This window comes from Chiroxiphia lanceolata, chromosome 24 (assembly GCF_009829145.1).
Source record: "Chiroxiphia lanceolata isolate bChiLan1 chromosome 24, bChiLan1.pri, whole genome shotgun sequence".
Lineage (NCBI taxonomy): Eukaryota > Metazoa > Chordata > Aves > Passeriformes > Pipridae > Chiroxiphia > Chiroxiphia lanceolata.
Window position 1 is genome coordinate 30,099 of NC_045660.1, and position 268,405 is coordinate 298,503.

At 45.6% G+C, this 268,405-nt stretch overlaps 5 protein-coding genes across 9 annotated transcripts; 3 read left to right on the forward strand and 2 right to left on the reverse strand.

Moving 5' to 3' along the window:
- Positions 1-26,604: 26,604 nt before the first annotated feature.
- LOC116798132 (ATPase MORC2-like) lies at positions 26,605-42,023 on the reverse strand. The gene is given in 13 exon segments (XM_032710303.1): positions 26,605-26,882; positions 27,765-28,002; positions 29,274-29,465; positions 29,774-29,915; positions 30,689-30,743; positions 30,839-30,979; positions 31,380-31,732; positions 31,735-31,747; positions 31,859-31,933; positions 32,241-32,525; positions 40,284-40,460; positions 41,119-41,426; positions 41,876-42,023. Coding segments are annotated over 13 exon segments (2,196 nt in total). The 3' UTR covers positions 26,605-26,813.
- Positions 42,024-81,278: 39,255 nt separating this feature from the next.
- On the forward strand, positions 81,279-131,517 carry RLF (RLF zinc finger). 2 transcript variants are annotated; one of them, XM_032709963.1, is made up of 8 exons: positions 81,279-81,468; positions 86,662-86,816; positions 93,804-93,885; positions 103,085-103,217; positions 112,557-112,759; positions 118,712-118,848; positions 124,097-124,238; positions 126,207-131,517. In XM_032709963.1, the coding sequence occupies exons 1-8, from the start codon at positions 81,316-81,318 to the stop codon at positions 130,941-130,943; spliced, it is 5,742 nt and encodes a 1,913-aa protein (XP_032565854.1). In that variant the 5' UTR covers positions 81,279-81,315; the 3' UTR covers positions 130,944-131,517. The 2 variants fall into 2 exon arrangements, with proteins under 2 accessions (XP_032565854.1, XP_032565855.1); XM_032709964.1 differs by lacking the exon at positions 81,279-81,468 and adding an exon at positions 88,361-88,530 and having other exon boundaries at positions 86,768-86,816; positions 126,207-131,510.
- A 3,806-nt stretch (positions 131,518-135,323) lies between these two features.
- ZMPSTE24 (zinc metallopeptidase STE24) lies at positions 135,324-163,935 on the forward strand. 3 transcript variants are annotated; one of them, XM_032709966.1, is made up of 10 exons: positions 135,324-135,465; positions 136,752-136,898; positions 140,739-140,825; positions 141,381-141,497; positions 150,912-151,064; positions 155,390-155,531; positions 157,800-157,960; positions 159,366-159,470; positions 161,692-161,835; positions 162,139-163,935. In XM_032709966.1, the coding sequence occupies exons 1-10, from the start codon at positions 135,331-135,333 to the stop codon at positions 162,361-162,363; spliced, it is 1,416 nt and encodes a 471-aa protein (XP_032565857.1). In that variant the 5' UTR covers positions 135,324-135,330; the 3' UTR covers positions 162,364-163,935. The 3 variants fall into 3 exon arrangements, with proteins under 3 accessions (XP_032565857.1, XP_032565856.1, XP_032565858.1); XM_032709965.1 differs by having other exon boundaries at positions 135,327-135,465; positions 141,381-141,536; XM_032709967.1 differs by lacking the exon at positions 135,324-135,465 and adding an exon at positions 136,140-136,244 and having other exon boundaries at positions 141,381-141,536.
- Positions 163,936-165,862: 1,927 nt separating this feature from the next.
- On the forward strand, positions 165,863-217,410 carry KDM1A (lysine demethylase 1A). Its single transcript, XM_032710305.1, has 20 exons — positions 165,863-166,150; positions 168,783-168,948; positions 173,799-173,858; positions 177,426-177,559; positions 180,329-180,407; positions 181,402-181,494; positions 182,241-182,347; positions 184,976-185,057; positions 187,776-187,870; positions 193,067-193,209; positions 193,730-193,820; positions 194,541-194,675; positions 196,651-196,724; positions 197,401-197,512; positions 197,874-198,006; positions 198,658-198,845; positions 199,265-199,379; positions 211,508-211,635; positions 211,979-212,125; positions 213,156-217,410. The coding sequence occupies exons 1-20, from the start codon at positions 165,863-165,865 to the stop codon at positions 213,339-213,341; spliced, it is 2,556 nt and encodes an 851-aa protein (XP_032566196.1). The 3' UTR covers positions 213,342-217,410.
- A 4,922-nt stretch (positions 217,411-222,332) lies between these two features.
- On the reverse strand, positions 222,333-260,433 carry LUZP1 (leucine zipper protein 1). 2 transcript variants are annotated; one of them, XM_032710143.1, is made up of 4 exons: positions 260,318-260,433; positions 232,629-235,898; positions 228,385-228,549; positions 222,333-226,894 (listed from the first exon to the last, which is right to left on the reverse strand). In XM_032710143.1, exons 2-4 carry the CDS (start codon positions 235,788-235,790, stop codon positions 226,859-226,861), a joined length of 3,363 nt encoding a protein of 1,120 aa, XP_032566034.1. In that variant the 5' UTR covers positions 235,791-235,898; positions 260,318-260,433; the 3' UTR covers positions 222,333-226,858. The 2 variants fall into 2 exon arrangements, with proteins under 2 accessions (XP_032566034.1, XP_032566035.1); XM_032710144.1 differs by lacking the exon at positions 260,318-260,433 and adding an exon at positions 253,967-254,195 and having other exon boundaries at positions 222,334-226,894.
- Positions 260,434-268,405: the final 7,972 nt, after the last annotated feature.

Genomic DNA, 268,405 nt, shown 5'->3' on the forward strand with positions numbered 1-268,405 from the left:
TTACAAACACTGTTTCACTGTAGCCCACCCCAAGGGATTTATTAACAAGAACCTGGGTTACCCTGCCCTTCTGGGACGATTTGTAGAAGGTTGGAAGGAGTCTTTAATATCATTTCATTCCAGCCCCATGCAGGGGCAGGGACACCTTCCACTAGACCAGGTTGCTCCAAGCCCCATCCAACTTGGCCTTGAACGCTTCCACGGACAGGGCAGCCACAGAATCTGTGGCAGGTTTTCCAGGAAGGCTTTGGTGTTGGTAACAGTTTGTGCAGAATTCCCCTATTCCAGTCCTCAAGCTGCTGAAGAGGAATTTAGATCCCTGCATCACCCCACTAATTTGAGTGCCAGCAGTTTGTAACAGTCACTCTCATTATCCTTCCTTGCCTGAAGCATTGTTATCCTCCTGCAGCAGTGACAGACAAAGGGGTGTAGGGGCTGTGGAGAGGACTGGAGGACTTGGAGGACTTGGGAATGTTTCCTGACCTCAGTGTGCCAGTCAGCACCACTGCATCTCTCCCACAGGCAAACCAGAGCATCTTTCTGGTTCCCGTAGCATATTTCCCTCATCTAACAGGGTCTGTGGCAGAGTGGGAGCATTTTAATTATCCTTTGGTGAAGTTTTAAGCTTATTCTTAATTGTTTTTAATTCCTCAGGGGAACATCTGGGAACAGATGTTTTGCATTTCCTTCATCCTTGAGATGATCAAGGGATGGAAACCTTCTACTTCATCGAGGTTGAGTGTCAATAAAAAAAGGCAGTTGCATTATTTTGTCAATGTTAATACCTGAAACTGTGAAATTTCCCTCCCCACTAGTAGTGTTACTATTTGGTGCACTTTTTACTGCTAAATAAATGGTATAGTTTCTTCTTCGTTTCTTAAAAAAAAGAAATATTTACAGATAAGGTCCAGTTAAGCAAAGGTCCTAAATGTGTCCCCCTGTGTGAGGAACTGGGCAGTTCCCAGCCTCAGTCACCACAGGGGCACCTACCAGGTTTAGGTTGAGCAATGTTGGACAAAAATTATATGCTGGTTATGCAAGTGAAGTGATGCAAGAACAAATCCAGGTTTTTAAAAGTTTCCCTGTGTGCTGTCACGTTCTTGAGAAGTGCTGGACAAGAGTGAGATGGTGTCAGGAAATCTCTAGGTGAGTCTCTCTTCCCTCAGGCACCAATCTCTGCTCTGTGTGACCCAGTGACAGGACTCGAGGGAATGGCTGGAGCTGTGTCAGGGGAGGTTTAGGTTGGATATTAGGAAAAGGTTCTTCCCCCAAAGGGTGGTTGGGCACTGAACAGGCTCCCCAGGGCAGTGGTCACAGCACCAAGGCTGCCAGAGCTCCAGGAGCGTTTAGACAACACTCTCAGGGAAATGGTGGGATTGTTGGGGTGACTTTTGCAGGGCCAGGAGTTGGACTTGGATGATCCTTGTGGGTCCCTCCCAGCTCAGAATATTCTGTGATTCCATGATTATCAATGCTGCCAACACTCGCCTTGCTCCCAAGATGGACCAGGAACAGACGGGCATGACTGGAAAAGTCCTAAACCCACTCTAAAAGCATAGGGCAGGGAGAAAAAGAGAGAGAGATAGATAGAAAAAGTTCTGGTTCCAGTGTTGATCTATCTTGATGTTAATCCTGATTTCTGCATTGATCCAGCTGCATCACTCTGGCTGATGGGATGTCCACTTGGCCTCATCTGCAGGTCCAGCCATGGGCCCAGGTGTAGCAGGGAGGGAGGATGTTGAACTGAAACCATACACTGTTTAAAGCTCAACAGTATTACCAAAAAAGTAGCCAACAAAACGAAAACTCGAGAGAGGAAGGAGGAGGAAAATAAGCCCTCAGTACGACTCCCCCACTAACTCAGGTGTTGCTTACAAAGTTATCTTACTGACTCCAGAATGCCTAGAATTACCCATAGCAGAAGCTGCATTCTTGGAGTGTTGGCAGGCTCACAAGATGGCGGGCGTTCCCACAAAAGGCAATGTTGTCCTTCAATGTGAAGCTTGAGTTCCACTCCCAGCACAAGCTCTCTGCTTTTTATGCAATTAATTGGTGACGTCTACCTGGGCAGGTGTGGCCAGCACCACCCAGCTAGAGGCCTTCAGTCCCTCCCTCCGTTATGCAAATGGCATCTCTTCTGCACATGCATGGGTACTCTGCATTTCCCCATGCCTGCATTCTGCACCTTTGGGGGTCTTTCCTAAATGAGTCTGGGGGTGTATTTCATCACCCTCCTCTTCACTTTCTTCTTCAAATGCCCTTGAAGGGCCATCAGCCAGTAGTGAGGTACCAATTAATTTCAGTTTATACAAGATGCCTTCCTTCAAGGACAAAGTTTTCATTTGTCAGTACTTGTTTTCTCATAACTTGGCAGGAAAAGAACAGACTCTCACAAGTGGCTGGGCCAAACACAGACCAAAAAATAGCAGCATCTAATTAAGCACAAATACACCACGGCAGGTCAGGAGTTGGGGTTCCCTTCCCCTTCTCCATCTCCATCTCTTGTCTGTCTCTGTCGTTGTCTCCTGCAGAGAGAAATCCAGTGAACTACTTCCTCTTGAGAGAGTGGATCTCCTGGGAGTGGGCTAAGCTCCCTGCTCCTTTATATACTCCTTGGGCAGGGCAAGGCTCTGGTGATGTCCCAAGGCCCTCTGGGCACCAAAATGTCGCACATCACAAAGGGTCCTGAAATGTGCCTGTGTCATAAAGGGCTACACCCGACACCCCATCAACAGCAGAACCGACTGGAGCCAGTACAGGGCAGCCCCTGGGCTTGTGGACTTGTAGCCCCTGCTGTGCTCAAAGCCCAGAGCCCTACACACCAAAAAATGGAAAATATAAACTTTTAAAAAGTCAGTTCTATTACAGCCATCAATTAAAAAAATCAAACATTCGATTTCTTCTTTATAAAGTACAATGGTACTGCATTGCCCTTATTTGTGAAGGACCAGGAATCAGAATGGGGAAAATCTCAGAAGTGGAAAAGGATGTACAGTGATTGAACAGACTTTATGATACAGACTTCATAGTTATTATGTATACACACATTGTATGTTCCCCCAGAATTTGTATCTTCCGGGCATATCCCTGTTCACCTCCCTGCTCCCCTGTTTCTCTGCCGATTGGCTGAAGGAGCTGCAGGGAGGAAACAGCCTCCATTCGCCCCTTCTCTCCCCAGTTCCTCTCACGTTCCTCCCTCTTTCGCCTGTGACCCTATCCTGATCTGCTCTCCCATTTGTCTGATACCCCACCTACGACGGATTAGTGGGATGGGGGAGACCTCCAGTCCTTAGGCTGCTAGCCCATTACCTGCGAGGTGAATGCCCTTCCCCCCGTCCCAGCACGTGGCCCTGCGACCCCGCAAGGAGCACACAAACCACCAGGGAGGGACGGACGAAAGAGGAAGTTTATTGTGGGGTAGGGATTTATAAGGCTTTCAGGAGGGTCAAGAGGGGACCAATCACAAGTTCAGTGTCACATAGAAAAAACCAATCAGGTGAAGGGTCAACAGCCAATAGGAAGGGGTTAACAAAGGTCAATGGGAAACACCTCAGGGCACCTTCCCAGGACACCTTGTGTGGGAGCACAGGGGGTGTCGGGAAGAAGATCAATGACTCTGCAAAAAGGTAAAAACCGTTTTAAAACCTGTTTAAACCACCTTAAAAACTTCGGTTTCTATAACATTTGAACTATTTTCATTTTCTTCACTAGTCCATCTCTGACAGGACTTCTTCCATCCTGCATATGGCAAATCCATTGCCACACCCACCCTATGTTCTGGTCCTTTCCCTGTCTGAACCGATAAGAATCCTGCGCACGCCTGAACAAATCATTCTACCTGCATCCTACCCTCGTGTCCCGGACTCATGTAATGCCACGGTCCCCCCCCCTTTTTGGACCACGGCACTTATTGGCATATTTGAACAGAGATCTGTCTCAGTCTGAGGAGACTGGGGTGTTTACTAAAGAGGATGAGTTATAAGGTAGACCGAACTCCTCTCTCTCAGCAATTGTAAATTCAAAATTAAGGGGTTTTAATCAAGGAAGTGTGGAAAAACCCAGAAGAAATAACAACCCCTTATTAAAAGATATATGTATGTTGGCAAAAATAGTAACAGAACACAAAAAAAAATAGACAGTAGTCCTAGAAAAAAGAAAAAAGGTCTGAAGGAGATACTTCTCTGTCCTTTAGTGCAGTCCTAATCATGGTCTACAGGGGGCGCTGTTGGATCGCTGAAGGTGCAGAGCCTGCAGTTCTCAGTCGCGGTCAGCAGGGAGCGCTGTTGGGCTCCGGCGGTCACCACGTGGGGAGAGGGGTCCGGGGGGGTGGTCCCGGACCGTGGGAGAATCTGAGAAGGAAATGGGGGACCCTTCCCTCAGTGGGAGGAAAAAGGGAAGGGAAGCAGTCCACTCCCACGGGGCTCACTGCTGTCCCAGGTGACGGTGTCTCAAAACTCCTCCCTTCTCTCCTGCGGGCATGCAACTCTCCGATGAAACACAGCAGATCCGGGGAGTGGGACAGCCAGGCAAGTTGAAGCCAGTAGTCCGAACTGACCAGGATGAGAAGCCAAAAACCAGATCCTCAGTCCCTCTCCCCAAACACCTGCATGCAGACCGCTGTCTCCCTCTGAGCGTCCACTCCACAGTCTGCCTCTCCCCTCTTTGAGCAGAGCCACCAGCCTCCAGCCTCTGATGGGCCATTAGCAAGGAATGTAGCTCAGCTGGTTACATCCTTTGTAAAACTAATGACCTCCCTTCCCCCCCCCTCCCCTCACCCCCCCGCCCCTCCATTTTCCTTGGAGTGGAGCAGGGGAAGAAAAATTTCTAACCTGAATTTCTAACCTATAACAAGATCTTAAAACTGAAACACTGTCCATGGAAAGAAAACGACTCAACTACAGCTGCAAGGAACATGAACTAATGAACTCAGGACAGGAGCAGTGCAAAAGCCAAAAATGTTTGCTTTGTTAAAAAAAAACCACTTCCTAGGAATGAACATCTTGAACACTTGATTTTTTCTTTTCTTTTTATTTTTTTTTGTTTGTTTTTAAAAGCAAGAACCCTTTTCTTGATGGCTGTTCGGGTGCTAAATCCTACCACGGAATCAAAGGTGGATTTGCTGTCTTTGCCACCGGGTTGATCATTCCTGATGACTTGGAAAGAAAACCATGCCAGTGGCTGGGAATGCCAGAACAGCTATTTCTCTCAAGACTCTTTCTTCCTGAAGGTTTTCTCATGACCATGTTAAAATGGGAACATTTTGAGCACAGAACCCTAAAAGGGGCAATGTGGCAAAGAGGGACTCCCTTATCTTGCCCATAATTCAAGATGTCTAAAATAGCTAAATTTGAATGTTTTCATCTCTAGCTCACTCTGTAATTAACACCACAGGGAAGGAAACATCCCGCCTTTTCCAAGGGGTCCCATTCAATTAGTTCATCACCTTCAGGAAAAAACCCTTACAGAATCGTTCCTCTTCCAATAGCAAAACACAAATACTACCCATCTGGTCAACATTTTCACCTACTACTTACATTTCTATCCCATTAATACAACAGACAGCATTGCTGGGATCAATGGAACAATACTGTAGGATACAAGAGCTCTGCAGAGATTTGACCGGGCAAGGAAATCAAGGAAGTTCTTTTTTGAATTTCTATGATAATATTCCACTACTGACACTTTAGTAGAGGAAATAACCACAAGTATTAATGCTTATAGAGGATCCAAAGTCAATGAAAAAGCTTCTGTAGAAAAGTATTAAGTTCCTTAATAGTAAAAACACTTACAAATTTAATTACAAATACATTTCAAAAGGAAAATCCTTAACTAAGTATATCAGGGTTGGTCAATATGGACAGTGTTCCTTCCTTTAAGAGGAAGTGAAGGGAACACCCACTGTACCTGTGGGAACTTGTCAAGTATATACACTTAGAGATCACACTATGTCAAAGAGATCAAGTGGAGAAGCACTCTATACAATTTGGAACCTACAGAAAGGTTATAATGGAAGATCACCTAAGTACTACTGAGTATTTGTTTTGCAACTTGTCCTAACATCTCATCCACAGCATCAACATCATCATTTCCTTGCTGCAGGTCCAGGTCAGGCACAATTGCAGCCAGAAGTTGTCCAGTGTTCACTCCAAGAGAGCAGAGTTTCAGGCTGGTAAAAAGTAATTCCTTAGGATTAGATGGAGACGGAGTTTTGTCTTCAAATACACAGTTCTTCATCTGACCAAGCCAGACTGATAATCCAGACTGGAAAGGCTCTGGATGTGGCTCCCATAAACCAACAAAAAACTGATGCCATTAGAACTGGATCAGGATTATTTCAAAACCTACCAGTTTTTCAAAGCTGAGCCGCTTGAGTTTTCAATTTCAAGGTGAATATTCCCTTTGTTTCAAACCAATACTAAGTGCTAAACTGAATACAGATCAGAAATATTTCTGAGCGCTTTTATTTCAATGAGCAAATAAGCACTGGCACAATCCTTTCTCCCACACTACCTTCTGATTTCTCAAACCAATATTAAGCCTCAGGGGTTTCATGAATTTAGAAGCCCAAACTACCATCACCTATAGGAGCAGAAGAAGAGAAAAAGAAGAGAGGAGAAGGCAAGAAAGAGGAAATAGGAGGTATGGTCCAGGGAAAGTGCCTTGCCTCCTTTTTTTTTTGCTTTCTTTCCTAGATGTCCTTGCTTTGTCCTCTTCCTGATCCAATTCCTTTCAAAGGAGAATTCTCTGGAACCCCTCCTTGCACCCTCATCTCCAGGAACCAGTTTTCACAATGCTGTCAGATCCAAACCAACTTGTGGGGGAAGTTACTTCCAAGTCCTGCACAGATTTGCTAATTCTTTTAGGAACCACAAGTCAAGTGCTAGAAGGAAAAATAAAATGCAGTGCTGCAGATAATTTCTCATGTGGGTAAATTTCTTCTTGAAGATTGAAAGGGGTCTGTGGAAATTATCCATCTCCTTCTTCACTCCCCCTGCCAAACATTCAAAGCAGGGCTAACTCAGATCAGGGTGCTTAGGACCCTCTTGAAAATCTCCAGAGGTAGGAGAAGGACTTTTTACAGGGAGAGACAGTCACAGGACAAGGGACAATGGTTTTAAGCTGAAGGAGAGCAGGCTTACATTAGATATTAGGAAGAAATTCTTCTCTGTGAGGGTTGTGGCGCACTGGTACAAGTTGCCCAGAGAAGCTGTGGATGCCCCATCCCTGGAGGTGTTCAAGGCGAGGCTGGATGGGGCTTGGAGCAACTTGGTCTAATGGAAGGTGTCTCTGCCTATGGCGGCGAGTAGGAACTGGATGATCTTTCAAGTCTCTTCCAACCCAGACCACTCTATAATTCTGTAGACAGGTGTACAGTCTCAATCCTCTTTCCCTAAACCATCTGCCACCGGTGCTGGGGACCTGCCAGCAACCCAATACTTTGGAGAACAAGCCACCCCGTGCTCTGCACATGCTACAAGACTCCACAAAAAAGGTGGAGCTCACTCTCATGCCTGTGTCCGCCCCTGCCAACGGCCCCTGATGGGCCATTCATCCTCCCATCTCTTCCCTGCTGGAAAGCTAAACTGTAAACAGGCTCCTTATTCTGCCGTGCTGTTTCACAGGGGATGTCTGCTGAAGACAGCAGAGCAAAGACCACCTCAGTTCTTGTTCCTTATGCCTCAGGCAATCAAACTTCGGGCACATTTCACGGGCTCTGCTGACAGATCCTGGAATTTCACTGCAAGGACTGAGAGGATGGTTTGAGGAAGTCCATTCCTGAAAGTTATGATTTATTATGCCTAAAGCTCCTGTTTCAGGACTGCAGGAGAAAGGTATAAAGCCCTGTCTCCCAGTCCATCCCCCGAGGGCAACAACTCCCTTTGTGCCACACTCCAGGGTAACAACTCCCGGGGGTAACAACCCCCGTCTGTGCCCTCCCGGGATAACACCCTCCTCCAGAACCTAAGCAACAGGCGGGCACGGGCAGCCCAGCGCGGGCAGGGGCAGGGCAGGGGCAGGGCAGAGGCGCCACTGGCCACTCCCCTGAGCCACAGGGACCCCCAAACCCGCTCCCCACGCCTCAGGGACCCCCAACCCCCCGGCGCCGGTCCCTCCACACAGGACACACCTCTCCGCCCTCACCTGCCGCCCGCCCGAGCGGCCCCCGCGCGCCCCGGCCTTTACCCGCTCCGCCAATGCGCGCCCGCCCCGCCCCCCGCCCCCGCCGCCCCGGGCGCCCTCACGGGATTCCAAGTTAAAAAACAACTCAGAAGCATCAAAACAGAGCCGAAGCGCAGACGCCAGATGCTCACCTCTTCCCAAAATAACAGGGTTTTTTCTTTAACAGGTATTGCTGTGTCTGGCCAGTCTAAATGTCGAACTTAAAGGGTAACCTGTCCTCAAACTCCCTTTCAAATGCAAACCTTTCCCTTTGAAACAGCAACAACAACAAGAACAACGACAACAACAAAACAACGGTGATATGTACTATACTATAATATATAATATTATTCTATATCATTATATAATAATAACGGTGCTGGCCCGTTATTTGTACTCCAGAGGGGGTTGTTAACCCGGGGGGGCGGGGGGTGGGCTGGCTATAAAAGTCCGTCATATGGATTCACGGGTACCCAGGAGTTAGGCTATTGAAGAGTATTGCAACAATGGATAGGTCAGGCTGTACCTGCAGCACAGCACAGGTGTGAAGGTCAGGCTGTAGCTGCAGCACAGCACAACACGGGTGAAGGTTGATCTGTAGAACAGTACAGATGTGAAGGTTGGGCTGTACCTGCAGCCCAGCACTCACTGCTCCATGTAGAACAGTCTGTGGTCAGATTAGTGCTCAGGTTTCCCTGTGACCGTCTGCACCCAAGCCTGGAGTCACAGCTGAGCTGCTGCAGCCCAAATGTACACAGCCAGGAGGAGGTGGATCGCAGGCAGAAGGAGCTGCAGCCCCATGGCTTGTACCATGGCTTCTGGATTAAATGAAATGTAGTGGGACAGCTTGTTCACATGTGGTACTGCAACAGTCAATTAGGAAGAAAAACGCTATACTGTGGGAAACCAAACAGGTGTTCAGGTTAGAGGCCCTGAAGCAGCAGCTCAGCCAGAGGCCTCAGAGATAATGCTGGAATCTACCAAGCAACCTTGGGCAGCCTGTGAAAGTGAGAAAAGAAGCTGCTAACTCCAACTGAAGGATACCTATGATGAATACCTGCAACCAAAGTTAAAAATAAGGAAGAAGAGACTGTTAAAGTTAACACCACTTATGAAATATATACCGGTATATATTTAGCAATAGTTGTATGTTGTTAAAAAGTTTGAATAGGGTGTGTAAATTTGAAAGATGTATGTAATGGTGTGTAAAATAGATCCCTGCATGCCTCTTTTCCTGTAGCCTAGAAATCATTGTGCTAAGTGTGATAAAAATGTCTTAATGTAAACATTGCATGCCTTTCTGCCATTACCCGAGGATGACAAGGACTGAAGAATAAAGCCTCTATTTTAGTGATGCAGTCAGATTGTCTTATTTAACAGCCAGAGACATTTTAAAGGTGTAGAACTGTGTCAGATAGTTTTTAGGCGTCGGCACCATACCTCTGAATGTCTTCTCCCTTCTTCCCCCAGCTTTCATTGCTAAGCATGTCGCAGTCATGCTAAAGAAAAGCCTTCTGGTGCCTAAAGGAGACTTACAAGAAGGCTGGAGAGACCCTTTTCACAAGGGTGTGGAGTAATAGGACAAGGGGGAATGGCCTTAAACTATAGGGGGGGCAGATTTAGATGAGATGTTAAGAAGAAATTCTTACTGGGAATGTGGTGAGGCCCTGGTACAGGTTGTCCAGAGAAGTTGTTGAGATCTCATCCCTGCAGGTGTTTCAAGGCCAGGCTGGATGGGGCTCTGAGCACTTAAGGTGTCCCTGCCCATGGCAGGGGGTTGGAACGAGATGATCTCTAAGGTCCCATACAACCCAAACCAGTCCATGATTTTATGATATATTACAGGTTATCCCTTTGGTGACTTGGGGCCAGCTGTCCTGTCTGTGTCTCCTCATAACCTTTTGCCCACCCCCACCCTTCTCACTGCCAGGAAAGTGGAAAAAACAGCAAAACTCTCAGCCCTATGCCAGCACTGTTCAGCAAGAGCCAAAACATGGGTGAGTTATCCACACAGGTTTGGTCACAAATCCAAACCATGGAACCAAACAGGCTGCAATGAAGACCTTCGTCTCAGCCAGACGGGGTAGGCTGGACTTCTTGGAAAGTGTGAGAAGGAACACAGTGAGGAATATGAGAGTGGGAAAAACGACACAGTACCTGAAAGATGGACAGGGATGTCACTGTGACTGTTTCAGTGTCTGTGGTGCTCCTGCCTTGTACCTGATTGTAGAGACGTGGCTAAAGGCACAAAGGATGTGCCCAGGTACAGAGCCAAGAGAGCATGCCCCAGAGTTAGTAAACTGGTTGGTTAAGAAAGTCACATGGTATATAGGGATATAAGGAGTGGGAATTTTGAAATAAAGCCTCTTTGTCCACACCACCGCATGAGGAGCGTACTTATTCCTTGTTATACAAGGACCCCGCCGTTACACCTGATGTGAATTATTTCCACAGTAAAATGAACCTGAGTGCTTTCCCTAATGCTGAGGTTATGAAGGATGAGGAGTGAAAAAGTGTAATTTGGGCTGGATATCTGTAGAAAACATCCTACGAAGGCAGGTTTACCATAGGCAACACAAGGAAACCAATAGATGGGCAGGCAAGGCAAGGCCAGGCAAGGCAGGCATACACAAGGCAAGGCAAGGCAGGGCAAGAAAAGGGTAGGCAAATCTAGGCGAGGGATGGGTATATAATGCAGTGCAAGGCAAGCCAGGGGTAGGCAGACCAAGGCAAAGGGTGAGTCTTCAAGGCAACAGAGAGGTAGGTAAGGAAAGGTAAGGCAAGGGAGTGGTAGGCAAGGCAAGGCAAGGTCAGGCATGGCAAGACAAGGTCAGGCATGGCAAGACAAGGTCAGGCATGGCAAGGAACTGCAAGGGTGACAGTATATGGTGGAGAGGAAGAGCTATATGCATTCCCCCTGACAAACAGTTATCCTGGAAGAGGTTAAAATTCCTGGAAGCAAAAAGGAACTCCAGCATGCTTTAGGATTAATGATGTTTTGGAGGAGGCATAGTCCTGATTTTTCAGGATTTTTTATGACACTGTGAGGCCTTGGTTCTTTGGTTTTTGGGGCCATTCTGGAATGGAGGGAATGGACTATGACATCACAAAGGGGCCCATGGCACACCTGTGGGGCTGCACTGTGACATTGTTGGGCATTGGTTCTCAGTTTTCTAGGGGCCATTCTGAAATGGAGAGGATAGGCTGTGACATCACAAAGGGGCCCATAGCACAGAAGTAAGGCTGCAATGTAGGGGAGTAGAATGTGTGTTCTTTATATTCCAGGGGCCTTTAGGAATTGGAGAGGATAGGCCGTGATGAGGCTGCATTCTGACAATGTGGGGCGCTGGTTCTTGGGTTGCCAGGGGCTATTCCGGAATGGAGAGAATAGGCCGTGACATCACAAAGGGGCCCAAGGAACACAGGAAAGGCATCAATGTGGGCGAGTGTTATATGTCTTCTTTGGTTTCCTGGGACCATTCTGGAATGGAGAGGATAGGTCATGACATCACACAGGGGCCTGTGGCACAGGGGTTGGACTGCACTATGATGTTTTGTGGCTCTGCTCTGCTGGGAATACAGATGACCACTGCAAAAAAATCACAAAGGCAAAGGCACATACTGACTGAGTGAAACATTCTGACCAAAGTTCCCCTCTCAGGTTCCTTCACACTTGTCATGGTTTGAGAACCCCAAAATCCAATTTTCTAGTCCCAACCCCCCTCCCACATCTCAACCCAGTGTGAGATCGGTTTTCCAGACACCACACGAGACTCAGAATGGGGGGAAGTGATTATATATTACAATGACTGTACAAATAAATATTACAATACATTACACACACAATCTCAGCTATCTTTACCATGACAAAACAGTATTTACAATGGATCAAATCTCTTCTCCCTTCCAAATAAGAGTCCAGGAGGGAAGAAGGAAAAGATTCTTTCTACTCTCAGAACAGCAATGTCTCTAGGGCAGCAGGCTCTATTTCTCTCTCTCTCTTATGCAACAGCTGTGACTGGATCTCTGCCAGTACACACGAGGGGAGTATCCAAGTCCCTCTCGACCCTTCATCTCCAAGCGAGGGTCTTCTCATCCGTGGGCTGCGTTCACCCGGACAATGGTCGTGTCACCACGGTCATATCAACGAAGCACAGGGGTCTTCGTGACGGTCCTACTGCACCTGGGGGGGTCTTTTCCAAATGAGTCTAGGGGTTTACTTCATCATCCTAGTCTTCAATTTCTCTTTCCAGTGACCTTGGAGGACGATGAGTCAATCATAAAACAGCAATTAAATATAGTTTATGCAAGAAGCTCTCTTCAAGGACAAAGTTCCCGATTATCAGTGCTTGTTTTCTCATAAGTTGGCAGGAAAACCATAAACTCTCACAGATGGCTGGGCCAACCACAGACCAAAAGTATCAGCGTAATTAAACCCTGATACAGACATCCCTTTCCCTTGTATTCATTTCAAAAGCCCTCCCGGCAATTCCCAAGCCTGTACCCGTCTCTCATCCCCTCTCTGGCTCAGAGCCCTTTGTTCCCTTCGGAGTGAGTGCAGCCTCAGAGGGCTGAGCCCTCTCTGGCTGGGCTTGGCCTCTCCTGGAGAGACTCAGGCTTGGCTGGGCTGCCCCAGGCAGATGTCACAGGAAGAAGAGTTCAGGCCGCCTGGGTCTGGTGTCCCTGGGGCTCAGCCTATGCGCAATTGCTGCGCAGGGGCTGAGCCCCACATCTGCCTCGGGGCCTTGGGCAAAGGGCTGCCAAGGAAGAGGCCCAGGAGCCTTGGGACCTGCCCAGCTTTCCTCTGCCCTGGGGGCTCTCAGTCCTCGCCTGACACCGTGTTGGCCCAAGGTCTTGCTGGCTCCGGGCTCACAACCTGCCAGCACCATCCCACCAGCCTGACCCCCCTCCTTCCCCTCTCTCCAGCCTCTCCTGCCTTTTCTGGCAAGGTGCCATCCAAAGGAAAACCCCGGTTCTCAGCAATGGCACCTGTGGCACGGCTGCAAAGGTCGAGTGTGCCAGGCAAGAGCAGGAGCACAGAGAGCCTGAGGAGCCAGGAGATGCCCTGGCTGGGCATTGTGCTGCTGCAGGACGATCTGACACCTCTGCACAGTCTCTGGCCGTCCCTGCCAGCTGACTTCTGCCCCTGCTCTGTGCACAGGGACGGAGCACTGACAGTTTTCAGCTACCGTGCTGTTCCACAAAGGCTGTGATGTCAAAAGGCCCTTGCCTGGCAGCCAGGAGATGGGCAGGGCAAGGCAAGGACAGAGCCTCTGAGCCACCAGCACGCTGTCCCCAAAGGCTGGGATGGCACAGAAGCCCAGAGTCCGTGAAGTTGGCAGAGACTTCGGAGATCAACTGGGGTCCAGCCTACGACCCATCCCCAGCACGTCAAGCAGACCACGGCACTAAGTGCCATGTCCAATCTTTCTTTAAACACCTCTGGGGACGGTGACTCCACCACCTCCCTGGGCAGCCCATTTCAATACCTAGTCCCTGTTTCTGTCCAAAAAGTCCTGCTCCTCTCCGTGACAAACATCCCCTGACAGGCAGGTCCTCATGTCCTCTTGTCCTATTACCTGTTGCCTGGGAGAAGAGGCTGACCCCCACCTGGCTTCACCCTCCTGTCAGGAAGTTGTGGACAGGGAGAAGGTCAGCCCTGAGCCTCCTCTTCTCCATGTTGGAGAACCCCAGCTCCCTCAGCTGCTCCTCACAGGACATGCACTCCAGACCCTTGCCCAGCTCCATTGCCCTGCTCTCCACCCACTCCAACCCCTCAGTGTTCTTCCTGAATTGAGGGGCCCAGAACTGGACACGGCACTCCAGGTGTGGCCTCACCAGTGCCCATTCCAACAGAAGAATCACTGTCCTGCTCCTGCTGGCCACGCTATTTCTGATACAGACCAGCATGCCGTTAGCCTTCTTGCCCACCAGGGCACCCGCTGGCTCAGGTTCAGCCTCTGTCCACCAGCACCCTCAGGGCCTTTCCCACGGAGACCTTTTACAGCTACTCTGCTCCCGGTGTGGAGCTGCGGGGGGTTATTGTGGCCAGAGGCACCAAAGGCACCCTTGAACCTCATGCCCGTGGTCTCTGCCCAGAGATCCAGCCTGTCCAGGTCCCTCTGCACAGCCTTCTTACCCTTCAGCACATCGACATTGCAAGCTAACATGGTGTCATCTCCCAATTTGCTCATGGAAGACTCAATCCCCTCATCAGATCCCCATGAAAAATATGAATCAGGACTGGGCCTGTTACCCAACAAGTTCTATTGCTTGACAAAGGAGCCCATGCAGCAGTGGGGAGAAATTATTGGCAGGAGATTGAATCAGTGAAAGAGACAATGGATGGTGGACAAGTTCTAGGCCATGCCCATTTGTTAGAAAAACAAATTAAAAGTTTAAGACCAGGCATACTTCTGTGGGGTTTCTTTCAGGGGGATTTTTAGGCGGTTTTTGGGAGTTCTGGGTGGGTTCCTCGGACTGTTAATGGGGGGTTCTGGTGGGGTTTGGGTGTGTTTTGGGGGTCCCAGGTGGGACTGGGAGCTCCCTGGGTGGGTTTGGGGAGGTCTCTCCCCTCCTGACCCCCTTTTCCCCCCCAGACCACCAAATCCCAGGGGTTGCCCCCAGAATCTTTAAGCCCCTCCCTCTTTTTGCCCCCTCCCTCCCCCCTCCAGAATTTCGGGGGATCCCCACACCCCCCCCATACCCACAGGAGGTAGTTTTGGGGTCCAGGTCTCTCCTTGGTGGGCTCCTCTGGGCTCTGGTGGAGGAGGGGGAGCATTGGGGGGCCATGGAGAAGGGGGGGGGCCCCTTGGGACCCACTTCCTGTGTAAGGTTGCCTGGGTGTGGCTTAAAAGGGTGGGGCAGCCCAATCATGCCCTCCTGGCTCTGGTTGGACAGTGCTAGTGTCAGGTTAGGGGATGAAGGGGTGGAGCCAAGGGGGTTGGAGTCAAAACTCAGTTTGGGGGTGGGGTTTGTTGATGGGTGGGGTTTAAATGAGTGGGGGGGTCCCATGTATTGACTTGAATGGAAGGGAGGTGCTAGGGGCAGGGCTTAGGTCTGGGGTTACTGGGATTTGCTGGTTTGGGCTTGGGTTACTGGGAATCACTGGGTGTTACTGGGATGGGGTTTGGGTGTATTTACTTGGTGTTTAGACTTACTGGTTTGGGCTTTGGGGTTACTGGGAGTCACTGGCTTGTGGGTTGGTCCATACCAGGTGGCTTATGGGATGTAAGAAAGGTTATAGATTGGTTTATACTGGTTTCTAACAATCTATACTGGTCTGTACCAATCTGTACCAGTCCATACCAGTCTATACCAGTCCATACTGGTCGTTACTGATCCACGTTCCTTTATACTGGTCTATGCCAGGTGGTTTATGTGATGGAAGAGGGGTTTTAGAGTGTTTTAAACTGGTTTGTACTGGTCCCTTGTAGGAGGCGTGTCCAGGAGTGCAGGGGAAGCACCCCGGGCAAGGAAGCTTAGGGGACATGCGCCGGAATCTATACTCTCATTGGTTATATGGTCACATGGTTTCAAGGGATAAAAAGAGCGCCAGATTTGAAATAAACTCTCTTTGGCTACCACCTCAGCTGGGAGCAGACTCCATTTCTTTGTTATATAAAGAACCTACATGTGGCGAACCCGAACGTGAGGCCATAGGACCTACATTAGGTAGACTAGAACTCCCTGCACCAGGGAAGAATTGGTAGAATTTGGAACGAGTTTGTTCCAGAACTTGGAATTCTTTCACCAAAAGAAACTTAGATGTCTTTAAAGCATTGTCTCAGTCAGTTCTGAGAAACGCAGGTTAGTACAGAGAGCTCAAAAAATATTAGGGAAAAGTGCACAGAAACAGGGAAGAAAAAAGAAAAAAAAGAAAAAAGGAAGAAGAGAAACAGAATGGCGGGCAGCGAGGACCCGAGCTGGGGACCACGCAGAACGGGCAGCGAAGTAGCGGAATGGAATGAGTACAAACACTCCAGCCCCCAGCCCCACCGAAGGAACTTGGAGCTGCTGTGTTCATCTCACGAGCTGCTTCTGGGACCCCTACTGTTGAAAAACGGTGGAGAGCCCATGCTGAGGCAGCTGGAGCTACCCCCGTGCCACCACCCCGCATGCCCCGGGGACCCCGGGACCCCTCGTCCTGGCTGCCGCCGCCCCTCCACAGACCGCGGGAGCCGCCCGCCCCAGCCCGCCGCGTGAATGGAGCCCAGCGCCAGCTGCCTAACAGCCCCGCACAAGCCGCGGGGATGCCGATCCCCGCCGCCGACACGCTATTCCGCCAAGCGGAGAAGCGCACGTGCTCCATGCAGTACTGCCTGCCTACACTCGCCAGCCCCCACTGCGAGCCCCGCACCAGGCTAGAAGCCACATGGGACCTGTAGCAGTGGCACCGCCTGAACATCATCGCCAGGAATCGACTGCGCCGCTGCTACTGTTTTTTGCCAAACTCCAAGCACCTTCCATGACGCCCACAGACTGAACCATCATCGGACACAGCCCCCAAGCCGCCGAGGACGCTGATGCCGACAGCCGTCCCAGGACCTGCCACCGCCAATCCCCAGCGCTGCGTCGGAACGACCCAGTCGCCTGCAAGCGCCGGAGCAGCAGCAGCAGCAGCAGAGACCCGGAGAACAGCAGTTGCCACAGAGAGCACTGAAACCAAAACCAGATTCGGAGCCGCCGCTGCTGAACAAAGGACCCTCCACATGCATGTGGACCCACAGCGGCTAGCAGAAGGTAAACAAACATGGGAAGCTTTCTCTCTACTGAGATATCACGAGACACAGATGCCTTGGCTATCCTACTGAGATCTTATCACATACAAACCACAAGGACTGAATTAACAGAGCTTGTACAATTTATTAAAACAGTAGTGCCAGAGATGCCGCTTGTAGAAGCCCTGCACTTAGAAATATGGGACAAAATCGGAAACCTCATGAGACTGAAAGCTCAGGCAGGAGACTCCTGAGTTAATAATGCCATTCCAGCCTGGCAAATCATGTCTGCCTTGCACAGAGCCCACGAGCGAACGGTACAATCATCCCCCACTAACACACAAACGCCCACCCATGCTGCTGGTCACACCCAAATCCCACGCGTAGATACACAAATGCATGGGGTTTACCGGGAGGGGAGGGAAACGCTTGCGAGTTAAGTTACAGGTCAGGCACCTCTAGCCACAGCAACACGGGGCGTGGAGAGGGAACGGAACCTTTAACACGGGATCCCAGCTGATGGGGTCAGCATAGGGGGCCCTGTTGCAGTGATGACAGGGGGGAACCCAGCCTGTTTACCACCTCTTGCTGTAGATGAACAGCGACCACGTGCACTGGCATGGACACTGCCATCTTGTGCACCAAACAAATGGGAGCTCGACCCGTCTCTTCAGGCCCCAGCCCTGCCCCGCTCCAGCCGTAGGCATGGGAGGGGGAGGGCCTCTCCCCGATACCGCATCCATCATCCACCACCAACCCCCACAGGGAACCGGGTTTCCTGGGGCCACGGTGGGGAGGCATGGGAGAATGAGGAGGAGGGACCAGGGATGCTTCCACCAGGAGGGAGTGAGGGGGCAAGTGGGGGAAAATTGGTTGACAGGTGGGAACAGTGTTGGGAGGAGGCATCTCCGGTGGGAGACTTGCAGGTTATACACACATGCCCAGTTGTTTTTCGCCAGTGTCAGCCCCCTCAATTCCAGCCTCTGCCATATGAGGTGACAAAGGAATTGAGGCAATTGGTAAGGGAAACTGGTGTGTCCTCAAGCAATACTTTTGCGTATTTGAAGACGCTGAGTTCCACTTATGTTTTTACACCTCATGATTGGAAGACCTTACTGAAAGTAGCTCTTACTAACATTCAGTACAGCATCTGGTAAACTGATTATTGGGAGAACATCACTGTGTACTCTAACAACCTGCAAGCAGGCATAACAACACACCAACTAACCGGGGAGGGGAATTACAGCACAGTAGATGCCCAGTCCAATTACCCCAGAGAAATATATGAACTAATAGCCAGACAAGCCCTGAGAACCATGAGGAAATTACCCACTACAGATCGGGATAGCAACCTGTCATTCACAAAGGTATTACAAGATTCTACTGAACCATACTCACAATTCCTAGATCGGCTGCAATCTGCTTTAAACAGGCAGGTTGAGCATGATGAAGCCAGAGAGATGCTTTATGGGCAACTGGCTTTTGAGAATGCAAACCCCGACTGTAAAAGAGCTTTGCAGGCCTTTCCTAAAAGGGAGAGCTGTAGCATTGCTGAGTTGGTTCAAACCTGCCAAGGGGTTGGCTCCGTGGAACACCAGTCTGCCTCCTTAGCTACAACCCTAAGCGCCCAACTAAGAGTGCAGGAAGGAGCCAGACCCAAAAGTGGTTGCTTTAGGTGTGGTGCCCTTGACCACTTGCAAAAAGTTTGCCCAAGGAGACCCTCTGCAGCAGCATCCCACAAGTACTCAAACGGGAGGAGGGGGCCAAAAACCTCCTCGCAGCGGGGAAACTGGAAGTGAGAGGTGTTGTTGTGCACCCCGGTACAGCAAATAAATGCGACTCGGGGAACAGGCTTGCGATTTGTTTCCCTCCACCTCAGTCAGCGCTGGGTTGGATTTATCCAACCGAGAGTCAGTCATCATAACTTCCACAGATGTAGTACTAATCCCTATGGGGCTTTGGGGTCCCTTTAGCCCAGGGGTGCATGCACTACTGGAGATCTTCAACCAGCAGAATGGGTTTATTTGTGGTACCTGGAGTAATAGACTCTGACTCTCGTAGTGAACTTCAAATAATGGCCTGGACCCCTTCACCCCCTTGTTTCATCCCTAAGGGACAAAAAATTGCCCAACTAATCCCCTTCTACAGCGGGGGAGGGGAGCAGGGTTCAGGGGCCTTCGGAAACACAGGCCAGCCACAAATTTACGGCCAGCCATCACAGCCACACAGCTGTGCATGACGTGCCAGATTGATGAGCACTGAATTACAGGTTGTGGTAGTTTGGTCTGGGCCTTCCTTGGTGACCAGTTTGTAATCAAGGAAGGGCCCAGATTTACCCAGTATTCCCTACGATTTTTACGTAAACCAGGCTATAAGAAGAAAGGAGGAGAGGCCTTTGCTCTCTTTCCTTTCGGCGGCTTGGAGGTGCAGGTTCCCTGCTGTTGAGTCTGCCATGTTGGGGAGCGAGGCCTGGTAAGGCCTTGTCGACCTTGGGAGGCGGAGGTTGCCGGCGATCGTTCCGGAGTGACTCTCGGTTGTCCCAAGGAGAGTAGTGAGATATTTCTTTGCTAACTCTTTTAGTGGAAAGATATTGGGCTACTAATTGGGATATATATATATATTATTTTGGTTTTGTTCCTTTTCCCTTCCCCCTTCCCTTTCCCTTGTGAAATTGTATAAATATTTCAATTGTATGTAATTGTAACATAAGTGTAAATATATTTATATATATCACTTTAGTTGTCTCTCTCTCGTTTCGGGTTTTCTTAGTTGTTTTTTCTCCCTCTTCTCCCTGAGGTTTGGTGGAGGGGGGGACTTCTTGTGGTAAGGTTTGGAGACTTGGCAGGGAGCCAGCTTCAAACCATATCACAGGCCTAGTGGACACAGGAGCCGATGTTACCATCATAAAGGACTCCGAATGGCCACTAAACTGGCCCACTGTTTGCCCAGCTGCAACCATTCAAGTGGTGGGAGGCACACAAAGGCCCATACAGAGTGCTCTTGGGGCCAGAAGGACAAATAGCCAAAATAGCTCCCTTTGTTGCTCCCATTCCATGTACATTGTGGGGACGGGATGTTCTCGGACAGTTCAGCACAGTAATGCAAATTGCTCCTGCAAGCAGTCAGGTTTTTCAATAGGGGCCATTGACTAGCCATCCCAAGTGATGCCAATTTTATGCCCCAAAAGGCACAGATAGAACTGCTCAAAGACAAAGTTTTCAGTCTATAAGCAGGAGGTATGTTTATTACCGCGCCGGGAAGCAGCCAGGTCTCCCTGGACAAACTGCTTCCTCCTAGCAATTCACAGCTGGACTTTTTATACAATTTTTGCCAAGCAATTGCATCATACAATATAAATATTCATAATATTGCAACATACATTTTTAATATTCATAACAGGTGGAGTTTAGGTGGAGTTAGGGGTGTGGCCTTCAATTTGGGGAGAATCTGGGAGGGTCGTTCCTGTTCTTCAACCTCACTCGCCCCTGTCCCTTTTTCCATCATCATCATGAACTTTGTGAACCTTCCTACTTTGGCTACCTTCCTAGTGAATTTGGCAGAAGTTCCTGATACCTTGCCAAGAATACCTAGGTCTTGGCTCATCTTCCTTCCTTATCAGTCTTTGTTTTCCTCTCTATATACTTATTTTAGCCTTTTAGTTCTTTCTGTTTTCCTGTGTACATATGCTTCTGTTCTTCTGTGTCAATCCGTCCTGCATTCTTTAATGAACTATGGTCTCTGCTGTTTCTAAGATCACATCCTTCGTGCTTTTGCTTAAAGCCTATATTCTGAATTTAACTCTCTACTTTTCATATTGCTATATTACATTTGCTCTCTAGGCCTTGCCTGGCTTCACAAGGACCATTTAAACTGGTCTGGAGAAGCGAACAACCAGTTTGGGTAGATCAATGGTCCATGAAAAAGGAACGGCTTGTACACCTAAGAGAGTTTGCAAGGCAGAAGGAGAAATCCTGAACTGCAAATCTACCTTGCCCTCAGGTACCAGCAGGTACCAACCATTCACAGTTTTGTTTCAGTGGGATCAGACTGAAAAAGATCCACTGAAAATCCTAGAGCGGCTGTTTCTGCCCCACACACAACCTAAAACTGTGTGGACTACTCATGAAATGTTTGCCAAGCTTGTCATTAAAGGCAGAGGACGGTTACAGGAGCTGGATGGGAGAGATCCTGCAACCATCTACATCCCGGCTACAAAGGACAACCTTGACTGGATACTAGGCGAGGATGCAGGATTCCAGGCTGCCTTGGCAAGCTTTGATGGTGACATTTCCATTCATTTTCCTAAACACAGACTGTGGGCAGAAATTGGTAATTTACCCCTAAAAGCCACAACCAGATGCAAACATGAACCAGTAAAAGGCCTCACGGTCTTTACAGATGCATCTGGGCGGACCCGAAAAGCTGCAGTGACATGGGTAAACGCTGATACAGGACAATGGGAACGAGAGGTACAGACCATGAACCAGGGTTCTGTACAGGTTCTGGAACTGGCAGTCATACGTATTACCTTGGGAAAGTTTTCAGAACAACCTGTTAATATTGCTACAGATTCCCGTTATGCTGCAGGGTTAGTATTCCGTCTCAAACGTTCATTTCTTCGAGATGTTGCTAACTCTCACCTGTTGTTTGAAATGCGTTCTGTATGGTTTCTTGTCAATCACAGAAAGTTTGATTTTTACATCATGCACACAAGATCACACAGAGAAATACCAGGACCAATAGCTGAAGGGAACCGGGAGGCTGACAGAGCAGGTACGTTTAACACCATACCTAGAGTCTTAGAGCAAGCGAAATTGTCTCATTCATTTTTCCACCAGAATGCACGTTCACTGAAGAGACAATTTCAAATAACACTCAATAAGGCTCGAGACATAATCATGTCATGCCCAGGCTGTCAGCAAATAACACCCATGCCATCTCAGGAAGGCGTTAACCCTGGAGGGTTAACGGCAAATGAGATATGGCAGACAGACATCACACACATAGCTGAATTTGGTACATTAAAATACGTACACGTCACAGTTGATACCCACTCACAATACATAACTGCCACTGCACACACTGGGGAAAAGGCCAAGGATGTAATTAGACACTGGCTCAGTTGTTTTGCGACCCTTGGTGTCCCAAAACAGAAAAAGACTGACAATGGACCAGTTTTTATTTCAGAAAAGCTAAGAAACTTCCTGTCAAATTGGGGAATGTCTCACACCACAGGTATTCCACACTCACCCACTGGACAAGCAATTGTAGAAAGGGCACATCGCACCCTAAAAGATACGTTAACAAAACAGAAAAGGGGGGGATCTGTCTGTAGTCTGCAAGAGCGTCTGTGGAAAGCCACATATGTCATATATTTTTTAAATTGTGATAGTGCTGAAAAAAGCAGGCAGGAAAAGCAGCACAGACCTCAAGCTTTCGCCTCCCCCAAACCACCAGCCATGATAAGGGATCTGATTTCAGGGCAGTGGACAGGATCTTGTGACTTGGGGGCGGGGCTACGCAGGTGCGGCTACAGGAAAGGAGCTGAAATGGATTCCTTCAGGTGTGTTAGACCCTACCTAGGTACACAACCACAGCAGCAAGAACCAGAGTAACGCAAAAGTTATAAAACCAGTTATTTTTCAGCAATAATGTTTACGTTTCAGGTTTACATTTGAGGATGACCAATGTGGCAAAATGCAGAGCTTAAACAAAACCCATGAGTGTGTGTATGATGAATGGAATGGACGACTGTCAGCAAATGTGTGTGTGAATGAATAAAAGAGCTGTATGACTGGACAAAGCACCTTAAACACCAAACACTTCACAAGAATAACACTACCTCAGCCACATGGTCACTTTAAGAGAATTTAGATTGCTATGTTTACCCTGTTTTTGAAATAAAGTTGAATTTCCCAGTTATTTAAACCCTCAGATTAATAAAGGTTATAAATCTATAGGTAACACACGGTTGAGCTAAGGTCCCTAGGTTAATAAAGTTATTTTTCCAAGTTGCACTACCCCTTAGAAATATAAGAAGGTTTTAGAAGATTTACAATAGATGTATAAGTTGTTGAAAAGCCAAAGCGAGCAATGTGCTGGGTCATTGCGAAGCTATGGTAGTTTATAATGTATTGTTCTGTTGTTTGCACTGTTGTTTTTTGCACTGTTTTCATGACCATTATGAATAATTGAGAAGGGGGAGATGTAGGAGGCATGTCCAGGGGTGCAGGGGAAGCACCCAGGGCGAGGGAGCTCAGGGGACATGCACCAGAATCTATATTCTCATTGGTTAAAAGGTCACATGGTTTTAAGGGATAAAAAGAGCGCCAGGTTTGAATAAATTTCTCTTTGGCCACCACCTCAGCTGGGAGCAGGCTCCATTTCTTTATTATATAAAGATCCAACACCACCCCACACAGGGGACACAGCCATTTTATGTCATGAATGACCAGAACTCTGAGATCATGAACACATGCAGATGCTGCTAAGAGGGATTTCAGGATTTGAAGGTACAAGTAGATCAAGACTCTCTGGGTCTTGAAGACCAGAAAGACTTTCTGGCAGGGAAGGTTGCTATGCCTTTTGCGCAAGGCAGTGGCAGGAGAGGAGGTTTGAGCGTTCCCCACAACCCTGTTAGAGGGCTGAAAGGCAGCAGCACCCAAAGCCCGGCTGGTCTCTGCTATGGACTGCAGGAATTACTTGCAAAAAAAAAAAAAAGTTGATCCTGTTGCCATAAAATCAAATCCCAGATCTGAAACTGGTGACATGGAATTTCAAGCCTCCACTTAAGGAACAGTGGCAGTACACAGTCCTATGAAGATGTGCAGGTAGGACCACATTGTTGAGAGAATCTTAGATGATGCAGGACATATACTGCTTCAGACCTGCTTGCACAATCCAGCCTGCGTGCTGGACGGCAGGGACCTGTGTTCTCCAGCAGCAGATGCGTGTCCTTGAGCAGTAGATATCAGAAAGCTGCATAGAGGAAAACAAGGAAGGAGGTTGTTATCCAGGGTGTGAGAAACCAGAAGATGGGGGGGCCTGGAAATGTGCCTTGGCTAGTAGAGCCAATAAAGTTATAGATATAGTGTGTGAAAATGAATGTAACCAATAGAACGTTAGAACAGAGCGTGTGAACCCTGTAGGACCCTTGATAATGTGTGTATTTTTGGAATAAAGTTAGAGCATTGACTGTACCTCCATGAGGATGTGTCTTTGACTCTGGAGCTCCTTTTTTGCATCTTCTCGTTTTACCACACTGGGAGAGGGATCAACTGCCATGAGCTCAGGGTCCTTGTGTCATTCTGCAAGAGAAACTGGGCGAATCCATGTCAGGTGGAGGATCACTGATAGAGCCCTTGAATGCCAGGGTGGTATTTCAGCAAGGGAAGCAGCATGGACAACTATGGTCCTGCTGTCAGGAGCCCCCCAGGGCTCTATGCTACAGCAGGCAAGGCACTGAGGCAAAGTTGGCTTGAAAAAATAGTCTCAAGTCCCTCAAGTTCATGTTAAAAAAAGGTCTCTTTATTAACTATAACAATGTCCTCCTTAGTATTTCTGCTGTAAGAAACAGCTGAAAGTGAAGAGGAAGACTGAAAGAAGAGCTGAGGTATTGACAGGCTTAGCCACAGCACAGAGTTGTCATGGCAGGGTGGCAGAGAGGTGATAGGTTCTCAGTGGCAGCTGGAACAGCCTTTGAAATGTGACAGGGACACCCCTGTGTTATGCCATGGAAGAACACCTGCAGAAGTGTGTGGTGCAGAGCTGTGGGACAACCTCCACTCCTAAGAGCTCTACAAGGAAAGGCCCCGAACAACCTGGTAACAGCTTTGGAATGCATCCAGCTTGGAGATGGCAGTTTGATTCCCTGCTGGAGGCATTCTGATCCTATGGGTTTTAAAGGTGTTACTAAGAACTGATATTACACACAAGGTTACAAAAACAAAACTGCGATAAAGAGGAGGAGGAGGATTGCGGAGAAGGATTGCCAGGAAGAGTTTGAGAATGAAAAACCTTTTTTATTGGCACTTAAAAATTCTTGGCTTGCTTTTCCTAGCAAAAAACCTTGGAACAAGGTCCAAAATAAATGAAATGCAATAAAAAACAAGGGTTAAGGCTGGAAATGAGAAGTTATACAGAACAGAGGGAAAACCCCAGAGTAGCACTTTCCTATCAGGAGTAGAAGTAGGGAATCGAACTGTGCCGGAAGCTTAAGAACTGTGTAAGAGCTGTTAGTCCCATATTGGTGTTCCCTGGGTGTCAGAGATTAAGTAGCAGCTCTGAACTGCAATTTAACAAAACTTGGTTCTCTAGAATGTCTGATGGTTCCTGGGAAGGACAAAGATTTCTTCTTTCACCTTAATAAAAATGCAGCTTCTCCAGAGAGATTATTTTCGTCAGAAGCACCAGTCTGCCATTACAACTAACAAACCTCCAGTATGCATGAGGAAATGGAGGTCAGTAGAGCCTGCTTCTCCAGCTAAGGAACACTGCCTCTCTGTGATGAAAGGTGTACAGGGACAGGGTGATGTCCTTACCTTCATATACTGTAGGATGTTGGGCCCAGATTCCAGCTGGAAGCAGTCAGTTTCACTGTGCTGTGACAAGCACCTGGAATTCAGATAATGCACAAAAGCCTTCCCTCTCTCCTGTGGTGTGTAGAACTCGGGACATCTTCAGGACTAAAAACAATTAGTGCTAATGATTTTCTGTGCAACAGACATTTAATTTGAAAGAGTTTTCTGCAAAACATCTATTATACATCCAGATGCCAAGTGAACCCCAAAGGTCCGTTCCACCTGACCCCCCTGATGGTGGGCAGCTCTTGCTCACGCCATGTACCTCCAACTGCCTGGCTGGCAGGGGGACTTGTTTCTGAGTGAGAGTCCATAGTCACCTTGTCCTAGCAGGCCTGAGAAGCTGTTGACCAGCTGGCAAACTCAGACCGAGTCCCCTTGGCCACAAGTGGCCTACCAGGAGCTGGTTGCAGCCAGAGGGCAAAGGACAGTTGTTTTCCTTCCTGCTGGCACTGGGCCAGATGCCATTCAATGGTGTAGGGCTCTGAAGGCTCCAAATTCCAGCACTTTAATAATTACCCAGAAGTGTAAGTTGATCTAAACAACACACACCTGAGGAGGTGACAACAGAACAGGGGTCACTTTATTGTCAGGTGGTAGAGTTCTTCTGATGTTGCAATTATGTCTCAAAGAAACAGGTGACTGCAAGCAGAGAACCTGAACTCCCGTGTTCTCCCATTGATGCTCACAAGCTCACCATGACAGCCCAGAAGGCCCAGGATCTTCAGCCTCTTCGCTGTCAGCATGGTGGCAGTTCCACTTGCTTATGGTGACCTCCTGTTCAGGAATGTGCCAGTGCCAACCCCCCCAATCTACTGAGGTTCCATCCCCTCCACTCATGCTCATACAGGGACATTTCCTTTCAACAGCTCAAATTCATGGCTTGGCTTTCTGTAGCCCAAGTTGAGTATCTTCCATGTCTAAGTCCTGACCTTCTCTGCTAGAACTCAAGGTTTATTTTTTAGTTGCTGCCAGGTTCTTACTGCAGACAACCTGCTAGGCAGGATGCTCTGGGTTCCCAGGTTTAGATGCAAGAAGGGTACTCACACTTTCACATCGCTAAAAACACGCAGCAACCCACCCATCGTATCAGGCACAGTTCCTATTTCTTTTAAAAATAAATATTTATAAACTTTTAAAACAGATTCAGAGAACTACAATGTTGAAAATTTTCCTGTCAACAGCACAAATGCTTTGCATGTACAGTCACAGGAACAAGTTGCACACCAACAGGAGCACTGTTTAAAAACCCTCTTCCGTCATCAGCTGCCCCAGGCCAACCCTGCAGGAATCCACATCTCCCACTGCAGCAGCCAGCTCCTCTGCACTTCTCCAGGACTCGTACTAGGGCTGCTCAGTCTCCTTTCATGATCAAGTCCTCGATATATGCATCCAGTTCATCATCTGTATTAATATCAATGTCCTGAAACAAGAAATATCAGTGAGAAGTGAATCTTGAAGAAAAGTGCAAGAATGAAGAACCCAGAGCAGCTCAGCATCCTCTTCAACATGCGGTCTGCTCAGCCTCTATGCTGCAACCTCCAGCACCCATCAGCTGCTGACAGCTGTGGTTAGAGCACCCCCAGCTTTCCCTGTCAGCACCTGACAGACAACATCTGGAAACCCATCAGCACCTGAGGTTCAAACAATGCACTCAAGTGATGGATTTACTGTGTGGATCTGAGTCAAGTTAGGTTTGTTTGGGATTTTTTAGCTTTAACACATTTTCCTAACAGGGAACAACTGCTTCCAGCTGTTTTCACTAGCTTCTCCATTGGTTGATTCTAATTTTAAGTAGTTTTTTAACTTAAAGTTTAATTATTTAAGGGTTTTACTTAAATATATTTTTGCTATTTTAATTAAATATTTAATAGCATAATTAATAAATCGGTTTCACCGTAAGATTTTTTTATATTATTTGCTAAAAGTTTGCATTTCTGTAAGGGGTTCAGGATCTGCCCAAGAATGGGGCAAAAATTCCTTACAGAACACTGCCTGTGCCTGGGAAAATTCTGCAGCAGAATGCAGAGAACAAACAGAACTTGTGCAGTATATACATGCCATGACAAGTCATCCTGTGGGAATTAATACTCAATGGGACCCCAAGGGCCTGGATCCCAAGAGTGGGCAGGGACAGCAGCTGTGCTCTTGTCTGCTATTGATGGGCTGAGTCCACGTTGCTCCCAGTTGAGGAAGAGCTGGAGCCCAGTAAGATGCTGGATTGAAGCACCTGGAATGCCCAGAAGGGGCTAGGCCAGGTGGCTACTCTGGGGCAGCTCAGGGTTTGCCTCTCTTCCTCTCCCACCTCCTGCACTTTCTGCAGAAGGGCCATGATGTTAGTCCTCAGTTTCTGTAGTTTCTCCTCTGTTTCCCTCAGCTTCCTCTCCGAGTTCCGGAGGTTTTCCTCACAGGCTTTGGCCCGGGCATCGGCGCGTGTCTGATATGAATTGCACAGGTTCTGCAGACCCGCCTCATATTGCTTGAAATATTCTTTCTGCAGCAGACAAAACACAACAGATGACATGTCAAGAGAAAGCACCGAGCTCAGAAAAACAGCAGCACTCACAGGCTTGTAGAAGAACCAAACTCCTGGCCTTTGTGACCAAATCCTCCCCACAGCATGTCTCTGCACGCCCTGCCCACACTCACATTTGTATCTGATTTGCCTACTGCAGCTAGCACGAAACTCTAAGGGGTTTTTACGGTCTTCCAGTATCAGGACTGCCCCCAAAGCTGCCTGAATTTAGATTAAGGGTGCAACGTGTTTTAAAAAGCCTGAACTCACAGGTATGCTGCAGCAAGACTTGACAGCCCCTGTACACTGTGAGTGTCCTTGGTACAGATCACCCAGACAACACAGCCTGTCACTGTGAGGTAGGAACACCTGCACTCGCCAAATACCCCAGACATGACCAAGGTATACTGTGGAAGCAGTGGGAGTGGTAACTCCAGCAGATGCCTGAGTTAACAGAGAGAAGAGGAGGAGACAAGAGACAAACCACCAATACACACACTGCGAGCATGGGAGTACCAAACAGAACTGGCTTTGGTCATCTGCAGGTGGTTTTTGTCATGTACAGGTGTGCCTCTTGGAAAGGTCTCCCTTGCTGATATGTCAGAGAAGGGAGAAGTCAGAGAGGCCAGTTCCCTTGCTCTGCATTCCAGCCAGCACTGGATCTCCCAGTACCAGCTCACAGACACTGGTGGAAGGTCAGCCCCACCTGTTCTGTACCCAGACAAATGGAGGCCATGTTCTCTTCCATTTTTAAGATTGCCTCCCCCTAAGTTACAAGGCTGGGAGCAAAAACTACAGATATGTCTGCATCCTGCTTCTACAAACCTCTAACCTGGCCTCTCTTATTTTAAAAGTTTAACAGTGATAGATAAGAATTTGGGATGGTAGTAGCCAACAGTATTCCCACATAGATGTACGGTAACTAGAAATATCCTCAGACAACAGTCACAAGACTCATGGCATCTCTCAGAGCTCTCATTCTTTTCCTCAGCTATGTCAGTCTGCCGAGGATCCAGGTCACCTTTTCAAGAGTGTGCTCTTGCATCAACAGTATGCACATTTGCCATAAGAATGGAATATATAGGGGAAAACCCCAAACTTACGTTCCGAGAAGTAGTGGACTTACCAAACCCTTCCGAGCTCATGGAACTCAGCTCATTCTTGGAGACTGGAAAATTTGGAGGCAAGAAGTACCGCAAACAATTCCTGTGCAGGAAAGAAAAACAAAGCCAGAACTGGGAGTTAACCAGGCTGAAGCAATCAGACTGCAGAGCTCCCAAGGGTCTGCAGTGAACCCACCGAAGGATCTGGACTAGAAGGTCAACTGTTTCTTGGCTGCTGCTGGGACCAGTGGTGTCGGGCTCGATTCTGACGCAGTCTGAGGTAGAAGGTTCAGCCACAACCACCTCCTCTTCCTGCTGTGTGTCTGGAGCCTGGTACTCAGGAGAGGGAGGCTTCATCAGCCTCACATCCTCACTTCCTTTCTCTACCCTGAGAAAAAGTATTAAGGGAATGTCAGGAATCTTCTACATTGGACATATCTGAAACACCATTAATAGCTTAATCAGAACCTGTACCCAAGTGTCACTCAGACCTCTAGACAAACAACAGCTGCCTCCATGGCATAACTGATGGAGTCTGTCATGCCCATTCGTTATGAAGCCACTGCACTGTCCTGAGCTCACATGCTCCCTGACATGACAGCAACATATTTGTCTTCAGCATCTATGGCAGTAAAGCAGGCCCTTCTTCCCAAAAGCAAAACAAGCCTCTAAAATCCAGTAGCTCAAGATAGTTACCAGAGATCCCGTGGTGTGGTGTCTGTAGGGATATAATCAAACTTCACCTTCCACCGGATCGCATGTCTGCCCCTTTCCACAGCTGTGACACGGCCCGTGAACCACTCCTTGTTCACACGCACCTCCACATGCAGCCCCTTATCTGTGAGGAGGAAGCAAAGGTGTTCGCAAACCTTCAGCTGTTGGAAAGCACATTCCGTAGGAGCTCTTGAGATTCAGGCACCTCAGCGGGGAGCACATGTGAACCTGTGACAATGCCCTCAAATAGTACAGACACCATCAAAACACAAAAAGGCACACAGCTCAGCTCTTGCTGAGAAACATTAAGATGCATGAAAATGACCTGGCTTTCCAGACAGAAGGTTTCTCCTGTACTCCAGGTTGTTTGACATGGGTTTTCCAGGCTCGTGAAGGTCTCTAGGACAATTTGCCCCATGTCCCTAGTTTCCAGACAGCTCCTTGGAAGCATGCTGAAGAGATGCCCTTCTCTGGCAGAAGGTGCAGTACCACATTGGCTATCACCTTTTTTGGGGTGTTCCAGCCCCTCTTCTCTCACAGCAGCGCAGCAGGTCTGGATACAGTCCTGAGCATTTGCCAGCTGGCACGGCTCCATGATCCACTCAGGAAGGGTGAACATGTCAGTTATACCCCACAGCCCAGTCCCACACCTGTCAGCATGATGCAACCCTTGACCACAGAGCCTCCCATGCCACAATTGCCTCTGGCCTAATCAAAGGGTTCCCAGCCAAAATGTTTCATGCAAGTTAGAGTCATCTCAGGGTCTGGGACTCAAATTTACACTATTTCTTATTCAAAAAGCTCATTACTGAAATCACACGTTTAACTGACGAGTCTAGTTCTGCAAGTTCTTTTTTATGTCAGATACCAGCAGCAGCCCAATGGCTCATTTCTCACCTTTCTGAGCTTTCTTCAGTTCCACCAGCTCTTCCTCTCCAGCACTGTCTGTGAGCTGGGAGCAGAGAGAGAGCTCACATTAGCTGCCTCCCACCAAGATTATAAACACCTGACAAATACCTTCTACTGGGGAAAGCAGCACACTCTCACCTCCACTACCACCTCATTGGAATCCTTCTCTTCTTTCACTGCCACAAATTTTCCTCGTTTTGTCCTCTCCTTTTTGTGCTCCCCCTCCTCCTCAGACCCATCCTCTGGGATGTTCAAGGTCCTCTTCCGAGTGCTGGAGGCCTTTAGGAAGCAAACAAGCTCTAGCTGTTAATTCCACCCTGCTATCAAACAAAAACCTTCTTTCAGCCAAGTTAAAAAAAAAAGAAAAAACGCCCAACATCCAGTGTTTAATTTGGAAGTTGATCAGCTTTTCTGAAAGGTTTTAGAGGTGCTACTTGATCGTGCAAATGCTCACCCCACCACTTCACATTCTTTTTTTCCTAAAGAAACAATCTGGTCTAACAGGAGAGAGATGAAACAAGTCTTCTTGAGGGGTGTAAATGGCACCCTAACCCCAGAGTAAAGTAAAAGTTCTCTTGTCTTGCTCAGGGCCCACAGTGCACATCTCATGGGACAGAACAGACAGGCTGAGCAGGACAGTGGGTGAGGAGCTGAGGGGTTTTATCCTGTTGATTCTCACCTGTGAGCATTTGCCAGAGGCAGATTTCTTTACTGCTGGCACCTTGGCAGCTTTTGGGCTGGGTGTCTCACGTGGGCTTTTAGGGCTCTGCAGGCCAGCAGAGAGGGACTTCGTGGCTGTACCTTGTTTGGCAAGAGTTTTTAAAGTGCTGTTAGACTTCCCAGATGTCACAGTGTTCTGGTGTGTCCTGGAAGTGCTGACCTCCTCTGTGAAGAGCGTGCTGGCCAGCTTGGAAGAGCTGGTATTTGGACAATCTGAAGAGCTCTTTTTCAGTTGACTGCTGGACTTGGGAGGAGGTGAAGATCCTGGTGGTCTGCTGGGAGCGTTCTTGATTACATCAGGCAAAGGAGGCGCTGAGGTCGGGTGTGCTGGAACAAATGTGGGTACAGAGAGAGGAAGGGTGGCAGAGTGAGGAACTGCTGTTCAGAGCAGCTAAGGAAGCACAAAAGAGTAAAAACCTACAGCAGTACGCCATTTACCTCTCCTGAAGGTCGTGCATTCACTTCCAGAGGCAGTTTCTTCAAGTCAGCTTGAGATCGAATTGGAGTGGTTTTCTATTTAAAAAAAATAAATCAGAAAGGTCATCTTTACAAGCTGCCAGGCAGTGCCTGAACCCAGCCCAACAGTCTTCCAGGTTAAAACCAACGATTATAAGAAAGTGTGTTCCGTGTCCTTCAAGAGACAGACGTCACTCCCATTTTCCCATCAGAAAATGAAATGCAAGCTTAGATGCTCGTTTTCTGTTATTAAAACAAACCCTGCCCCATGAAGGAACACAGGTGGCATCAGACTCAGGAGCATCTCTTTGCACTAGGACGTCCCTCAAACCTGCTCTGCTTAGCTGGAGACCTCCAGACTCACCTGCAGAGCTTCCAGTTTTTCCTGCTGCTGGCGGATTTTCTCTGTCAGTTGTTTCTGCTTTTCCTCATGTGATTTTGAGTCTTTTTTCAGAGTTCCCAGTGGTACCTTCTGTTTCTGCTCTGCAGCCTCACATCTAGCATGGAGGGAAGGCCAGACGAGATCAGAAAGGACGGCAGGGCCTGTGCCATTCTCACACAGGATTGCCCCAACATCCCATCCCAAATGCAGCAGGAAAACCACTTTCCTTTCTGCAGTAGCCACAATCGCAAAAGAAGTGGTTTTCTTCTTGGGAAAGAGATATGATTTAAGGAGCGAAGGCACAGTTGTTAATAAAATGCATTTATGCTGGGAACCACCAATTCAGAGCCCAGGAACAGCTGTGACTGGTTTCTGTACTGCGTCTGTACTCCAGACTTTTTCAGCAATTTTCCTTCCTATCAGCTTATTATGTATTCATATCAGTTCCTCGTTTTACAGACTTCCTTTCCCTTCAGAAAGGAAAGCACAGTACTAGTAACCCATGACTAAGACATCATTCCCACAAGTCTTCCAGCAGCAGATGCCCTCTGGCTTGCCACCCTAGGCCACACCATTTCCTTTGCAATATCCTGTAGCTATTTGCTTTTCCCGTCCTGTTCAGCCCATGGCCTACAAAACAGTGGTGAGTATCCTACTCCCCCAGGTCCTCTCAGGTGCAGAATCCTGGAAGAGTCCTTGAGAGAGGAGGAAAACACAGGTAGGAAATACTCTCTCAAGTGGACTGGCATCACCTTTAAAGTGCTGGCTGAGCAGCTGTCCCTCAGGAGCACTGTCAGAGGAGAAGGAGGGGACTGAGCAGTGCCCAGGTCATCTCCTGTCATCAAATGGAGTCATGGACAGACACACCAGGATCAGCCCGGGTGGGGCAAGATCACGCAGGGATTGTGCGAGCCAGGAAAGCAGCAGCACCGAGATGGCCCCTGTACAACACAAGAGATCCAACAGATCCCACACTGAGTCTGAGCCAAGCTGCCAACCTGCAGGTGTGAACCTTACAGGTAAAAGGAGGACCGTGCTCTCACTGTAGATCACTCAGAGCTCCAAGATGCTGAGGAGAGATGATTTCATCAAGATCTCTGATCCTGAACCTGCCAACTGATGCGATATCTCGCAGTCTGCCAGATACACACTGGGATCAGCTTTGGAACACAAGCAGCAGTTTCTCCATCAGCCTCTGAAGCACTGCTGGGGCATTTTCCATGAAGTAGTTTCATGTGTCATCACTGAAAAATGACTGACACCAGAGCTGCAGTTTCCAAAGATAAAGCTGAACAAGTGGCACCGTACACAGGTTTCTCAGTGGAGAAATGCATCTCCCAGCCTGTGGCATTGCCTGAGGCCGGAAGCATTGCCAAGTTGTGTCTTACAGCACACAAAAGAATGAAAGCGCCATTAGTTCTTGGAGAGGAAAAATTCAGACAACTCACAGCATTCAAACCCACAGATTATATCACTGGAAGCAGCAAGTCAGAACAAAGGAATTATCTTGGTAGTCAGAATGGCCAGGAACTCAGGACCCAGACTCTGGTGGTGCTCAAGGAGCTTTGAGACACAGAGTCATCTTCAGCTGGTGCTTCAGCCACCAGTTCAAATACCATTTAGGACCCAAGTGGACGTCAGGTAAGAGAAGAGAGGCAAGCAAGCCTGGCACTGCAGTGTGAACAGGCACACTGCCTTTCCTGTGACAAAGTGAACAATGGTGGCACCTAGTGCTGACCCCAACACAGACTGTGGCACTGGCAGGGGTGATTGCTTCACATGTGTGGTGGTTTGGGCTAGGCCTTCCTTGGTGACCAGTTTGTAATCAAGGAAGGGCCCAGATTTACCCAGTATTCCCTACGATTTTTACGTAAACCAGGCTATAAGAAGAAAGGAGGAGAGGCCTTTGCTCTCTCTTTCCTTCCGGCGTCTTGGAGGTGCAGGTTCTCTGCTGTTGAGTCTGCCGGGTTGGGGAGCGAGGCCTGGTAGGGCCTTGTCGACCTTGGGAGGCGGAGGCTGCCGGCAATCGTACCGGAGCGACTCTCGGTTGTCCCAAGGAGAGTGGTGGGATATATATATATTTTCTTTGCTAACTCTTAGTTACTAGATTTCGGGCTACTGATTGGGATATATATATACATATATTTTATTTTGGTTTTGTTCCCTTTCCCTTCCCCCTTCCCCTTCCCTTGTGAAATTCTATATATTTTTAAATTATATATATATTTCAATTGTAACATAAGTGTAAATATATTTATATATATCACTTTAGTTGTCTCTCTCGTTTCGGGTTTTCTTAGTTGGTTGGTTTTTTTTTTTCTCCCTCTTCTCCCTGAGGTCTGGGGCGGGGGGGCTTCTGGTGGTAAGGTTTGGAGACTTGGCAGGGAGCCAGATTCAAACCACATCAGTATGACAGAGGAAGAGCATTCAGCTCCCATGATCTGGGATAACATACCACCAGCAGCCACTGAGGTGTAGGTGGACAAACCAGAAGTCTGGGAAACAGCTCAGTGCCAACAGCAGACACTGTGCCAAGGCAGCAAAAACCACCATGTGGTCTCTGATGCCAGGAGAGTCTCAACACCAGCTCTGACACTGCTTCGTTTTTGATTTGGCTGAATGACATTCTGCACAGACCCTCATGGCACACAGGCTTGAGGACCCCACCCATGGTGGCTGTGCTTCTCAAATCCTGTTATCCTTCAGACACTACAAATACCAGAAATAGTCAGGACGGAGAGGTGAAGGTGTTCAAACTCTTTGCAAAAGGACATGGCAGGAAAAATCAGGCAGTGCAGCACTTGGAACTGGTCCCAGCTAAAAACCAGATGAGTGCTGGAGCAACTTCTGCTGAAAATCTTCTGCCTTGTGTAAAGGACACAACTGCACTTGTTGCTGGAAAGTACACGAGAGCCTACTCAATCCAAAAATGTTCTGGAGTTATTTATTCTCCAAGAGTAAGACTCCTGAGATCCCTTCTGAAGCTGAAATGACCAGAAGTTTGGATCACCTGTGTCAAATGCCTCATCTGCCCTTTCCCAGTTCCCTGCATGGAGGATATGGGACGGCACAACATGCACTGAAGACACTCAGGCTCACTCCAAAAAACATCCCAACATCCATCTCACAGGAAATGCAGTCAACCCCCCCACCTACTGAATTTTCATGGTATTGTAAACACAAAATTTAAATTCTTTGATGAGTAAATCAAGTCCCTGGTAGGTGACATGATAAAAACCCTGTCTGCACACAGATGGAAGAGCACAAAGACAGGTGGGGGGATCTGAATAACACCCTTCCATGGCTACTCCCAGGCCATTCCAGGAGCCACTAGCCCATCTAGGGTCCATTTCCACAAGCCCAGAGGGCCAAGGCATCTAGGGGATGCAAATTGGGTTTTCTGGGAATTGGGGAATGCAAATATGTTCAGCAGAACAGATGCTCCATTTGGGCTACTGCCCGGGCTGTCCCAGGGCAGCCTCAGCCCCAGTGTCCAATCAGTGGGAGCAGTCCTCTGAAACATCTTCTGGACCAATGGGAGGAACCAAAAGCAGGGAAAGAAAGGGACTGAGATGATTTGGGGAAGAACAAACATGGGAAAACAAAGAAATAATAGACTAAAACCGACCAGTTGTAAATAACTCATCAGCTGGTCAGGACACCTCTGTAGCCTTATGTCTCCTCTTTTCCTGGGTGAGGGGCTCCATTCCACGTATGCACCTGGGTAGAGTGGTGTGAGTGCCACCAGCTGCAGTGACTACTGGCATGTGCACGAACATGAGTCACAGCAAACGCTGGGCCAACCAGGAGGTGACCTGGGAGCAGGGGGAGGGGGTGTCTAAGGGTGACCGGTAGGAGCCGACTACCGGAGAGACCAGGGAGTCCTGCCTGATAGAGATGGGTATGGGGCCGTAGGCAGAGCTGTGGGTGTCTCTAGGCAAGAAGCACGTGGGAAGAGCAAGGATCTCCATCTGATCAGGATGGAAGGATGCGCAAGGTGAGACACTGGGAGGTTTGTAGTGTGTATGTTATAGGTAACCACAGGAGGTCTGTACCCCTCGCTCCCTGGGACTGCAGGCTGCAGGGCCCATCTATGCCAGTGCAAATTCTCAGAGAGAAAGGGGCCAGATATGGACATGAGTATTTCCACTAGTGGTCCTTCATCCTGACCAACCAAGAGGGAAAAGGATGAGGCTGCTGGTGCAGCCTGTGTGAGTGCTGAGAGCACCCACCTGTGCTGATCTGCGGGGCTGGATGTACATGTCTGTGTACATACATGGTCTGTCTATGTTTGCGTGTGTGTGTAGCAGCAACACCTTCCCAGCTTTGCTACTGCTTCCACCTGAAAGGCTGGATATGTGGCAGCCCCTCCTCAGGCTCCAGGCTCAGCCCTGCCCCAGCAGTTTGGCCAGAAACAACCGTGGCCACACTCCTCAGAGCTCCACAGCGGGACACACACACACAGAGCAACAGGGAAGTCAGAATATGTATTCTTCCAATGGCAGGCGCCAAAAGGAAGAAGCCAGAAAATCAGTACTGTCAAACAGAAACATCAATACTCTGTAGCCTTTTCAACCACAGATGTTAAAATTTTTATTCCAAGATCCGTGCTTCCCAACTGCAAACCCGACTCCCAACATTGCATAAAAATAAAGATTCCCCCCAGTCTAATGTTGGCAGCACAGAAAGCTCTTGCTGTCCGTGGAGTGCCCATGCTGGCCCACCAAGTGCACCACAAAACCAAAGCTTCCAGGCTTTCTTTCCTACGGATAAGGGCTGTTGTTTCCTGTTTTCAGCCCTGCCTCCCAACTGCCAGCCCGACTCCCAAAATTGCATGCAAACGAAGATTCTTTCCACACCAAAGATGCCAACACAGAAATCTCTTGCTTCCCATGGAGTCTCCAAGCTGTACCACAAGCTGAGTCTCCAACAACAGTACCACAAAGCCAATGCTTCCAGGCTTTCTTTCCTGGTGATAAGGGCTGTTCTTTCCTGTTTTCAACCTTCCCTAACAACTGCCAGCCCGACTTCCACAATTGCATACAAACAAAGATTCCTACCACACCAAAGTTGCAAGCACTGAAAGTTCTTGCTGCCAAAAGAGCACCCAGGCTGACAAACCAACTTCACCACAAAGCCAAAGTTTCTAGTCTTTTTTCCTGGCGATAAGGGCTGTTCTTTGCTTTTTTCAGCCCTGCCTCCCAACTGCCAACCCGACTCCCAAAATTGCGTGCAAAGATTTCTCCCACAGCAAAGATGCCAGCACAGAAAACTCTTGCTTCTCATGGAGTCTCCAAGTTGATTCAACAACAGTACCACAAAGACAATGCTTCCAGGCTTTCTTTCCTGGCGATAAGGGTTGTTCTTTCCTGTTTTCAGACCTGCCTTTGAACTGTCAGCCCGACTCCCAAAGTTGCATACAAAAATTCCTGCCAGACGAAAGGTGCCAGCACAGAAAGCTCTTGCTGCTCTTGTAGTGCCCAGGCTGGACCACCAGCTGCAACACAAAGCCGAAGCCTTCAGTCTCTCTTTCCTGGCGATAAGGGCTGTTGTTTCCTGTTTTCAGCCCTACCTCCCAACTGCCAGCCCGACTCCCAAAATTGCATGCAAACAAAGATTCCTCCCACAGCAATGATGCCAGCACAGAAAACTCTTGCTTCCCATGGAGTCTCCAAGCTGACTCAACAACAGTACCACAAAGCCAATGCTTCCAGTCTTTCTTTCCTGGTGATAAGGGCTGTTCTTTCCTGTTTTCAGACCTGCCTCTGAACTGTCAGCCCGACTCCCAAAGTTGCATACAAAAATTCCTGCCAGACGAAAGGTGCCAGCACAGAAAACTCTTGCTGCCCATGGAGTCTCCAGGCTAGTCTACCAAGACAAAGCTTCCAGGCTTTCTTTCCTAGGGATATGTGCTGGTTTTTCCTGTTTTGATCCGTGCTTCCCAACTGCAAACTCGACTCCCAACGTTGCATAAAAATAAAGATTCCTCCCGCACCAAAGGTGCCAGAACAGAAAGCTCTTGCTGCCCATGGTGTACCAAGCCTAATCCACTAACTGCAAAACAGAGTCAAAGCTTCCAGGCTTTCTGTCCTTGGGATAAGAGCTGTTCTTTCCTGTTTTCAGCTTTGTCTGACAACGGCCAGCCCGACTCCCAAAATTGCATACAGATGAAGATTCCTCCCAGAACAAAGGTACCAGCACAGAAAGTTCTTGCTGCCCATAGAGTGCCCAGGTTGACACACCAACTGCAACAGAAAACCAAAGCTTCCAGGCTTTCTTTCTGGGACATAAGGGCAGTTTTTTCCTATTTTCAGACCTGCCACCCTCCTGCCAACACGATTCCCAAAATTGCATAGAAACAAAGACTCCTCCCGGAACAAAGGTACCAGCACAGAAAGTTCTTGCTGCCCATGAAGGCCCCAGGCTGGTCCACCAACTGCACCACGAAGCCAAAGCTTCTCGTCTTCCTTTCTTTCCTTTCCTGTTTTCAGTCCTGCATTGAAATTGTCAACCTGACTCCAAAAATTGCATACGGAGGAAGCTTCCTCCCAGAATAAAGATGTCAGGATAGAAAACTTTTGCTAACAATGGAGCATTCGGTCTGACCCAGCAACTACACCACAAAGCAAAAGCTTCCAGGTTTTCTGTGCTGGGGACAAGGGCTGTTGTTTGCTTTTTTCAACCCTTCACTTATTCTGCCAGCCTGAGTCCCAAAATCCCATACGGACGAACATTCCTCTCAGATCAAATATGCCAGCAAAGACACAGGGACATTGGTGACATCATTGAGGACAAGGGTGCCACAGGTCTGGGGACATCAGTGATGTCACAAAGACATTGATGACAACTTTGAGGTCACGAGTCCCACCCCTGGGGACATCAGTAACAACACAAGGACGTTGGTGACATCACTGGGGACACCGGTCGAGACAGAGTCATGATGCAGTAAAAGAGGTGGAATTTTATTTTGAGAGAGAAGAAGGGAAATAGAGGACTGTTGGGTGCTGAAAGAGCATTAGGAGAGTATTGGGAGATATGGGAGTCCCACCAAATTTGTGGAGGCACTCACAGTGATAGGTAAGTCTTCAGAAAAGCACCAGATCAAGCATCCGGATATTTTTGTCTTATTTGAGGTCTTCTTCCTATGTTTTACACACTGAGGGCTCCAGACACCCCTTTCTCTAACCTTCCCTTCCATGTCTCAAAAACCTGCCCCTTATCAAGGGGTTTCTTGGCCAAAGGGATTCCCCACCAGTGTCCAGGACTGTGTTTCCTGTTTCTCACAATTGGTCAACTTACCCTTGCAGTTCTCCGCCTGTATTTTGGATCATTTCTGTTATGCTGCTCACTGCAGCACTGCCAGGGAGCGTCAGCCTTTGGTTTTTCCAGAGCTGTCGGTGTAAGATCCGAGCGCCCTGGAAGTTTAAGTCTAAGGGCTGTAGTGTGTCAACCCTCTGGCCTGCAGGCAGGGACAGGCAATTAGCACTTCTGGGGCACAGCCGCCCTCTGCAACAGTATTTCCATCCTACCAAGGGATCTTCTCGGGGTAGTGCCTGAAGGTTTAGGTCTTCTTGTAAGTCCTCTCTCAAGAACATATTGAGGAGGAAAAACACCAGTGAACCTCTCAAGAGTGGCACTGCGTTAGGGGAAAGAACTCAGCAGTGTCTGTGCACTTCCAGGCTCCTGGGAGAGACATGAAAGACCACCAGGGCAGGGTGTGATCTATTGCCATGTGCACTGGAAAACCCAGGTCAACTCCCCAGGCAATCATCCCAGACCTGCCAACCACTCTTGGTTGGCACTCACAGTAGAACCACTACTTCCAGCACTGGCTTCTCACCCAGGCCACAGAGGTTCTCTAGCCTTCCCTGGAGAGACACGGAAGGACTAAACAGGTTGTCTCTCTTTGAATTGCACAGATAAGTCTTGAGCACAGACCTGGTGTTGGTGTGGCGAGATGACCCTGAGCAAGTACAAATGCCATCAACCAAAATCCCCTGAAATCTCCAAAGACGACTGTGTCACTGAGTCCGTGTGCGCCAGGGCAGCGGAATACGGGGCCGCGTCCCCATGACGTGACCTGGAGAGCCAGAGGACGGTCCAACGACCATCTCCCGACACCGACAGCAGCCCAGCTGGCGCCCTCAGCTCTCTGGACCCTTTAACAGCGCGTACCAGGAACTCGGGGCTGTGGCCCGGGAGCTGCCGGTAGAAAGGGATAAAATCACCGATTCGTATGTTGGCGTGTATGATGGTGATTTAACTGCCCTCGGTGGTCTCTTCCAATGGGTCCTACTGCACCTAGTCTCTGCCTGCAGACAGTGGCGGGGAGACAAAGAAGAAAAGGCGTCCGAAGTGCTTTTGGTACTGGATATTGTTTCCCAGATCAAAGGGTACAGAAGGAGTCAGGACCATACGGAGAAGAATTTTAAGAGGATGTCGTGGTGAGCTGTAGTGGAAGTGTCCATTAGTATTTGCTGGAGAGATGAGTGGGGGAAAGAGAGTTGGATTGGTGGAGTCACTGAAGAATGGAAAACTGCGGGACTAAGCAAAACAAAGAGAGGAAGAAAAGAAGGAAAGAGGAAGGACGGACTGCCAGAGTTCTCTGAAGGACACAGAGTAAAGCAAGGAAAGAGGATCGGCTCGACAAAGAAAAGAGCGATGAGTCTTCCGAGGGAATGCTTTATGGAGAAGAGGGAGGGACGGACGGGAGGATAGTTCGGGGGCAGAGCTCTGTGAAGAGTGTGCCAGGCAAGACGGCATATTCGAGGGACCTGGGCGGCAGCCCCAGCCGCTAACGGGGCCCCACGGTCCCAGGCCACCAACCAAGCGACAAGAGCAGAACGGCGGCCAGCCTCACCAGCCCCGCTCCCCACCAGCGCCGCAGCCGGCGATCCGCTGCCCGGCGTGTCGCTGCCTCCTCCAGCCCCGGTTCTCTGCCCCGGGCGGGCCACCTCCTGTCCGCCTCCACTCCCTCCTCTGCCTTCCTCTCCCTCCCCTGCTCTCCGCCGACAAATGCTCTCCAGGGGTGAGCCCAACGCCAGCAACTCTCGGGCTCTCGTCGGGTGCGAGTTGGATGCCGAGGGTAGGCGAGAGAGGTGGCAGGGTGGCGGCGGTCGGGGCTCTGCACCGCGGAGCCGGCGGGGCCGGGCTGGATGGCGGGGGTGACTGTTGGTATCGGAAGCTCAAGATTGACAGCCCATGAGCTCCTTTCCCAGCCATCATCTCTTCCCTCACATCCCTCCTCTGTAGGCACGTGGAGACTCCTGAATTGTCCTCCAGGCCACGCACTTGTGAGAATGGTCGAGACGAAGAATATCCCTCGGGGTTCAGCAACTCGGGCTCAACCTCTCTTGGCCTGTCCCGGGGAGCATCCCTGCTGGCAGCAGAAACGTTTCTGCTGGGGACAAAGACCAAGTGGGGTTTTGTCGAGGGCTGTGGCACCAGTGCTACGGTGAGGCAGTGCGTAGGAACAGCACCTTCCCCAGAGAAAGCTCGAAAGTTGCATGGCATCTCCCACCTGCTTTGGACTTCGTGGAGATGCAGTCTGCGTAAGTGAACTCTGCTCCCTCCTCCTGCTCCTCTTGCTCAGAGGACCAGGGAACAGTCTGTCACACCTGAACGGGATGTGCTGGAATCGGCACATCTGCAGCAGTTTGAGGGGTTCTCAGAGGCACAGCCAAAAATTTCATTCTCTTTCCCATCACTGTCACTTCTGTAGGAGGACATGAAGGACCACCAGGGCAGGGTGTGATCTATTGCCATGTGCACTGGAAAACTCAGGTCAACTCCCCAGGGCACGCATCCCAGACCTGCCAACCACTCTTGGTTGGCACTCACAATAGAACCACTACTTCCTACACTAGTTTCTCACCCAACCCACAGAGGTTCTTTAGCCTTCCCTGGAGAGACACAGAAGACTAAACAGGTTGTCTCTGTTTGCATTGCGCAGACAAGTCTTGAGCACAGACCTGGTTGTTGGTGTGGGGCGATGACCCTGAGCAAGTATAAATGCCATCAACCTCCTGGGAGAGCCTTGAAGTTATGTGGGACAAAGAGTGTCTCGGTGTCACATTGCACTTAAAGTACTAAAGCCTGGCAAAGCCCCTGGATGAAGCTCTGGGATGTGCTTCTGTGGACAGAGCTCCCCTCAGGCGGTGGGGCATCTCAGATAGTGGCAGAGCAGGTGGCACCCCACAGGGCTGAGGTGCATCCAGGTTCCGGGCGTGGCAGCAGGACCCCCAGGAGATACTGTCCCTGCTGCCGTGAACTGTCTGTGTCTGTGTGCAAGCGAAGGACCCGTGTGTCTGGAAACCCTTGTATGACCAAGCGGTGAGCCCCCACCAGGGCACTACCGTCTCTTGGCCAACTGGTCATCCACCGGGACCCCAGAGGCCATTTTCCAGCACTGTTATGCAGCATGTCATTCCCAGTCTCTTCGTACATCCGGGGTTACCCCATCCCAGGGACAGAATCCAGTAGAAGCTGACTTCTTCCAACTGTATAAAAATCTGTTGTGTTTCTTTGCTCAGAGGAATGCACGGGCGGGTGAAACCCCCTTTATCCCCCGACCGTAATAAAAGTGTGCTTTACATATTGTTTAAGGATTTCTTTGAATCAGTCTCTGTGTTTAAAAATACAAAGGACCCTTTGGTCTTTTTTCTTTTTCCTGAGATCCTTTACCCAAGACCTTTCTTTGAATTTCAGGGACATTTCTGTGTGCAGGGATGGATAGGAAAAGACTCCTGGCATGGTAGATCTTCCAGGAAGCGCCAGTACTTGGTCTTCCAGAGCTGCTCTCTTTAACTTCCACCCTCTGATCTGATCCACCTCTGATTGCTGGTGTAAAGCCTGAGTGCTCTGCCAGCTTGGTCCCAGTTCTGCTGTGGGTCACTCCTGCAATGCAGGCAGGGACAGGCCATGGGCACTGCTGGGACAGAACCGAGCTCCAAAAGGAAAGGGGATCTCCTCAGGGCAGTGCCTGAAGGCTCAAGTGTTCTTTCAAAGTTGCTGCCAAGAACAACCCCCAGGAAGTTTCCTGCTGCATAAGCACCACTGAAGAGCTGAAGTTGGTGACTGTACCGGATGAGGGCACACAGCCTTGTCCCTTCCACAGGCAGGCCTCCATGAATACTCTTGAAGGACCAACAGTGGCCAAAATGGTCTGGTCTGTGACCCTATTTTCTGGGCCCCCTACTCAAGGGGCCCCAGTGCACTCATCACAGACCAGTCCCTTGCAATCACTGTTCCCAGCACTGGTTTATCTCTCCACCTCAAAAGGATTTTTTGTCCCCCACGGAGGAACATCAAATGAGCATATTTGCACTGTAAAGAAGAGAGTTAAGCATTCACACTGCGTGTGTGTGTGTGTGTGTGTGTGTGTGTGTGGAGAGAGGAATCAGAGTGAGCACAAATGCCATCAGTTACTTTTAGAGAGGCCAGGAAGGACAGTGTCTTGAGATCACTTCATTTTGAGAGTCACATCCCCTTGGAAACCACCTGAATGCAGCCCTGGGATGTGCTTCTGTGAACACAGTGCCCTGTGTCTGTCCCTCAGGCAGTGGGGCATCTCAGAGAGGGGCAGAGCAGGGTCTCTGACAGCCCAGCACAAGGCTGTGACCAACAGACTGTCACAGGGACTGGGAGATCCCCTCTGCCTGAGGGCCTGGGCTCACTCCAGCAACGGGACTTCTCTTTGGGCTGCCCCGTCCCTCGTGCTGAGCGCAGGATGGGACAGCAGCTGGCACAACTGGGCCCTGTCTATGCCAGAAGCTGAAAGGAGCAACCTGGGGACAGCACATGGAAGCTGCTGCTGTCAGGGCAGGGGAAGGCCCCAGGAAGTCTGAGGGCTTGGCATGCTGCTAGAAAGGCTGTGTCCCACCTGCTGGAGCTTTCCTAGGAGGAAGGAAACTGCCGAGACAGAGACACTGCCCCACACTGCAGTTGGAAAGGTGGAGAGAGGGGACGAGGAGAAAGAAATGTCCCTGCAAGGGCATTGCTGTGGGAGGAGAAGCATCCAGAAGGAGGAGGAGACCACTCCATATGTGTATTTGAAGAAACAGAGTGTGAGGGTGGGCAGCAGTCAGGGAAGGGTTGCAAATGGCAGGGGTGAGAGCCGGGGGGGAAACCAGATGTGTGTCTGCAGCCTGCAGGGAAACAGAAGCAGCTGTGGGACAGCACAGGACGAGTTGTGCTGGAGATGGCCAAGGGCACTGGCAAGGCATGTTAACTATTGCTTTTAGGACCAGAGCTTGTGCTTGCTTCATAGATGTCAGAAGATTGCTTTAAAACATATTTTTGCAGCCAGACCTTATCACCACCAATGACAAACCTTATTAACCTGTCACAATTTGTATTAATAAAGAGTGTTATTCCCTGAACTGTTGGAGTGAGTTCTTTCAGTTGCCAGCGGCGGGAAACACTTCAGCAGGGTCTGCTGAGGGGTCTTCATGTTGTTGGCTGAGGTCCCCCTGACAAGGGCACTCAAATCACCCTCTAATTTTGTGAATCTTTACCTGAAGGATCTCATTACAAGATGCCACGGACTGGTTGGACACAAGGGTCTCGACTTTCCGGGGGCCACTGACAGGCAAAAATCTAAACTCCCTCCTTTTGGGTGGCATTAAATTGCTGCAGCGAAACAGGGTTGTCAAGGATAATCTGCTGCAAAAATACAAATCTCTGCCTTCCCAGGGTGGGAAAGACTTGGTTCAAAGGTTTCAGAAAGTTAAGGAGAAAATTGTGCTATGCATGGAACAATGTCAGGCTAAGCAGAAATGTAAGGAAGGAAATGGTAAAGGTACAATTCGTGTAGTGTTATAAGCCTGTTTGTCTTGTGCACAAGAAGAAGCTAAAAATTCACCTGCTTCTGAATGGATTTCTGATGTTGAGTCTACTGTTTTGAAATCAGAAAATGTGGTGTTGAAGTCATTGTTAGCCTTTGAGAGGGAAACAGGAGAAAAATCGGATAAACTTGTGGCTGAAAATGAGCTGCTTCAAACTGAGGTTGACCACCTTCAAAGTCTTGTTGCACCAGAGTGCAGAGAGAAAACTGTTGCTAAAAAAGCAGGCTCCTGGTTTGGTCAGGCAACTTCATAAACCAGTGTCTTACCCTGGCATTGAGACTTGGGAAACCACAGAGAACTCTGATTCTAAGTCTGAGGAGAGACAGAAAGCAGGAGACTTTGAAGTTCAACTGATGTTTCTACAGTCTCCCAACTTTCCTCACATTAATGAAAATTGGCTTATCAGGATAATGAGGATGCAGCTTCTGCTACGGGGAATTCTAAGCATTCTGGTGTTGGTAAGACAACCTGGTAAGTAACACTTGAGTGAATGGGGGGTTGTCCTGGGGGCTTGTTTCCCTTCTCTTTTCTGTCTCACGGTTTCTCATTTTGTTTGCTCAGCACAAGGAGCTAAAGGAACTCAAGCCTTAGGCCACAAGAACTGACAGCGAGGAAACTTTGGGAGCAAACTAATGCTGCTAACACGGACTCAGCTGAATCCAGCACACGATCACAGAATCCAAGAGTCCTTCAGCTTGGAAAAGACCACCAAGCTCATTGAGTCTTGTGCAGCCCCTCCCCGACCGCCTGCAGGGACTGGATGATGCTTTGCACAAGCACCAAAAGGAATATTGTGACAACCATGGCCTGCGGGAGGACACAGAGAAGGGCTTGGCTGGGGCTGGGAAGGAGGGAGCTGGCGCTGGGGGAGCGGGGATGGGAGCCTCGGGGATGTGGCGCAGCAAGGACAGGGGCACAGGTAGCTGGCAGGCGGCAAGACCTCACCCCCTGCCCCAGCAGCAGCACCGGGCCCTGCCGAAGGCGCTCCTGCCAGGGGCTGGGCCCTGCAGGCAGGGGCAGAACCCACTCCCTGGGGCGGCCTTGCTGCCCCGGCCCTCGTCCGGTCCAGCCTCTCCCTGTGTGCGCGCTCCCCGCAGCACAGGCTGCACTGGGCAGCATCCCCTGATGGGCCCTGCAGAGCTGCCCCACGGGGACACTTCCCTTTTATGTCACAGGCGCCACAGCCCGTCCCAGCCAGCCCTGCCCATTGTCCCCACCCGGGCTCAGTGACTCACAGTGACCCCTGGCAACCAAAGAACCAAAGCCCTACACCCCCAGAGTGCAGCTCCACCCATCTGCAAGGGGCCCCCAAGGGTTCCCTGCACAAAGCAGCCCCTCCAAACCCTTGTCAGATAGAAAAGTCGGGGACATGACCCTTGGATGCTTTTAGTACAGAGATACAAGCTTTTCTTGAATAATGGAGGGGGTCACTTTTTTATTATTAATATTTACAGTTATCCATTTGGGGACAGGATGTCCTACAGGCTAATGTGGTGTCCCATTTGGAGTGAGAAGTACTTTTCAAAGAAACCCAGGGCGCATGGGTGATGCAGAGGAAGCTGCCAAGTCACCCAATGTGAAGCTCAACACTGCTTTGCACCAGTACTGCTCTTTCACACACATCTTTTGCAAAGACAAAGATGTCAGGGTTTAGTTTCTAAATCAGTAACATTTGACAAGACCTCTTTATGAACTGACAGCAAGAGAACTTAGGACCAGCTTAGGGTTGGCAAGTGTAGGAGCCCAGAAGAGAAGGGGCTGATGGGTATGTTGTGAACACTGACAGCTGGATGGTCGTGGAACCAACCAAGGACTGCCAGACACGAAAGACATCACCTGCTGGACTCTACCCAAACACCAGCCCCCTCCTCTCCCTTCTCAACCACTCAACCACAGCCTGCACACACCCACACCTGCCAGGGTCAACTGGCTGTTTGTCTTCTCTTTTCTGCCTGGAGGCGAAGGAAGAAGGACAGGGAGGGCATTTGCCTTTGGGCCAAAGGGAAGGGGAAGGAGAGCCCCCCAAATCCATCCCTGGCAGGATGGGGGCTGGGGGGAACATTAGGGGACCCCCAAGAGTATTTTCGAGGGGGGGGGAAAGGATGGGGGCACCCAGAGGGGGCTGGGGGGGGCGGGACCCAAGAATCTCGTGGTGGGACACCGGGGGGTTCCCAGTAGTTTCTTGGGGGGGTTGACCCCCAGCACTCCAGGGGGAAAAATGGACCAAGGAATCCACCCTAAAGGGTTGGGGAGACCCAAAAGATATTAGGACGGGGTCGGGAGGGGTCCAGGAGTCCTGAAAAGGGTTTGGGGGTCCCCAGGAGGGAGTCTGGGGGTCTGAGGTGGTCCCAGGATATTTTCAATGGTTAAGGGGATGCACAGGAGATTTGGGGGGGGAGGGGGAAAGGCAGAGGGGCAGCCCCCAGGAGGGGGGCTTTCGGAGGGTCCCCAGGAGTCTTGGAGGGGATCTGGGTGGTTCCTGAGAGTCTTGGGGGAGATTTGGAGGGGTCATCAGGAGCCCCCGGTCCCCCCCAACTCACCCGACACCACCATGGCCTCGTTGGGGCCACAGGTGAAAAACATTGCAGTGGGGGAAGACCCTGGGGCCGGGATCGATCGGGACCAATCGGGGTCAATCGCGATCCTCCCCTCTCCCTCTCCCGCCACCATCGCCCCACTCCCGGCAGCCCCCGCGGAAGTATCGACGTTCTTTTGGATGACTCACCGGCACCAGGAGAGGGGCCGAGCAGAATTTGCCAATGACGTCATTCCAGCAGAGCCGTTCTATTGGCTGTGACCCACGAGGGAGCCCCAGTACCTGTTCATGGCTTGGGGGGAAGGAGAGCCGGCATGGCCAGGAACGGGGGTGCAGAGGGTGTTCCAGTGCCCAGGAAAGGGGCAAAAAACTTTCCCCTGTCTCTCCCAGTGCCCCCTCAGCCCATCCCGGTCTCTCCCCTGCTCTCCCAGTGCCCTCGTCCATCGAACTCCCAGCCCGACCCCATCCCCTGCTCTGCTCCAGCGTGGATTTCTCCCCTGCAGACGCAGCTGAGGTGGCTCCAGGGCGGACAGGAGCTTTCGGGGCAGGGGGTGGCTCCCGAGGTGCTGCTGGAACAGCCCCCTGGCAGGGCGGGCCCGTCAGCCTGGGGTACCTCCTCACCCGAGCCTGGGGGCCGGGCTGGCAACTGGGAGGGGGTTTGGGAAGGAATGGGGAGGTTGAGAAGGGGTTGGGGGTCGTGGAGGTAAGTGGGAAGGGGTTGGGGGAGCTTGGGGGGTTGGGAGGGAGGTTGGAGAGATTTGGGGCGACTGTGAGGGGTTTTGGGGAATCATCGGGGGTGTGGGAAGGGACTGGGAGGGAGTTTGGGAGCGTCCTCGAGGGGAAGGGGGCAACTAGGAGAGGGTTTGAGGGGTCCTGGGAGGGCTGGAGGTAACTGGGAGGGGTTTGGGGGCATCTTGTGGGCTTTTGTGGGTCTGGGAGGCAGTCGGGGGCCCTGGGAGGGTTTGAGGGGAAGTTGGGAATGTCCTGTGGGACCGGGATGGGATTTGAGGGCTCCTGGAGGGGTTGGGAGGGCTTTACGCCTTTATACTACGGGCATTGTCTAGAACTGATGGGGGTAATCGGTGAGCTGACTGTTTCAGAATCATCCAAATTTTAACAAGACTTTGAAGGTGGTCAACCTCAGTTTGAAGCAGCTCATTTTTAGCAACAAGTTGATCCGATTTTTCTCCTGTTTCCCTCTCAAAGGCTAACGATGACTTCAACACCACATTTTCTGATTTCAAAGCAGTAGACTCAACATCAAAAACCCATTCCTGACTTCCCTGTCAGCACTCCATCCGAATGTCTGTGCACTCCCTTTGGCCTGAGAGAAACCTGCCTGTTTGCAGGGCATTGACTGGGCAACTTTTCTTTCTGCAGGTGGAAAAGGGCAGATAAAGAAAAAATAGATGGGTCCAGCAGAAGTGATGCTGCTTCTGTCAAAAGCAGAGCAGAGGCCGAACGCACTTGAGGAAGTTGCTTGCAGAAGCACTGTGTATTCCAAGTTACGGCTCAGGAGTCTCAGTGACTTGTCCAACATGAGAGCTCCTTTTCCATTTTTCAACCCCCAGATTCCTCAGGAGTAGGAAACTGAAAACATTGACTCAGAAAAGCTCCTTTCCTTCCTAATAATTGTGCTTTGTCCTTCCCCTTTGACAGTGCTCTTGCAAATGTGCTGGTGTGATCTGGATCTGGGAGCAGCCCTGACCTCACACAGCACTCATCCAACGGCAGGAAGACCCTGCCTGGCTCCTGCTGGGGTTCTCGTCACCCACCGACAGCTTCTCTCTGCAGAGGTGTGGGCAACTATCCGGGCAGGATGAGACCTGACCCCAGCAGGCAGCAAAGTCGCTGCCCTGGCCCGAAGAACCCTGGAGCACAGGGACCCTGCTCTGCAGGACAGCCCCAGGCACCCCTGGCTGCACCCCCACCTTCCCACCCCGCAGCCATCCCTGGGAGAAGGAGCCCACCTGCGCTGTCCCTCTGACGGTGCTGCAGGGAAGGCCTGCCCTGGAGAGCATCCTCCTCCTGTGCAACAGAGAAACTGGGAGAGTCCTGACAGATGCACAAGGCTGTGGGATGTGGTAGCTTTAGGAGATTCCTCCAGGAACACAAACGACATTGCCCTGCACCTGGAGACTCACTCTGCAGAGGAGTGTGAAGTCGTGTCCCCAAGGGAAGTCTCAGCTGAACACCTCCCATCTTTCCGCTGCCTTTAACCTCCCTCTGCCTTGCTTGTCTTCTCTTGTGGTTCCAGGCAGTGCCCTGGGCCCTGCTGGGCTGTGCAGAGGAGCTGCTCCTGGGCAGAGCTGTCTCTCTGCAGTGCTGCCCGCTTGCCAGGAGCTCCCTGTATACCAGGAGCCCGGCCCAGCTGAGCAGCACAGCCAGAGCCAAAGGCAGCCCTTTCTCTGCCCCTCTGGGTTCCCCGCAGGGGCTCCAGGGGAACCTGCTGTGGAACAGGCTGAAGGAAACAATGATGTTCCCTCTTCTCACCTCTTCAGTGACACTTCTTTCCAGCAGTGACATTTCTCCCCTTGGAAAATTAACAGGGTATGATGATCACCTTTTCTAGTTTCATCATTACACAGGACACCAGGAGGGTGACAGCAAAGGATCTGATAACTCCCTGGCACCGTGGGGGTTTTCCTGGAGTCACACACAGAAATGTGTCAGGGCTCTGAGAGGTGTCCACCCCTGAGCTGGACTGATGCACTGCTCACACGAGTCCTTCCCTCGCACACACACAGGCAGTTCATTGCAGCAGGGGCAGTGTCTCCCTGGGCTCCTGCTGCCACTCCCAGAGCCTGGAGCCACCTCAGCCCTGTAGTGCTCCCACTCTGCCCGCCCCTACACTTCAGATGAACATTGGGGTTTTCTGCTCCCTGGAACTGCCCAGTCCAGCCCCTCCCCGGTCCCCCCATCTCCCTGCCCCGCCCCAGCCCAGCAGAGCAGCACAGTCGTTTCTGGTGCTGCAGCAAGAAAGGGAGGAAATAGAGGACAGGGACAGTGACTGCATGTCTGGACTGCTCAGGAGATCGTCAGCTCAGGTGGCAGCTCCTGCAGCCCCAGGGCCAGACCCGCTTCCCAGTGGCCCAGGCAGCTGCTGCCACGTGGACACAAGCTCTGCTGCCCAGGAGGGTCCTGTAGTGCAGGGCTTTGCAGATGGTCATGTAGCAGTCGTAGGACATGATGGTGAGAAGGGTAACCTCTGCTGTGATCAAGAAGAAAAGCAAAAAACACATGTGCAGCTCATCCTGAATAGGAGATACCCCTGGTGTTCCAGAGGGAATTGGCCATGGCTTTGGGGACAGTGGTGCAGATGCAGCCCAGGTGCGTGAGGGAGAGGTGGAGCAGGAAGGAGTCCCTGGGGGTGTGCAGGTGGTGGTGGCAGGTTATGGCGCTGAGGATGAGACCGTTGCCCAGGAGGGCAGCCAGGGAGATGCCCAGGAAGAAGCAGAAGTGCAAGAGCTGCAGCCCTCACACGGCAGGAGGAGGAAGTGGGGGATGGAGCTGCTGTTGGACATGAGCTTCCTCCGGGCATCAGGAACTGTCCGAGGAGGAAAAGGCAGTGAAAACTTTGGGGACAGATTTCCTAGACCAAAGCCCATGAATTCCTCTGAGCATCTACCCTCATCCCAAGTATCTGCAGTCACACATATGTAGATACTGGACTGTAGAAGACAGGCTTAGCATGACTTTAAGATGATTTCTTCTGAATTTTTTGATTTATTTCTCTACTCCCAGGTCTGAGAGCTGTGTCACGGTGACACGGGGGGCATCGTGGAACCAAAGGAACCCTGAGACATTTCAGAGTCCCACTTGCGTTGGGTCTGTCTGAGCTGCAGTTCATTTTCTCACTGCAGCCGTCACAGTGCTGTGCTTTGCATTGGGAGCTACAAAGGGGTTAATCACACCAGTGCTTTGGCAACTGCTGAGCAGGGCTGGCATAGCGTCCGCATTGTCAGCTTCCTCCCTTGAATCAGGGGCAAGATCATGGGAGGAGACACAGACAGGTCAGTTGAGCCAAATGGACCAAAGGGACATTGCAGAATATATGGCGTCAGCTCAGCTACAAAAGCTCAGGAAAGGAACAGGAAAGGGGGAAATCCATTTTTTTACAGTACTTGCCTTCTGAGCGACCTCTCTGTGTGGTGAAGCCCTGCTTTCCGTGAAGTGACCAGGCATGGCTGCTGACGGGAAGTAGAGAATAAATCTCTTTATTTTCCTCTTCACTTATGCATGCACAAACTTGGGCTTTTGCTTTAGTAAAGTGCCTGATCTCAAGGTAGAAATCATTTTCTATCTTTTTCTGTCTCTCCTGTCTGACTGGGAAGGGCAGCGATAGAGGGGCTTGGTGGGCACCTGGCATCCAGACGAGGTCAACCCACTGCAACATTGCAGGGTCTCATGGAACCGAAGGACTGCTGGGACACTGGGGGAACTCACGGAATCAAGCGGCCGTGGTGACACCGCCCTGCATCATGGAAGCCAATGTTCCTTGGGAAACTACAGAAAACCAGGGAATTAAGGGACGTCACTGGGACCTGCGGGACCTCATGGAATCAAACAAACCCTGACGTATCTTTGGAACTTCATGGAATCAAAGGAATAAAACAAAAATATTAAACCCAATGACCAGAAACCATTGGATCGAACATTTCTTTAATATGCCAGCTGGGGATTCATGAGGGTACACTTGCCATGCATGGATGAAAGAATCAGTATAAATTTCGGAATATAAATACAGTGATACTTGAAAGACACCCCCCCCCTTTCAGATGCAGTCCATACTTATGATTTTGGGGTCAAAGCGCATCTGGGATTGTATTCGTGGAGCAAGACTGCCATCTAGCGTCCATTCCTTCGGGGGGGCAGTCATTTTCGCAGAGTGGTCTTCTCGCTTAGCAGGCTTCGTAGCAGGTCTGATTGATCTATCCGACCTCTAAGCCCTAAACTTAGGGTTCTAGGAGCAGTTCAGACATGTATCTTTGACCTTCCCATTTGCTTAAACAATGTAGAATCGACTTTCATCTTAACAGAACAATCTCTTGTTAAACAAGTTTTCTGAGGCACGTAAGCTAATTTCTTGAAGATGCGCATATGATACACTCTCTATTAGTTTCCATGTATCATCTACATTCTCTCCCCTAAAACTAATTGTAGTCTTAAAAGAAAAGACGACTACCATGCCAAGAAAGCAAATCCCTTTGTTGATTAGGATTTTTATCTAAGAAAACACTTCCGATTTCCTATCTCGTTTAGAAAGGAGATCCTCTCTCATTTCAGTGCCACTGTGACAATATGGGGCCTCATGAACACTGCAGATTCCCATGAAATCAAGGGACCATTGTGACACTCTAGGACCTCATGGAAGAGGGAGGCCCTTCAGAGAGACCTCACATCAGAGGTTTGGGTAGTCATCAACCAGAGGAATTTCAACAAGGGGAAGTGCTGGATTCTGTCCCTGGGATGGGGCAACCCCAGAAGTACGGACAGACTGGGAATGACATGCTGCCTAAAAAGCGCTTGAAAATGGCCTCTGGGGTCCCGGTGGATGGCCAGTTGGCCAAGAGACGGTAGTGCCCTGGTGGGGGCTCACTGCTTGGTCATACAAGGGTTTCCAGATACACGGGTCCTTCGCTTGCACACAGACACAGACAGTTCACGGCAGCAGGGACAGTATCTCCTGGGGGTCCTGCTGCCACGCCCGGAACCTGGATGCACCTCAGCCCTGTGGGGTGCCACCTGCTCTGCCACTATCTGAGATGCCCCACCGCCTGAGGGGAGCTCTGTCCACAGAAGCACATCCCAGAGCTTCATCCAGGGGCTTTGCCAGGCTTTAGTACTTTAAGTGCAATGTGACACCGAGACACTCTTTGTCCCACATAACTTCAAGGCTCTCCCAGGAGGTTGATGGCATTTATACTTGCTCAGGGTCATCGCCCCACACCAACAACCAGGTCTGTGCTCAAGACTTGTCTGCGCAATGCAAACAGAGACAACCTGTTTAGTCTTCTGTGTCTCTCCAGGGAAGGCTAAAGAACCTCTGTGGGTTGGGTGAGAAACTAGTGTAGGAAGTAGTGGTTCTACTGTGAGTGCCAACCAAGAGTGGTTGGCAGGTCTGGGATGCGTGCCCTGGGGAGTTGACCTGAGTTTTCCAGTGCACATGGCAATAGATCACACCCTGCCCTGGTGGTCCTTCATGTCCTCCTACGGAAGTGACAGTGATGGGAAAGAGAATGAAATTTTTGGCTGTGCCTGTGAGTATCCCTCAAACTGCTGCAGATATGCCGGTTCCAGCACATCCCGTTCAGGTGTGACAGGCTGTTCCCTGGTCCTCTGAGCAAGAGGAGCAGGAGGAGGGACACAGCAGAGTTCACTTATGTAGACTGCATCTCCACGAAGTCCAAAACAGGTGGGAGATACCATGCAACGTTCGAGTTTTCTCTGGGGAAGGTGTTGCTCCTACGCACTGCCTCACCGTAGCACTGGTGCCACAGCCCCCGACAAAGCCCCAATTGGTCTTTGTACCCAGCAGAAACGCTCCTGCTCTCAGCAGGGATGCTCCCCGGGACAGGCCAAGAGAGGCTGAGCCCGAGTTGCTGAACCCCGAGGGTTGTTCTTCGTCTCGCGCCTCTCGACCATTCTCACAAGTGCGTGGCCTGGAGGACAATTCAGGAGTCTCCACGTGCCAACAGAGGAGGGATGTGAGGGAAGAGATGATGGCTGGGAAAGGAGCTCATGGGCTGTCAATCTTGAGCTTCCGATACCAACAGTCACCCCTGCCATCCAGCCCGGCCCCGCCGGCTCCGCGGTGCAGAGCCCCGACCGCCGCCGCCCTGCCACCTCTCTCGCCTGCCCTCGGCATCCAGCTCGCACCCGACGAGAGCCCGAGAGGCGCCGGCATTCGGTTCAGCCCTGGAGCGCATTTGTCGGTGGAGTGCACTAGAGGGAGAGGAAGGCAGAGGAGGATTGACAGCCCATGAGCTCCTTTCCCAGCCGTCATCTCTTCCCTCACATCCCTCCTCTGTTGGCACGTGGAGACTCCTGAATTGTCCTCCAGTGTGAGAAAGGTCGAGGGGCGCGAGACGAAGAACATCCCTCGGGGTTCAGCAACTCGGGTTCAGCCTCTCTTGGCCTGTCCCGGGGAGCATCCCTGTTGGCAGCAGGTGCGCTTCTGCTGGGGACAAAGACCAATTGGGGTTTTGTCGAGGGCTGTGGCACCAGTGCTATGGCGAGGCAGTGCGTGGGAGCAGCACCTTCCCCAGAGAAAACTCGAACTTTGCATGGTATCTCCCACCTGCTTTAAATTTCGTGGAGATGCAGTCTGCGTAAGTGAGCTCTGCTGTGTCCCTCCTCCTGCTCCTCTTGCTCAGAGGACCAGGGAACAGCCTGTCACACCTGAACGGGATGTGCTGGAACCGGTACATCTGCAGCAAGTTGAGAGGTAATCAGCGACACAGCCAAAAATTTCATTCTCTTTCCCATCTCTGTCACCTTCGTAAATTCTGAGGGTTTTCAATCCTCGAGTTACTCACTCCCTGAAAACACACGAGACTGATCCTGCAAACAGGGATCCCTGCATTGTGTTGCCTGCCTGGTGAAAACTTGAAGTCGTGCCAGAGGCAGCCTGGAGGTAAAATGGTACGCATTATTAAAGTCAGTGAAATGAGAGCTTTATAGGCCTGGGGTAGCTTTGAAAGGATCTACTGCTTTACTTTCGAAAGGAGAAATGTGGGACTGCAGAGACAACCGAGATATCTTCGGGTGGCAGCATGTGGATGAGAAGACAGAGGGAGCGGGATAGCGAGAGAGGCTGAAAGGGAGAGCAGAGACAGAGAAGAGGTCTGAATTTTCTCTTCATTTCCTTACAGAAGTACGATCGTCTGGAGTGAACACATGCAAGAAAACAAGTACGAGATTTGCAACGATTTTTCTCTCTTCTGTAGTATTCAGGCTCGGGGCCTGAAAAGGCTGCTTAGTGTTTTCTGGGAGGAAGAGGAAGGATGCATTAATGAAAAGCCAGGATAGAGAGTAGGGGATCCAGACCGAAAGTTAGATAGCCAATATTCTTGCTAAGACCAACCTGCCTGTTTACTGAGAGTTTCAGAAATCACCATCCTTTGCCGAGAGAAGAGAGCTGCCAGAAACGACTCTCTTGAAGAGCAAAGGAAGCAGGAGGGCGGAGAAATGTACTTTTCTTTCAGTGCCTGAACTACTCAATTTGGTTTTCTCCCTCCCCAAGCAGCAGCCCCTCTGGCTCCCTCAGCCGATGGCATTCTGAGCATTGCCTGGCTCTGGGGCCTCACTCATGGGCCCCAGAGCGTCTCTTCCCGATCAGCTCGCAGTGCAGTCCTCCCCTTCCCAGATGCAATCCCCTGCTCTTCTGCACAACCACTGCTGGGCTTTTGGAAGATCCCGGTTGCTCCTTTCACATCCTCCCGTGCTGTCCGCAGCTCTGTGGGCTGCTTGCATCTTCCTCGGGGACACGTGTCTCCTCCACTTCTCTGGCTTCTCCCCTGTCCTTCTTCATCTGCCTGGGAAAAATGCCTCTCTCCCAGTTCCCCAGGATAGGGAGATGAGCCCTGCAGGGCAGCAGCCCTGGGTCTCTGGCTGTGCCTTTCTCTGCTGGAAAAATGCAGAGTGTGAGAGAGGAACGTGGTTCCAGCAGGGCTGTTGGATATCCCAGCCCCAGCAGTGGCAAGGAGAGTATATTCTCTAGGGAATGTGCTGAGGGTTGAGCAGGGAAGAGGATGAAGACCCTCACGCACACGCAGGGAGTACAGGTGGCAACCACCAGAGTACTGCCTGCTAGTGGTGGGCCTGGGACAGCTCTGTCCCACCCATCTGAAAGGGCAGCTGAAGATCTGGGGGCTTGACAGATGCAGGCACTTAATCCCACCCCTTCTCTTGACAAATTCCAGAGCGATCCCAGGTACCCATCATACCACAGGAAACTGTGACTCTCACAGTCTTCCCATGTGGATTCACCCTCCCTATGCTTGTGTGCTCCTGACATGGTTCTGCCCTCTTAGGAGTCAGAGCAGAGATAACACATTTAGAGGAAGGTGAGCAGTCAGCATTTTTACTGACAGGATAATGAAGGATGGTCCTGCAACCATCTTTCCTGAGCCCAGGGCCACATGGCTGGAGATCTCTCTTTTTTTCTTTCTGCTTACTCTCTCACCATCTCTAAACTTTGATCTGGTTTGGCTGCACCTCGCTCCGTCGCCCTGTCTGCCTTCACATCTTCTTCAGCACACGACCGAAATGTAGTGTTCAAATCCTTGACGAGTGACGCTCCAAGTATTGCGGCCCCTGACTGTGTCTTTTCCTAACTCAAGGCAAAGCGAGAACCCTCCTCCTCTGCAAAGAGAAAGATCTTCAAGAAAGAGAGAATCGCGGTGCCTGCCTGGAGTGGATCAGAGTATCCAGGAGAGGATACCTCAGGAGAAGATAGGGACACACATTGCAGCTGACTGCAGGATGCCAAGATTTGCGCTGCCCTATGCTGTGTATATCACTTGGCACTCTGGCATCCTGTCACAAGACTGTGATCTGTGTAAGAGTGAAACCCCATCTTGTCGTGGGGTGCTACTTTGCTCCGCTGTAGAACCAATAAAACGTGTTATGTATTTCTAAGAAAATCCCCTGAAATCTCCAAAGACGACTGTGTCACTGAGTCCGTGTGCACCAGGGCAGCGGAATACGGGACCGCGTCCCCATGACGTGACCTGGAGAGCCAGAGGACGGTCCAACGACCATCTCCCGACACCGACAGCAGCCCAGCTGGCGCCCGCAGCTCTCTGGACCCTTTAGCAGCGCTTACCAGGAACTCGAGGCTGTGGCCCAGGAGCTGCCGGTAGAAAGGGATAAAATCACCGATTCGTATGTTGGCGTGTATGATGGTGATTTAACTGCCCTCGGTGGTCTCTCCCAATGGGTCCTGCTGCACCTAGTCTCTGCCTGCAGAAACTGGTGGGGAGTTAAAGAAGAAAAGGCGTCCGAAGTGCTTTTGGCACTGGATATTGTTTCCCAGATCAAAGGGTACAGAAGGAGTCAGGACCATACGGAGAAGAATTTTAAGAGGATGTCATGGTGTGCAGTAGTGGAAGTGTCCATTAGTATTTGCTGGAGAGATGAGTGGGGGAAAGAGAGGTGGATTGGTGGAGTCACTGAAAAATGGACTAAGCAAAACAAAGAGAGGAAGAAAAGAAGGAAAGAGGAAGGACGGACTGCCAGAGTTCTCTGAAGGACACAGAGTAAAGCAAGGAAAGAGGATCGGCTCGACAAAGAAAAGAGCGATGAGTCTTCCGAGGGAATGCTTTATGGAGAAGAGGGAGAGACGGACGGGAGGATAGTTCGGGGGCAGAGCTCTGTGAAGAGTGTGCCAGGCAAGACGGCATATTCGAGGGACCTGGGCGGCAGCCCCAGCCGCTAACCGGACCCCACGGTCCCAGGCCGCCAACCAAGCGACCAGAGCAGAACGGTGGCCAGCCTCACCAGCCCCGCTCCCCACCAGCGCCGCAGCCGGCGATCCGCTGCCCGGCGTGTCACTGCCTCCTCCAGCCCCGGTTCTCTGCCCCGGGCGGGCCACCTCCTCTCCGCCTCCACTCCCTCCTCTGCCTTCCTCTCCCTCCCCTGTTCTCCGCCGACAAATGCTCTCCAGGGGTGAGCCCAACGCCGGCAACTCTCGGGCTCTCGTCGGGTGCGAGTTGGATGCCGAGGGCAGGCGAGAGAGGTGGCAGGGCGGCGGCGGTCGGGGCTCTGCACCGCGGAGCCGGCGGGGCCGGGCTGGATGGCAGGGGTGACTGTTGGTATCGGAAGCTCAAGATTGACAGCCCATGAACTCCTTTCCCAGCCATCATCTCTTCCCTCACATCCCTCCTCTGTTGGCACTTGGAGACTCCTGAATTGTCCTCCAGGCCACTCACTTGTGAGAATGGTCGAGACGAAGAATATCCCTCGGGGTTCAGCAGCTCGGGCTCAGCCTCTCTTGGCCTGTCCCGGGGAGCATCCCTGCTGGCAGCAGGAATGTTTCTGCTGGGGAAAAAGACCAATTGGGGTTTTGTCGAGGGCTGTGGCACCAGTGCTACGGTGAGGCAGTGGATAGGAACAGCACCTTCCCCAGAGAAAGCTCGAAAGTTGCATGGCATCTCCCACCTGCTTTGGACTTCGTGGAGATGCAGTCTGCGTAAGTGAGCTCTGCTCCCTCCTCCTCCTCCTCCTGTTCCCTTGACAGGGAACAACCTGTCACACCTGAACGGGATGTGCTGGAACCGGCATATCTGCAGTAGTTTGAGGGGTACTCAGAGGCACAGTCAAAAATTTCATTCTCTTTCCCATCACTGTCACTTCTGTAGGAGGACATGGAGGACCACCAGGGCAGGGTGTGATCTATTGCCATGTGCACTGGAAAACTCAGGTCAACTCCCCAGGGCACGCATCCCAGACCTGCCAACCACTCTTGGTTGGCACCAATAGAACCACTGCTTCCTACACTGGTTTCTCACCCAACCCACAGAGGTTCTTTAGCCTTCCCTGGAGAGACACAGAAGACTAAACAGGTTGTCTCTGTTTGCATTGCACAGACAAGTCTTGACCACACACCTGGTGTTGGTGTGGGGAGATGACCCTGAGCAAATACAAATGCCATCAACCTCCTGGGAGAGCCTTGAAGTTATGTGGGACAAAGAGTGTCTCGGTGTCACATTGCACTTACAGTACTAAAGCCTGGCAAAGCCCCTGGATGAAGCTCTGGGATGTGCTTCTGTGGACAGAGCTCCCCTCAGGCGGTGGGGCATCTCAGATAGTGGCAGAGCAGGTGGCACCCCACAGGGCTGAGGTGCATCCAGGTTCCGGGCGTGGTAGCAGGACCCCCAGGAGATACTGTCCCTGCTGCCGTGAACTGTCTGTGTCTGTGTGCAAGCGAAGGACCCGTGTGTCTGGAAACCCTTGTATGACCAAGCAGTGAGCCCCCACCAGGGCACTACCGTCTCTTGGCCAACTGGCCATCCACCGGGACCCCAGAGGCCATTTTCAAGCGCTGTTTAGGCAGCATGTCATTCCCAGTCTGTCCGTACTTCTGGGGTTGCCCCATCCCAGGGACAGAATCCAGCACTTCCCCTTGTTGAAATTCCTCTGGTTGATGACTACCCAAACCTCTGATGTGAGGTCTCTCTGAAGGGCCTCCCTCTTCCATGAGGTCCTAGAGTGTCACAATGGTCCCTTGATTTCATGGGAATCTGCAGTGTTCATGAGGCCCCTTATTGTCACAGTGGCACTGAAATGAGAGAGGATCTCCTTTCTAAACGAGATAGGAAATCGGAAGTGTTTTCTTAGATAAAAATCCTAATCAACAAAGGGATTTGCTTTCTTGGCATGGTAGTCGTCTTTTCTTTTAAGACTACAATTAGTTTTAGGGGAGAGAATGTAGATGATACATGGAAACTAATAGAGAGTGTATCATATGGGCATCTTCAAGAAATTAGCTTACGTGCCTCAGAAAACTTGTTTAACAAGAGATTGTTCTGTTAAGAAGAAAGTCGATTCTACATTGTTTAAGCAAATGGGAAGGTCAAAGATACATGTCTGAACTGCTCCTAAAACCCTAAGTTTAGGGCTTAGAGGTCGGATAGATCAATCAGACCTGCTACGAAGCCTGCTAAGCGAGAAGACCACTCTGCGAAAATGACTGCCCCCCCCCCCCAGACGAAATGGACGCTAGATGGCAGTCTTGCTCCACGAATACAATCCCAGATGCGCTTTGACCCCAAAATCATAAGTATGGACTGCATCTGAAAGGGGGGGGTGTCTTTCAAGTATCACTGTATTTATATTCCGAAATTTATACTGATTCTTTCATCCATGCATGGCAAGTGTACCCTCATGAATCCCCAGCTGGCATATTAAAGAAATGTTCGATCCAATGGTTTCTGGTCATTGGGTTTAATTTTTTTGTTTTATTCCTTTGATTCCATGAAGTTCCAAAGATACGTCAGGGTTTGTTTGATTCCATGAGGTCCCGCAGGTCCCAGTGACGTCCCTTAATTCCCTGGTTTTCTGTAGTTTCCCAAGGAACATTGGCTTCCATGATGCAGGGCGGTGTCACCACGGTCGCTTGATTCCGTGAGTTCCCCCAGTGTCCCAGCAGTCCTTCGGTTCCATGAGACCCTGCAATGTTGCAGTGGGTTGACCTCGTCTGGATGCCAGGTGCCCACCAAGCCCCTCTATCGCTGCCCTTCCCAGTCAGACAGGAGAGACAGAAAAAGATAGAAAATGATTTCTACCTTGAGATCAGGCACTTTACTAAAGCAAAAGCCCAAGTTTGTGCATGCATAAGTGAAGAGGAAAATAAAGAGATTTATTCTCTACTTCCCGTCAGCAGCCATGCCTGGTCACTTCACGGAAAGCAGGGCTTCACCACACAGAGAGGCCGCTCAGAAGGCAAGTACTGTAAAAAAATGGATTTCCCCCTTTCCTGTTCCTTTCCTGAGCTTTTGTAGCTGAGCTGACGCCATATATTCTGCAATGTCCCTTTGGTCCATTTGGCTCAACTGACCTGTCTGTGTCTCCTCCCATGATCTTGCCCCTGATTCAAGGGAGGAAGCTGACAATGCGGACGCTATGCCAGCCCTGCTCAGCAGTTGCCAAAGCACTGGTGTGATTAACCCCTTTGTAGCTCCCAATGCAAAGCACAGCACTGTGACGGCTGCAGTGAGAAAATGAACTGCAGCTCAGACAGACCCAACGCAAGTGGGACTCTGAAATGTCTCAGGGTTCCTTTGGTTCCACGATGCCCCCCGTGTCACCGTGACACAGCTCTCAGACCTGGGAGTAGAGAAATAAATCAAAAAATTCAGAAGAAATCATCTTAAAGTCATGCTAAGCCTGTCTTCTACAGTCCAGTATCTACATATGTGTGACTGCAGATACTTGGGATGAGGGTAGATGCTCAGAGGAATTCATGGGCTTTGGTCTAGGAAATCTGTCCCCAAAGTTTTCACTGCCTTTTCCTCCTCGGACAGTTCCTGATGCCCGGAGGAAGCTCATGTCCAACAGCAGCTCCATCCCCCACTTCCTCCTCCTGCCGTGTGAGGGCTGCAGCTCTTGCACTTCTGCTTCTTCCTGGGCATCTCCCTGGCTGCCCTCCTGGGCAACGGTCTCATCCTCAGCGCCATAACCTGCCACCACCACCTGCACACCCCCAGGGACTCCTTCCTGCTCCACCTCTCCCTCACGCACCTGGGCTGCATCTGCACCACTGTCCCCAAAGCCATGGCCAATTCCCTCTGGAACACCAGGGGTATCTCCTATTCAGGATGAGCTGCACATGTGTTTTTTGCTTTTCTTCTTGATCACAGCAGAGGTTACCCTTCTCACCATCATGTCCTACGACTGCTACATGACCATCTGCAAAGCCCTGCACTACAGGACCCTCCTGGGCAGCAGAGCTTGTGTCCACGTGGCAGCAGCTGCCTGGGCCACTGGGAAGCGGGTCTGGCCCTGGGGCTGCAGGAGCTGCCACCTGAGCTGACGATCTCCTGAGCAGTCCAGACATGCAGTCACTGTCCCTGTCCTCTATTTCCTCCCTTTCTTGCTGCAGCACCAGAAACGACTGTGCTGCTCTGCTGGGCTGGGGCGGGGCAGGGAGATGGGGGGACCGGGGAGGGGCTGGACTGGGCAGTTCCAGGGAGCAGAAAACCCCAATGTTCATCTGAAGTGTAGGGGCGGGCAGAGTGGGAGCACTACAGGGCTGAGGTGGCTCCAGGCTCTGGGAGTGGCAGCAGGAGCCCAGGGAGACACTGCCCCTGCTGCAATGAACTGCCTGTGTGTGTGCGAGGGAAGGACTCGTGTCTCTGAACACCCCAGCGTGTGTGAGCAGTGCATCAGTCCAGCTCAGGGGTGGACACCTCTCAGAGCCCTGACACATTTCTGTGTGTGACTCCAGGAAAACCCCCACGGTGCCAGGGAGTTATCAGATCCTTTGCTGTCACCCTCCTGGTGTCCTGTGTAATGATGAAACTAGAAAAGGTGATCATCATACCCTGTTAATTTTCCAAGGGGAGAAATGTCACTGCTGGAAAGAAGTGTCACTGAAGAGGTGAGAAGAGGGAACATCATTGTTTCCTTCAGCCTGTTCCACAGCAGGTTCCCCTGGAGCCCCTGCGGGGAACCCAGAGGGGCAGAGAAAGGGCTGCCTTTGGCTCTGGCTGTGCTGCTCAGCTGGGCCGGGCTCCTGGTATACAGGGAGCTCCTGGCAAGCGGGCAGCACTGCAGAGAGACAGCTCTGCCCAGGAGCAGCTCCTCTGCACAGCCCAGCAGGGCCCAGGGCGCTGCCTGGAACCACAAGAGAAGACAAGCAAGGCAGAGGGAGGTTAAAGGCAGCGGAAAGATGGGAGGTGTTCAGCTGAGACTTCCCTTGGGGACACGACTTCACACTCCTCTGCAGAGTGAGTCTCCAGGTGCAGGGCAATGTCGTTTGTGTTCCTGGAGGAATCTCCTAAAGCTACCACATCCCACAGCCTTGTGCATCTGTCAGGACTCTCCCAGTTTCTCTGTTGCACAGGAGGAGGATGTTCTCCAGGGCAGACCTTCCCTGCAGCACCGTCAGAGGGACAGCGCAGGTGGGCTCCTTCTCCCAGGGATGGCTGCGGGGTGGGAAGGTGGGGGTGCAGCCAGGGGTGCCTGGGGCTGTCCTGCAGAGCAGGGTCCCTGTGCTCCAGGGTTCTTCGGGCCAGGGCAGCGACTTTGCTGCCTGCTGGGGTCAGGTCTCATCCTGCCCGGATAGTTGCCCACACCTCTGCAGAGAGAAGCTGTCGGTGGGTGACGAGAACCCCAGCAGGAGTCAGGCAGGGTCTTCCTGCCGTTGGATGAGTGCTGTGTGAGGTCAGGGCTGCTCCCAGATCCAGATCACACCAGCACATTTGCAAGAGCACTGTCAAAGGGGAAGGACAAAGCACAATTATTAGGAAGGAAAGGAGCTTTTCTGAGTCAATGTTTTCAGTTTCCTACTCCTGAGGAATCTGGGGGTTGAAAAATGGAAAAGGAGCTCTCATGTTGGACAAGTCACTGAGACTCCTGAGCCGTAACTTGGAATACACAGTGCTTCTGCAAGCAACTTCCTCAAGTGCGTTCGGCCTCTGCTCTGCTTTTGACAGAAGCAGCATCACTTCTGCTGGACCCATCTATTTTTTCTTTATCTGCCCTTTTCCACCTGCAGAAAGAAAAGTTGCCCAGTCAATGCCCTGCAAACAGGCAGGTTTCTCTCAGGCCAAAGGGAGTGCACAGACATTCGGATGGAGTGCTGACAGGGAAGTCAGGAATGGGTTTTTGATGTTGAGTCTACTGCTTTGAAATCAGAAAATGTGGTGTTGAAGTCATCGTTAGCCTTTGAGAGGGAAACAGGAGAAAAATCGGATCAACTTGTTGCTAAAAATGAGCTGCTTCAAACTGAGGTTGACCACCTTCAAAGTCTTGTTAAAATTTGGATGATTCTGAAACAGTCAGCTCACCGATTACCCCCATCAGTTCTAGACAATGCCCGCAGTATAAAGGCGTAAAGCCCTCCCAACCCCTCCAGGAGCCCTCAAATCCCATCCCGGTCCCACAGGACATTCCCAACTTCCCCTCAAACCCTCCCAGGGCCCCCGACTGCCTCCCAGACCCACAAAAGCCCACAAGATGCCCCCAAACCCCTCCCAGTTACCTCCAGCCCTCCCAGGACCCCTCAAACCCTCTCCTAGTTGCCCCCTTCCCCTCGAGGACGCTCCCAAACTCCCTCCCAGTCCCTTCCCACACCCCCGATGATTCCCCAAAACCCCTCACAGTCGCCCCAAATCTCTCCAACCTCCCTCCCAACCCCCCAAGCTCCCCCAACCCCTTCCCACTTACCTCCACGACCCCCAACCCCTTCTCAACCTCCCCATTCCTTCCCAAACCCCCTCCCAGTTGCCAGCCCGGCCCCCAGGCTCGGGTGAGGAGGTACCCCAGGCTGACGGGCCCGCCCTGCCAGGGGGCTGTTCCAGCAGCACCTCGGGAGCCACCCCCTGCCCCGAAAGCTCCTGCCCGCCCTGGAGCCACCTCAGCTGCGTCTGCAGGGGAGAAATCCACGCTGGAGCAGAGCAGGGGATGGGGTCGGGCTGGGAGTTCGATGGACGAGGGCACTGGGAGAGCAGGGGAGAGACCGGGATGGGCTGAGGGGGCACTGGGAGAGACAGGGGAAAGTTTTTTGCCCCTTTCCTGGGCACTGGAACACCCTCTGCACCCCCGTTCCTGGCCATGCCGGCTCTCCTTCCCCCCAAGCCATGAACAGGTACTGGGGCTCCCTCGTGGGTCACAGCCAATAGAACGGCTCTGCTGGAATGACGTCATTGGCAAATTCTGCTCGGCCCCTCTCCTGGTGCCGGTGAGTCATCCAAAAGAACGTCGATACTTCCGCGGGGGCTGCCGGGAGTGGGGCGATGGTGGCGGGAGAGGGAGAGGGGAGGATCGCGATTGACCCCGATTGGTCCCGATCGATCCCGGCCCCAGGGTCTTCCCCCACTGCAATGTTTTTCACCTGTGGCCCCAACGAGGCCATGGTGGTGTCGGGTGAGTTGGGGGGGAGTTGGGGGAGTTGACCCCTCCAAATCTCCCCCAAGACTCTCAGGAACCACCCAGATCCCCTCCAAGACTCCTGGGGACCCTCCGAAAGCCCCCCTCCTGGGGGCTGCCCCTCTGCCTTTCCCCCTCCCCCCCCAAATCTCCTGTGCATCCCCTTAACCATTGAAAATATCCTGGGACCACCTCAGACCCCCAGACTCCCTCCTGGGGACCCCCAAACCCTTTTCAGGACTCCTGGACCCCTCCCGACCCCGTCCTAATATCTTTTGGGTCTCCCCAACCCTTTAGGGTGGATTCCTTGGTCCATTTTTCCCCCTGGAGTGCTGGGGGTCAACCCCCCCAAGAAACTACTGGGAACCCCCCGGTGTCCCACCACGAGATTCTTGGGTCCCGCCCCCCCCAGCCCCCTCTGGGTGCCCCCATCCTTTCCCCCCCCCTCGAAAATACTCTTGGGGGTCCCCTAATGTTCCCCCCAGCCCCCATCCTGCCAGGGATGGATTTGGGGGGCTCTCCTTCCCCTTCCCTCTGGCCCAAAGGCAAATGCCCTCCCTGTCCTTCTTCCTTCGCCTCCAGGCAGAAAAGAGAAGACAAACAGCCAGTTGACCCTGGCAGGTGTGGGTGTGTGCAGGCTGTGGTTGAGTGGTTGAGAAGGGAGAGGAGGGGGCTGGTGTTTGGGTAGAGTCCAGCAGGTGATGTCTTTCGTGTCTGGCAGTCCTTGGTTGGTTCCACGACCATCCAGCTGTCAGTGTTCACAACATACCCATCAGCCCCTTCTCTTCTGGGCTCCTACACTTGCCAACCCTAAGCTGGTCCTAAGTTCTCTTGCTGTCAGTTCATAAAGAGGTCTTGTCAAATGTTACTGATTTAGAAACTAAACCCTGACATCTTTGTCTTTGCAAAAGATGTGTGTGAAAGAGCAGTACTGGTGCAAAGCAGTGTTGAGCTTCACATTGGGTGACTTGGCAGCTTCCTCTGCATCACCCATGCGCCCTGGGTTTCTTTGAAAAGTACTTCTCACTCCAAATGGGACACCACATTAGCCTGTAGGACATCCTGTCCCCAAATGGATAACTGTAAATATTAATAATAAAAAAGTGACCCCCTCCATTATTCAAGAAAAGCTTGTATCTCTGTACTAAAAGCATCCAAGGGTCATGTCCCCGACTTTTCTATCTGACAAGGGTTTGGAGGGGCTGCTTTGTGCAGGGAACCCTTGGGGGCCCCTTGCAGATGGGTGGAGCTGCACTCTGGGGGTGTAGGGCTTTGGTTCTTTGGTTGCCAGGGGTCACTGTGAGTCACTGAGCCCGGGTGGGGACAATGGGCAGGGCTGGCTGGGACGGGCTGTGGCGCCTGTGACATAAAAGGGAAGTGTCCCCGTGGGGCAGCTCTGCAGGGCCCATCAGGGGATGCTGCCCAGTGCAGCCTGTGCTGCGGGGAGCGCGCACACAGGGAGAGGCTGGACCGGACGAGGGCCGGGGCAGCAAGGCCGCCCCAGGGAGTGGGTTCTGCCCCTGCCTGTAGGGCCCAGCCCCTGGCAGGAGCGCCTTCGGCAGGGCCCGGTGCTGCTGCTGGGGCAGGGGGTGAGGTCCTTGCCGCCTGCCAGCTACCTGTGCCCCTGTCCTTGCTGCGCCACATCCCCGAGGCTCCCATCCCCGCTCCCCCAGCGCCAGCTCCCTCCTTCCCAGCCCCAGCCAAGCCCTTCTCTGTGTCCTCCCGCAGGCCATGGTTGTCACAATATTCCTTTTGGTGCTTGTGCAAAGCATCATCCAGTCCCTGCAGGCGGTCGGGGAGGGGCTGCACAAGACTCAATGAGCTTGGTGGTCTTTTCCAAGCTGAAGGACTCTTGGATTCTGTGATCGTGTGCTGGATTCAGCTGAGTCCGTGTTAGCAGCATTAGTTTGCTCCCAAAGTTTCCTCGCTGTCAGTTCTTGTGGCCTAAGGCTTGAGTTCCTTTAGCTCCTTGTGCTGAGCAAACAAAATGAGAAACCGTGAGACAGAAAAGGGAAGGGAAACAAGCCCCCAGGACAACCCCCCATTCACTCAAGTGTTACTTACCAGGTTGTCTTACCAACACCAGAATGCTTAGAATTCCCCGTAGCAGAAGCTGCATCCTCATTATCCTGATAAGCCAATTTTCATTAATGTGAGGAAAGTTGGGAGACTGTAGAAACATCAGTTGAACTTCAAAGTCTCCTGCTTTCTGTCTCTCCTCAGACTTAGAATCAGAGTTCTCTGTGGTTTCCCAAGTCTCAATGCCAGGGTAAGACACTGGTTTATGAAGTTGCCTGACCAAACCAGGAGCCTGCTTTTTTAGCAACAGTTTTCTCTCTGCACTCTGGTGCAACAAGACTTTGAAGGTGGTCAACCTCAGTTTGAAGCAGCTCATTTTCAGCCACAAGTTTATCCGATTTTTCTCCTGTTTCCCTCTCAAAGGCTAACGATGACTTCAACACCACATTTTCTGATTTCAAAACAGTAGACTCAACATCAGAAATCCATTCAGAAGCAGGTGAATTTTTAGCTTCTTCTTGTGCACAAGACAAACAGGCTTATAACACTACACGAATTGTACCTTTACCATTTCCTTCCTTACATTTCTGCTTAGCCTGACATTGTTCCATGCATAGCACAATTTTCTCCTTAACTTTCTGAAACCTTTGAACCAAGTCTTTCCCACCCTGGGAAGGCAGAGATTTGTATTTTTGCAGCAGATTATCCTTGACAACCCTGTTTCGCTGCAGCAATTTAATGCCACCCAAAAGGAGGGAGTTTAGATTTTTGCCTGTCAGTGGCCCCCGGAAAGTCGAGACCCTTGTGTCCAACCAGTCCGTGGCATCTTGTAATGAGATCCTTCAGGTAAAGATTCACAAAATTAGAGGGTGATTTGAGTGCCCTTGTCAGGGGGACCTCAGCCAACAACATGAAGACCCCTCAGCAGACCCTGCTGAAGTGTTTCCCGCCGCTGGCAACTGAAAGAACTCACTCCAACAGTTCAGGGAATAACACTCTTTATTAATACAAATTGTGACAGGTTAATAAGGTTTGTCATTGGTGGTGATAAGGTCTGGCTGCAAAAATATGTTTTAAAGCAATCTTCTGACATCTATGAAGCAAGCACAAGCTCTGGTCCTAAAAGCAATAGTTAACATGCCTTGCCAGTGCCCTTGGCCATCTCCAGCACAACTTGTCCTGTGCTGTCCCACAGCTGCTTCTGTTTCCCTGCAGGCTGCAGACACACATCTGGTTTCCCCCCCGGCTCTCACCCCTGCCATTTGCAACCCTTCCCTGACTGCTGCCCACCCTCACACTCTGTTTCTTCAAATACACATATGGAGTGGTCTCCTCCTCCTTCTGGATGCTTCTCCTCCCACAGCAATGCCCTTGCAGGGACATTTCTTTCTCCTCGTCCCCTCTCTCCACCTTTCCAACTGCAGTGTGGGGCAGTGTCTCTGTCTCGGCAGTTTCCTTCCTCCTAGGAAAGCTCCAGCAGGTGGGACACAGCCTTTCTAGCAGCATGCCAAGCCCTCAGACTTCCTGGGGCCTTTCCCCTGCCCTGACAGCAGCAGCTTCCATGTGCTGTCCCCAGGCTGCTCCTTTCAGCTTCTGGCATAGACAGGGCCCAGTTGTGCCAGCTGCTGTCCCATCCTGCGCTCAGCACGAGGGACGGGGCAGCCCAAAGAGAAGTCCCGTTGCTGGAGTGAGCCCAGGCCCTCAGGCAGAGGGGATCTCCCAGTCCCTGTGACAGTCTGTTGGTCACAGCCTTGTGCTGGGCTGTCAGAGACCCTGCTCTGCCCCTCTCTGAGATGCCCCACTGCCTGAGGGACAGACACAGGGCACTGTGTTCACAGAAGCACATCCCAGGGCTGCATTCAGGTGGTTTCCAAGGGGATGTGACTCTCAAAATGAAGTGATCTCAAGACACTGTCCTTCCTGGCCTCTCTAAAAGTAACTGATGGCATTTGTGCTCACTCTGATTCCTCTCTCCACACACACACACACACACACACACACACACGCAGTGTGAATGCTTAACTCTCTTCTTTACAGTGCAAATATGCTCATTTGATGTTCCTCCGTGGGGGACAAAAAATCCTTTTGAGGTGGAGAGATAAACCAGTGCTGGGAACAGTGATTGCAAGGGACTGGTCTGTGATGAGTGCACTGGGGCCCCTTGAGTAGGGGGCCCAGAAAATAGGGTCACAGACCAGACCATTTTGGCCACTGTTGGTCCTTCAAGAGTATTCATGGAGGCCTGCCTGTGGAAGGGACAAGGCTGTGTGCCCTCATCCGGTACAGTCACCAACTTCAGCTCTTCAGTGGTGCTTATGCAGCAGGAAACTTCCTGGGGGTTGTTCTTGGCAGCAACTTTGAAAGAACACTTGAGCCTTCAGGCACTGCCCTGAGGAGATCCCCTTTCCTTTTGGAGCTCGGTTCTGTCCCAGCAGTGCCCATGGCCTGTCCCTGCCTGCATTGCAGGAGTGACCCACAGCAGAACTGGGACCAAGCTGGCAGAGCACTCAGGCTTTACACCAGCAATCAGAGGTGGATCAGATCAGAGGGTGGAAGTGTTAAAGAGAGCAGCTCTGGAAGACCAAGTACTGGCGCTTCCTGGAAGATCTACCATGCCAGGAGTCTTTTCCTATCCATCCCTGCACACAGAAATGTCCCTGAAATTCAAAGAAAGGTCTTGGGTAAAGGATCTCAGGAAAAAGAAAAAAGACCAAAGGGTCCTTTGTATTTTTAAACACAGAGACTGATTCAAAGAAATCCTTAAACAATATGTAAAGCACACTTTTATTACGGTCGGGGGATAAAGGGGGTTTCACCCGCCCGTGCATTCCTCTGAGCAAAGAAACACAACAGATTTTTATACAGTTGGAAGAAGTCAGCTTCTGCTGGATTCTGTCCCTGGGATGGGGTAACCCCGGATGTACGAAGAGACTGGGAATGACATGCTGCATAACAGTGCTGGAAAATGGCCTCTGGGGTCCTGGTGGATGGCCAGTTGGCCAAGAGTCAGTGGTGCCCTGACAGGGGCTCACCACTCGGTCACGCAAGGGTTTCCAGACACACGGGTCCTTCGCTTGCACACAGACACAGACAGTTCACGGCAGCAGGGACAGTATCTCCTGGGGGTCCTGCTGCCACGCCCGGAGCCTGGATGCACCTCAGCCCTGTGGGGTGCCACCTGCTCTGCCACTATCTGAGATGCCCCACCGCCTGAGGGGAGCTCTGTCCACAGAAGCACATCCCAGAGCTTCATCCAGGGGCTTTGCCAGGCTTTAGTACTGTAAGTGCAATGTGACACCGAGACACTCTTTGTCCCACATAACTTCAAGGCTCTCCCAGGAGGTTGATGGCATTTGTACTTGCTCAGGGTCATCTCCCCACACCAACACCAGGTGTGTGCTCAAGACTTGTCTGTGCAATGCAAACAGAGACAACCTGTTTAGTCTTCTCTGTCTCTCCAGGGAAGGCTAAAGAACCTCTGTGGGCTGGGTGAGAAGCCAGTGCTGAAAGTAGTGGTTCTACTGTGAGTGCCAACCAAGAGTGGTTGGCAGGTCTGCGATGAATGCCTGGGGAGTTGACCTGGGTTTTCCAGTGCACATGGCAATAGATCACACCCTGTCCTGGTGGTCCTTCATGTCTCTCCCAGGAGCCTGGAAGTGCACAGACACTGCTGAGTTCTTTCCCCTAACACAGTGCCACTCTTGAGAGGTTCACTGGTGTTTTTTCTCTTCAATATGTTCTTGAGAGAGGACTTACAAGAAGACCCAAACCTTCAGGCACTACCCTGAGGAGATCCCTTGGTAGGATGGAAATACTGTTGCAGAGGGCGGCTGTGCCCCAGAAGTGCTAATTGCCTGTCCCTGCCTGCAGGCCAGAGGGTTGACACACTACAGCCCTTAGACTTAAACTTCCAGGGCGCTCGGATCTTACACCGACAGCTCTGGAAAAACCAAAGGCTGACGCTCCCTGGCAGTGCTGCAGTGAGCAGCATGACAGAAATGATCCAAAATACAGGCGGAGAACTGCAAGGGTAAGTTGACCAATTGTGAGAAACAGGAAACACAGTCCTGGACACTGGTGGGGAATCCCTTTGGCCAAAAAACCCCTTGACAAGGGGCAGGCTTTTGAGACATGGAAGGGAAGGTTAGAGAAAGGGGTGTCTGGAGTGCTCAGCGTGTTAAACACAGGAAGAAGACCTCAAATAAGACAAAAATATCCGGATGCTTGATCTGGTGCTTTTCTGAAGACTTGCCTATCACTGTGAGTGCCCCCACCAATTTGGGGGGACTCCCAAATCTCCCAATACTCTCCTAATGCTCTTCCAGCACCCAACAGTCCTCTATTTCCCTCCTTCTCTCTCAAAATAAAATTCCACCTCTTTTACTGCATCATGACTCTGTCTCGAATGGTGTCCCCAGACAGGCAGAATAAGCGAAGGGTTGAAAAAAGCAAACAACAGCCCTTGTCCCCAGCAAAGAAAGCCTGGAAGCTTTTGCTTTGTGGTGCAGTTGGTGGGTCAGCCTGGGTGCTCCATGGGTAGCAAAAGCTTTCTGTCCTGGCTTATTTGTTATGGGAGGAATCTTCCTCCATATGCAATTTTTGGAGTCAGGCTGACAGTTTCAGTGCAGGGCTGAAAAAAGCAAACAACAGCCATTCTCCCCAGGAAAGGAAGACTGGAAGCTTTGGCTTTGTGGTGCAGTTGGAGGGCCAGCCTAGGCACTCCATGGGCACCAAGAGCTTTCAGTTCTGGCACCTTTGTTGCAGGACGAATCTTCATCCGTATGCAATTTTCAGTGTTGGGCTGGCAGTTGCCAGACACAGCTGAAAACAGTAAACAACAGCCCTTATCACCAGCAAGGAAAGACTGGAAGCTTTGGCTTTTATGTTTCAGTTGTTGGGCAAGGCTGGGCACTCCATGAGCAGCAAGAGCTTTCCATGCTGGCTCCTTTGGTCTGGGAGCAATCTTTCTATGCAATTTTTGGAGTAGGGCTGATAGATGGGAGGAAGGGCTGAAAACAGGAAACAACAGCCCTTATCCCCAGGAAAGAAAGCCTGGAAGCTTTAGCTTTCTGCGGCAGTTGGTCGGCCAGGTTTCTCAATCCATGGGCAGCAAGAGCTTTCTGTGCTGTTACCTTTGTTCTGGGAGAAATATTCATCCGTATGCAATTTTGGGAGTTGGGCTGTCATGTGTAGGCAGGGCTGAAAACTGGAAACAGCAGCTGTTATCCCCAGGAAAGAAAGCCTGGAAGCTTTGGCTTTCTGGTGTACTTGGTGGGTCGGCCTGGGCACTCTATGGGTACCAAGAGCTTTCTGTGCTGGCACCTTTGGTATGGGAGGAATCTTCGTCCACATGCAATTTTAGGAGTAGGGCTGGCAGTTGGGAGACACGGTTGAAAACTGGAAACAGTAGTCCTTATTCCCAGGAAAGAAAGCCTGGAAGCTTTGGCTTTGTGGTCCAGTTGGTGGACCAGCCTGGGCACTCCACTGGCAGCAAGAGTTTTCTGTCATGGCACATTTGGTTTGGGAGGAATCTTTGTATGCAGTTTTGGGAGTCAGGCTGTCAGTTGGGAGGCAGGGCTGAAAACAGGAAACAACAGCCATTATCACCAGGAAAGAAAGACTGGAAGCTTTGGCTGTGCGGTGCTGTTGATGGACTAGCCTGGAGACTCCAGGGGCAGCAAGAGCTTTCTGTGCTGGCAACTTTGATGTGGGAGGAATCTTTGTTTGTATGCAAGTTTGGGAGTCGGGCTGTCATTTGGGAGGCAGGGCTGAAAACAGGAAACAGCAGCCCTTATCGCCAGGAAAGAAAGCCTGGAAGCTTTGGCTTTGAGGTGCAGTTGTTGAGTCAGCCTGGGCACTCCATGAAGAGCAAGAGCTTTTTGTGCTGGCACCTTTGTTCTGGGAGGAATCTTCATCCGTATTCAATTTTGGGAATAGGGCTGGCAGTTGGGAGGCAGGGCTGAAAACAGGAAACAACAGCCGTTATCCCCAGGAAAGAAAGCCTGGATGCTTTGTTTTGGTGGTGAAGTTGGTTTGTCAGCCTAGGTACTCTATTGGCAGCAAGAGCTTTCTGTGCTGGCACCTTTGCTGTGGAAGGAATCTTTGTCCGTATGCAATTTTGGGAGTTGGGCTGGTAGTTGGGAGGCAGGGCTGAAAAAAGGAAACAACAGCCCTAATTGCCAGGAAAGAAAGCCTGGAAGCTTTGGCTTTGTGGTTCAGTTGGTTTGTCAGCCTGGGTACTCTATTGGCAGCAAAAGCTTTCTCTCATGGCACCTTTGTTCTGGGAGGAATCTTCATCCTTATGCACATAGTGCCCAGAGTGCTGCACCAACGGCAGGGGAGAGACGGAGGGTCAGGCCTTTTTTCCTGGCTGGAAGGGCAATCGTTCGTGGCAGGAGCCCCGTTCCTGAATGGGTCGTCCGAGGCCCAAAAGTGAATACGGACGAAGATTCCTCCCAGATCAAAGGGGCCTGCCCAGAAAGCTCTTGCTGTGCACATAGTGCCCAGAGTGCTGTCTTGGTACCTATACAAAGCTTGAGGAAAATATTAAAGTGGATATATTTAACTGTTTTGTAACTACAAATAAGCCACTACCCTTCCCCCACCCTTTTCAATAAGGGAGGGACAAAAAGCAGAGACTATGGGGTGAGATAACAATTTACTAAAAGTACAAAGCAATGGAATACGACATGGACAATAACAACAGCGGTATTAATAGCAAAAGTATACAAAAGAGAAGGTGTTTTACCCTCAAAAAGGTGTTTGTCACCGGGAAGGGAGTGAACCTGGTGAATAGTTGGCTCCTTGTAGGTCACATCCATGTATGCCCAGACAATATGGCAATTGTTCCCATGTGCCACCCTTGTGGCCATTGAAAATAATGGCAAGATGATGGGGAAGCTCCTGTGGCTAATGTTTCCTGCCCCCAGCCAAAAAACAGTGACAAACAAACCCCCTGAAAGCTAGGTTGTCTGAGCCACTCCACTGGGCTCAGCATGGCTGCCTCTGGCGCTGCTTCTGACTCCATTGCGCTGTGGTGTCACCCCACGGGTCAGTGCTGCTTTTTTCCTACCACTCATCTGTGGTCCTTTTGGCTCAGTTCGGCTGGGTTTGGTCGGGCTCCTTTCCACTCAGCTCGACGGGCTTAACTGGGTGGGGGTCGCCCCCCCCACCAGTCTGTTCCATGCTGGCAGCCTCCTTGCTGGTGCTGTCAGTTCAGCACTATGATCCATTCACGTCTTCATTGCAGTCCCATAGCCATGTTCTGGAGAAAATGGGAGTTGGACTGGTGGGGTGGCAGAGGAGCTGAATCTGCAGGGGTTGATGCTGACACCTTCCCAGAGGGAGGCAAAATGGCCAACTTCCAGTGGGGTGCCCAGGTTTTCCTGCTGAAACTATGCTTCACAGCGATGACACGGTGGGTATAGAATAACGACTTGGTCACGCTCATGGAACGCTGAACTCCACCCCATCTCTGTGACCAGGACGATCCCTTGAGTGGTTAGCTGGACGCATTACCCATTGTTGTACAATCAGGTTACTCTGCATGTCCAGTTATTCAACCCCCAGTGAAAAAGGCTCTCTAAAATCTCTGAATTACTTAAGGAAATGACAACATTTTCACTGATGGTAAAGTATCATTTTCCAACTTTAAGGTGAGAACAGTTGTGCTGGTTTAAAGGTAAACTGGCAGGAGAAATGAACCCAACTCAAAAAAGATTATAAGTCAGAATCACAATTTAATAAAAATAATAAAATAAATACAATTATACGGACAAACAATTGGTTTTAACCCACAAAACCCAGATGTATAACCCAGCACCCTGGGGCATGAACAGAATGGTGTTGGTTGGCCCCCGTGCTGAGCCCCACATGGTCCCCTTGAGTCTAAAGGAAAAGGAAATGAAGGCCTGTTGGTGAGAGTGCTGGTCGCAATCTGGTCGAGAGCAGTGGTTGCAGCCCAGTCGAGGCTCTTGTCCTCCTCTGGATCCAACGAGTGGGCCCAGAAGTCCCAAGGCCCCAAGATTATATACCCTCAGGTTCGAGTGGGAATGCCCAGTACCTCCCCCAGGGCGGGGAGTTCCACAATGGGTGACTGTGAGTCGTGAGATATTTTTGGAATCTTTGGTGGCCCATTAGCAGACATGACCCCTCAGGCTGGGTGTGGAGGTGCTGATGACTCCCCGGAGTCATCACACCTGAGTCATTGGTGTGAGGATAGGAACATCCTCCTATCTCACAGGCTTCTTAACACCCAGCTTATGGCCTGAGGGGTCAGGTGTGCTCTGGGCAGCTGCTGCAAATGGTCTATTGTTCACAGTTCCTGGGAAATGACACAGAGGGTGTAGAATACACAGTTTGGGTTACACCCACACAGTGATGAACTGGTCCCAGCTGCTCTAACTAGGACAACTGTACAGACAGCTGAGCCCACAGACCGTGAACTGATCCCACAGAACATGCTGGTGCCAAGAGGTTTTTTAAAGACTGTAGTTCAACAATGCCCATATCTTTCTCAATACCCCCAACTAATGGATGTGTTCTTAAAACTGGTTTGTCACCAGTACTATCAACAACAAAAAGACAACAGAATTATTTTGGCCCAGTCTGATTCTAGGCCTCTTAGAAAAAATTAACCATGAATGTTTGCTTCCATTATCTTTCATCTTTTCTGTAGGCTGGCCATGCCTGAGAAGAGCTGGGCTGCCAGCCCCAGGTGTAGCAGTAGAATGCAGCAGGAGAGATGTTGGGAAGGGGGGCTGTGAGGAACAGAAGAATTCAGGTGAACAGCAAACCCCAGGTATCCCTCATAGAAGCAGTCACACCCTGATTAGAGAATCTGGGGGGGACCTGACAGGGAGCCATCAGTCACTGCTCAGGGATGGGTTGGGCATTGGTCAGAGGGTGGTGAGCAATTTTATTTTGCATCACTTGTTTCTCTTGGGTTCATTCCCTAAGCCTTCTTTTCTCAAGACTGAACAAACCCAGGTGTTGCAGCCTTTCCTCATTGTCATGGTTTGAGATAGCCCAAAATCCAATTCCCTAGCTCCATCCCCCTCCCACATCTCAACCCAATGTGAGATGGGTTTTTCCAGACAAAACACAACCAGACTCAAAGTGGGGGAAAGGGAATATATTACAATGACTGTACAAATAAATACTACAATACATTATACACAACCTTAGCTATCTCTACTATGACATAAGTATTTACAATGGATCAGATCTCTTCTCCCCTCCAAAATAAAAGTCCAGGAGGGAAAGAAGGACAGATCCCTTCCAGTCTCTCAGGGCAGCAGCTTCTTCAGAGTAGCAGTCACCAAGCAGCAGCATCTTCTAAGGCAGCAGGCTCTCTCTCTCTCTTCTGTTTCTTGCAGCAGCTGATAGCTGGATCTCTGCCAGCACACACGAGGGGGGTATCCCCCTCGGCCACTCGTCTCTCCAAACGAGTGGTCTTCCGTGGGCTTCGTCACCCCAGACAAAGGTCGTATCACCACGTCATATCACGAAGCACAGGGGGTCTTCGTGACGGTCTGGTATCTTCAGGAGATTCAAGCTCCTTGCAGGGCCTCTGTGCCCTGTCTCAGGCTGCGAGCTTCTTTGTAGCTTGCAGCAAGGGAGGGCCCTCAAGGCCAACCTCCCCCACTCCGTCCTGGCTGAGCTCTCAGGACGTCCGAGCTTCTCAGCTCCTCTCTGCAGTGCATGTTGCACTTCAAGGCTCTTTCAAGTAAGAGTCTATCAACTTCCTCCTTCCAGGAGGTCTCAAAGGAGTTTTGGGGGGTCTGGTATCAGTTCTTACCCCCAGAACTCTGTAGAACTCTGCTGCTGACTTTCTCTTCCTCGGCTCTCCTTCCAGGAGTTCTTTCTCTGGTGCTGCATGTCTCTGTTGCTCCATCTTATCTCTTCTGGCTCTCTGCCACCGTTTCTCTGGTCAGTGCCGGCTGCTGCTTTCTCCGGCCACTGCCACGGCCACTGCCCACGATGGAGAAAACATCTCCCAGCATAACTACAGACACTTAGTCCAGTCTAACACTGTTCCAAGTCTCTGCAGTCCCCCCAGCCGGGGGCTGGGAGGCCTCAGAGGCCCCAAGGGGCTCAGAGCCCCTTCCTCGTGGCCTTTCACAACATGGCCACTTCTTCTAACCCAAAAAACTACAACTCTTCTCTTCCGGTCTGGTTGTGATATGTTTACACTTTCGCAGGAGCGCCTATTGGGCAGAATTTCAAAACTTCCAGGGGTTTCCACCCCTTGGGGGCTACCACTTTTCTCATCCTCTGGGGGAAAACAAAGTCCAAACCACTACACTCATACAGCAGCTTCCCAGCCCTTGGATCCTCTTTGTGGCACTTCCCTGGACCCCCTCCAGCCTGTCTGGTTCCCTCTTGGGTAGTGGGGATCAAAACTGTGCAGAGTATTCCAGGTGTGGCCTGACAAGCGCTGAATAGAGTGGGACAATGACTTCTCTCTCTGTTGGTGATGCCCTTGTTGATGCAGCCCAGCATCCTGCTGGCTCTCAGCTGTGGTAGCACACTGGTCACTCACACTGAGCTTAGTGTCCACCTGCACCCCCAGGGCCCCTTCCACAGAGCTGCTCCCCAGCCTGTGCTACACTCCTGGATTATGTTTGCCCATAAGGTGCAAGACTTCCCATTTGTCTTTGCTGAAGTTCATATGGTTCCTGTGAACTCACTCTTCCAGCCTATCCAGGTCTTCCTGCAGGGTGGCTCTCCCTTCCAAATTGTCCACTTCCCCATTCTGGCATCATCAGAGGAAACTTGGTCCCATCATCTAGATCGCTCACAAAGATATTAAACAACGTTGGTCCCAGTATGGATCCTGGGGGTTACCACCTCTGACAGCTCCCAGTTTGGAAAGGAGCTGGTTCCCAGCCCAAGCCAGTCCACGGACGGACGTACATTCCAAGGTGTCAACTGCCATAGCCTTTCCTGCAATGTCCGATCGTTGCCTCCAGGTGTCCTCGCAGCCTCCTTCCGAACATCTCCTGCTGCATTTTTCCGTCCATGTGCCCAGGGCAGGGCCTTGCTGTGCCAGGCAGTGCAGCCGAGCCCCTTCCTCTGGTTCTGCCCCAGTCCTAGCCCCTGCCCCTGCCCCAGCCCCTATCCCTGCTACCGTTCAGCGGGAAGCGGGACCCAGCCTGGGCAGAGGACAGGAGGTTAAAAGGCACTAGAGAGGAGGAGTGGAAAAGAGGCCCTTTTAAAAGGATCTGTCCTCCTCTCTCCTTTCCAAATAGCTGCTGGAAGAAAGATGAGGCTCAAAGCCACAGATACTGGCTCCCAGCTGAGCTCCTCACTGCAGCTGCTCCCTGTGATATCTGTGCTGCAGGATCACACAGTTGGCTGCTTTCCCTCAGAGCCTGGGGGTGGTGGGCAGGGGAGCTGCTGGAATGTGGAGGGCCTGGCAGCAGGCGACGGTGGCCTACCATTAACAGAGAGTCTGATGTGCTTGGTCAAATGTGCCTGGCAGACTGTTGGGGTCCCCTCCTCAGCACTGTGTGAGAGAGAAGACGAGGACTAATGTTACCCATTGGTCTGTTGAAAATCTTTGTAACGAATAGCAATTAGTCTTGCTGATGCTGACTCTTCCGATCTCAAGAGTCAGAAATAGTTGACAATTTGCTCAGGGAGTTACAGGTGAAACAAGGTCCTGATTACTTGTTGCAAAATGTAAAATATGCAAAAACTTTCTTAAGAAAGGATGTTCTTTGGTCTTTGTAACTTTCAAACATAATCAACAAGAAGGGAAATTTAATTCATGAAACAGATAGCAGCTAACAAGCAAGCTCTGAGTGATGTCCATGTGTTAGAAAAACAAATTAAAGTTTAGGGCGTTACATACTTCAGTGATTTCAGACCTGTGGGGGGAGGCAATGCAGAATTTATGGGCCACAAGGACATTTGGCTGGACTCCCCAGATAAGGAAGAAATTAATAAAACCAACTCGGTAATTGTGCTGAAATCAGCTCCAAGTGGGTAAAAGGTAATTCTGACAGGCAGAAACTGTGACCACCGACTCACAGACCATCGACCCTAGAAACCCACTGACCCAAAAAAGAGAGAAACTGAGCATGTCAACTAATGAGCATAAGAAGCAAGAGAATTATTAACCAATAGAAGATAGAATACTAATTAATAAGAGAACTATGTAACTTGCAGCCAGTGAACTCTAAAACCTTTGTCTGCTAAAATGTATAAGTAGTTAAAAGTTTTGATAATTGGGTGTGCATGTTAGGAGGTGTGATTCCCCCATGCTCCACCCAGCGCCGAAATAAAGTAATGCCTGCTTTCTAATACTGAAATTACAGTGTTAGAGAGTTTGTCCTCAGGGCTAGCACAAGCCAGCCTGCCCTACCAGCCGGTATGATGTCCAAGTTGTTCTTTGTTGGCTTTGTGGATCTACCATGAGGACACCTCTAATAGCAAAGATGGAACAAGTTTTTCTGCACCCTATTCCACTGTGTGGTCGTCCTCACAGTTAAAAAGTTTTTCCTTGTATCCAAGGCCCCATATAATGTCTTGTTCAAGGAAGGGACTTTCCTAGATTTTGGAAAAGGAATGGGTCCAATCTGGAGGGGGAACAAGAGCCCTCCCCAGAAGATTCTCATATTTACAGGCTGCTGTTCACCCTGTCATGAAACCCAGACTGGTATTGGAAACATCCTCTCCCAACAAGAAAACTACTGAACCATTTAACTTGTAGGAGAATAATGGGGATGTGCAAAAGCTCAGGGGCAGATCTGTGGCCTGGGAGTTCCAGGCTCGTTTTATATCTCTTCTCTCCTTCCCAGGACATCTCTTAAGGCCCCCTTTCACTTTAAATCTGCAAGAGGATAGTTTTGCTATTCCTAACTCACCTCTCATTTTTCACCCATCTCTCTGGATTTTAAGTACTCCACTTGCTCTGTACCACAAAGCTATGGGCTGAAATCATACAACATGCATACAGCTAGGGAAGGCTTCCCAGATGATTCCATTCAATTCACCCCAGGTCTTCCTGACTTTGCCATTCCTCTCCTTTTCTCATTTGCCTTGCAGATTGAGGTGGAAAAACCCAGGTAATTTATCACATTGACATAGATGTGCTTAGACTGTTCATGCCCAATCAGGCAGAGTATAAAAAGGAAAAAGAAAGATTCTCATCTCATTGGAGGATAGAAACCCCAATCGCATGCTCGCAAACAAGCCAGGGGCCTCCCTGACCTAAATTCTCAAAACCAAAAAAGGAACTAGCACACCTTTGAGCTGCCCAGCCTAGAATGAAAGGAAAATGCCTTGTTTGCTTGTCTCTTTTTTCCTGCAGAAAGCATATGTCATTCCTAAGACATATGAAGGCAGGCAAAATGCTTCTCAGTAGATTTCTGACCTGGTTGTGCTGGGCAGCTGCACACCACTTCAGCCTCTACTTCTGTGTGGCCTTCAGGAATTCCCTTTACAGTCAGATGGGGTAAAAGCAAGCCTGATGAGCACTGATGACTTCCTGCGAGGTTTCACAACCTCTGCTGCTCGTCCTGCCCATTTTTTTACCCCAGCAGGTCAACTTGTCACCCAGAGGGCTCAGGACAACTCACTGCAGAGCTTCCTGACCCATGGGCCCAGCATCTCGTGTCACCAGTCATGCTGCAAGCTCTTGGTAAAAGCTATTTACCATTCTCCCCGTTCTTGTGTCCGGGCACCAGCCCCTCTGGGGCTGTCCTCGAGTCACGAATGTTCTGCTTTCAACGTTGTGTTGTTAAACCGGAGATTAAAATAACGGCAATCTAAGTTAAGCAGTTGAATCTGGACAGGGCGCACCCCCCCCCCCCCCCCCCGTCACCTCACAGGTGCCGCGCCCCTCCCGGGCCGTTACCGCCGCCCCTCGGGGCTCGCGCGCTCCCGGGGCGTCACGTGGCGCAGCTCGCGGGGGCGCGCCCGCTCCTGGCCCCAGAGCGCGATTCGCGCGGAGAGCGACACGTCACGTGGGCATGTCACGTGACACCGTCCCGGGCCGATGAGGTCATGCCGCGGTCACGTGAGTGGTGCCTACGCGCAGTGGGGCCGGGTGCGGATGGCGGACGCGGAGGCCGAGGCGGCGACGCGGCCCGAGGTGCCGCGGGTGGTGCCGGCGCTCCGCGCCCGCCTTTGGCAGTTGCAGGCGGAGCTGCGCGAGCAGGAGGTGTCGGAGGCCTCGTCCCGGGCCTACTGCCGGGGCTTCTGCCAGGTAGGGGCCGAGCGGGGCGGGCCGCGGCCTGGGCTGCAGGCCGGGTGCGGCCGGCGGGGATGCGGCCGGGGCAGGCCCGGAGGTCCCGTCCCGGGGACTCCACTCGCTCCTCTGGAGCTTGCGTAGCGCAGGGCTCGCGACACCGTGCGGGGCTGCTGAGCGGGGCCGTGCACGCCCTGCCGAGGGCCCCCCGTGGGCCGCCAGCCCGGGGCCTTTGGGCTTTGGCAGCGCTTCGGGCCGGGACATGCAGTGGCCCTCGACATACGGTGGCTCTCGGAAGGGTCTTTGGGGCGGGCGGGCCGCACCGCCTTTTCTCGGTGTGGTCTTGGCTCGGTTCCGAGACCTCCGCTTGTCTGTGCTTCACTTGCCTCGGGATCAAATCTCTGCGTTCCGCCTTGGTTAAGATCTGCCGTCGGGTAAGCAGTGCTTGCTTGGTGAGGGTCTGCTGTTACCTTAAATCACTGAACGAGCTGTGGTTCTTGTCTGAATACTTGCTTAATGCAACACAGGCTAAGATCAGCATTTTCTGAATCGAGGCCTTAACTTCCTGTAGAAGAGATGAACTTGATTAAAGCCACACTGATAGAGATAATTTATTCTTAAATAAGTTAGTGGTTAATTAATTTTTGCTTCCTCTACATCATCATTTACTGTGAGCTCTAAGGTTGAAAAATTGTTGTTAGGTTGCTAGGTTGGAGAGTTGTCCCTGTTGAGTCTGAAGAGACTGTGCGTTTTAAAGTAAAAAATAAAAAACTTGTTTTCTGAGCTAGTATAATGACATATCAGCAGATAAAGTCACAGTATTTGACTGGAGAATGGCAAAATCAGAGAAAAACGTCTACTGGTGTGTTACGGATTATGTAGAAGTGATGTTACCCTTCACAGTCTTCCATTTTGCATCCACAGGTTGTGTGCTTTGCCATACCATTCTAGGAGGATGTTTAGCTCATCACTTATTGAAACAACAGAATAAGTGTATTTATTAGGTTTCAAAACTCTTGCTTCTCAAACTGCAGGGTGCTGCTGTATACTGCTGTATGTGTCCCAAGTTCAGCATACAGTGAAGATGTGTGACCTTGCACTGACGTGGAGCCCAGTACAATGTGTGTGACTCTTTCCACGTTTCAGGTTTTGCTGAATTTGTTCCCAGTGTTGTTTATTGCATAAGAACATTGACATAAATACTAAGCTAACACTTAGGAGTGGTTGTCAAGATGATCAGTGTATGTACATGTCCAGTTGCCCAGATTAATTTGGTACAGAAGAAGTTTTGGAGGTACTTGATTGGTAGAGTTTGGTGAAAGATAGTTCTATTACCTAAAAAAAAGGCAAACAAAAAGGCAAACAACCCTAAACTCTGTCCCACAAAAAACATAGCTCTCTAGGTCCTTGTGCTGCTATTGTAGTCTCATTTAGAACACTATGATAGCACAGATAAAAATGAAAAAGATTGTTATTGGTTTACCATCAGTCTTGGAGCGTGGGTTGTCATGCCCATACACCAGGAGATACCATGGGAAACATGGAACTGCTGGTCTGTCCTTCAGCAACTTCAACAGAGGATGAATTTGTGATGTCGTTGTGCATTTAGACTACTGTGAGTAGAATGTAATTTTACATCTTGGTTTCTCCTTCTGGCTGGGAATGTTTGTGACAATTTAATAATTTCAGTCTGCCCCTAAGTGAAATTTAGAAGGCTCAGCTTAGTTTTATGTTTATGACTTAGAGACTACCACTGATGTCTTCTCGTAAGCCTGTTAAGCTAGAGCAGAATGTGCCTAGAGAGAAGCTGAATTTAGCTGGGCTTAAATTTGGTTTTGGAAAGTAGATGACATAAGGGGAACTGAAATGTTTTAAGTTTCCCATCCTGTGAGTACAGCTGAGGAAGGGGCCTGATGATGCTCAGTTTTGCTGTGAAAATTACCATGGCTGTCAGACACAGAAAACTGTGAACCAAATCAGTAACTTTTCTATGCTTTGAGCTATATGGATGCTCACTTACTACATATAGACTTGTGCTGCTCTGTGCAGCTTTCCAGTGGCTTTTCCTGGGAATGATGATGGATGACACAATTTCCTTGAAGATCCCTATTTTTGAGCAGGGGACTAGGACTATTGTCCACAGTAACACAACAAAGAAACTTTCAAAGCCTATATAATGGGTTGACTCAGCAGCTTTATGTTGTATAGGCATATATGCTTTGCACATTCACCTTGGGAAAAACACATCTGTTGGTGAGCTCAGTATGTACCCAAACAGCCATCTTAGAACGACTAGGAGGGTGTTTGAGGCTGCGCAGTCACAGATATGAAGAACATTTATCAGTGAAGCAGAGGTTGTAGGACATTAAAACATGGCATCTGCTGTTGGCTTTCTGAAATTTTTAAAGGTGGTGCATTGAAGACTGTTGATTGCAACTGGATATGCTTAAGAAGAGAAGGAAGTGTTTTTCTTAAACAGAGGCTTAAAGCTGTAATAGCAGGTCAGGAAAATTGGAGATCTTCATCTTTAAATTGGGTCTGAGCAAAAAAATGATGCTTCTGAGGAAATGCAGCAAAGCAGATGCACCAGCATTTGTGGAACATGAGAATCTGTGCAGTGCTCAGGGCCTAGGCTGGTCTGTAGGTTACGTATTAGGTGGATGTGGTGTCTGCACTTCTCACCCCAGTTTTCAATCAGATGTATTATTGAAGTCAAAGAGGAGGACAGGATGAAGTGTGATGAAGTGTAAATGGGCATGTGTTAACTAGACTTTAAATATTTGAATACTCTCTTCAGGCAACTGGACTGTAAGGTAGTAATTGCCTCTAAATTATTGCTTGACTATTCCTTAAACATGTAGATTATCTAATTCTGACACATTAATAATTTTTCAATTATATATTTTATATGGACTGCCAGGAGAAATCTGTAGTGGGTGACTAAACTAATGTTGCTTCTGAAAGAGCAGAAGAGCTTTGAAGAGCCTCTGTAATACAAATACTGCATTTGGCTTCTCAGTATGCTAATGGCAGTATTTTCAAAACTACAGATCCTTGAAGTTCAAGCTATTAATAAGTCTGTGGCCTTGAATCTGTGTTGTACACTGAAACCATTGTTTATGTATTTAGGGAGAAGTTTCTCATAAATAGTTACTCAGTGAATTGCTAATGCTAGCTTTAATACTTTAATCCCGGTGCTGTGATTGCACTTGAGTAAGGGTGCAGTGTTTTCTAGTACATTCATTTAATCTTAGGAAATATTCTGCAGTGTTTTATCTTTACACAGACCAAGTAGTTTATGATCAAAGTGTCTGTCAAGATAATTGAGCACTGAATTTGACTTTTGAAATAGATTGGTTTTAATGGATGTACTTTTAGGTAAGCGCAGACACTTGTAAGTTTGATCTTTTCCTGTAGTTGCTATAATGGTAGTGTTACTGCTGGGTTTACCAAACAGCTGATTTATGATAGTCATGAGTTGAGCATCTCTGGGGAATTAAAGCTTGACAGCCTTTGAATGTCATATAATGCTATAAAGCCATATATGATTTGAGTTATATTATGAAATCCTTCATTAGTCTGTTAGATAAGCATGATGACTGGTATTACTAGTCATTTGCTTCTGCACTAATTATCTTTGTACTGTGTTTAAGGAAAATCTTCCTTTCCCCCACCCTCCTTATGTCTTTATTAATAGTGTGGGGTTTTTGGAAAGTTTGTGGCTTCCATTCACCCAGGAGTTATATTACCTAATTCTTGGAGAACAATCCACAAAGCGTATTGATTTTTACTGATTCTTAGATGGTATTTTTAATAGATTTTTTTTTTTCTTAAATATAACACATGATTGTGCTGGCCTAGTGGATGTCTGCACTGTTTTTAGGCTAAGACTAGTATTGTATAGTTAGATTACTGACATAACACCGGATAGGCTATAAAATAGTGTCTAACTGGCCACTTATTTTTTGCTGTGCTGGAAGGTAGGTTTTGTCTTAGAAGTTTCTAGCCATTATAATGGCTGCACTTGGTTTTATTAAGCTCATAGTAGGGCTTGTTCAGTAATGTCCTCCATCCAGTCACCATCTGATATGATCATGTTTTTGTTTAAGGTGTTAAAATAAATTTGTTGTATCAGAGTCTCAGCTTGAAGTGATCTGAAAACTGATATGACCATCACTCTCCTCTTAGGACAATTTAGCTTGTATTGGACTGTAGGGCGGATCACTCTGAACTTTTTTCCCATGCAGTCTTGTCCCTAAGGGTTCCAAAAAGCACAGTCTCTTTAATTCATTTTTTTTTTATTATCTTTGCAGCTGGCCTTAATCAAGATTAGTACCTTTTTTGGTCTAGGGAGGGTACCACATGGGAAGAGGGTAAGAACTGGTAAGAACAGGAGCATCACTGCTCTGGAGGTGTAAGGGAATTTGTTATTTGTGAAGCAAACTGTCAGTAGAGCTGAGGTGTCCTCAGCTCAGTGCCATACTTGTTCTCAAATTGTACTTCATAGCCTGTCAGAGCACAGGATGGGAGTGGAGGTAAGTTTTTAAGAAGTTGGGAGATACTTCTGTAGTCACTGTGCTGATGTGATTTCTCTTAAACTGGCTAGATTTTACATTGCTGCTTCAGTACTGTGCCTGGATAATGTGGGATTGCTATGGTCAAGGAGTAAAATTTAGGGTAATTTTATCTTTTAAAAATGACTGTGTAATGGTCTGGTCTGGGTTTTGTATCTCTTTCTGATGGCTTCATGTTTGCCGTGTGAGTAATGTATGTATCTTTAAAATACTACATCTGGAGTAATGTTCTCAATCTTGAACTTCTTCCTATTTTTCTGTGTTCTCACTAGTAATGAAGATTCTAGTGTTAATTATGTGTTTCTGTCTCCATGGTAGTTGTACAAAAGGAGCTGAGTGCAGAACTTCTCCCTCAGTTTTTAACTTAACAGTTCACATTTCTACCAGTTGCATCTAGCTTTCTCCCCAGTAGAAACTCTGATAACTTTATCAAAATAATAAAATAAATAAAAATATATTTGAAAAAAGGGAGAACTTCAGTTGAGGTGAAAAGCTGCCACTTTAAATTCTCCTTCAGGGTAAAAATTCTCACTTCCAGAATTCTTCCACTGTATGTGTTTTATATTGCATATTGATATTTGTTTTTTAAACAAAAGTGTGCTATGAGAACTTCTAATGATAACTCATTTTCTTTCAGACACTACTCCAGTATGCTGGCAGTCGGGGTGCATCAGAACATATTTTACCTTTTTTGGAAGTGTATCGAATCTCCATCCAAAGCTTTGCTAATGCAAGACCTTACTTGACTACAGAATGTGAAGATGTTCTTTTGGTACTTGGCAGGCTAGTGCTGTAAGTTTTGATTTGGTATATTAATTTATTCTTTTTTTAAATGAACTGTAGTTTATAAATTAAAGGGCAAGTTGTTGAGATAAGTTTAATGTTAAAGTTGAAATAAGTTTAATGCTTGATTTGATAACTGTGCTTGTGATTTATTATCTAGTAAATGTTTTTAGTACATTTTTTATCATACCACAAAATGTACTTGAGCATTTAATTAATTAACATGAACAAGTTCTAAGGCTTTGTTTTTCCATATTTTAATGATCACATAGGTATTAGGAAGGCTCTGTTCTTTCTTAGAACATTCTGAAAGTTACTATTTTCTGTAGAAAAAGCTTAATGTAGTGCTTATTAATTAGAAGTTTTAATATTAGACCTTTGTGCATGGATTAATAAATATGTATCCTTTGCAATTTCATGTGTCCAGTCCCCTTTAGCATAGGGGCATTCTGAACGTGTCCGTTGCTGAAAAGGACAAACTGGTTTGTGTTCATGGCAGTCTGGGTTGCGCTGTAGGATAGCAAAGCAGACTACTGGACTTCAACCTGAACTCTTTGACAAATGCGGGTAGACAGGACTTAAAGTACAGGAATTCCTGGAACAGAATAGAACCATTTTACAGTCCATGAGCTGAGTTTGGATAACTTGTAGTTCCTCAAAGTATGTTTTAAGTGCAAAGCATATGTTTGTAATTGAAGAGTGTAGCCTGAGGGCTTCCACATGCACTGGACTATAATCAGTTACTACCTGAGAAGGATAAGACTACATGCTGGTCATTGTGACGTGCTGGTCATTCATTGCTAGTAAGGTTTCATTCGAGGAGAGAGGATGAAGATCTAGAACTCTGAATATGAAGATCGTCACAGAAAATAAAAGCAATTCTGTGACAGTTTTTTAGTGAGCTGTTTTTTCTGTTATCAGCCTCTTGCTTGCTTTGTGGTCTGAACTCAAGTATTCTTTTCAAGAAGGATTTTTGCAGTGAACTCGTTGGTCAGATGCTTTATTTGTAATGGACTAACTTGCAATATAAATCAACAACTCAGAACCAGAAAGCTCCATTTGATGCTGTGAATTATTTTTTTTTTTTTTTTTTTTTTTTTTTTTTAGTTATGAGAAATATGCGAACTATGAGTGGTTTGGGGTTTTTTTAAACCTTCTGTAGAGAAGGGGAAAACATGTGAAATCTGGAAAAGTGTGTCTTAATGTCTTAATATGAAAACTTAGGACTTTAACTGCTGAATCATTTACCCGGTACATAATACACGTATTTTTGGCAAAATACCTATATTGCTTTTGCAGACTGTCTCTTTATGGATAGAGTGTTCTTGTCTTCATCATACTATTGTTAATTAGCTTGTGTATTCTGTTTTCTTCTCATATCACTTTAAAAGTTTGTCTTTTAGTATATGTGCAGGTCATCTGTACCTGGGGTACCTTTTATGTATTTTGCCACTGTTACTTTGGGGCATAAATCCCAATTCTGTATAAAAATTGCTTTTCTCTTGTTTAGAAAGATTGGAATATTCTGCTTCTGTTTATATGGTTTCTTTCAGCTTTCAGTGTGAGGACTTTGTTTGCTGTTACTTGTATATTCAGAAAACCTTGTGGAGGAGGACAGTAGAGAGTCTGACTCGCTGGAATCTCCCCTATTCTTGTGATGATTACATTTGAAAGGAATCTAAAGAATGAGAAATACAAGGAGTGAGGTTGAAGATAGGGAGAGGTAAATGGCTTCTCTAAATTAACTCTCACATGTTTTTCTTTTCCATAAGAGTTTCCAAGGGAGGGACAGAGAAGTTAGAGCAGGGAATTAAACATAAAAATTAAGTTCCATGAGAGAAGAAGACTGGTTAGGGACATGAAAGCGTACTGTTTCCGTGTAACTGTGGTTTTGGGGGAGAAAGTTGGGTTATGCAGCAGCTGTTGTACACACTTGTGCATTTCAGACTTGAACCTTGATGAGAAATGAAACAAGCAAGCTTCCTGATTTAAAGGAGAAGTGCTCTACTTCCTATTGAACTCCTCCTTCCCTTCCAACGTTCTTCCTGGAGAAGAGGGAAAGAACTTCCTGCTTCTGACATCCTTCTCAGCAGTGTGAGCCAGTAACAGCAAAACTCAGTATACTGTGGCTTTCCCTGCTGCCTGCCCAGGTCCATTGTGCATTCACAGTACATCTGATGTGATGTAAGGACAGTACCCCCCACAGGAAACATGATGCTGATGCAGTGTGAGACCTCGTTGGTCCACTGTCTAACCTTAGGGAAAAAAGGGGAAGTTGCTCTTGTAGATTACAGATTTGACAAATGATTAGGGTGGGGGATGGGGACAGGAATATTTTTCTGGAACCTGACTGGGAAGGTAACTGACTATCGTCATGAGTCTCAGGAGGCCCTTGAAACTGATTGTTCACTCAAGGTTCTGTGCTTTATTTCTGAGGATGCTATGTGAGGATCAAGGTGTCATTCATGTTACCATCAGTGTGAAAATTTTCCTTCCATCTGAAAATGCTTTATATGGTTCTGAGGTTAATACATTCAAGCTAAAAGCATAGAAAGAATTGTTCATAATTCACAATGTATTTGCCAGTAGCTAAGATTTGACTGCTTTCTACTTTCTCCTGTGTGCTGTGATGGCACTGAATTGAAAGGGAGTTTACCATTTCTACAACTTTGAGAAGCTGCTTATATGCTTTTTCAACCATATAAAGGGAAAAGAGATCTGAATGTCATCTGATTTAAGTAGCAAAACTGGATCGAAACAATAAGACCAGTCTGCCTCAAGCTTGCAGCTCTGTCTCACCTACTGGTCCTATCTATGGAGTCTAACAGATGTCGCTTCTGGGAAGAGTGTGCTTGCTTACCACAGCACCTCTGTGAGCAAGCACATGTGACAGTTAGCTGTTTGTCTGTCTAACAAAGTAGTTCTCAATCTAATAAACTGCTGCAGTTTGATTCAGTAGCTTGCATTTACTACTCTGCTGTTTATCATTGAGCTAATTCAACTCTTAACAAAGACAGGATAATTCCTGGCAATAAGTGAACTATTCCTGTTGATCATCCAAGGTATAATTAGTCATCTTTGTGATTCTAAGAAGATTAGGATAGAAAAAGTGTTCTAATACAATCTAATGATGAACACAGTTCTAAAGGCTTTTAAAAATTAATTAAAAAAATTTCTGGGAATGAGGTATAAATTGATTACAGGAAAATTTTATGCAAATAATATGCAAATAATTTCTGCCTAGAGTTATTTCTTCTAAAGTAAAGAAATTCAAATCTGGGAGATCTTTTCCGGAAAGATATTTTCAAGTTGAGTGTTTAAGATGAATAATCTTTTTTTTAATAATTTTAATAATTTAAACATTCAAGCCCCCATTACAGTTTATTTGCAAAAATTGTAATTAAAGTTTGGAATTCAGTTTTATATAGGTAGGCATTGTGGTGGTACTGATCATGGCCAGGCTTCACGAACGAAGATTTGGGGAGGGCTCTACCCACGTTTGTTACAAGCGCGCTGGTGGCTGAAAAGGCCAATACGAGACAGACACATCCGGCTGCAAAAGGCACAGCAGAAAGACTCCTTAGGTGGTATATTCTGCAGGGCACGATTCTTTCTGCAGTCTTTTCTCCTCAAGGGTGATCCTGCGTGTGTTCTCAAAGGCATCAGCAGCGTTATAGATGGTGCGTCTCCAGGCCTTCCGATTGGAGGCCAGAGTAGATCAGTTATGTTGGTCAATATGACCAAGGCTGAGATGTTGTTTCAGGGAGTCCTTGTATCTGCTCTTCGGGGCTCCTCTCTTGCGGCAGCCGGTGGCAAGTTCACCATAAAGCAAGATCTTCAGGAGGGGGTGGTTGGTCCTTCATCCTGGAGACGTGCCCTGCCCAATGCAGCTGTGTTCTCAGCAACATGGCCTCAATACTTGTGACTGCTGCTTGTTCTAGAACAGATGTATTGGTCACATAATCTGACCAGTGGATGTTTAGGATTGTGCAGAGACAGCGTTGATGGAAGCGTTCTAGGAGTCACAGGTGGTGGCGGTAGATGACCCGTGATTCAGATCCATATAAGAGAGTAGACAGCGCTATGGCTCTGTAAACACTGATCTTGGTACTTTTCTTCAAGTGTTTATTTCGCCAAACTCTTTTATGAAGCTTTCCGAAGGTACTGTATGCCTTTGCCAACCTGTTGTCTATCTCTCCGTCATCTTTTCACTGTCCAGGTAGCACCTTAACAGTTAAGTATAGAAAACTGATGAGTAAACACTGGCATTATAATTTTGTTTAAGTCTGTTATTTTATATAACCAATATCATATATATGAAAAACTAATATTCTAGAAAATGTAATTCCAGGAATTAAGAGAGTGGAAGTAGGTGGGATTGGTTGACCAAGTTTGAAAGTGAGGTGTGCATCAAAAGACTTTTCACAAGCACATTGACTGTGAAGTTTGCAAATGTTGTACTGGGTGTAAAAAATCTTGGTATGACTTGCATGAAAACTGGACACATACCTAGTGATTTTCTTATTTTGTTTTTTTTTGTTTTAGTTTGGAAGTTTTTAATGTTAAAATAGAGTTCAAGTGCTGTGAGACTTTGTAAAGTTGGTTTTGATAGTGAATTAGCTTGTATTACCAAGCTTGAGTACTAGGCAAAAGAAAGTCGTGATTATTTTATTAAATTGAGACCTATGACAGTTGGAATATCTGGTGATCCTCTTACCAGCTTTTTCATCAGCATAGTAATGCCTGAGATTTTTGTGAATAATGAGGGAATGACAGTGATGAAGGCTGTGTATTTTCTACCAGTCTAATAAAAGTGTTTAGAGTTTTTGCAGGTCTAAACTTCTATTTATGGGAAAAGGATTGGGCAGTGAATTCAAACTTCTGAGATGTGAAAAGGATGGCCAGATACTCAGTATTTGTCCATTTGGTGTTGTTTGTTTGTGTGTGTGTGTGTGTGTGTGTGTGTGTGTGTATGTATATGTCTGCTGAATCTGGCTGAAAACTGATAAGGCATAGCATTTGGCAGGTGATTAGTCAATGTATCTATCAGGTCAGAAGGAAGAAGGAAAGTCATTCTTTTTGGGTACTAATCAGCTTTGAAACTTGTGTTTGCTTTATGGCCATCTGTTCCACTTCCCCAAACTCAGCTCTTCTGTCTATCTATGGTAAGATTGAATGTGTTACCTTGTCATTCTTCTATTTAATACTTGGGAAAGGAGATTTTAAAGAAAAAGTAGCATGAGTTGGAACTATCTAGTACTGTAGGTGTAGCTTATCGCAATAATTCGGTGCATTTGTTATGTGTGGAGTCTTAGACCAGTTTTCTTTCCTTATATTTTATGATTTATGAAAATACTTTTGCTGTGTGCAAATCATGTGAATCTCTAGACAGAGTGTCATAGTTAACACTTCTAGTTGGATTGGGTGTCCTGGTAACAGAGAAAAGGGGTGGAGTTTTTAGCGCTGTGTGGGTGTGACCACGGTGCTTATTCGATACCACCCACGCCATCGCTGGGGACATGGTTTCGCAGGAAAAGCCGAGCGCCGGAAATCGGAAGTTTGCCATCTTGCCTCGCTCGACAGAGCGGAGTGGACTGTGCCCTTAAAACCGCGGCGACCTTGTTCCCTTCTGCTGCCCGCTGGCTCTCCCTCCGGTTTTCCCTCCCTAGCGCGACTACGGAACTGTGGTGCTGAAATGGACAGCTCCGAGGCGTGGCTGAACCAGGAGGGCTGGGTGGTGCAGGGTCAGCATCCCGGCAGAGACGTTTTGCCCCCAACACACACAGCGGAGCGGAGTGTAGGCAGTTTTGGAGAACTGAGCTCAGCCAGTGGCTGCGTGATCCCTGTTTGGACGAACTAGCTTCCAGGGCTTGTTTGTCCCTGCTTTCTGTTGGTTTTGGGCTGGAGGTGAGGGGGAAACGTTAAGCTACGGGAGCTCTCTTGCCCTGTTGTTTTTGTTTCCTGAATACCATGTGCTGCAGCAGTGGTAACAGTCGCCGTATTGCCTTCCTCTGGAGACCACGTGTGCGCTGCCTTCGGGAAGTGTTTTTTTTCGTTCCCGGTGGTGAATACCCTTTTGTGCGTAAAATACCTTCTCTTCTGTATACTTTTGCTGTTCGTACTGCTGTTGCTATTGTGCTTTTTAGTAAATTGTTATTTCAACTAATTTCTTGTCCCTTTTTTACTGAAAAGTGTGGGGGAAGGGGAGTGGCTTATTTGGAGTTTAATTTCCCTGCTGGTTTTAAAACCAGCACGTGAGGACAAATTGTTCTGTGCAGCAGTAGGGTTTTAGGTAATCCACATGTCCCATACAAGGTTAGATTAGTCCCTGTTTGAGAAAAATATAGACAACGGTCCTACCATGACTGGTTGCAGTTCATGCCATAGGTGTTAGAATGCTCCCCCAGTTGGTATCAAAGGCTCTATAAGGAGTCTGTTTCTGTGCTGATGCTCTTCTTGACATAACTTGTCAGTCTGTTTTTTTTATGATACTATTAGGCTTCTGTTATCCAGATCTATTTCTGTGCTGGTGCATGTGTCTTCTTTCAAACTGTTCTTTAGTTTTATTTTCTTACATATATCAGTGTGGAAATGTTAAGTTAGGTGAAGCTGGCTTTCATTCTCTCTCTAGGCCAAGAGACCATGCTGGAGTCCATTGAGTCTTATTCAGAACGGTTATTATGTTTCCTTTGGGAGGAAAGAGTAGAAATTCTGTGATGCTGTGTTCCTGAACCATATTGAAGAGGCTATCTTGTATAAGAGTAGCTATAATCTTAAATTAGCAAGATTGTGCATAGTAAAAAAGAGCTCTCTTTCCATATGAAGAATCATGCCTGATTCTCAGGCTGTTTCTGGCCTGTTAATTGATTTGAGCAGTCAAAGGTGTTTGTATTACTATTGTTTCTTATCTGAATGCTAAGTAATATGTGCCAAGTGTTATTTAATGTAACAAGAGAATGTTCAAGTAGCTTCTTTACTTGCCTTTTGCTTTTCCAGGAGTTGTTTTGAGCTACTGCTTTCAATTCCTGAAAGTGAATTGCCACATGAGGTGTGGTTAGGATTCCATCAGTCCATTCAGGTAAGTGTTCTGAGTTAATTTTTTGCATTTACATATTAAAAATAAAAATCTGCTGTTCTGTTCCTTCTCTTCTACCTTTCCCCTGAATTCCACCTGTCCTGCATTACTGTTACCTAGGTAGCAAGAATTTCTGAACAAAAGACTAACTGCTGCTACAGTATTGGGAACCTTAGGACCAACAGCAGGTTTATAACTATAGGCAATGGCAACTGCAAGCGGACCATAGCAAATCTTGATTTAGTGGTTTATGTAAGAGAAGGACTAAGTGACTGAGTTAGATGGAGTGATGTAACAGCTCTGAAATGTTACTTTGAAGGTAACAAAAGAGCTTTTGTAGAAGTCTAAGAGGCAAGTTAGAGTCTGTGCCTGATTTGAGAGGGATGGAAATAATTGGACAGGTCTATAGTCCAGGTGGTTCCTAGAAGTGTTTCTTCTGAGGTGTTGCTGAAACAAGCTCATACTACTATGTTTCTACACTCAAATCAAGATGGCTGCTGTAGACTGTGTAGAGATGTTTTCAGGGTTTTAGTCTGGAGGTAGTACCTAGCTGTCTGCAAGAACTTGTGTTCCTCATGGAACTTAAAGACAGGAGTGGTATTGCTGTCTTCATATTGATAGACCCTTCCAGGACCAGGGACTGCTCTGTTGCTGCTGTGTTATGGCTTTAACTGTGACTGATGAAGTTGGAAGCTAATACCAGTTATAAGTTACTGAAGTGAAGACTTTGGCAGGAAGTAGGTGGAAGTGAATTTAGACCTTGCAGCTGTCCTTGTACTTATCATAAGATCTTATACCCTTAAGACTGGGGATTTCCTTAGTCCCTGAGGCTTGGTTGCTGCTGCAGTAGCTCTGAAGATGCAGGTTCTGAAGGAGCTTCTACTTTTCTTTCACCTGCAGTCAAGGAAATAGCAGGTGTGGAAACTCTTCAGTAGACTGGAAATTAATAAACCTGTCACTTTAAACTGAGAGGAGCATTTTGGTAGAGCCACCCAGGCATGGTGTGGGTACCTTTTTATAGCTAGGTTTCCTAGTCCTGAAGTTAGGTTTCTCACTTTCTATGCAAATTATTTTTCATATGCAGTCAGTTTTTTCAGACCTTTCTGGAAAGGGGTCAGAGGCTTTGGGGATCTTGGGTGGTCTTGATCCCTCCCCTGCAGTCCCTCCCCACTTCTTGGCCTCATTCCTGCACTTGCGTGTTGTGCTTATGTCCAGGAACTAGAACAAGGATGTTTGTCCCAGAAAAGTGCTGCCCTACCTCTGCGTGGCCCCTTCTCCAGCCACATCTTGTTCTTTCTCAAGGTGTTATTACCAGCAATCCTTGGTTGAATCCATAGCAGCCAGCTACTGGTGTTGGAGACATACACATGAGCCCCTTATCTTCTGGGATTCTACAAAGGGTGACGCAAGCCCAGATCTCTCACATCAACCTTTAGAACTAAGGCCACTGCCAGATGTAGTAATATATACTTGATTTTCGTAGTGACCTTTTGAAGCTATGACTTCCAAGTTTAGCGCTCACTTAATGTCCCTGTAGTTCAGATAGTTAGCTGATTAAACATGGTGTTCTGAAACCTTGCTGAAGAGATTTGTGGACTTTTACAAAGAGGTGCTTCTAATGAGATTTTGAAGTAGCACTCTGGCAGAAATAAGAGAATGAGAACATTTGTACTCTGTCCTGAATATAATAGGAACTCACTTGTCATCAGAGAAGGAATATGCAGTCATACAGAGAGCAAGAGAAACCTTCAGACATGAATCACTCGTAGGCTGTCTTGTAGGTTTGAAGTCTGTGACCATGTTAATGTGCAAATCTTCAGGCAAATCCAGTAGTAAGGCACTGCAAAATTATGTTAGTACTTGCCCCAGACTGATGGATGTAAATGTGCTTATTGCTTTCCTATCAAAAGGGACAAATGTGGCTTCTGAGGACTATAACTCCTAATGTGGAACAGAGGTATTTTTCAGATCTACCTGCAGTAATTGTTGCTCTGTAACGATCTGCACAGGTTGTGAGAGTTGGTGAAACTTCAAATAACTTTTCGTTCCAGGAGTGTGAAAGGTAAGGGCTTGCATTTCGAAGCAGCAAGGTGTGGGGACTGTCCTAGACCTGAAAGTGGAGTGTCACTGATGTCCAGCTTAATATACAAAATACTATCAAAAGCTCTATTTGGTGTCCTGAAGCTGTTTGTTCTGTTATCCTAAATAACAGCAGTTATGTCCTGCAGCCTCATGAGTCCAGTTTTCCTTATCTCTAATCAAGACCAGAGGAAACCTGTGCAAAATGAAAACAAGATGTGAGATTATATGGCAGGAGTCTTAGCATAGATTTATACAGTGGCAGCGAGCAAAAGGATGCAGATGCAGCTGGGGAAATGCTGTCAAATATGATTGAAAAGATTGGGGCAGAATTAAAACAGGGCTCTTGATACAAGTAAACTCAGTTAATCTAGGGGAGGAACTCAGTGGAGAGATACTGTGGGAATGGATATAGTCTGGTCGGTTGAGGAAGATAAAACTACACATTCAAAGATGACCTTAGTGAGAAGAGAGATATATCATTATGATTATTGAATATGGATTGGGGCACAGGGTTCCCTTCAAACCTTACAAAAAAGCATGAATGCTTTCTTTAGAAAAGTTGTGATTTGAGGCTGATCATAAGCCACAAACTTTTGTGATATTGTAGGAGGTGCTGATTGCTTTAAATTGCCAGGATTGGAGAATCTTGATGTCTTCAATCACGTGTTCCAATGTCTTCTGAACATTGTCCATAGGCTCTTACTGTATTATCCTGTCCTGACTTCATCTGGAATGAAATATTTTATGTCCTGGGCCTGTCTATGGTGGTGTCCTAGCTTAATGAGATCTATGTTCTTAAATGTTGCATTAGATTTATTCAGAGATTTTTTATGTATTCAAAATAGATTTTCACAAATATTCCTATTAATATTAGCCTTTTATTCTTCAGTAGGTCCAATAAAGTTCAGGTAAGCATCTATAAAGGAAGTGTACTGGCAGTAGTTAGTTACTTATGTATGTTGGTGAATTTCATATTTGGTATTTTGGTATTGGTACCCTGAATGTCAAACACAGTGCTGACTCAGCAAATCAGTTTACTTCTATAATAAGCCCCTTCTTTCTCACCTTCTGAGGTTCTTTCAGCCCTAAAATGTGAATGATCCTTATAATTGGACCGGGCTCTGCTGGCTCTGTACTGTGTCCTGAAACCCTCAGATTAGGGAAGAGATGCTGTTGGGAAGACATTGTCTGTGTTCGATGTCTGGATCACAGAATGTCATAATCTGAGGGACAGTAGTCTTTTCAGTAGTGGTACCTGACCCATGTCCAAGTTGTATGAATTTTTTTTTTTTTTGGTCAGCTACATCATTCTGGTGGTGGTGGCAGATAAGTGGGCTGCTCTGGCTGTTTCTGAGGCTTCTAGCTTGTCAGTACTTTGATTGATAGTTCCACCCTTCCCCAAGGTATAACACCTGTACTGGATGCCTTTACAGAGCTCAGTAAAGCTCACTGAGTTCAGTCTTCTAGGTGAAGTTTGAATGCATAGGCTCTTAAATGCTGATGGTTTTTTGGACTTAGTCTTTACCCTGATCTACTCTTGAGACTGGTAGAGGTTAATGCTCTAACATTAGTGTGAGGGAGGAGAATGCACAGTGGCAACCTGTTGTATTGAAAAGACTTAATTCTGTGTGCCATGTAGTTGGTAAAGGCCAAAAGTAGGGGTTGTCAGAATGAGCTTCTATTGATTTTGTAGGTAAGATCCAGTATCCCCTCTACCTGCACACCTGTAACTGTTTTTTTAATCCTCCAGATCTGAGGATAAAATAATATACATAGACTTCGTACAGGATCATAACTGCCACTTATGGAAATTGGACTGTGGTTAGATATTTCATGGATATAGGTTTAGATCAGTTTGTTATTTTCCACTGACATTTTTAAAGCTGTCCTGAGGCTACACTTGAGCATCTTTTGGCAGCAGCACGGACTTAAGCGCTAAGTGTATCATTCGCCTGCCTGATTCTATTGGCATGCCATTTAGCTCAGTGTGAAGTGGGGAATTGATCATGCTTTAATTTTATCAAAACAAAACAAAAAACCCCACTCCTCCCCTGAGGCTCTCTCTGGTGAGTTTGGTTTACTGATCCAGCTTGCACAGGAAGCAGAGACTTGAGAGGAGGAACAGCTGTGTGAGTGTAAGGATTGCTTAAGTGATGTTCTCAAATGGTTAAACACAGCCTGAGACCTTAATGTGTTGTACCTCATGTGTCAGTCTCTCAGTGCTGTTAGCTAACAGCAGTTTGAGCTCTGGTCAAGAACATGTAATTCAGGGTCCAGCTGTGACCTCCAAAATGACTTTTTTTTCCCTTTGACCTTGTGAGTGACATTTCAGGCTCAAGGACAGAAATCAGTCATCATACTTTGCTATCTTTGCATCTACCAGTTAGCACCAACTCTTCTACTAATATCAGCAACTGATTTTTGGAGTAGTCTCACTGATAACTCACTCACTAGTTTTACTTTCTTTATAGTCACTTTTAGGAGTAGCTTAGTCTTTAACATCTGGTTTCAGTTAGCAAGTATGCTAGGAGCTAAGAATTGGAGCACAGTTACAGCAGTTATCTAAAATAAAATCAACCTTGGGGAAATATTTATAGAAAATCTTGAGTAAAGCTAAGGAAGGTGAGATGGTTAAAGTTATCAAAACTGCTTGATTGTTGCATTCAGCTATGAGACTTTTTAACTTTGGTGCTCCTTAGAAGGTGGAAGCCTGCACTATGGTTCTACGTTTGGAAAGAACTCCTAATGTGTGCTTTTTCACTCACTTCTGATCTTAGTTTGATTTTGTTCTTGCAATCAGAGTAGTACTCGGGCAGGGCAGAAGCACTGACTTCCATTCAGTAGGTCTAGTGACTGCTTTGAATCTGTAGTCCCCTGAAGGTATCTATTGTGGCAGAGTCATGAGGTAGCTGGGGCTGGAAGGAAGCTCAGTTACCTGATCCACCTCTTCACTCAGAGTAAGGACTGTCTTGAATCAGGTTACTTGAGTCCTGCCCCACTAAGTGTTAAGTGTTTCTAAGAAATGGAAGATGCACAAACTTCAGGTAGACCTTTCAAAGTGAGAGTGTTTAAACATTGAAACATTTCTCCCACACACACTTAAAGAATTTCCCTTCATGTGACTCCCTCGCTAGACAGAGTCCAACTCTAACTCCCTTCCGGGGAATATAATGAAGAGAAAGACAGGTCTTAGATTTTCCTCTTCAGCCTCTCTTCTGAAGATGGTGGTCTTTGCTGGCCATGCTCCACTATGGTAAATGAGTTGTACAGGGCAAACTGTGTGTTATGCTCCAGTGGAGTTTCAAAAGTGCCTAAAGGGAATAAACCCTTCATGAACCTCCTGGTTATATTCTGTTTGGGACTGTTCAGCACAGCTAACCTTGTTTGCAGTAAGGGCTCACTGCTGACCTGCAGTTAAATCACAGACCCTAGAGACCTGTGGTGCCAAACTGGAACCTAGCAAGCTGATCACTAGCCTGTACTGATACTTGGGGTTGTGCCAGGAGCAACTCTTTGCAGTTGCTTGTGTTGAGCTTCAGTGAGTCCCTGTCAGTGAAGTTCTGCAGCCTGTTGAATGTCTTAATGGCCACCCTGCCCTCTGTTGTCAGTTGCTCTCCCAGTTTTGTATGGCCTGTGGGCTGGCAGAGAATGTCTTTGTCTCATTATTCAGACAATAAAGGTGTTATAAGTATCAGCTCACGGTTGACCCCTGAGAAGCACTACTGGGAGACAGCTGCCTGTTGGGTTTTGTACAGTTGTCACGAGCCTTCCAAGTTGAGCTGTTTTTTCACCTGCATTTTGTCCACTTTTCCTTATTTTAACAATTTGTTTTTAAAGATACTATGGGAGACTGTCATAAGACTTTCTGAGTGTGACTAATGTAATCTGCAACCTGTTATGACAGAAGGTGGTCAGACTACTGGATGTGGTTTCCAGGAGAATATGTCCTGTATTCTTTCTGGGGACAGCTTATGCTGACTGACCTGTAGTTCCCCAGGGTTTCTCACTCTTCGTGATTTCCTAAGTCACCAGAAACCTTCCCCCAGTGGCTGTGACCTTACAGAGCCTAGTAGAGGACTTGCAGTGACATCCATAATCTCCATTGACACCCTTGGCTTCTGTTTGGTACTATGGATGCTAATGTGATTATCTTAACATCTCTGTTGTGCTGATTCATGCCTCTTCCCCGCTTCCAGCTCTGCCACTGGTGACAGGGACCAGGAAGGCCAGAGTGCAGATCTTAACAGGAAGACTTGAGCAAGGTTACTGAGTACCTCAGCCTCTTCAGTGTCCTCTGTTACTTAATGTCCTGTCCTGTTGAGCTGTTCTCTCACTTTCCTTGGCTCTTCCTTTCCTCAGCAAAGTGAAGAAAACCAGATGGATGCACATGTCCTTCAGCTTGGCTTGAGAGCCTTGTATTTCCTCGAAGTCTGTGGTGTAACTAGTGTCCAGGTGTGCAAGCAGCAAGTAGTGATAACCTGAGGGCAAGCCTTAGCAGCTTCTCTGCAATATCCCACATCCAAGTCCCTCCCTCTCAAGCACCAAACCTTATGAAACCTGGAGTCTGATTAGCTGCTGAATGTGGCGAATGGTTAGATAGGACTTTAACAGTGACGACTGATAATTTGCTTTGTTTCCTCTCTCCTTTTCCCTCTGGCCTATTACCTTAAAGGCTGGTTATAGCTGGAAATCCTGTTTGTTTAAAGATGAGTCAGGATATCATGTTACTTTAATGTCATGACTAATGTAGGAAGATTAGCCTAGGTATGGGGTACAGTAATACCCATTTCTGGAATCAGGGATACATTTGGTGATACTTTATCAGCTTACAAAAAAAATACAAAATATGCATTACTTTTTCTTGACTTCCCTGGCTGCTTCTGAGATTTCCTGCAGATACTTAACACCCGTGTTGCAGAACACTGCCCAGTGTTCTTGCTCACCCTCTAGAATTTCACAATTTATTGTGTGCTAGATGAGTAAGCAGTAATGTGTCTGCTATAATGAGCTTTGTAGGAGTATATACATTTTTTCATGGTTCCCTTTGGGTTGTTGGAATCTTCACTTGGTACTTGCTGGGAACGATGTTCTTCTAACTTTGCCTGTGTTCTCAGCTTGATGAAAGAGTGCCCCAAAGTCATCTGTATGCTCAGGCTCTCTGAAGAGGTCCATACACAAAATTTTCTATTGTAGAAACTGACAGACTGTCCAAGGAATGAGTGGATCTGTATGAACTTGCTTCTGGATGTAGGCTTCAGTGGTACACTAATACTTGAGTTTATTACATATAGTACACAAGTACGCTATGGGATACTTTGAGCAGACTATGTGTAATGGGGGAGTGAGGAGGGAAGAATTCTGTATTGACTGTGCTTCACTTTAATTTGGGATTTTCTAAGTAGCATGTCTGATAGGATGGTTTCATAGTTAGAGAGGAATCCTTTAAAAAAATTGAGATGGCTGTGGATCAATGTAAATGAACCCTTCACTACAAGAATGTAATTTTCCCCTTGTGAATCTTTTACTGGGAGTAAAGCTTCATTCTTTAGTGGGGCAATGCTTTGCCCAAGAGTTAAATGCAGGTTCTCCTGTGCAGAGATTTATGGAGTACAGTTCACTGCAGTATAATAAATAAAATAGATTGTTATATTAAAAAAGTGAGGATGTTCTGAAATTAGCATCTGATATTGGATATTGAACATAAATATCTGATTTATTAAGGGACATCTAATCATTAAATGCAAAGATGCCTTTTACTGTGAATGGTTAATAGGAAAATCTTGGACATTTTCATGACAGATTCCCTTGGTTGTAGAAGGTAACTCAGGAACTTGAAAAACATACGTCTTTTGTCTTGGAGCGTGTGAAGCAGTTCACTGCTGTGTTTTGAAAGCCCATGAGCTCTTTGGTTACTCTGGTATTCCCAGTGGTCATAATATTAACTCCATTTAATTCTGATCATTCAGAACATGGAATTGATTCCAGTATCTCTAGAGGATACAACAGAGGCTATTGAAAGAAAACCTGAGTTTAATAATAGTGTTAAGAGTGCAGACAACTTTAAACACAACTCAACAGAAGTAGGGGGCATTGCCACATACTGAACTTAAGATCTGTTGTGAGAAGCATTTTTACTAAAGGTGTATTGCTTACAATTAGTTGGCTTCAATTTGTCAGTGTTAGGAAATTCTGCGTGGTGATATTTTAATTCTTCAGGTCACCCCAGATCGGTTTCCCTACTAGGGATATGAAGTAGCTGGAGTCTATTTCCAGTTGCTTTCTTTTCTGCATTAGGCTCTAGACTTCTTTCCCTGTGTAATGTCCTTTTTTTCTTCCTCCTTCACTCTTTAGATTTCCAGAATTCAAAGTGGTAGGGCCCTGATCACTCTGAGCAATATGTATAGAAGTTCGATGGGTAAAGTTCAGATGGAGACCTGCTAAGTGTGGAGGGTCTCTGGGTCAGCCTTCACAGCATCAAGACTAGGACCAGAAATGCACTAGACCTGGATTAGTTTCTAAGGAAATAGCATTTCTGTATCCAGTAGAAGGATGTATTCATCTTAATGATGAAGTCTCCCACTGCATTGCTTCCCCCCCTTTTTTTTTTCAGCTAATGAGTGGTGGCTTTCATGATTCTTGGAGAGGTGAATTGACTGGCTCATCTTTAGTGTTAACACTAAATATATAATTTTACACTCTCAGCATTTTGTTACTCACTTTGAAAACTATTTAGCCTTCATTACAGGTTCTTCAATAGCACTATATGCTTTGCTACAGAATCGTCCTTTGTCTTTTATACAATAATTCCTGTAATTTTATAGACATGTACATGGAGAAACATAAAAATTGCAAAAGAGTTACAACTGCAGAATAGGCTTTTTGAGTTAAGCCATTTCAGTCAACTCAGTAGTCTGAAATTGGGAAGTTTCGCTGTAGGATTAGAGAAGTGACAGGACATTGGACTATTAAAATCCCAGTGCAAACATGTCAAAGCAGTAATGACAGAGAGGAATGGTGTGAAACTATTAGAATAAAGTGAAATAATAGGATACATAATGTAAAATTACATTGGCTTAATTTTTAGCAAAGACTTTTAATGACTTTTTTTAACATTTTATAGGATTCACATGATGCTTTACTGGAATTTGGGAATAACAACCTCCAAATATTGGTGGATATCACAAGGGAAGGAGTATGGAAAAATCCAGTTCTTCTTAAAATTCTATCCCAGCAACCAGTAGAAACCGAGGAAGGTAAGAGTGTGATTTTTAGAGATGTGTGGTTGTTAAGAAATTACTTGATTCAGTTTAGGTGGGTAACCAGTGATTTGAATTCAGAAGACAGTTGCGCTTCAAATTGTATTGTGCAGTAGTATTTGCATGTTGCTAAATAACATCTGTGATGAAACTGTCTCACTGGCATTTTGAATAGTGTGTGCAGCTGGTTCATCTCTGCTTGGGCTATACAATCCATCAGCTTGAATATTTCAAAACTCCATTTTTAAAAATAATTATTTCTTTTTCCATCATAAAAATACAGACACTTTTGTCCCTGGGGTAGTTTGTTCCTCATAACTCTGTACTTTGAAATGTTTTCCTGAATGTTTCACAGGGAGGAATTGTGTGTGTCCACACTTTTGGGAGGCATAAAAAATTTATGTGGAAGGGCATTGTGAAATATTATTAGCTGTGGGCTGGAAATATCATTGTATTTAGATTATTGAAATAAGATCTTTAATAAGAAAGTGTTGAGAGGTGAAAAAAAGGAGATTTTTAGTGTCACTTTATGTAATGTCTTCTGAATATCTTTTCTTAAACTGTTCCTTTACTCACTGGAGTTTTTTTCATATCTATTAGCGGTACCATTAAGTACTTTCAGGTATTTTATCTGTTCCATTAACAGTACATTAGACTGCAGTTTGCCTCTGGTAATCTAAAGTTAAAAATAACATAGAAAGGAAGAATAGTTTAAAATATTTTCTTAAAAATTAAAGAAGAACAAAAAGCCAAGGTTTCTTCCATAGTAGAATCCTTCTTTCTGGCTTTGGCTAGCCCCTCTTTATTATGTCAGTACTTTTTAATAAATAAATGAGAAACGTGTTATGGTTATTGAGAGGATGTGTTGCTTCCATATGCTAAAAAAAGGATTAAAAAAAGAGTAGGAAAGGGTGGACTGCAGTCTCTGCTAGCCTTCACTTCAGGTATTAATAACATGGCAAAAACATTTGAACCCTTTCTTGGTTTAAACCCAGCTGGAAAAATTAAGCCTCCCTCAGCTGCTCCCTTCCACACCCCCACACAGCCCACCAGTGAGATTGAGACAAAGGCAGAGATTCCGAGTTGAAATAAGAACAACTTACTTGAAAACAGCAATGAGATAAGAAAATGAACACTGTCAGCAACAATACTAATAACAGTATATAAAAGAGGGTGATAACATGCAGAAATGCTCACCAAGTTTTGCTCAATGAGACCGCACCACAGCCTGAGCCACGCAGCTCTCAAGACAGAGAAGGAAATGGCGGACAGAAGTGTCTGCACCAGTGTCTTTCCACCAAGCCCAGGACAATGAAAACAGAAACAATGGCAAACAAGTCATCTGCACCCACTCTCCTTTCACAAGTCCAAGACAATGAAAACCAATGACAAACTGGAGCCACCCTACCATTCCACCTGAAGCTACGCCCCCCTCTTCCTGGAGTGAGGATGCCTCACTGCTGCCCCCAAGTGATGACGTGAGTGGTATAGAATGACAACCTAGACATGCCCACACAGCTCCAGTTGGACAGCTGCTCTTAGTGTATTTCTGCTCAAAAGGACTTCCATTTCAAAATTGGTCCATATTCCTGAAAACCTTCAGCTGTTGAAGAATTCCTTACTTGGAAAGCAGTGTACCAGTGGGGGTTAAGGGTTAGCTGGCTTTGCAAACTCGCTTTACATGTGGCAAGCCAAGAGCTGTTCTGGTGGACCGGTGTGAATTCCAGTAGGAGTGATGTCGTATCTGTGTGGACTCCATTATAATAGACTTAATTTGCTTTTTACCCACATGACTGGTTTTAACAGTGGTTATATTACTGTTTGCTGCTATGCGTCCTTGTTCCTGCACAGGGCAACCTCAATATGGGTCAGATTACTTGTTGACTTCAGCAGAAATAGGATAGAATAGCTTGTTCAGTCTTTTTGGTTTTTATTTGGGTTGAAGTTTCTGCTGACAAACTCGTTGTTCGACACATCTCTAACCATGCTGAATTGAGCTGAGTGTAGGTGTCCATTTCTAAGATCATTTGGCAGCCTGAAACTGTTGATTTCTTAGAGTTCATTATTTAGTACATATTTTTGTGTTTAGCTAGATCTGAATAGATGTCCAAAAGAGTTGTCCTCACTGGTGTGTCTTTCATTGGATCCCAGCAGAGACAACAGGACATTCATTGGAGCTTTTCTGCACCAGTGCATTTTCAGGTAGTCTAGAGTAGTCCACAGGCATGCTTAAACAGTCTGAATGTGACTCTGGAATCCCATAGTAAACCAATCTTGCAAAAGCACATTTCTCAAGTAAATCGTAAGGTGAAGTGGTAAACATTTTAAGTAAAGGGCACTTCTGAGAAGTCAAAGATCTGCCAAATTGTTGCTACTTACCAAGTGTCTTGCATTTGTGACAGTCTTGGTTTTTTGCTTGCTTTGAGGGTATTGAAGAGCAGATAAACTAAGAAAAGTGTCATCCTTGTAGCCTGTGGGCATGCAGCGTAGCTGCTTAGACATAAATAGAAGATCTTTTTGAGCTGTCTGAACGTGTACTCTTAGCAGCCAAGCAGGATAGTTTAGACGTTGGTTAACTGTTTTCAACTGACAGTGCAGGGAACAGTAAACAGTGACAGAGCTCATATGGTACCTGAAATGTAGAAAGACAGTGAGAGCACCACCCGAGAGTGCTGTCATGTCCTACTCTGCTCTTCTGGCCTGGTTCAAATACTGTGAAAGTGATAGCTCAGAGGAGTAGCATTATTAGTAATGCAAATGGGAAAATAGGGAGGCGGGGAGCAGGGATATTTAATAGCTATAAACACTATAAAGTAATGCTTTAGTGGTTAAATAATTTGGTACTCTTACATTATAGGGGATGGAAGGGTTTTTATTTGGTGGGTTTTGTTCTTGTTAGCCTCTTGGAAGACTAAGAGCACAATGAACAGGTATTGAATATTTGCAGGGAGTTGTAGGAGAGAACATAAGGCTGGGAAAGACAACGTAGGTCTCCTGTAGTTGTTGCCAACTATCCAATAATATTTCAAAGAAATCGAAATAGTGCATATTGTGAGTCTTAAAACTTTAAAGTGGTGCAGGAAAAGAGAAGTAGTCCTGCGAGGAGCAGGGAGTTGGACTGATAATCCTTATGGGTCCCTTCCACCTCGAGATATCCTATGATTCTAAGATTTGAGGCCATATGTAAAGTTCACTTTTTTCTCAGAAGGCAAGACTTATGTGCCAGACTTCTTACTCTATGCTTTGGTGCAAGACAAAATGAAAACTTAAAGAAATCCTGCTCCCTAGGCCATTATGGCATATTATGGCATGGAAAATCTTTTAACTCCTAGATTGTGCTTCTAATGTAACTGGTTTATCCTCTTGATGTCATAAGACAAATGTAATTCAGTGACTACAGAAGTTATTGCTGAAATATTAACTGATCCACGAAGCTGTGTCACGTTATGATTAGTAAAGTCTTGGTTTTGGTTTACTGCCATTTCTTTGTTCAGTCCGTTGCTTCCTCTGTGCTAGGCAGTCAGATGCTGCTGTGATTTCATTTGGCTTGCAGAATGTCTGTGTAGCTGGAATTACTCTCTTGGCCTTGTATAGAACATGATTGGAGCTGGTATTAAACAACTGTCTCTAGGTGTCTACTGGATTAACTTAATCCTTTTTTGCCTTCAGAATCATACCAAGCAAATGCTTGTTTCTGTAGTAGGAGATCATATGTCACTGATTAGTTACCAGGTTTGTCTTCCTTCTGACTTCTGTCACTTCTTTGATCTTTATGATGTCCTCTACTGACCAGCAAGCTCCATTTGATAGAAATAGCAGGAATCAAAATGTACTTTCTGCAGGTCCCAGCAGGGATGGCAGTTTTGCTGTTATGCTTGGGGAGTAAAGACTGTAGAAGGAGCTCCAGTGCAATGGGCTTTCAGTTGTTTTAGTCAAACTGCCATTTTATCCTTCAGTACAACAGCAGCTTCACAGAGTATCATCTGAAGTTTTGTTGTGTGTGCTGTTTCAGTCATCTAAAGCTTAATTTCTTTGAAGAGGTTGTATTTCATGCTTTTTGGGTTTTTGTGGTGTGTGCCTGAAAAGCATTCCTAGTTTTTGTGCTGTGGGACACTGGTAAACCAGATGTAAGAGAAGCTCAGTGTGCCTAGATGGAGCTGTGTTTTGTGAAGTGGTGGTTCATGTTAATGATCATCATATATTTACTTGAATGAACAATCCTGAAGATGTGTCATGCTCCTGCCTCTTTTGTTTAGAGTTCTTTCTTTATTTTTTTTATGCACTGACCTGGAAAAGGAGCTGACATCAACTATAAACATGGTTTACCAAATTTGTTCCAGCTCAGGTTTCATACCAGCTTAGGTCTGCTGCTTGTATGGCTGTTAATAAATTTCACTTCGATGTGCTAGGGTGACGGTTCCTGATTTTCACTGTCAGCAAGGCTCAGGATGGTCGTTTGGAGCATTAATATTTGCTTGAAGAAAGGGCCGTAAAATCCATGCTGCTTAGGCCTTTTGGATGACTAAATGATACAAGGATTCCAATGTGACCATAATCGATGCTCTTCAGCAGTTGTGATATCCCACAGTTGTTCTGTGCCTCGGGCAACTAGTTTTAATATTCCAGGACTACTTCTTTTTTTTTTTTTTTTTTTGGTGCAGCAGATGAACACCAACACCTTGATATGTCTCTGACCAGAGCTGGTTTGTAGGAAAGCTGGCAGAACTGTCTACCACACTGCTATTGTAAAATATACATACCTTAATGTCAGTTGTGCATACTTAACATATGTTACTGCACTTCAGCTCATTGTTGTCCTGTTCCAGAGGTACTTTCAGCAGAAATGCTCACCCGAGATGCTGTTTTTCGTGAACATTTATCAGAGCGATCAGAGTCTTTTTATGCTCTAGTGCCATCCATGCTTTATAATATTCACAATATCGTGTTGTTATTTAAATCGTCTTTTACTGCAAGTGTTTTGGGTGAGTGGGGAATCTCTTATCCTTACTTTTTGGTTCTGGGATAAAAGAGCTCTTTGGATATGTATGGAGTTTGGAACTGCACTGCCCTTTGACTAAAGGATTTTGAAGAGGGAAGGGTTGCAGGGTGTCTGCACTGATTTTTATAGCAAGCTGTTTTAGTCTTGATGTTTGGTAGAACACTGACAGAACAGACAACAGCAGGAGGTCCAGAAAGAGGAGGAACAAGAAAGTCTGTTCATGGACATATATGGAAATGTAACAGATTTAGGACTGAGTGCAAAATTAGGTTCTCTGAGGGGAAAACAACTGCTCTGAGGAATAGACAGCAAAATGAGTTTTTGTTCCTTTTTCAGAAAAGGGAGGTTGTTGCAAGCAGGCTGCTTGGAAAAAAACAGACACTTGAAGGGAAAGCTAAGTGCCAAGATAGGTGTCTGGCTAGTGACTTATTTCTGAATTCTGCTCCTGCCTTCATCACTTACCGTCTGCATGACAGAAGAGCTTGGTTTGTCATTTGCCTTCATTGCAGAGTTCATTACACACTCCCTTAGGTGTTAAAGAATTGTCCCAGGGCCACAGACCTTCTGCCCTTGGGGAGGACATGCTTACTGGCTGCTCCCAAAGATTGCAGCAAGTTGAAACCCTCTCTCCTATTCACCTTCATCAGCAAGTTTCTCTCATTTGTGCTGGAAGATAAAAGTGTGACTGTTAACCTGAAAGTGTTTAATTTGTCTGGCTGACTGCAGGTACTCTTAAAACACCACCTATGTCTTGACTCGCTGGCTCTGACATGTCAGTACAGCTTCATTTAAGCAGTTACCGAGTGCATGTCTAGCTGTGTAAACAAGGGGAATCTAAATCATTCTTAGAGTAGGTAAAGAGAATATATTTTCTTTTATTCTTCCAATGGACCTGAAAAAAATTAATTATTCTGTGAGCCGAGAGCTGTAGAAACAGGGGCTACAGAATTGCTTTGAATTGCTTGTGGGCACTAAACCCCATTCCCGCCAGGCCCATGAATAGCAGACTGCCAGGAGAGGTGAGCGATCTGATGCTGGGTAAGCCAGCCTTCTGGGACTTCTCTCTCAACAGTGGTCTTCTGGCCATCATGTTGTGGTAGCAGCCTCTTGTATCAAATAGGATCCATTTTTAAACGCTGTTAGCTTTCCTTGATAAATTTTCAAGCGTGGTGTCATACAGATGTAATTTTTAATGAAGAGAGGATACTTGTTTCCTAGCAACTGGAGATCTGGAGATGTTACTGCAGGCTGTCTCTTGGTCAGGCAGTTGAACTCTTTTTACTTTATCCATTGAAGTTACTTTAATGTGAAGTGTCAGCTGGGTCAAGAGTTTAAAGCTCAGAGGTTTTTCCTGTGAAAAATAGAAACCATTACCATAGGCTTGAATCTTAAAATTACCTCTAATGGGTCCCTAAGCAGACTTCTGCAGAATACAGCTCTCGCTACAGGCATGTGGTATGTGCCTGGCTCCTGAAATGAGTTTTCTTTTTGGGTGCACATTATGAACCTTCTGCCAACTAGTGTAGTGTTTGTTAGAACATGTGCTTTTTCTGTTTGGACAATAATTTAAATGCATAAAGCGTGAAAACTTCCTTGTTCTGTGTTACATACAATCCTCTCTTTCAGAAACGTATATGCTATATTGGTTTCTTAGCTACCTATCTTGCATAGTAATAATAAAATACTAGCAGTGGAAGAGCCATTGCATAAAAATATTTTCACTAAGTTTTTAGTCTAAACCAAACTTTTTTTTAACTAATCCAGAGGCTATTGCAGACTCCACAGGTAACTGGTTGACTACAGCTGCTGCAGGGCACCATTCTAGTATGTGTTTTATCGGAACGTCTGAAGCATTTCCATTGTTATTCTGCCGTTCATCAGACCATTTGTTTCTTGGTTGATATGTACTACTGCACGTAGTGTAAGAATGTGTTGAATCATCTCTCTTCATTCTCAAGGATCTTTTAAAATATGTACAAATCTGGAGATTCATATCAAGCCTTTCTGTAGGTGTTTATGTTAAGCTGGAAATAGCACTACAGCTGTTTGAAAGCATACAATTTCATCAGCCAAGGCAAAGTACGCTTTAGAAAAACTTTGGATGCTGTCTCTCACAACAATCCTGGATTAAATATCTAGCACACAGCTTGGCAAGTCCATCACCCAGTGAACTGATGAGCCGGGTGCAAAGGGTTACAGTAAATGAGATTAAGTCTGGCTAGTGACCAGTCATTGATGGGGTTTCCCAGGGCTCAATTTTAGTTACAATGCTCTTAAATGTTTTTGTAAATTATCTTGGTGCAGGAGTTGAATGTACATTAAGTAAGTTTGCTGATGATATTACATTAGGAGGATCTGTGGTCTCCCTCAAGGGTGGAGAGGCCTTACAGAGAGATCTGGACAGACCAGAGAACTAGGCAATCACCAACCATATGAAATTTAACAAGTGCTGAATTCTCCACCTGGGACATGGTAATCCTGGTTATATGGACAAACTAGGGGATGGAGACCAGCCCTGTGGAAAGAGATCTGGAGCTTTGGGTTGACGGCAACTTGAATATGAGTAAGCAGTGTGTCCTGGTAGCCAGAGGGGGCCGACTGTCCTGGGATGCATCAGACACAGCATTGCCAGCCGGGTGAGGGAGGTGACTGTCCCACTCTACTTTGCACTAGGGTGCACTCACCTTGAGTCCTCGGGGCAGTTTTGAGTGCTTTGATACAAGGACATCAGATTAATAGATTTGTCCAGAGGATTGTGGCCAAGGCACAGAGAGGCCTTGAGGCTCCTCTTTGCGAGGAGCAGCTGAGGTCACTTGGCCTGTTGAGCTTGGAGAAGAGAATGCTGAAGTGTGACTCTATCACAGTCTGCACCTTCCTCAAGGGGGCTACAGAGGAGGAGGTGCTGATCTCCTGTCTCTGGTGACTAGCAACAGGACACAAGTATCGGCGGAGAGGCTTGGAACAAATCGCGCACAGGCCAATGTGGTCAGACGATGTCCAATTTATTATTTAAATGAGTTAACTTTTATACAGTTTAGTTTGTTCCGGGTACATGCTCACAAGAAGGTGATTGGATAGCTCAGTCTGTACACGCGTCTCATGCCTTCAGTTTATTGGATTTGGTGCTCTGTCCACGTGGCCTGAAATCCTACTTGGCATGCAAAGTCCCTTCTATTGATCCGCCTTTAGGGGTTTTCCAAAATCTTGCAGGTGTCTCATTATCTCCAGTTTCTCAAGGCTTTCTTACTATAAACATACTATTTTCTCAAACCTTATAACTAAACACACAGCTAACAAGTATAAACATTGCATAGTTTCACACAGCTTGCAACTTCTAAAGTCATGTCAAGCAAGGCCTACAGAAATGCAGGAAAAATTGTTCACAGAGTCTTGCTCTCCCAACACACAAGGACATGAAATGAAGCTGTGTCAGGGGCAGCACAGATTGGACGTTAGGAAAAGGCTCTTCACCCAGGGGATGGTTGGGCACTGGAGCGGGCTCCTCGGGGAAAATGATTACAACACCAAACCTGCCAGAGTTCAGGGAGCATTTGGCTGATGCTCGTAGTCATATAGTTTAATTTCAGGTAGTCCTGTGAGGAGCAGGTCCTTTCCAACTGAACTTTTTTCTATGATAAACACCTGGGAAGAGAATCAAACTAAATCTGTGAGGTTTTTAATCCAAATAAGTACATTTGCTAACTGCTTACAAAAATAATCTGAAGTTGCATTTTTACTATTGAATTTTGAATTAGTTATCAAGTCTCATAATGATTAGTTGTATTTGTTTGATCTAGAGCATAAGCCTAGCATGTCTTAAACACAATTCTTCAAAAGTGCTGCAAAGATAACATTTTCACCCTCAACTTAATTTTGTGTATTTTTGCATTATGTGGGGTTTTAACAACTTGGGTGGAAAACTCTCTAGTTAAAAAGCATGTAATGATTCGTTTGAAATGTTTTTGATTCTTTGGAATATGAAGCTACAGTTAAAAGGTGAAGATTCTGAATCTCAGTTAAACTGCTGGTATCTGTCTGGTGTGATCAGTGTCCTTTGGCCATTGCTGTGGCATACGTCCTTACTGCCTTAATGGTGCTGTCTTTGGAGGGGGGTGGGGGATGGTGTGTGTCTGTTTTCTATAGCCCAGCATTCTTTTCCGGCCCAGTTTGGCAGAAGATATGCCATTGCTGTCACTTCCAGTCATGCCTAGAGTTTCTTAAGAACACTGACCATATACTTACACAAGTTTGTAAAGAAGTGTGAATGCAGTGAGACAATTTCAGTTACATGTCACCTGTAAATTGGTCTATTCTCAAAGGCTTTTTTCTTTTCCTAGCTAATAAATTGATTACACGAGAAGGGCCTTCCTTTCTGCAGATGCGAATAAAACATTTGATGAAGTCAAACTGCATCCCCCAAGCTACTTTCTTGTCAAAATTGTGTGCAGATTCTCCAGAAATTGCAAATGTTTCATCTTTTCGCCAAGCCTACATCACATGTGTGTGTTCAATGCTGCCTAATGAAGACTCCATTAAGGAGGTTAGTAATCCATAGTCCCTTTTGAATGTATATTTATCAAGCATTTTAAAATTTATTTCTGTAATACTAAAAACTGAAGCTGAAGAGTGAAACTGTTGCAGCAGAGTTCCAAAAGAAGAATCTATTGCAGACTGCAGTAGGAAAGTACATTTGTATGAACTGCTGCTGTGGATAAAATGTGTGGATAGTATGTATATATGCTTGCATTAGAGGTTAAATGTTTGAAATCTTAAAATAAAACTTGTAACTTCAGTTCCAATAGTAAGAAAAATATAATTGGAAAGCTGTATTTTCTGACTCAAAACAATGGTACCAGAGCAATTGCTTTTCTTCTAGTTGTTCTGACCTAAGAAAGAGAAGTTTGAAGAAAAAAAAATCACAAAACAAACAAAATCCACTTTAGAGTTGTTCTTCCTGAATTCTAAACTTGTTTTTAGCAATTAGTCTTCCTGATACAATAACAATCATAGCAATGATTTGTGTTCACGCATTACCATAGTAACTGTGGTCACACAACTGATTCTTGCCTCTGTTACCTCTTGACATCACACCCCTGTTATGGGATCAGTCTCACTTGTTAGAGTTGTATGCACTTGGTGTAGTTTTAAATGTTGGACTTGGGCATTTTAAGTAAACTTCAGTGAAACTAGGGGAAGCCTGAGATATTTAAAAAAGAAAAGAAAAGGCAACTCTGTCTTGCATTTCCTGCATGAGTGCCAGAGTGTTCTTGTTGTACGTATTAACTATTTTAATTAACATTCCTTTAAAAATATTTCTTTTGACATATAAGTATTTGCATAAGTGTCTCTTCAGTCTGCACTTTGAGCCAGATTCCCCTCAGTGTGCTGTAGGAGCAGGGAATGCATTTAACAGCTCACTGCAGACACAATCTGCGTGCTGGAGGTTTTAGAGTTTATGGGTAACTTGCAGCATGTTCTCTGATTGGATTGGCTGCTGCTGAGGAATGGCAGAGAAATCATATTAAAATATTTCCTTTTTAGTTTAATTTAAGGGTTGTGAAGTGTAACTGTAGCTGTTTTAACTTGATATTCAGAACAGTCTTTTCTTGCCAGTCAAGTATAAAAGTTGAAACAGAGATTGATAATTGAATCAAGTTATGGTAATTGCCGAATTAAACATTTTATGGGAAAGTGAAGCCACTAAGCATCAAAGGAGTATCTTAAAACAGTACAGTTTATTGACTTAACTGGACCTGTAGCCAGCGCTGTGAAAAGTGTAAAGTTAGTGGTGTTCCAGTGCCAGAAGCTTGTAAATAACTGGCAATATAAGGATTTGCATGGCATGTTTCTTTGCATGCTCAGTCACAGGTGTTGTGCAGTTGGCACTCTTACAGAATTGCTGGAGTCCGAGACTTCTAAAACACTTTCATTCACAGCTTTGTTTTCAGAGACAAGAATTCCGTTACACATGCATCTTACCTACGATCTTCCTCAGGTAGACAGTTGTCAGGTCTAATGACAAGTGGGGAAAAAGGGTGGGAAAAGGTGAAAGATGAAGAGTTCAAAGAATGGCAGCTGTTAGGGAATGAGAGGTGGCAATGACCAAAAACCCACCAGGGGAAAGAGGGAACAAACTGTAACGAATGAAACAAGGGTTAAATGAAATTTGAAGTTCAGAGTAGGATGGGGTAGGTAGAGGACCAGGGCTTGGCTAAGAAAGTAAATGTTGCAGAAGGGTTCAATAGGAGTGAAGATAGCTGGGGGAGGATTGGAGAGAAAGAATTTATATTGGAAGATTAGACAATGTATGATCATCCCTTTACAGGAATTGGAGGTGATTGGGGTGGTTAAGTCAGGTGTGGAAGTTAAATTACTGAGTTCCTATAAGTTAAGACTGGTAAACTACTTATAGCTATGTCTGTAAGCAATAACATATATATACACATACATGTGTGTGTATATCTATCTGTATGTGCATACATCTGTAGAGATATGTACACACATGTGCGTGGGTGGCTATGTATGTATGGTTATAACTCTGTGTATGTGTGTGTATACACTGTGTATAAAGTTGTCCCTTGCATTTCTGGTACCTCCTGGCACCTTGAATTGATCCTGAGGCACATGTGTAACAAGGAATAAACCTATAAAATTGTTTGTTCATTAGAGTCTTGTGCTGCTCTGTGAGAATGTAGAAAGTAACAGAATTCAAGGCTGATGTCAGGCTGACCAATTCCATTGTTTGGCTTGAATTTGCCGATTTTATTGGGTCAATTAAAATCCTTATTAAAGCAGTTCTCTTACACAGTAGTTAATTAAGTAGCTAATAACACTTATTACTATTGCAAAAGCATGAAACCCCGAATGTTCCATAGTCGAAGATGGTTTTCTCTGCAAGGCAAGTGCCAGCCACACGTAACAATAAAACAAGGTTTTCAAATGCCCCGACCAGTTAAATTAAAGCCAAATTGAGTGTCATCTTTGCTGAATATTAACATCTTTGGTAGGTGACATGATCTTCATATAGCCATCTCCTATTGTCAAAGTAGGGTTGTTTAGTTTGGACTTCCTTTGGGAAAGACTGTTCCAAAGTCTTGAGAGCAAAGCACTTCAGGGAATCTGAATTTAAGCAAATGCCCTTTATCCCATTCATAAAAAATTCAATTGTGAAATAAACAGTCATCTTTTGGAGGCCCTCTACAAATAAGGAGTATTAACATGATTCCTACTACAAAATGGTAGGCGGTTTAGGTTAGTGTAGGAAATTTTTATGATGACATAAAAAATGAAGTAGTATTGTAACGTTACAACTTTTTCTTCAAACTAAAATGACATGGAGGACAAAGACTTACATGGTTGTATGTTCTGTGGAATAACTTTGAGGAGAAAACTGGCATCCTTTTCAACAGAACACGAGGATGGCAGCATGTTTCAGCAATTCTAATTTAAGATAACTTGGCAGTGTTCATTCTGCAGTCTCATAAGTTTCATTCATAAGTTGTTGGGTTTGTAACAGAATAAGGGTGGTCAGCATTGCACGTTTAGTAAAGATGCTTTAATATGTGTCTGGTTTGTCACTTAATTGACTGACGATATTGTTGGATGATTTCAAGCTGTGCATTTGGACTTTTTGTCTTGAATATTAAAAAACCACCCAAAATACAAGCAAAAAACACACAAGCAAAAAGCAAAAGCCCCAAGGTCTGAATCGAGATGAATCATCATTGACCAAGTTTGAAATAAACAGGACTTGAAACAAATTGCCTTGTTGCTTACTCAGTAGTTAATGTCCTGAATGTGAGTTTGTCCAAAAGGAACACTAGTTGCTCTGTGAGAAGGAGAGCAGCTCTGATGTACTGTGTGGCTGCAGGCTGTTCCGAGCACCAGGCTGCGTGTGTGCTGGAGCTGGTGTTGGTCCTGCTGATCCAGTGCACAGCAGAAGTTCCAGGTCTTCCTACAATGTAAGTCTGAGTGAGGAGTAACTGATGGCTATTTAAAAATGTGGGGTTTATAATTCTGTAGCATTAGAAATAAGTAGGGTTTAAGTTTGTAGGTTTTAAAACAGAGGTGATGGTGTTCAGTGATTGTTCTTTTAATGGAATTGGTGATGAGTATGATCTCTGTCAAGTGATGTCTGGCCAAGTAACTCACAGGTAGCCTGCCATGTTGTCTTCAGATCTGTGAAGGAAACATGTCCTGTATTTACAGGCACTGACAATTTTTATTTTTCTAAAACTGAAGATTTGGAAGATCAGACTTATATCAAACCACTTGCAGGCAGCTTCTGCATTATTTAAGAATATTTACTGTAGTATCGAGGAGATGGCAGTGTATAACTGTGAAAATTATCAAAGACAAAACTTTGTGTCACTTAGCTTTGCTTTCCGAATTTGCTTTATAAAATATGCTGATGGAAATTGTAATCTATAAAGAATGGGAATAGCTGAGTGGATAGAGATGGTAGAATATTATGAGAAGGCTGGAGTTGCCCAGCTGTCAGACATGTATTCACCTAGACTTCCCACCCAAACTGCAAGGCCGGTGTACCTGTAGGTACCAAAGGTTGATGACAGCACAAGAAAGGTACTACTGGCAAGGAATGTTGCCAGTAGCAACAAGATAGCATACAGCAGTGTCCTGTTAGCCACAACAACCCTGTTCTCTCCTGGGCAGTGATGAACACCTTCACCGTTCTGTCATGTGGCCATTGGTATGGGCTTGCTTTTCCGCCCTCCCCAGCCTGGTAGAGGTGGCAGTTGATTTGCAGATACTGTCTGGGCTTATTATCTCTTGACATGCAAGGAACAATGATATCTGTCCCCTTAGACAGCAAAGCATTGTCCCTTAAATCAGTCCTCGAGGTTTCTCTATTGCCAGCGGTGAGTAGTGACAACCCCCTCCCCCCAAAAAATAGTCTACTGTATTTTACTTTGTCAAGTGCAAAAGTGACACATCTGCAAGCCCTTGCAGCTTGTGAATTGCTCTAGAAATGTCTGCTGCAAAAGGTCAGTCTTGGGTCTCAAGTTAAATAGCAAAAGTCAGTGGACCCTATAAGATGTTGACACTGCTCAATGAATTCCAGTGTCAGGCCTGAACAGGAAACTGGGGTAATATCCCTTCTTCTGCTTTTCCTGCTGAATGAGATATCTGTGAGAATTAGTTTATTTTAACTTCCTGTTGTTCATTCTATGTCATTATTTTTCATGATGAACAAGACATTTGAAATGTTTATAATATGAACAGCTGTTAAAAGTAGGTGTTGCTAGAGTGCAGACTGTTCTGTGGAATAGATCCAGTGGAAAAATATATTAAAAATAGTGTTGTCTTAATAGTAAAAGCTCTTCATAATTACTGTTTGTGGCTTATGACCAAGCTAACTTCTTGGTTTGATACACAAATATGTATTGCCTTAAGTAGGCTTTCCAAAACTTCCATGAGATTTGTGTTTCCTTGTCATGGTTTAACCCCAGCCAGCTCCTAAGCTGCTCGCAGCCACTCGCTCACTCCCCCACCAGCAGTATCAGGGAGAGAATCAGAAGAGTAAAAGTGCAAAAACTTGTAGGTTGAGATAAAGACAGTTTAATAGGTGAAGCAAAAGCAAAGCAAAACTAGGAATTAATTCACTGCTTCCTGTGGGCAGGCAGGGGTTCAGCACCTCTAGGAGAGCAGGGGCCCATCAGGCATAACAGAGACTTGGGATGACAAACACTGTCACTCTAAATGTTCCACCCTTCCTCTTCCCCCCTCCCCCCACTTTATGTAATGAGCATGATGTCATATGGTCTGGAATATCCTTTTGGTCAGTTGGGGTCACCTGTGCTGGCTGTCCCCCCTCGCAACCTCCCATTCACTTCCAGCTTCCTTGCCAGTACAAAAAGCAGAAAAAGCCTCAGCTCTGTGTAAGCACTGCTCAGCAATAACAAAAACATCTCTATATTATCAACCCTGTGTCCAGCACAAATCCCAAATGCAACCCCATACCAGCCACTGGGAAGAAAATTAACTCTAACGCTGCCTAACCCAGCACACTCCTCTAAACAGTTCTGTTTTTAACATTATGCTTTGGAGTGTGGTTGTTCAGAATCAGTACCTACAGAGAAAGAGAAAAAGACTGGCTTTTTCATAACTCTTGACCTTTTTGGACCTGGGTTCTAATTTTCAAAAGTAACACCAGAATGCCTGCAAGTGCTGCGGAGAGAGGGTATGAAGAGTCTTAGGCCTATGATTGCCGCATGCAAGTATTTTGCTAAATTGCCCAAAATGGAAAGTTTGTCCCAAAGAAAACTAATACTGAGAAGAGACCAGAACAAATGTGTAAACTTCTCATGCCATTCTGTAGCTGGAAAGTGTGGCACTAGCTCTGGGTATTAAAAAGAGGTGTAATATTTTATGTGTTTGTGAGACCATTTCCTTTGATACAGTAAACACACATTTCTTTTGTAAACGTGCTGAGAATAAAGTGCTTTTTCTTTTAATTTTTTTTTTCTTTAAGATTGCAAAGGTGGATTGCAAAGAGGTACTGGACATCATTTGTAATCTGGAATCTGAGGGACAAGAAAACACTGCATTTATTCTTTGTACAACGTATCTTACTCATCAGCTTCAAACAGCAAATGTGTATTGCTCTTGGTAAGTATAAGTATTGCTGCTACTGCTAACTGTTCCTCACTGACTTCAATGCAAGAGAATACTTAGAGGAAGTGAATATATCCTGAAGCTGAGCAGTGTATCAGACTGAAGCGCTTTCTAGATGACTTGTGACAAAATAAATAGTTGCTACAGTAATAGAACAGTTAGAGAAAAGTAATGTTTGAACCATTTGAAAGTGAAATAGCACTCACATTGTTGGTATGAACAGTACGACTTTGGCAGGGTAGTAGATCTGTCAGTGGTGCTGGGTCAGTGCTCTCTGAGTTGATATTCTATAACTGACAATTGTAGTACTAGATCTTGGCCGAATTGTGACTATAAAACTTCTCTGCCCTCTTAACTGGCTGGAGATTAGAGAACCTTTTGCACTTCTGTTTCAGCAGTGGTAAAATCCTAGAGCCAAAGCAGAGGAGGTGGTTTCTGCCCTTTGCAAAATGGATTTGTAGTTATATAGTTATGGCTTTCAAGGCATGGCTAAATCTGTAGTTTTCTCCCATTTAAAATCCTGACCTGGATAAAGCTTTACATAGGCAGACATACTGAGAATATCTTGGGGAATTTGGATTCAGGTAGCTGTGGCATTGTTCATCAACTCACTCTGCATTTTAAAGCCATTAAGAAAAGTTTTTACAGCACTGCAGTGTCTGCAGGATGATTGACAGTTCAGTCTGGTCCAGTCATCTGTACAAAAAGGCCAGAAGTATTTACATAAATATTGCTTCTGCTTCAGGCCAGAAATGTCTTTTTGAGCAAAAGCATACCTTGTAGAGAGAAATGAACTTGTGGAAGACACAAGAGAGGAGAGTTCACCACACTTGAAGTTCTAGAGAATGTTTTTCTCTAGAATTCTCTATCGAATTTTTTCATTAAAGATAAGATTAGAAGAGTCATGTTCAAAGAGATACAAGGCTAGAGTCCACCTCAAGTTCTCTTCTTAAAGAAAGAAACAAACAACTAACATTGTTCTAGAGTGAGTTGTATTACTTACTGTTGTCCAAGAAGACTTATGCAGTTCTAAAAGCTATATCCCTAGGATGCAAGCAAAGAGGGTCAGACTTCCTGTTGTTGGACTGTTGGGACTGGAGAACAGGCTTGAGGATGTAGCATTTATTGTTACAGAATGACATCTCTCTTTTGTGAGGACAAATGTGGGTAGATTTCTTTGCTTGCAGTATGAAGTCTGAACTAAAAGTAGTTAGAATTTCAATGAAATTTTCAGATCCCGTAGCTCTAATTCAAAGCTGTAGATTTCTCATCTCCTTGTCAATCTGACCCTGGGTGGGTCCTGCCTCAGGTAACGCTACACAAAATACGGTGCAGCTGTAACTTGAGTAGGTACTTTCAAGTTGGCTAGCCTGGGTGACAGGCACTGAAGTCTTGAAGATACGAATGTTAGCACAGTCCAGTAACATAAGTTTGTCCCTGCTTACAGAAGGTTTGTGTCACTCATGCTGAGGTCTCGTTATTATGTCTATACTGTTGTTAGTTGTTCTTGAGAAAAAAGGTGCTGGGTCAAACTGTGCTGCTCTGTCCATGCATACTGCAGGTGCCCCTTCTGCTGCTGTCCCAACAGACTTCTCAAGTTCCAGCTGCCTTCCCCAGGGCAGAGACAGGAGAATGAAGTCTTCTGTCTAACAGAAGCACTGACATTGTATAGATGTATAAATTCAAGTTCTAGTACTGTACTTAGCAGTCCTTGTACAACAGCACTGCACACAAATGATGCTGTCTGGACCCACGGGAGAGAAAAGCTTCCAGGATGCTGGAGCACAGATGGAAGAAGTCACCTTCTGATGGACTCCCGTCTTGTGAAACTGGTGTAATAATTCTTGACCACTAGATTGCTTCTCACTTTGAGGCTTTATTTAAAAAATACTGTTGCTTGAAAGTCAGGATGCCTGGTCTGATGGTGCACCGTGGTTTGATGAAGTGGCCTTTTCACTGACTTCCACCTGTGTTCCTGGGGACAGCTGTGGATTGAGCAGTTATTTAGCCACAAGGGAGATGAATTCAAGTGGCTGATAAGACATAAAACTTTTAATTTAGAGGATTGCTTTTGTCAAATCAGCCAGTTTAACTGACGAGGCATGATATTCCATGTTACAGATTTAGTGAGCATTAAGGCTCACAAAAATGAGGAGCTGTGCTCCATGCAAACTCTGGAATTCACTGAAATCATTGCAGGGCTGATTTGGATCAGTACCCTGGAAAAAAGATAAGGTAATGTTGCTTTCACTGCACTGGTAAATTAAACTCCATCAAAAGCATGACATGGCAGAGCAGGCTGGAAAGACAGGAAATGTGAAGGCAGACTCTGGATATTTGGTATCATCCTGCAGCTAAAACTAATGTGAAGGAACGACATGCTAGCGGGTGCTTGTGAGCCATTATATAGGCTTAAATACATAAATATACACTTAATGAGTTAAATTTAATGCATAAACATATACAGTACATAAAGGACGAGTTAAATTGAACACATTCTCCTTTCTGCGACCAACTGCTGTTTTTAAGGAGCAGCAATTGCTTATTTCATTTCAAAGAAGGTCTTATCTGGTTCAAACAGGATTGTAGTTGAATGGTTATTGTACTCCTCTTGATCTGCTGATAATTTAGACTCTACTTAAAATTTTTCTCCCATACTCATACTTGAGCCAATTCTGACAGTTTGCTGCTGCTAAAAAGCAAAAGGTCCATTCTTGACAACTCACAAGGCTGCCTTATCTGTTGTCCTGACTCTGGCCCTTCTGACTTGCGGTAAGCACATTATCTTACCCAGCCAAAACTGCATACCTTTCTGCAGATTAATGCGGATTGGTCAGACAAGTTCCACAGGACAAGTGCAACACTGGGGCTTCTGGAAGGTGTTAAACCTCTTCAGCTGTAATATCACTAGGAAGGGAAAATCTGCCCCCTTTCCCTTCTGTCTTCAGTGGGAGACATCTCTCTGATGGTGCAGTGCTAACTCCCCATCTCAGCACAAACCTCTGACTATGACTCTTGCATAGTTGGAGAGGTTAAGTGTTTGAATAGCTTAGCTTAGCTCAGATCATCCTGGAGCCTCAAGCCTGTATCTCCAGGAAATCAGCAAACCATCTTGGTATGTGAGTTAGCTCTCGGTGTCAAACTTTATTTCACAACTGAAGATGAAAGCAAACTTAGGTTTGTCTATGTTATTCCTCACCAAAATTGGAAAATTTTGCACTGGTTCTTGCTGAGATTCATATGTAAGACTGCTCTTAAGACTAGAGGTACCTGCTGTGTTTGAAACTTTGTCGCAGAAGTAGTGCTGCTCTAGGCAGTGGTTCTGAGTGAGCTGATTGCCACAGTGTCCAGGGAGCCAGGTAGTTCATCAACCCATAAAATAATCTACCTTTACCATTAACACAAGTTGCCTTAGGTGTGAACTGTAGCTAAGCACAGCTTCAAAAACCTCTCTCTGGTGTGATATGTTGGTAAGTTTATTTTTTTTTTTACTTCTAAGTGCTACTAGATATCTGTCTGTCTGGAGATCTTTCTGTTCTCTGCACTGCCCAAATACTTGGAGGTGTCTGGTTTTATCTTTCCATATATGTGAAGATTATCTGAGGAATACTTCTTCATCACCATCCTTGATCCTTTCCAGCAAGATGCTTTAGCTTTGCAGAAAGAAAGGGTGGTATGAGAAAAAGAACAGAACAAACACTGAAAAGTTATTCTCAAGGCTTTTTTGCAGAGCACTAAGAGGTTACTCAGAGTGAAGCCCTTTTCTTGCTATTCTCCCAGCTCCCAACGACATCAGTGTAATAAATAGACATATAAAACGAGTGATGTCTTGATAAACTATATTGCAAGTTCATTTTTTTCTGTTGTAATGCTGAGTTAAAATTTTTTGTAATACTTTTATATATATATTCTGTGCTTTTCTTGCATGAGCTTCGCTTCATACAGTTCCTCCATATTAGTCATCCTGATGTTTAATTAAATTTTACATTTTGTCAGCTTTTGGGGGCTAAAGGGTAGTAGAAGACATTACTGATATTCTGAGTGTCTACCTTTTTTTTTTTTTTCTCTCTAGTTCTATTTTAGGATTTAAAATTATAACATCCTGGGTTGTAATGCTTGTATGGTAATTCCTTGTAGGCCTGTCTGGCTTCTCAGCTGTCTCTTCCTGGTTATGAAAGGGTGTTAATTGCATTTCAAGGCCTTTAAATAATGCAGACAAAAAACTCCAAACAAAATCCACAAAAACTGTTACCAGTAAACATTGTCCATTTTTGTGCAGTAAAATGATATCCCAGATCTGATCCAGGATAGACCCCATTCCCTTTCTTTAGGCTTAGTGTTGAAGAGTAGGATTGCAGTAATACAGAGGAAGAACCTCACCAGTGTTTGGTTTAAAGTTTTCCTGGATATGTGTTCTTGGCAGTTGGTTCTTGAGGCTGTGACTGACCTTACATCTGGAAGCCTGTGTGTGTAGTTGATGCACACAGTGGGTAAGCTAGGCAAAGGTCAAGTTTGCTCTATCAAAGGAAGAGAAGAAAAGTTTTTTTCAAATGATATAAGAGATAGAGGTCTTATGGCTCTACTACTCTACTGCTTTTGGGCACTCCAGGTGGTGGCTGAGGAACAGCGATAGGTTACATCCCTCCATTGACTGTGCTACTTTGGTTATAATAAATTGCTTAACAGAACAGCTTTGTGCTCTCATGGTATGAATAGCAAAGTACAGAACTGCTCACAGACAGCAGACACCTTCAGCTTACGGATCTCTTTTGTGATACTTTGCAAAGGGCACTCTGTGGGAGGGCCCTTTTAGTGGCAGCCACATCACCTGGATGCAGGTGTCAGCAGCTAAGCTTCTTGCCTAGTGGAAGAGAAGTGGCTACGTTCCATTATGATTCATATTACCCTTTTTAAATTTCTGTGTGAAAAGTAAAAGTTCCACAAGTGTGGGACTGTTTTTCTTGTCTAGAAACAAGGTCCGTGCAGCAATAGATGCCTGCATTAAACAAGATGAATCCCAGTGTCTTTCCCCAGTATTAGAAGATAAGTTGTGTTTTGATCCTATGCTTGTTTAGGAATAGTCCTCTTCAGTGCTACTTGGAGATCAGGACCTGATTGAAATGTATACTGTCCTTGAATAACACTTAAATTTTTCCTGGAGTCAACTCTGAACTGAAGTGTGTGACTGCACAAATCGTGTGCATCTGCAATGTTCTTACTTTCTGCTTTCAACTCTTTGCAGGGAACTGACACTTTTCTGGAGCAAGCTGCAGAGAAGAATAGATCCTTCTTTAGATTCCTTTTTGGAGAGATGTCGTCAGTTCGGCATCATTGCCAAAACACTACAGCATCTGTTTTTCTTGATAAGAGTCATACAATCTGAAGTAAGTAAGCTACAGTCCTGAGTCTTTGGACACAACCAGAGCTGTTTACATGAATTTATTATTTTCTTAATAATTCCACTGAACTGATTAGAAATATAACTTATTTCATTATTCATGCTTTCTGATTAAGTACCTAATAATGTACTAATAAAAATCTATGGAAAACACTTGCCATTGTAGTTTTGTGTCAGCCTGATCCTGTGAAGTGATCTTCAATCAGTGTGGAGGGTTAGTTTTGTTGCTTTGAAAGTACAGATGATAGGATTTTGCAAACAAAGCATAGCTGTGTTTTGATCTGCTGCCTGTTCAGAAGCCAGGCACACAAGAATTTTCTGCAACATCTCTAAGAGATGGAGACTTGACTGGAATGTCTCGTATTTTTCTATTCTGAGAAAATTCATCTTCCTCAAAATATGTGATACAATCACATCTGGACTTTTACTTTCTATTCTGATGCCTCTCTCTAGAATGTCACAGAAAGGTGCAAAAGATGCTTGACAGCAGTTTTCATAAACTCGTCATCCCCGTTTAAGTACTAACAGAAAGACTAATTGATCTCAGGAGGCTGACCTGGCATGCTCTTTGCATTCTGACATGGCCATGGGTTAATTCAGGTTTAAGATGGATTAAACATACAAGATTCCTTTTTTCAATTACATTTCTCTCCAGTTTCAGATTTGTTTGTCTGTGAGACTCTTTCACTGTCTGGAGTCAATACTGTGACCCAAATGAGTTACAGAATGTGAGCTGACAAGAGCAGAGCAAGTGCCAGAGCTCTGATTTAGAGTCAGAGCAGAATCAGAAGGATTGCATGATTGTCCTTTTGACAGGTCATAGAGTCCAGAACTCTATTTGGCAGAGATGCATTCCACCAGGGATTGCACAGAGATGTATTTGGTCCTAATTTCTTTAAAGTTGGCCCATTTCTACTTTTAAGACATGCATGAGTGTGCACTTTCTATATAAATCATAATATATTGGTAACTATATACCAGGTTTTTCTGTGTTTCCTGCTAACCCTTTTAAATTTCTTCTGAATTAAAGAAGCACAGCATGATGTATGGTGGGCAGTGAATGCTGAGCTTGCTAATTCTGTTAACCTGTTCTTAGTTCTTTTGGATGATGACAGTCTGGGCTGGTGCAGGTGTGGTTGTGGTAGCCACGTCAGCTCTCCTAAATTGTTCATAAGTATCTTCAATGTTACTTATCTTTACTAAAAATGGCTAAATAGTTACTGCATGCATTCAGATTCTTTATGCTGAAAAATATGCCTTTGGAACAAGGTAACTTTCAATTTTGTCCAGGTAGAATTCAGAATATATAATTTCTTAAATCAGCATGTGATTAATGTAAGTATCTTCCCGATACTATTGAGCAACACCTCAGAGTTGCACAGACTGCTCAGAAACTGGAAGTGAAACACCAGTTACCTTCCTCATGAATCATTTCTGCTACTGTACTGCTTGGAAGGTTATTTTATTTCAGGGAGTGAATTTATGTAAATTTCCTTATTACACAATACCCTATGTTCTGAATTAATATCCAGTGTGGATGGTGCAGGAGGGATGTACATAGAAGATTTACACCATTCTCTTTCAGTTATCTGACTTATGGTTGAGAATCACTCAGTTAAGAGAGAGAGGAGTTAGAAAGGTATTTCGCAACATCTAGTGCCTAAACTAGTTTGTGTGACTCCTCCAGACTGCATTAAGTGTGCAGTGGTTCCCATTGCTTGAAAAGCAAAAGAGGTTCCTCACATAAGATAAACTGTGGCTCTCTAGAAGGTGCTCAGTGACTCCAGGCACTTGATGCTCAGAAGCCCAAATATATTCAGAATGAACTGTTGGATGCTCTTATTGCATGCTTTTTTTTCTGGAAAGAATGTACTTATTAAAGAAAAGTAACATTTGTTTTGTGACCATTTGTTGTCTGTGTTTTTCTGTTGTTGGTTTGTTTTTTTTTTAACAGGCAGAAGAAGCGGGACTTGCTGTGTCTGTTTTGTTATGTGTGAGAGCCCTTCAGATCAGATCCAGTGGAAGCGATGAAATGAAGACATCAGTGTGTAAAACAATTGCATGCCTTTTACCAGAAGACCTTGAAGTTAGAAGAGCCTGTCAGCTTACGGAATTTTTACTTGAGCCAACGTTGAGTGGATTTAATGCATTGGAAGAGCTCTATATTCAACCAGACCAAAAATTTGATGAAGAGAATGCAGTGGTTCCAAATTCACTCCGCTGTGAGCTGCTGTTAGCTTTGAAAGCATATTGGCCATTTGATCCCGAATTTTGGGACTGGAAGACTTTAAAGCGGCATTGCCTTAAACTGTTAGGGAAGGTAGCTTCTGATTCCGAAGATGATGCAGGTTGTCATATGTCACTCAATGAAACTGACATGTTAGAAACTTTCTTTAGTGACTATGATGAGACAAAAGAACACAAATATTATGATGAGAAAGATACAATTAACCACCCTAAGGAAAAAGCAAGAATAAAAAAACCTATTGGTTCTTCAGAAAGATACCAGAGATGGCTTCAATACAAGTTTTTTTGTGTGCTCTGCAAAAGGGAGTGTATAGAGGCCAGAATACTGCATCATTCAAAGATGCATATGGAAGATGGTGTTTATACATGTCCCGTATGCACAAAAAGGTTCAAGAGAAAGGAATTTTTTGTACCACATGTAATGGAACATGTTAAAATGCCACCTAGTAGAACACACAGACCTAAAAAGAAAATAATTCTGAAAAAAGAGAGATCACCACAAAATACAACAGCTTCTAGCAGCCCACCCCCAGCATTTCAGGAAAGGTCACACCAGTCACAGTTCCCTGAAAGCTTTGATAATGACACACATGAATATGTCACATTCAGCCAACTGGAAAATTGCCAGCTGCAAGACAGAGACATCTACCCATGTCCTGGGACAGATTGTTCTAGAGTATTCAAACAGTTTAAGTACTTAAGTGTACATCTGAAAGCTGAACATCAAAACAATGATGAGAATGCAAAACACTACTTGGATATGAAAAACAGGAGGGAGAAGTGTGCTTTCTGCCGCCGACACTTCATGACGTCCTTCCACTTGCGGGAGCATGAGCGCGTGCACTGTGGACCTCAGCCATACATGTGTGTGTCCATGGACTGCTACGCCAGGTTTGGGTCAGTTAATGAGCTTCTCAATCACAAACAAACACACGATGATCTTCGTTATAAATGTGAGCTAAATGGCTGTAATATTGTTTTCAGTGACTTAGGGCAGCTTTACCATCACGAGGCACAGCACTTCAGAGATGCATCGTACACTTGCAACTTCTTTGGTTGCAAAAAGTTTTATTATTCAAAAACTGAATTTCAGAATCACCTCGCAGCGCATAATATCCAAATGTCAAATGGGGAAGGGAAACAAATGCTGAACCTTGAAAGGTCGATTTCAAAAGACAAATGCAGTTATCTCCCAGAGTCTCAACTGCTTGAACAATCTGAAAATTCCAATCTCAATGATAACTTGGATCCCTCAGGCTCGCAGGAAATTCCAGAAGTGAAGGAAGAATCTCTCTCCGACAGTGAAGATCTAAACAGCGAAAGTAACTTCAGCCTGCATTGTGGGGAGCACAGAGCAGATGCAGCAGTAAGCAAAGGTCAGGTGTCTCCTCTGCTGCTTGAAACAGTGGCTCACAGCCAGTCAGTTCCAGGTTTAGTTGTGTCCCAGGAAGGAGTCTTCCATCCAGCAAATGTGAAACAACAGTGTTCCAATGTGGCAGTTTGCTTTGATGAAAAAACCCTTTCCTGTGGTTTTGAAGGCTGCTGTTCCAGCCACAAAAATTCCAGGAGTATGCAGAAACACCTTCGAAGAGCCCATCCATACAACTTCAAAGGTAAAAGAAATATGGAGATGAAAACTAAATACTTTCTCAATCTGTTGAGTAATGCTCAGGACAGTAAATCCCTTACAGACATGAATACAGAGTTAGGTCATAATTCAGATACCAATGCTGACTCTCCAGAAAGTGTGTGTTGTGCTGTAGATGGTAAAGGAAACAATGGTCTGAGGGAGGAAACTTGTCCTTCTTCCCCAGAAACGTCTTTTTATGACAGTTCTAAAGAATCAAATATTGAAGATAACATGTTGGAACTAATGTTAGGTTTGAAACATCTAAGCTTAAAAAATGCTAACATTCAGAATTCTTCAAGACACAAACCTTTTGGAGGCTATTCATCTCGGGATGCCAAGTGCCCTGAGTTAGTTGATGAAACTACCTCAAAATTTCAGCTTCAAGAGCAACAAGATAATTTACCCAGCCAGTACCTTACTCAACTGGCAGCTAAACCATTTTTCTGTGAATGTCATGGATGTACATGTGAGTTTGTGACCAGAGAAGCTCTCTTAATGCATTACGTTAGAAAGCATAACTATTCAAAGGAAATGGTTCTTCAGCTAAATATGTTCCAGCATCGATATTCACCATTTAAGTGTCATATTTGCCAAAGGTCATTTACAAGAAAAACACACCTTCGAATTCACTATAGAAACAAACATCAAATTGGCTGTGAGAGGGTGGCCCACAAGGTATGTCCTAATGAAAAACTTGATCATGTAGGTTTATGTGCAGAGGACATGCATAAAAATGGCACTGCTCCAGCACCTACCTGTGCAAACAGCATTGGGTTCACTGATCATTCAGACCACTCTGAACAACTGTGTCACCCAAAGAAGGATGACTGCTGTTCTGAGACAGACTTGGAGTCCAGTGAAGAGACAGACAATAATGTAACAAGAAAAGCATCTAACATAACTTCTCTGGACACTCATAGGGAAGAACTGGAAGCAAGACAGGGAAGAGGAAGCAAAAGAACAGTTGCTAAAGGAAACTTATGTTACATATTGCATAAGTACCACAAACCATTTCATTGTATACATAAAAGCTGCAACTCAGCATTTACAAACCAGAAAGGTCTGATACGCCATTACAGAACGGTTCACCAGTACAATAAGGAACAGCTCTGCTTAGACAAAGACAAAGCGAGAACTAAAAGGGAACTTGTCAAATGTAAAAAAATATTTGCATGCAAACACAAAGAGTGTGGTAAGCGTTTTCTGTGTTCTAAAGCTCTTGCTAAGCATTGTAGTGACTTCCACAATGAAATCTTAGAGGATCAAAAACTGCTTTCTGAAGCTGAGTCTGCCAGATTTGCTTGTAACCAAGCCCACTGCCCTGCTGTATTTTATACGTTTAATAAGCTTAAACAGCATCTAATAGAAGAACATGCCAATGAAGAAAAATTAAACAAAGATTTTGAAATCCATTGTGACCTTAATGGCTGCAATCGAATTTTCACAAATTACAGTAACTATTCTCAACACGTGTATTTCAGACACAGTGAATATTATGATAGTCTCTTTGGAAATCGGAAAGAGGAGGACGATAATGAAGATAAAGATAAAAATGAGCAAAATTATTTGAAAGACAGCTTTGACACAAGCAAGCAGAACGGAAAGCAATTAAAAGAAAAAGCTAAAAGAATTAGCAGAAGTAGAGAAAAACATTTGCTGAGTTTCAAAACTAAAGAGGAAGCCCTACAAATGTGCAAAGAGAAGTCGAACCAGACCCAGTATCCCTGCATGGTCCAGGGGTGCCTGTCTGTTGTCAAGCTGGAAAGCAGCATAGTGAGGCACTATAAGCGCACACACCAGATGACCAATGTGTACATAGAGCAGCGCCTTCAGAAACTTGTTCTTTGTGTGAAATGTGGCATCATGATTGAAAAGCAGTCTTGCTCTGACACAGCTTCAGACTTGGATAGAAAAGGTGTAGAAGTTAATGAGGATAAATCAGCTAATCCTGAACCTGTGCAGGAAAGTGACAAAGCTCTTGTTCCAGACCCTGCCAGTGATCCTCCAAAAGTGAGCAATGAAGACCAAAAACAAAGTCCACCTAGCAGTGCGAGTTTTGATGCCAGTGCCTTTGTGCATTCAGGCACTTTAAAATATAACGACAGTTCAAACAATACCTGTTTTGAAGAGCCTAATGTCAGGGAGACAGCTGTGTCTAAAACTGAAGATTTTTCTGAAAACAGTGAAAGAGAGAATAGCTCTTGTTTCTCCAGTTTACAATTAGAGTTGCCAAAAGAGAAAGACCCGGAAGGATGTCAGCATAGTGCAATTAATCTGAATGGAAAAAGAAATGTACTTTGTGCTACAAAAGACAAATTTCAGAAGCCTCCAGTGTCCAAACCATTTGATTTAAAGACATATAAACCAATGGGATTCGAGTCTTCATTTTTAAAATTTATTCAGGAAAGTGAGGGAAAAGATGATGACGATGATGATGATGATTGTGATGAGGTAGTAGAATGGGAGTCTTCTGAGCAGTTGCCAATAGATGAAACCTTGAAAAAAGAGGGAGACAGTCAGGGGGATACACCAGTAAACAACTTTGTAAATGAGGAAAATATAATCATAACCCCGAATAATCCTGGGCAATTAACAGAGATCCAGCCCTTGCTGTCAGAGTCCTCATCTGCCCCTTCTTTAGAAAATCTGAGGGCAATCCTGGACAAGGCCCTAACGGACTGTGGAGACCTTGCCTTAAAACAGCTGCATTACTTACGACCAGTAGTTGTTCTTGAAAGATCCAAGTTTTCCACACCTCTCATAGACTTATTTCCAACAAAAAAGGCAGATGAGCTGTGTGTAGGAAGTACGTAAGTAGCTTTACTTAGAGCATATTGCCTCCACTACTGCTTTACGGGGAGAACTTCAAATTAGAACAGTAATTGTTACAGTACACACTTTTAGGTTAGTTTAGACTGTTTAATTCCATGAATGTATAATATCTGTCAAAAGTATTGGCCAAATTAATTTAGCTCCCCCAATTTTTTCAATGAACAATGCTGATTTTGGTGCTATTTAACACATCAGAATACTGGGGGCTTCCTCTTGAAGAGTAAATGTGCATGATTGTATATGGAACAAGTACTGGGGTACCAGGGTTTGGGGGGTGATGGAGTTATTACTTGACTTGAATGTGCACCCTAGGGTGCTTTGTGTAACATATTGTACACTACAGCATCTTATATTTTTTGAGTTATGAGTTTCAATAAATTACAGTTTTTCACCCATTTGTTTACTGTACAGTAAATCTTTAATGTGCTTTACTTGTAATTGAGTTTGGGACCATTCTGAGTGCATTGGAAAATGTTGCTTAAGTTTTATGCATTTGTAGATAATTTATCAGACTGATGAAATAGATACAGAAAAGTAAAGTATTACATTTTATTTTACAACATTCTCTGTGCTTTTTTCACATTTGAAAGATTTATAATTAGTACGGGCAGAAAGCACTTGCCACTTAGGGACAAGAAAATCTGTGTTCCTTTAAAGGCAGAAGGTGCTTCTGAGACTGTATGGCACCACCTGAGTGTGTGACGAGTGTTGCCAGACATCCAAGGAAGTTGTGTCATATGAAAGTATCAGTGCACATTTTGGGTTCCCTGGTTAGCTTTTTTGACAGTGAATAAAACCTAGTTTTGTCAGTTCTTTTTTATAATTGGAAAGATTCTGAGACCACAGAAGTTGTCCAAAAATAAGGAACACAAGAGTTTCTGCCTGGCATGGTGGAAGCTTTTCTGCTTCATTTTAATTCTGTGACTGAGTTTGCATTTCCTGTGTGCTCTTCATATAAGCTCTGCTGCAAACTTGCCACCAAAGAACTGTACAAAATCATACAAAATTACACTTATACAATCCTACTGTGCTTAAACTGTGTATTAAACTTCTTCAGCATTCCAGCTTTTCTATTAAAAATTTAGTCCTGCCACTTGATACATAAACAATTTTGCATACTACACATGAATTCTGTGACATTTCCATAATCCCATGGAACAAGTTGTGTGTGAAACTTTCATTTCCTCAGAGATAATTCTGCTCTTGCCAAATGAGTTACCTACTGCACGCGTGTAAATCGCCACCACTGCACACAGGGCAGGCTGGTACCTGTTGCACATCTGGTGTTACAGAGCCCAGTAAGTAGGTTGCTGCTGTTCACTTACTGCTATTTCCATAGGCTGGGATATACCACAGGAGTAGACGGAGGCAAACATCATTTCTGTCTGCTAGATGTGGAGACAAGTCATGCGACACTCCTCAGTCCAAGAGTTGCATTTAGAAAGTGGTGAGTGGGTTTTCCTCAGGGGCTGCACAAAAGCATCTTGGAGGCATTTTCCTGTGGTGATGTAGCACCCCATGCACTGCCAGGACTTTTAATGAGTGGGCTCAAGGTGTTCATATTTTTGTTGAAAGATACCAGTGCAGCACTGGTCAGTCAGATCCTTCCTTGTTACAAGAATTATATCTTGCCCAGTTCAGAGACTGACAGTGTATTTCAGTTTTTGAACTCCACTTGTTTATCATCTAGGTAATAGGTGTCACAGCATCAAAACTGTACAGCTTGAATCCACATCTTTATCCCAATTTCGTCTTGGGCTTGTCTGATCTAATTGCCTGTCATGGGTGGGCACCAGGAAAGGAAACCACAAAAGGGTAATGGTCTGAAGAGTTTTTACTGTCTACTTCTGTTTTCATGCCATGAGGTAGGCCATCATTTTCCTTTCCAAGTGCTACCAGAACTTGTCTTACAGTGAAGATGTAACATTTCCAGCTTCTTGCTTTCAAACATACCAGAGAAATGTTTTGTTCCACAGTAAAGGAACACCTTCACACCTTCTTCCTAAAAAAAAGAATTACTGTGAACAGCAGATAACTCAGGAAACACAGATGCAAGTTCATAATCAGGGAATGTTGCTTCCATTTTTAAAATTATTGCCTTTTGGTGTGTGGATTTTTTTGGACCACAACATGTTTATTGGTTGTACATGCCGAAATTCCGCAAGGCTACGGGGCTACCCTGCTATGTTCTCATGGTTAGTAAAAAACTGTAAATACCTTTACAAAGAGAGACCTTCCAGGCTGATTTCTGTCCTGGTAGGGCTCAGCAGAGCCAATGGGTTAGTTCCGTGGTTTTTCTTGCCTGTTGTTTTCTGTTTGCCTTTGCTTGTGCAAGATCTTTAAATTTTATGATGCTGGTAAGGCCTTGTGACATTATTTCGCAAATTCTACATCTTGACTACCTTGAATTCTTCAAAAGAAGTTCAATTTCCAGTTAAGTCCTCCAATGTCTTGTCAAGAATCTGAGCAGGGTTCTGACAGAGAGCAGGGGAGTCTGAAATTAAACCACCTTGTCTTTGTCTGGCCCTGTGAGGTGCCTGGTCTCCCCCTAAAGTTTACAACTGCTGCCTTTGAGCCCTTCTGCTCTCCTGACTTCCCACAACAGTATTCCCTGAGTTTGGAGGGGATGAGGTGGGACAGGAGAGCTGTTTGCTCTTCTTGAAATTATCTTAAGATTTGCAAGTGTAGAGAAGGAAGGTAGGTAAGGGATTATTTGGGATGCAGTGCAGTGCCAGGGAGGGCTCTGACGTGGCCATCTTGGATGAATTTCTAGAGCTTCCTCTATGAAAGGAGAAAAGTGGCAGCCAGTAGCAGGCCTGACTAGGAGCAGCACTGCCTCATCTGCCCTGGCAGTATTTCTTCTGGGGGGACATGCGGACTTGAGAAAACGCTAGGCTTCAGTATGTTTTACAGGTCATTCTGCTAAATAGTAACAAAGGTAACTGGTAGAAAATGAGAAAATTAAGTTGGCATTATTTTATTAAAAGTTAATGATAAAAATACACAAACAGGTTCTGTTATACTTTGAACTGGTAGACACTAGATGAATGACTGATACTAAAATGCCATATCAAGAACTGGCTAAACAGGAGCATTCATTAATGCCCCTTGTAATGTGTCTCTCTGTGTTACACAGTCGCTGTGCTCTGTGTGGCACATGTGTCCTCAGTGCTGCTGGGTGAACTCTGGATTTCAGCAGCACTGTGCTGTCTTCACAAAGCATTACAGAGACCAAATATGAAGGAGGTGTTTTGGCTCTAAATAAACCCTTGATTCCTTGTAGGTCTGTAGCTTTTTATTTCCCAAAACATTTTTGGTTTATTCTGACTCAGGAAAAGAGGTGTGCTTACCTTCAGAATTAACTGAGTTAGGCAAAAACCATGACAAGAAATGCTTAAAGTGTTGTAAAACACTGAGGAGTCACCCTTCCCTCATATCACAGATGTTCCAGTCCCTTTGTTACCTTCATAGCTCTTCACCCCAGTAGCTCCATGTCTCTCTTGTACTGGGAAGGCCAGTTCATGGTCCTTCACGTGAGTCAGTCACTACTATGTGCCAAGTTAACTGCTACCTCAGCTCATCCCCAGGGATGGTCCGTAGCAGCTGCTTGCCTCTGTGGCAAGATCCCTGGTGGCATGACCAGGAGCAGCAAATCCCTTGAATTCTTCCCTGTTTCTTAAAAAGGAAGGAACCCACATTATGGAAATTTCTCTGCAGCAGTATCTCTCTGCAGTGGGAGAGCAAGCAGCCAAACAAACGACTTTATGGAAGATGTGGTATGCCAGCCTGCTTTATTTTAGGAAGGACTTAACAGAGCTTACTACAGTAGGATTAGTGTCTATGATACTGCATTGCACAGAGATAAAAAACAGCTGTTGAGAGAGACAGCCAAGGGGCTGCCTGCAATAAGCACAGGAGAGAAAATCAGTGAGTACTAGAGCAGTCAGTGTTAATTTTTGTACTTCTCTTAGTGTTGCTGTAAAAGGATTTGGACAAGTATTAGCAAGCTTTTATATGCATTATTGTGCGTAGTCTGGGTAACTTGAGAAAAATAATTTAAACATCAGGTGCATTGACACTCAGATTCTCGCCAGGCTGACCTCCATGCCCCTTGACCCAGCTCTGTGGGCTCCTGACTGGGGTGGACAAGCCGAGCCGAGCCGTGCTGAGTTGAGCCCAGCCCGAGCCCAGCCCGGCCCAGCCCGGCCCGAGCCCGGCCCAGCCCGGCCCGAGCCCGGCCCAGCCCGGCCCAGCCCGGCCCAGCCCGGCCCGAGCCCGGCCCAGCCCGGCCCGCCCCTCAGGACCGCCCCGCCCCCCCCGCTCGCCCCCCTCCCGCGGCTCCTCCGGCCGCCAGGCGGCGCCGCAGTGCATGGCGGGCGGAGCGGCGATGGCGCTGCCCGGGGAGCTGTGGGCAGAGCTGCCGGCCGAACGCCGCATCTTCTGCTCCGTGCTGCTCTTCTCTTGGGCCGTCTACCTTTGGGAGGCCTTCCTGGCTCACCGGCAGGTCGGCAGGGCTCCGGTGGGGATGGGAGCCGGCGGGCCGGGGCCGTGCCGGGCCCGGCCCAGCCTCACGTGGCGGGGGGCCGGGGCTGGGGCCGAGCAACGCGAGGCCTGTCGCCTGGCTGGGGAGGGCTCGGCCCTGTCCCGGGGTGCGGCCTCAGCGGGTGGTGGGGATGCTCACGACGATGAGTTGTGTGAGTGCGGTGGAGTCACTGGCGGCCCAGCACCCCCAGAAGCTCGATTCTCCTCCCCGGGACAGCTGAGACAGCGGGAAGAGCAAAAATGAGGAAACGCGTGGGTTGAAGTAACGACAGGTGAAGGACAGAGCGGGGGGAACTCCGCAAGCGCTGCACAGGCCGTCCCTCGCCACCTCCAGGAGAAGGCGATGCCTGGGCGGCTTCCGAGTGATAGCCACCCTGGAAGGCACGTCCCACACCCCTTTTCGTATGGCAGAGTATATCATTATACAACACGGAGTGTCCCTTCTGTCAGGTGTTGGCTGTCTCCTGCCAGCAGGTTCTCCACCCCCGTCCTGCCCGTGGGGCAGAGCAGGGTCAGCCCTGGCAGGTTCAGCAGCAGCCGCACACCGGGATGTCTCCAGCGCCCAGAACGCGGGTTCATCCCCGCACCTGTCCGTGCCAGGCCCGGGTGGGCAGCGCTGCAGAGGACAGGGAGCGGTGCTGCCAGCTCCTGTGAGCCCCGTGATCGGGGGCACTGCAGACTGGTGCCCCGGGCAGAGGGAGAATGTGTTTTGAAGTGACAGAGAGTACCCTTTGAGAAGGGGTAAGTATACTGAAACAAGATAAGGCATCAGAGGGAAAAGACTTTTATTCTTTAAAAATTTTCAAGTGGCGAGTTCTGTACTGAGAATGAAATAGCACCTCGTTTGTGCAGCCACGCTGTAGATCTGTGTTCCGGTGAAGTCTCATGGTTTGCATTGGAGGATCTGGTGTTTGGTTTCAAATTCTGCTTAGTCGTTATTGTGGTGCAGTAAGTCACATCCTGTGGAAAAATCAGTTTGTGTGATCTGTATTTGAACTATTCTAAATAAGTTAATAAGTCAGCAACTCAGTTCCTGGTTGTAACATTAATAATTATGCTTCATTTTTGTATTTGGAACTTGGTAGAAAACAGGCATTTAGGAATATTTGTTGCTTTGTGTGTTGGTGGGTTTTTTTGGTTTTTTTTTAAACTTTCCGTGGTGGCCCATTGGATCATGTTAGATGTTACTTTTAAATCTTGTCTCCTTAAAAATATTGGATGTAGACTTTAGTTTCTTTGATTTTTCAGAGACGGGTGTATAGAACAACAACACATGTACCACAAGAATTGGGACAGATCATGGATTCAGAAACATTTGAAAAATCTCGTCTCTATCAGCTGGACAAAAGTACTTTCAGCTTTTGGTCAGGCCTCTATTCAGAGATTGAGGGCACTGTAAGTACCTTGCATATGATATTTTTCATGTACTTGAACTGTGAAACACTTTGGTTCTTAATGATCCCATGTAGCTGCACCATTGGCATTCTGGCATCTTATGGCAAACACTGACATTTTTGTGTTCCTTATTTGTGGCTGTATTTGCTATATAAGAAATAATTATTCAGACAGCACGTAATTTCTCTCTGCAGCACTGAGTCATACTGCACAACTACAACATTACCTTACATTTTATTATCTTATTATATTTAATATATTATGGTTTCCGTTGCCAAATAATGAAGCAGCACGAGAGCTATTTTAAATTGTTAAAATGCAAAAATGTGTTTGGAAGGATGCAAGTACTTTCATTTTTAGATAAAATTTAAGTAGAAGATAAAAAGAGAAGCTTGTGAGAACAAGGAGAGTACCAATTGATACTTCTGAAATATAAGAATTACATTGGGCAAGTAATGTTCACATGTATGAAAAAAACAGAACCATTGAGTTAGAAGTCTCTAAGACTCTTAAGACTGTCTGAAAATCACGTACATATATACTTTGTTCCAACTCGCTGCTGAAATGCATTGCTCATCCGTAGCACAACTGGGTCAAAAAGGAATCCTGAAGTGCTTGGCATTGCCAAGTAAAATTGAAGTATGATCCTATTTCATGGTAAACTTAAGGAAGCAAAAACGACAGTCATAAAAGCTAATGAAAATAGGATTGTAAAATAGTCAGTCATGTAACTGTAGAATGATGATGCAAACCCAGTACTTAAGACTTGTGACACCTCTTACCTTCCACATTTCCTGATCTCCTTTGTGCAGCCCAACCTGTACTTCGTTTCCTTTTGTATGTACTTGTAAGGATGTACAAGTCTGCGCAGTCTTATTTTCTTTTTGTTGGGATTTTTTGTATACTGAGTAAAACTTGAGGCAATTCTTATTTGAGTTGGAAAAGCTTCTGTGTTTCTGAGCAACTTCAGAGGCAGTGTTTAATTTGTAAATCGAAGCTGCTCTCCAGCGGTGGTTTGGTGGGCACGGTAAGGTGGTACCGCTTAGCAAATGCAATGAGTCAAAAAGTTCTGAAGCTTTATCTTGATTTCAAGAGCTCTAGCCAAAACAGGTTCCCTTGTTGTTTTTAAGGGAAATATACACGATTGAAATGCAATTCTTTTTCCACTGAATTTAGTGCCCTGCTATTCAAAGAGCCAAGTCTGCAGTCTGTGCTTATCTTCATCCAGGCCTATTGTTGTGGTCCTCCACAACGTTTTAGCCACTAAATTGGATTTGCCAGATGGACTATTAGATGAATAAAGAACTGACTGGATGGCTGCATCCAAAGAGATAAAGCTCGGTTTCCAAGTGGAAACCGGTGGTGGTTCTCGAGGGTCCATACTAGGGTGAATGCTGTATAATATCTGCAGAGGGACTGAGCACACCCTCGGCAGGTTTGCAGCTAACACCAGGGTCAGCAGGGCAGCTGAGGGGCAGGAGGGATGGACGCTGTCCAGGATGACCTTGACAGGCTGGAGGAGGGGGATTGTACAAACCTCATGGAGTTCAGCGAGGCCAAGTGCGAGGTGCTGCACATGGGTCAGGGCATGCACCAGCACAGACTGGGGGATGAATGGATTGAGAGCAGCCCTGTGGACAGAGACTTCAGGGTCCTGGTGGACGAAAAATTGGACTCGAGCTGGCAACGTGTAATTGCAGCTCAGGGAGCCAACTGTGTCCTGTGCTGATCCACAGCAGTGTGGGTAACAGGGTGATTCTGCCCCTCTGCTCTGCTCAGGTGAGATCCCATCTGCGGTGCTGCCTCCTGCTCTGGGGTCTCCAGGGCATGAAAGACACAGATCTGCCAGAGTGGGTCCAGAGGAGGCCACAGAAATGGCCAGAGGGCTGGAGCACCTCTCCTTCAAAGACAAGCTAAAGACAGTTGGGGTTGCTGGGAGCTGGTGGTAACCCACAGAAGGCTGGCTCCTTAGTCATCAAAACTTTATGCCATTTGTACATATTGGGAAACAAAATGGAAGTTTGTTGGCTACAAGTTACATAGTTCTTTTATTAGTTAGTATTCTACTTTCTGTTGGTTAAATTATTCTCATGCTAATTCTCAGTCTTTCTCTTCTTTTGAGTCAGGTTTCTTGGGTCAGTGGTCCATGAAGAAGCTGTGGCTGCCCCATCCCTGAAAGTGTTCAAGGCCAGGTTGGAGGGGGCTTGGAGCAACCTAGTCTAGTGGAAGGTGTCCCTGCCTATGGCAGGGGGGTTGGAATGAGGTCTCTTCCCACCCAAACCCTGTGATCTTCCCACACAGACCCTGTGATCTTTAAAGGTCCCTTTTGACCCAAACCATTCTGTGATTGTGCTTGCCTGTGTAGGAAAAGCACAGCTTTTGCTTTCTCTCTTGACTTTTCTTTCTGTTCTGTCCCTGTTTCTGTAATAACAGGTCTACAATGATTTTGGTAGCTGATTGATTTGTTAAGGAAATTAGTGCATCCAGCTGTCTTCCACACCTGAGCCACAAAATCCAGACTATGTTGGTGCTTTCTAAGCAGCAGCCAAAGCCAAAGCTAAGTCAACAAGCATCTTAGTGTGTATGTTGTTCTACTGTTTCAGCTGTGATGGTGATAGACAGCTGGAAAATAGGTATGTCTCAAACTGCTGCTGCCATTATTGAATTGATTGTGTCATAGCGATGCTGATGTTCAAAAGCCAAGGAAAAAAACATGGAATATGTGAGTTAAAGCTCCCAGCTAATTGAACACTGGCCTGAATGAGCAGTTTTTGAAACAGTTTTCAGCTCCCAGGTCCTGCCCTTGGGTCCCAAGCAGCCCCAGGCAGTGCTCCAGGCTGGGGGCAGAGTGTCTGGAAAGCTGCCCTTTGGGAAAGGACCTGGGGGTGCTGGTCAACAGCAGCTGAACATGAGCCGGTGTCCTTCCCCCAGGACTGACTGGACCAGAGGAAATGGCCTTAAGTTGTGACAGGAGAGGTTTAGATTGGATATTGTATTTCTTATACTGGATATTATATTGGGTATTGTATTTCTTCACTGAAAGGGTGGTCAAGCATTGGAACAGAGAACAAGAGGAAACAGCCTCAAGTTAAACCCCCTCCAGGGGAGGTTTATCTGGGATAAAAGATTTCTCCATGGAAAGGGTTTTCAAGCCCTGGCACAGTCTGCCCAGGGCAGAAGTGGAGTCACTATCCCTGGAGGGATGTGTGAATGTGGGACTTGGGGACATGAGTTAGTGGTGGGCTTGGCAGTGCTGGGTAACAGCTGGACTCAATGATCTTAGAGGGCTTTTCCATGGATAGCCCTCGTGTAGGCTATATGCAGTTTCTTCTCTACATGTCTGTAATGGTGAGTTGTTACTCCTTCTGTGATGCTGAGCTGTGTCTTTCTGTTTCTCAGAATCTGTGTCCTGGGATTATCACATTCCAGTTCAAGTGAGGTGGCCTTTACTGTCCAGGTTTGCCACTTTCTTCAAGCTTAAACTACATCCTTTATTGGCTTTTGGAACTGCCTGAACTTAAAAGAGGCTGTTGTGACCAAAGTTGATGAAACTGGATGTCAGTTTTTGCAACCTTTTGCCTTCAATAGGTTGAAGTATGATTCATTAACCCAGCAAGTTAACTGAAGGGGAGATGCTGTGTTAGAATTACTAGTATGCTTTATTTCAGCCAGATATTCCAGGCTTCCTTTATCACTGTTAAGATCAGAGGGAGACAAAAAACCTAATTATAAAATTTGTCTTATTCACCCTTAAAAGATCCTTATCATGCTGAAATTTTAGTAGATTAAGATGACAGTCTGTTTCATACTGTATCTTTGCTATGTGGTTTTGTTTTCAAGATGATTCTCCTCTGTGGAGGAATTCCTTTTCTCTGGAAACTGTCTGGTCAGATCTCTGGTCATGCTGGATTTGGACAAGAATATGAGGTAAGCAGGCTTTATATTTCTGTGAGAACATTTGTTCCATGCTGCAGTAATAATTTTTATTTCGAAGTTGGCATTTAGTTAAAAGTGCACACAATGATGGTGTGAGTCTGAAAACTGGTAACAGTATATGACTTTTAAATTAGCTTACTAATTAAAATAGCCTTGTATATTAAAAACCTACAGGTCTTGTAGCTACTTGAGTCAAACCGTGTTGTGGGTCAGGCTTTTGGGTGCTCTTTATTTGGGTGTTATCTTTTTACTAATCCTAGATTTGATTTCCCTGCACAGTAAAAGGGTAAGAAATTTGAGGTTACTGCTTATGTTGTCTTTGTGCTGTGGATGAGGCATGTATCCAAATTTGTGTCCCAAATCCTTAGTAAGCTATTCCAGTGAGCAGTAATCTAATCATCACAAATTATGTTTGTGAATTTATCTAGCTTCATCTTCGAACCGGTTTCAGTTAAACCACTGACCTAAAATCCATGTTTAACACCCAGAATATTTATGTTATGGATCAGTAAATATCAGGTGGATTTGTTTGTTTTTTTGTTTTAGATTGTTCAGTCATTGGTATTTCTGCTGCTTGCAACACTCTTCAGTGCCGTGACTGGTCTCCCGTGGAGTTTATATAATACATTTGTCATAGAAGAGAAACATGGCTTCAATCAACAGGTATTGCAGAGAGCACTTGTACTGACCCAATGGCTTCAGGTTGGTTAGATGGACTGGTCTGTCTATATCTGTGCCGAAGATCGTTGGTTTTAGGAACATTTCTTCTACTTACACTGCATAAAAATCAGAGCATTGACAGTTTGTGGCTGTTGCAGGAGTGCCCATGCTGCAGCACCTCTGTGAGCCTGTGCCTCTGAGTGTGTGTTCTTGGAGGTGGGACAAAGAATGTTTCATACCTCACCCATTCAGTTTTGGATGGACTGTTCTTTGCCAGTCATATGTCCATCCTTAGAAGTCTGGATCGCTGCTTAGTAGGGTCAGTCCTGATTTATGGACACTGACCAGGTGAAAGAAAACTGAGGAATTATTGTCCTCCTCATTTTGTTTCACCTGCTGATTTCTTATATCAGCCTTTACTAAACTGGAGAATTCAGCTCTTCATTTGGTACCTCTGACCTTCTTAATTTCTTTCAACAACTTGGTTTAACCTGTGTCAGTATCAGTTTCTTGTGAGATCAGATATTCTTTCTGGGAGAAGAACCTCAGTCTGGGACACATTAGTCATTTCATGCCAGAGCATAAGATATGCTTTCTGCTTTGGACCGAGCTGGTCTTGTCTACATTACTTTCTGTTCCAAGTCTCCTAGGAAGTTGTTGGTTGGGTGGGGTTTTTTTTGCAGTAGAATGAAATTTGGATGGGTAGCAGATGTGGGATAAATCAGTTTGGCTCATTTTAATATCAGTAGATATGCTCTGGTATTTGCCAATTTCATCTTCCAGTCTCTGTGGAGGCAGGAAGACTGAGCAAGGTAAGACTTAAAGAAGTGAAATTAGTTTGTTTCTAAACTCTTATGTTCCTGGTAAATTGATGAATTGATGTTTCATATTCCTTTTTATAAACAACCAAGAAAAAGAGAGATAAAAAAGCTCTAAATGCAGTGATCAGTTTGCACCCTTTAAAACAGAATTGTGTAGGTCCTGACACATCCAGTATTATTTTGGTTCACATCAATTATTTAGTGGCATACTGTTAAGTAGGGAAGCCCAGCTGTGAAAATTCTCACTGCACAATTTTGTGTGTGTATTCCCAGAAAACAACAAGGCTAGTTTGGCCATGTGTCTGCCCCACCTGCGGTGTTTGAATACTGGGCCAATGGCAGATGCTGCTCCGGGCTTTGGGAAGCAAATCTGAAGATTGTTCTAATTAGTTATAAACCTTGAGCTTGTGACAAACTCCAAACTCTTTTATACTCCATTTAGCACTCTAGTCTTTTGAAAAAGTCTTGTGCTTCTAAAAACCCACGTGTTAACTTTTTTCTCTTACCAGTGAGGAAATGGCCACTGTCAGAATGAGGGTGTCCATGGTCATTCATGTCCCAGGTGGTTCTGAGGCAGAGTCCTGGGGATCCCCTTCTCTTCTGCAGACTTAACAATGAGCACATGGGCAGGCTAACATCCACTCCTAGCAAGGGAGGAAGGAATGTTCCCATGTTTCCAGAGCATGAGTCAACCAATCTTTTCTTCAGGGGAAATATCTGTTTAATGTATTTGGATTATTCTCCAGCTATCACTTAAGTTCTCCAGTCGTCAGAGATTGTAAGGTCTGGCAAAGTCCTTGTTCTTGCTTCTGGCCTAGCTTAGACATCCTTTTGACATTCAGAATCCTTAAACACATCAAAAGCCATCTCTCGCTCTTGTCTCTCACGTCAATCCTGAGTAGTTGCATCAGGCCTGCAGCTCGGTTGCTTCTCCTACCTTAGTGAGGAATAAGTTCCATCTTGGTGCAGGATCTGCAAGCCCTTTATGTTCAGCACACTGAAGTCCAGAGACTGGCAGTAGAATTAGAACCAGTCGGCAGACTAGCTGATTGATGGAGAGCTTAACTTGATCAAGTCCTACCTCTGTGCAGGAGAGAGCCAAATACTGCACTTAACAGCTTGGGCTTCTTTTAAAAATGCCTTGAGAGCCTGCAGAATTCATGTGGTTTGTATGCTTTAGGGAGGGTAAGCAGTATTCTGGGTGTATCTCTGAGCATTTTCTTCTTGGAGCACACAATCTGTGTACTTCACTGTTGTCAGTGCAAGCACTGCCTAATGAAATGAGAAGATTTGGCACTGACCATGGAGATTAAGTGCTTAACTGAGCTACCTGCATGATATCTTTTACAAGGGTTTTTTCACAGCAGTGGTGTGGGGTTACGAGTGAGTTAATACGGGATGCTTGTTGTGTAATGGTCGCAGTGTACGCTGGGAGTTGAAGTTCTGATGGAAGCCTGCGAAAAAATGACCAATTAGAAGTGTCCTGGGAAGAAGCTTTAAAGGGATTGAACAGGACTGCACTGGCCCCCCCATGTTTTGTTACCACACCTTTTTGGAATATAAGAACTTGTTCAGCCATTAATAAAGGATCCTCTATTTTCCATCATCGCAGGAGGGTCTCGTTTATATTCACTGCCACAGATGACGCCTGAACAGGGGCAATTCAAAAGGGATATCAGAAACCAAGCGTTTAGAACCTCTTGGGATATCTGACCTGTGGTAGCCTCTGGCCCATGAAAAGGACAAAGGGAGCTCTGAAAGCATAAGGAACTGCGGACTACAACACCTCAAGTCTGAGACAAAACTACAAAGTATAACAGAAGAGGACAAGCAGACTCGGCTGAAGAGATAGGAAATGAGGTGTGAGGCTGGAGATGGGGGGGAATATATCCCGTGAACAAGAGCAAACAGCCGAGAACTTACGTTATCTGTTAAACAGACAACAAAGAGATGTTTCAAAAGCAAGAATTATGGCACTTTTAAGCTGGATTTATAAGTATGTGCCAAGTTTTCCACGAACTGGGACTACACAAGTAAATGAATGGCAGAAAATCGGATTAAGGCTTCTTGATGAAGTGGGACTTGGGGACTGGGAAGCTTTTAACCACCTAGCTGTTTGCAAAGAGATCATCACTGCTTTGAAAGCAATATGAGTTAGATCAGTACCTGTGACAATCGCGGACTCTGCTCCCTCTGCTTGTCCTGAGGCTCCCCCAGCATCGGAAAGTGAACGTCTTGGGACAGGGGGGCTACCGGGGCAGGGGGAGGAGGGGGAGCGAGAGGGAGGCTGTGTGTCTTGTGGGCGAGTGTCAGTGTCCCATTGCCGGGGGGGTGGCGGCAGGGCTGCCACTATCCAGTGTTCAGCATGTACTCGCAGGTGAGCTGCTGGCCCGTGCCTGTTATGCGTCTGTGGGCGAGTCACTATTACGCGTTCATCCCGGGATGGGAGAGGGGCTGCCGCTACCTTGTGCATGTCATCATGGGAGGGATAGGGAGCCCAAATGTCGATCTCGTCGTGTAACGGCCACGGAAGCTTGGCTTCCGCCACCGCTGTCCCATTCTATGCCCCAGTCTGAGTGTTTTGAGGATTATGAGGAATTGGTAGGTGAGGATAACACCGAGGATAACGAGAAGGATTTGGACGTTTCTCCTCCCGCAGAGGAACAGTAGTCTCGTGGTGATATGGGGACAATTGGGTGGATGAAATGCCAGGAGGAGGTGTTGAGTGCAGGTGATTGGCAGGTGGTTAACACCTACCCAGTAATCTATCGCCCCCGGCAGTCCCCTCAATATCAGATTTTGCCATATGAAGTAATTAAAGATATTCGGCAAATAGCTAAGGAAAGCGGAATTTCATCTCCCCACATTCTTACATTTGTAGAGAATTTGAGTATTTCTTGTACTTTTACACCTCATGATTGGCATGTGCTTTTTAAGATAGTTTTATCGACAATTCAGTTTAGTGTGTGGCTTACAGATTTTAAAGAAAATTGCAAGGCTTACGTCGTTGAAAATTGCAAGCGGGAGCGACTTATGCACAGTTAGCGGGGGAGGAAGCTTATGCAACCCCGGGGACCCAAGTAAATTACCCTCGGGAGACTTATGAGCTTATTGTGAAGCTTGTAGTGCGAGCGCTTAGAAAACTTCCTAGTGCTGACAGGGACACGAATATGTAGTTTGCTAAGGTGTTGCAGGAATCTAATGAGACATATATGCAATTTTTTTATCGATTGCAGGCTACTTTGGCCAGGCAAGTAGACAGTGAGGACGTGAGGGAATTGCTTTTTAAGTAACTAGCTTATGAGAATGCAAATGGTGATTGTAAACGAGCGTTGCAGGCAATTCCCAAGCCGGATAGTTGTACTATTGCCGAGATGGTCCAAGCATGCCAGAATGTGGGTATTACTGGCTGTCATACTGCCTCCTTGGCTATGGCACACCAAGAAGAGTGGGGGCTAAGGATAGGTGTTGTAGATGTCGAGTGTCTGGTCATTTTGAGAAGGGCTGCCCAGGGAATCTCCCTCCGGGGAATTGCCCCATGTGTGGCCAGACGCAGACGTGGTGTGGCAGGGATGAGGAGCCGGCAGCGGATGTTTACTGCGGTGGTGCGCCTGCTCCTCAAGTGCCTGCGGCTGGGCCGGCGGCGGCGCTTCAAGCTGGTGCGGCAGGTGGAGCAGCTGTGGCACTACGGGTACCTCTGCCTCTGCTCCTTGCTCTACAACTCCTTCACCAACAACAGTGTGGTGCTGGACTCCCTCTTCAAGCCCGTCTACTGCCTGGTGGACCACGTCACCTGGTGGTTCGGCATGGTGTTTGTGGCACTGGTGATCGGGCTGATGAGCTCTATTGTGGCCATCGTGTACATCTGCCTGCTGCCCCTCATCCTGCAGACTTACGCATCTACCTGGATCTGCTGGCACCTTGCCTATGGACACTGGAATCTCATCATGATTATCTTCCCCCAAGCCACCGGTCATGGTAAAGGATTTAATATCAGGACAGTGGAACGGGACGGTTGTAGTGGTTTGGACTTTGTTTTCCCCCAGAGGATAAGAAAAGTGGTAGACCCCAAGGGGTGGAAACCCCTGGAAGTTTTGAAATTCTGTCCAATGAGCGCTCCTGCAAAAATGTAAACATACCACAACCAAACGGAAGAGAAGAGTTGTAGTTTGAGGGAGAAGAAGGTGGCCATGTTGTGAGCCACGAGGAAGGGGCTCTGAGCCCCACAGGGGGGCTTTGGCCCCCAGCCCCAGCTGGGGCCTGTGGGGACCTGGAACAGCATAATGCTGGGCTAGGTGCCTATAGTTATGCTGGGAGATGTTTTCTCCATCGTGGGCAGTGGCCGTGGGCAGTGGCCGGAGAAAGCAGCAGCTGGCACTGACCAGAGAAACGGTGGCAGAGAGCCAGAAGAGATAAGATGGAGCAACAGAGACATGCAGCACCAGAGAAAGAACTCCTGGAAGGAGAACCGAGGAAGAGAGAGTCAGCAGCAGAGTTCTACAGAGTTCTTGGGGGTAAGAACTGATACCAGACCCCCCAAAACTCCTTTGAGACCTCCTGGAAGGAGGAAGTTGATAGACTCTTACTTGAAAGAACCTTGAAGTGCAACATGCACTGCAGAGAGGAGCTAAGGAGCTCGGTCGTCCCGAGAGCTCAGCCAGGACGGAGTGTGGGAGGTTGGCCTTGAGGGCCCTCCCTTGCTGCAAGCTACAAAGAAGCTCGCAGCCTGAGACAGGGCACAGAGGCCCTGCAAGGAGCTTGAATCTCCTGAAGATACCAGACCGTCACGAAGACCCCCTGTGCTTCGTGATATGACGTGGTGATACGACCTTTGTCTGGGGTGACGAAGCCCACGGAAGACCACTCGTTTGGAGAGACGAGTGGCCGAGGGGGATACCCCCCTCGTGTGTGATGGCAGAGATCCAGCTATCAGCTGCTGCAAGAAACAGAAGAGAGAGAGAGAGAGAGAGAACCTGCTGCCTTAGAAGATGCTGCTGCTTGGTGACTGCTACTCTGAAGAAGCTGCTGCCCTGAGAGACTGGAAGGGATCTGTCCTTCTTTCCCTCCTGGACTTTTATTTTGGAGGGGAGAAGAGATCTGATCCATTGTAAATACTTATGTCATAGTAGAGATAGCTAAGGTTGTGTATAATGTATTGTAGTATTTATTTGTACAGTCATTGTAATATATTCCCTTTCCCCCACTTTGAGTCTGGTTGTGTTTTGTCTGGAAAAACCCATCTCACATTGGGTTGAGATGTGGGAGGGGGATGGAGCTAGGGAATTGGATTTTGGGCTATCTCAAACCATGACAACGGTAGACCTTGTGACATGGGGAAGGGGTATGCATGTGTGTCCACAGCTGCGGTGGGTTCCCTCTCGGTACGCGAGGCCTTACATCGCCTCATCATCAGGCCACACAGACATATCAATTGATATACCAGAGATCACCTCTTCGTCAAGTCAGGTGAGATATTTATTAGACACACTGATAAATACTGGAGACCAAAGAGGTAGGAAACTGAGTATTGCTGTTAAATCTTTGTTTTATGGTTAAAATGCACAAGGTTGGGATTTTTGAGGTTGTGTGTGTGATGGTTTGAATGGGTGGCCACCAGATATGTGTGGATGTGTGTGTGTATATTTGAGTTAGTAAGAATGTGAATTTTTTAACTTATTTATGTATTTTAAGACACAATTACATTATTTTATTTTCTTAAAGGCTCAACAGACTCAATTTTAGTTATATACGTAACCCTCAGATTTAAAGCAAATTTACAAACCCCGGTTTCCTTAAATTTAACATTGTAACTCTTGTTTTTTTATAAGGATAGGTAGTTTTAATAAAGATTTTAAAAACAAGTTCTTAGTTTAATAAGTGCTCATAATAAGACTGTTTTAAAGTTTAAGTGCTAAATTGTATTGTTTTGTATGGTTTCAGTTTTGTTTTAATTAATAAAAACAGGGGATGTGTGGGGTTACCAGTGAGTTAATACGGGATGCTTGTTGCGTAATGATCACGGCGTACGCTGGAAGTTGAAGTTCTGATGGAAGCCCACAAAAAGATGACCAGTTAGAAGTGTCCCAGTGTGGTGGGGGAAAAAACCAGTTTCCCCCTTGAAGTTATAAAATGGTAAACCCGAAGGGGGTGGTGACCCTTGAGGTTGAACCAATGAGCGCTTCTGCAAAATATAAACATATCATCCAGACCGGAAAAGAAGGTAGTTGTAGTTGTTGTTGGAGAGGTGGCCATGTTGTGAAAGCCACGAGGAGAAAGGGCAGGAGCCCGTTGGGGGCTCTGCTTCCCCCCAGTCCCCGGCTGGGGGGCTAGGGACTTGGAACAGCGTAAGACTGGGCTAAGTATCTGTAGCTATGAGCTGGGGGATGTTTCTCCACTGTGAGCAGCAGCAAGAGATACTGAAAGCAGCGGCAGAACAGCACTGACTGGAGAAACAGTGGCAGAGAGCCAGCAGAAGATAAGAAGCAGCAAACAGCATGCAGCCAAGGAAGACACAGAGTTGTCTGAAGAGAAAGAGAGCCAGCAGCAGAGAGAGCAGAACTAAGCTCTACGGAGTGAGAGAGAGTTTGGGTAAGAACTGAAACGAAGTCCCCAAACCCCTCTGAGATCTCCTAGGAGGAGGATGATGGACTCAGGGATGCTCAGGGACATCAGGAGATGCTCAGGGCTTCCCGGAACTGGACCGGGACAGCCAATGGAATGCAGAGGAGGGCTTTGCCCCCCTGCTGCTGTTAAGCAGAGCATGGGAGCTCTGCAAGGAGGCTTGAATCCCCTGAAGATAAGGACCGTCACGAAGGCTTCTGCACTTCGTTGATATGACGTGGTGAAGTGACCTTTGTCCTGGTGAACACAGCCCACGGAAGAGAAGACCCTCGCTTGGAGTCGAAGGGCTGAGGGGCTTGGATACCCCCCTCGTGTGTACTGGCAGAGATCCAGCTACAGCTGCTGCATGAAAGAAGAGAGCCTGCTGCCCTAGAGACACTGCTGCTCTGAGAGTGGAAAGGATCTCTTCCTTCTTCCCTCTTGAACTTTTATTTGGAAAGAGAAGAGATTTGATCCATTGTAAATACTATTTTATCATGGTAGAGATAGTTGAGATTGTATATGATGTATTATAATATTTATCTGTATCTGTACAGTCATTGTAATATATAATCCCTTTCCCCCATTTTGAGTCTTGTGTGGTGTCTGGAAAACCCATCTCACACTGGGCTGAGGTGAGGGAGGGGGACTTAGACTAGGGAATTGGATTTTGGGGCTCTCAAACCATGACACCCGGGAAGAAGCTTTAAAGTGATTGGACAGGACTGCGCTGGCCCACCCACGTTTTGTTACTGCGCCTTTTTGGAATATAAGAACTTGTTCAGACATTAATAAAGGATCCTCCATTTTCCATCATCCCAGGAGGGTCTCGTTTATATTCACTGCCACACAGTGGTCCTCATGCTGAGAGCTGAAGGCTCAGTCCAGGTCCAGTTCAGTCTGAGGTACCAAATGTCTTACAAACACAGTCAAATTTCTGTCTCTCATTTCAGACTGAAGGGCTGGTCCTTGGCGAATGAGCCAAATTCACACCTGGTACCAGCCCAGACTTAGGAATTTCTAGCATTTCTAGCATGATAATTGACTGATCTTCAGATAGACTCCTTCTCTAGGAATGGCTTGCTGAATATGAGGATTTTTCTCAAGGTCATATTTGCCTTAGAAAGCAGGAAATATGCTGGGCAAAGATGAAAGACACCATGCAATTTTCTAGTTCTACTCCTCCAAGACTGTGGAGCTGGAAGTAAAGAAAGATTTAAAATGCAAATATGAGCTAAATGGGTTGTAGTTGACCTGTTTTTATTTGCAGACAAATTCTTTAAAATAGTATATGCTTTCAGTACGGCCTTGTTGGAAAGATCTTTACATATTAAGCTTCTAAAGTTAGATGTGTGTCTGATCATGTTGCAGAGTCACTATATCAAATTCATTCAGGTAGAGGTCTTTGAAATTTCTGTTGCTTCTATTAAAGTTATGCGAATTTTAAAACCCAAGACAACTACTTGAGTAGTAACTCCATGTCAGTGGAAGCTTGGAGTAAAATGCCCAACGTATTGCTGAAAATCCGCAATAGGGTTTCTATATATTTTCACTTAAGACAATTAGCATAGTGGTAACTGAAAGTTAAGATGAATGGAGGCAACTGTTAAGTGGAAGACAAAACATTTTACAGTAGCTGTGTTTCTTTGAGTATTTCTTATTCTCTAAGAATGCCTTGATGTCTGGGATATAGATTGGTAAAGATAAGCTTAAATTTTTCTTTTCTCCTTTAATGAATGTGCAACACAAAATAAGGGTTTGGGTCAGACTAAAGAAGAAAGCATCTGCATGGCTCACGTCCGTGCGCGTGTAAGGAGCTACTAGCAGAGGAGTTGAAAATGTTCTTCCACCTTTTCTGACTGACTCTCATTTCCTTACCACACTGGCATCGCTGTTTTCCCATTTGTCTTATCCGAAGGGATCAGTTCATTAACCACAGTGGCACATTAATATTTGCATTGACATAGCACTGATATTCTTTATCCTTTCTTTTCAGACGCTGGGATTTTTTTTTAAGGATGCTATCAAGAAGTTTGTTGTGACTCAGTGTATTCTGTTGCCAGTGACATCTCTTCTGCTTTACATTATTAAAATAGGAGGAGACTACTTCTTCATCTATGCCTGGCTCTTCACCTTAGTTGTTTCCTTGGTGAGTATGAGAATATGTTTGGGTTTCTTCCAAACACCAGCTTATTTGCATGGCTCAGCACACTGAGTACAGCTGAAAGGAAATGGAGAAAAATCTAAATCTCATGTGAATTTTAGTGTCTACAAACTTTAACAGAGTGTCTTGCTCTCAGTGTACTTGTCCAGAAATAACAGCTCATATTAATTGTCCACGTTAATGTGATATCTTTTATCTATTCAATACCGGAGTGTCTTCATCAGTTGAAAAACAAGCATTGAAAAAGCTTTAGAATAGGTAGTGGAAATACAGCATAATGTGGTGATGGGTTTTTCTTAAATATAGAAAGGGCACAGGGACAACTGCTGGCAGTTTGGCAAGACAAAGCAGATCATGCTTTGGTCAGTTGTATTTGCATCAGGCATTTCTCTTAGGTTATTGCACACAGCCCTCAGTGCATTGCTTGGTATCGAGGCGAGTAGCAATGTTCCATTCCTGGTTCTGCTTATATAGCTGCTTTCGTACTGAATTGTAACTGATGTTTTTAGGGTTTATATAAAAGGATCTTTTTATATACATCATAAGCATTTGATACTTTATGTTGTTACTCCAGGGTCTGAAGGCTGTATTTTTTGTCTCTTTCAGCATAGTGCTCTACTGTCCTTTTGCTCAATATACAAACCATTGCTCACCCAAGGCAGAAATTACACAAGTACTGTTGTATATAATCATTCATTTTTAGATTAGAAAAGCACCTTAACAATTGAAAGAATCACTACATTACAGTGATGTAATAAAGGCTACCTTATTAGCCTAACAGTAAGTATGGGGGTCAACCAAGCCCTAATTCTCATCTCAAGTTCAGACTTCCAGGTTGAAGTGGAGGGCACTATCAAGAAAACTTTTAGGAATACTTGGGTAGGAATTGTGATTGTTTTCTTTCTTAAGCTTCTCTAGTCCAGGTGCCCTTATGCTCTGACATCTTCCCTTTTTTTGTCACTGAACATATTCTGAAAAATCATAATGTTAGGTGTCAAAAATGCCAGGTCATTTGTATTGAAAGGGCTGTTACAGAAAGATTTGTGCAGACAACAGTTCTCAAAGAATTGTTCTTTTTCTTGCAAGTTTTGATCAGCAGCATGCTCTTAAATCCTAACTCAGCATTTGAGTTACTTCTCTGTCAATTTGTGTGAAGCAGTCCATACTTGCAGACTTTTCTAGTGAAGCCTTATTATTTGCAAAATCGGATATTAGTTCTTTATGTGATATGCAGTTCATATGTGAAGGGTTTAGTCTTTAAGGCTTTAAAGACTTGCTTTTTCATAGAAGGATTAAGTTGAAATTTTAAAATAAGTCGTAGTTTCAGGATGAAAGATACAGGATTTTCTGAAATGGCCTGCCTTCATTTGTACACTGAAAGATTTTTTTCTTTAACCTCCTTTATACCTGTCACTGACTGTATTTATTCTTGCCATCTTTTCTTTAAAATACAGATGGTAAAAAATGTTGTATGAGCTCATATGAGAAATTTTCTGAATGCCCCTTTTATAATCTTTATTGAGCAGGTTTATGTCATGGGTTGACCTTGGTCAGATTCTAGGCACCCACTAAAGTTGCTCTGAGCTGGGAGAGGTCACACAGGCAAAACAGACTCAGTGTGGGGTTAATACTAAAATTTATTACTAACAGGATAAGATCTAAAGAGTGAGAAATAAAACAGTCTTAAACACACTTTCCACCCGCCCCTCCTTTCTTCCATGTTCTCCCTCCTCCCCCCTCAGCAGTGCAGGGGGACAAGTCCATCCCTCAGGCAACAGGTCTTCCAGATCTGCTGTCCCATAGGTCACCCTTCCATGGGCTGCAGGGGGACAGCCTGCTTCACCATGGTCCTCACCACGGGTTACGGGGCGGGCCACAGCTCTGAGTCCTTCCCCTGCTCCGTGGGGTCCCTTCCACAGGTAACAGTCCTTGATGGACCTCTCTAACGTGGGTCCACCCCCCAGGCAGTAGTTCTTCCATATCTACTGTCCCAAGGGTCACTTCTCCATCCTTCCTAGGATACAGTCCTTCATAGGGTGATCTGTACCGATGTGGATCCCCCACAGGGCTATGAGTCCTACCCGGGAATAATCTGCTCTGGCATGGATTTTCCTCTCCACAGGCCACAAGTCTCTTGAAGGACTCTGCTCCATCCTGGGCCTTCTGCAGGGGGTAATGGCCTTCTTCCATGCATCCTTCTGCTCCAGCATGGGCTCGGCTGCACTGTGGCAGGCCACCCTGGCCCGGCTTGACTCAGCCAGGGGAAAGGGAGGGTAGTGCCTGCCGGCAAGGGGCCACTCTGCCGCCCTGGCCTAGCCTGCGAGGCAACACCCTCCACCACCACCCCCACAGTGGGGGAGGTGGCGGGGCCGCCCGGGAGCTTCAGTCAGCTCTCCCCTGGCTGGAAAAACTTCTTCTGCCCAACAAACTTGTTCTTAAATATGTTATCACAGAGGCATGATTATTGGCTCTCCCTTGGCCAGCAGCAGGAAGTCCCTCCTGTAGCCAGCTATCATCAGCTTCACTGGGGGGGAAACTTCTGGCAGCTTCTAACTGAAGCCCCCTATGTAGCCCCCCTCGCTACCAAAAAACCCAGCCACCTCAACCCACGACAGTTTACTAGAAAGAAGAGGTGTAGGTGAGTAGTACCAAGCACTAAATTTCACGGTGAGAACCAGAACATACTCAGCTGACGCCATATTTCTTTCTCTCACTTTCATATCACAAACTAGTATTTTATTTTTGAGCTGCCTGTGCCTTCCCATTGAGCTATCAGTGTAGATTTTGTCTTGAGGTATTACAGATACTTTAGAACCTGATAAAATAGGGGTTGGCCTATCTTTTACACAACAAAAGCTAGAAAAAAATGTCTTGGCAGAGTTACAATCTTCCTGTACTAAAAGAATATATAGCAAGACCTAGTGGCGCACTCTTCTACCAGGCCCTTGGCCCTGGCTGTCCATGCCACTGTCCCTTCAGTCCATGCCAGATTAAGTGCATGCCCAGACAATTGGTGCTCTTAGGCTTGCCACCTCACTGCAGCTTTATAGGGTTTCAGGCCTTAATGTGTTGGTTTGACATGCAAAACCACCCTAAGAGGTGTTAGGTTTACCCTTTAGAGTTTGGTTTAGGGAAAAATTCCAGTTCCATGACTCTTTAATCAGAGTTAGAGTTGCATCCTTCTACCAGTCTGCTGATATCAAGGCATTACACAAAGATCTGAGATAAAAAACCTTAAAATTAGTCCCTACGTGCTAGATGGTCTGAGACTGGTCTGGACTAAAGAGCTGATTTCTGCTCTATGAAATACCCTCCTACACTTGCTGCAAAATATCTGCACAGGTTTAAGCCCTTAACAGTTACTGTAATAAAAAACCCTTATTTTCTAGTGGTGCTTCATACTGATATCCTCAGTTGCTCTGACTTTGCAGAAGTCAGTTTCCCTAGTTTTTGATTTCATTGGACTTTTTCAACAGTGCACATGCTGTCAAAAGTCCAGGTAGTTGTTTTCAGTGAAATAAAACGTGAAGATAACTTCAAAGTTAATGTTGATGTCCATTTGCTTCTCATGTCCTGCTCCTTTTTTGCTAACCAGAATTTAAACTTTTAAAATAAATAAATAAAAATCACTTTGTGAAGGTCCAGAGCTTGAGGAAAGGGAGTTCAGCTTTCTTTCCCAATACAATGTTATTCTAGTTCTGGCTTGCTCAGCTGAGCTGCAGTTGATGCCAGTTTGAAGCACTATGGTGATATTTTTTGAGGGGGGTCAAGGTGGACCTAGAGGCATCAGGCAGTTCCTTAGCCCTCCTGACAGCTGGAAGGAGGGAAAGAAAATAGGGGACGTGAAATTTCTTACCTCTCTTTAGACTGTGGCTTTGCAAGTTAGCAGGAGTTAGAAGTGAGACTGTCTCCTGGATCCTTCAGCTCCGCAGCTCAGTATGAAACATTTTAGAGCTTTCCAGGATTGGTGAATTGTGTGGAAGTGACAGCCTGTCACCAATGACCCCCCTGCTCCCAGCTGCCCAGCGGCCTTGTCTTCTGCACTGTTCACACCAGTTCTGCTGAGGTGTGTAGTTGGTTTGTGCACCTGCCCTCGCCCTGTCCTGCTGCTGAACTGCAAAACTGCAGACATGCCACCATACGAAGCAGTCCGTAGAGACACCCTGGCCACAGATCTTACCTTATAGAGGACTCTGCTTTATCAAGTGTTTTCTTTCTGAAATTATGCCCTCTTTTTGTACTTAGGCTCCACCTTTAACACTAAACACATGTTTCCTTGCCCCATTCTTAATATCTCCATGTGTTTGCAGGTGCTTGTTACAATCTACGCAGACTATATTGCACCTTTGTTTGATAAATTCATTCCGCTTCCGGAGGGAGAGCTCAAGCAACAAATTGAAACAATGGCAAAGAGCATTGACTTCCCGTTGACTAAGGTGTATGTTGTTGAAGGTGAGATTTATTCTTTTTTTTAATAAAAAGACTTTATAATTTTGAATTTGTAGGTTTTTTAGTTTTGATTGTGGATGCTGTAGTAGGGCAGTTGCTTGCATTGTTCAGATACTGCAATAGTTGTCAATGTCTGTAGCATTTTCCTGGTTTTTGCCCTGAGGTCAGAAAAATGAAGCTGAATGTACAGCCTGAACTCAGCCTCTGGTTGGAAGCATTGACCTGGCTCTTGTAGAATGGAAATACGTGGCTCAGTCAGGAATGGAAGCAGGAAAGTAGTCAAGATTTCAGTTTTAGAACTTTAAAACAAGGGAAGACCTTTTTTTCCTAGTCTCAGTTTAGCATTAATTGTCTCAAAGTCCTTGGTGAAACAGTTGAAAAAGTCTTGAAAGTTAAAAATGCCTGTTTCTTCCAAAATTGTTCACAGATATGGTTTCTTATAGTGTGGCTGGATGGACTTACACCTCTGACTTGAGACTAATTTTTTTCACTTTCTAGTACTGAATTTCTTATCTTTTTTTCTTAGGTTGTGGAATATGGAATGTGCCAGCTGCCATGTCACTCCTCTCTGCTTCCATGTTCATGGAGCATTTTACTATCTGACATTTCCAGTATTACTCATTTTGCTCCTGTCTGAACTTGATTTCAGGGGTTTTCCAAATTTTCTTTTGGTTTTGTGCTCCACCTGTGAGGCTCAGATGTGTTTTTTACTGACTTGGTGAAATCCATATGAGATGGCATAAAGAGCTAAAATGGTAAAGTTTTGCAGTCAGAGAGGCTGGTGAAGGCTTTATCTAGCCAGGAAGCTGTGATTTTCTAAACTTTGGGCTGGTCAAATCCTGCCGATGCTCTGCCTCAGTGCTGCTGGGAATTACTGATACACTTGGGGCACAGGAAACTCTTCTCTTTTCAGGCAAAGTTGAAGCTTTTCAAGGTTGAGAGTCAGTGCAGAGGTTTTCTCAAATGTACTGCTGGTTCTATCCCAGCTTTTAGCCATGGTGAAAGTCCTGTGAGCCAGTTGTTGGTACTGCAGCCCCTGTGCAGTGTGCTGCATTGGCTTCTCCAGGATGTCTGCTTTAGTGGCAGGGAGGCTGCCAAAACTTCAACACCCCCGTGGTTTTTTTGTGTAGCATCCTTAAGAGCGATGAGCCAACACCATTCCTTTCTGACATGGGGGACTGGATTTGTGAACATCTTTTTGCCAGTATTTTTCTGAACTCTGTCTTGGCTCTTCACACTCTGGAACTGACTTCTTGGTAGCATGCCCAACCAAGTCCTGTAATCTCAGGGTTCATTCTGTAAGAGGGAGATTACAAAGGTTCCTTCTCTACCAACACTTAGTGGAGAATGTATTTTTTTATGATACGCAGGTGAAAGGAAACATTGCTACCCTCTGGCTGTTCTGATTTCTTCACTGAGAAGGGACTGGATACTGAGGGTTCATACTCTGACCAGTCTTTTCCTCTGTTAATCTGTATTGGTTTGGTGCTGAAGGTCACCATGACCATCCCACAGGTTGGCTTCCAGTGGAACAGTGGATTTTTTGTTCTCTAAGGGATTTATGCAGCTCATACATTTATAGTGTATCTTATCTTTTGCTGCAAAAAAACCCCACCTCTGCTCTCATAGAGACATCTTTCAGTCCTGATGTTGCAACAGCTTCTTTCCATAGTCAAAAAAAAGCTTTTTAATCAGCTGAAACCATGCACATTCCATGGAAAGAGATGAGTTTCTTGGCCTCAGATGTTTTGATGGTAGAAACAGTCCATGATTGACCTGATCTAGATAAAGGTAGCTGTAAAAAATGACCTATTTCAAACAAAAATAATGATATTACCTGTAGTTCATCTCTTCATCTTCTCCTTATCTGTTTCTAAAATCTTCATCTTTACCTGTTTCCAATCATCTTTGCTGGCACATTTTAAATTATTTAACACAGGTTCTTTGCCAGGAGGCAACGTCAATGCAGAACGCTCTTTCCTGTCTAAATCTGAAATTGCAATAGAATTTGCTTTTCTTCTTGGACATTAGATCTTCATGACTGCTCTTACACTTTTAGTGCTTTTTGTGTTACATTTCTCTACTGGAGTCATCATTACTTAGATTTTAAAATATGCTTCTGTCTGCAAACTGATTTGCCTGAGTTTGTGTACTGTTCATTTGGGTACTTTGAGAATTCCTTTGGAGGAGTCTGGTCTGTGTCATGCTGCACAGGCTTTGGTGCAGGGGATTATTCAGATCATGATCTTTAATGTAAATTTTCCCCATCAGGTTCTAAGCGTTCTTCTCATAGCAATGCTTATTTCTATGGATTCTTCAAGAATAAGCGGATAGTGCTCTTTGACACCCTCCTGGAAGACTATTCTGCATTGAACAAAGAACCAGCAGAAGGAGAAGATGGTGAGAATGAAGAAACAAAGTCTAAAACCAAAGTGAGTTTGTCTTTGTTTTTCATCTTGTTATTTACATTAACTTCTTGGTGAGATTCCCTTGTGCTTTCTAATGTATTTTAAAGGTTCTGAGTGAGTTGCTAAAACCCAAACTCTAATGACTTCAACACCAAAATATTCCTGGTTTGCTAATTGGAATTTCTGGGGCTGTTGGAGCATCAAAGAGACTGTAAAATCCATAGAGGCTTTAGCAAAACATGTAAAACTAGACCTTCCATGTAATTGTTTGAATAAAGGACCTGTTCAGGGTTTTAGTTCATGTTCCCTCTCTTGGAACTGCCGCACTAAAGCTTCCTTTTGCAGGAAATGCTTTTAATTCTCAGTGTGTCATTTGTGTGCTTTTTACTGCACACAGAATTTTTGGTGCAGGAGGAACGCACGTGAGCACACACAGACAGATTCTACATGTGCATCCTCTCCCACCCTGATCAAGAACAGGATGGTGGCCTGGCATTGGCCTCTCCATCAGGAGCCTGCTCTAACAGCTGGTGTGACCTCAGGAGAGTATGGGGATGGTTAAAGCTGATGGAATACTTTCTGAAGAACCTGAAGGAGTAATTCTGAGAAAAACAAATGACTTGTGCAGCTAAGGTTAGGCCAATGTCTAGATTATTGCTCAGACCAGCTTCTGTTTCTTGACACCATGTTGGTGGTGGAATTCTCCTTGTCCAGGATTTGGTTTGGCAAAAACTGCAGAAATGGGTGATGAGAGGAGGGGATTTTGAGCTCCCCTGGTCTAGTTATTATGACTCATTTTTTCCATTTCAACAGGTTCTTCAGCCCTTGTGCTTGTTTTTGACTTGCTGATGTACCTGCGAAGGTGCAGATGTCCTTCCTAATGATAGCTTTAAGGCATTTCATAGAGTTTTTTGACTAGGGCAGGGATGTTGTCATTCCTTTTTAAAGGAACACTGGTGCCTTGGGAGGAAGGCCACATGTTGAGTGTTGAAGGAAGTAGGGAGAGGGCTTTGCTCTCAGTTCTCTCTGAAAGCCTGCAGCTCTGAATGCCTGCCTCCATCGTACTGCTTTTCTTGAGTAAAGAAACAGGATGAAATCAGGGGATGGTAGGAGAGAGTTTGGAAGGCAAATCTTCCAGTGTTCTTCCAGGTTTTCATCAACATATCTGCATACATAGAAATAAGAGACCACCACCTCATGGTAGAAATCTTCCTGAACTTAAAAGGTTATATTTTTGTAAGTATCTTCATGAAAAAGGCTCAATAAGAAATTATATGTGTGTATCTGCTATTAGAAGGATCTAGGGACACTTAAGTGATCAAGTTAAAAACAAACACTTAAGTGATCAAGTTAAAAACAAACAAGTAAGAAATTTATTCAGTGGTGTTCAGTCATAGCTGATATTACTTCTGCTTTGTTATTCCCTCAGAATAAGAAACAAGGATGTAAAAATGAAGAAGTTCTAGCTGTACTTGGTCATGAATTGGGTCACTGGAAACTAGGTCACACTGTCAAAAATATTATTATCAGCCAGGTAAGTTATTTAAACTGGAGTGTTTTCTGGAGTATTTTGTAGTTATTGCTGTTTCCAAATGCCTGCTTGCTTCCAGATTTGTAAGTGTACATTCAGGTGTACACTGATATGCTCTGTGACAGAAAGTTGGTCTGTTTTTTTTTTCCTTGCTCTACGGTGAATATGCACTCACCTTTCTGTCCCCTCCTTGCTTCATCTGGTTGGTAGGAAGCTTCTCAGAAAGCATGTCTGCTGCCATTTTAATTCATCTGTGCAGCCTTCTGAAGTTGTGTTGTGGTTTAGGAATGGTACTCCCCAATCCAGTGCCCCCACGACACTTTCAAACCACACACAGCTCTCTGTCACTCCCTTGTTTTTCCTCTCCTTCTTCCCCCTGCTTCGGGATAGCAGAGGAGATTTGGAAGCACAAAAGGGAAAGATTACAGCTTGAGATAAGAACAATTTATTGAAACAGCAGTGAGATAAGAAAAGGAACAGTAACCAACAATACCAGTGACAGAGGATACAAGAAAAGAAAGAATTCACACAGAAGAAAAACCCAAAACAATAGTAGACAATACTGGGCCGTTCCTTGCCAGGTTCTCTTGACTAGAAGAAACCCCTTCTCCTCAGAAGAGTCTCCCTTCCCCCCATCTCCAGTGGCAATGATGTGAGGTGGTATAGAATAACCTCTGAGTCCTAGCCGGTGCCCCTTCCTACCTACCGTAAAAATTAACCCTTTCCTGGGTGATACCAGGACAAGTTGGGACACATTTTTTTTGCTCTGTAACGCTTGTCTGTTTGAATCTCAGGGCCTTCTCTGAAGTTCTGTTTCCATCCCTGTGCTAAGGATAGGCTTAGATGTATATTGACTCCCAGCCTGAGATTTTTAGGTATTTGTCTTTACCTCTGAGAAAGCTTCACAACATGTGTCTGAGAGCTTCTGTCAGCCTCGTTCCTTGTAAAGCTGAGAAGGAATGCGATTGAGGATTAGGAAATCTGAGACAAGAGGGCATTCTTATTTATATTGTATTCTCATACCTTGTGCATTAATTATTGATAAATAACTTTATTGTGCCATTTTTGGTGCTTGCCAAAATGGGGGTGAACAATGAAGTAATCTCCGTAGACATATGTAATTGCTTTGGTGTAGATCTGTGTTGTTCCAGGTATCACTCAGCCTTCTTTTCTCCAAGTTCGCAGCCTTTTCTGTTTTGTTTCTCTTAGCTGCCCTCCAAGCACCTTCTGTAATTCCATCATATCTTTCTTGAGATGCGTGCACCATTCCAGGAGTGCTATTCTGTTCTTTTTCTAAGGTTATTCACAAGCTTTTCAGGCTATAAACATCACAATTAAACCCCCGTTTAAGAAAATCTCTCTGTTTTCACATTGGCATTTTCTTACCTGTGCAGCTGAACACTTCAGTGAGGCTCTTCTTTCTTTCTTTAAGGCGATTACCTTCCAACTTCTGACATCAGCACTGATCCCTGCTACCAACTGTTACAGTAATGTTGCAACATTCCTAACTCATGTAATTTGTCTTTGGATCCACTGTCTAGATACTACTATTTTGCTGTAATAGGTAGACTTTATCCTCACTTTCAGAAATTTTTCACAAATTCTTCTGCGATGTCTTACACTTTTTCTGTATTGTTTGCTGTCTGTCACAGCCATCCCTCTTTTCTGTTCCCCGTGTTTCAATAACAAAAAGTATTCTGGCACCTGTCACATTGCTGTAAAAAGACCAAACAGCCGCTTGGATAGATTGAAAAGGTACCGGCTGCCCTCTCTGGAAAACTTGGTAAGGCATGGTCCTGCCGTTTGGCTCTGAAAAGCCAGGCAAACGCAGTGCTCGTACAGGGTGCTGCACGGCTTAGATGGAAGCGGAGATTGTTTCTGGGAAAGGAAGTGCAACACAGCACAGACACATTTTGTTTACCTTTAAACTTTTAGAACCTATGCTTAATTCCAAGGAGGTGGGTTCTATCTTCTACTCCCTCCTCACTTGTCTTCTTATCTTTTCATCTTTCTTCATTACTTAGCCTATTTTTTTGCTCTCTGACTGAAAATAATGGTTCTTTATTCCATGCATTTTCAGAAAGTAGGTAAAGACCAGCTGTTTGTTCCTCTTTGTATATTAGTTCAAAAGTCATTTACAGTGGCATTCCTATGCAAATCTGTAATGTGATATTATGTAGTGTTTAGACTCATCTTAATCAAGAATGTTGTTTCCTTTCTCTAGATGAATTCCTTCCTCTGCTTCTTCTTGTTTGCTGTGCTAATTGGTCGAAAAGAACTCTTTACTGCATTTGGTTTCTATGACACCCAGCCTACCCTGATAGGCTTGATGATTATTTTCCAGTTCATTTTTTCACCTTACAATGAGGTAAATTGCTTTCAAGACATAGACGCTGAAGTATCATCTTATTTAAATAATGATTTTGTTTTGACTGGGAAAGTTTGAAGCTTCTAGCAGCCATATTGGGTGTCTCATTTTAATAATCAGGGCTAGTGCTGCATGTTGAGTAAGACTCTTGGTTTAAGGTGTGGCTTGGATAAACCTTAGTGAGATCATTCTAAAGCCACAGCAATGTGTGGGATGTGGAAAGGTAGATATAGTAGTATTTACTGTAAGGAATTTGCAGATAGCTGAATTTTAAAATAATTTTTAATACATTTCTCTCCACAGGTTCTCTCATTTTGTTTGACTGTATTAAGCCGACGGTTTGAGTTTCAAGCAGATGCATTTGCCAAGGAACTTGGGAAGGCTAAAGACCTATATTCGGCTTTGATCAAGCTAAACAAAGATAATTTAGGATTCCCTGTTTCTGACTGGATCTTTTCAATGTGGCATTACTCCCACCCACCCCTTTTAGAAAGACTTCAGGCCTTGAAAGATGCAAAGCAAGAGTAACAGGAATCATTGCTGGTTCAGAGACAGTGCTTCCATCTCAGAAGCAAAGTTCAGAGCTGCTTTTTAATTTTTTTTTAAAAATTGATAATGCCAATTAAGTGCACTGTTAACAGCACCACAGATCTGAGAATCCTGAAACAGGTGTTAAATTATAAATTACTTCTTTTTAGCAAAAACAAAACTGTGGAACTTAATTTAGAAAAAGTACTGGGTGATGACCTTTCCCCTCCTCCCCAATGACTTTTATTCAAAGTATAGACTTTTAAAGGGAGGAAAACAAGCGTAGACTTCAAAGCACCTTTTTCTTCAGTTTGTGTATGCCTTGAAAATTGCTTTTGATCCTCTTTCCATTCTCTGCATTCTGTGAACCTTCCCAGTCTTACTCTCTTCACAGTGAAGAGACTTTGGGTGACTTGATTTCCTGTATAATGATACTTGTACTCGCCAGTCAGTGTGTTGTGTTTTAAAAAGCTGAATGCAACAGCAGCCTTTCTCCTGGATTCATGTCTGTCATAATGAAAAATGCTACATAATAAAACCTTTCTCTGAAGTGTGGGAAGAAGGATGAATTACAACTGAGGAAATGTACCATGGCTTCCTTGAAAATGAGCACTAGTTGGTATTTAGTAGCATTATAGTGGGATTAGGCTGCTCCTCTTCCCCACTGTGCTGTTGGGGGTGTGGAAAGATGTTACAGGAATGGCATACACATGTTAGAGAAAGGTACTAATTCTCTCTTGTTCTCTCTTTTGCTCGCAAGTGGGATGGTTAACAGCTTTCCCACACCTCAGGTCCTCCATTTCGGTTCTTCTTTGCCTAGATTTTTTGTGTATATGGAAGTGTCCAGTTGCTCAGCAAGTGTATCAGAGCCAAACTTTCATTCTGAGAGGGTTTGTCATCCACTCCGTGGACGGTTTTCCATTAATATGAATCCAGTTCAAATAGCAGTGCTGGAATATTTGTTCTTCATCGTTGTTCTTATATATAAAAATTGTTCTTATATATATATAAAAGCCCAGGAAACAGTTTGCCCACATCAGTTAGTGAAGAATGAAGGGAGTAATTGTGGAAATGGCTTCGGCATTGATTATTTCAGACTTTCCTGATGAAAGATGCAATTAAATTTACTTTTGTTGAAATACAGATAAAAGTTAAATATAAATTTGCATGTGCATACAAATGTTTTGGACCAGCCTGAATGCACATACTTCATATAAAAATTAGGTTTTCTATCTGCAGTAAATTAAAAAGTTTTGCTCAGCTCTGTACAGAGGTCATCAAAGCAAATTGCCGTTGTTTCAGATGTCAGAGTATTCTTAGATCTTTTACTGATAGCTTTGTTTCCTTTTCTGATCATAAGGAAAAATGCCTTTATAAGATGATGGGCATGATGATGTCTCATGCAACAAGATGTTGCTGCAAGTCCTTTGTATGCCTTATTCTAATTGTGTTTATACCCCAGCAAATACAGAGCTAAACTATAAATATGGATTTAGGATTTGGTTTTACGAATATGGAGAGCCTATATTTGCCATGTTAACTGCATTTAATAAATGGCCCTCAAAAATAAAAGGATTAACTTGAATCTGTCAATTCAGAAAAATAAATGTGTCAAGTTTTGAATGAGATGTTGGCTGGTCTAAAGCTATGGAAAACATGTTAAATGCGCTCTGGGAAAACCATTTGTCTCATCCATTAGGTAAAAATTATACACAAAAATTAATTTTGTAGCTATTTCAGAAATTTGGCTAAACACAAATAAAAGGGAGACTAAAATGGGTAGGTGAAGGCAATGCCAGTACCTATGGAAGCATGAAATACTTGGCTTACAGGCGAAGATAGCATTCTTGCAGCAATTGCCTGTTACTTCCTTTTCTTCCCTGTCACTGTTTGGAGTTGATCTCTGCAGTTCTTGTAGCTGTGGATTTCATATCTACCTCCTGAACAAGAGTTTGGGTTGGTTCCATTCTGCTCCAGTCACTTCTCAGCACTGGAACTGTCAGTGTGTGCTGCTGACCTTCTGCCTGCTCACATTACTGCTGGGCAGACATCTGGAACACATCATCTACACCTTGCAGACATTCTACAGCCTCTAGTTGCTTCCTGGCTTCCTGAGAATGGTTGAAATCCCACCTGAATCTTCCTGTGCAGCTTTTGCCTTCCCGGGTACATCAGTCCTCCTATAGTGTCTACACAGCCATGTGATCAGCCAATATAAACCAGCTTCATGACAAGGTAGGTCTGCTTGGACCAGCCACTATTCCTTCCAAGGAATGACCAGTTTTAAGGAGAGAGGCAAGAAAATTACCTGTTATCTTTAGCAAACCAAGAGCAGAACATCTCTGGCAGTACTCTCCTCAAAGGCATCTGTGGGGCTGCTGGGCATTGATCAGCAGTGTCCTGCCCAAAGGCTGGAGATCCAGTTTCCCATTCCCACCTCACCAGCCTTTACTACTTGTTTAAGTAGAAACTTGAGAGAGGACATGGTGAGGAAAATTCTCAGACCTCAGAAGGTGACAGGAAGACTAAAATTTGAATGCTTTGTGGATGTGAAGCTTGGTAGGTCTTCGCAATGTGTGCTGGCAGCCCAGAAAGCCCCCGTGTTCTGGGCTGATCCCCAGCAGCCCAGGCAGCAGAGCAAGGGAGGGAATTCTGTCCCTCTGCTCTGCTCAGGTGAGACCTCACCTGCAGTGCTGCCTCCAGCTCTTGGGTTGTCAATATAAGACACAGACCTGCTGGAACGAGTCTGGAGGAGAGCAGAGAGATGTTCCAAGGGCTGGAGCCACTCTGCTCTGGAGCCAGGCTGGGAGAGCTGGGAGTGTTCAACCTGGAGAAAAGGCAGCTCTGGAGAGACCTTAGAGCCCCTTCCAGTCCCTAAAGGGGCTCCAGGAGAGCTGAAGAGGGACTTGGGATGAGGGTTAGGAGTGACAGGACAAGGGGAAAGGGCTTTAAGCTGAAGGAAGGTAGATTTAGATCAGATATTAAGAAGAAATTCTTTAGTGGGGCTCAATTGGCACAGGTTTCCCAGTGAAGCTGTGGCTGCCCCATCCCTTGAAGTGTTCAAGGCCAGACTGGATGGGGCTTGGAAGAACCTGGTCTAGTGGAAGGTGTTCCTGCCCATGCTTTAAGATGAGCTTCCCTGCCGACCCAAACCAGTCTATAATTCTATGATGAAACAGGCACAAACGTCTCCCTTTCAACTGTCTTGACGTGTTTCAAGGGCCTCCATGTGTTCACACAGGACTGCTGTGGCCGCAGGGCTCCTTGCTGCTCTCAGCCGCCAGGAGGTCCTGCTGCTGTGTGCAGGCAGGGGAGCGGTGGGGGAGCTGCGTGTGCGGGACGGGGTGTGCGGGAGCGGAAGCGCTGAGGGCCCGCTGGGGCCGCGCTGGGGCCGAGGGGGGGTGACGCTGCGCGGGCCGCAGGCGGCGCTGTGCGCGCGGGGCCCGGATGTGACGTGCAGGGCGGGCGTTGCCGGGCGGCCCTTTGTGCGGTTGGGACGATGCTGGCGGCGGGCGGCAAGAAGGGCGCGGAGGCGGCGGCGGGCGGCGAGGCCGGGCCGGAGGCGCCAGTGCCCCCGCCCGCCGCCGCGGGGGCTCTGGGCTCCTCTTCCGATAGCGGCGGGGCTGCGGAGCGCACGCCCCGCAAGAAGGAGCCTCCGCGGGCCTCGCCCCCGGGCGGTGTGTCCGAGCCGTCGGCCGCTGGGGCCGCCCCTGCGCCCGGCGGCGAAACCACCGGCATCGCCGAGACCCCCGAGGGCCGCAGGACCAGCCGCCGCAAGCGGGCTAAAGTAGGTCTGGGGTGCTCCGGCTACGGGCCCTGCTGGCGCAGAGCCGCGACCGGAGGCGGGGCTCGACCCTGCTCGGGGTAGCGCTGCCCCCGGGGCCGGGTCCGGCGCGGGGCTGAGCACGGGCCCGGGCGCTGCCGGCGGGGGCGAGCTTGTGCCCGAGAGGGTTGGGGGCCGTGAGTTCGAAGGATAAACACACGGGCGCCCAAGAAGGCAGTGCGGATCAAGATCCCGTGGTGTCCCAGCTCTTCGTGGACTGTGGCGTGACACGGTGCATGTCACAAAGGAGAGCATTCTGCAGCAGCCCAGGAACTTTTTGGGGTTCCTGATCGGATACCGAGCGGTAAAAATACTCCAAGTCCCTGACAGTGCATCGGAATGCTCGTGAGCTTCATTTCATCAGTACATTCTTGTCGCTGGAGTATAGAGATGCAGATTCTCTTGAGGCTCATGTTCACGGGACTGTGCTGATTTTGCAAGGTTGTGAAGGTGATGGCCACGCTCAGTCCACTGTTCCTCACCTTCCTTCTATTGGCTTTGGTGAGCTGAGTCAATGCTGTGTTAAGGGTGAGACTTAACACTGAAATCTGAAGGCCATAAAGAGTCTCCAGTAATTTGGGTCTGTAACATGTAATTCTCATCTATTGTTCTGAACATATGAGAACGTTATCTTTTTTTTGTGAAACTTTTTCTTTGAAACCTTGTTTCAGAAGATGTTGAAGATCTTGGCTGTGCCCACAGCTGGGGTGTTAGGCTGGGAAGCTGAAATTAATTTTCGGAACTGTTTTGTCCTGTGGCTGTGGCATTGAATGTCTAGCTTTTCAGAGCCATTGTGTGATGTGATAGCTGGTCATTTGCATACAGGAGCTGCTGGGTAGGTCAGTCTGGTGCATCTTTTAAACTGAAAGAAGATAGATGTAGATTGGACATAAGGAAGATATTTTTTACTATGAGGGTGGTGTTGGGCAGAGAAACTGTGGCTACCCTGTCCCTGGAAGTGTTCAAGGCCAGGTTGGATGGGGCTTGAAGCAACCTGGTCTAGTGAAAGGTGTCCTTGCACATGGCAGGGGGGTTGGAATGGGATGTTTTGAAGGTCCCTTCCATCCCAAACCATTCTGTGATTCTGTGATCTTCAGAAGCAGCATTCCTGCTTTATAGTGGTCTGTTAACAAGTAGGAATTAGTGCTCTGTGTGGGTTGTGTGTTGATGATGTTTCTCTGCACTGACAGTACTTGTCTGCAAAGGGTTGTTCATGTCCTATGACGTCCTCTGTCCCCATGAGCACTTCAGCCCAACATGAGATTGCCTTACCGTGAATGTTTGTGGGGTGAATTTAGTTGGGGGGGGTACCCAGGTTAAAAATAAACCTAGGGAAAAGCTTAGGTTTTTTATTGGACTCGATTGTTCTTGGAAAGCTCTGTGAACTCAGGGGGAATGGGAGACTTCTGAGGGCACACGTGGCTTCAAATACCGGTGGTAATGTACGGTCGTGCTGGAGGGTCACTGTAACTTGCTTCAGAGTGGGAGTTCGCAGAATGTCCTGGTGGCGCAACATTCACTCAACAGTGGGAAAAACTAAATGTGCTGGAGATTGTGGAATGTAAATATTTAAAGGAGAGCAGATCGTGGTGTGTGTTAGTGTTTTACTGAATCCAGGATTTCCTATACAGAGGCTTCCCAGTGAAACACAGTTGTGTTTAGAATTGGTGCCTGTTACTGCCCTTTCTGAATGATTGAACTTGAGCTATGAAAGATTTTTTGTTCTTTTAATGCGAAATGCAGAGTTGCTTTTGTCATTTCATGGTGAAAGCTGACCTGTCAGATGTTGGAGGGTCACTAGCTGCTTTCTTTTTATTTTTCCCATGGCTGCATATCAAGAAGTGCTTTTTTCCTTTCCAGTAGATAGGGCTATTCAATAGCATTGTACAAAGCTTTCTTACTTTGGAATTTGTTTTATTAAACAGTAAGATGCATCCCTTCCAGGCTATTCTTGAGGTTTCTGTGTTCCTTTAAGTTGGAGCAGCATCTTTTTGGCTGGTAATATTATTTACTTTTACTGGAAAACAGTACAAAACATACATGGCAATAAAGATGGGTGGGAGCAGGGCATCGTTCTGGTGTTAAGCCAGTAGTGTGACTGTCCTGGAAAGGAGGCAGCTGTGAGCCTCTGTACCAGGACAGGATTCCCAGGAGATGGTACAGGACACAGATGGGATTTCCTCAGGGAATCTTATGTATGGTTCTGATCACCCATATTTGGCAGATAAAGTCAAGCTGGAACATAGGGACACAGAGGCAACTTGTTATCCCCCGGTTTGACAGGGACATGAAGGAAGGAAAGAAAACTAGACGGGGTTAAATGATGATACAACAAATACACGTAAACTGGGCTTCATATGAGTAGAAAGCTCCCACTATTGGGTGCTGGAGAGACTTTTTTTAGGTGGAGGTGAAAACATGGGGAACTTGTTAAGCTTTGTTGCATTTTATAACATGGTATCTGTAATAAGACTGCATAAGGTAACGCAAGCCTTCTCTTTGAGCTGTAAGCAATTTTGTTATTTGCAATGTTCATTTTTGTAGTCCAGCTTACAGACATCTTCAGTGCGTTTATTCTCTGTTGTGCTTTTTACAGGTGGAGTATAGAGAAATGGATGAGAGTCTTGCAAACCTGTCAGAAGATGAGTATTACTCTGAAGAAGAGAGAAATGCTAAAGCTGAGAAAGAGAAAAAACTACCCCCACCACCTCCACCAGCTCCTGCAGAAGAAGAGAATGAAAGTGAGCCGGAGGAGCCATCTGGTGAGTAAAGAGAGACCTCTTTTGACACTACTTACCTAGTTTATTAACAGAAATGTAGCAGGGCCAGGTGTGGCATCATGAATTCCATGTGTGGGTTTGATCTGGTTTCAAATCATTCTACAGTGTTTTATTTACTTGCCCCATTCTCCCGAGGGGAAAAAGTCAGAAGAGCAGTCTGAAAAAGTTGAGAATATGCATGAATCTAATTCCAAATGAAGCCAGACTTCTCATGCTAGATTCTCATGATCCTACTGACTTGTCTTTGGAAGCTTATTGACCAGAGTAGCCTCTTTGGCTCTCTGCTGCCACACCTGCAACATTCACTTACTCCTCTGAGAGAGAAAAAGTTTATGGGGGGAGATTCTGTGCAGAAGAACGAATTTAATATACTGTGATTCCTGTAGCTTTAAACTGTGGCTCTAATCTTAAGTTCTGGTTGAATACTGTTTGCTTAAACTTCAGTGTTTTCCTCATTATCTGTGACAGAGCTTCACTTTACAATGAAAAGTTTCTTAGATAGGAGGCAGCTTTCAAAATTTGTGGTAGTAGCAGTACCCTATCCTTTACCTCTGTTGTGTTTACAGCTCCCATCATTAGCGAGGTCTGGTGGTGGGGCATCACTCAGGTGTCTACAAGATGGTGCTTTTACAAAGTTCGGAGTCCAAGATTTTATGAGATAAAATGTGTACTAGTTGTTTTGGATAAGAGCTGAAGTCTAGTAGTAGTTGAATCTTTGCTGATTCATCACCTATGTGAATTACTGCTAGTCTTCAGTTGCACTCCCTTAATTTTCTTTTTATCTGGCAGGTTTGAGAATGTAGGCAATAGGACTGATGTCAGCTTGGGGATACCTACCTTTAGTTGCAGAAAAATTATTAAAAGCCCCAGTTGTGTTTTATCTCTTAGGATTTTCTCTTGTAACCTTTCCTTGTTGCAGCTGTTGGCTCCTGCCTTGATACAAGAATACTCTAGCTGATATGCTTGACTAAAATATTTGCAATGATAAAAAACCTCCTCCCTCAGTAGTAGCTGATATATCAAAAGTGGAATTTTAATAGATGTAATTAAGCAAGTATCTTAAGTTTACTATTTAGTTTTGCTTAGACCTTGTGTTTAATCATTGAGACCTAATATTAATACATTTTTTATTTCTCTCAGATTCCATTTTATGCCTCTAAGAATGATTATTGAAATCAGTTTGAGGCATAATCGGTGAAGTACAGTGAATCAGGTTTTATCCCATGAAGGAAGAAATGTGGAAGATAAGCAGTGATGAATCATGCCATTCTATACACACAACAGCCTGTTAAGCAGTTATTCTGCAAGCACTGTATTTAACCATCTAAATACAATCAATTTTCAAACAGGCTCTATGCAGCTGCCTAGAAATGAGTTGACTTCAGGTCATCATATAATTTCTCTATTCCTAGAAATTCTGCGATACACGTGAAGCAGTAAAGTAGGAAAAGGACAAATTTTCAGTTGTCATTCCATAGCTAGTCTTGCTGTAGTTTTAAAGGCTTCTGAGACTATATACATTTGTGGATCTCTCTGTCTATTAATGCAGGTGTCAAGAGCATTAGGTGTTATGCTGGCTGTTAAAGTGCATTGAAACTTGTAATTCAGGCACCTGTTAGAAGGAGGAGGCATGAAGTCTGCTGTGTATAAAAGCAGTGTTTATAATTGAGGTTTTCTCCTTCTCTGTCGCTTTGAAGCAAAAATTGACATATGCAATAAGAAATACTAAATTGGACAATAATACTAGAGTAGGATTGCATATTGAAAATTTAGCAAAATTTTAATTAGCCTGTGTATTACTGTTAATTTATTCTCATTGCAGACCTTAAAAATTTCCTTTCTGTGTTTAAAGCCTATAAAAACACAGGGAATGCAGTAGAGATGTTACAGTTATGCCCTTTAGAGTTGAAAAGCCTGACTGTGCAACTTAAAAATGTCTTGGTGGCAGTGTCTGGCATTTCATTAACCTGTTCCCACAGACAGCTTACAGTGAAGTAGGTTACTGTCACAGTTCAGGTGAGAGTGAAATGCTGGTCTTATTTGGGGTAGGTCCTGTTGATGTATTCAGCTGTCAGGAATTCCAGGTGTTTTGGCTATATACATTATTACAGTCTGGATTTGCAAGATTTACTGCCTGCTATTGCAGAGCAGTTTTAAAAGGTGTGACAGTATTTCATAGTTAAGATAATTTCCTTAGATTATCTCTTCTCTTTTTACTTGAGGAATGTTTTCTAATAGCAAAAAGCTTCCAAATTCCCTTTCAGTGCTGAAAGACATTTGTGTTCTTGTTTGCCAGTATCCCTTCTGAAATTAAGGAGCTTGCTTCTTTTGTTTTTCTCCTCTAAGGATCGTTTTGGTTTTCCTCACCAAATTGGATTTTCATTTTTATAATTATTGAAGATTTTCTTTACCAGCTCATGGCCTTTTAGTGTGCTCAGTATTCTTACTTTGTGGTAATCCTAGCTGCTGTTTTCCAAGGAACTGAGTATGATCGAGATAACCATCAAGTGAATAGTCAAGCGTAGTGGTGCTCTATCTCTCTCTGTCATCTGACTTTGCATGTTTTTCTAAATAAATTCAGTACTCTGTGATACTCGTGTGCAGCTATTTTTTATTTTGAGACAGGGGATGATTATATGAAGTGGACTCCTTTGTGGATCTACTTCCTGATTGCTCTTCAGCTCATGGTCTGTTATTCTGTTGCCTTGAGACTTTCAGCAGATTCTGCTCTTGCACATGTTCTACTGAGCTACAATAGTGTGATGTTATCGTAGATCAGCAGTTTGCTTGCTGCTTTGTTCCTTTGCAACTAGAACCTGACTTTCTTCCAGGGAAGGAGAGCCATCTTCACTAGCAGACCTTGTTTCCACACTTCTGTGCTCAGACTGGGTAGGATTTAGAATTGTGTCCAAGCAAGCAGTAATACTCATGAGAAGAGGAAAATACAGATTTCTTTCTGTAAGTAAGCCGAGAGCAATTTTTTCCCCTCTACTCCTTGTCAGTGCTAATTCATGGATAATGAATTCTGCAAACTGATGTCAGCATCTTTTCACTTTCTTGATTTATGGAAGGCATAAGTGAAACTTTGATTGCAAATTAATGGCCTGTGATTGAGTGTAAATATTAATGTTTGAGCAGTGTTAGTCTCTTCTAGAATGGAAGCAGGTCTTGAAATGTTCCCGGCAAAATAAAATGCTTGCAGTGTAGGTCAAGTAAGGAATTTTATCTTGCTGTTACAGGTACGTTAGTTCATAGAATCCTGACTTTGGGTCTTGTAAGGCCTTTCAAAATACAGTTATTTGTCACAGTCTCTCATGTGAGTTTTTGAACTTTCCTGCTGGCCGACTGATTATCTACAAGTACTGACTATTGCTCCTCTGCTGTAGCTGAGTGAAAATGTCTGTCTTGTTTCAATTCTTATTTTGTTTTATAGATGTGTAATGTTACGACATTCTAGATGTTAATCCAGGTTATCACAGTGTGCAAACATTTGGTTCACTTTTTGCGTCTTACTGTAGGGGTTAAATTTGTAGTTCAGATGAAATTCTTCTAAGTGTATCCCCTAAGAGCCTCAAATTACATTCTGGCAAAATTGTCCACCTGGTCCCAGACTCTTTAAAAGCGCATTCAGCCACAGTTAGACCTTGCTCTTATCTGTTTGGAGATGGCACCTTGAACAGTTGTGCTCTAGGAAGTGGCTGTTGCACTCCAGTGACTGTTGCAGCAATGTGTTTCAGTGGGGGTTGGTTTGGGATTGCTGACTGTTGAAGCATGTGGTTTGAAAGAGTCTTGGTACAGCAGCAGCCAGCTGAACAGCACTCAGCCATCTCTGGAGTGTACCATGGCTTCCTGCTCTCTGCAGGTGACAAGACTCCAGGCAAACATCTGACTGTGGAGGAATATTGCTCATGAGCTCAACCCGGAGCTAGTGTCTCCTGAGAAGTGAGCAGTGTGTGAGGTGACCTGTAGTGGCTTTGTTCCTGCAGGCACTGCAGCTGCACTCATCTCTGTTCTCAGCATGCTCTGTTCCTGCTTGTGTTGCAGTCCTGTAAAGGCTGCTGTTCAGGACTTTCATGCAGGCTAAGGTAATTCTGAGATTTCTTCAGATCTTTCAGATGAGTGCTTAGCCTTTCCCCATGTTTCTGTCACTGGGTATGTTGAAAGACTGATGTCTTTCATTGCTGGGTGTTGATCACATCACTGATCGATGACCTGATGTGTACTTGGCTTCAAAGGCAGTCTTAGTGTGTTAGAACATTGATGGTGTATCAAGGGCACTGAAGCCCAAATAAGTGATCTGAGCCTTTAAAGAAATGTTCTGGCATCAAGCTTCAAGGAAGGGTTTATGACAAAAAGATTAAGAATAGGCTCTCCTGAATGTAAGAGGCTTTTCAGAATGGCTCAGACTATCCCCTTGCATATGAGGAGACTCGGGAGCACCAAAGGCAAGCTTATCAAATTCTTAGGGTTTGAGACCCATAGAATCTGATGGTATCCATCCATCTTGACAGTAAGAAATGTGATCTGATTATTTAAATCCTAGCTATTAATGAAGTTGATTATAAATATTTAGCCACCAGGAATGCTACATATTGTATACTTCTTTATTTCCCATAAAATCTGATGTAAAGCTTTCCAGTAACACGGATAACACTTTAGAAGATCACAGTTTGGTGCCCTGAATCTAGGTTCCAGAAGATGGAATTCTGAGAAAATGGATTTAGTTAGTTGGTGAAATTTAATACCTACAACGCCAACTTGCCAGGCCTTTATGTCCAGTATGGTTTAACTTATGGAGTAAGGTCCCTGAGTTCTCCTCTTTCCTTCCACAGGGCAAGCAGGAGGACTTCAAGACGACAGTTCTGGAGGGTATGGAGACGGCCAAGCATCAGGTGAGGGTGGCGTTTGATGCTTGCCACTGAGTAGCAAGAGCCGCCAAGTTAGGGATTGATGCTTGCAAGTGCGCATGGGTGTGGTTGTCCCGAATTTAGCAAGAGATGTAGGAGTTGTGTACCCACCTGTTTAAAAAGTGTGGAGTATTTTCAAATTTCAGTTGAGGACTATAACAACTGTGGAAAAGGGCGCTAGCTAACCTGTGTTGAAATGCCTCAGGCCGATCTCTCATCCCTCCACTCCTCTCCATGTTCAGAGGAATCCAAACGTGCAAAAAGCTGTTTCTTACCTAGCCAGTTTGTACCACCTGGACTGACAGAGAGAACCCTGGGCTTTAGAATAGTAGACCTTTTTTCTCATTTGCTGAAGAAACAGCATGGAGTACCTTTTTGCTCCTTTATTTTTGTCTTTTGAAAGGGTTTGTGTTTGAGCTGTGTGCCAGTGGTTAGACCAGGAGATTATCTACTGGGCAGATTCATAGTCTGCGGCTCACTGGACTTGTTTGTGAATTGCATTTGCCATTTGGCCTCAGTACTGCTGCTGGCAGTACGCACTTACTGCTTCAGTCACGGGATTGGTGTCTTTACTCTTAAGTACTTGGAGTGCTACTGAAAATCTTCTCTGCTTTTGCTCTCACTTTAGGGTTAGGGTTTTAAGCAAAGGAGTCAAAGGCTCTAGAACCTGTTCTGTACCTCCAAGTTACTCTTTTTGAAGAAAACAGAACTTCGGGATACTCATCTAAAAGTGCATCCTTTGCTGTTCTAAGTAAGGGAGCCGAGTACTGTTATGAATCTTACCACTTAAACAGAACTGCTGGCTCATGGGCTTAAGGATGCACTGCCTATTTCATTTTTAGGCAGGCATTGGCTAATTGGAAATTCTGCATATTTTGCATGTACGCTTTAGAGTATGCTTTAACAATTGTCCAATTCATTGGCCAGAAAACTTTCCTTCAGAGTGTTTTTCATCTTCAGATGTTTCAGTGAGTCTTTAAATGAGTAGCATCCCTCAGGATTTCTTCTGTGAGGAAGAAGATAATCAAAACTTCAGCGCATGAGTTCCTGATGCAGAATGTCAGGAAGTGGCAAGTGTGTGTGCGAATGTGTGTGAAGAGGAGCTAGGCAGAGCCATTCCTTCAGTTGTTAGAGTTGCCTGCCCCAAGGAGAGAAGCATATGTAGTTCTGAACTGGTACTTCCTGTAATGTGTTACTTTCATGGAATACAAGCAATAAAGGTGTGGAGAGGGTGGGATTTAAGTAGCCTGAAATCCAAATCCATTTAGCTTTCAGCTGTGTAGTTGCAGAAGCAAGTTCAAGGACATAAGATCTTCCAGTGCTTGGCCGAATAAAAACGATATATTTGCTATTAATAGCTATGCTTTTGCTAAATTCTTTTATCAAGTGCTGTTGCGGGTTAGGTTTTTTGCTTTTTTTTTCTTAAATACCAGTGCTCATCTGGACCTATTCTGACATTTTTGTTTTAAAGTTCATGTATTGCCATGAAAGACATGTGGCCTTAAAAACAAACAAACAAACAAACAAAACAACAACTCAACCCACTTTGGAGTTCTTTACAAAAATATTAGCAGCGCCATATTCTCTGGCTGCTCAGTTTGAAGAAACAAATGCCAAAGCTTTTCAAGAAAATACTGAGTTGCCTTAAATCCACATGTCTGAGTTCCCCGGTTATTCATGATTGCATGGCTTTTTAGCATGTACCCAGAGAAGGGCACTTCTTTTAGCACAAGTCTATAAGATGGAGTCAAATTCAGCATTTCAGGTCTTTAACTGGCCATTCTCTGAAATTGTTCTGCTCAGCTTTTTGCTAGCACTTGAGGATCTAGAACCTTAGTTAACATTTGTTAACATTAATGAAGTATCAGAGAATTGGTAACTTTGGTTTGGTTTCCATGCTCAGTTTTACAGAATTTATAGTTGAGCATGTGCATTCTTCTGTAGATGTTGACATGGTTGGGTCAGTGTTAGATGGAAGGACAGCAAAAGGGCTGGGGGGTGGTTGTTACTGGAGAAAGTGAAGTTCTAGCAGAGCTGTAGGTTTCTATTCCATAGCTGAATATCAGTGCAAGAAGCATTGTGGGTGTGGCAATTTCTCCTATGGTTAATTTTATTTTACTTGTAGTGCTCTGTAGCTTCTGTTACTAATTTCCTCTTGAAAAATTCCTGGATTACAGACAGTTTTCTTTACCTTGAGTCATCACACAGTTAGATCTTTTGATCTTTGCTTGTGGATGAATTTTTTTAGTTTCAAAACCATTTCCTTCCTTAGTTTTTTTTCATTACCTTTGAAATGTAAAAATGCTTGGAGTGTGTGGTGGCACCAGAATTGGAGAAAGATCATTCCTCTTCCTGATACAGTGACATGTACTGCTACAGGGGAACTTCAAACTCTCAGAGAGTTGTCTTGGTTAGTGTAATACACTGCAAGCTTGTATTTTCTTTGATATTTATAATAATCTTTTGAACAATTCCAGTTTCAGCAAATGATCTTAATCTTACTGCATTACTTGTGGGATTTTTTTCCCTTGGGATGTATTGGCTTCTATCTTTCCAGACTGAACGCACTCTCCTCTGTCTGTCCTGATTGTAAGTCACTTCCTAGGACACGGGAGATTGATATTGTTCTTGCTATATTTCACATCTCAGTACATCATTTTGCTCACTGTGCCTGCGGGGTGTGCTTTCTGCACTCTGCTTATGCTTGTAGCACTTGATGCACCTGTGTCTTAGTTTGTTACTTTATAGTACAACATCACAGAGACTGAGGAAAGCGGGGTACAGAATTATAGTTACTTCACTGCCAGTGTGTGAATTGACAGAAGTGCAGGTGCCTGTATGAATGAAGGCTTTCCCTGGAGAAAACCTCTCCTGTGTGGGTTCAGCGTCACTCTTTTACATGTGGAGCATTTAAAAGGAAACATAAGAAATCTGTAGTTGTAGTGTACACAGCACTTAGGGAGGCACAGGAAATGTGTGTGATTGTATTTCATTGCACTGCATGATGTGAATATGCAAAAGGAGAGGTTAAGGTGGGTTCCTCTAGCTGGAGGAGGTCAATGCAAATTGAACCTTGAGAAGCGGGTGAGAGGGGACAGTAGACATCGTGCTTATTTCTTAAAGATGTTTTGGCTTTGAATAGGTTCCAAAATGTTGTCCCAATTCTGGTAGAAACTGGAAACCACACAAATTAAGGACAACATCTAAAGTAGTTACATTTTATTGATATTATATTATATATGTGTTATGTATAACATATTGATACATGCCCCTGCCCCACTTATTTTTCAGGCTTTGGTTTTGGGGGTTTTTTTGTTTGTTTGTTTTTTGATTCCCCTCCGTAGTATAGCTTTTTCATTAACTCTAGATGATACCTGTAATTCAAAGTACTGTTGACTTGGAAACCTGTATGTCTTGCACAAGTAAATAAAAGGACTAATTGAAAGCATGATGTGAAATTGGCCACCATATCACCTCATGGCTGGATGCACTGGCTAGGAAGGGTGGTGTTCCTTTTAGGGTGCCTGTAGACAACTTGTCTTTTTATTGTAGGTGTGGAGGGTGCAGCTTTCCAGAGTAGACTTCCACATGACCGTATGACATCTCAAGAAGCCGCCTGCTTCCCTGATATAATCAGTGGGCCACAGCAGACTCAGAAGGTGTTTCTGTACATCAGGAACCGCACCGTAAGTTTGTTGTAAAAGTATTGATGAAAAAAGAGTAGGACATTGCAAAGAGTTTTTGGCAGTTACCGTGTCTAACAGTTGGTAGATTGTTTTTTGTTCTGAGACAGTGGGGTTTAATTTCTGGCATTCTGTCATGCTCTATGTTGCTAAGGAAGCTGCTATCCAGTTCTTGATCAAAGCAGTGCTGTAAGGCAGCATAAAGAATCTGTAGTGTATTTACAATATCCAAAACAGTCATAGCAACTACATGATTCAGCTAATGCAGCTTTTAAAAAGGAAACAGAAAGCTGGTGCAAACGTTCTATTACTTGATTTCAGCTTAAAGTAGAAACCTCTCTAGATTACTTAAAAATAATAATGAAACACATTATTGCTTAAGGCAAACCTCTAAGCTTTTATTTTTTACTTTGCTTTGCATTCAGTTGCTGTATTCCTGAGACATCAAGCCAATCATGTGGCTTATTCTCAGACCAGAACAGTTACTTTGCCAGCTTTGATTTCAGAAAAGAAATTGTAATGTTGAAGAAATGAAACTCTACTTCTGAATGTTTGTAGCATTTCTGCCCAATTCAAAACTTCCATGCAACTTAAGAATGAAGGGGCAGTATTCAAATAATTATTTAGGAGTTCACTCACTTGAGTCCAGCCAAACATGCCTGAAGTTTAGCCCTTAATAAAACTTCAATATTAGTATTCTGTTTTGCAGATTGTGACAACACTTTGAGGGTCCTCAGCATACCAACAGGGATCAGGACTTTCTCCTGTATTTTGAAAAGTGTGTTTTAGAAAACTTGAGTCATGATAGAAAAAATTAACAGTATGACAGCAAGAAATATTTTGAAAATTGCTGTATTGCCATAGTTAAAGGAGAAAACACCTTATGTACCGCTCAGTTTTTTTCACAGACTTAAGATGATCAAGGAGCATCACGGTGTACTGACCCTGGTAGCACCCAGTGCTTAGTAACTTAAACAAGTTATTTAAAATTTATGTGTGGTGGACATCTTCATGCTTTTCCTGTGAAATTTCCCTCTAACCCAGGTTGTAACTATTGGGAAGTTATGAGATGTGTAAAAACAGACCAAAACATGCCAAAAAGTTTGAAAAACTGTTCTCTCAAAACGAATAATGAGTAATCCTTTTACAAATGTGTTAGAAGCAGAAAAGCCTTCCACTGGAACTAAGAAATTACTGGAGAGGAGTATTTGCAGGGCAAACCAGCATTGCTGGTCTGTCGGCCTTATTCACTGTGGAGGAACTTGGAGAAGTTCCTGAGCAGGAATCCCATTTGAGGAAGGCTTGTGAGAGGATCTCCTCCAGTGAGGATAGCAGAGGCTATGGAACAGCTGATATGAACCTGGTGCTCAGCAGAGCTCTGGCAGTGCTGGGAACTGCAGTGTGCAGTCTCTTACTTTGAGCTGGAATCAAGAATTGAATGAATGATCTGGTAAGTAAAAAATATGCTTTTGAAGACTTACAGTAGCTTTTACAAAGGGAAGTCAGTCATTTGATCTTTTATGTGAATCCCTCCCACCCCAAAACAACATTAAAAAAACCACAACCAACCAACTAATGAAAAAACCCAACCCAAACCAATAAAAGTTCTTGCTAAATTACTGTGACATAAAACAGATGATGAAAATCTACAAAGCAGAATGTAGTATAAATGATCTGTCATGGCAGTGCAGGGCAGTTGTGGTTTGAAGCCTTTAAAATCTTCTAAGACCTGTGCTGTTGTGTGCTCATAGAAGGTCTAAAAATCAGAATTTGTAGAAAAAATGGAAGTAATTGTATATATGCATACAGAGAGATTTATATATAAAAATATAATTATGGGCTTTGCACTCTTCCCTCTGAGAATGGAACCTTAGCATTGTGGTACATAGTACTGTGAAATTGTTAGTTCCACGCTCAGAAATTGTTAGAAGAAAGGGTGTTAAAAATCACTGGGAAAATGAGTACAAGGAAGTACTGAGCTAAAGATGAAATTTGCCTCAAATGGCCTCCCAGGTTATATGGAAATTATTTCTTAATCCTTCCTATTCATTATACTTGTATGATTTGTTTAATATCTGTGAGGAGCTGTAAAGTTAAGTAGTGCAACTGTAGAGAAATACCCCAAAAAATTACTAATTCTGGAAGGTAAAATGATGTGGAGATGCTATGTATGACTTAGATCTAGGCATGGAACAGTAAAATTTTGTGGCACTCTGTGCCACAAAGTGGGCGTTCTGTTGGGAAAACAGTTTTTTTCCTAGCATGAAGTGACATTAACATTTCACAGACAGTTCTTCCTGCTCTATTTTTCAACTGTAACTGTCTTCTAAATATGCTTTTTATGTGTGTGCGGCCAGTATATTATGTGTAGTTTGTGTATATGTGGTAGTGTCTTACATTGGTGAAGATGGATTGAATGATTAAATGTCTGAGATAAATAAACCTTAGAACATGACAAATATTGCTGTAGCTTTTACAAAAACAGGAAATTTGATGCCAAAAAGACAGTGCTGGCTGATGTTGTCAGTTATACACATCTTCATGCTACCTTCGTGTCTTCCCACTTACTTGAAATGGTGTGAGAGTTTCAAGTGGCCTGTATTGCACCTTAAGGAACACTTGAAGGCAAAGTTCAGTGCAGCTTGGGGAGTCCTACTAAAGTTTAACCCATTAGAGGATTTCATCTCCTGACAGTATTTGGTAGCAAACACCTCGAAAACACCTCTTTTGTATTGCTTAATATGACATGTCATATTTTTTGTTTAATTACAGTTGCAGCTCTGGTTGGATAACCCAAAGATTCAGCTGACATTCGAAGCAACTATCCAACAATTAGAAGCACCTTATAATAGTAAGTCAAAGCTTTCACTACCAAAACCGTCCTGTGCGTACTGCTGTTCTCTTTCACTTTTATTTGGGGAAAAGCTGCTATAGATGGGTCCTTTGTTAGTGGAGCTCCATGAGCGTTTGCGTACAGATTGTGTTACTGCATTATATTCATGATTTAGGTTTGTTAGAATTCATTTGTCTGGTAAAGAAATATCACTACCAGGATTCATAAAAGCTGCTAAAAACATGGGTTGTTACAGAAGTTTCCTGCAGGGTTAATTCATATGCATCTTTTAAAGTTTGCTTCAGCTTCATGTTGGTTTTCAGCTGTGAGACTTTATTAATCATATAGGTTTTTGGAGGCATTAAAAAATTGCCTAAGGCTTGAGCAGACTGGATGTGATGAAAGAAGGCAGTCAAAGAGTGAGGAGTTACTGCTTGCAAATGGAGACTATTCTACCTGTCTCAAGATCTCAGTAAACTGAAAAAAGGTGGAGAGGAGTCATAAAAAAAATTAAGAAGAAAATAGTACTGAAATGAACACAGATACAACTGTCAAGGATTGCAAAATAGTGAATTATTGTGCTTTTAAATGAGAATAAAGTGCTCATTTAAATAAGAATGAGAAATAAAATGAGAAAAATGAGAATTCAGTGCTCCAGTAAGGGGTTGGCATGATATTGGTAAATCACATCACAGTTCTGTGTCAAGATCTCGGAATTTTACAGTCAGTTTCAGAAAAGGTGTTCTTCCCGACTAGATTAAAAGAAGCACTTAATGTCCTGTACAGCTTTTCAGGCAGGACTCAAAACTGCAGTACAGCATGGAAAACAGCTTGTGTTTTCCAGAACAACTAGTCTCAGGCACCTTCAGGAAGATGGATTGCTCAGTAGGGCAGCAGGGCTACAGAAGGTGATGTGTTCAGTAGGGCTTGACTAAGTTACTGCTGTATGTCCTTAGTCTATACATGCTGTTGAACATAAAGAATAATTTTAAAACCATACACATTCTTTTAGGTGACACAGTGCTCGTTCACAGAGTTCACAGCTACCTGGAGCGGCATGGGCTGATCAACTTTGGGATCTACAAAAGAGTGAAGCCTCTTCCAAGTAAGAAACTTGAACATTCTTCTGATTGAAGTTTTGTTTTGTTGTCCTGTGATTTCTCAGGACAAATTTTTGACTGCTTTTTTTTTCAGAATTGCAGTGCTAAGAAAATAAAAGAAGTCGAGAAAGCCAGCTGGCTATAGATTTAATGTGGTTTATTTTGATGTGGAGAAACCACGTACTTACATAAATTACTTTGAGAGGAGAAATGTTGGCAAATCTTCTTTAGAAAATTTGGTGACTGTTGCTGTTTAATGAGTTATCTTTGCTCCTCAGTTAAATAACTAAAGTCAGAAACACAATATTGTACTTAGATCTGTTACATGCTTATGTGATGCTTGAATTTTGCAACTTCTCTGCCCTTTCTAGGCTTTATTCTTCTGGGGCAGAAAGAAATAAAACTATGATACTTGTCCCATAATTAATAAGAATCAGTAAGTAATTAATAAGAATCAGTTTCCTCTTCAGACAGTTCTCCTTCAGTAGTATTTTTCTTCCTGTTTTCGTCCTTGTCCCAGATGTACTACTGGTGCATTTTTCTTGTATGTGTCTCTTTAAAAAAAATGAAGTATAATGTACAGAATTACTTCAGTTTTCTTTTTGCTATAGTTTGTTCTGTCAGAGCTACTGATGAGAAGGAAGCTGCTTTTTGTTCTTCGTATCTCTTAAATGTAATTTTAACGTAACTGCTTGCAATCTAGTACTGCATATATAGAGCATTACTGTAGCTGATTTTTCCCTTTCTTTAGCCAAGAAGACTGGAAAGGTGATCATTATCGGTTCTGGAGTCTCTGGGTTGGCAGCAGCTCGCCAGTTGCAGAGTTTTGGAATGGATGTCACAGTTCTGGAAGCCAGAGTATGAATTTCTGTGCTATTTTACTTCTATATAGTAACTTAACCAGTAACCACATGTAGTACTAGCACAGGGCTGTGTCCCAGAAGCGTGCCCAGGGTGGATAAGTGTGTGTGCTGTTCCAGGCAGCATCCATCTGGGATGGATTGCTGATTCTGAACCTGTCTCACAGTGAAACAAGTGGGATCTGTTCTTACTGGGAGCTCTCTGATGCTTTCTCAGGAATGGGCTGGTGTAGTAGGGAAGGGTTCGAGACATACTGAAGCTTGAAAACCATGACACCATTAAAAGCTTAACAAAACCCAATATTTATTACCAAGAGGTGGCCAACAAAACGAACAAATCCAAAAGGGAGGAAGGAGGAGAGAAATAAACCCCCCACACAACCTCCCCAGTTTACCAGCTGTTGCCCATAAAGTTATCTTACCGACCTAGCATGCCTATAATTACCCGTAGCAGAAGCTGCATCCTTGGAGAGTCAGTAAGTTCACAAACTGGCAGGCGTCCCGGCCAAAAGGCAACATTGTCCTTGGTGTGAAGTTAGCTCCCCTCCAAGAAAGCACTGTCTACTTTTATACAATTAACTGAGTGGCCACAACCTCCCAGGTGTGGCCAGCACCACCCAGCCCCAGGCCCTCAGTCCCACCTCCCGGTTATGTCAGTGCATCTCTTCTGCGCACGCGTGAGAACTTTGGAAATCCCCTCACACACGTGCAGTATGCTTCGGGGGTCTTTCTCAATTGAGTTGGGGGTCGAGCCTTCCTCCCCTCCTCATCACTTTCTCCTTCAAGTGTCCTTGGAGGACAAGTAGCCAATCACAGAACACCAATTAAAACAGTTTATACAGAAGTTCTCCTTCCAAGGACGAATTCACTGTTTTATCAGTGAACTTGGCAGGGAGAATATAAACTACTGCAGGTGGCTAGGGCCAAACACAGACCATAAATTCACCCTGGTACAGGCTGGGTAGTCAGGTGCTAGTGTTGTGTGCTTACACCAGGAGCAGCTTAGAACCTTCTTCCTTTCGTGGTTAGAAATTGGTTTTTCACCAGAAAGCAGAATGCAAGTCTGTATTTTGAAAACTTGCTTGTTAAATAGAATCATTGCTTGGAATTGTTTTACAACATCAAGCAGAATATTTTTCTTGTAACTTTTAAGTCTACATTAATTCTTTCCTTGCTTATTACTGTGTGCTTAACAGAGACTTTAAAATGATATAGAGCTGCAGTTTGTGGTATGTGAACTAACTGCTTGTTCTTTCAGGAATAAGGTATTCTTCATATCCAGCCCGAAGTGGAATATCTTTTTTCCTTTTTAAGTGAAGTTTTTTCATATAATCTAATCAAATTGAGAATAGCTTGATGCACAGTTAAAATAAATCCATTGACCAATTGGACTTATGTTTTACTCCCTGGCTTCGTTTGGTCGTACATTGACTTCTGACACTTTTCTAGCACAGATTAAAATAATCTGCTCAAATTTTTATAAGATTTATGTTTCAGGCTCTTAATATTGCTACTGCTCTTCTGGCTGGGGAGCAGAGCCGCTGACTCTGTGCTTCCCAGGTGCCACACCGCTGCAGAAAGTGGAGTGCAACAGTCTGATGGTTTAGGAGTCTCTTGCTCACCTGAATGTATTATGTGTGTATGTGGGGGGGTGGTTCTTATTGTTTGCTTGCTTGAGTTTTGGGGTTGGTTGGGGTTTTTTTGAAGCTGGAATTAAGAGATTTGTGCTGTAACCTGGCTTTTGTTCTGTGCATCCTGGTTATACTTAGTACAAAAATCTGGCACAAAGCTATGTGTGATATTTTTCAGCCATTTTTCTCTAGACTGCTCTTCTTGAGTAGTCTGTATCTTTTATTTTTAATGCAGTTTGGTGTTTTCATGCATTATGATTTCCATGATCTGAGTGATAGTTTCATTGTTTCTACTCATTTTCTGTTGCTTTCAGACTTAGTTTATGTGCTTCTGAACTGCTAACTTAATTACTAAAAATCAAACTTCACATTTTTATATTAACTGGAAGCTGTCTGGGATCTTTGCCCATTTGTAACCAATATTTTTCTCTGATACCATCCTGCTAGCTGGATGAGAATAGGGGAAGGTGACTTTTTTTCTTACGGAGTTTAAAGTGGTCGAGAAATAAGTATCATCTTTAGCAGGATGTGAAAGGATCAAAATTTTTTTTCGTACTTCCAAAGTGGGCTGCTAATTCATGATTTTCTTTTTAATTGATAGCACAGCTAAATCATTTCCTATATAGCTATTGAATTCTGTGGTAGGAAGTAGGAGAAGGAGGAAATTTATATGTAATTTAATTTGTTCACGGACAATACAGGATTGGTTTTGGAATCAGAGTAGATCCTACTGTAGATACAGTGAAATCTGCCCAAATCAGATTAAGCATCTTTTTTTCTATTTTTATTTCCTTTTTTTCCCCTTCTCTTTTTTAAATGCAACTTAAACATTTTACTCCTTAACTTACACGAATTAATTGTATTCAAGTGTTCATTTTCAGAGGTTTTTGAAAAAGTGTATGTTCTGTACTTTCTATAGAAGCTTCAGTGATTATATTTCAGTGAGATGTCTTGCTGAATGTAACTGGAGGTTTACTATACTATGCTTTTAAAAGGACCGAGTGGGAGGACGAGTTGCTACCTTTCGCAAAGGGAACTATGTTGCTGATCTAGGAGCAATGGTGGTAACAGGACTCGGTAAGTTTTTCATAATCAAAAGGAGCGGGGAGGAAAATGAGGATGTTACAATTCTGAAACTTTAATGCTATTTTCTTTCATGGCCAAAATAATTGGGTATTTTTAACTATTATAAAATACATGTTCTAGTTCAGCCTCTTTGGTGGTTAGCATTTTTCATAAGTAGCAAGGCTATATGATGGGAGTGACCCCAAAGAGATGGCACGTGTTTTTTCATTTACGTTGGAAAACAAGGGAGGAGGGGAAGTGCAGATTAGAGCCATTTTAAGGAGAAAGCCCTTCTTCAGAATTTAAACCCCAAAAGTACTTTCTCCAAGTGATTTAAAAAATAATTGTAAAAGTAATGGCAAAGCTGTATTTCTTCCTATTTCTTACTATTTTATGATATGGCATCAGTTATTGATATGGTTACTTTTCTAAGAAGATGGGGAGGTGTTTAGTGTGGAATATCTTTCAGTAATGCAGTGAAATGATAAAATAATATAAAATCTGTACTAAACCTGAGTTTTACTGACTGCGTAAAGTTGGTGTCTGTCTTATGGTTAGTCTTATTAAATTGCACACAGAAGCTGGTTCCAGACAAAAAACTTAAGTGGCACAGTCCCAGAAAAAGAAATTTCAGGTTGCCTAGTGAAAGGCTACTATTTTTATGTTTAATTCATGTAATCGTAGAATGTGAAGGGGTTGGAATGGACCTTAAAGATATCTAGTTCCAACCCCCCTTGCCATGGTCAGGGACACCTCCCACTAGACCAGGTTGCTCAAGGCCTCATCCAACCTGGCTTTGAACATTGCCACATTTGGGACATCCACAACCTCCTTGGGCAACCTGTTCCAGTATGTCACTACCCTCACAGTAAAGAACTTCTTCCTAATATCCAGCCTAAATTTCCCCTCATTCGGTTTGTACCAATTACTCCTTGTCCTGTCGCAACAGTTCCTGAGGCACAGTCCCCCTCCCTGTATGACCCGTTCAGATACCGGAAGGTTGCTATGAGGTCTCCATTCAACCTTCTCTTCTCCAGGCCAAACAGCTCCAACTTTCTCAGCCTGTCTTTGTAGGGGAGGTGCTCCAGTCTTCTTACCAAATTCGTGGCCTCCTCTGGCCTTGCTCCAACAGTTCCATGGCCTTCTTATGTTGGGGACACCAGAACTGTACACTGTGCTCTAGCAGAGGGGGAGAATCCCCTCCTTTGAACCACGTTCCTTCTGATGTAGCCCAGAACATGTTTGGCTTTCTGGGCTGTGAGCGCACACTGCCGGCTCATGTTGAGTTTTTCATCCACCATTACCCACAAGTCTTTCTCCACAAGGCTGCTCTCAATCACTTCTCCACTCAACTTGTAGGTGTGTCTGGGATTGCCCTGACCCAGGTGTAGGACCTTGCACTTGCACTTTGCTTTGTTAAATTTCATGAGGTTTGCATCAGCCCACCTCTCCAGCCTGTCCAGGTCCCTCTGGATTGCATCCCTTCTCTCCAGTGCATCCACTGTGAGCTTCCTCAGGACCCGCGGATGAATCATCAGGTCCCATGGACTTGTGCACCTTCAGGGTTCCTTAGATGGTCTCAAACCTCAACCATGAATGGTCACCCATTTGTGATTGGTGTTTCCTTTCTAAAAGAATCTACCCTTTGTCTTGAATGAGGCAGCATATGCTATGAAGAAAGATTCCTGTGAGGATGGAGATGGTTTGAAAGGCATGTTTCATGTTTCTGAATGTGGAAGAGAAAAGAGAAGGTTACTGAAGGGGTTGAGCTTGTGGTTTGGAAAGGTGAAAGACTTAAGTAATAGGATCTTTTCTGGTTTTGATAGTAAACTGTGGAAGAACTGTAATTTTTAGTAGGTTGTTGAACTAGAAACAGGATCTTATTTAGACCTACTTCAACTCTGTTCTGCTTGTTCGGTCACTTCTCTAAAGACAGGAGGTATTAGGGTGGCAGAGCTTCCCCCTCTATTTTGAACAAACACTCTTGGTTCGATTGAGTTGCAAAATAAGAGACCATTGAGAATCTAGATCTGAAAAACTTTTCTCAAATTTAATTTTGTGGAGAAAGCCTATGTTGCTTCTGTTCTATACCATTTCCCATTTGTGTCTATTCTCTTCCTTTCTTCTGCTGCGCTCAGTTTGATGTTTAGGGATTTGAGATGCTTAAAGTTGTTGCTTTCTGTCTTTCTCATCATTCAGTTGTGGGATCTCCTCAGTTGTTTTCTAATTTGTTTAGTTAACACAGCTTCCAGGTACAGTTGGTGTTTGGGGTTCATCTTCTACAGATTGTATTCACTAGTGTCACTTGTTGGAGTTCCACTAAGTTTTTAGAGACTGGATTCTTTCAGTTCCATCTCCATGTCACCACACTTGGGCAACAGCTCCTGAAGTTCCTGTGCATCTGTGAGAGCTTTCCTTGACTTTTCAAACACCGTGCTTGCAGATGTGTTTGTAGCTATAAACTCTCAATCATGCTAAGGTTGCTGCCACTCTAGGACTTTGCTTGTATAATCACTCTTTTTTACATCCCATCCTTCAAGTGTTGGTCAGCAGGGTTTTTTCCATGTCCTCATTGCAGGAATTGCTGTGAAGAGCAGACCTTTGACAGTGTTACACTAGGTCACTGGAGCTGATGTTTTAATCTCTGAAATAGCTTTAACTGGTGAGTTTTTGTTTAATTGCAGACAAATTTTGCAGGAATTTCTGTTAACTATATAAAATGTTTTCCAGGAGGAAATCCCATGGCTGTGGTCAGCAAACAAGTGAATATGGAATTGGCAAAGATCAAACAAAAATGTCCACTTTATGAAGCAAATGGACAAGCTGTAAGTGTGATACTGTTTTCATGAACCTTTTAAAAAGAAGTATATCTCAAGTGTATTTGTTACCAGGCTATTGGTCTTGCAGGAGATGGCTTCTGTAGTAGTTTGGTCTAAGCCTTCCTCGGTGACCAGTCTGTAACCAAGGAAGGGTTCAGATTTACCCAGTATTCCCTACGATTTTTACATAAGCCAGACTATAAGAAGAAAGGAGGGAAGGCCTTCGCTCTTTTTCCTTCCGGCGGCTTGGAGGTGCAGGTTCCCTGCTGTTGAGTCTGTCATGTTGGGGAACGAGGCCTGGTAGGGCCTTGTCGACCTTGGGAGGCGGAGGTTGCCGGCGATCATTCCAGAGCGACTCTCGGTTGTCCCAAGGAGAGTAGTGAGATATTTCTTTGCTAACTCTTTTTTAGTGGATAGATATTGGGCTACCAATTGGGATATATATATATTTTATTTTGGTTTTGTTCCTTTTCCCTTCCCCCTTCCCTTTCCCTTGTGAAATTGTATATATTTCAGTTGTATATAACTGTAACATAAGTGTAAATATATTTATATATATCACTTTAGCTGTTTCTCTCTCGTTTCGGGTTTTCTTAGTTGTTTTTCTCCCTCTTCTCCCTGAGGTTTGGGGGGGGGGGAGGGGCCTTCTTGTGGTAAGGTTTGGAGACTTGGCAGGGAGCCAGCTTCAAACCATATCAGCTTCCAAGGAGAGGGAAGAACAAAAATGTGTCTCCCTTTTTAGGCATTGTAGTAATATGCTAGCATATCTGCACATATTCGTCTAAAACCTACTCTTTGCACATGAGTTTTTACCTTTATATTTCAGAGGTTTTGTGTAAGCCAAGTTCCTGTTTGTTCTTCCCAAATCCATTACTATTTTTCCTTAGAAAGTTGTCTGTCTCACTCTTTGAAGCAATTATCTGCTGTGCTGGCACTCTAGCTTCTGTTATTGTTGCTGCTACTCCTTTTCCCTGAAATAAGCTCGTTCTTGCTGTTGTACTTTGCTGCTTTTTTAAGACTTGACTAGCCAATGCCAGCTGGTTGAATGCATGCAGCAATAATAATCTAGAGCTGTGATTCACAAACTTAATTAGCTTTATTCTTTCTGCTTTAATGTCAAGGAATGCTGTTAGAGATAGAAATGATAGATCTTAGTGTAGTGCTGAATCTCACACATGTGTTTACCAGAAGTGTCTTGATGGATCTTCAATCATGGTACAAAGAGTAACCTCTGAAAGAAGACAGGTGAGGATGCTGGGCATCCTGCTAGAGGCCTGGAAAAGTGATTCTTGGCTCAAACTTGTTTCTAACCTGGGACCTGCAGCTCCTCTTACTGCACGTGAGTCAATAGGATGTTGTAATAAACTCAGGGAAAGCTAGCAAAGGCATTGTAAATAGTTCTACAGTAGACAGTCTGCTCCTGTGTTGTGAAGCCAGTCCTGTGCTGGTTTCTGCACTGCTGTGTTCCCTCTCTCCCAGCTAGTTTCAGTTTCTGCCCAAGGAATGCCTTAGTGGAGCAGATGAATGTATCCCTGTGCTACTGGGACTCCTCTGTTAAAACCACCCACCCACTTAGACACAGGTCAGCTGCTTTGAACTTCAGCCCATGCTTTAATTGGCTTGGTACAGACTGTGATGTCTGCAGCCTGACCCTGCAGTTTTCTTTGGTGTAGCCCAATGCTTTCTGTTCCCCAGTATGCAGCAACTGGATCACTTCTATCCAGCTAAGCAAGCCCCTCAGGCACAGGCAGCCTCTGTGGACCAGAAATTGCTCTTACTCATCAGCTAGGCACTTAGTCCAGTGGGAGCGGAGTGTTCTTCTGAAAAAGAATATTCTTCTTGATTACTCTCATGTTTCCTGTACTGCATTCAAGTGTTGTTGATCTCAGGAGACCCAGTCAGGATGGAAACTGGCAGTGTGGCTGCATGATGCCAAGCCCTGGTGTAGGGAGGAATCCCTCAGCAAAGACAAGGGTCTTACTGCTGCTTTGGCTGACCTGGTGGGACAGGTAACATCACCTCCCGTGTTCGTGTTCAAAGGTAGTTGCTTCTCTTCAGGTGTGTGCATATATTAGTGTGTGCTGGTTTAAAGGTAAACTAGCAGGGGAAATGAACCCAACTCAAAAGAGATTATAAGCCATAGTTACAATTTAATAAAAATAATAAAATAAATACAATTATACGGACAAACAATTGGTTTTAACCCACAAAACCCAGATGTATAACCCAGCACCCTGGGGCATGAACAGAATGGTGTTGGTTGGCCCCCGTGCTGAGCCCCACATGGTCCCCTTGAGTCTAAAGGAAAAGGAAATGAAGGCCTGTTGGTGAGAGTGCTGGTCGCAATCTGGTCGAGAGCAGTGGTTGCAGCCCAGTCGAGGCTCTTGTCCTCCTCTGGATCCAACGAGTGGGCCCAGAAGTCCCAAGGCCCCAAGATTATATACCCTCAGGTTCGAGTGGGAATGCCCAGTACCTCCCCCAGGGCGGGGAGTTCCACAATGGGTGACTGTGAGTCGTGAGATATTTTTGGAATCTTTGGTGGCCCATTAGCAGACATGACCCCTCAGGCTGGGTGTGGAGGTGCTGATGACTCCCCGGAGGGGAGTCATCACACCTGAGTCATTGGTGTGAGGATAGGAACATCCTCCTGTCTCACAGGCTTCACAGCTTATAGCCTGAGGGGTCAGAGCACACCCAGGTGTGCTCTGGACAGCTGCTGCAAATGATTTATTGTTAACAGTTCCTGGGAAATGACATAGAGGGTGTAGAATACACAGGTTGGGTTACACCCACACAACTTTGTTTACAACTTGGGTTGCTCATTTTGTCTTTATTAGTATAGTCCATGATGCTACTGCCCTGTGGAAACTCTGTGGAGGGCCTCTGTTCAACCTTAAGGCAGTGCTTGGTAGTAGCAAGTCCTGTTTTCCACAGAGTCTTCTACTGGGGACGTACACCAAGTCATGGCCCACAGAAAGAGGCTTTTACTTAAAACAGAAGCTGTAGCATCATCCTGTCCGTCCCCAGGGTCTTCTCTTCAGAAGTAGAATCACTTATCTATGGACTGACTGTAAGAAAGTATCCTAGAAAACAATTCATTTAGATCAAGCCTTTTCATTTTCAGCTCTTTCTTTTTTATCATTAAAAAACTCAAAAGGTCACAGTAGTGTGGACCCACTGAGTTAAAGTAGATCCTGGTGTTCAGGTGTGGTACTAGAATGCCAAGGTTAACTCAGCAGTGGATGTATCACAGGAATGTGACAAAGAAGTTTGCATTTAGGAACTGCCATTTGAGGCTTTCCCTATGCCTCTGCTCAGTAGCCTTGTTGAAGTTTTCTGGTATGCATAGGAAAATAGTCTCATAATTATGAAATACATGTTCTACCTAGAATCAAACCCAAATGTTTTTGGACAATAGTACGTACGGGTTATATTCTTACATAGATATGGAGTTACATAATTGTTATCAAATATTGACTAGCAGGCACTAGTAGAGAGGATGGCATGGAGGAATCTTAAGTACAGATCTGGCTGAAGAAGTTTCAGCTTTAATATTGAGGGGGAGCAGTATTGATCTGGGTGATCAATATGATACAGGCCATTGGGGAAGATACTCAATTTTTCACAAATGAACAGAAATGTAAGCATGCATTTACATCTTGAAATTGTAGATGCAACAAGACTGAAGATAAGTATGGGGTAGTTTGAAATACCATCATATATAGTTAAAAATATAATCTGTGCTCCAGTAATCATATAATCTGTGTCTTCCATAGTGCTGTTGCATATAATATTCCAGCTTTTGAGTTTACAGTATGACAAAACTTTTATCAAGTTTTAAAAGCACATGATCTTGAGAAGTGAATAGTGGACATAGAATAGAATATAATAGTGTAAAAAATGAGATCACTCATATTTGAGGCCTAATAACTTTAATGATAGGAGAATTAAGAAACTGGGAGAACCTTACATGGATTGCAGAGTAGGTGAGTCACTAATCTTTGACTGCCATGGGGTGGGGGAGGTATCTTCATTCTTAAAATCCTCTCAAAAATGGAGATGCATCAGAAATAGGAAAACTCATTTCATGATGCCTTAAGTCTCCAGGGATATGCCACCTGCAGATCAGTACAGGGTTTCTAAGACACTTCACCACAAAAATAGTGGGGGAATCAACATCTTAGTACAGGCGGGTGGAAAAGTTAGCTTGTGGTGCTTAGGGGATGTAGGCAGAGATGAAGTATGACAATAGTGAACCTTGGTGTTTCAGTCTGGGAAAATGCCAGAGAAGAAAGACTACAGGGCTGGAAGGTAATCGCTGGCACAAGAATGAGGGGCCAGCTGCAAAGTGGGAGAAGAGTCATAATTAGAGCAATGAGATACCGATAGAACTTCCTAGTCAACACAGGGTATCCTTTGAGTTAGGGCTGAATAATTAGAAACAAGACATCCGATCGAGCCGTAGGGATAGGCTTAGCACTGTTAACAGGACCTCTCAAGCTATTTTTGTTCTGTTTAGCAAACATTCAGGAGCTTTCCCAGTATTTCTGAAGTGCATACTTTTTTCTCCTCCTTGTGCTGTTCTTTCCCTTTGTCAGTGTTTTCTCTCTATGCTTTGTTTAACCCAGACTTGGTTTAACAGATGTGAGGTTTGCTCTTTCTAGCACATGAATTCTCATCATCTAACAGATATTTCCACACTGGCAGCACACACTATTTAACTGAATATCATCAGTACAGTCAAATACATGATTCTGGAAGTGTCCTGCTTCCTTCATTGCCCTGGAAAAGCTGGATTGGTAGTTCTTAGTCACACTGACCACTCCAAAAGATAAATTACAGCCTAGCTACTTCAGTGAGCTATGCCAAGCCTCTTAAAGACTTGTGATTGTGTAGAGCCATCCTACCATCAGGGTGGTCTTTTGGCAGGTTTTTGTATCTATGATGAACACACCTTCATTCCAATAAGGAAATCTTTGTGAACCCATTGGTTGGTTTAGTTTCCTCTTACAAGAGAAGTCTGTTGTCATGGTGGTTTGACACTGTGGTCAGACTTTTGACGAAATGACATTGTATTGTACAGACCTTGGTGTGTGACTGTTTGAGAGAGCTGAGGTTATTAAATTTCTCTTTACAAGGACTACTCTCAGCAACTGTATTATTTATGAATAGGTTAAGAACATTTGTTCTTTTGTCTCCTAGGTTCCCAAAGAGAAAGATGAAATGGTGGAGCAAGAATTTAACCGCCTACTGGAAGCCACATCCTATCTCAGTCATCAGCTGGATTTTAATGTTCTCAATAATAAGCCTGTCTCTCTAGGTCAGGCTCTGGAGGTTGTCATACAGTAAGTGACTTCTCTCTTTGTGGTAGACTTTCCTGTTTTGTGAGTGAATTTCCAAAAATGCCTGAAACAATTGTGATGTTCCTAGGATAAGCATTACCCTCTTAATACAGCTGCTTGATCTCAGCTGAGCTCTTGTTTGCATATGTGTTTCTTGTTTATTGAAGAAAAATATGCCACAGAGCAAATCTCTCTTCTTGAAAGTTTACTGAAAATCATTGCTGCAGTGATGAATAGTGGATACTTGACTCAGTGTGCATACAGCCCACTTACATTACTTGAAAGCTAATGGCAATTGTAATGGCCTTTAATAATAGCAGGTGACTTCAAACTCACATTTAGCTAGTCATGTATCCCTTATTTGCAGAAACTTGTATCAATTTTCCAGTTGTCATACAAGTATTAACTAAAATATCCCATGACAAATACTTTTATTGCATTCCACTAATTTGATTGTGATAATGAGTTCTCTTTAACAGAAGGATTTTCTGCTGAACTGACATTCACTTATCACCTTTTCCAGATTGCAGGAGAAGCATGTGAAGGATGAGCAGATAGAACACTGGAAAAAAATTGTGAAAACACAGGAAGAATTGAAAGATCTTCTTAACAAGGTCAGATGATGACATTTAGAATAAGACAATAGCATTGTGTTCCTGAGAAAGTGCCAAATTTACAAAAATGTCCAAAGAAAAATACCAGAAAGTTGCTGTTAATGCTGTTCTTAAAATACCTCTTTGCTTAAGACCTGCTTAGAAGCCTTGTTAGGACAGGGCTCCTTCTTGAGGAGGAACATAATTGATTAGGCAGAAAACCATAAAATGTAAATAAGGGAAAAGAAAGGAAGAGGACAGACTTTATAAACTGTGATGTTTCGTAGCTTCCTTTAGAGATGCTGATAATGGCTGAAGCTTCTGGGAGGTTATTTAAAAATGTGTACTGTCTTTACTACAAATCTGATTCGTAGTACGAAACACTGGGTTAGACCTCCTTCCGATACTTTTGCTTGTGGTAGGTGACATATTTTCTTCTCTGTGGAAGTTTTTCAAATGAAAAATTTTTTTAGACAGCTCTAATATTAAGTTATCTGCAACATAATTAGTAATAAATCAATGTTGGGTTTAAGCCATGTTGTTTGGGGGTTGGTGGTATTTATTATCGTTTCTTGGAGGTAGAATTGCACGTAAGTAACATCTGCCAAAACCTGGAAATCTCTTCAGTATAATAGCATACCTTGAGGTGAATATGCATTTTACACAGTAACTTATTGAAATCTAACTTTCCACGTATTTTTTTCCCCTCTCTTTCTTCCTTTTCTCGCTCTGTCTGAAAAGATGGTGAATTTAAAAGAGAAGATTAAAGAACTTCATCAGCAGTATAAGGAAGCATCAGAGGTGAAGCCACCTCGGGATATTACAGCGGAATTCCTTGTGAAAAGCAAACACAGAGATCTGACTGCACTTTGCAAGGTAAAGGATGACATACATATAGCATGTTTGTCTGCTTCCTGAGGACTTCAGCAACCAGGTAAAATTAACCACATCTCTTGCTCTGATCCAGTGCTTTCAAGAGAATGTGGTAGTAACACTGATAGGGCTGCATTGAGTACTTCTGCGTGGGGAGTATTATTAGCATGTTGAAAACTCAGTTTTGAGTAACAGTCTGCGCTGGCTCGTGTCAGACAGCACTTAACGTTTTGAAGGTGAAATTTTATGTCAGGCTTGATCTTTCGGTACAGCTGGGTCTCACAACAGTCTGGAAATAAAATCCACATTTGAAGAGAAATACCTTTTCTCTAAGATAAAGAAGGTGGTTTATTGAATAAAAGAATTCTTTCTATCCAAAGATTATTATGTACAGAGCTCTGTCTTGACAAGCAGAGTTAGTTGGCCCTCTCTGAGGGTATCTTGATGTAGAAATGTGCTTTAAAAAGGAAACCTCAAAAACTGTTCTATGATATTGTGCTGGTTTAAAGGTAAACCTTTGGGAGAAATGAACCCAACTCAAGAGAGATTACAAGTCAGAGTTACAGTTTACTAAAAAGATTACAATACAGTGATACAGAGAACCTGGTTTTAACCCACAAAAACAGATGTATTTTAACCCACAAAACCAGATGTATAACCCAGCACTCTGGGACAAGAACAGAACAGTGTTCATTAGCCCCTGGGCTGACCACCACGTGGCCCCTCTGGGTGCAAAGTAAAAGGAAAAGAATACCTGTTGGTCCAGATGATGGTCGCAGTTCTGTCAAAGTTCTGGTCCTCCTCTGGATCCAACGAGTGGTACCAGAAGTCCCAAAACTCAAAGTTTGTATATGTTCAAGTTCAGATGAGAATGCCCAGTACCTCCCCCAGGGCGGAGAGTTTCCCAATGGGTGACTTAACTCTCTGAGTCATGGGATATTTTTGGAATCTCTGATGGCCTAGGTGTTGCAGCTGCCCATTATGCCAGCCCATTGTGGCCCATTAGCAGAGATGACCCCTCAGGCTGCCTGAAGGTGTTAATGCCTTTCCCGGAGAGGAGTTGTCACAGCTGAGTCACTGGTTTGCAAACAAAAGAACACTCCCTTGCCTCACAGGGTTTCTTTAACACCCAGCTTGTAGCCTGAGGTGTGCCCTGGGCAGCTGCTGCAAAATATCCAGTTAATAACAGTCCATCGTAAGTGACATAGAGGATGTAGAATACAAGTTTTGGTTATACCCACATAGTGATAAACTGGTCCCAGCCCCTGTAACTAGGACAGATACTGACAGACCTCTTGCTAACCCAGGTCAGGTAGAACCAAGGATCATTTTTCAGATACTGAAGATATGTACCTTTATTTGGAAGCTCAGTGTACGTGTGTATACATAAGTAGTGACTCTTCTATTTTGTCACCAGTGAACAGCTTTGTGCTCTTGTTGCTTTTGTTGGACACTCCAAGTTATTCTGCCTTGAAGGAAAATGACTGTTGCCTTTATACCTAGTTCTACTAATGTTTTTTAAAATCAGGAAGAAGCTTGAATTAGATCACGTCTTTATCTTTTATGCATGGTTACTTCTGCTTTAGAAATCTCCATATTCAATATTAGCTATAATTTTTTAGGAGAGAAAGAAAAATAGAAGAAACATCTTGTGGAATATGAAGCTTTCAGAACCACAGGAACCCTTAAAATATCAGGACTGTAAGGGACCTTCAAATCTGAGTGTCTAAATTCCTAAAATATCACCGGACTAATATTTTCTGCAGTGTGGTACAGAGTTCTGTATATTCAAACAGCAGAAGAGCAAAATATGCTGGATTAAATGTTGAAAAAAAATAACAAACCTGATTTAGCTTCCACTAAATCCATGAATCTTACAGTAATTTCTCTTGAGATTAGGTCCAGTCTGATGCTACATGATGTCTTCAAATCCTTTTACATGTAAACTGATTTTAATGTTAGCTTTTAATCTTACTAGGAGTATGATGAATTGGCAGAAACACAAGGAAAGCTGGAAGAGAAATTACAAGAACTGGAAGCCAATCCACCAAGGTAAAGATACAAACTAAAAAAAAATACTCAGGAAAGCAATTCTTTTGCTACTTTTCTATGAGTTTCAAAAATTGCTTTAGTATGCTTTAATTATGGTAACTCAAGGGGTTAGGAAGGTACAAACATGGAGTTTGAGCTCCCTCAGCTTTAGAACTCAGCTTCCTCTGTTTTTTAGAGGTGACTCGAGCAGAGAAGGTGTTTCTGAGCTAGGGCGATTCAGTAGGAATCCTGACAGTAACCAGTGCCTTATCTCAAGAGGCCTTTGAGACCTGAAATCCCTGTCAGTAATGATAGCATACAGTCCTACTTATTTTGGCAAAGAACATTATTCTGTTCTGTGCTCTGTGTGATTTTACTAGGTTTTTTTGTCATTGTCTTTATGCATGCTGCTTAAGCCATTACTTATGTAACCTGTTTTATTTTTAAAGTTAAGTTTGTAGCTTCCCCCTAGAGTATGAACTCTACTTTAAAAATCTGAATTTGCTGGGGTTTGATCCTCAGCTTTCATGAAGGAGGTCCAGATGTTTGAAACAGAATCTGCTTGTGTTGTTTGTTAATGTTTTTATTTCTTCACCAAGGAGGGACACAATCATTTTTGTTTGATGAGAAATTTTCAGAAGCAGTGCATTTACGACAATCTCTAGCAAACTGGATGTGTTATCTTTGTTTTTTCTAGCGATGTTTATTTGTCATCAAGAGACAGACAAATACTTGACTGGCATTTTGCAAACCTAGAATTTGCTAATGCTACACCCCTCTCTACACTTTCCCTGAAGCACTGGGACCAGGTAGGTAATCAGTGTATTTATTCAGCAATTTACTAAAAACTTCAGCTATTTTATTTCATTCTCATGAAAGTTTCTCAGTGTTAATAGTTTCTAACTGTTAGGTCCTGTCTGCTTTTGTGTAGATACTGAATTCTTACGTGATTATTATTTGCTGATGAAATTCCAGACAGCTTTTTGTTAGTGCCAAACCAATCTTTAACGGTAGTCTGCTGAAAGTTTCTATACTTGTTACCTGACTAATAACCAGAAGGGATTTCACATTTATTTGACTCTTGAAAGAATTTTTCCGTTGTGTAGAGTTGTTCATTATTTTCTCTTGATTTAGGGGACTTCATTATAAATTTATGCCTCTTTATTTTAGGATGATGACTTTGAATTCACAGGCAGTCACTTGACTGTGAGGAATGGATATTCCTGTGTGCCCGTAGCCTTGGCAGAAGGGTTGGATATTAAATTAAACACAGCAGTTCGACAGGTTCGCTATACAGCATCAGGTATGTGAAACCTCCGTTATACATTTGGGGTTAGATAAACAGACATGGTTGTTATTGGGATTAATTGTGTAGAAAGTTGTTAGAGATTTATTTGTCTTGAATGTTTTTTTGCTTATTTCTATGACTCATTTGACATAGTCCATTTCAGTTGTATTTACTGATTGTTCACATTCATTCTTTTATTTCTTTACATCATCAATCCAAGCATTTGGAGTAAGTGGTCTGAGACTGCTTAAGGCTTGGTGCCACAGAACCTGGTATTAAAAATATAAATTAATATAATGGAAAGAATGTATCTTTTTGTAGTTTTTCAAAACATTAGGCTTGGGAAACTGAGCTGGGAGAGCAATGCAATGAGAGGCTCACTCTCTACTTGCTGTTTATTTATGCGTATCTTTAAATATCATTTACTGGATGAACTTTTAGGCTTATCCCAGGTAAGGCCATTTTCAGATGCTGTATTAATTACCTTTTCTGCAGTGGAACTAAGTGGTCAGTAACATTCACTTGCCTGCAAGTTAAGCAGTTGTTAGTGTAAAGCTCTCTCAATAAACAAAATATTTTCTAATGTGGTTATGGTAGTTTCTTTAATTTTTAATCCAATGCTCTTGCCTCCTGGCCTATTAAATTGTTTTTCTCTCCCCTTTCCAGGCTGTGAAGTAATAGCTGTAAATACGCGATCTACCAGCCAGACCTTCATTTATAAGTGTGATGCTGTGCTGTGCACTCTGCCCTTAGGAGTGTTGAAACAGCAGCCTCCAGCAGTTCAGTTTGTGCCACCTCTTCCAGAGTGGAAAACTTCTGCAGTGCAGCGTATGGGATTTGGCAACCTGAACAAGGTGAGCTGTCACTGAGGAAACTGCAGTAGTTCAGGGGTTGCCATGGGTAAAATCTGAAATGTGGGTGGAATATGTGGTGGTGAAGAGGAAGAATGTCTTTCCCATGGCTGTTTTGCTAGGGTTCGATGATGAAATTTCTCTGAAGAACTGTAAGGGCCTCCTCTCTATTTTCCAGGTTTTAGAGAGTTAAATTGCAGAAGTAGGTCTGCTAGATCTTGTTAACCAGCAAATTGGTAAACTATGAGAGCACCCTAACCTGTGGGAAAGCAGTGTAGGCACACACCTATGTACATGCAGTATATATTCACCAGATTTCCCTTTCTTGACCTGTCCAGTGATATAAACATCAATGAATGCAGTTGTCTTTATTTCTTCTGTCCTTAGTTCTTCTCCTAACTGTTGATACTCTTTCTTTCTAGGTTGTGTTATGTTTTGATCGTGTCTTCTGGGATCCGAGTGTCAATTTGTTTGGCCATGTTGGGAGCACTACTGCAAGCAGAGGAGAACTTTTCCTCTTTTGGAACCTGTACAAAGGTATCTGTGGTGCATGTCTACTTTTGCGAGTGTCTCATTTGTGTAGTTTCAGATCTAGAAAAGATGTTTTAAGATGCTGTCAGTGTTCTCATATGGATATGATAAGAAGGTAGTATTGTAGGAAGACAAATGGAAGCAGAGAGCAGCACTGCCTGCAAACAGTTCTGTAGTAAATTAGGGCAGCACATAGCTGAATGTGAGTTTACTGATGCCAGATTCCAGGCTGTGCCTGTTAAATTGCATTACGACTATCTACTGTAACACTTGCACTTCTATAGCTACTTTATTGTCTTACACTTTGGTGGAGTTGTCCTGTGACCTATTCAGCATTACCTTCCATTAAGCATCTATTAGTTGCCACTGGTATTCTGGAACCACTCAACTTCCAGTATTGTCCTAATTATCTGCTTTGTCAGGAGGGTGCATTGAGTTCTCCAAGGAAAGGTGATTTGTCACTGCAGCATTTCTGAATTAAAAGCCATTTCTTAGTTCATAAGTGTATTTGAAATTGAGTTTTTTCTCTGGCCACTTGATAACTTACACTTTTTTCAGATGTAAGAGGTGCTATTGATCTGTATATTCCTTTAAGTGGCTGAGTGCAGAACTCAATACTTGCAAGTTATACTCCTTCAGTTTGTTGGGGAGTACAGTGCAGCCTTTGGAGTATTAAACATCTGGATTTCAGTGGAGCAGACTGGAGGCTTTGGGATAGCTCTGTTCCTCTTGCTGAGCAACGCCATTCCAGCTTGATGAGCTGCAGGCCCATCCACATGGTTAAGCTGCAGTGTGCCCCCCCAGGCAAGCTGTGGGGTCTCCAGTTTGTTGAATGGATGACCTTGGTTCCTGTTTTGAGCAGCAAACTAGTTGTGACTGTAAACTATGGATCTCAGACTGACAGATAATTTTAGAACTCCTCTTTAGAAAATGCTTAAGTAGGCAAAAGGTATTGATTGCTCTACCTGTTTCTACAGATTAACTTTGCCATTAGTAGTTTTGATTTATCTGCAGCTGATGCTGCCACAATAGATTGTCAGGAGATCTCTGCAGTAAGCATACTGGTTTTTTTATTGCCATATACCAGTCTAAAAGCAAAAGTGTATATACAGTGAGCCTATTAAATGAGATATATTTGTCTTGCAGATGACCAGGCGTTTTTCTTCCTTTCTGTCATAGGCAGGCCAGATTTTTCTTTTAACTGCAAAAAAATTACTGTGCAAGGACAGTGCCTTTCTAGGGTATTGAATTGTAAAAATGTTTGATAAGACTTCACTGGAGAAATACAAGTAATGAGCCTTGGATAGGCTGTTCATGTGGCTTTTGTGGCTTTAGGATGGCTTTATTACATCCTTAACAAGTAGTGTGGAGGTTTTGGTTTAAGGTGGAAAGACTATGTCACATAGAAAGGTTTTGCTGCTAGGTTCAAACCCTTCTTTCTCATGAAAATAGGCAGAGCAGGTAGAAATAAAACAGCAATGCGGTAAAACCCCATGCTGAAGCACAAGTCAGGTGGCTGAAATTACAACAACAGGTGGCTGAAAAACAACAATTACCATTTATCGTGGATAGTTGGGAGGCAGTTAAGATGGTTAGACTGAAATATTGAAGTAGACCTGACTGAACTTGTGAAGCTGCTGTTTATTGCTGTCATAGTCTGTATTTCTGTAGCTGTAGTATTTTAGGCAGAAACTCTGTAAACTGATTGAAGAAGTTATTAATCTAGAAATAAGAAGTGTAGCAGAAGGTAGAATTATCGCAGCATATGCTGCATGAACTCCTTGGGTTGTCAGAGACCAGTTGGTCTCTGAGAAGTGTTTAAAGATATATGGGGGAATGGATCAGGTAAATAGACTGCACCTGTCTGTACTGCGTGCCCTGTTATAGGTCAGACAGGAGTCCTCCCAGTGGTTTCAGTCTAGCCCAGGGTAATGCCTGCTGAGAACACCTGTTGGTTCAGGAATGCTGTGGCTAGCCCAGAGCAGTTGACCCATGCTGCTGGTGCCTCTCGCTCTGCCACACTCTTGGGTTATTTTCATAGCTGTGAAGATGGAGAAACTCCTTCCACAGGGCAGAGGAACGCCTGGCAGAAATGTTCAGTGTTTTCTGGAAGTCCTATAACGTTTCAGTCTCTGTTTTCTTGCCTGACTCTTCTGTTTTTCCTAGAGATGAGATAGAGAAAGGGCCTCATCATCATATCTCTGTGACTGCTGATCTCTGGCTAAACCGCGTTCTTGGTATTTGGTATCAAGGCTTAGTAAACATCACTGCCTCAAGGAGAGAATTTCTTGGGGAGCAGTGACACGTGCTCGTCATACAAGAAGCTTTTCTGAGCAGCACTTGAGTATTTGCATAGCAAAATAGTAATTGTTCTGCTACAGCCATCTGCCTTTCTGTTACAGTTGTGAACTTACCAGGTGGCTGAATAGCAGTATTTTCAGGTCTAGATAAGTGCTTACAAAAAAGGAAGGATTTCCACAGAAATATTTTGGGGTTGTCTGGATACAAGTTTTCAGTGAAAAATTCACTGGGAGCTGCATTTTGAATACATAGTTGTTCCATCAAGAAAAAGTATATTGACTGAATAGTTGCTAAGACGTTCTGGATCTCATTGTGTCAGGGATGGCAAACTAGGAAAGACTTGGCTGCTGAAATGACGAAAAAAATCCCCAATGCCTATGGATGATAGGAAACCAGTTTTTTGTTCTTTCCTTCAATTGTTTGAAAGACTGGCCTTAATCTTTCAGAAGATTGAGTTAAATTAGAGGAGCAATCCTGTATCTTTTTTCTCTAGTCCTGCATATTTAAGTGTCTTAATTGTGTCTTCAGTAGTGTAATTATCAGAATTTCAAAGGCTTTTGTTTTTAACCAGAATACTTTATTGGGTATTTCAACCTGTATATTGAAGCTGAACTTCTCCCAGTTGTCTTTAAGGCCTTGATGGGAATGTACACCAGGAGATCTTCATCTATACCAGGACAGAACAAATTCACTAATCACACTGGAAACTTGTACAAAAGTTAAAGCCAGGTTTTTAACAGGGACTTTATTTTCCATTTCAGCATGCTTGATGTCTGTTTCTAGTTGTAGTATTTTCTTTGCTAAATTTAAGAGTTCATAAATACCTCCAGGAGGAGAAAGATCAACTGAGAGAGTTTTCATTAAGTAACCGTGCTGAGATCTGTATCACTTGTAAATACCTGTTTCTTGCCCCTGAGTTATTTTGGTGTTTCTTCAATACTTACCTAAAATTTTTTGTGACTTTGTGACTACCAGAAATGTGAGCTTACTCTTACCACAGCTGGCCAGAGGGAAAACAACATAATCTCTTTCGTGTAAATCCTGGAATCACATTACTGCTCTTAACCACAGCGTCTCATGGCTGCTGAATCGTTTGATACCTGTCCATTTGACTTCTGAATTCTTCTCAGAATTGCTTCTTTTCTGGAAATTGTTCTACTGCTCATTGTTTTCACTCCATTGAGATTATTTAATGTGAACGTTCTTTGGTAAAAAGGAAATCTAAATATTTGTATGAGGGAAGTACTTACACTTGTTGCCCGTAACGAAAACACAAACCAACAGAGTGCCGGTTTATGGGTGCTTTATTCGGGGCCCCGGGAACCTGAGGACTAGTGTCCCAAGTCAGGATTCCGAAGACCCTCATTTTCAGTTCAGTTTTTATACCTTTACACAAACATGTCTACGTGCAGTTCTCACTTGTAAGCAGTTACACTTAGTTACAAACACAAACTCATATTTCATACTGATAACAATTGGTAATCATCTACTTTTAATCATAAATCTGTTTAAGTTGTCCTACTCCATAGAAACCCCATAGAAACTGTTCAGCAAACCCTTACTGTATCTAAGGTAACAAATCGTTATATACATGCTTGGCTAAATCTTTTGATTATTGTTCCTACCTCTTTAGTACATTCCATTCTCACGAACAAGGCTGCTAACCTACTACTTTGGAGTGCTGCTCTCTAGGCCTACTCTCCTACTAAGCCTTAGCCATTCTACTACTAAATTTGAATCATTCTGCAACATGTCCCCCCTTTTGAGCATTCTTCAGGCTTTTCCTGCAAGGATGCTCAAATGTAGCAATCTTCAAGCTGCAGTTTCTTGATGAACAGGAGGTGATCCATCTTGCGGTGAGATTACTTCTTTTCTTGTTATGGCTTTCATGATGCGTCTCGTATGTTGACCTTCTTTTACAATCATTCCTAAAAGACACTTATAAACAATCATGGCTATAACAATAATTATTACAATCAATATTCCGTACTGGATAACAGAAGATATCCATCCTGACACATGAAGACCTAGGGAGCTGAATAATTCTCCTATCCAATTGTGTTCTACTTCCTTTTGTATTTCATGAACATTTTCGTCAATTTGTTCTAATTGACTAATATCTTTCTCTACTTCTTGAGTGACATTTGGGATGTGTACACAACAATGCTCGTCCTTTGCATGCAGGTATCCACAGACTCCGTGTTCTTTCAATAGGATCAAATCTAAAGCCATTCGATTCTGTACTGTCATTCTAGTGGTGGCTTGTAGTTGCAAATTTAGATCTTTGAATCCTTTCTTAGTGACTGCCGCTAACCTTTCAGTTTGTCCCATTAATTTAAACAACATCTCTCTGTTACGGTATGTTGAGATTGGTGTAAACAAAGACTCTAATGCCCATCCAAATTTAACTCCTGCTGATGGTTCATGCCAATCTCTTAATCCCAAGTCATCCATATTTTTACTAATTTCTCTTTTTCTCCGTGGTTGTATTTCTACTGATGTTAACTTATCTTGTTTCCAGAATGGACAGAGAGTAGGTATCCCTAGTGTGACAGGTACAACTGGCCCATCTATGGGCATGTGGGTGGTCCACTGGCCATGTCCCATAACCCATACTAGGTTTCCTGGACTTCTAACTGTAGTGGTGTGACAATCAATGTTTTTCACATGTCCTTTAATAGTATGGTTGTATCCTCGACACTCACATCCTAACTGCAGGAGGGTCCTGACTGGTATTAATCCTATTTCGTCATCTGGGGTGTCACATGTATATATTCGAGTACAATTCCAATCCTCCTTTGTACGTGTTTCTGTTCTCCAATTATAATTTCCTCTATTTCCTGTAGAATAAGTTTGATTCTTTTTCCCTTTCCAGTGAATACACCACTGTACTTTTCCAATATAACTATAAGTCTCTAGTAGGCTGGGTCCCCAAATTGTTTGCCACTCTTCCATAGTTGTAGAACTAGTAATATTTTGACATACCTCTTCTTGTTTTTCTCGTTTTATTTGCACTTGTACTTTAGAACATGGGTAGATCACTGAACCTGAGACTAAACAATTCCCTTCTAACTTTCCGATTTTCCCACTTTCTACCCAACTGAAATATCCAGGCATTTGCTCACATTGTTTCTTAGTTATTTTGTCCCTTAATAAACATGCATCTGTCATTTCATTCCATGTTTTGGTTACAAATCTGCAATTCCATGTAGTATTCTTAAACATTCTAGGGATTTCTGGTACTGGAATTATTCCCCATGGAATTGGGTCTCCTGCAGCATGAGGCATAGGGAGACATGCAGTGATTTTTGTGACATTCTGTACTTTCCCAAAATCACGAATTAGGCCTACGACTAGGTTTTCCTGTTCTACTTCTCTATCTGGAATCTGCAGGTTACTTACCTGCCGGGTTATTCTTTCAGTCCTTATGTGGACGACAGTAATTCCAGTATCCCACCAGTCATCTCTATTTATCCAGCAAGTATATTGGCCCTCATCTTCTCCTCTTCGTATTTCTTTGATTTTTAAAACTATTGCATCTGCCCTCTTTTCAATCTGATGTCTCTTCCCGACTTTCAAGTTCTGTCCCTTAAACCACCACCCATATTCAGAATATTGTCCTTCTGGAATTTTGCAACTTAAAATCAGATCTCTTCCTTCCTGGGCCGGGTAAACACTGGGTTCTGGTCTGACTCTCACTCCTTGATGTGGTACGGCTACTGCTGTCCTTATCCCGTAATCTTTTTCCTCTCCACATGAGACCACACAAAGAAATGTACCTTCTGTCTTTCCTACTCTGGGATTAGAAATATTCAGCCATCCTTTACCTCCCTTACTATTTGACCACCAGCTAACTCCTTGATTTTGTGATTCCCAAGATTGATTTGCTATATTCAATTTCCACCATTTTACTTTAACTGATTTCTGACAATTATCAAATTGGAAGGTACAATTGATTTTTAAGGGAGGACCATCCCACATGTCTGATTGTTTCCTAGTGGGCATAACTCGCACTTTGGTCACCGTTTTCTGGGTCGTGTTTATTGTCCGTATTTCTATATGTTCATAATCAAAACTTTCCCAAATCCAAACTACACACATATATGTCCCTTCCATAGCTTTAAACACCTGGGGTACCTGCAGAACGGTGTAACCCTTTTGTTGTGTAGCATCCCAAACTGTCGTCACTCCTTCTGTCATGATTTGATCTTGATCTCTCCATCTCCATCTGACGTTAACATCTCTTAATTCAGCTCCCTGGTCATCAGAAAATAAACAGGTTAAATTCACATCAGTGTGCTCTGGTACAAATAAATAAGGATCTGGGGTCTCAATTCTCACAGTGGTCTCTACTAAACTCATCAACCCCAGAAATACCACGATCCTCAATGGTTGGCTCGAAATACTATCCTTGTAGGTGAGAGAGGTTCTACCGACCACGAGACTGGAACCTTCTTGATTCGGGTGTAATGGATCCAATTGTCGATTCCCTCGACCTTCACCGCCGTGTAAGTGGTCATTATCACCTGGCGAGGACCGTCCCATGTTTCCACTGACAAGTTTTTCACCTGGGGAGGACCGTCCCATGTTTCCACCAACCAGTCTTTCACATAGACTTGGTCTCCTGGAGAAATGTCATGAACCGGATTCTCTAGGGGCAGAGGCCGATTCCGCTGCAGTGCTCCTCTGAGGGCTGTGAGAGTTTTGTTTAAAGATAACACATAGTCAAACACTGCTTGATCCCCCACCACATGAGGATCTCCTTGATAGGTATCTGCATGATAGGGCTTGCCATACAATATTTCGTATGGACTTACTCCTATTCTCTCCCTGGGTTTGATCCTGGTTCTCAACAAGGCAAGTGGTAATGCTTGGGGCCACTGAATTTTCGCTTCCTGACAGATTTTCTTTAATCGGTCTTTCAATGTCTGACTCATATTCTCTACCTGCTCACTGGATTGCGGTCTCCATAGTATATGGAGATACTGCTCTAGTCGTGGCTTTCGATCGAGTGATAACCCTAAAGGTACCCCAAATCTCGGAATAATCTCTCTTTGAAGAGTCTTAACCACTTCCTCTACTTGAATAGTCCTGCATGGAAAGGCCTCCGTCCATCCTGAAAAGGTACAAACATACACTAACAAATACTTATAGGATTGGGCCTTCGGCAACTTAGAAAAACCTATTTGCCAATAGTCTCCTGGTAACTGTCCTATCTGTAACTTTCCCATTTGTGCCTGTCTTCTGACTACTATGTTATTTTTGATACACATGGGACACATTGCAATTACTCTTTTTGCTAATGTTAACATCTGGTCTGAGAGAACTTCTTTTTCCAAAAATTTTACCATTGCTTCTGCACCCCAGTGGCCCTTATAATGTTCCGTCTCGAGTACTGCTTTCATTATTCTGACAGGTAAGATTACTTGTCCTGCAGGAGTAATGTACCACCCTTTAACATTTTTCCTTGCTTCTGTTATTTGAGCTAATTTCTCATCTTCTTGTGAATAATATGGTTTTTCTTTCATTTCTGCTATTGCTGGATTATTCCGAACGGGTAAAGGAGCCATCTGAGTCCATACCTCTCTCGCGGCTCGTTTAGCTGCTTGGTCAGCTTGTTGATTACCTTGAAATTCTCGTCCGGGATCAGTCTGATGTCCTCTGACATGCATTATTGCCACTGCCGAGGGCTTGTATATTGCCTCTAGCAATTGTAGAATTTCTTCTCGATGTTCAATTGATGACCCTTGAGAAGTAAGAAGTCCTTTTTCTTTCCAGAGTGCTCCATGAACATGAGCTACTCCAAAAACATATTTGGAGTCAGTCCATATATTAACTCTCTTTCCTTGACTTAGTATTAAAGCTCTCACTAACGCCCATATTTCGGCCTTTTGCGCAGACGTACCTGGGGGTAGTGCGTTTGCTTCTATCACTCGTTGTAGAGTGACCACGGCATACCCAGCATACCTGGTGCCATTCTCCACAAAGCTAGATCCATCGGTATACAATTCCCAGTCAGGATCTGTCAATGGCTCATCTTTCAAGTCTCTTCTATTCGCGTAGACTTGCTCAATGGTCTCTACACAGTCATGTTCCAGGGTACCTTCTTCCTGTGTAGACCTAAGGAATTCTGCTGGGTTGAGATGGTTAGTGATTTTCAGTTCAATATCACCTTGCTCTCTTAGCAAAGTCTGATACTGTAACATGCGGCTAGATGAGAGCCAATGCCCCCTTTTTTGTTCTAAAACTGCTATGACCATGTGGGGCACGTACACCACCATGTGTTTCCCCAGAGTCAATTTTCGTGCTTCTTGAATTAGAATAACCGTCGCTGCCACAGCTCTGAGGCACCCCGGCCATCCCTCACTTACTGCGTCCAGCCGCTTGGAGAAATGCCCAACCGGTCTCTTCCAGGATCCTAACCGCTGAGTGAGTACTCCTAAAGCTGTTCGTTGTCTCTCGCAGACATAAAGCTGGAATTCTTTGGTTAGGTCCGGTAGTCCCAGGGCAGGTGCTTCCTGAAGGGCTCCTTTCAGTTCTTGGAACGCTTTTTCCTGCTTCGTCCCCCAGGTCAGCTTGGGTTCTTTTACTGCTTCATGTAATGGTCTGGCAGTTATTCCGAAGTTAGGAATCCACAGCCTGCACCATCTGACCATTCCTAGAAAAGATCTTAATTCTTGATTATTTCGGGGCACCGGGATAGCACATATTGCTTGCATACGGTTTGCGATCGAACGCTGGATTCTTAGAAAAATTTCACACTCTAAATAAATAACTTTCTGCCTTACTAGTTGAGCCTTTTCTTTTGAACCCCGGTAGCCTGCTTGCCCCAGCATGTTTAACAGTTCAATGGGTAGACAGAATCCTTGGTCTGTAGCCCCCAAAAAGATGTTATCTACATTTTGTGGTATTATATGTGAAAAAGGAGATTCTTTTACCTGAGTAGTCTTCCATTCTTCAAGTTCTTTTGCTAACTGATTACCAAATATCGTAGGTGAATATTTGAATCCTTGCGGTAACTGAGTCCAAGTAAGCTGTCGCTTCCGTCCAGTCTCTGGGTTTTCCCACTCAAAGGCAAAAATCTTCCAACTTTCTGGTGCCAGTGGTATGCAGAAGAAGGCATCCTTTAGATCAATCACTGTAAACCACTGAAATCTCTCAGAAACAGATGTTAACAAGTTGTAAGGGTTAACTACAACCGAGTGGATATCTTTTATGATGAGGTTTACTGCTCTCAAGTCTTGCACTAATCTGTACTTACCTTTAGGTTTTCTTACTGGAAAGATAGGAGTATTAAACTCTGACTCACATTCTTTTATTATTCCTAAAGTTAAAAATTGTGTGATCATTGGAGCTATTCCTTTCCTAGCTTCTAAACTAATTGGGTATTGTCGCACTCTAACAGGTTGAGCTCCTTCTTTTAATTCTATTCTAACTGGAGTAGTAGTTTTGGATTTTCCAGGGACCCCTGTTTCCCATACCCAAGGCACTACAGCCTGTTCTATTTCCTGCGGTATCTCTTTTCCTCTAAATTTGATATCTAGGGGTTTTAGAAACGTCTTCTCCTCTATCTGTCCTGAAACTCCTACCACCCATGCAGTTGAATCACTTAATGGCCCCATCAATTTATTCATTGCCGAGAAACTAGCTCCAGTATCTATTCTAAATTCTGTCAACTCTCCCTCTACTAATAATTCCTGGTAAATTCTTAACCTTTTATAATCTCCAGACACATTCCGATCCCACTCGGGATCTTCCTGCAACACGAAATCATTTACTGTTCCCCCCGCTGCCCCAACTGCTTCCCGCAAAGGGGCCATCAATCTAGGGGGTGAGGGCGAAACGTCTGTCTCCCTTCCCCCTCCCCGTCTCTTTTCTCTACTCCTTCCCCTTTCTTTTCGCCCCCTCCGAGTCCGTTCTGCTAGCGGAGTTCTATCAAAACCACATTCTCGCCCTCTCGTTACTTCCTTATCTGAGGACGATTCTAACGGGGGCATGGTGGGTGATCGTGCCCTCCCACGTGAAGAGAAACTATCTCCCGGGGGCGCACTTGGAGTTATGCTGGGGGAGACTAACAAAAACACATCTTCCTCTGGTTCTTGACATCCTATACATTTATCATCTAATTCTTTTAACACCAACATACCACATTCCTTTTGCCATCCAGTCTTATGTTTCAAATAATAAAATAAATCTAAATACGGTATTTCATCCCACATCTCATTCTCTCGTAAATATTGCATCAAGGGGGTTATAATTTCCGAAGTTAATGTACCATTCCTAGGCCACTGCATTCCTTCTGTCTCATATTGAGGCCATACATTATTACAATAATCAATCAATTGTCTCTTACTTAACTCTTGTCCGAAATTTCCTTCCTTCCAATGTTTTAACAAGCAACCAAGCGGAGAATCGCTAGGGATATCATTTTCTGCACAAGATAGTGCCCTAAAGGTTTTAAAAGGCATCATAGTCACACACACTGTACAATCACACAATAAACAGTACAATACGAACAGCAAACAGTACAATACAAATAGTAAACAGTTCGATACGAACAGTATAAACCAATACCTTCCTATACCAACTTGTCAAGTCTCGCTATGAGTGACAAGTGCTGGTTCAGCGCGGCTTTCGCCCCGTCTTACGACCAGCGCCTAGGCTTCCCAATAAAACCTTTGCCCAACCCAGCGGGTAAACTCACGGTCCCGTCTTATGGGCAGGCTCCCAACCAACAAACCTAAAGAATAAAGCACCTCCGGGCTTACCTGGATGGTTGTCCGGCAGGCGCGGGGTCGGGCACGGGTCGATGTCTCCCCAGAAATCACCTGGTTGCCGGCATGGAGTGGATCAGCTCGTGAGCCGCCCCAGCTACCCCCGGAGTCCCATCTGGGTCGCCAGAAAACTGTTGCCCGTAACGAAAACACAAACCAACAGAGTGCCGGTTTATGGGTGCTTTATTCGGGGCCCCGGGAACCTGAGGACTAGTGTCCCAAGTCAGGATTCCGAAGACCCTCATTTTCAGTTCAGTTTTTATACCTTTACACAAACATGTCTACGTGCAGTTCTCACTTGTAAGCAGTTACACTTAGTTACAAACACAAACTCATATTTCATACTGATAACAATTGGTAATCATCTACTTTTAATCATAAATCTGTTTAAGTTGTCCTACTCCATAGAAACCCCATAGAAACTGTTCAGCAAACCCTTACTGTATCTAAGGTAACAAATCGTTATATACATGCTTGGCTAAATCTTTTGATTATTGTTCCTACCTCTTTAGTACATTCCATTCTCACGAACAAGGCTGCTAACCTACTACTTTGGAGTGCTGCTCTCTAGGCCTACTCTCCTACTAAGCTTTAGCCATTCTACTACTAAATTTGAATCATTCTGCAACACACTGGTAACTCAACTGCTCTGCTGCAGTTAATCATGCCTAAATTAGACTGTTTGGAAGGTACTGAGTTCCCTTAAATGTAGCACAGTTGGGTGTTAAATCCCAGTGGACGCTTCTATGTCAAACAAGTGATATCTTAACTGAAGAAATCCTCTCTTCTGCTTGCTGTGCTTCCTGATGTGTGTATTTATTTTGTAATACATCAGTTCTCTTGATAATTCTAAATAGCACCATGGCATATATAAATACATTTTCCTTTTGTTATTTTGACACGATACTGGAAGATTTAGGACTACTTTTGTTGGATTTGTTTAGTTTCTAACCTTGTGACTTACCTGCAGATCTTGGATAGCCAAGTCCAACTTGTCTGATTAAAATGTTCGATTTCAGTAATTGTTTTTTTTTCTCTCTCCTTCCCCACCCCCTGCAGCGCCAATTTTGTTGGCCTTAGTAGCAGGAGAAGCAGCGGGGATCATGGAGAATATCAGTGATGATGTCATTGTTGGTCGGTGCCTTGCTATTCTCAAAGGCATATTTGGCAGCAGCGCTGTGCCCCAGGTCAGTACAGGCAGCGGCTTGGGCTGAAGGAAGGTGCATTGTCATCATGTTGACAATGGGAGAAGAAACAAAGGAAGTAGTATATACACAGTGGGTGTGAGTTCCAGTTGAGAAGCTATGTGCAGCAGGGTCTGGTGATATATTGGGAAGGATTAAGGAATCACCACGAAAGATTTAGTTTAGTGTGTGTTAGAATATAAACATGAAATGCCACCATTAGCGTCAACCGAAGGACTTTGTTTGTTGCAAAGGACTTATATTGTTGCAATTTGCATCATTTGTATTTGGCACAAACTGTAGAACTTACACTGTCTCAACAACTGAAGTTCCTGTCTTGTCTCAGCCTAAAGAGACCGTGGTGTCCCGCTGGCGTGCCGACCCATGGGCCCGGGGATCGTACTCTTATGTAGCAGCTGGATCCTCTGGAAATGACTATGATTTGATGGCTCAGCCAATTACTCCAGGGCCAGCCATTCCAGGTGCTCCGCAGGTGAGAATATGTTTCAGTTATTTTTAGAAAAAGTTCAAAATAGGATGATTTCTCTGAGTAATTTGCATGCATATCTAGACACAAGTTTAGATAACTTGCATCTTATGATGAATTATTAAAACCTGTAAAATAATTTTTCCATCCATGAGTTCTGCCATCACAGGTTTGGTGTCATTTGTTTGCTAAAAAAAAGAGCATTTTTATTCAGAAAGTCAGTGTGGTAATGTCTGAACAGAGTATTTAGTATTGCACGTGTGTTTCATCCTCTGTATTTTATTGTCCATCACCATATTTAAGTGAGTTGTAGTGATTTGAAAGAGGGTGAAGGCCAGAGTGAGATGACCAGGAATCAAAAGGTCTGTCCCAAATAGGGGGCAAACACAATGAAGGCAGGAGTTATCTCCAGTTCATGTTGAGCGGATGGAAGTTTGAAAGCAACAGCCACTCTTGAAAGCGCTGCCAGAAAAGGATGTGTAGCTTTAGCTTTATTTGGGTTCTTGTTCTAATGATACAAGTCTTTAATACACTCAGCTATGGATAAAGTGATTCCTTGCAGAATGAAATACATGAATACTTGTTTTTCTCCTACGTTTTATGATTCTGTGGATAGTTGCTTTAGGCCTCAGTTTAAAGAGAAACTGCTGATTTTAGTGAATTGCTAAAGTTTTTGTTTGCTAACTGTGCTAGAGTTCATGTATCAGGATCAGAAACCATTCTTCCTAAATACGTTTTGACAGTTTGGCTGTAGAGTTACACGTACAGTATGCAAATGCTGTTTCAATACAGCTGGGACATGACCCTTCTCTGCTTCTCTGGCTCTGCAAACATTGCTTATTGAGTAGAGCTTTATTTTCTTCGTAATTTGTACACTGGTTAAAATAGTTTAATTGGAGACTATTTTATATGCACCACCTTTGTGTTAATGGAGATTGTGTTGTGATTTGAGGACTTTTAACATCCTTAAAAGTATCAGTTGCTGCAGGATCTGAAGGAACGTGAGCAAACCCTAACAGTGCTCTCTGTCCCCCAGCCCGTTCCACGCCTTTTCTTCGCGGGAGAACACACCATTCGCAACTACCCCGCGACGGTGCACGGCGCGTTGCTGAGCGGGCTGCGGGAGGCCGGGCGCATCGCCGACCAGTTCCTGGGGGCCATGTACACGCTGCCGCGCCAGCCCGCGCCCGGCGTGCCCCCGCAGCAGGCTGCCAGCATGTGAGGGGAGCGGGAGGCCTCAGAAGAGGGTGCGAAGCCCACAGTGCTACTGTTGTGGACTCTGGGATGGAGATACTCATGTAGTCTCTAGCAGAGTCTGCTGAGAGGACCCTGAGTTACTGTACAACACTTGCGTGAGAATGGCCTTACAGAAGCTCGCCGAACCTTTGGCTTGGCAGCCTTCTAAAAACTTTAGAGCTGTTTGAAGGGACAGTGTAAACAGAATCCTTTACTGTGAAGCTTGGTGAGGGACTTAAATTCTGCAGGTACTTTTTGAAAGTCAAGCTTGTAGCTGGAGGTTTTTTAGGATGGGATTTTTTTCTACTTGTATGTGTACTTACAGTTCGGTAATTGCACAAGGCCCTCTAGAAGCTGGTTGCTACAAATAGTAACTTAGTGTAGAATTTATGTAAACTTCTTTGTGGTTTTTCTATGGTTTTGTTTTGAAGACTAATATTTTTGACCAATTCTATTCCTGTGCGGTTTTGAGAATTTGGAGCAACTGTTTACCTACCAGTAACAGCAAATCACATCCCTCCAAAATGGTCCATTGGCTGCTACACCAGCTGCATCCTGTTGTAGAGAGTAAGTTGGTATCACTGAGCATGCTAAGCATACTGTTTTATTAAATACTTTCAACAAAAGAAATCTTCAGAATTGCATATTTGTAAGTTACAAACTAGAAAAAATATTAGCATTTGTTTATATAGAGAGAGAGTTGACTAGACAGGAAGTTAACTGAAAGACCTGAGTTCTTGACTTGTGCTTAGTGCAGGTATTTACTCTGTACCTCTTGGCTTTGTTTCTGCCAGACCGATGAGATGATGTTGCAACTGCCACTATGCTTCTGAAAATCACGTCGGTTTGGCTGCTCTTCCATGTATTCTCCTTCTTATAATTCATCACAAGCACAATAGAGCTTTCTTTTCATTGCACAGAGCAGTTTTATGTAAGCATTTAGATCTTTTTTCCCTCTCCTTTCTTTCCCCATTAGCATTAGACTTTTCTTATTTCTTGAACTTTTCTCATCCTCCTTTTTCTGCAGTTTATGTCTGTCTCACCTAGCTGCGGTCTCTGTCCACACTGACTTTTCTGCTCTTCATTGCTCCTGTTCTCATTCTCTGACCCCATGTCTGTATATGTGCAGTCTATCCCAACTTCCTTCTGCCCTTGCACCTTCTGTTCTGATGCCTTCTCTTGTTCCATGCTTATCCATCTACAATTACACTGCCCATGCTTCTTTCTGAAGAAAATACACACAGAGGCACGACTGCAGACCTTGCTCGTTTCTGGCTCTGTTGTCTTTGGCCACAGACTCTCCATCTTCTATCATCATTGCTTCTACTGTTTTCTTGTGTATCCTTCTTTGCAGCAGGAGATCATTCATCCTGACCATGTCTTGTGGTTGCTTTCTCCTGACATGTTGAGGTCTGTGAGCATGTATCTCCATAGCCGGTCCTTCTGACAAGCCGTGAGAAAGGGCTCATGTGGCCGGAGTAATAGGCTGTGAAGGGGACACAGATTTGAGGTGTCAAGGACTAAGCCCATTGGAAGTTGGTTGGATTTGGTGCCATGGGAGACCCTTTATGCCAAACCTCCCATCTCAATCAGTGTTACCTTCCTCAGGTCTCTAACTTAGCAAATGTTGTTGATACTCGAGCCCTTGGTGAAAAGGGATAGTGTTGAGCAACATCACTCATTCTTGCTGTGCCTTCCAGGGACAAGAGAGACTTGTGATGGTTGGTCAGAAAACTGTCACTGAAGGAGAGCAGGACTTGAAAGTCCAGCAAGGCATGGAGGAGGAGTGTCTGAGGGTGACGGAGAGTAAATGGGGAGTAATTTGAAACTCAGGAGTCCCTGCCTTATGCTCATCAACACCAGGGAAACCTGTTCCAGGATGACAGATGTGACAGACCTTTAAAATCCACCAACAGCTGAACTCCTTTTGGCTACTCTGACGGAAGATGGGAAGAGAATTGGGCTGCTATGCCATGTAATTGGGTCTCCATATTTGTAGGGTGGTTTGCTGTTGGGATTCATGATGGTGCCATCTCTGTCGTGACATCCTGCGTGCTCTAGCAAAGTGTCAGAAACTCTTAAAAGCACTTCAGGCCCACTAGAAAATAAAATAGTCCTGAACTTAATGTAGTCAAAGATGTCTTTTTCCAGACAAATACCAGGCCACTTCTGCATGGTCTGAGGCAGCTACACCATAAGTATCGGACTGCTGAATCTCTGCTCAGCAACAGGAGCCAGGGCTTTCTGAGCTGTCAGTGGTGGAGGATGCAGTGTGGATTTGAGTGTGGCTATGGTACTCCCATGTGCTCTGTTGGCCTTCATTAAGCCTTGCACACCCCCTCTAGTGTTTCCTGTGTGCCCCTCGGCCCAGACGGACCGGAATCTCCCGATCTCTACAGTGCTCTGTGCTTGTTTTGGGTCAGCCTCTGCTGTTGAATGGGTAAGGATTTAGAATATCACTTACCTGGGTTTTGGGGTGGGTATGACCTGCAGGTCCTCATGGTTGAAGTGTGCAGACTCTGCCTGTTTTAAGAAGCAGCTGAGATGCTGCAGCTTTCAAAGAAAACAAATTACCATTTATTGGCAACTCACTACAGTTCTGGAGGTAGCTGGACCATTTGAAGAGAAAGGATAGCCAAGTTGCTCCTGAAAGGAGGTCCTGGAGTCTGGCCTGGGATGGGAATGGCTGCAGCTGGTAAGATTTTGGTAAGCCCGAGGACACTTGGAAAACCTCCACTTGAGAGCATGGAAGTAGTGGAAGAGCACGAAGGAAACAGTAAGGGATGGTCTTATCTGAGCGTCCACCTCCTTCCAGGAGTCATGTTCAAGCCTACTTGGCTTTATCTCGTTTCTTAAGAGTCATAGAATCATTAAGGTTGGAAGAGACCTACAAGGTCATCCAGTCCAACCATCTACCCAGCACCACCACTGTAACTCCTAAACCACATCACCCAGCACCAGAACCAGGTGCCTCTTGACCACCTTCAGGGATGGTGACTCCACCACCTCCCTGGGCAACTTATTCCAATGCCTGACCACTGGAACAGTGAAACATTTTTTTCTAATATCCCATTTGAATCTCCCATCTCAGCTTAAGGCCATTTCCTCTGGTGCTCTCACCGCAGGCACGGCAGAAGAGACCAGCCCGCACCTCACTCACCGCAGCCTCATGTCAGGGGGTTGTGGAGAGCGATGAGATCCCCCCTGAGCCTCCTCCACAGAAAACAAACTCAGCTCCCTCAGCCATTCTTCATAAGACATGTTTTTCTAGATCTTTCAGAGCCTTGTTGCCCTTCTCTGGACACACTCCAGTCTGAAAAGAATGAACAGGCCTTCCCTTCCCTGTGGAGTCAAGGCTACCACCTGATAAAAACATGACTGCTTTATTTGGCTTTTTTGAGGGGAAGTAGCTGCGGCCGCTGTGCCTGACTTGGTGCTGTCTGTGAGCTTGGATGGTGTGTTAACAGAGTCTTTGGGGACTGAAGACTTTGCATATCCTTAAAACTCGTTTGCATAACCTGATGACACTACACAGAATTCCAGTTCAAGCTGAGTGCAGAGAATTGTGGCAGGTGCAGCCACTCCAGCAGGAACCAAGTCCTCCAGGCAGTGCCTGCCACTGACCTGCTGTGTTGTGGCTGGCACCAGGTGTGTGGTGCTGATGGCCCCTCTGCCGGCTGACCCCCATCACACCTACATGGCAGCTGTGGTGGGGCAGAAGGTCAGACCCTGGCCAGAGAGGGTTAACTGACCACAGATGCAGATCAGAGTGGGCTATAGCTCTGCCAGTTGAGTCAGCCCTCAGAGCAGCAGGTGGGGCTGGGACCTTCCCATGGGTTGGGATGCCACTCAAGGGAGCTCCTCAGAGTCAGTAGCCTTCACCTTCTTAGGTGAGTGAGAGCACATTCTGGGTTACTCTTGTAATATCTTGAGAATTCTTAACTCAGGCCATATGAATTCCACTGGACATTGTGAATCTGTATTCCAGTGTTGGCAGAGCTTTAATTGGTTTATTTGGTTTCACTGGTTTATAAAATAAATCTTGCTTGAATATATTATTTGTCTTGATTTTGTAAGGCTGAGCTTACAAATTTCTTACTTGGCGAATCAGCAGGATGCCAACAGGGAATTGTTACAGAGGCAGCGCTGTGCCCCTCTTCCTCGGGGAATGGAAGGGGCAAAGTTCAACCCCCACAGCATCATAGAGAATACATCAATGCCAAGAAAGCAAGAAAAATGGGAAAGGCAGAGGAGCTGTGTGTGCATCTCAGGGTGTCCCTTGTGCAGGCACAAGGGAACTTGAAGAAAACAGCTGAAGAGAAAGGTGTAAAAAAAGTGAAAAGAGAGTGGACACATCTGTTGGAACAAAAAATTGAAATTGTGCTGGCACCAGTAACAAAGCCCACAACCCAGCATTGTCCAAATGCTGAAATTAATCACGGGCACAGAACCCAAGGAGTGGGATGGGAACACTGGGAAGATCTTGGCACATATGAGGGGGTACAACAGGGTGCCATGGCCATGCCAGTGGCCCCCAACCACCTTAAACTGAATCAGCAAACCCATCAGCTTCCACCTACACCTGCAGTGACCGGGGCAGATGCTGCAAAGCCCAGTTACCTACAGGCATGGCGGGGGGGGCTGGTGTGGGCAGTGGAGCCAGCAGAATAGCAGGGTTCAACAGACCAGTGGGAAACCTCTCCCCAAGCAGCCCCCACTCCACCCCTCAACAGCCTCAACTGCCTGAGGCACAGCTAACGGAGCCCACCCAGAAGATGATAATCCCTCAGGAAAGGCCCAAGGGCTGGGAGTGCCCAAGTGATGTTACACGTTCAGTCAGTTGCCCTCTAAGCCTACAGGCAAGGGGCAGAGCTGTTAAAAGGGAGGATGAGGGGCCAGGATACAGGTGTCCTCCAGCCATGTGCCATCAACCCTTTTGCATCTTTCCAATAGGACCTGAAGGAGTTAAAAAACTGGAAGCCAAGGTTTGGGATTCAGGCCACCAGATCAGTGTGGTGAATTTTTGCCAATGGTCTGTTGATAAGGAAAAGCACAAGACACGTTCCTGTGGGCCCACTAATTGATACAGGGGCCCAAATTAGTGTTTTGAATAAAAGGCAGGCAGAGAGTTAGGAATTACACCATCAAGGAAAGCTTTAAATATAGAGGGGGGTAATGTCTGTTAGCCTGACCCAGGAGGGAAAAATGACTCATGGCTGTGGAAGTGCTCCAAGCCCTCATATGGAGAATTTATTAGAATTTGACAGATTAGGAGGCAAGTAGTGGTACAGTAGAGCAGGATGATGGCCTGATCAAAAGACATGCTGATGTCTCATGCCACAGTTGGGATCTGTGTTTGAGACACACAGTCATCATTGCCAGTAACTGCTGAGGAATTCATGGAAACCCAAAGATTTGCAAGTTATGTCCTACTGGGCCACTGACAGGTGCCACCTTGACGATTGAAAGGATCAATTCCCACTGAAAACACATGTGGGGACAACCCATTCTGTTGAAATTGCCTTCTACTGTTATGGAGCCTGTGATCCTGCAAAACTCAGGGGCTTGTGAGTCCTGGGAAGCCCTAAAGACCAGTGGGAAGACCCATCTCATTAGTGCCTGATGGATGAACCCTGACTTCTATCTCTGAACCCAACTTCAAAGGGTTCAGAGGTCTGGATTTATTTTCTTAAAGTGCAGGACAGGGAGACCTGGGTCACCCAAATTCTTGCTGGCAACAGGGTAGTGTCCAGCATCAACAACCAGGACCTGAAAGACTGTGTAATAACAAAGATACAGTAGGGTTTGCTCAAATGATGAAACTAACCTTGAAAACTCTCCTTGAAACTCTCCTTGAAGAGAGGAGCCCACGCTGGAGCAGGTTTTCCTGGTAGGACTTGTGAGCCTGTGGAGGACCCATATGGAAGCAGCTTGTTCCTGATGGACTGCACCCCATGGAGAAGTGACCCACGTTGCAGCAGTTTGTGAAGAACTGTTGCCCGTGGGATGGACTCACACTGGAGAAGTTGGTGAAGGACTGTGTCCCGTGGCAGGGACCCCACAGGGAGCAGGGAAAGGACTCCAACTCCTCTCTCTGAGCAGCAGCAGAAACAACAACTGACCATAACTCCCAATTCCCATCTCCCTGCACCACTGGGGGGAGGAGGAGATACAATGTGGAAGGAGTGAGGGATGGGGGGGAAGGTGTTTTATTTCTCACTGTTCTGCTCTGATCCTGTTAGTAATAAATCTCATCAATATCCCCACTTTGAGTCTGTTTTGCCCATGATGGTGATCAGTAAGTGACCTCTCCTGGTCCTTATGTCAAATCATGAATCCTTTGTTGTATTTTCTCTCCTCTGTCCAGTTGCAGATGGGAGTGAGAGAGTGGCTTTAGTGGGTACCTGGCCTCCAGCCAGGGTCAACCCACTGCACCGTGTTACCACGTGCCTGGGATGCAAGTCTGGGATTCCATCTTTCTTCCTGCTGGCAGAGACGGGCTGGGGTTGGAAGGTACTGAACTGTGTTCCAACATCCCGAGGTGAACTCTGCACCCAATGGGATACTGCTGCCTACTTACTGCAGTACATGAATGCCTCCTGGTGTGTTAAACTCCCCAAAGGAGACGGCAACAATTGCTCCAGTGCATGTAACCAGAATGCCAGTGCTTGTCAGTTAAACTTTACATGGACCAGGAGAACAGGCAATGCTATTTGGGATGGGAAGAACGGTAGGACATCCCCAGCCTGGAAATCCCTGCTTGAAACTGCTATTAAATGTAGGCACATAGGTAAAATGCCTTCGTTAAGGTTATGTCCTCCTGCCTGGAAAGCTCTGGCACAGGGCTGACTCCTGGTGCAGTAACGCTGGCTGGCTGTGATCCTCTCTGCCTTAATGTGCAGCAGAACCTATGACACCCTTTGCCCACCTGGCATCTGTGACACCAGGCTCGTGGCAACCATCCACTGCTCCTAGAACCTTCACCTAACTCCAACAGACACCTGTATTCCTGATTATCTCCTACTATTCTGGGATTAGCCTATAAATTGTCTGTGCCCTCTCTGTGGCCCATCTTTAAGGACGGGTCCATGTGCCACAAGTGGTGTGAATACATTCCAAGAAGCCAGCAGAGGGGGTGGCAGGAAGCTTCAGCACAAGTAGGATGGTGGTTAGAATCAGTATATGAGCTGGGAATCATTTGGATGTGTTATTTGTCTCAATTTTGTAAGCCTCTGTGACAAGAAACTGAAAACAATTATGTCCATCTGTGCAACTGCCAAAAGCAAGGAATGAGTCTGGGTTTCAGATCCTTGGACTGAAAAGCATGTTACTGAAGATACTAACAAGGATGTTGGGAACAGGATGGCTGGATATAGGCAGGCAGCATGCCCTGTGCTGGTGAGAAGCAGTGTTGCATGCTAAAGGCATCAAGAGGTCAGCGGGGCTGGCTCTGGAGCCACTGGGTGTTCCCCACCTCCCTACAGGGCTGTGAGCATTGGGCTTGTTCTTTCCATTGGGGTGGTGGTAATGATGTTGAACAGCTATTTTACAAGGTCAGGAATCACAGTGAAGGGGAGCTGTCAGCTGCCTCTGCAGCTTGGGTATACGCTGCTCTGGGTGTGATGCTGGAGGTAAATGTGAGACACTGCTTTGCCTTCTGTGAACAGCTGATCAGGAACCCAGGGCAGGAGCAGGAATGACCTGGGCATGGGCGGCACACAGGATCTGGCTCAACATCTCACCATTAAATGGAGCAGCGACCTTCTCACAGGTGTGACTAAAGCAGAGAGGTTTGTGTCTGAAATAACGAGTACACCTGTTTGTAGGCAACAGGAGGATCACCTAAACCCACCAAAGCAAGCAGATCAGAATAAAAAAAGGTTTTGGAAAAAGTGAAATTTCCTGGCTTTTAAGCAGCAATGCCATGGTGGGTGGCCAGTGGTCCAGTTCATGTTCCTCACTGTCCCCACGTAGCACAAGGGCCTTGAACCACAAGGCCAGGTTTGGCAGCAGATTTGGCAGCTTTGGAGAATAACGCTTCACTAACATGTTTACAGGTCTCTGCTGCTCTTAGCAGGCCAGACACAGCAGCATTTGTGTTGTAGCTACAGTTAAACAACCACCTCTTTAATGATGCTGCCTGTGTGAACTGGGACAGAAAGGGCTCAGAGCCAAGCCAGAAGTTAGTTTTCTTAGACAAATATTTAACAGAGGGTATCTCTGTAGGACTTTACCTCGCATTAATGGGCTCTAACCAGGGAGCAGCAGCTGAAGCGACAGCTATGGATGGCTCCTAAAATGTCTGTCCATAATAACAACCCATTTCATAGAGCTGCTGGAAACAGATCCTGTTTTGCAAACAGAATAATCCAGACACAAGGAAAATAATTTTGTCTATAAAGTGTGGTACCCCCCTTACAAATCAAGTTATTTCAAGTTATAGTCACAGGGGCTCATCCTGAATGTGACAGGTGCTAACTGTACCTGTATCTGTGCTAACTGTACCTGCACATGAGAAATAGAAATCATGAAGGAGATTTGCCACTTGTACTGACCTCTGTATCCTCCAGTGCCTTCCAGGTGACGAACGGATCCTGGTTTCAGTACAATCAATACTGTCGGAGTGAAAGAGCTCTAACCAAGTGGTGGTTTCTTTCCCTCTGTAGTAACACCCTTGTTCCCCCACTCTCAGCAATGCCATGTTGAGCTCATCCAGCCACAGTGGAGAGTGGCTGTGTGCAACTGGTTGTGCTGTGTATGCACTGTCCATGCCCGAAATGCAGCCTGGAATGGGTGTGTAAGATACGCCTCAACACAGGCACAGAATGAAGCACAAGGTGCTCAGCTCCTGCATTGACCCCCACACACACACTCTGCTGCCAACCAGGGCTGCCTCAACGCCTCACCGAGGGGCAGCAACACCCCTGAGCAACAGGACTTGCAGAGGTTCAGCTGGAAACACCACATCACACACACGTAAAAAGAGAAGTGTTTATTGGTTATATACTGTAGCGCTGACAGTGTTTGAGTCAGGAGAGACATGCAGATAAGTGTGTGTTTACATTTGGCATGCAGACTAAGAGCACTGTGTCACTTGAAGGAGGTGAGCACCATCAGTATCCACTGCATGGGCAGCGTAGGGAGGAAAGCACTGGCTTTCCTCTACTCAGCATGCTGAGACAGGCAAGTTCTGAAAGGGTGGAACAGTGCTGATAGCTCTATTTTGGACAGAAAAGTTTGTTTTAGGGATAACCCTGGAAAATTTGCTTAACTTAGATGAATCTGTGATTATGAAAAGATTTCTTGCATTATTTGTCTTCTAACTAAGCTGCCCCAGCCCAAATATGTTTGCAAATACAAAAAAATATATTTATTCTCTTAAAAATACATTCCATGCAGCTTGGAGTGCTGCTTCCCCAAGGCAGGAGCTGGGACTGCACATGGGGCAGCCCAGGAGGATGATCCTTTGGGAGACTTGGGTTCTGACCATCAGTCATCAGCAAACAATGGCTTTGTGTTCTGTTGCACACAGCACAGCCCGTGGGAGGCTGGCCTGGAGCAGGGCCCTGATCACTCCAACGCTGCGCAAGGGTGGCAGAGATAAGGTCTACTATGTTAGAGATGACACCGATATGACTATTGCTTCGATCCGTAGTTAGGAAATGTGCTTGTGTCAAGTGTCTCTTGAAGCACTGAGGTGCACCACCCCACCCTGTGCTTCCTGCCCTTTTCCCTTGCTGAAGATCCCATCTGTGGGAGGGCCACAGGGCTCCCCTCAGCCAGGCCCACTGCCCAGCACCAGTGGGCACATGGCCAAACTGTCACACCCACGCTCCCCGAGCGGCTGGAGAGGCAGCTCTGCGCGCTGCAGAGGTGTTTCTGGGCGTGAAGGAAGCTGTTCTGTGAAGCAGCAAGCTGCTGCCCCTCAGGCTGGCACCAGCCCTTCTGGGGAAAGCCACTGGCTCTCCAAAAGGGACCAGCAGCTCAGGGTCCTTGGGAGCAGCGAGCACTGACACACTTCCTCTGTACAGCAAATACATTTACAACTTTGGAATTAATTACCAAAGGGCTTGATGCGTGGCCTTGCGCATCATCAAGCCTACTGAAAAGCCGGTTATATTTATATGCTAAAATTACAAATACTTCTTCAGTGATGGCAATATTTACACATATACTCTATTTTACAGCTGTTCAAAAAAAGTGTGCAATTTGAGTAAACACATTGTGTTTCCTGAAGTCATTGCTATAAGGTTAATAATACAATCAGCTCCTATTGCACTCATTGACCAGAGGGCATGGCCCCTTTCTGTTCTAGGGAGGGTTTTCTTTCTCAGATTTAATCTTGGCTGTGGTAAAAACAACCAGTGTGACATCTGTGTCCAGTATTTACAAGCAGTGAGACTGAGTCTAGAGCAGGAGTTCAACATATCTGCTGTAAAATATTGAACAAATGACTGAAGCAGCTGGAGAAAGGAGAGATGTTACCTTGTGAGAAGCACGTGAGGAGAGCACAGTGCCCAGCAGCTCTGCATTGCTGGGGCAGCAGCTGTGAATAAGCCAGCTGAGCAGCAAGGTGAAGCCCTCTAGTTGCTCCAGCAAAGCCTGGTCCTGGATGACAGAAGTGGAAAACCCAACAGCTATTGTTGCTGGTGGTTCTTTCCTTGCAATTTAGACACAGGGGTTCCTGGGTGAGCTGTGGGGTTGAAAAGCTGATGAATAAGCCAGTGTTTTGTGGGTAGGCACAGGGAAACTTGTGTTTATCCTGCAAGTCACGTCACAGGGATGCAGAGACTTCCTGGCCAGGACTGAAACCAGTTCCCTTGGATGGAGCTTTGGGAGCACCATGCGAAGCTGTATCCATATCAAGAAGACGAGGAGAGGGCTGGTAGATGAGTAGGGGTGTCCCGTGGGATGTGGACCAGTGTCCTGCAGCAGGATGGGGTGGGGACTGGGAGGAAAGCCATTCAGTTGCTGCCCAAAGCAATACTTGTACAGTGCAGTACATGCCGTCCCGTGGCGTGTACGACAAGCTGCAAGTCCTGGGCAGCAGTGACCCAGGGCAAGGGGAGCCCCCCAACATGCCAGCTCTCTGGAGGTGCAACCGCAATGCCCACAGTGACTGTGACTGGCACAGGTTATACAGCTGGAGAGCTGCTTAGCAGCAGGTTTGGGAATGCACAGAGAGGGAAATAATAATCCCTGTGACAACTGAAGAGGCAGCTACATGACAAGGTGCTTCCCAGCTGCTCCCAGCTGCTCAAGCAGGTACTGCGTGAGGCATTTGGGCTGCTGAGACAGCAGGTTTAGTTTTGAGGGGAACATGAAAAGAAGGGGTAAAGAGAGGCGGTGGACAGGCTGCAGCAGCCCCGTGGAGCAGTGCTGAGCTGGGCACTGCTGGGCAGGCTGCAGGGCCGGGTCTGCTGTGGGGGCAGCACAGCATCGGGAGGCAAGTGCTGCTGGCAATCCATCTGATTTTGGGTGGTGGCAGTGATCCTGACATACAGTGAGTGCTGAGCAGAGTAGGGTGCTTAGGAGGGACATGGCCATTGCACAGGATTGTTACAAAGAAACTGTGGTTTCTTATTGAACAATCTGCAAGGATTTCCAATCCTTCCTGATTGGAAAGCAGTGGGGAAGCAGTTCAGAAATCTGAATTTAGCTTCAGAATTTTACTTTCTTTTAGTTTGGATTTTGAATTTAAATTTTTCCCCATTATCTTGTTCTACTAGCACTGCCATGTCAATGGTAACAGAGAGTGTTTCATATAATTTATTTTAATATAACTTAAAGATTATTATAGAGCTGCCACTCATTACTAATTTAAAAGCATTATCTTTTTGTCTTGTTATGCAACTTGAGACTTATACGTCATGACATATAAAAGAATAAAATGAAGGGTTAAAAATATGAATTTTGGAAAACATCTTAAAAATTGCAAAAGGAAACACTTTTTTTCAAAAATAATTTTTCCCTTCCTCCAAACAATCTTCATAAAAAAATAATCATGTCACTGAAACACATCTTTGTGTTTTCATAGATATTTTGCAGCCAGGGAGGAGCTGCAGCACAGGGATGTGCAGTACAGGCAGGCACACAGCTGTGGTACCTGCTTCTCTGGAGGAGGGATATGGGAATGAGTGTGGGGTGCAACTCAGACATGGGAGCTGCTGGGGTGCAGCTTTTTCCCCAGGACCTCAGAAACGGATCAGGGACCTTTTCCTTCTGGCGTGTTATCCCTGTCCCTCTGCAGAAAAGCACAAGCAGCAGGAAGCACTGGGGGGGTCAGTGCTGTTTGTGTACATGCCAGCCCAGCAGCTGGGGGGTGGAACAGAAAGGAAGGACTAGCCAAGCCCTGCCTGTGCAAGCCAGGAGCAATAACCCTGCTCAGGGCAGATGTTGCACCTCCTGGAGCTGCAGGGGCGGTGTCTGCCTGACAGTGACACCAACTGCATTCCATGGCCTGGGGGCACTGACAGGGGGACACATCTCTCTATCTGAAGCAGTCTCTGACCACACCTGAGTCCCAGGCACAGCAGATGGCAGATAGAGCACAGATCGAGGCTGTAACCATACTGGAGATCAGCTTAGGGTTCAATCCTGCTGTCTCTACTCTGTTTTGGGAAGGAACAAGGACATTCTGCTTATCTGTGAGGAAAAGCACTTGTTTCTTTTTCTCTTATGGCTCAACTGCTAAAAATGAGCTGCAGAGCTGTTGCCTGCAGAGTGTGACAGACATAAAGCTTCAGGTAAATGGCATTCCAGTCCCAGGCAGGAGGAACTGTTGCTGCTGCAACACTTGTTTGGCTCACTGGATGACTTCTTGATGCGGGATCTCAACTGGTGATGAGTAGGTCATGCAAGGCTCATTGCAGAGACTGACAGCAACAGGGAACAAACTGCTTCTAAACAACATTTTCTGTTCTCCTTCCCTCAATGTGTAAAGCAACAAGCAACCAGTGGGGAATGGTCTCCTCCTGCCTAGAGAGAGAGGGTGCTGGGAACACAGGTACTAAGGTGACCACTACCCCAGCCAAAAGGGGGTATTAGGAGAATGCAAAATGTCTCTAGGAACTGAAAGCTTTCAATTGTGGAGGACAGCTGTCATAGGCTGGATGTAGTCATAGGGACACTGCTGGGATCTTGTGTGAATGTAAGTGGTTAACAAAAAGTTCTCTCTTGTCCAGGGAGTACCATTGTTCAGAGAGGCTATGTGGTCAGAGTTTCCATATGGAGACAGACTTATCATCCTACATGGAAGATTAAGATTGCAGGTACAGAGATGAGAAAAGGGAGTCCCCTGAGCAAAGTCTCTGCAGCTGCCTCTTCAGCAATGAAGAAGAAGAATTCACTGGTAAAGCTCCTGTACCTTTCAAATCGCATTACAAAACTGGTTTCAGACTAGCTGAAGCCTCTGGAGAGGTTACAAACACGTGTGATGCCTGTGAGCTTGGTACTGTTCTGCCTCTTGCTCCACTGTTTTCACTGACCAGAAGGGAATGCAGCTCATCTCCGAGATGTCCGGCAGGCCCGGGGAGTGCCCTGTAAGAGACAACCCACAGCGTCACAGACTGGCCAGGACCTGCAGCTGCCCCGCAAGCATTTCTACTCTGCGGACAAGGATTGCAAATGCCTTTGGCAACTACCCCAAATCCCACCAGGATCCCAGTCCAATGGTGGGGTGGGGAAGAGCAGTGACAGGATGGGTTTGGAAGACAGAGGTTCTGCCAGCTGGGAGTAAGCCCAAAGCAAAGGGACCCGGCCCTGCCTCACATAGCTTTTTTTATGCTGTAGGATACCCCGCACCCATTTCCACATTCAGCATATGGGTCCTGGAAGTGGGATGCAGAACACCTGACAACAGAGGCGCTGGAGTTGATTTAATGTCAGAGCACACCTTTTGTGGTGTTCAGGCTTCTGCTACAGCTGGTGGAGGTCTGGGCAAGACAGCAGACCCAGATGATAGTGTGTATGTTACAGGGATGTTACCCGAGTTTATATTTGCTGTTGATCCAGTCTGTGCAGACAAAGAAAGCACAACACAGTCTCAGGTATAGGACTCTGCACCGGGCCAGGTGAATATTACTGTAGGTAACACCTCTTGATGACCACATAAGAGCATTGCTGGGGTGCCTCTTTCCTCAGCTACCCACAAGGACAGTGTCAGTTCACTAACCTCTGCTGCCAACAATACCTTTCTTCAAGTGCCAGTCTGCGAAGGTCAGCTGGAACCATGGACCTCTGGGATCTTAATTCTGTAGCACTCACCATAAGGTATGACTCTGTAGGGCACTCAGCTGCCTTGCTGCAGTCCTGCTGCTCTCATGGCAAGACTCAGCAACTGCGCATGTACAGTGACATACACTGGCAATGGGTTTGGGGTCTTACATATTTCCTGCTGTAGACGATCCATAAATTGAAAGATACACTTTGCTGTCGGCAGCTGCACAGGCCAAGAGGGAATGCCAGGAGAAAAAGGAAGTCTTTTGTACAGACACAAGCATGCCTGTGCACCTGAGAATTAATGTCTGCCTGGACCTCTATATCCTCAGAAGGAAGCCCCTTGTGAAGAGGCTGTAATACACACTTTTTTCATATTTCAGACAATAAGTCATAGTCACTATAATGTGGGCCACTTTGCACTTGTGTGTCCAGAAGGATGTGTTTTAGGAAGCAGAGCAGCAAGTATGTAGCAGCAGAGAAGCACTCCAGTAATACAGCAGCCAGCTGAAGCTGGGACTCTGCTTTTGTCTCTCCAAATGTTTTTTTCCATCCCTGATTGACTCGTGTACCACAGCATGACTAGATGCAGTGCCTCTTAGTCCTTGGAGAATATTTTTAGCCATAAACCTAGCTGAAACAAGTTTATAACAGAAAATACAGCAGCCACTCCACCCCTGGGAAGTGCTAACTTCAGACTGGATTTTTTCTACACGGTATACTTTCTTTTTGGACAAGTTCTCTAAGTTAGGTTACTCAGAGGTCAGTTCAGATATTGTCTTCTTGCTTTGTAACTACCTCCCCTCACATACCTGCTCCTCTGCTTGAAGACCTGGTTGTGCAGGGGAGTTGGATTCAGGGTCCTGCAGCTCCACCTTGGTGGCTGGCCTTTTCCCTGGAATGTCAGCCTGTAAGAGGTACTCAGAAGAGCTGTACTGCTTCCTCCTGGAACTGGACACAAAATCCTTGCTTTCATCCTGTGCAAAGGAAAATAAAAAGGGTTGGGACCTGAGGACTCTGAAGGGCCTGGAATAGCGCTGGGCTTCTAGTCCTGGGTTCCTGGTGTGAGGTACTGTCTTGAGTCCCTTTGGCAAGGAGGGACTTGGGGCACCAGACCAGCTATGGCATGGCCTCACTTATGTACTATTTCATAAAGATTTTTTTAAAAATCCAGTAATTTTAACCCAAGTTATGGATGCAGAATCACAAAACGGAATAGATCCCTTGGACAAGGTTACCGAGGTCCAAGGAAAGATGAAACCACTGATGTGATGTAGCTGGCTGCTTAAGTAGAAGCTTATGTGGAGTCAGCAGGAGTGAAAAGATGATGGATGCTGTGTTGGGTTTGCGTGGCCAGGTTTTGGTAGGGAGGGAGCTACTGGGCTGGCTTCTGTGAGAAGCTGCTAGAAGCTTTCCCCATGTCCATCAAAGCCAGTGCCAGCTGGCTCCAAGATAGACATGCCACTGGCCAAGGCTGAGCCAATCAGAGAAAGTAACAGCATCTCTATGATAACATATTTAATAAGGAAAAAAAGTCATTGTACAGAAGTAATTGTGGCCAGGGAAGAGAGGAGTGAGAATATGTGAGAAACAGCTCTGCAGACACCAAGGTCAGTGCAGAAGGAAGGTGAGGAGGTGCTCCAGGCACTGGAGCGGAGATTCCCCTGCAGCCCATGGTGAAGGCTGTGGCGAAGCAGGCTGTCCCTCTGCAGCCCGTGGAGGTCCACAGGGGTGTTGAGATCCACCTGCAGCCTGTGAAGGAGCCCCTAATGCAGGTGGATCCCAAAGGAAGCTGTGACCATGTGGGAAGCCCACTATGGAGTAGGGTCCTGCTGACCTGTGAGGAGAGGAGCCCGTATACTGGTAGGATTTGTGACCCCTTGGGGGACCTATGCTGGAGCAGCCTGTTCCTGAAGGACTGCACCCCATGGAAAAGTGACCCATGCTGGAAAAGTTCATGAAGAACTGTAGCCCAGGGCAGGGATCCCACGCTGGAGAAGGGGAAGGACTCCTCTCCTGGAGCAGTGGCAGAAACAACTGCAACTGACTATAACCCCTATTTCCCATCTCCTGGGGGTGAGGAGGTGGAGTCCTGGAAGTAGAAAGGGGAGTCCAGGAAGGAGGAAGGTGTAGGGGGAAGGTGTTTTTAAGATTTGTTTTACTTCTCATTATCCTGCTCTAATTTTGATTGGTAATAAATTCAATTAATTTCTCCAACTCAAGTCTCTTTTTGCTTGTGACAGTAATCTGTGAGTGATCTCTCCCTGCCCTTATCTCCACTCATGAACTTTTCATCATATTTTCTCTCCCGTGTCCAGTTACAGGGAGGAGTGATCAAGGGGCTTTGGTGGGAGCCTGGCATCCAGCCAGGGTCAACCCATCACAGATGCACTGCACATCAGTCCCCAAAGCAGGGGAGAGAAGGGGTGAGAGGCAGCACATCCCTGGACATTGTCAGGGATGAGCCACCCATCATAAGAAGGTATGAGGGCTTCCTTTGAAGACAAGCCTGCCTTTAAGGTTTTGTCTAATATGTGCAGCACACAGCCCAGCTCCAGTTCTATTAATGTCAGAGGCATAAGAAAACTATGCATTCATCTGGCATTGCTGCTGCTCATCTGCTCACTGCCTGCCAGTGCCTTCGCACTAATTTTCATCAAACATCAGATCAGAGAAATATCGACTTCACTATCTGAACCATGAAGCCCAAGAGAATGACTGCTCAAGGTCTTGTGTTGCCTCAGGTCTTTAGGGAGCCTGAGGAGGTTGACTGCCAGCACCAGAGGGAGCTGGTCCCCAGGCTGCAGCACCCATCCTGCTCCCTGGAGCTCCCAAAGCAGTGTTACAGAGAACTGCTGCTTCTGCAGCACAGGTATTGCAAAGGACTGTCAATAACTCCTGTAGCTTCATTAGGGACATTTGCCTACATCAGCAGCAAGGAAGGGAAGGCTGCAACGGAGGAGAGGCACACAGATTTTGGCAAAACCAGCACAGGTCTTGTGTTTCCCAAATAAGATTGTTAAGGGAATCTCCACTGTGGACAGCAGAGCTGGAAAGAGATGACAGCAATACCTGCACAGGACAGCTGAATGTCAGCACAGATCAGTGCCCAGCCTTCTGCCAGAGAAACAGCTACATCTTTAAATGAAACATAAATCCCAGCAGAAACAGCCTGCTGTGATATGAGGCATATTATAAGCCTGAAGATACCCTTCAAAGGGTTCTTTTCCAAGGGCATATGCAATAATTTAAGTTGTCCAAATACATACCATTTGGTATATCTAGTACCCCTGTGTATCTACAGTCTTTTAGGTTAACTTCATACTCCTCATTTACAAGCTAAAAACATAATTACTTTATGACCAAGAATTCAGATTTGTGACATCGTAGTGTCAAGGGTGAGTTTATTGCAAAGTGATGCAGAGAGAGACTGCATCAGAGAGACTGAGCTCAACTCTTAACAGCCCTGTGTGAACTAACGACGCGGTTGCTCTCCTTACTGCCTGTCCCTGGAGACATGGGCAAGGCTGGAAGCCAGCTAATCCTTGGGATAACTTGGGATAACCACACAGAGGTCAGGTTGCGCTGTGAGGTACACTTCAGCTGCTGTGAATGTACACCACATAGCTGGCAAATTTGATCTGACAGTGACCTTGAGAGCACCTGCAGAACATACTGCAGAGCTACACTCAGCCCTGGGTGGGCTGCCAGGGGGAAAATGGAAAAGAAATCAGTGCCTACTGTTTAGGGCTCCATGACCAACCACATATGAACCCAGCTGCAAGTGGAGAGAGTCAAGTCAGCTGTGAGAGTTAAGGTTGTGGGTGCTGTGAATTGAAACTCCTGGGATAAAGGGAGGTCCAGGAATGGATCTCCCATTTCCCAAGCACATAAGCTGTTGTTATGCAAAAGGGCAACTTCAATCATATCAGCTCTGCTTGGATTCATGAAAGAGCAGTACAGATTGTCTGTGACCCACCCTGGCCAGGGAGACGATGTATTCTCAGTGTCACTATATAGCTGGAAGGTCAGCCTGCACTTTGTAACACCAAGTGACAGGCTCTCTGCAAAGCAGAGCACAAATTCTTCTGTGCTTCTCATCACCAGAGAAGTAGAAGTTTTGAAAATGTAAAACTCCTTTCCTATCTCCACCGCCTCATCTTTGTCAATGCCAGAATCGTTCAGTTAGGAATCTGTCCCCTCTGCCACCAGCACTGTTGGATAACCCAGCTGGGTTCTTCCTGCAGACTGGCAATGGCAGCAGCTGCTCAGAGCAGTGCTAAATGAATAGCAGAGGCAGGAGTTGCAGCAAGAACTAGTGTGATGTTTAATGGCCTGGAGGGCAGTGAGCTCACTTGAAATCTGCCAGAGCCTGCAGCTCCAGTGGCAAACACAGCTCACCAGACCAGATATCTACATGTGTCACTGCTTTGAGGGACACCCCTCATTGGTACCAGCCAAAGGAACAGGAAAAGAGCACAGCCATCCTCGTAGAATATGGGCAAAGACCAAGGAGGGAGCAGCCTTGTGTTACCAGCTACCACTCATCTGTTTAGGAAATGCCCGGGGAGCATTTCCAAACCAGAGTCTGGTTTCACGTGAGGAAACCATGCAGCTCTTACCAAAAAGAGCTCTATCTCTACAGCTGCCATTAGAGCTACAGCTCTGCCTGAGGTACAACCCCACTCAAGTCTGCTCACTTCCAGCATTTTTTCATTGCTACTCCAAGTCAAAAATGTCATGCAAAGCCACTCTGAAAAGCATACCATGTCCTACTTAAGCTACGACTATGTCTTCTCTAATCTTGGCAAGACTAAATGCTACTATGTAGTTATTCATATGGCAGTACAAGACCCAAAGCAGATGGATCTAATTTCAATAAGGCTAAATCTGGTAATTCACATATGAGATGCTGCACTGAAGATAGCAGGAGCTGGGAGAGGCAGCACTTAGGAAATAAGCTCTAAGAATTTCAAATCACGCATCCTACAACTACCAGGCAATGTGGAAAACCTCATCAACTGAAAGAGAAGAGTGTTGAACGCAGGATACTTACAGGTAGCGCAGTCCGGTGCCAAGCAGCAGCTGCTGTAGGATCACTTGCATAGCTCTTGCGTGTCAGCAGTTCAGATGCACTTAAGTTACTTTTGGTCCTTCGGGACCCCAGTTCAGGGGCACTCCAAGAATTAGCCGTGGCACTGGTCCTTGCTGAGGCCTGCTCCAGGGAGTCTGTTCTTGCACTATTCCCTTCCACTTTGGAGAGGTCCACTTCGGACCTGCACAAGTTTGTAGTACTGGAAGCTGCACTTTTCTCCACTTCAGTTTGAGAGTCCTCCAGGGAATGTAAGCCTTGTCTTGTTCTCCAGGAACTTCTCATAGCGACATGCCTTGTTTCAGATGAAGCTGCATCTGAAGAGCCATGGCTCTTCCAGCTGATTGTCTCTGAAGGCAGTTCACTGTTCCTCTCTGTCAGTTCAGAAGTCTTTAGCATAATGCTGCTTCTGGAGACCACTGTTTCAGCTTTACTTCTCGGCACTGCCTCTCCACTTCTGTCCATTTCAGATAATTTCAGAGGACTTTTATTAATCGATATCTCAAAGGGAGTGGGGACATTGTTTGTTATTGATGGTGAAGGCTCATTTGAGGCTGCTCTGATGTTGCTGCTGGTAACATGCCTTTCCTTTGCTGCTATATCTGCAGTGGTCCTTGGAGCTGTTGGCTCAGAAGGGAAGATTGTGATGCTGCTTGTCATTTTATTTGTTACCATTTTAAAAACAGACTTCCGTTTTTCTGACTCTGCCTCTGAAACAGTCCCTCCCATGACTGCCTTCATATCCTTCTCAACAATTGCAGGTTTAATGATGGCTTTTGACCTCAGAGCTTCTCTTGGGCTGAATGACCTTCTGGATTTCAATCCTCCAGTGCTGGCATCCGATGGTTTTATACACTTGGTGGAGTCTTCATCATTTACAGTGTTTTTCTCATTTTCAAAAAGTGATGCTCTAAAAACTCCTCTAGAATTGGAGAACTGCTTGGAACTGACTTTCTTTCTTGTCTCAAAATCTGACTGAGTGGTTGTTTTTTTGCCTCTTCCTGATTCTTCATCCAAATTAAGCTTTTCCTGGTTACTCTGGATTGTCTTGGAGTCAGTTTTTAAACCCACGTTTACATGATCTGTTGCTGAACTTGAAGACTGCTCTGTCTCTTCTTTATCAAAACCTGTGAGAATCTGCAGAATGTCTTCCTGACTCCTGGAGCGATGGGAACGCTTTGTTAGTATTGAAAACTTCACACTTTCAAGCGATGTGTCTGCGACTTCTTTTTCCTGGGAGATTATTGCCCTTTTAGCCCTCCCCTCCAAGGGCTGTCTGTGTGATGCAGCAGAAGTGTTCACTGCTTCTACTTTAGAGCCAGCAGAGTCTGAGGCTGACACATGGGAGGACAGATGGTACCTGTATGCCGAAGCTGTGCCATTGGAAGAGGTGTGGTTACCCCTTGCGAGCTGCATGTCCCCTGTGCAGTCACTAACTTCAGCCTGGCTTGTTTTCAGCTTCTCAGCCAAAGAAACCATTGATTCTTCTTTGCTTGACTTTTCATCCCGTGTGTCAGCACCATTTTGGCAGCTGCCACGGAGCACCTGAGATGGCTTTTCAGCCTTGGATCTCAGGCTTGTGTCACCAACAGATTTGGAAGGTGCTTTCCAAGACTTCTGCTCCTGTGCAGCAGGAGGATATCGGCTGAGGACAGATGGCTGCTCTTTGGATCTCCTCCCCTCATTCTGCATGATGCAGCCTTCCTTCTGACCAGGAGAAATAGTGGAAACTAAAGATTTCTCTTCCAGTCTTTTTGTATCTGTCACAGCAGCGTCTGAAAGGGTAGATGTACCAGATGTTTTTCCTGCTTTTCTGTTCATTAAGCTTGAACTGGGCACCTGCTTACCACCATGGCTGTAACTGTCATTACTGACAGAGAAGTCTCTGTTCCGTGCTCTTTCCCGGCGCTGCTGTGGCGAGAGCTCCCTTGGCTTGTGCTTGGCAGCTGTCAAATCAGCCGTGACACCTCTGTATTTGGGTCGGTCATGTTTTCCCCTGCTGGTAAAGCTTGTATCTTCATTTTCAAAATCTCCGTTCTCCAGATCTTTCTGGTTTTTTATTTGCATTTTTATTTCTTCTAGCTGACCTGTTAAGAGTTTGTTTTTATTCTGTTCACTCAAGTAACTGTCTTGCAGGTCATTGTTTTTGGCTCTTACTTTTTTAAGTTCTTCTTCTAAAGATTCAAAACGTTTGATCTGAGTTTTTAGTTTCTCAATTTCTTGGGTGAGATCTTTCACTTTGTTGTCCTCTTGGTTTTTATTCTTTTGGTTTTCTGATTTATTCCTGGTTTCATTTTCTACATGTTTCAGGTAATCCACACTTCCCTTCCTCCTGGTCTCCTTAGAAGGCAGTGCAGAAGTCAAGTCATCTTCAATTCTCAAATCATTTCTGTCCAGGAGATTGTTGGATGACCTTTCTAGCAAGTTGGATGCATTTCTAGTTTGATCTGCCCTATTTAGTTTATTGTTTTGTTCTAGTTTCTGTGTTAGCTCCTGGATTATTTTTTCATTCTGCTTTTCTCTTTCATTAAAATGTTTTCTTTCTGTGATAAAGCTCATAGCTAAGGATTTCAGCTTTTCTAGCTCACCCGTTAAGCTCTGCTCAGTTTTATCTAGCCTGTCCTCAGATGCTTCCAGTTCTTTCACTTTCACTCTAAGTATTTCTAATTCTGTAGATATCTTTTTGGTCAAGTTCTTTTCTTCATTGAGGCTAAGACACAGCTGTGTACAGTCATTCTTGCTCCTCCCGAAGGCCTCCTCCAGCTTCTCTAGCTCTGCCATTCTCCTTTGAAGGTGTTCAATTTCTGACTTCAGCTCTCGAGTGAGGCTCTCCTCCTCTTCAAGTTTTTCTTTCATTAATCTGCAAAGCTCTTCAGCCTTTCTAATTTCTTCATCCTTGCCTTCAATCTTCAGTACTCTTTTCCGCAGGGCTTCGATGTCAGCCAGCATGCTGGAGTTGCTGCCTTCTGCCTGGATAACTTTGTCCTGGAGGTCAAGCAGTTCATCCTCTGCTTTCTGCAGATTTTTGGTTGCTTCCTCCAGTTCATCAAGGCGGCGACTAAGGCTCTGCAACTTGAAACGTAGGTGCCGATTTGAGGTTTCCTTGTAACCTGTAAATTCTGCCATGTTTACGTTATTTCTTTTAGGTGAAAGCTTTGCTTAGTCTGGGTGAACGGTGTAGACCTTGTGTATTCTTGGTACGTTATCGTTCGTTTGAACAGAGGCAATCTCACTCTGAAAGAAAAAATGTTATAAATCAATATAAGAGCTCAGAATATAAAGTATTCTCACTATGTAAGCTCGACTATAAATGTTCATCTAAGTAATAACTTCTTAATTAAACACATTTCTGAGTGCTAAATTAGGAGAAATGAAACTGCAGAGAAGACCCACAGTCCACTTACTTCGCTTATACAGGGTTTCCAAAAATAGCTTGCTCCCAGTATCCGAGGGCAGGAAGTGCCCTCCCCTGCTGGTCTGCACAGGCGGTTTGTGCACTACCAGCAGATTCTCACCCAGGGCTCCACAGTCAGTGCAGCTGCCTGTGTCCAAGGTCCCAGGCTGTAGAGGGTCATGCAGGACTCAGGTCCCTCTACATGGACATGCCCACACAGCAGATACCTCTCTTTTCAGCACTGCACCAGTCTCCTGAAGACACTTTAGTGAAGAAGATTCAGGATTTCAGAACCAGAAAAATGCAAGCCCCAGCCATGTGGTAACCACTGAGGAGAGAGCAAGCCCCCCATGCTGGCTTGCAGTTGGAGGGACTGGGAGCTGCTGCCATTCAGCACTGCCCATCACTGCCAGGATTTCTCCTGCATCCTTGGCTGCTCAGCAGAAATCTTTCCCCTGGGAAGGACACTATGCCAGCGGAGTTTCAGGTTTCTCCCTGTCGTTGCTGTCGTTCTCTGTCGTTGCTCTTGCCTGCCACCCACTCACCCACCCAGGAGATGAGCAGTTGCTTACGCCTCTCCCTGCTGCTGCTGAGAGCAAGTAGTGATTAAAACACACCGGCACACTCTTGATGTACTCAGTGTGAACTCTTCCTAGCTCAGCTCAGAGTTGGTAGGATGTTTTTTAAACAACCCCTCTGTGCTTGGCAGGGAGTAGCAGGGAAGGGGCCCTGGCCACATCAGAATGACCGCTGGGAGGATATGAAGTTCCCCTCTGGCAATCATTACCACCGTCCTGTCCTGGGCCTGAGGCACAGCCCCAGTGAGTGCCAGGGCTACTGCAAATGTGAGGAGAGGAAGGGTGACTGCAGCAGCTCTTTGACCTGTGCCCTTGCTCAGGCTGGCTGCCTTGGAGTGGGACTTGACCTCCAGAATTTTTGTGGAGCTCTCTGCAGAGGAAGCACTCAGGAGTTTCCTATTTCACAGTGCCAAGAAGCACTGAGCAGGATGTGGGGAGGAGACAGGGCTGGTAAGGGAGGCAGCAGTGCCCCAACACATATCCTTGGGCTGGAGATGATCCATTTCCAGCCAGGCAGAGGGGCCCGTGCTGCAGACAGGCACCTGCCATGCACGCCATGGAGGTACTCCTGGTGCACACTGGGCACCCTTTGACCCATCTCCTGAAGGACTTCTCTCACTCTGGGGGGGGTCACCAACCTATTTGGTTGATCTCACGCTCCTCAGGTACCCACCTGAAAGGGGCACTCCAAAGAGTACCCGGAGAGGAACCTCGGCGTCCTGTGTGCAGCAGTGTACAGCCCTGGCCACATGCCTGTCCCCTCCCTCACCACCACAGCCATGTCCTGCTCCAGGACAACCCTCTTGCATGCTGTCCACACACTGTGAAGGCCTCATGGGCCACAGCCCCACTGTGCAGCTGCCTGCAGGTAGGAAAGGATGCTCAGACCCCAGCAGAACCCCATGAGAAACATCACCAGAGCGGTACAGGAAAGGCCACGGTGAGCAGCTTCGCAGTGCCCTGAAAACAAAGCAGGCCTGGGAGCTGGGAGTTAATGGTTAACCTGGTATCAGCTACCAGCTGGGAAGTGAGAGCAGTCTCCTCCCCAGGACAGTCAAGAGTGTGATGGAGGTAGAGCCGCACAGGGCTGGTATGCAGCACTGGTATGCTGTGTAGGTGTGCGGTATCAGTGTGCAGTGCTGGTGTGCTGAGCAGGTGTGCAGTGCTGGTTTCCAGGCAAAGCTGGTATGCAGTACTGGCTTTCAGGCCACAGCTCCCACAGGTCATTTCTGCAGAGCTCAGAGGACAGAGATGCATGTGGCCCACAAGAGTCCTGCCAGTTGGGACAGGGTGACTTTGGCTACCAAGCAACAGGTTCCTCACCACCATGGTGGCTCAGCAAGCTCTGCCAGTGGGACCAGTCCCACAGCCCACTTTATGGGAAGGGCTAGGAAACAGAGCGCTACCTCCACAGGCAGGTGGGCAAAGGGGCTGCTCTTCTCTTTCCTCCCTCTTCTACATTCCAAACAATCCTGCAGCATCAGCTGCCACCCAGATGGAGTAGGACCCCTGCTCTCACACACTTGGTGCCCTGGGGGAAGGCCCACCATGGAGGCCAGTAAAGGCTCAAGCTCAGTGAGCAACTGGGTGCAGAAGAGTGACCTTGTCAAGAAAACAACAGGCTTCTGCAGATGAGAAGAAACAATCACCCTGGGAGGTGACCTGGAGTGGTCCAAAACAGACTCCACCAAGAAGGAAGGGGGTTATGGGCATAGACCCCTGGGATGGGACCCAGTATTGCTGATGAACCAGCTATCTTGTAGCTCCACTAAACCATGCTCGTAAAGTTGGTTCCTACAGAGTCTGGACCACGGCTTATAACATGCTTTTGTATTTGCACAGGATAAAGCCGAGTGAAGAGCTGGTTGTGGGCCGTGGGTCAGGATTTAGACCCTCTGGCTATGTTGTCACAGCTCATGGGGCATAAGGAGGAGGAGAGGGCTGTTGGGACTAAGTTATTGATCTCTGTATATGTCAGAGGCTGCTCAGCAGAGAACCTGATTTAGGAGGAAACACTCAAATTTTCAAATGATGCAGATAATTGAACTCAACAATTAACTGTATGAATGAATTACTAGAGATGTCCCTCAGGGGCTGATGAAGTTCCGTGTCGTTATTAATGACAGAGATGACGGGATGGACCATGTTCTCATCAAGTTTGTGGATGATACTAGACCAGGAAGCGAAGGGGAGTATGACTGATATGCTAGAGGGCAGGGCTGCTATTCAGAGGGACCTTGACAGGCAGAAGAAAGGGATGGACAGCCACCTAAGCAAAATGCAGTCCAAGGCCAGTCCCTGTGGCACCAGGACAGGCTAGGGATTATGGCTAGCAATCCGCTTCACAGAAAGGGATCTGGGAAGTCCTGGACACTGAGGAGCTGAACAGAGGTCAACAGTGTGTTCTTCTGGCTAAGAAGGCTAACCACAGACTGGGCTGTGTCAGCACATGTACAGCCAGGTCGAGGTGATCCTCTCTGTTTGGCTCTTGTGAGACCACCTCTAGAGTGTTGTGTCTGATTTGGGACTGTCTGGTACAACAAAGACATGGATGTACTGGGCTGAGTCCAGAAGAGGCCACTGAGATGGCCATGAGCTGGAGCAGTTGACACATATGGAGCCACTGAAGGAACTCAATTTTGCTCATCATTATCTACAGTTTTATGAAAATGTTTCTTTAGCAGCATCATTGGATATAACCTTTATCTTGCCTGCACAAAACATACACAGTCAGTTCACAGCTATGCAAGGAGGCAAAAAACCTCCAGCTAGAAACATTTGTGTTAGCTAAACACTTCATGAATTGGGAGATAAGCATCATCTATTTCAGGAGTAGCAATTAAATGACTGCTACATGAGATCTGCATAGATCATCTATGCCAGAGCTCCTTAGGACTGTGATGCTGTTCCTCTGCAGAGGCACAGAAGCATCTTACCCTACACATTGTCTTCCTTTCTCTGGTTTGATTGTTGGTAAGAGTCCCATGAGCACCCACAGCTCTTGGTTTCAGGGTGTCCCCAACACGTTCATGTGGGAATAACTGTTGGCACCCACTCCTACTGTGCTCTCTGCTATGCCAAGATAAAAACATGGCCAGCTGCCACATATGTCTATACTAGGACACTTGTATATCTCTCCTGAGTGCATTTTGCACTTAATCTTTGGGGGTTTTAACCTTTTTGCTGTGCTTTTATTCTGACAATGCAACATCCCGCACTGTGGCTGGGGGAGCCTGAGTTCCCACTGACAGTGCTGCTGGTCTGCATAGCACCCGTCCTCTAAAGAGTCACAGTATATGTATTTCAGCCTTACCCAATCATAAAGATAAATGAGTATTATTAATACCTTGGCCTGCAGACTCTTTTTATTAGTTTCTTTGTTTGCTCTTGAAGTTGTCAGGGTTTCCCATAGATTCTGGAAAGCAACACTCATCATAAGCAATAGAAAAATCAATAGATTCAAGCACAGCTATAATCAGAGAATAGAAAAGCAATTTGTCCCATTAGAGTTGGAGTCCTTGGGATTCCCTGCATTGTGAAACCCCACAGGCTGAGGTTTGTATTTCTCAGCTCACAGGTGGTCCAGTTTCAGGTGAGGAACAGAGAGGGGCTATTTTCCATGCTCTTACAGATGGTACTACTCCCTCCACTTCCCCAAATGGTGGGGTGAACTTAGATTCTCCTGTTCTATTTTCTGTTAATTATTATTCAGAATACCCATGGGAACTGTATTTTTGCACTGAGCACAATGCTAGGAGTGTTTGCACACATCTGGGGAAAGGGAGCCTTAGGCAATGCAGGTCTCCAAACTATGGATTCAAATTGCATTAGGCAGCTGACAGTCACTTCAGGCATGAGGACAGCTCTGGGGATGTACATCAGCAAAACCTGGGGTAGCAAGGGGTTTCCTCTGAGCAGTTAGGGAGGAACTGGTGAAACTATGCTCCTGTTCTAACGCACCTGAAGAATAGGTTAGGTGTGTTTGTTGGATTCTCCCCCATGTGCACATACACTTGCAGTTTTATTTAAAGGGTTTCTGGTGTTGCATACATAGGCAAGGGAGAGTGAACATTCCACGCTCACATGCGGTAACGCGCTGACGAATCATGCTTCTATCACAGCTCAACGTGGTGCGAGCATCAGTGGGACTTTTCTTCCCTGCCCTAGGGTGGAATGTGCTGGGAGGAGTCCAGCATGTCATTCTTCATTTGTAAAGTAAAATTTCTCTGCCGTTTATATAGAAAAAGGACATGGACGTTACAAATTGCAGGAAAGGCAATAATGTGGCCAGAGCCTTCAGTCAAATAAAGAGAGAAGGAAGGAAAGTTTTTCTTAATTTGATTTTGCCTTTTGTGAGCTCTTTCCAGCATGTGGTTCTTGACCTCACACAATGATACATAGTCACGGGAACAGGAGAAAAACATTCAAGAAAAGAAAAAGGGTATAAAACAAGATAGACTAAATAACAGCCAGAGTCCACTATGTGACATGAACTCTGCATCCCACCTCCTGGGGCAGCTGAGGAGGAAGACAAGGTGTTTGCTCACACAGGATGGGGACAGAGAGCCCCTGAACACAAAGGCAGAACGCCGAGAGACTTTTTGGGATGCGATTATTTTGAGGGATGAACTGTCTCAGAAATGTCTGCATCTAATGGGAGAGGAAATTCTCAAAGTCAGAAAAAGCTCAGCAATCTGGAACTGGTTTGAATATTGACTAATACAATGCTAGACTAGAGACATGTGAAATAACGAGACAGCAGCCAAAAATAACCACAGCAACCACAACCTTCAAGAAGACCCAAATGAAGACACCAAACAGCATCCACAGCAAGTGTGAGACACTGCAGCAGGCTCTGCAGATGCAGAAGAGGATCTGGCAAATCCCTGAGTCACACTGACCCTATGTCAACACACAATCACCCAGCAAACTCCTCAGTGCTGCTCTTCTCCTGGCAATGTAAAAGGAATTTCTCTACATGGAGTTGGCAGGGCCAACGCAAAAGCAGCAGAGCATAAAGGCAGACCTGGTTGCTCACAGCAGATGCTTTGAGCAGCACTGGGGTTTGAGCAGTTGCTGTTGCTTTACTGTGCACAGCAGAGATTTTGCTTTCCTCTATTAAAGCTGCTTTCCTCTGGCTCCCTCTTGAACTCACTGCTTGCCTTACACTGGAAGGGCTCACTGAGACCAGGTCTGAGCATTTGGTGACCAGGTGCAGCATCTTCCTTCCAGCAATACACAACAGTGTTAACCTGCACAAGTGCCGAACAAAGCCCTGCAGCTAGTGGCAACCTTGCCCTGGGAGCCCGATGGCAAGGAGGATGTTATCCATACTCCAGAGCTCTTGTTCAGAAACTGATTTCAAAGCCCCTCAGCACGCTACTCCTATGTGCCACGTATCAAAAATGCCTTGTACCTGCAGCAGACAAGTTACCTATTTTGACAAGCTTATATTTGAATTCAGTAACGCATTTTTACATATTGTAGGCAAGCAAAATAGTTGGTGGGACAGCTGGGGACCTCATCAAAATCATAGGCCTCAAGAATTACCTTCCTGCCTTCTTCATGCTCTTCCAACTAAAATGCCCCATCCCACACTGGAATCAAAGCCGAGAAAGATGGTTTTTTTCTTCCCATCCTGCCACTTGTACTGTCCTCAGAAGCACATTTTACTGTCACATTTGATTTCACAAACACTATGCAGGCATCTCTCCAGCAAACTTGGCAGCATCCAGCAGACAGCATGGAAAAAGCAGCCCCAGCTCAGTGGTGGCTTTGTAATATTTACTGGACACGGAGGTCTCCCACCTCCTTCACCCTCCATCCCTCCCTCCCATCAAGACCAGCATTGCAAAGGCTTCAGGGACCATGGCTGTCACCATCATTTCACCCCCATAACATGTGCTAGCATGAAAGCACCTCCTAGAGCTAAGCCACCCACGGGCTGGCTAAAAGCCCCAGGATCCGGACTTTACAAGAGCTTCAGACTAACTGAAAAGATTCAGAGGAGATCAGAGCAAGCAAGATCCAGAAAATTGTTAGAAAATTAATGAAAGAATATTTCAAAGATTATTGAATGTGAAGAACACCAAGTCCTATGACTCAAGAAGTCCCTGGAAGCGGACAGTGGGGAAAATCATATTCACTATTCTCATGTTCCTTCCCAACATCTGGTTTTGGCCACTGGTGCAGGTAAGATGCTGAGGAGACAGGCACCTCAGTCAGACCTACAGTGCCCTTTCTTCTCTCCTCCAGTTCCTTTTCTTCTCTCCTGCATCACTGCATCTTCTCTGATTCTCAAGCTTCCATTATCCGCAGACACTTAGCATATAGTAAAAGCTCTTCTCAGACTTATCTTCCACACTGTTACTTTAATAAGCTTGATTCCTGAATTTGCTCTTCTAACTTCTTCATCTGGCCACCACAAATCTTACCCTTTGAGCACAACTCTGTTCCCTCCAGTCTCTTCTCTCATGCTTGTGCTGAAGGCTGGGCCAGTACTATTAGTCCCAATTCCTGCTGTTGTTTTCACTCCTCATCTCATCCTGTTACCTTCTGCTTGTCTTTGGTTGGGCTCACTTTGTTCAGCGTCCTAATTCTGCTTGCACGTGGTGTTATGCTGGGGAAATCCTTGCTGCACAATGCTGTGGAAGCTAAAAGTCCTTGTGGGTTCATAAAGCAGCAACTAGATAAATTCATGAAAGAAAAATCCCTCAAGGTCACAGATACAGGAAAAGGGACCCCATCCTAGTTCAGCAAGTCCTTTGAGACAAAACTTAGAGGCTGGAAGAATTCTCTGACCTGCATCGTTGCACACTTCCCTGTCCCTATCCTCCTTCCTGGGAGCCCATTTCCAGCCATTGCTCTCATCCATAGAGCTCTTATTATCTTCTTGGGCTCTTGTATTGTCCCGTCCCAAACACCTGTCCAGGTGAAACAGGACTAACACTGCACATCTGCCAAGTGCCACACTGCAAATGGGCTGCATACCCAAAAGCATAAACCCACACAATTTATCGTCCAGCAACACTTACAGAGCTGGGAAGGGCCTTCCTGGTAGAATACATCTAACAAGATTAACTTCAAGTACTCATAACCATCTCTGAATCATTTTGCTCATTAGGCATAGGCAGCTCTAACCTTCACATTCTTCCTAACGCTATATTCAAGAGCCACATGGCAACAAATAGATCCCTGTGGGCATGAAAATTACAGACTATTGTGTGTTTCTCTGCACCCCATCTGATACGGGGCACATTCCACTCTCCTAACAGAGTACTAGAAGGACATCCAAGTCAGCTTCTTTGCAGGAACACTTCTTTGATTGCTGTGAGCTTTTCTGGCAAAAATCTTGGCTCAGGCGTTCAGAGGTTTCCACGTGGATCCCTACAAACTCTGCAGAAAATGGAGATTGCTCTAAAAGTCCTCTCAAAAAAATAAGCTCAATAGTACAGACAACTGGTTACCCTTGTGACTTTCTTCCTGGAAGAACTCAATCAATGAAGTTTGTAAGTAGTAAAAGAAAAACTTTTCAGCTCCCTTACACACACAGGAACAGCATGAGGAGTTGCCATAGCTACTGTCTGTCCTGGACTGCTGCAGCTCCCAATCCATCTGCTTTCTGCCTTGGACAGAAATCAAAGGACAGGCGGGCAACCAGTCTGTGTGTGGGTGCCTGCTCAGCCTAGGCAAAGAAATGCAATTCAGCAAACTTTCAGTGGATGTCAAAAGCTGGGACAGAGCTGAATTTTGGAAAAAGGAAGCGTACAGGCCCCAAAGAAGCTATACAACACACCTGCACCAAGGCAGCAATGTGGCTGCAGAGCAAAGCCATGTGGGGAGAATAAACAGACAACAATCACCTAACATCTCCCAGTGTGCTGTTCAACAGTGCAAACAATGGGATGAACCTCTCATCCCCACTCACCCAGTCCCAGCAATGGTGTCCAACGTGAGAGTGTGTACTCCATGTCTCAGTTGTATTTTCTCTCGGCCCAGCAAGGCTGCTTGTCCTCACAGTTTAAGCGCATTTCAGAAGAAAGCAGCAGCTCTGCTAATCATCCTGAAGAACAGGGGCCCAGGCTGCCTGCTGCTGCCAGGGAGCAACTCTGAAAGCTGCAGAGGCACATTTGATTCAGACAAAAAAGGCTACAGGGCATCACACTGAGTCCCAACCCATCCCTGCTGGGCTTCCCCAGCAGCCCTGACCGGTCTCTTGATGCACTCCTGCACAGCTCTTTCCATGGCCTATTTTCAACACTATTTTGGAAGTCCCACTGAAATAAATCTGCTGCCCCAGCAATGGCTTTCTGGCCCTCAGATATACAATAATGCTCCAGAAGGAAGCTGCCACTCTTCAGGTTTTTTGAAATAGTGTACCCTTTGATAGTACTTGTTCAAAGATTCTCCCAGGTCCTCTTTCTTACGCTGCCCATTTGCCACAAGGTTTATAAGCTATCTTTGCTGAGGTCCGTGCTCTGATGAAAACACAAGTTTACTTGCCTGTGTTGCAATTTGGATTCTTGTGCTTTGCTCTGCTTCAGCCACTTAAACAAGTACTACATCTGTTGCCACTTATTCAGGGATGTCCCAAACCGTCCTGACTGCAGCTCTGGAGTGTTGCGGAGCTGCATCTGATGCCTTCTCACTCCCAGCTGCATATTCCCTTGTGCTATGCACACTCACACACTCCTATCCCACAGATTCGTACAGGACTTCTCTGGGCTAAAACTAACCTCACTAAGGTAAGAAATAGTGGACAGAAAAATGTTTGTCCCAACACAAAGGAGTACAAAGTATGAACAAGGGTGAAAATGAGCAGCATAGAAACAAGGAAGGCAGAGGTAGAAGGCGGCACTATTTCTCCATCAGTGAGACTTCCAACTGCCCGTAGCTGCCAGGTGCATTTCTTAAGGAAAACAGTGACAGAGCTCTTATTAGCTCCTACCTACATAAGCACTTCAGGAGAAATGGGTTTACCACCAGAAATGTCCTAGATTTGCACTTAACTTTGAACTCACACCTTCCTGAAGAAGCTAGTGCCTGCACATGACACCGGCAATGTGGGACCTGCCCTCGCGGCCACCCTGCATCCACATGTTTCTCTACCGCATTAGTGAAAGCAGCTGAGGACACTGAGCTTAGGGTCATAGAGGCAAAGGATAACTCTGAAGATCTATGGAAGGACCTTCCAAGTCTAACGAGGGAAAGGACAGATGATGTTCAGTGTAGACTGGCATTAAGTTACAGACATGGAAAAAGTATCCTAACTTTACAAGTAAAATAACAAGCTTTCACCTTACCACAACCATTCAGAAAATTATCGGCTCTTTGCTCCACAGTAGTCAAAAATGAAGTCTAACACTATGAGATCCTAGTAAAGAAGTGCAATACAAAAAGAAGAGAACATTAATTTCCCACTGTATCAACCCATGGCGTGTCAGCATCTCCAAGGCTGTTTGCAATTCCAGCGTCACCTCAGCCTCTGCTGCCAGCTAGAACAGATATACAACAAAGCTAGTCATAAGTATGATTTCTGAAGAGGAAAACCCTGACAAACAAGAACTATTTAACCTAGAAAACTAAATGACTCAGAAGGAATGTGACAGTTCTATAAAATTATGACTAATCGGGAGAAGACGGATATGATCAATTGCTCTCTCTGTGCAGTCACAACAAACATGGAGAGATGCTCCTCATGACATGCAGATAGGCTGTTGGACTCTGCCACAGGATGTTGTAGATACCAGAAGTTTCCATGGGTGCTGAGACAGCACACAGAAACTACTTACCACAGGTTTGCCCTGTTTCAACTCCCTTTCCTAGGGCCCTGTTCTTGGCCACTGCAAAAATACTGGGCTAGATACACTTGTGGTCTGATCCAGGACAAACGCAATGGCCTCGGGTAGGAAAGTCAAGCCCAGCTTGAAGATCCCTCCTGGGTCAGGAGCTGAGTGAAACCAGAATTATGACAGAAAGAAATCACGGATAGTGGTTCTTCGTGGACAGGCCTTTGCCCTCTCTGGAAGGCCAGGCAAAGCAGCAGCTATGCTTTGTTTTATGACTTCAACAAGATGTAAAAACCTTGGATGCCACATTGCTCTAAAGCACAGCTTAACAGTGAGAGTAAAGAATGGGTTCATCTCACCCACAAGTCAGCCCCCAGCACACTCCCAGAGGTGGCAGAGTTACAAGGTGAAGCTGAAGCAAACCCATCATCCGGGTCTGCTGACAAATCCTCTAATCCTGAAGCTGACACACAAGGTGACTGAGGCGACCTGCTCCTATCCTCGGTATTTTAAACCCCAAGAAGACTGCACAGCTAGGCTGTTCAGATGGGCGCTGTGGGCCTGGACATAGGCAGCTCTGTACTTGCTTCCACGCTGCTCAGCATCTGCTGCTTCAGAAGCACTTTGGCTCCACAATCGCCTGGAGGTGGAGGCCCTGCAAGGAGGCAGTAACATGCAATTTCACTGAAGGAATGTTCTGATCTCATGTCACAACTCAAGACAGAGCTGTCAACAGATTATTTAACAATCTAATTTGCATCTCATTTTTTAAGTAGGTGTTTTGTGCCAGCATCAATGAACAAGATTGCTCATTGTCAAGAGCAACATATAGTCCTAAGTAGGTTAAACTCTGATAAAGGAGACTGATCCCAGTTCAGGGAGGTTCTCACCTCTAAAAGCAAGCCAAAGGTAGAGTCTGAAGTATGAAGATCTTATTTTGTGAAAACAGAGAAAGAAATAGAACATTCAAATTCATCGTTGTGCTGGTAATTACCTTAACACTTCTTAAAGCTGAGTAAGAATCACACTCAAAAGATGAAGAAGCAGAAGACGTAAGGAATCTTGACTTTATTGATGCTTTTGATAGCACATTCCATGTGGATTCCCATAAGCATAGTAGGGAAACACATGTCTAGAGGAATTATGATGAGCCAGAAATCCCAGGACTCCCTAAAACTGTCCCTTGATGGCAAGGGAAGCACCTAAACAGAGAATGGGTGGACTCACAGCAGAAAGCAGAGGTAAGTGTTCTTCCACCTACCTACCTACAAGGCCATCTTGTGCAAAAAAGGCAAGTCATGCTCTGGACATATTAAGAGAAGAGCTTTACACACAGTAAGTGAAGTAATTTTTTTTCCCTGAGGATCTTGGTGGCACAATACTGTCTTCAGGGCTTGGCTACAGGTTTGCACATGACCACATAAAGGGACCACCAAGCCACTAATGTGTTATCCAGGAATCAGTCATAGTAGCAGGCAGCTCTGTGCTGCACTGAAGATGCAACTGCAGTGTCACAGGGGCTCAGAGGCACAGATCTCCTCACAAGCTGCCTGTTCTGCTCCTTGCGGGCTCACTCCCATGTCCCACTCACACCCCACCTGTATGGAGGGCTCAGCTACCTGCAGGATGGAGCACAACCTCAGCACCAAGTACCCAGCACATCTGCAGTGCCGCACCATCACAGGTACCAAAACAGCTGCTGAAAAACCACAGGTGAGCAGGGCAGGCCTTTGGCATCCCTCCCAGCTCTCCTATGCTGGGAAATCCAGCTGCCTGACCTCAATGTCCCACCCAGACCTATTGCTGTACGGTTTGAGGAAAGAACCTGGCTTAGCTCTCTGCTTGAACACTCCATCTCCTTGGATGGTACCGGCATCCCCAAAATGTAGCTGCTAGAGCTGTGTGTTCAATATAAAAATATACAGGTACCCTCCACAGATAAAAAAAAGAAAGTAGGCAGCACCATCACATAATCTTTCACCTGATCCCAGTTTGCTGCCTAAGGCCATGTGGATCAATGGCCCCTTGGAGACTGCACTGTCATCACAGACCAAAGAGAGGATTCAGGGTGCACCTGTATCAGTACATGAGACTAGCTTAGGTCTGTCCTCTGTGCCAAGGCCAACTGGCATGGATCAAGCCCCCCTGCCCTTTTAAACTTGCTTTGCCTCCAAACATGACAGACCTTGCTAAATCCTGATCCATCCCCAGGAGATGTCTGCAAAGGTCCAGGCCAAGCCATGCCAAGAACTGTGCAAACAAAGCAGCATTGATGACGGTGATCCCTGGCTCAGGATTGCCTCCACTCCTTAGCGCTAGCAGGAAAAATCTTTTGGGAACAGGCAACTTCTAGCTCTATTTCAGAAAAGGTGCCCTGTCCTCTGCACATCTTGCCCTGCACTTCCTTCTGCTCTTTTCACGCAGAAACTCGCTCTGAGCAGGCTCAGCAGGCACTGGACAGGCCTTCAGACTAATGGCACAGTAGCACAAGGAAATAAAATGTGACCTGAATTAAAATGATCATTCTATTCCAGTCTAAATTTTAATTTTTCATTAATCCTTACTAAGAGCCCTTTAACTCAGTAATTCTCAGGAGACTTCTAGGACTGATTACTCTGACTAAATTCAGTATTCAAGATAAGACCAGTTTTAACTGGTCTCTTGTAGGTCCACTTTATAAACCATTATCATTGCTATCCACACGTTGAACAGAACAGCCCTGCCACTAGAAAGAAACATGATCATCAGAAATCTCCCAAATCAGTAAAAGTTTTACCCCAAGTCTCTGTAGAGTTGCTCTTGCTGGGGGGATCCCTCTTCAGGGTATGCTGCTCTACCCTTGACTCATCTGCAAGAAGCTGCCCAGGCCTGGCTAACACCCAACACAGCCTCCCTGCGCAAATCCACCACTTGCTGTGCTTAGTGCAGACGCAGGAGATGAATTTGCTGGGACTGTTTCAGGACCCTACTGTTGGATGGATGGATGGACAGCAGTGCTTCTGCAGGCATGCTCAGCAGCCTGGCCTGTGCTGTACTTGCAGCCAAAATGCTTGGGGCTGAATGAAGGCTGCGATTAATATGAATTCAGACTTGTGGAAGGGCCCCTGAGGAATACAGGGAATTTGATTCAGGTTGCAGGTGCCACTGCTGCTGTTCCTGGAGCAAATCAGAGTTTAGACTTGAACTGCGTGTTAGAGGAGCTGCAGTGCCCAGTGTGCAGGCACGCTGACAGCAGCAGCAGCAGCACTGCAGTAGCTCAAGCACACGCTGGAGCCCACTGCAGCTGTTCCACTCTACAGCTTTTGGACAAGCATTTGTTAAAGATGGGGAGAGACTAGCAGCATACCTCAGCTCAGCTGCCTGGGGAACGGGCAGGGATTAACACCGCATGAAGAGCCAGGAGGAATTGGTCAGCCATTTGAAATGCCTCTGGCATAAAGGGTGGCCAGCTTGGGTTACACCAACAGCATCACTTCTAGCTCCAGGCAAACCTTTCTTGGCCAGGGAGGAGACTGTCTCCCATCTGCTCCTTTTGCAATTCATGAAATCTACACACTCTAAACCAAGACATTGGGTGCTGTTACCCAACCAAGGCGCTATTGCCAGCTCTGTGTCTCTTCCAGAGCTCTGCAGGAGCAGCAGCTGAGCGGAGCAAGAGTCCAGGACAGCAGGCAGGCAAGATGAGGCACGATGCTCCAGCGGGACGCCCTGCTGTTAGCGGGGTACCCACCCACTGCATGCACTGACTCACAGGCAGCGCAGCCAAAGCCTGTGTGATTTCTCCCCAGTCATGTGGACCCAGGTGGACCTCAGGTAGAGCGTCTTACAACCACTTGTACAGATAAATGAAGGCTCGCTAACCAACACACTATAAGTAATCTCCAGATCCTTCATGGCACCCCAACACAAATTGTTGTTAACCCTGTCCCCTGGCTGTACCACAAATATTAACTGCGATTTTGGACTCCTTTATAACAAGTGGCATTTTTTTTCCTTCTGAGCTCCCAACCTGCAGCTCTTTTGTTCACTGGCAAGTGTGAAATCAAATGAAAGGAAGTATTCAGGAATTTATGCCACTCTTTCGAATGTGATTTACTCAATGAAGACAGCTAGGTGGATTGGAAGATCCTAACAGCAGTCTTTGTGTTCAACTTATTGCTGAAAATATCCTCAGGTAACAAAAAATAACTAAAATAACACAAACAGATCACAGCCTGGATCTTCTAAGGAACACACTGCTTGTAGCTATGAGGACTTAAACACATTAACCCCCAAAATTAATGCTCCATGGACAATAGGGAGACTCCAAGACAAGCTGCCAGGATGGTGTCATGACACTTGGCAGCTGTGCCACTGAAAACTGCCCACTCAAAGCCCTTGATGAATTTATGGATGGAATATGTTCACTTACAGGTTGAGTCTCTCAAAAGGACAACAGACAATTCACACACAGAGCATTGTGCCAGGACTGGGGCAAACAGGGCAAAAAGGTGAGGGCATCTCATTGCCCTGGCAGGCAGAGACCAGCTGCATGCCCTGAGCTACAGACCCTGCTCTGGGCAAGAGCTGTGAGGATCTTCCTTAATGCAGAAAGAGATAGCAGAGGGATACCTGGCCTCTGCTCCCTCTTCCCAAAAATGGGCCAGAGCAATTCCCCATTTGATTGTATAAAGTGTCTCCTTTGACTAGGAGGGCACTGACACAGCAGAAGAGCCACAATTTCCCAGAGGGATCACCCTCAGCATCCATTTGCCTCCTTCAGTAAGCAGCTAAGAAGCTGTTTCAAGTCAGAAGTGTTGGACAGGATTTCCATCAGGAAGGTCCTGAGTCATACTTCTCCCACAGACAAGGGTGAGTAACATTACCAACTTCAAAGTTCATCCATCTCCCACCAGCCTCTTGTCCATAGAGCACGAAAGAGTTAAAGATGCCATCCAACTCATCATGGCTATCAAGGGAAAACTTGGTTCCAAATTTGCCATTTCATGCTGCTAGAAAACCAACAATCTTGAAATACCCTGTATTAACAAGAAAGGCAGTTCTACAGGGCAGCCTGCATTTTTTTAAGTCCACTGTATGTAATGGACAACAGGGACAAATTCTATTGCTCTTAAAGTACACGTATTCCTGCAAGCATTACACAAGATGCTAATGAGGAAATCTGCAGCCTCAATGCCAAGCATTAATTTATCTGAATCCCATCCTAAATGAAGATCAGAGCCAAGAGGGCATATGCTTTTGTTATAGCATGTTTAAGAAGTGGAGAGTGAGAAATAGAGCATAAGGCACAAATGGCACCAGAGGATCCCCTCCAGCACTTTTTCAGGGCATGGCTGTCTAACCTTGCTCCCTCACATTGTTATTTATATGTCTTTTTTCCCCCTGTACTCCCTGGACTGAAGGAAGGAAGGATGTTTCATAGGAAGGACTGGCGTGGCTATGCTGAGACGGGACCACAGCACTTCCCCCACCACACTGTTCATCTCTACAAAAGACGGAAGGAGTGGGAAATTCACATTTTCTGTCTCGTCTTGGTTGCCAGTAAGGGGATGAAGTTAACCCTAGTCCAGCTCCTGCTCCAAATAGGTTAGTGTCCAAAGCTGGAGCAGGTTGTTCAGGACTGCATCAAGTTGTGAAAATCTCCAGGGTCGGAAATGCCAGAACCCTTGGGGCCTGTAAGACCAGTCTCAGGGTGAAAATTATTTTCCTTTATGTTCAGTCAGAATTTGCCACGCTGCAACTTCCTGCACCTAGAATGGGGCAATCCCCAGAATCAACCTAGACTGGGGGATGAACAGATTGAAAGCAGCCCTGCAGAGACAGACTTGGTGGTACTGGTGGATGAAAAACTCGACATGAAAGCTAACTGTGTCCTTGGCTGCAACAAAAAAATAATGGCCAGCAGATCAAGGGAGGTGACTCTCCCCCTCTGCTCTCATGACACTCCACCTGAAGCACTGCATCTGGAGTTCCGGAGTCCTCAGAAAGACTACAGTGGGTTCACACAAGGCCACAAAAAGGATCCAATGACTGCAACATTTCTTGTCCGAAGAAAGACAGAGAGTTGGGGTTGTTCATGCTGGAGAAGAGAAGGCTCTGGGGAGACCTTATTGTGGCCTTTCAATATATGAAGAGGGTTTATAAGAAAGACAGAGAAAGACTTTACCACGGACTGTAGTAACAGGACATGAGGCAATGGTTTCAAACCAAAAGAGAGTAGGTTTAGATTAGATATTAGGAAGAAATTCTTCCCTCTGAGGGTGGTGAGGCCCTGGGACAAGCTGCCCAAAGAAGCTGTAGATGCTCCATCCCTGGAAGCGTTCAAGGTCAAGTTGGATGGGGCTTTAGGTAACCCAAAGGTCTAGTGAAAGATCTACCTCAATTTCATGACACTTCAGACACCACCTCACTAGTACTAGGCAGAAAAGAACAACCTTTTCTTTTGATCTGCCCCACACTCAGTCACTGCCATGCCATCAATGCTTTGCTGACACCGTTCTTGCTTTTGCAGAGGAGAGGTGGTGTGCCTCACCAGGTCACACACAGCTAGGCTGCAAAGCAAGGACTGTGCTTAATGCTCTCAGCCACATGCTGCAGCAGTCACAGCAGTCACCAGAGGCACACAGGCAGAGATTACTAAAAAAAGAAAAAAGGAGAAAAAACCCAAAACCAAATAAACCCATCCTGCTCTGCAAATCCCCTCAAAGAGTAGGCAGCAGAGGAAAAACTGAATGGAGATGATCTGTGGGTAAGGACTTGGGAGTATGTTTCTGCTGTAAGACAGGCAGAGAAAGCAAGCCAGAGGATAGGGCTCAGGAAGGGAAATGTGGGGCAGGTGACCTAAGCTTGAGGAGTACCACCTGGCAATCAAGGCAGTCAGCAGGGCACAGCCATTTTCCTGCACTTAGCAGTTATTGTTTCACTGCCTCAAGCCAGCCGCTCAGCCCAGCTATTAAACACCAGCTACCAGCAGCCCGTTTGCTGTCTAAGCTCTGCAGAGACTACACACCCAGAGAGCCCCCCCATCTTCTCATCACTGGAGGAAGAGAGCCCCCCACCTCCACAGCTGGTCATAGCATTGCTCCCAGAGTCACCTTCAAACACAATTTCACGGCTTTACCAGAGCACTGCTGATACTCGCTCGCCCTTTCACAGTCCCTCTGTGACAGTGGTTACAGACAAAAAGAAAAGCCCTACTCCAAACCCTGCTTCTTGCTGCCATGCTCTGCCCAATGCATAAAGAATTTCAGAGCATATGCAGACAGTTTACAATATACTACAGCCAAATCTCAAATAGAAACATCAACTATTACGTCACACAGGATACCTTTATGCAAAGACACTAATCACACTCAACAGCACTAAAAACAATCCCAAAGAGCAGAATGGGATACAGACAGTAGAGTGAGAAGCCTCATTAGGAATTCTCAATTGCTGCAAGTTCAAATTCTCACCACAATGCAGTACTAGCAGTTATTTACTATCATCCAGGAATTATTGTTTTTCAGTAAAACAGACATATTTCCAAATGATTCACACTACCTGAGGAATTAATGTTTTTGCAGCTCTGTTCCAGATCCTAGGTCAGGAATCTCCTTTCTATTCTGGTAAATTCCACTAAGATAGCACATGTAACAACAAGTTCTTGAAGCAGTTTCATCAGATTTTCCCTTTAAGGTAACCCACTGCACTCCCACGTGAGGCATAGGCACCTCAAAGGCACAAGCAGCTGAAAGTGCTGCAGTGGAATCAGATGATCAGCGAGCGCAACCTTGGAGCCTCTGCAGCCTCTTTTCAGCTTTGGAAACATGACCTGCGATTTTCAAACCAATCCACCAGGGAAGACAAAAGGCAGTCTTGGAGCTTAAAACCCAGATAAGGCATATAAAAGTAATTTATATTAAGGCAATTTTGAGGATAAATGTGAAAACAAAGTCTGACAGATTTTGCTGCAGCACTGCAGCAAAAGCTGTCACTCCCAGCTGTATGGAGCTGTGCAGCACGCAGCACAGGGTGGCAGGGCTGCCGACACCAGGCCAGCAGAGCCACACTGCCAGGAGCCCTTGATGCATAGCCCAGAGCTGTTCTAGCTTTCTGCAAGCATCTGCACTGCACATGACAACAGAGGAAAATGTGAAAAGTAAACATTCAAGGTAAAGAAAAACATTCTTGAGTTAATTAAAGAGTTGCTCGAGCTTATTTCATCATGATCAGTCATGTAGAAAGGCACATCTTCTTACGATGAAGCTACCACTTTTAGAGGTCAATTAGAACACTGCAACACATACATGAGAAGTACAAATACAGGTCCTACCATGTCACGCAACAACATGCTCTCTCTTTCACTGCCACTACACCTTTTCCTACCAAGGCACTTATACTTCCAGTGCAGTATGCTTGCTCTCACCTCCTCCTGCCCCCTCGGAGTGGATGGCATGACTTGCTACATGTTGCTCACTGGCTCTCTGAGTGGGAGGGGTGCTGTCCTGCAGCAGAGGTGATATGCGTCACCAGAAGGCACCCTCCTCGGCTGCCCCGCAGGACTACTGTGTGGTGACACAGGTCAGACAGCCCTCTCATATCACCTGCCTACAGCCACAGCCTGACACATGAGCCCCAAGCTCCAGTGGTTTTGTAATATTAACCATCAAAGCTGAATCCTACCAGGGCTAAGAAGTTCTCAGTTCTCATCTCCTGCTGCTTTGTTTTCTCAGAGGTGTGCAGTGTACACTCAAGGATGCATGCCTGGTCTTGGCCACAACACTGTTTGCAGGGAGCCTGCATGAATTCTCTCCTGCTATTTCTGAGACAAACAATCACAAATCCAACCAACTAACATGGGGTTTTGTGGCAAAAAAAAATCTCATTTATATCAACACCCCCCCAACCATCAAGTTTGCAATTTGAAACTGCAAACCTCAAAACCGCCGAGTTAATGAGTTAATTCAGTACTAAGTGAGGCTTGATACTACGGTCTCAGCTGTACAGTAGGTCAAACTATGACTTAATCTATGGCTTAAAAACCAATTAGCTAAGTAAATTCAGAACTATAAATGTTTACATGCAGGGGCTTGTCCAATCAGTACTAATTAAAAATCACTAAAGCTTACACTTTCCCCTTTGTGACTTGAAGGGGCAAAACCACATTCCTCCCAAACCAGGGCAGACAGTGAGGGGTGGTGAAGAAGCGCCCATACTTGGCAGTGCATGTCTCCCCCTGCTTCATCCTGGAGCACCCAGGAGCCCACCTGTGAGAAGTGGGAACTGCCCACAGAGCCAAGCCTGCCTTGTGCCTGCTGCCAAGGGAGGACAAGGGCTGGCACCAAGCATGGCTGGGTTGTGGACAGCCAGAGCAGCTCAGGATGGCAGCTGTTACGCTGCAGTGGGCTGAGAAGCAGCTATACGGAAGTTTCCAGCTCACACAAAGTATTTACACACATGAGACCAGTGCACTTTGCTGGCCCAAGTTCAATACAGCTGATCAGACCCCAGACAACAGGGCTCAGAAGTTACTTTGCAAGGAAGACGTTTGAGGTTAGCTCAATCCAATGAAGCTTTGACAAACAGGGCCAAAACTGTTGAGACTTAATAAATACAGGAACTTTTCCACTGAAGTACTCTAAACATGGTGTCTCTACTCCTCTGCCCAAACCTGGGCAGCGCTTTGTGCAATCAGGAATTTTACAAAGGCAGGATGTCCAAAGTGAAAGCACCATGAAAGCAAGGTGGTGGCAGAGATTTGAACAGAGACAGCAATATTTAGTATGTTCAAGGGATGCTATCACTGCACAAGTGACCTCACAGACTTTGGACCAGATCCTCAAACTTAAGTTTCATAGTTATTTTCAGGTGGCACTGCACTGCACCTGCCCCTTTCTAGTCCCATGCTTCCCTTTCTTGACCAGAGTAAAGCACCCCGGTAGTCAGGCTGGGAATCAGGCAGGGCTAAAGGCAGTGGGAGGGAGGCTGATGGTTAATTTTCATCCAGATCAACTGCTCCCCGTGGCTGCATGGAGTTTGTGTCAGCTGGAGCAGGGCTAGAAAGGGCCCCTGGAGGAGAAAGTGGTCAGAACAAGGGGAAAGGCAAGTCCACTTCCTCCAGCAACAGTGCCCACCTGCACCGATGTAGCACTTCCAAATCCATGACTGGAAAATCCCTGTCTGTCCTGCAAGTAGACAGAGTTGCAGCAGCAAGCAGCCACTCTCATCTTTGCACTGTCACACAGAAACAAACTTACCAGTTGATGTGTCCTTACACTTTACAGGTGTGTATTTTGGCAACTTTGTTCCTAAGCGAAGAAATTATCCATTTCGTTCCTGGGGTTATTGATGCCGATCCTAAGGGGTTCCACTATGCGCATAACTTCTCCAACTTTCATGGCCCAAGGCTGCAGAGCAGGCTGAGAGCTGAGCATAACATTAAACCCTCTCTCCTTTCAGCCTGTCACTCTGATAGTGCATTCACCTTTCTGGATTTTGTTTCTACAAGAAATCCAAATGTTCAGGAATGCAAGTGTTAAATTCACTGCACAACTTCCGTAAGAAAGCACAGAAATATTCTCAGCTTTGTTTTACATAGAAGGAAACAGAAACTGCCTGTGAATGGCGTTCATACTTCTGTGCATGCTGAGGGCACACTTAGGTAAGGCTATGTGTTGCATCTGCGTATCTTACTCCACCCTGGCAAGGGTTAAAGAACACAGGGCTTGAGCCGATCCTTACAACCCCTTATCTGTCAAAATTAGGGCCTTAGCAGAGGAACATCACTGCCAAAACCTAAGACAATGCCAGAGACACAAAAATATTAAAGCCTAAATTCCCATATTCTGATGGCTGTTATCCAGTGCCACACTTCATATTTGATCATCTCAAAAAGTACTGGTTTTCAGGCTACTGAATCAACCAAAACCCCACTGACTTCACAGAAATAGCATGCCTGGAGTGCCTTCTCAGAGTCAGGGTGGTTATGAAAGCTCCTAAATCTGGACTATTAAAGGCAAATGGTTTGTGGGTTTTCCACTAAACTGATTCTGTCACCAGCTCTAAACCCTCAGATCTGGAGAGATGTGACTGTCCACAGTATGTGCAGTGAACGGCCACAGTTGCCATTAGGAGCAGGCAGCCAGCCCCTGTTACCCTGGCAAACAGTTGAGCTTGGACAGGGAGATTAATCCCACCTTTGGTGACTACGGAGAGGACATCAAATTAAAGGACTAAAGCCTGTCAAAGATTCAGCTCATCTAAAGCAGAGAATAACAGAATAGAAGGACAAAGCCAACCACCGGCACTGGGAATGCAGGAAGTGCTGGCAAGCAACACCTGCTCATCAGCTATCATCAAGTATTTGAAAACACTTGTGCTTTCTACTTCACATGAGTGGATCCGACCATTACCCAAGGCAAAAAGTTTGTACATCGGGCCTTAGACTTGCAAAAACCTAAGTAACCACACCATAACCATCACAACGAGGGCTCTCCCTTCCAACATATTTTAAGGGCTCCCATGACCTGCACTGCACTAGTCAGTACAAAACATATTACTGCTATGAATCATCTACAATTCATCACCCTTGCATGAATCTTCCAATCCTAATGGCCTCCTAAAAAGATTATTTGCTTCTTTTTAGTGCAACAACTGTATCAAAATTGTTCTTTTTTGTCATTTGGCTCAGTCATGCCAACCACACTTTTTGAAAAACTTCCATTAGGAAGGAAGCCTTTGGTTCCTCACAGACCACAGCCTGTGGTGGGAAGGAAAGGTTTAATGGAGGATGAGTACAACCTCAGAGTGCCTGTGTACAATACTCTGGTAACATCACGCTCAAAGAGGTAATCACCAACCCATTTGAACAAACAAAATTACGTGGTCTTGATTGCAAGGCATACCAGGCTTTTAAACATTATCATTTCTGGTAATAGCTACATTTGAGAGTTCTCTTTTTTAACAAGAGTTATTTTTGCCTGTACTTCCTAGCTCACATTAAATAATGAAAATCAGTAACTTATTCTCAGCTGGGCCAGATTTTCAGAACACAGAAAAAGCCAGAGGGCTAGCGAAAAGCTCACACTGTTGTAACTTATTTCTACTTCCTAGGAAGTCAAAGTCGGTCAGGCTGCCCTGTACTGGAGTGCAGAAACTTTACCATTTATAGGATTAAAGGGAAGTTGGGGCTGAAGTGCTACTCAGAACAGGAGACACAGGGGGGACCTGGCTACTCTTGAATTGCACTGTTCTCCCACACTCTTTACCCCGATTCACTTCTTTCCACAGGAACTTTCAGCAATAATTCCAAAAGAAACCAGCTCTCCATGTCCTCCTCCTCCTCCTCCCTGCAGTGGTACAGAGGGCTGGCTGCCCTGAGCAGCCCCAGATGGCCCAGGTGTGATCCTGGTGAGGGGGCCAGGAAGGGTCTTGCACTTCAGGGTTCCCTGCACAGTCATCACTCCCTCGGGCCTCCTGGAGCCCCAGGGTGGGGGAGTCAACCTGGCAGGCAGTGCCGACCGTTTTTTGCCATCCTGACCACTGTAGAGCCAAAACAATGGAGGAATTATACTTCTGCGAGTGCCACAAATGCAAACCATCCATGAAGCACACTGCCCCTGCCGAAATGTGCCAGCTGGCCACTGGCTGTACAAACTGATCAGAGCACAGAGCTGTTGGTTCTGTACTCACACAAACTGTGACACTAAGGAACACTGTCCCCCCTCACTGTCCTGAAGGCTGGGAGATGCATATCTCTGCTAAGAGACTGTAGGCATGCAGTAAGTTGCTGCATTTTTTCCCTAAATTCTGAATGCCTGAGACTACTCCAGGGTTGTAAAAATACTTGCCCCTTCCCGCTGTCATCACTGTAGTATCACTCAGAGAGCGTGGCTTGCCCACCCCAGCGACTTTCAGTGAGAGACTCAATAAGCAACAACTCCAATACACACGGGTAGCAATGAGCACTCCTTCCCGTGATTTTTGTGGAGGATTTTAACAGAATTTGTGCATCAATTAAAATCTAATCCCACTGCAGCTAACTTGAACATGCTGATTAGTTGGGATGGTCACTAACTTGTGTTTAAATTGGTTTAAAGGCTTCAGATGTAGCATTAGAAGGGAAAAAAGATGCAGATTTGCAATGAAAGTGCGGTGACCAAGGACAACCAGCAAAGGTCTGCTGTGCTGCTGGCTTCACATGGCACGTGGGACACCTGACAAAGCCAAATGGGGTACATTTGAGAAATTCTAGGAAGACGAAAAGTTTCACAATGCGCCATCAATTAATTCCTTCACGACGGCAGAGCAAAGAAGACTGAAGTGATCAACAAAGGCAGAGCGTCGGACAAGCAAATATATAAAAGAACGTTATTAATTATATGATAAGCGTAGGCAGGCTAGAAAAAAAAAAGCAATTCAGGAAAAATAAGCATCAGGAAAGGGAGCATGTGGCTGCAGCAAGGGAAAAAAACGGTTATCCAAAGAAATCGCGTTAAGCGCCTGGAAATCTCAAAAATCTCAACTCCACCAAGCTCCAGCTATACGTTAAGGACCTTCCCAGAGGGCAACTCGCGGCAGCCCCGGAGGAACCGTGCCCTTCCCGGGCGGGGACCGAGCCGCTCTCCGCTCAGGAAAGCGGCTGTTCCGGTCCCGTCGGAAGGAGCCCGACGGCGGCTCCATTTCCGAGCGGGAGCCGAGGCCCCGCCGGGCGCCTGAGGGCCGGGTCGCCCGCGGGGAGACCCCACCGCCTCCGCCACTCCGCGGGCGACCCGGCCCTCAGGCGCCCACCCGCTCGCCCAGGAAGCGACGGGAAGGCGGCGGTCAAAGACAAAGCGGATGCCTCAAATTCCTCCCCGCCCCGCCGGTCTGCGGCACCCCCCGCCCGCCCACTCATCGCCCACCTCTGCCTACCTGGGCAGCGGGAGCGGCCGGGCCTCCCTCCCTCCCAGCCCGGGCTTGGGCAGCCGCAGCCCACGGGGGGCTCCGGGGCTCGGGTGGCGGGTGCGGGCGCTGACAATGAGGGGAGGGACGCGGTACCGGGCGGTGCTTGACGTCAGCGGGAGCGAGGCGGGGGCTGGCGGGCCGGCCCGGCCGCGGTGCGGAGCCTGGAGAGGGCGGGGAGGGACCGGCCGCCATTTTGGGGGGGGGGGGGGGGGGGGGTCGGGCTGCGCTTGGGGCGGGGAGGGAATTTTCCGAGGGGCCCCAGGAGAGAACCGGGCGAGGCGGGTGTTGTGGACGCAGCGTTGTTGGGCGCAGGTGAGGTGCTCCCATGTTTGGTTTCACAGTGGATTCGTGGTCCAGAGCGCACCGGATAACCCACTCCTCAGCCCCGGCCCGGGGCTACCACTGCCTTGGGGCTTTAGGGGCCGGTGGCGAGACGGGCAGTGCCGGTGCCGGCTCCCTAAGAACAGGGCAGAGCCCCGTGCCAAGTGGCAGAGCGGGGTTTTGCCCTATCTCGTCGTTGCATCCCCTCCTTCAGTGCCATCTCTCGGAAAGTTTGGGACTCGGTGTTCAGTCCAGCTGTGGTTGGTTCCACGTCTGGTATGTGCAGCCCAGAGATGCTGAGATGGGATCAGAGACAAGAGATCCCCCCAGCACTAACCGGAAAAATCTGCTCCCGGTGTTCCTGAGCTGTAAGCAGAGCCCTGGGACTCCTGACCGGACGGGTGGCATGGTGAGGGACACCGGGGAGCATGGCTCGGTGCTCTGTACAGCTGAGTCCACAGCAGACATGGTCAGGCTGATGAGCAATTCCAGCCTCCTGGCCAGTCAGCAAGACAGGACAGGCTCCGAAGGCGTTGTCACCTTTGGCCACTGTATCCTTAACTAAAGTTGTCTCTCCAATGTTGTTTTATTTCAGATAATGCCAAAGGAAGATGCTTCAAGTGCCAGGTGATCTGCTTGTAATGTTTTGCTAAAGTGTTGTCCTTGCTGTCACACCGAGTTTAAATATCACTCTTTAATCCTGTTTCCACAGCACAGCCTGAAATACACTTGTTCTGAATGAATTGTCAACACTTCAGTGAATTCTCTAGATTACAGCTTAAATCCAAGCTCACATGAAGATACAGAATGAACAAGACCTTGCTTGCAGGCAAACTGTGTAGTCATTCTTGCTGGGGAAAGTATTAGCCTTCCTGACACTCCACCTGTGCACCAGTGTGCAGCAGCAGAGGCATGTGCTCCATGTGCTCTGCAGTGCAACCACATTCAGTGGGTTTTGGCTCTCCACTTTACAGATGTTACTTCTAATTTCTGAACTGGTGTGAGGGAAGTTTACTAATACAATTCCAGCTCTTGATACCCATCTAGCAATGGCATTATCTGGGTATGACTGGGAGATGAAGCGGAATAATAAAAAAAAAAAGGTATTTATTTATTTCAGCAGGTGCTAAATGCAAATGCCTCAGGCTTGCCAGGAGTTGGGTACATTAGAGCCTAGTGTCTTCCATGTGCTTCTTGGATTTGCTGTGTTGCGAGAGGAATGGGGCTGCGCTTGGATACTTTTTCATATGTTTTATGGTGAAACTCATTGCCGAAGCACTAAAGGTTTCCAAGTGTTTCAAAAAAGCATGAAACATGAGGAGAAGAAAACTGCCAGGTGCTGCCAGGGGATCACAACAATGCCTCCTTTTGACTAAAGAAGAACCTGAAGAGATGTTAGGAAAGTATTGTTATATGTTTGGCATCCTTCCTCAGGCATAATCTCCCTTGCTGTTGTCCACATTGGTTTCCACAGGGGAAACAGCTGCAAGTGTTCATAGTTCAGTCCCCATCATTATGAAGATGGAATTTTGGGTGCTGAGATGGGCTCAGGGACTCCAGAGGACCACATTCAGGAGTGGATGAGATGAGAAGGGACAGAAGAGGGAATGTGCCTCCCCATGGCAGGCCCTCTCCTTGGTGTGTCCTTCATACCATTTGTGTGGATCTCACCTGGTCATTGTGGTCATCAGTGTCTGCTGGCTGCAGCAGGCTCTGCAGGATCTTTCCTGGCACGGAGGGGGGCCACTTAGCAGCTATTGAGGAGACATCTAGGGAGAGAGGTTTCTGCCAGTGGTGCTGGCAGCCTGCTTTGTGTTTTGGAAACCCAGCACCTGTCCTTCCAAGCCAAGAGACAAGCATTGCGACCATGCCCCAGTCTTTGGTGAGTCCTCATCATGCAGTAGTGCAACCAAGAGCAGAACGCTCACTTAAGGACTCAGTGGGAGAGATACTCCTCAACCTCCTGTGCCACCAGATGCCAGCAGCACTGGCACAGTGAACTGCTGCTGGAGGGGAAGCACAAGGTGCAAGGTAAAGTCCCACCCAGCATGAGTGATGGAGGCAGATGAAGGAGGTGAGGGGGAACAAACTGAGCTGAGCTGATAAAGGGGGAGAAGGAAGCCCTTCCCCAAGGCAGCAACTGAACCAGCTGCTGAGTGGGGACCGCAGTGTGAGGAAGAGACAGTGAATGGAAAACCAGGGAATGACAAATATCAGATCTCTAGATCCAAGTGGGAGATACCCTGCTCACTGTGTGTGGTGCAGAAGCAGCATGGCTGCAGCTGGTGGTACAGTGCCTGTGGCAACAGGGCTGCCAAGCTGATATCCCACAGAAAAAAGCATAGTGATGTGAGGTTAGAAACTTAAGAATTTCTGTCCTGGGAAAGGAAATGACATAGAGGAAAAGAGAAAAACTAAGGAAGCTCTGGCTACTCTGAGAGAAAGGAGCCTTTTTTTTTTTTTTTTTAGTGTTTTTATGTATGGGGACTTTGTGCAGGCAGTGGAAGCTGCAGACAAAAGGACAGAAAGGGACAAGTGGAATGAGGGGTTTAACAAGGTGAGGAGGCAGCTTCAGCTCATGGCTGGGCTGGGGAGGTGCTGAACAAAAGGTGTCAATTGGCAGGGAAGATGGGAGCAAAGTAGGGAAGCCCAACTCACCCTAAAGGGTGAAGGGGACCGGGAAGGGGGAAAATGACACAGAGGCTGGAACAGAAAGAGGAGGCAGAGGCACAGGGGAGTGGAGGAGGAGGCGCACTAGAGGTTGCACTGCTGGTAGTGTGCCCTTGCTTAGGGTGGGCTGGAGAAGACTGCTCTGCTTGTGGGCAGATATGGATAGCGGGGTGGGTTAAAGATGGAGGGAAGACTGTACCTGGAGAGTGGTATCTTCTTATAGTACATGACAGAAAGGTTGTTTAGTTCCAAGGGAGCAGGGTATAAGTAATGTGGGCAGATGTGACCAGAAAAGATGGGCGAGGGGAGATGACAACACCCATAAAATCATGAATGATATGGGGAAGCAACAGAAGCTGTCAGTGTGTCTGACAACAGAGGACCCATATGGGTGTAGTAGCTTTCAACAAACAAAGGTAGCTCATACAGTTTATGCACAGCTTGATAACGTGAGAAGTGGATGGCTCCAGGATGCCATGAACATCAGAGGCATGAGATTTAAAAGGGATTAGCCAAATTCACAGAGAGCAGATTTCTCAGGGGTTATTAAAAATGTCAGTCTGAGTCATCTTCCAGTTCTTGAAGTCCCTGAATTAACTCTTCAGATATTCTTGCTATTCTGTACTCACTCTGTTTCTATAGTGAATTTGAGTGAAGTGTCTTGAGTTGATCTAACAGCTTGCTGATGATGATACATGCGGTTCTGCATCCCTCCTAAAAGTACCTGTGCATCTGTGCTGCTTCTGCTGCACCAGTTCTGGGATTTATTCAGTTCATTAAACTGGCAGATAACTCAGAGTGAATACTTCTCTTCCTGTTTAGTGAGCTGAATTAGTCCACTGTTTTCTAAGCCAGTGGTTCTTGCTTCTCTCTGCAAAGTAAGATTAGATATTTTTTTAATGGAAGTGAAGATTATTCTGTTATTATCTGATTCCAGGTGTTCAGGTTTTAAGTATTTAGAACGTCAGAGTCATGATAAGATCCTGATATTATAAAAACTCCCAACAGAGCTGGAGCCTTGGCTCTCCTGAGTGCTACACAGTTTAGGAATATTATTAAAACACAGAGAGTGGAGAAAAAAGAATCATGCTTGTCTGGGCAGCAGTGCTGCATGGCTTGGTAGTCTCACATCATTATCAGCACTCTGTATGGCAAACAACATAAGTTTTGTTGGGTTTGGGTTTTTGTGTGTGTAACTGTTTCTTGTTCCTAGAATCAGCAAGGTGCCACCATTACCTCCCCAGGAGCCTGCAGCCATGCCAGGGTATGGTAACAAAGGCGCTGAGAAGCAAACAGGCACATAAGAAACAGGTCAATGTCTTGTTAGTTTGTACTACTGCCACCTTCCTCTCAGTCAGAAAGCATATGCTATGGCATTACAGTGAGAACACTTTCTCCTCCTCAGACTGAGGATTTTCTTATCTGTCTTCACCAACTTCAACCTGGCATGCCAGGAGCCACAACCTGGCATACCTGGAGAACACCAGGATGGGCAATTGCAGTTGCTGGGAATAATAAACAGGATTTGCACACAGTAGGAGTAGGGTTTGTCTGCATGTATGAGACATCTCCACTACAGATTCTTCCACATAAGTCTCATTTCAGTCCTTCAATCTAGGTAATGGAAATAATGTCTTCAAAGTCAGTTGAGCTTAGGGGATGTTTCATCCCTTCCTGGAGCAGACATCTTAAAAATGTCAGATGAATTAGGTCTACACATGAGGCCAGAAGGGATGCATTTGAGGATGCCAAGGGTGTTTGCCAATATAATTTCAAGGTTGACTTCTGTCATCTTTGAAAGATGCTGGTGATTGAAAAAAGACAAATGTCATCATACCTGTCATCAAGAATGGCAAGAAGGAGGATCCAGGCAACAGTCAGCCTCAACTCAGTCCCTGGGGAGACTGGACAGCACATTATCCTGGAAACTATTTCCAAGCACATGAAGGATGAAAAAGTGACTGGGATTTGCCAGCAGGAATTTACCTGACCAACCTTATTTCCTTGTACAATGAGACAACAGCCTGTGTGGAGGGTGTTGTATTGATTAGGATTGGCTTTATCAAGGCTTTTGACATGGTTCCGCACAGTGTACTTGTAGGCAAGTTGGTGAGATTTGGATTGGATAATTGGAATGTGAAGGGAATGAAGAACTGGCTGGATGGTTGGGCTGAAGGGCTTATATCAACCATATGAAATCCAACTGGCAACTAGTTCCTGGGGGCATCCTTCAGGGATGCACACTGGTAGGTTGATACAGGGATGCACACTGGTAGGTTGATAGTGACTAATGTCTTTTTTAATGGCCTGGGCAATGAGCTGTCTTGCACTTTCAGCAAGTTTACAGACAACACCAAACTGGGGAGAGCAATTGCAATATGCCTTAGGTCAGGGCTGCTACTCAGATGAACCTTGGCAGGCTGGGGAAGAGGGCCTCTCCCTCAGTAACAGATGCTGGAAATACAACTGCTGTGAAGGTATAACTGTTGCCATCAGAAGCTGGAGGTGGTGTGTATGTAAAGGAGGTGGCTTAGAGGAAATCTCTCTGAAAGGGCTCTTCACATTTTCTTCTGTTTCACCAGTGATGAAATCTAAATGCAAAATCTGTTATTGGCAACAATTGTGTGGAATATGTGTCTGGTCATTAGTATTTTGAAGACAACCATCTTGGCTGTATTGAAAAAGAATTCAGAAAAGTTGAATGAATTTTGCCGAAGCTGTTGGGAATTCCTCACCTCTGAGTGACAAGAGCTACTGAGAATCTGTAGCCAGATTGTCATAATGTAAATTGCATGGGAATTGTAGCTACGGCCATCCCTCTTGACATTCCTTCAAGGACTTGCAAGGTTTACCGCAAAGGGAGTAGTAAACTCAAAAAGGAAAAGTAGGGTACCGAGAAGTAGTTTTTATGCACTACTGGTAGTTCAAAATTTGAACCAGCAGAAATTGTCTGTCCATCATTAACTGCTACAGAATAGCCAGGAAAATATGAGCCAGCACATCTTCCTGGTATCAAAATACCTTTTTGCATTAGAATATCAGGGTGGCAAAAATCATAATTGTCAAGGAAGACATTCTGACACTATGTTGCAAAGTGTCTTGTGCAACACATTTCCATCATGCCATATACTAGTTACATTTACAAAGCAATCATTTCCAAAAGGATTTTTTTGCCAGGTTTGTTTGTGAAGATTGATCTGTTCATCAATAGGGCTTCATATATGTAAGTACTCTTACATAATGTTATAGTATTAGTTAAATAAGAAGCTTTTTTGTTGAATTTTTTGTATCATCACATAGTTCAAAGTACAGGGGACCACCCCTGCCCTGCCGGGGCTGCACTAGGGAGGGACTGTCCCCCAGCACTGGTACTCTGCTAGAAAGAGTAGGGTGGTCCCTGAAGTGAAACATCACGAGAACTCAGGGAAAGGGGATAAAAGTCTCCAGCGCTTCTGGAACTGTCTCTCTTGGTACTTGTGGTTTTGCTCACTGGAGCCTTTCCCCCAGGGACCAACCTGCTTCATCAGTGGCTGTCTCTCGATCTGTCACCACTCGGCTTTCCCTCACCGTGGCAAGCCGCCACCAGCGCTTTTTTCCGTGGCAACTGCCATCAGCTGCCTGAGGGGTGCCAGCACCGCTGCCAGCCACTGCCACAGCCATGCCAAAAGCCTGGGAATTTCCTTCTGGGAGCTGTATGGGGCGCTGCCACCACGTGGCTCATGATCACCTGGTCCCAGCGCCGCTTTGGTTCCATCATTGTCATGTCACGTGGTTTTGCTTCGTTGGGATCCACGCTGCTGTCTTGGTGGCATAGGACTCCTTTCTTTGAACAAAACACTCTTCCAGGTTTTTCTCATTTTCACCAAGGGAGAGGGAGTGGCTAGGTAACATATTTTGTGCTTTTGTTTGGTTTTGGTTTGTTCTGTTTTGTTCTCCATTTTTTAGTAGAATTGTTATCTTTTTCCTCCTTCATTGAGACTCCTCGTAACTTCAAAATTTGTCAATATTTGGGGGAAGGAAGTAAACAAAAGAGAAGTGGAGGTTTACCTCATTAGAGGTTCCACCTCCTGAATATATTGTCATTAAACCAAGACACATATACAGCATTTATTTCCTCTGTAACGCCCTCACAGGGAACTGTTTTCAGATTGGTAAGCATGGCAGGATTCCCTCAACCCACAGGCTTTCCACGACCGACCATCCTTCTTTCACATTGCAAGGTTCAGGCTTATCCTGAGAGGATTGATCAGGTTCCATTTTCATTGTCCTGCCAGTCTTCAGTCATGGTGACTCTTCGTTGCTGACACTTGTCCTTTTCCCTGGTTGTAGGAATAACCTGCACTGGAATTTAATGGTGCTGCAGTGAACACACGTGCTTTGACTTACATTTAGCTATTTCTTCTGTTCTCAATAAATCCACGTTTAATTGAAATAACTATGTGCTGGGACATCTCAGTATGTACTTCAATAGAAACATAAAATGTGTTTTAGGTTACCTGTGTGATCAGTGTTGCAAGAGCTTCATTGTAGAGGCACTGAGAAATCACACAGCCCTTGTGTACCTTCTGTGAAATGAATTTGTGTGCCCTGGACTGCAATTCACAGAGCGTTATAAAACATGGTAAATATGGACATTGATCTCTGTGACATGAGAGTCTCATCTTTCAACTCAGAAGCTGTGGGGTGTTACTTATCTTTCATTTATGATTCCTAGCAAGTGTTTTCCTCTGCCAGTTCCATATCAGTTTTTTCCAATATGAGTTCCTGAAGCACTATATCAAATATTTACCAACATTAAGAATGGTATAATATTAGACTACATCCCTTTTTAAATTAGCTTACAATCTAATCAAAGAAATGGCCTAATTTGTTTACTCTTGAATTAAACAGTGTCATAAAAGCCCAAAGAATAGTGGTGGATCATCTTCCTATGCTGTATTTTGCCATTCTGTTCATCACTGGAAATTTTCAGGAGTAGGAAAGATGGGGAAAGGGCAAAAGCATAGCTGATACAGGCAGAGCAATGGGAATGGACTAGTCAGCCTCTCAAAGGCCCTTCCAGGA

What these genes read in the sequence shown, in the direction of transcription:
- RLF (XM_032709963.1), top strand. Translation starts at nt 81,316, where the DNA reads ATGGCGGACGCGGAGGCCGAGGCGGCGACGCGGCCCGAGGTGCCGCGG. An exon ending in GTACTTGGCAGGCTAGTGCT is followed by an intron (nt 86,817 to 93,803) that starts GTAAGTTTTGAT and finishes TTGCTTTTCCAG; the next exon opens with GAGTTGTTTTGAGCTACTGC. An exon ending in ATGAAGACTCCATTAAGGAG is followed by an intron (nt 112,760 to 118,711) that starts GTTAGTAATCCA and finishes TTTTTCTTTAAG; the next exon opens with ATTGCAAAGGTGGATTGCAA.
- KDM1A (XM_032710305.1), top strand. Translation starts at nt 165,863, where the DNA reads ATGCTGGCGGCGGGCGGCAAGAAGGGCGCGGAGGCGGCGGCGGGCGGC. An exon ending in TGAGCCGGAGGAGCCATCTG is followed by an intron (nt 168,949 to 173,798) that starts GTGAGTAAAGAG and finishes TTCCTTCCACAG; the next exon opens with GGCAAGCAGGAGGACTTCAA. An exon ending in ATCTGACTGCACTTTGCAAG is followed by an intron (nt 194,676 to 196,650) that starts GTAAAGGATGAC and finishes TAATCTTACTAG; the next exon opens with GAGTATGATGAATTGGCAGA.
- ZMPSTE24 (XM_032709965.1), top strand. Translation starts at nt 135,331, where the DNA reads ATGGCGGGCGGAGCGGCGATGGCGCTGCCCGGGGAGCTGTGGGCAGAG. An exon ending in CCTTCCTGGCTCACCGGCAG is followed by an intron (nt 135,466 to 136,751) that starts GTCGGCAGGGCT and finishes TTGATTTTTCAG; the next exon opens with AGACGGGTGTATAGAACAAC. An exon ending in AAACAAAGTCTAAAACCAAA is followed by an intron (nt 157,961 to 159,365) that starts GTGAGTTTGTCT and finishes TTATTCCCTCAG; the next exon opens with AATAAGAAACAAGGATGTAA.
- LUZP1 (XM_032710143.1), bottom strand. Translation starts at nt 235,790, where the DNA reads ATGGCAGAATTTACAGGTTACAAGGAAACCTCAAATCGGCACCTACGT. An exon ending in GGCACCGGACTGCGCTACCT is followed by an intron (nt 228,550 to 232,628) that starts GTAAGTATCCTG and finishes TCCTTTGCACAG; the next exon opens with GATGAAAGCAAGGATTTTGT. An exon ending in GTCTTCAAGCAGAGGAGCAG is followed by an intron (nt 226,895 to 228,384) that starts GTATGTGAGGGG and finishes TGTCTCTTACAG; the next exon opens with GGCACTCCCCGGGCCTGCCG.